Raw genomic sequence first — 244,230 nt, forward strand, 5'->3', positions numbered from 1 at the left:
CACAATTTGCTGAATTGCTAATAGCGAGCAAGAATGGGGCTGCATGAATGCAAAGCAGAAGAGTGGGCAATATTTTATGTGCAGTGATAAGGTTTTGCCTGAAATTTGCCTTCGTGCTACATGGAGTAAGTTATCTGATATCCATTGTAAGGAAGCATTCAACAGTATTCAAAAGACTGGAAATATGAAGTATCTCACTGATTAGTTGCAGTCTAGTGGCTGGCATTTCTTTAATTTGCCTTTATTTTTTGAAGAACAGTGTTAATAGGAAATAAAAAAAAAAAGAAGAATTCAGAAGAAGTCAATTTGGAAAAGCTATACTTATGAAAAGAGCAAGTTATTTAGAGGATAACAAAAGAAACAAATCTAAATTAGCAGCGCTGAATGTCTCTGGTCACAGCCAAGAAGCCTTCCAACTGTATTTCCATTAAATAGGAAGTATAACACAAAACTGTTCACTCGTTTTAAAAAAAAAATAAAAAAGACATTCAGGGACAAAAATGCCTTTAAAAAGAAGTACTTGAATGTTTGTGGCCTCATTCTGTGCCTGCAGGTCACACTGACTTCAGTGAGACATTTGTTTATTCAAGAGCAAAAATATGGCAGTATCCTATGGACAAAATTTTTGTTTTTTTCCCCCAACTGTTCCTATTTTTCTGCCTCACTCCATGGTGCTTCTTGCCACATGCTGTGTTTTTTGAAGGATTATACTCCGCTTGCCTTCTCCATCAAAGCCATTACACATACACATGTATTTTTATTTCTGCATACAATATTGCTCACACGTATGAGGAGATATATCTGTGTTGTAGGCAAAAGCAGCACAGATCTTGTACAGATTTCCAAACCACTTTGTCATTAACTGTTTTATTAACCAGGACATTTCTGCAGTGCTTACCTGATAAGGCAGGTGCAGGCTGTACCTCAATCACATTTGACAGAAGGGAGAGTCCAGCTCTAACAAAGAGAAACAAATACAGGATGTTGATGGCTGGAAATGCCCACAGAGCTGAAAATAATATATTTGACAAAATGTTATCAATTATGTGTCTGTCTTGGACTTTGGCTGGCTGTGACAACTACTGCTGTCCTTCACAAACCTGGGTGATGGAGTTGTCATTTTTATTGCAATTTTTAATAAATGTGACTGCCATAAAATACCTGTTGATTGAAGAATCTTTCAAATAGCATTTTACTCTATACAAGTTCTTTAAGGGAGTGATTTTAAGGAGAAAAGATTGAGGAGCAGTCAAAATATGGGAAGGTGCAAGAGAATTTTTTGGTGAAGGAGGATTTGCACAGAGCATGTTAAACGAGGAAAGGTTAATCAAGAGGAGGACTTAAGGCTTCATGTGTTAAAATCCTGTCAGGTGGGATGGTGAACCTTCCAGATTGTAATAAATGTCCTGCACACATTTTTGAACTCTCAGTCTTCTACTGCAGTGCAAATACCCAAGCAGGGGAGGAGCAGGAGCAGCTCTGCCCTGCACTGCTGGTAGTTGATTAATGTGGGACCTAACAAGTCCCTTCTTGATATTCCTGCCAGCCAGATTTAGCATGACACTTATCTCTTCACTTGCAATCTCTTCACTTACAATCTCTGTTCTTCATCTGAATTGATCTGTGCCACGATTCTCCGGTGTGTTAATGAGTTTTCTGTGTGGTGGAGTGCTAGAGGCCTTGTTAAACGCCAGGGACATCCTGCCTTCTGCATTTTATTTATACACCCACTCTGTTACTCTTGACAAAAAAGAAGCTGAGTTGTTTATCTTCAGGTTTTTTGACAAAAAATTTGTCTTACAGTAATTTTCTCTGCTCTGGCTGCCCACAGAGGCAAATCCAAATATATTATTCACCTGCTATTTCAAAACCATTTAAACTTGCCAAGTCTAAGTGGTGTTTCACACATTGTGCTGATACTCTCAAAGTTGTTATTAACTGCCTCAGAAGTAATTTTTGATTGTGGTTGCATTTAGCAGAAAGATGACAAGGCATGTTCTTTTCTCTGTCAGGCTGAAGTGATATAAGGACAATACACCTGCCCTTGGAAACAAAATGTTTTGGAAGCAGTGTTTCTGCAGAGTCTGTTTTGTTCATTAAAGCTGCCAGAGCCCTCCCTTGCCTGCTGCCTTATTTCACTGCTTTTAAAATCCATCCTGACAGACCTTGGTTAGTGTTTGGGAAGATGTTGTCTAGAACATTCAGCTGTTGTGCATGGTTTGGGAGCTGAGATGCTTTGCTAATCCATTTGGAAATCCCTGTGTTGGTGAGAAACCAGGCCTTAGATGAAGCTGTGGTAGCTTGGGTCTCTGTGGAGCTGGCTGGCCGGCCAGGAGGGGCTCTCCCACTCTCCTGTAGTTTTGCCTCAAACATGAATCCATGCCTCAAACATGCACTGCAGAACTGTGTTCAGCTTGGTTTTACAGGGAAAAGGGACTGGGAGCACCACCCAGCAAGGAGTTGTGCTCTTCAAACTCTTCTCATGACAAAGCACCAACAGCTCGTGCTCTCTGTTCACTTCCAGATGCTGTCACATGATGGTCAGCCTGTGTAACCTTTTACTACCCCACATCCCATTTTTTTGCCTTTTCAGAGACTAAGGGTTGCTAGGTCTGTTTTGCAGTGTCTGATGATTCAGGCTTAGCAGCTTGGATCACTGATGGAAATCCAGCTTTTCTGGAGCTTTCTAGGTCACTGAGAAGCAGAATGTATAGTATGAAATAGGTGTTGAATCTTCACACAGACTCCTGTTTGCTTGGGGTTTTTTTCTCTTTTAATAAAGGTGGAATGCTGCTGTAGAAATGCAAGTGAATTTTAGTTATAAAAATAAAAACTCAGCTACTGTAATAATGAACAGGAACAGGAGATGTAGAATCATCCAGTTGTGTGGAACAACTATTGCAGACACTTCAAAATCCTTATTGCAATTTGATTTGTTCAATCTTCCCCTCCCAATCATAGTTACATCTGCCAAAAAAAAACTTTCTTCACCCCATACTTCTACTTTTATGAATAGCACTACGCTGCACAAGATTTTGTAGGTACTTTAAAGAATGTATTTCCAACAATAGCTTTAAAGTGCTTAGAGCTGACTAATCCAAAGATATCCCAAAGCCCATGAAAGAAATATAATTGATTGTATAATTACCTCAGCTTCTGTAATATCACTGCAACTGAAGTTGTTTGTATGATTTCTGTCTCTCTTCTCAGCTTCTAGAGTCTCCTCCTATGAAGATACTCAAAATCTGACATTCTTTAGATACTTCACTTTGTTCTCCTTAGTGCTTCAATTCCACACAAGCATTTCTGTTAGCAAAGACAGAATCTCTGATCATGATTCCTTAGTTCAAATTAGATTAAAGGACAGATTCAGTTTCAGACACTCAGGTTCAGGTCAGAACTACTCTGCTGCCACCAGCTGAGTTATCTGTCCCTGCACCAGTGTAGCTGGTGGCATCATCAAAACAATAATAAGCTTTAAGTTGCCATTGGAAATACTTTATTGATATTAGAGACTGCATGTTCTCAATTTTTGCCAGACAAGTTGAAGTGGAATATATGTATGTGTATAAAGACATAAAGCTGTTTCAGTTTCAAATGTGTGTTGTAAAGAAGACAGCCAACTTTTCAGGGCCATGTGATCCTACAATTTATAATGAAATTGTCTCATCTCTGACCTTTTACTCACATTTGAAGTAGGGGGAGTAGATACTTTTATCTTCAGACAGGGATGTGGAAAGTTTTCTAAAAAGTTCCTTTAATCAATAACTAATTGAAAGTTTTAATGTGATAATTTCACAAGTTGGAAAAAATAAAACCAAAGAAATTATCTACTTAAAACAGAATTGACTCTAAAACACTGTAATTGAAAAGAGTGTTTTGGAAGCCTAAATCCACAGCTGTTGGTGAAGATGTATTCCGTTGTTCTTTGGAGCTGAACTAATACAGTTTAATAAATAATAGGTGAATTATAGCAAACAAAGATTTTACAGTCTGAAAGCTTAAAAGAATATCCTGTTATGCCAAACAAACATGGAATGATGCCAGTATTATGCTTTTGGAATGAATTTCTAGCTCTATCAGAGTAGACAGTATAATGTAAAATAAGTCTGACTAAGCTAGTTAGATTAGGGATCTGTGCAGACCATAATAATCTCATGTGTACTGTAAGTATAAGTTTTTTTTTGATGGTTTATACCTATAGAATCTTCATCTTGATCCTGTTGTATGCTAAGTCTTTTACACATATTAGAGACTGCACACCAAAGATCAAGCTCAGACACAGAAAAGCCACTACAAAGATTATTGACCTTTCTTGGGGTGCCTATGGGGATATCCCTTGGGAAAGATTAATGCTCATTAAGAGTCCTGCTGACAGCTGGCAGACCAGGTGGTCCTGCAAAGCACAGCTGAAGGGTCTCTCACCCTGAGTCTTTAAAGATTGTGCAGGTATGAAGTGGCTTATTGGAGCTCTGAGTTAAACCAAACTCTTTGTTTTAGTTTCAACGAGAGCTGTTTGCCTTGTGTTTTCTGCACATGCCCTGCTGTCTCCCTGAAATTTGCCCAATTGGCTCTCGACCTTGCAGCACAGTTTGGAGTCTTGTAGAACTCTTCTTTTGTGCTTCTCTTTGGTTTAAAACACCCAGAGTTTCCAAGCTGCCTTCCTCTTGGCTGGAATGGACCACGGCCCACTGTCCAAACCAGTGCTCTTCCCTCACAGTGCTGCTGTGGGATCTTTCCCAGAGATTTACAGCCTTTCCTTGCTGGAAATACTGACTCATGTCACAGGCTGTCCTTGCTCACTGCAGACTGTCCCTAACTGCTCTTTGCCCAAGGTTCCTGCTTCACTCTGGGCCAGCACACATGGCCAAGGTGCTTCAAACACTGTCCCAGAACTTGGCTTGTCTGTGATCGCAGCTTTCATGGGAACTGGGAAAATGCAGATCATATAGGAGACAAGGAAACTTGAGGTCCTGAATTGAGTGTGCCTGAAGGAGAGCTGCCTGGATTCACAAATACATGGCACCACACCTCTGTTATGTGCAAAGTAAGCCCTGCATTGTGGTATTCACATGCCCTCTGAACAGAGAGAGACTTAGCTTTCTCAGGATTTCTCCTGATAGAAGCTGTGAGGGAAGCAGAGAAAAGAGAATCAAAACAATTCTTATCTCATTTGCTGTTTGTGCCCATGTGGAATGTGTTCTGGAGATTGTTTACCCAAGGTGATTGCTTGATTGGATTCTGGTGATGGTGTTTTGGATTCATGGACCAATTGGATCCATGTGTACGTCTGGACTCTCAGGAGAGAGTCACGGGTTTTCTAGTTAGTTAGCTAGTTAGTGATAGTTCTTGTTAGTGTAATATAGTGTAATATAGTTATAGTATAATATAGTTTAATAAAGTAATTAATTAGCCTTCTGAAATCATTGGAGTTCAGACATCATTCTTCCTTTGTTGGGCATCCCAGCACCGATACTGCATCTTTGTTAAAAAGCTCTCTAGTGAAGTGATTAAACTTATGGCTTTACTAAAGCCCTTCTGGAATGGAGATTTAAAAAAAAAATAATCCTTTTGAATGAATGACATTTAAATTAATTTATTTCTTTGGTCAATTCTATCTAAACCTCCACTGCAATTATTGATGTTACTTACAGAGAGAGAGCCAACAGTGTTTGTGTGGGTAGAGCACATAAAATTTCTTGAACTATTGTCAGTTCTCATTTTTCTAGCTGTACTTGCTGGTTCTTTTGGACACTTTGGCAGTGTACTAACCCACTGCCAAATTTTATAAAACAACATTTCCTTTTATATCAAGAATACTACCAGAACCTTGTAAAAAGGAATTCTGCTCTTGTGTCTGGCATTTAGAAAGTGTGGTTAAAGAAACTTCAGTTTGACATATCCATCAACTATATTGAAAATTATTTCATAGAGGAAATAATGGCTTTCTGCTGAGATCATTAAAATGAAATTCTTGACTTGTCTTGGTACCTTTGAAGGTGTGGAGAGGCAGACTTGCACAGTTCTGTGCCTGTTAGGCACATATCTGCATGCTGACCTGCCTTCCAGGCAGACCTGAATAAGTTGCTTGCCTGAAAGGTGCTGTACAAAGGCTCACAACTCACTTTCCAGGCAGACAAGAACAGGTACTTGTCTAGGAGACAGCCCTTTGTTGATAACCTGCCTCCAAGGCAGATCTGTCTAGTTATCTCTGCTGTCTTTGAAGCAGCTCCACACAGAGTTGTGTGTCCTTAGTGGGCTGCCTGCCTGGGAGGTACTTGGGCTGATCATCTTCCTTCTAGAAAATCCTGAGCAATTAGGTACCCCAAAAAGCACCTCTCCAACAGGGACATTTACAGTGGGAACTGGCAAATGTGTTTAGTTCTGACTGATCACTGTGTCTGGTGTTCTCTATTAACCTCCCCTGTATAAGGACTGTAACAAACATCCCTCTCCCACGTTCAGAAAAATAAAATAAAGAGCTTGTCAAAAAATTCTGCTAATATAGCACAGAGCTCACACATGCTGCTTTCTGTGGCAGTAATCAGGCTGCCAAACTTGCTGAAGAGAAGGAAGGGAGTAGGGAGAATTAAAAAAAAAAAATCAAAATTGCTATGCTATGTTGAAGGACTAAAGGGAAGGTGGATACTGTATTTCAATGTTCAGTCTTAAAAATGCCATCTAATTATTATGTCAGGGATCCAGTTCTCAGTCACTTATACAACATCATAAGTGCTACATGCTCATTTCTAATCAAAAAAAAGCTTTATTTTACTGAAAAAAAAAGTAATTACTAGTTAACTGTAAAATACAATTTTGTTTCTTTTCCTTTCTTAGGGAAGTTGAGATTGCAAGTCAGATATTAGATTTGAGAAAAAAGATTCATATAACTCAAGGCCATAAACCAGCAGCAGTTAAGTCACCTGATAAAGGATAGATCAGATATTAAGCATTTTTATGTTTGCTGCAATATTGTTGTGTAAGTATATCAGTGTAATTCTGCAGTAGGATGGTTGCAGTTGGTTATAATCACTCTGGCAGGCATGGAATGAGCCCAGAATTAGCCTCTTATTTTAGTTCTGCTTATGTTTTGTGGAGGAAGCAGGGATTTTACTTTAGATATGTTAGTCCTGGATACAGTGTGACACATCCCATGTGTTTGGAAAACATTATGTTAACTCAGGACGTGCAGCAGCTCGTGGTAGGTACTGCAGTACCTGTTGGTCCTACTCTGTTTCTTCCTGTAGTCTGATCCAGTCCAGGACTAATATCTGCTGTCAGGGATAATTTCTCCCTCTTTCAGTCCCCCTAAATCTCCCAGCTGGGGCTCTCTGCATGAAGAGCACTTAGGGGTGGTGCACTCTGTCCCAGCAGAGGAGTGTGGCCACCCTCAGGCAGAATGCAGGAGCACTTTGCTGTAGGGAGACACATGTCCAGTGCAAGCTGTTCCCAGCTTGTGGCTGGCCCAGTGTGATTTCTATCATACCCCTGGATGCATGGAATGTGGGATTTCTGCTGCACAATTCTGCACCTGTGCTGGGGAGTAAGGAGGATATTCCCCCTCTCCTTACAGGCACTCAGGTGCCTCTGTATCACAGAAGAAACATCATTAAAAAAGACAATCTTGTACTTGGAAAGGAAAGCAGTGAGTTTTATATTAGTGCTTTAGTTCTAATCTAGGCTAGTTTTATAGCATGGAGAGGCTTTTTTCTCCCTCTTCTGCCCAAATTAATTTCACTCACTGGGCATGAGGAATAGAAATTAGGAGCCTGAAGTCATGCTGTGATATCCAGAAATACAGGTATGATCCCCTTTGTTTCTTTCCTCATCTTTCTTTCCCTCAACCTCTTTCACCCCATCTTTATTCCAGCATATTTTGACTAATGATTGTGGCTGAAGAAATTGAAATCTGCTTGTGGGTATTTCTCAAGCAGACTAAGTTTGTCAGCTAAATTATTCATTGTGAAACAGCTCCTCAGAGACAAGGACTATACTTAGTGTAACGGTGACCAGAGTGGACCTTTGGGTACTGCCACAACAGTCAGATGCAGCACTGACAACATTCACAGTTTCAAAGGAGTGCAAATGACAGCACAGATCTCTCCATCACACATGGGTGAGGTGCAGCTGAAAAGCAGGACCTGCTCATGAGATAAGAGCTGGGTGAGGTGCTGACAGGGGAGCAAATGCCCAGTTACAGATAAAAGTAAGCAAGTGCTGAAATATAGTGAAACTGGGTATAATATTTGGGTGTAGGATATTTGTTTAAATTCTGCCTTTGTGGGACATGGCTGTGTCCAATCACTTTCCCAGCCTGCAATGAATCAGGGTTACTTTGTTGTTCATAAACCAGACGGAGATTGTTGCAAGTCACAAGATGTCCTGGTGCTATGTGCCTCTAACTGGGGTAGCTTTTGATCAGCAGGACTGAAACCATACTTATTTGAGTTCATATTTTGCTTTCTGCAAGACCTGGAAATGTTTATAATAAAATTGCATGCTGTTACATATGTATCAGTTGATAATAGGTGGCAAGTTACTGGTCCAAATATGTTTAAATAATTTTTGAAAAGTAATTTGAATAGTACATTTGAAACATCAAAGTTTATTGGAGAAAGTGTACAAATCTCAGGTTTTCATCAAAGACTTTGAAGGGATTAATAGGAAGCAATTATTTCGGAAGAAATTCTTCCCTGTGAGGGTGGGAAGGCCCTGGCACTAGTTGCTGAGAGAAGCTGTGGCTGCTCCATCCCTGGAATTGTTCAAGGTCAGGTTGGATGGGGCTTGGGATAGTGGAAAGTGCCTGCAGCAGGGAGTGGAACAGGCTGAGCTTTAAGGTCTTTTCCAGCCCAAACCATTCTATGATTCTATGACTTTCTTTTTACTGGTGCAGTATACTTTTCTAACTCAGCATTTTGGAGTTTGCCAAATGTATTGTACAAAAATCCTCTGATGCTCATCTTATGTGTATTTTGAGAAACATCAAGCACTAAAGAGAAGACTTTAAAAGACATGGACAGAAGAAAAGAGATACTGAAATCCAGTGACTGTGTTATAGAACTGAATCTGCAGTAGACATGGGTAACCAAACCTCTGACCCTCCAAGCTTTAGTGAATTCAATAAAGGGTAACACAGATCTGAGAACCATAGTTATTAGTTTGAGTTTTGTGCTGCTGAAGTCCCTGCCAGGCTTTTGCTGGTATTGTCCATGCTCTTCATCTCTATCCTGCATAACAAAATATTTCCTCACACAGTATGCCATGGTCTCCTATATACAGCAAGAATGATGAGTGCAATTACCAGCTGGGAGTGAAGTGGAAAAACCTCAGCTTGTCCTCAGTTCATAACCCTTCACTGGATCAAATCAGACACTCAGGGCATTTTAGAAACTCAGGCCAGCTTCTTACACACAGCAATTTTTACACCTTGGTCAAGGTTACTTTGTGGGGTGTGAATACCCATTCTGATGCAGTGGGTAGAGAGTAAATTGCCTGGAAGTGCTATTTTAGACATGAATGGAGAATATTTACTTCCACCCTTTACTTGGGCCAGACTTTTTCTCAGGCATAATGTTTGCAGGGTGAGCTATGACCTGTTTTTCATTTTCTCCTGGCTGTTTCTCTCAAAAAAATGGGTCTATCTCTGTGATCCTTTCCAAATGAAATCTCACTGCTCATCCTGTTTCTAAATCAAATCAGCATTCCACCCCATCTCCTTTTTGCCACCTGAGATGTAATAATTTAAATGCTTTGGGAAGGAGAAACAGCCACTAAATGTAGTGATGGAAAGAAATGTGTTAGAGTAAGCATTAGTCCTACAAAATGCAGAAGTCCTGGATTCTGGATTCTTGTGATTTTGTGCCTGTTTTGGAGTTGGTTTATGACTAAGCTCTGATTCATGCTGTAGTTTTTTCTTGACGGGGGTGTGAAGTTTATTATTGCTGTCTAAGTGTTTGTACTGATAAACTGTGTTAGGGATACAGGGCCTTTGAGTCTCTGCTGGGTTTGGTCAAACTAGCTCAAAGATTTAAAAACCACTGAGTGGACTGCCAGACACACAAGCAAGCTGCTTGCATACTGTTTTTTCCCCTGAAAATCCATGCAAAAAGCCTAACTCATCTCACCCCTCCCTGAGCTGTACACTTTCCATAGGCCCTGTTTGTCCCTGACATCCCTTTAAAGCTGGAGCTAAGCTTGCTCTGCCTTTGCTCCATCAGTCTGACATCAGACATCAGTCTGACTTCTATCCACACAGCCTTTGCCTGTCCTGGGGCCTTGAAAATGCTCCCAGCTGGTTTCTAAATCTTCAGCAGGGCTCTGGTTTTGGCCTTGCAGCACCATTTTTCTGCTGCATCTTTTCATTAAGGGTGGATCCATCCTGGTACAATTCCTATCCTTTGCCCATTCTTCCTATCCCTGGCCTTTGCTGGATTTTAGCTCACCAGAAACACACAACACAATAGCAGGCAAACAAATCAAGACATATTTTTCTGCAAAACAATTAAAGTCTTCCCCACTTCTAACACAGCATGTAAGGAACATATTTTCCACTTCCATGTGCTGAATTTGTCTCTCATCATTACATCATCTCTGAATTACGGGCTCTCTTCTCTTGGTGCATGTCCAGGAGTGCACCTCGCCCAAAGGCAAGATGGCAGCTTTTGCTCACTCTGAGTTTACTTGCAGAACATGAAAAAAAATATGCTACCGGCATGGCCAGCAGCTAAATGTCAAAATTTGGCTCTAAGACAATACTACTTAAACTATTTCTCTAAGTAAGTGCTCCTTACACAAGGAGGGATTGAAGGATCAGACTCATAGCATTGTAAAATCACCCTCTTAGGAATATTCAGAATTGCCTAGAACATTTTGAATCTAATTCTCCAAACCCTCAGGCAGCTTTGAATATCTCGGCTCTAATACATTGAAATAACAGACACTGATATAAAAGAATGAGAGGGTGATAGTTCTAGCCGGGCGATTTCCCTCAGGGGCTGCGGGCGGAGTTCTGCCCGCGCCTGGGCACGGCTGCGCAGGGGTCACTCAGCGGGCACCCCTGTGCCCACAGGAGCCCAGGGTCATCCATCTGCCCCAAACCTGCGCTCTGCTGTCCTAAGGGATGTTCTGGTGGCAGATGTCGCTGCTACACCAGCGGCCAGGCCAGCTCTCCCTGCCCGAGCTGCCGCCGTGCCGCCCCCGGTTTCCGCAGCGGGCTGGAAACCTCCCAGGACAGAGGCGGCCTCGAGGCCACGCCGCGCAGAAATTCACCCTCATCTCTGCATCTGATGGATTTCTAAAGGTCTTTTATCTCACTTGTTCAAATCTATTTCCTTCGGGAAATTTTTATAGCTTCCCAAGCTGCCGGGACTTGCTTTTCCCGCCGGCTGTGCGCGGAGGATGAGGATGGCCGGGATGCGCTTCATCCCCAGCGCAGCGCGGGCACCACGAGATGGCACTGCCTTCCTGCTCTTCGCAGCAGCTTCAGCTGCACTGTCACCTTGCTCCAAGTTCAGCGTTTCACCGGAAGGATTTCTTCTGAGCAAAGATGTTATTTTCCCTGAAAAAAAACGGGACGGGGAAGATTGTTTTTATTGTCTTTACCCAGTTCAGCACCTCAGGTCACCCTGCAGCTGAAAATGTTGCAGTTGTGCAAGGGGGCTGAAAATGTCCCACAAGCATCAGAATCTGGTCACCTGGTTGCATGCCGAATTCACGTTTTTTGTAATTGTGATGAGTTGTTTCCTTTTGAAGAAATGTTTTCCACCTAACATCTCTTCCTGTTCCTTTTTTTTCTACCTTTTCCTTTAATTCCAAAATCTCTAAGGGGTACAGTCAAGTCTCTGATTGAGAACAGGGATGGGGATGGGGTAGGTAGTGGGGGAAGGATAAAAAAGTTATTTTTTCTTTTGTGCTATCAACTGAAGAACACCTTGGAATGTTTGAAATTATATTATTTTATAAATATTGTATTACAAAACTATAAACACTAAAATAAAAACTTTTTAAATACTTGCTTGTAAGAATTATGTGTTTAATTCCTTCATCTGAGTGTCTGAGGAATAAATTCAGTGCAAGTAGGATAAACTCCCTATGCCATCAGTTTTCTCCAGTAGTTAATATTAAATTGAAACTGATAATGATGGAAATTATTTTTGAACAAAGTGCTATTTGAGATGTTTGCAATTTAAAAAATTACATTTTAATGTGATCTTTGCTGTCTTATGTGAGCTTACATTATGCGTGTTGTTGTAACAAGAAAAATGAAAGAAGAGAAAAAACTCATTGAAAACAATTTCTCTAAGGTCAACAGGTAGGTAAAATCCTAATTTACATTGCAGACATTGCTTGGGACTCAGAAGGGAATAAATACATAGAGACAGCCTGTTCCAATCCTTTCAGTTCTCCACAGTTCTGTCAAGAGCAAGAGCTGCAACTCCTGCCCTTTCAGTCATTGCTGGTGTAGTTCTGTACACAGATGAGAAGGAAATGCTTCTTTATTTCCAAAATGAATTCCAGTCAGAGGTAGGCTAAAAGCACCATTCATTTAGATTAAAGATCTTGAAACTATCATGTTTGCAACCATTTGTCACAGTTTAAGTAGCAGTGCATAAATGTTGTGCTGTTGGTATACAATTTAATCTCTGCTGACAACAGCTCCATTTCTAAAGTTTCCTCAGCATCCTTTTTTAATGGCTTACATTTCTTATAGACAACCTCTGCTGCTTATGCAGAAATGGGACAACTCTGTAGGCTGCCAGACCTGAATCTCCTCCAGATGGGGAAAAAATGGTAAAGCATCAAGTGCAGTGTGTGTGGGAGCATCAGGCAAAGGGAGTTTGCACCTGATTCCATGTGCATCCAGCTCAGTGCATGAGCTTCCATTCTGCAGGGCCATTTGATGGTTTTTGTTGTTTCAGGTCAGAACATATAGGGTAGGTGTTGGTTTGTGACTTTTTCCTCTGCTCAAACTGGGCGAAAGATAACTCACAGGACAGGAGTTTGATTTTTTCCTCCATGATCTTTCCAGTACATAAAAGAAGCCTACAAGAACCAGGGAGTCATCCTGCAAGCGCATGTAGTGATGGGACAAGGGGGAATGGCTTCAAACTGAGAGTAGATTTAGATTAGGTATTAAAAGAAAAATTCTTTACTGTGAGGGTGTTGAGACACTGGACAGGCTGCCCAGAGAAGCTGTAGATGTTCCATCACTGAAAGTGTTCAAGGCCAAGTTAGATGGTTCTCTGGGCAATCAGGTTTGGTGGAAGATGCCCCTGCCCACAGCAGGGGGGTTGGAACCAGGTGATCTTTAAGGTCCCTTCCAAATCAGGCCATTCTATGATTCTATGATATTTGGAATTATTCTGGTAAAAAAATATGAGCAATGATTTTATCAAACAAGAATACTTAATTTCTAGTGGATGTCACTCTCATTGTGATGTTGGCAGAATGTTTATAGCTGTAGGCCTTTACTTGCATTAAAGCATTAGCCCAGAGAGAATAGGTTATAAATCCCAGTGTCTCTTTCCAGGGATAATGTCCTTTATAGACCTTCTATAGATCTTCTCATTCTGTCTGTGCTTGAGACTCTGCCCAGCCTGGAGCAGGTGGAGGAAAATGTTGTGAATTATGTGCTGCTAAGGAACTTTGCTGAGCTGTGTCATTGCAGCTCTCAGTCTTATGGGAATATATCTTCAATAAAGAAAATTAAGGTGTTGGTACATGAAAGAATACACTGATAGAAACATAAATTGCAGAAGTCTCATTTGCAAACTTGCAAACAGAGATGCAAAAAAGTTATTTACAGTCTAAGTGTGTTTTCACTAACCCAAAGTGATAAGAGGGTACAACGGATCTGAGGATATCCTGAAGGACCTGGAGGTCTGTTTTAGTGGGATACTTTTGATACAGCTGAAGGTGGCTCCTGAAGATCAGAGTTAATGCTCTTCTTACAAAGTCACTGATGAGAGTGGTTCATATCAATTCTTCAGAAAAACTCTCCAGTCAGTTCTGCCAGGCTTTTGTACTTATCATCCACAGCTTTTGAAATGTGTGCAATTGTTCTGGGTAGGAAAAGAGCAAGAAAGTCTTTTAGATTAAAGTATAACCTTTATAACCACAGAACCACTGTAACCATTTATAACCAGAGTAACCATTATACCCACAGAAGAGGCATTTCAAGCATATGGAAACAGAATTGGCCCCAGCTGACACATTTAAGCTGTGCCAATGCTAAAAAATGTTAGAGCCTCCTGAGTCTGCAGGAGAAGGTCAGTTTAGCTGGAAGTTGCTGTGAGTAAGTAGCAGCATCCAATTCAGGTAAAGGAACAGGACTGGCAGAAAGTACAGGTTGAGACTGGAGTTGGTGGTAGGAATTAGGAGCCAGAAGCCAGGCAGCAAGAAAGATCAAAGAGATCAGGGGTTATTATATGCAAAAACCTCATTCAAAATGCTATGAAATTTAATTTGCAGGGGCAAATATTACATGCAAATTTGGAGGATGGAAAGCGGCACTACATCTGGGTTCAGCTTGCAGTCTGCTAAAACACACCACATGGAAGGTGGCTGTCCATCCTGTGGGATTATAGGGAGCCATGATTCACAGTGGTGCTTTGCCCCCTCGCTGGCCCATTTGGCAGCTGTTTGCAGCACTGGTTTTCATTGCAGCACTGGTTCTCACAGTGCTGCAATGCTTTTACTGCACCTTTTCTGACATATGACTACAAATGTTGGACCATCTCAACACCTATTGCATAGACAGCGATTTTCTGTTTTCCCATCTTCATTTTCATCGCAGATTTTCTTTCCCTGGCACCACAGTAAGTCCTCTCTGCCCTCTGCCTTTCTGCAGCTGGCAGCCACACTGGCCCATTTCCCCACCCCTGCCTGCTCAGCCCCACCAGTGCTGGGATAAGTCCTCTTCCACCTCTTTTTTTTCTCCTCCAAAAACTTCTCTTTTTAAGATCTGAGACTTTCATTTCTTCAAGGTCACTTTGGATTTAATTTACCAAAATGATGTGTTTAAAGAATTAATTAATATTCTAATATGGCATTTTAAAAAATTGTCATACAAATATATTGTAAGTATGATCACATTTCTCTGAAGTGAAAATCAAGACCACTCAATGTCCTTTTGTCAAACTGATTGTATCTAATTAAAAAATAAAATCCCAGTGATGCAGCTTTTCTTCCCATTAACATGCACTGCACATGTTACTACCTAATTTAATACAGAATGTTGTCTTGCTTTGCTCCATTCTTGATGAAACTGCCCTGTTTAGATGAAGTTGAGGGGAAATTGTGATTTAGCAAAAGAAACAGCAATCCCCACCATACTACACATAGATGTATCATTTGACCATTTATTTCTTTTCCTCAGCAAGCGTATCCATCTATGGAAGGAGATGGACTGGCCCTTGGGCTCGTAGTGCTGCTAGCCTGGCACTCTGAATTCTTGGTAAATAGATAAACATGCCTATAAGATTAAGTGACAAACTCACATCAGCACCCAAAGCTTTGATCAATACCACTAATCCATTAAGGATTACAACAAAGCATTTTGTGTTTCTGTCCCTTCTTTCTGGAATTAAATGTGAACCAAAAAATAACAGAATAAAATATTTTTAAAATTAAATAAGGAAATTACCCTTTGCACATTTTAAAGATAAAGAACCCTCATTAGTGCATCTGCTGGCCCAGACAGGCTGCCTTTGAAAGCAATTTAAGTGTAACAAAGTAATTTTCAAATTAAAACAGGAGCGGCAGGTTTATAAAATGAAAATGTAACAGGGGCAGCCACACAGCCAGATCCAAAATCCCATCTATCTCCTGAATCTGACAGCAGTTAATTTGACCAAATGGCAACTGCACCTGAAGGAGAGGGGACAACAGCTGAAGTAAAGCCAAGGCAAACACCTTTTGAGAACTTAGCAAAGGATTCAAAGTCCATTGAAGAAAGTGGGAATTTTTCTATTGACTTCAGTTGCCCAAATCAAGCCTTCACTGCCCTGAATAAATAAGAGTTTATGACTCAGTGTATCCTCTTTCCCCGTGGAAAGAGCCCCTGCAAGAAGCTTCACAAGAGTGACTGAATTACAGGGCAACAGGACTTTGCTGCAATTTATTTAAAGTTATTTTCATGCCTGAGAGTCTGCTTAGAGAGTCAGGTTCTGCAGTGATGGAATTGGAGAGGACGCTTGCTAACATAATGATAAGGTCACCTAAGTAAGTGTCCCCTGATACCTGTGACCTGTTAAATAGTTTTGAAAACACACCTGACTGTAGAAAGAGGTTTGTTTATTGCTTGTGATTCACTTGCCTCAGATTTCCTTCTGTGTCCTCGCTTTTACTTTCCCTCTCTTCTCTGCCATTGTTTTTTGCTTGTTATAATTGAAAACTGGTAAGAGAAATGTAACTTATTAATAAACATTCTCCGTGAAATAATGTTTAAAAATGTAGAGCTTGATGAGCAATCCCCTGGGGTTGTTAGATCAAGGTCATAATGAGTTGGTGCCTTTGCTTACTACAATATATAGGAGCCTAATGGCAGCTGCAATCATTTACTTTCCCTCCCTGGCTCTTTGAGAGTTATTTGCTTGGTTACACGAGGTGTCAACATTAATGCAGATGGGGATGAAACCTGAAGAAATTAACATAAATCGTGTCAACATGCTGTCTTCTGATGTATTGCCACTTTCTTTAGAATTTCGTTTTATTGCTATCAATATTTTCCTCTGATCATCACTACTGCAACATAATTTCAACACTGAAATTTAATTTAGTCCAAATGTGCTGTCCTGTTCAATCAGCCATGGAGGGTTCACCCAGTCAGTCCCTCCTCCCCATTTTTTCCCACCTACTGTGTGATTTTGCTGTTTATGGCTTGTTCTCTGGACTTTCACACCCCCAGCATTTGAGAAAGATGGAAAAAATGCCATGGCATTTCATTTAGTCGGTGTTAACTCCACTCCCCTGGGTTGTGAGAAAGTGAAAATTACTTTGTAAGATAAGACTTGGCTAACATAGGAGCAAATATCACTAAATGCTGAATCTGAAAATCCAAGTGTAGACGTGGTGTAGACATTAAAGGAATTCCTTTCATGATCTTTAGCCATGTCATTTCATGACCAGTAACTCTTGAATGCTACTGTTGAATGTTTACAATGCAGTTACAGGTTTCTGTGGGAGAGAAAATGTCATTTCCATAGGGTTCCTAAGGAAAGTTGCAGTGGCGTGAATACCACAGAAGGACAAGATTGATGTCTTTGCTTAAGGTATACATTTAAATCTAGTTTCTGAGTGGAATTCTGTATCCTGAAGGAAGAGGAAGAAGAAGTCTCAGAGTGGGTAATAAAGTTCATGACTTCCAGCTATGGGGTCAGGAGGGATGGAAATAGCCCTGGGCTGAGTGCAAGGGCTTTGCACTTACTGGGATTTGCTTTTGACACTTTTCTGGGAGCAGGTATAAATTCTAGGTCTTCTCTTTCTGCTCAGTACTTCCATTCCTGTATCTTGGAATTATTTTCTATGATTATAGGGTCTGTCTGGGTCTGTGGAGTGAGTTCCATCATGTGAAGTGAAATATGTAAGAGGGAGATAACGGAACAAAGAAGAAAGAAAAAAAAAACAGGCAAGAAAAGCAAAATAAGGAGCTAAAAAAGAGCACTTCAGAAGTACTTGAACAGAGTGGTCATATTTATATCCATGAGCTGCAGCTGCAGAGTTTTAATAGCAACAGCAGGGCTGTCTTGCTGAGAAAGAGCAGGAGGAGGCAAGAAGACCCTGATGTGGAACAAGGCTGGAGTGTTGTAACCTGGTGGAGAGAGGAGCAGGCAGCTGCCACGGGCTGCTGGAGGTGATTGAGAGCCACGGGCTGGGGCAGCTGTGACAAGGTACCTGAGGGAGCAGGGGACATGGAGGTTAAATCACATCTCCCTGGAGGCTGATGGTGATGCCAGGCAGTAACAGTATTGCCTTGGGCTCTGCCATTTTAACTCCATTTCTCTGAGTGCTGTACACCTTTTGACAAAATAAATCACACTTTGTTTTGAGGAATTTGTTTTCTGCATCACAGCCTTTTAGTAGTGTTTCTTGTCTTCCACAAGAAAAAAAACTCAGTTGGAGGGAGGTCTGGCAGGCTGCAGCAGCAATTACCAGCCAAGGGGATATGATTTAGAGACCCACATCAGAGAGGTCCTGGGAGCTGATGTCAAACACAAACCACTTCAGGGGAGTACCTGGGAGATGCACTCAGGGGTCTTTTGGAGAATCTGAAAAGGGGCAAAAGCAAAAACTCCTGCTCCTACAAACACAGGAGTTTCCTTCTCCTCCTGTTGGCACCCAGCAGAACAGGGAAATTTCACCTATCATTAGTCTGTATTATCATGAACAAACTGATGCCCCAGGCAGCCCCAGAAAGATGGTTTGGGCACCAAAAATAGGATATAGGGAGACCTGAATTTTCTCTTTAAGAAATTCAATACTCAGATTTCTATCTGAGCAAACCCTGCAAGATGACAAAATCTATTTGGACTCTGTGCTTTGAATGGCAGCTGTTGTGTATGCTTCAGCTGGACATTCTACAGTCTTCCTTTGTGTATGTAGGAGATGCTCAGGCAAATGATACCCACCAAGGGAACAACACACCTTTTGCACAGATTTTCATCCTGAAAGACAGATTCTCAATTCTGGACTTTGTTTCTAGAAGAAGTGGCAACGGTTCTGATTATTTCTGAGTGATGATGATACTCGGAGCACTGTTTGCTGATAGAAGAGAAATCACCAAGGAAATGGAAATGTCAAATGCATATATGGTTGCCTTTCTTACTCTTTTGCCTTTGTGGGCAGGTGACTTTGACATTATGGGTCTGAACATTTCTCTGCCTGGAGTGACTCATTACAAGGGTGGTCATTATGCTCCCTCCAGACAGATTTTCCTCTATATCAATTTAGCACACCTTTAATTACAACGTGGAACCCTTTAAATTTCATCAGTGTTGTAGGGGGCTTTCTACATTCCAGTCTGAATTCCACCCAGTATCATTAAATTAGTCCAATTTACATAAAAATGACCTTGCCAAACCAATACTAATATTAAGGGGAAAAAAAAAGCTCAGAGTACAAAGTCAAGTAAGTCAAGCACTTAGAAATCCCAGGATCAAAGTCACCTATGAAACTTTAAATCACCCCTTTCCTAGTTCCAGATAAGCTTTGCTTTGCTCAGCATACAGAGTACCTACTGAATAAGTACTTGGTTAGTATTTATTTGAGTCCTTTTTCTTTGGTTATTTACAGAGTGCTACTGAAGCCTTGCATCAACAAATCACATAAATAGCCTTCTAGTGGTTTTGCATCATGCTTTCAGTGTTGTGGCTAAATTAATTAGCATGACACCCCTGCAGATGTTGGCCCCTGCGTGACTATGACCTAGAACGTGGATTAAAAGGGAGCGTTAATGCTGTAAATCCAGTTTGAAATTACTCACATTTAGTTTTTGCAAAGTAATGTGTCTTCGGTAGCATGCTATATGTTCAAACTGCATTTTCTCCTGGTCTCAGTTACAGAGGTGAATGTTTGCTTGTTTGCAAATCAAACCCTGTCTGTCTATGCTTGAACTCACAATTCTGAACTCCTGTCTTTAAAAATTAATACAGTCACATACATAGAAGTTGTATCAGGAGCTTTGTTTCTGTGGGAGCTAAAGAAATGTCCAAGTGCAGTCCTCATTTTGACATTTTTCTTTTTGGAGAAATCGATTTTTACAACCCTAATAATTTTTTTTTGACATAGTGTCTTGTAATGGAGCTCTCAAAGGTGTTTATATAGATGTGTGTATCGTACATGTTAAATGTATATATATTAAATAAATATATGTTAAATTTGTATATCTATATATATAAATTATTTGCATATATATTTTAAACACATAGATATACAATTCCACTCTGCATCCCAGCCCAGAATGGCTTTGACTCCTTTCCCCTTGGACAGGGTGGAAGCACTAATTGTAGAGAAAAGGTGAAGTGACTGCTTTCCATCCAACTGTGCAAGGGTCGTTGACAGGAGAATTTGTCTCCTCCAAGGAACAGCTGCATGGAAGAACACACCGAGATCCGGCTGCGCTGGGACTGCTCGAGCGTGGGCAAGAGGCTCTGCAGGCAACGTCCACTCACCCTGAGGGAGCTGTGAGGGCTCAGGGCAGTGAGCTGAGAAATTAGCTATGAAATTCTAGTGGGTTCCTAACACAGCAAATATTTTCGGAGCCTGAAAACGCGGCCAGATTTGAATACTTTAATGATATGGGAACAGGATTTTCCTTCTGTGCCATTTGTCCCTCTCCTAAAAATTCAGTCTCTGCTTCCCAGCAGGAAAGTTTTAGATAAGACTGTCCCAAATGTTTACATACAAAAAGCACGGTTTCACCAGACTTTTCAATAAAACAGCTCAGCTGCTTTTCTCAAGAGAAAAAAAGTCAACCAATGTCCAAAACTAAGCATCCCATCTGGAAATTTTCCGTTGTCACTTTGAGAGAGATTTAGGTGCAAAGTAAAACTGGATGCTGAATAGAAAATCTTAACTGTGCTTAACTACAGGCATCAATAATTATGAAGACAATGTAAAAAACTTCCTCTGGGTCAGATACAGATTTTTAGGTCATATTTGAATGCTCCAGTAACATGCAAAAATTGCAAATGTGCCAGATTTCCCCCTACTTTTGTTCACCAAAAAAAACCTTCCAGTTATCTGTCCTGCAAGGCCTCTGAGAGATTTCATTTCCTCTTGAATTTAGCTTGGTTTAAATCCTCAGAGCCCAGCCATGGATCAATTCAGGAGACAGCCTGGAGTTCTTACTGGTGCGCTGGACTTTCAGCAGCACATTCACAATTCTGCTGTCCTCAGGCTGCTCAGGCCACCATTTCCCACTTTAGCTTTTCCAAACACTCAAGAGATGTGGATGAGTTGAAGCCTGACCTTTTCTTTGCCCCTTTTTTCCTCTGATCTTGCATAACTTCCCCAGCCAACCAAAATCTGCTTCCTTTGTAAGTGGTACTTAAGATGATTTGCTTTTGTGGCATACCTACACTCCAGAGAAAAAGATAAACTAACATTAATTAATTAATTTGCTTTGCATTCTTCCCCTATGTTACTCTTTTGGAATTTCCTCCCTTTTAGCTGGGAATGAGGTACCAAGGGCTAATCCTGTAAAGTCTTGCATTTATTTCCCAGTTCTCTCTTATTTCAGGGGGTGTATAACTCTTTCAGGAGCTTGACTCAAGTCTGGATTCAGTCACTGGATTACAGAATATTCTTCAAAAGATAACTGTGAAAATCTCATTACTTCAAACTCTTATGAATGAGACATTAGGAAATATACCACGAGAAGCAATCGCATGTTATTATTTAAATGGCCTAGAGATAGATCCTCTTTTTCTTTAATAGCATCTTTGACCTCCCTTCTTCCTGTAGTCAAGCCACCCAAAAATTACATTTTGTAGCATACATTTGTACATGGAGCTGTCATTTGGTTATTTCTTTCCCAAGTGAAAACTACTTTGCTCCTCTTTTTTTCCCCACTAGCGAATAGAAAATTGAGCTTCCAGGAATGTAATGTGCAAACTTCAGTGTTACATCCTGCAAAATTGAGATTGCTTAATGGAACCAGAAAAGAAAGATTCTTTTTATTATGATCAAACTTAAACAATTTTAGATAGTCTTTTGTGGTCTAGTGGATACAGGGAACTAAATCCAGAGTGAATGCCAGAAGCAACAATTACAGTTCCTTTTTTCCTAATTGAATTCTTTGATGATTTTCTCAATTGACTTCAGAAGCCCAAGCACTCAGTCTCCAAAATTCAGACACTTGGGACATTAAAATTATGAATTTACAGAAAAATTACAAGTATATTTATGATATTCATGCCAGCTGAAATTTGTGACATGGAATACAATAGATTTCCTTCCCTTAGAAAAATAAAGAAAGAGTGGAGCTGGGATTTTAAATTTCTTTCCTACTTTTTTCACCCTCAAACTAGTAAAAGAAAATCAAAATTATCCTTAGAGGAAAAAATGGCAAATTTCTGTAATTTTTGTGGATTATTCAAAAATTACCCACGAATGAAAAATTGCCCACTGCGTTGGAAAATATTTCTGCACGCTTACCCACACTGGCTGTTTCCATCTGCACTCAGTACAAAATAATCAGTTCACAGAAAAATTCAGTGGGAATTTTTTTTAAAAACTAGAAGATGGGTGTTTGGCAACAAACAGAAAATGAAACTTCAGCAGCTCGTGGAAAGCTGCTGCTTGTGCAGCAGAGCTTCGAGGGAGCAGCGCTGTGTGTGCAGCAAAACTGGATGGGGCTGAGCAGCTGATTTGTAACAGGAGGCTGCAGGGTGCAAACACCCAGCTCTGATAGAAATTCTGTGTTACCAGAATAAAGAACATTTTGAGTGAAGCCAAGCAACCTGCCTGCTGAACTGGATACAGGAGCGTGGGGTTCTGACACCAGTGTGAGGAAACAGCCCCGGCACTGCATTTGCTTGGTAGCTTTAATTAGCCATTCTCCTCTCTCTGTTCTCAGGCAGGATTCTCATCCTTCAAACACATTTTAAAAATTCATAATGTTTACTGCTTGTTCTCATCACAAGCCATTTGATTTTTTTTTACCTTAAATTTTTATGGTCTTTCTGGAAAAAAAAAAATTATGTTCTCTCTTCAATCCCTTTCTGCCTGGTCTTTCTTAATCAAAGTTTTTTTGGTCAATTTTATATATGTCATAGAAAATCAAATATCCTTTGTAACATTTTCCTTCTCTCCTTCCTTTAGAACATCTTTATGCCTCAAAGAGTTTGACTCTTTATTTCTTCTTAAAGAATCTCCACCTTATGTTTCTACTAAATCACTGGTGCACTCACTTTACTGAATAACTTGTTTCCCCTGTTATGCCTTCCTTATTTCTGTACATAATTTATATTAAAATGTGGCAGTTCAGATGTGTTAACATGAAAAAATAAGGATTGTAAATTCTTCTAAGGAGGGAAATTCCTTTAAGAAGGAATTTCCTTTAAGGAGGGAAACTGGGGCTGCCACTGCATCTCCCCAGCTGCAGTTTCATGATTTAATTGCTTGCCCATCCTTCATGTGAATTCCCAAGCATTGTTCTTTGGTGCTTCAAGCACTTTTCTTACATAAGAATTTTGTGGAATATTAAGGGGTTTTATTTTTTTTTTTTTTAATTTGTTTTGGAGAAGTAAACAGACAGTAAAATTAAAGAAAGAAGGTGCAATGAAAATGATTTTCTATAAAATGAGAGTGTAGTAGAAGCAGATGGAAATATAAAAACATTCTGGCTTTGCATGATAATATATAACCTCTTCCTTTAAGAGTTGTAGAAGATTATGAAGCTGAAGCATAGAAAAAAGAATATCAAAACCTGCAATTAGAAAGGACTGATGCTTTAGCTAGTTTCAGAAGAAATATCTTCCAGGGTTAGATCCAGTTTAGCAAAAGAAGAATATGTGAGTATATATTTTCAAAGTGTTCTTCTACTTCCCAAAACTTCTCTTTTCCTGATCACATGTAACTGTTGAGGTAGCAAGGCAGGCCCTTTTCTGTTGTAACATTCCATGCCAAGGGATGGTGTACATCTTTTCCTATCTTCCCCCCACCATTTTCAAAATTTTAAATTTTTATTTTGTGTTGTGAAAGAGCAGCCTGTTGGAAATTTAAGGCTTGCGACCATAATCTGCTATTATACAAATGTAAGCAATTTTCAATACAACTGAGCTATCAGTAAATGAATCGCCTAATAGGCTATTAACTAAGTATATTTATTTTTCCATGTTAATGTTATTAATTTCCAAAACACAAGATCATAATGGGAAACATCAATCCCTGTGGAAAGGCAGAGTAAGATCCAGCTGGTGTGATAACACTGCAGCTGATGTATTCCTTCAACATGTGAGCTTCCTAACTAAGCTTCTTAATTGTTCCTGGAGGTTTATTAAATCTTGTAATTTTGTATTTTTGTGAGGGGTGTCTGGAAAGGAGGTGCTGCCAATGCAGAACAAACAATGCAGAAGAGTCAATAACGTGTGTGGAGAGGATAATGGTGGTTCCTTGCCTTCCACTGGTGACTGGGAGTGACAAAAGCAAGCACAGCCTCGCTGATTGCCTGATCCCCGGGCATAAGGACGTGTGCTGATTTCCAGAACATGTGTTGAGTCTTGAGCCAGCAAAGTGCGCTATTTCTTGCATTAAATCTCCTAATGATGAGCAAAACCTTAGCACCTTTTAATTGCACAATTTAATTGCTGCCTGTGATCTGGCCCTTTGCTCCCAGCCAGTGTGACTGGAGTTATCCTGTGGGATTGAGCTGTGTGTGAGCACGGCACAGGGGCCCTTTTTCCAGCTGTCCCACCTTCATCCAGGATTCCTTCTTAGGAACAACTCACTCTACAAACTGCTTCTTTTGATGTTTATTTTTTCCCTTTGTCCCAATCAGTTTCTAAATTGAAGTCTCTTGTTACTGCTAATGTGTCCATTTCAACATCTTAATTTCTCTTATCATGTCTACATATTTTGAGGATAACAGGCAGTTTATAGTAATTCCTGTTAGCAACACATTCGACTTTCTCACCCCAAAAATTCAGCCTCAAAATGATTTACCTCTCTAAGAGTTATTTAAAAGTGTATCTCAGGTAGGTGCTTAATTCTGATTCAGTTGCATTCAATAAACAGCTACTTACACAAATTCAGTTACCCTGAGAGTTTAAACATTCAGTTAACCACAAATTTGAGATGTGAAATATTTACTTGCATAATCATTGGATTTCAAAATGCCTTACAGAGGGGGCTGTAACCATTTCCTGTTTATAGATGGGGAAGTGAGGTGATTCACTGATTAAATCAACTTGTGAAGCACTGGCAGAACTGGGAGCAGACTGAGCCTTGCCAAGCCCCATCTGTTGCTCTGATGGTGACAACAAACTCATTTCAGCTGAAGTCTTGCCTCAAATAATTACTTATGCAATGCTAGGAATACTTCAGACAATTATATGTAATGAATATAATACATATATAATATTTAATGTTATATCTGTAATGATTATTTAAGGATTACTCATGTATATGCTAGGAAGTTTTACATATCACAAGAATATTTTTTGAAAATAGGATTATTATGCATTTGCTCTAATAATTTACATAAATTGCTTTTATTTGTTTAAAATAATTTCTTGAGGGTCTATATCCTATGTAGAAAAAATCATATTTAAAAATAAGATTTCTTTATCTCAAAACTCTTGGCAGAGTCAGGGGACTTCATTAGCTCGTGGAGCTCATTTTGGTGTCAGAGGAATGGTGTCAAACTGCAACTTCCACTGAATTATAGAGAACTTGTAAGTGTGGTATAAATGAAATTAGAACGGGGTGAGAAAATATGACTTCATCATAAATCAAGTGATATTTCAGGTGAGACAAAAAATACATGTACAGGCAGAATTATGTAATTGAGTCACATTCAGAAATATGAAAAAGCTTCAAAGTGAAGAATTGTTTCCTCTGGTGAGCTCCTTTCCAGCATTAAGAGCATGTGTAATATTGATGCATTGCCCCAGTCACCTGGAAGACTCCTTATTGCTGGAGTAAACAAAGTCACTTTAATATTTTTGAAGGTTTCTCTGCATTATAAGGAGCATCATGGGAGCTTATTAAGTTCATTAGAATACTGAAGAAATGTTAACAGCAGTTCTAAGTGCTTCTTTTACTCCAAGAAAAGTTTGTTGTTTTTTTTATTTTATTTTGAGAAGAAAAATACAGGCAGTGAGCATTGGAAAGAGACCCATGCTGGATAAAATGAGGAGAAAAAAATGTAGCCACTGTTACTGTTAGCAGTTGTGGAATCCTTTGGGGAAACTTTTGAGTTTAGGGAAAAGATGTATTTTCACTCTTAGAGCTTCATTTCTTTTTTTTGCGTCATGTGAAGAAATGTCTAGCAAGAGATAAAATGCTAAAATAAAGTTTTGGTAACAAGACACAGCTTTGAAATACCTCAGCAGAGAGATCATTGAGGTGTCTGGGGCATCTGTTGATCTGACAAGCTGTATTACATACAAACAAAATATATACCTTAAAAAACAGTGTCTCACTCCTCCACCAAGAGCACTGCCTGCAGCTGATGCTTCAGACAATGAGGCTGCAGAAAGTTCCACTGCTCCAGAGCACCATCAGATTTTATTCTGCACTGGGATCCTGGATGGAAGCCTGACCATGTGGATGCACAAGAAAGTTAAGAGAAAAGACCTCCTGGAACCAGCCTGGATGTGAGAAGCAGGAGTAAGGTCTGAGTTAGAGATGATGCACATGGGCTGGGCATGTGAGGGTACTGCTTGTGTCTGTGTTGGGTGTAAGGGTCCTCTGGGACTCAGCTGAAAACTTCCTGGCCTTTGGATGACTTCTTGGCTTGTGGAGGATGCTGAAAGAGAGTGCCTGGGCAGATCTGCCTGAGCTGGAAAGCAGATCTGTGAAGCATCAGCCTGAGGGCAATGACAGAGTTTGTGGTTTTGATGAAATTATCCAACGAAATAGTGAGATAGGAGTAAAAAGGGTGAGAATGGATGCAGCTCTGTGGAACCGCCTAGGAAGCTGGAAGAAGGGTAGAAATGTTAAAATGTTAAATGTTAAAATGTAAAGAAGGAGAAAGAATGAAAACTGGGAGGTGACAGAGAGAGCCAAAGGAAGACAAGAATTCAAGTGACAAGCTGGCTGCAGGACAGAGATTCACAAATGAAGAATGGAAGTTAAATCAGGATTTTAGAGACTGCATTAAGGCTAAGTTAATGACAGCTAAGAGCTAGATTGAACTGTCTCTACTTTGAGACATGAAAAGAACAACTCAAATCAACTGTTGTAGGCAAGAACTTGAACAAACTGAGAAAGATGATCAGCTGAGAATCAATGGGACCACTGAAAGTGAAACTCTCACAGCTTTGTACAGGGGGACACGACAGCTCCAAGACCATGGCCAGAGGAAAAGGAGAGAGAAGGAAGTGCACACAGCTGGAGGGAGATCCAAAGCTGGGATGGGCAAGCAGAAGAGAAGATTAACAGATAAATAATTATGTACCTCTGGCATGGAAAAAGGAGAGGCTTGAGCGTGGCTCTGCAAAATGAAATATGGTGCCAGCAGGGCTGTAAGAATCTCTCCTTCGCCCAGTTCCTTCTGTCTGCTAAGGGACATTTCACAATTTTGTAGTTAATAGCGGGGCCCAAAGGTGAGAACTCCGGTGTGACCAAAGGAGGGTCAGTGTAATACACTGCATATAGACTGGTAATAGTAGGAGAACTCCAGCAGGAGCAGTGTGGGAGCACACCACAGTCAGGTGACGCAGAGGTTGCTTGGTTCATGAAGAGACTTACCCATCGTGGTTGCCTACAGATACAGAGGGTAGGGTTTGACCCTCTGATATTTTCTTCAGTTCACCCTCAATTTCTGAACTGGTGTTGTGGCTTTTAATTGTGAAACCCAGAAGTGGCTGGGGTCAGGATGCTCCCAAACACCTATTTCTCCTTGGGTACCCAGTATTTCCAGTCCCTGACAGGGATTTCAAGGTAGCTAATTGCACTGGCCTCCTTTCTTTTTCATTTATTTTGTTTGCTTGGGTTTTTTTTTTTTTTTTTTTTTTTTTTTTTTTTTTTTTTGGCTTTGTGCCTGTTGTGAGGAGATGTGAAGCAGACTAAGATCTGCCCTGTTATGCCTAACTAGAAAGGAAATCTTTCTCATCCTTATGTAAGTGTTTTGAGTCCTTGTCGAAATGATGTATTCCCAAATGGCACTGGTGTTAATGTGAATATTGAATTATGAATAGATTTTTATGACACATATATCAGAGTTTTGAAGATCACAAGGGAAAAAATTTCTACTGACTGCAATTTGATGAAAAGCACACAAAGCCCAAAAATAGCTGTTGATTTCAGGCGCTGCTGCAGTTACAGGTATAAGAAAAAACAAATAGGTAAAGCAACATTTTTCCTTCATTTCATGTGCATGTACTAGTTCCACTGTGAGATTTAAACAGCAGTGATTAACCCTCAAAATAAATAGTTTTCAGAATTTGAAAAAAAAAAAAAGTCCTTTGGAAACCTCTAATTTGATCATTGATTTTGGCTGACTGTAGGAGAAATTTTGGAGCAGTAGATTTACAAGTCTTGTGATGCAGAGTTTAAACAAAGCCCTATTGATGGTGCAAAGCCTTTTATTTCTTTGTCTGAAAAATGACACAGAACAAATTGAAGGGTGCCTTCACAGTAAGACATTTTGCTCTTTGATTTCAGCTTTGATTCTCTTCAAACATGCAGCATTAGCACTTTTATTTAGATGTTCTCAGTATGAACAGAAAATAGGTGAATTCAGAGGGGTCCTATGAAAGAAGACAGTGCATATGGGAAAAGGATGTTTTCATTATTTATTCTCAGTTTGGCTTCCTGAACATTGAAATGTTAGTGCTCTTGAAAGATAAGTTTTTCTAGCAGAAGCTGGTGTAAAAATGACATGATGTAGCAATTACTAACAGAACACAATCCTGGGATGTATTAATGGAAGTTTCTGTCAGTAAAAGGCAGTAAGGTTTTTTTGGGTGTACTTGTTCTTTATTGTCTCCTTGCCTCAGTTTTCTTATCTGTAAGATGGGGATGACTGGGTTTTTTTGGGTTTCCTGAGTAATGCACTATAAAAATGCACATTTTTATATTTATCTTTCAATCATGGGCTTAAAATTCCTTAAAACAGTCATAAAGAAAACCATTTTAATTTCCCTTTGACTTTTCATTCAAAGCAAAATAGTCATTCAAAAGATGGTAGTATATGTGGTCAGCTAAGTTCCCTCTCTAGCCTGCATAATTAATTTCTAGACTAGCTGAGTCAACCATTTATAACAGTCTTTAAAGTTCTTGGTAGTAAGCCAGGAAGTCAGTCTTCAGAAAGGTCAAGAAGACCAAAACATGATCTTTCTCTGAGTAGTCGCTGCTCTTGATAAATCTCTTTTCATTTGTAATTTATCGTTTGCACTTTCTGTGCCTCTCCAATGCCAAGGCTTCTCATGTGCCCAGGATAAGTTGTTTTTTCTTATGCTGAGTCTGCAAACTCAAGTGCCAGTGGTAAGTTTGGGTTATAATGGAATTGGGACAAGTTTGTTTGATCTCACAAGTTCCCTGAATATCTGCAGGACAAAGAAAATGCCACCACCAGATCTGTCTGTAGGGGTTGGTAAATGATGCAGAATCTCTTACCTGTGACTGCAGAAATGGTGCCTGTGATGGTCCAGTCTCAGAGGTTGGTTTGAGCCCTGGGTTGCCATGGAAGATTCAGGAAATCAGCAGAACCCGTGTGGTGCCCCAGTACTCTACTGTATGAACTAATGCTGTTGAACTCTTGTCCTTGCATGCATTTTTATTTGATTTTATATTTCCTAAAACCCTGACAGCGCATAACAAATAACAGCCAAGTAATACCTGTGGAGGTATTATTTTTTGTTAGTATAAATAAATACATTCAATCTCGCATAATAGTTTCATTTATTTGAGAGAGACTAAGATTTATTGCTTTATTTTTTTGGTCATTTAAGTAAATAAATAATATTCTGTGTGGCTCATAATCTTCTATGAATAATTTCTTTATTTTCCTTCATTCTAGCAATTTATAAATGCATTAAGTACAATTCCATATTTAAATAACATTAAAATGGTGGCACAAGTTAAAGCTGTAAAAGAAGTACAGGCTGCCAAGATAAATGTGAATGTCCTAATTCTGATTATTTATGCTGCAGTCTAAATGCTGAACATATTTTTGTAATGAATATGTTTGCAAATTTACAGTGGGATTTAAATTTTTTCCAAGTACAAATTTACTGTGGAAAAGAAAACACACGATGACTATAATTTGACTCTAATAATGCTCCTCTGCTGACACAAACAGCTACACAAACTTTAAAAGTATGTTATTTTATCAGAACACATTGAAGCAGTGCAGCACAATGGGTGGTGTTGTTTTGGTAAGATAATCACCCCCCGAGGTGTACTGAGGCACAGAGTGGCTGATTACCCCTAATCCTACTGGGATGTAATTATTTCATGGTAACGATATTCTTGGAAGTGCCTTATTGCTGTTATCAAATTTCTTTTAGCTTTGTATCTAAACACATTAAACAATGACTTTGTCAACTTCGAGGTCCATTGAGATTAAACTCTCTTTTCACAACATTTAATTGGCAGCCAAAATATTTTTTTCATGTCCGGTTTTGATTTCCTTCTAAAACTCCAGCAGAATTGCAAGCAGAAGAGTAGAAGATTGTAATCCATCTCAATGAAGCCTCAAAGCACAAAGAGTTTTATAAAATTAGAAAAGCAGACCTGTTGGCTAGCAGGGATTCCTAGAAAATTAAAAATATTAGGAATTTAAATAGTATAAAGTGATATTTGAATTATTTTTACATTATATTCCAATTTTATTTAAATAATATAATGTTAAGGAGGCACTGAAGTCACATCAGCTCTGCAAGCCTCCAGTGTGGGGTAAGATATTTGAGTACCTATGGGTACCCACCAGGAGGGGGAGGCTGGAGGTCCATTTCTCTTTTTATCTTCAGTCTTCATCTATCATCAAATCAAGATATTATATATATATTATATATATATAAAATATTCAAGGAATATTTGATGTTATATCTGATTTATGTGGTTAGAAGTTATACTTAGATCACAGGGCAGAGGTTTCACAGCTGAGCTTTTTTGCTTGAATGATGCAAGAGTATTCCAGAATCCTCCCGCCTGTCCTGTCCAGAGAAAAAAAGACACAGGAAGAGACCTCTAACCCCAAAGATGAACCAAAAAAGGGGGTTGAGTAGAACCCTGTCATACATCTCAGCCAAAGACACTGCAGCTCAGAAGTCTCTGTTGGGAGTTTGTAGAAATGAAAAATGGATCTAGGAATTAGAATGGATTGAGTTGAATTTTCTGTTTTAGTGTAGGAGAGGGAGAAATGCAAGAAATTTGTCAGTGGATAAAGGTGTGTTGTTAAGTCATCACATTTTGAAACTATTGAGCCCTTCCTGGAGATGAAGAATTATTCTGCTAAATCCTCGGAGCCCTATTAACTTGAGCAAGGATAAAGAGTTGAAGAGTCTCTTTGGGGCAGAAGAGATTATAGAATGGAACAGGAAGATTCCAAAGCAAAAACCCCTAGAAACAGTTTTGGGGAAAGGCTTAGAGTAAGATTCATGTCTTTTTGTTGCATAATTTATGAAAGAAAGACTCCAGAAAACTGAAAAAGTTGGACCATTGTTTATATACTGTGTTCAAAGCAGACTTAGGATCTTTTTCCAGCATAATAGCAAAAATCCAGGAGGCTTATTTTTGTTTATAATTAGTATATAAGTGGATGTTGGCTCTCAGGGATGATTTTATTATAAAGAAAGGAGGAAAGGACCAGCAAGATGTAATGTTTTCTGGACCTCTGCCCATTCCACAAATCACATTCTCCTCCAGGCTTTCTCAGCAGATCATCTTTGTTCTCTACTGAATGGGGTACTCAAAGATGAGTTGTGTCATTTGTTTTCTAAAGTAGGGCTTGTTTGCACTCTATTTGAAATAGATTTCTGTCTTATTATACTAATGCACATTCAACCCTAATCTAATAATCTGATCTAGATTACTGAGTGCTAACAGAGCTGTTATCTATCAGGGTGAGTTTATTCCAGTGAAGGCAATGATTTCCAAAGGAAATAAGCAAGATTTCAGAGTATGAATGTGAATTACAAATGAAGACACAGGTAGCACATTTCAATAATGAGGAGGTAAAATGATAATTGACTGGCTCAAACCTGCTGTGATCTAAAGTAGATTTTAATTGATAGAGATTTGCAAGGTGTATGACCTTTGTGCAAGTTAACAGTATTGAGCTAAAAGGACAAGATACTTTAAAAATTGTTTTTGCAACAGAGGAGGTTCCAGCTTAAATGAATTCAACTCAAGGTCCACCTGGTATCGTTGAATTCTGTCTCTCTCTGGGGTTTGAGTGTAATATTTTATTTTAATTCTTACCTACCAGTTTTGCATAAAGTCATTGAATTTCTCATCTGAATCACTGTAAATGGTTCTTAGAGCATATTCTAACCTCAATAACAGCAATTTTCAAGATAAAATCGATTACTAATTTTTCATAGAAACTCACATCAGGTCCAAAATCACAACTCTTGATGGCAATGATATAATTTCTTCAGAGTAAAATGTTGAACTTTTGTTTTGGAGATTTTTTTCCATGTGTGTCAGTAAGGCAGTGGGTCTTCTGTGACCTAATTTAGGAGTTCAGCTTTGATCTGTGAAGGTTTTGTTTGAGATATGAGACCTTGATCTCATATTTGAGTTTTGCTTTAGTGAGTTTGCTGAGTTACTGAAAGAAGAGACTGATCAAGTTTAAATGCTGCAGCAACAAATATTTGAGTAATAAAAATGAAGTAGTTAATAGGAATATTTCTACTGGGAGTTTAGGTTCCAATAAGTCCATTTTTTGGTGTCAATGATAAGAAAGGAGAAAGAATGAACAATTATTTTGGCCTCTATGTGACATCTTTTACCTGTCTTGAAGGGAGCAAAGGCTTTGTTTGCCTGAAATGTGAGTTTGTACTTCTAATGGAGAAGATGGCTTGTGATCCTGACAAATAGGTGTCTCTGCTTCCAAGCTCCAAAGCTATTGAGGGTTTCTTGCACCCACAGATGTCACCCATATAAAAGCAGGTCATATAGAAGACGGTGGAGGAATGAAATCAAGGAGAGAAATAAATCAGGAGGGGAGAGAAGGAAATGTTACTACTAAAAATGTATCAGTTTCAGCAGTAGAACAATCTGGAGGCCGCCTTCAGAGCTGAAAATGTCACATTGCACCAGGGCTCAGAAAAGACGATGAGTGCTCTGCAGGCTCCAGAGAGTAAGCACCTAAATTATGGGCAAGGAACAAGATGAAGGACAAACAAACAAGGCAAGGCAGCAGAAGACACTTTCAGTAGGGATTTGGCCAATTGAAATTTGCTCTTCACCAAACACAATTGCAGGGATCTGAGGGGAGAACAGAGGGAAACACCTATCTGTTCTTAATTTTTTTTTTTTTCCCAGATCCTTTCTGTCCCTTCAGTAGAAGAGGAAAGACAGAAGAAACCACTGAAAGTGAATGATGCTGAGCTGGGCTTACTGCTTCTTTTTGTGGTAGATCTTTTTAGCAGATCTTGTACCAGTTTTCCTGGGTAAACTGTTGTGTGTTTCAGTGTGAAACACCAAGAAAACAGACTTGCTTATGAGGATGAATTGCAATAACAAAGAAAGCCTTTGCAAATGTTCTTCAACTCGAGTTTCAGTGAGGGAAAGTTTTAGTGGTAGGGCAGCTTCTTGTCCTCCTTCATAGTAAGTAGGGAACATCTCCATTGTTGGAAGAGCTCAGCATTCCAGCCCTCCCATCTCTTGTCCATGAACTGCAGGGCCAGTGGGCTCATAATATCTATGAGTTTCAAAAAACTGTCAAGTCTTGAAAACATGTCTAAAAGTCTGTATCTCTTGCAAATAAAGAGGAAAAAAAACTAAATTGCCAAACCAAATAGCTCTTTTCTCCTGCTACTATGAATGCAAATGTTTAAAGGCACAAGATAGATTTATTCTTTCCTTGGTTTCCAGCAGCAGAGTCTGGGATTTGGCTGCAGACCCTGATGATTGCTTTTTAGGCCAATATCTCACTTGGCCTAGCTGAAAAGCAAAGGCTTTTCATTTCTAACTGTTATTTATGATGGAGTTTCCAGCTGAAACCTTGGTCTGGGTAGGCTAAAATGCTTTTAATTTTCACTCAAAAATGCAATTTGTCTTAAAAAATGGGTGTAATTTAAGGTCTGAGTGATTTAGTATAGATTTTTGCTAACTGTTTTCTTAGTACTGGATAATCCCTGGGTTGTGCAGAATATTATTCTTAATGCAGGAAGGCAGAGTGGCTGCTTTGGAGAGCTTATTACCTTTGAGCAAGAGCATTAATGTGGTTTAAATCCTATCAAGGCCTGGAGGAATCCCTCATCAAACCCTGCCTCTACCAACTTCCTATTAAACTTGTTCCTCTGAGCTGTTTCTTAAAAACAAAATGAATTGTCTGTTTTACAAATGAGTTGGGCAAATGCATATTTATGAAGGACACTGGTGGTGCAGAGGCCTTGAAGACCAACATGTGTTTTTTTGTGGGAGCAGCACTGGAAGTGTCTGGCAAGGATGTTGCATGGTACCTGCAGGAAAGGGAGGCTTGGTGGCTGCTGGGCAGCCTGGTGCATCAGCTGAGGAACAGGAGTGCTGGGCTTGACACTCTTGGCTGCCCTTGGAGGTGTCAGCAGAGGGAGTCTCCTTCTAGGCCAGCCAGCAGTGGAGTAATAGGTCTCTCAGAGAATTCTTGTCATCTCCTGTCTGCAGTTCATTACCATTTCTTTCTTTCTAACCTTTGGCATTCTGATCCCTGTGGCTGGCAGGTTGTGGTTCTCATTCTATGACAATTTCAGTTCTCTCAGGGAGATGAGTGCTCTTATTTTGAGAGTGTGAGTTGGAGAAAAAGGGTGAGTTACAAAGGCACAATTTTACCTGTGCCTTGCAAGCTTTTTCACCAAGTTACTGCAATTATTATTAGCCAGCCTTCAACAATCTGTGTGATTCAACCTCTGTGTGTGCAGTACCTCACATTCAGAACCAAAACTTTGCAACCTGGGTCTTTACATCTATATCTCAATGAGCAGACCTCAAATCATCAACCATTCTTGCTGGTGTCTAAATGGATGAAATGCCTGTGATGTGCCCTGCAGAAGGAAGGGAATCCTGCTGGCTTTAGTAGCAGCTGCTGTAGAACCTCCAGGAGGAGGGCAGTGTAAGTGCTCGTGCCGAAGTGATCTGCTGCATCAGTGGAGAGTCAAGGCAAGGATAATTAAGAATTTCCTAACTGAAATATAATTCCAAAATGCCCCTTTTTCATTTTTACAGTAGCCTTATAGAGGATCCCAACTGAATTCTAATTCTAAATTTGATGTGGACTCGTTATTTACTCTTCTTACTCCTAATCTCCTCTCTCTTCAAAACCAGACTCTTCCAAATGAAAGTGAGACTGTGAACTTTAAAAATGTGCTCCTTTTCCAATCTCTAATACCCTTTAATTCTTTTCAAGGTAATTTTCATCCTCATAGCTCACCTGACTCATCACTGTCTTCACCCCTTTATATCTTTGTCTGCTATTTTCACACTTCATTTTCAATTCTTTCATTCCTCTTTTTTTTTTTTTTTTTTTCCCCTCAAGCTTCTGACATCCTTTGCCCAATTTCTTCCTTAAGTGTTTCTCATAAGGCCAGCAGTCAGGATCCTTAATCAGGCCTGATGCACGAGGTGTCCTGCCTTGAGCTGCAGAGGCTCAGGAGGCTGGAGCACAGATCAATAGACCATGCAGAGGATGCTCCTCATTCCCCCGTGCTCTCTCCTTGGGCTGAGCTGATATTTAAGAAACTCAATCTCATAGCACAAACCAAATGAGATTGTTTTCATTAGCCCAAGAAGATCTCAGCAGTGAGACTTTATATCAGATATGAACTGAGGACCAGATCCTTAGGCAGAATTAACCAAAATGCTGCTCTGGTGGGAGGGAGGGAGATGGCTCTGATTCCCCACAGCAGCAGATGTGGAATGCCACGGTTCTGTTTTGGCTGTTACCTTTCCAGGCACCCACAATGCCAGTGTTTTATTATTTAAAGACAGAACACTAGCAAAGAATATAAAAATCCTCTACCACCACACTGAATATTAAGCTTATGAAGCAAATATAAGGAAAACAGTAGCAGAGCAAAAAATGTGGTTAAAAGATTTCCAATGACATACCAAAGAAGGACCAAATCAAGAAATGAATATTTGTACTCCAAAAACTAAATGCAAAAGTGTTTTTGGTCACCAACAAAAGTTACAGCAAAATTTTAAATTCCTGTAGCACATATAAGAGACAAAAATGTTTTATTTCTGTACCATTTTGGATTGGGTAGAAAGGTAAACTGGAAATCTTGACCTGCTTTATGTTCTTTAGAGACTGAGCTGAGGGCTTGTTTCTTTCAGGCACTGCCTGGTTCTGTCAAAATGGTGGAAACAAAGAAAATATCTTTCTTTTATGTGCAATGTTCTTAGCTGGATTCCTTGGATTTTTCCCTGTGAAATCTTTATTCTTCTTCTACTACTGTTATTTTAAAGTTATTTCTTCCTGAGGAAAATGTGATGAAGGAGCTGGCTAAGCTGTCTTTGTAGATTAACTATTTGCAGGTAGGATTCTGACTGCATCTCACCTTTTTGCTTTATATTAATTTGAATGACTTTCTCCTAGAGATAAAACCATTGCAAAGGTATTGAAGATACTGAAATCTTCAATATTTAGAAGCCCAAGGAAGGAAACACCAATTTTGAACTGGTTTTTATGGGCATGTGTGAATTTGGGTGCTGACAAGGAAGCAAGGCACCCTTTGCATCCATGGTATTTTGTTATGCTGGTGTATTGTTGCCCTGTTCTTTTTAAAGTTCTTTTACAAGTTTTCTATACCTTCTGATGTTTGCATTTTCTACTGGAGTTTCTCACGCACTGTCACGTAAATAATGATTGTTTTACATTCTTCTTTGTGGGAAGAGAGAATTGATGGACTGTTGGTTGGACCAGTGTGGTTGGAGAAGTAACAATTTCATCCTCCAATCCACTGCCTCTTTTAGAATTCTATATATTGCAAAGTCAGAAATAGAGTTCCCTCTTTTCACTTCATTTTGCTCTTTCGATCTCGGTATGCGTGCTTGCGTTATTTTGTGCTGTAGTGTGACGGGTGTGTCTTTGGAGAAGCTGGAGGTGGCAGCACAGACAGTGGATCTTCAGCCCTTGGGGTTGCCATTTCCTTATTTTAGAGTATTATTGTGGTTAAAATAGGATGAATAGTTGGCTTCCAGAAAGTCAGGATTCAAGTGTTGTAGGCACACAGTGTGTGGTGATTGGGAGTGGGGCTGGGCCCAGCCTCATCCCCAGTGGGCACAGCTGTGAGAAGCAGTGAGCAGCACTGACAGCAGTGAGCCATGGAGTGCCCAGGGGCACTGAGCAACCACCAAAGGGAACACAGGGCACCCAGGTGCAGTGCATGAACATGAGGGTATAAAATATTGGGCTAAAGAGCAAGAAGGGCAGACACTTACAGCCTTCTGAAGTGCCGTGGTGCTGCTCTCTGTGGGCAGATGCCTGAAGCCAGCTGATGAGGTATGGTGTTGCTCTGTTTGGGTAAATGCTTAAAGCCTTCTGGAATTGTATGGTGATACTCTGTGTATTGTGGCCATCTCAGCTGTGACAAAGTATGGCTTTGAGTTTTCTCAAGTAAAGAAAATTGTGCCCCAAATATCTGGGACAATTCTAAAAATATTTTCTTTGAACAAATGCTCTTGGGTCACGAGTCGTCGCAGGTATGTTTGCTGACAATATGTATTTTTTTGTCTTTTACAATGATGATAACTGAAAATGTCACTGCCATTATACAGTACATTTTATGCTCTTTGTTGAATGCCCTTAAGCTTCCTGTCCTGCTAAACAGAACTGTAAATTACTGGTCCTGGGTGATCTTCCCTCAGTGGTTTGATATTTGTGTTTTTAATTGTCAAACCAATTACTGGGGCTTTCTGCTAGAGATGCTAATATTGCTTTGTGCTTAGCCAGGGGGAAAAATAATAATCATCTCCTAGGAAGTCATGTTTTGAAATATGGGAATCTAAAAATACATATTTAAAACTCAGGGAAAAATGTGAAAATATTGGTTTTACTTGACGACTCCTGTATAGTTTAATCACAGCAGAATTAATATTGTTTTTAATTTCTGTAAGTCTCAGTGTGGTGATGGAGTGTTTTGAAGGAATTTATAAAAGCTTTGGTAACTGTAACAGCCTGTGTTGAAAATCATTCTTGAGTTTCTTACAAACAGGGTCAGTGTAGGTTTACATCATGTCAATGGGATCCATTTTGTGCTGGGCTAGGAGGTCTTCTAGGAGACTTTCCCTTGTACTTGAACTCTGATCCTAATGGCCATGGGCTGTTTTAAAGGCCCACTGTAAAGGTGAGCATTTACACTGATTGCAAGGAACTGCTTTTGATGACAAACCCCACCTCTGCAGAGGTGGAAGGACAGGGGCCTGGAAAGACTGGAGCTTGAGGAATGTGAGCCAATTCTTGAAATCAGAGCTACATGGTGGATTTTTTTTTTTTTGTTCCTTTTTCCTCTCTGCTAAGGTTTAAATAGAAACTTCCCAGGGAAACTTGTATGTGAAAAGGAAAGCTGTGTTATTCCTTCCTTAGAGTGCTGCTTTTCTGTTAAAATATGCAGAACAATTTTCTTTAGCACTCAGTGTTTTCAGTTTGTGTGTACAGAGAGGAAGCAATGGGCTGGGCTCCCTTGGAATAAACTGCTTGCTGTGAATGAGTCTGTCCAATCATGTGTAATCCAACCAGACAGTAATGATGACAAGAAGGATTCTAGTGGAGCACAGCCATGGTTTGGACAGTTTGGGGGTTGTTTGGGGGTGAGCCACAATACTCTGTGGTACAGACACATGCTCTGATCTTACCCACATGTTTCACTCTCAGCTCTTAAATAGTGTGACCTAGGCATAGAGTAAATCCTTTTTAATGATTAATACTTACCTGTCCCACCCAGGACATCCTGCAGGCTGGCTCTCCCTTCTGAAATGTCCACTTCCCCACTCAGTGTGGTGTCCTTAGAAAACTGTCAGGGTACACTTAATCTCACCTTCCACATCACTTATGGAGCTATTAAACAGCATATTTTCTATAAATAATGAATAAATGCTGACTATTTAGATACCTTACTCAAGTATTTTAAGTTGACAATGTGACTGTACGTTTATTGATAAATTCCTGTGTTTTCCTGCTGATAGCTCTCTGCTGAGCTGCTTTATCTGTGATGCTCTTTACCAGCTGAAATCTTTGCAGAGATCTTGGATGAACACAGCACAGGTGACCCCTGGGCTGAAGTTCCCTCTTGGATTTGGAGCTGGGGTGGGCATCCAACCTGGCAGATGGATCCCACTGCACTTTCACAGAATCCTGCTTCTCCAAGTGCCTTGTGGTGCCCTGGGAGCTGTGGCCTCCAAGGCAAAGTGGCTCAAGCGCCACTGAGGACACTGGAGTGGGGTTTTTTTAGTCAATGCTTTATCCATGACAAAGAGGAAATTTGGGTCTCAGCCTGGAAAAGACAGACTTTAAATGAGATCAACTTCATAACCCCTTTGTTCAAACCCTGAGGGTTTGTTCTGGGGGAGAGGTACCAGGAGAGGGATCCACATCTGGGTCTGTGTGAGCTCAGTAAATGGGGGGCACAAGCCCAAAGAAAGCAGTGCAGGCAATAAAAGCAGTGGATGTTTCAGATTCTTGCTGTGTTTGTATCCTGGCTTTCCTGAGGAAGAGAAGGATAACTGCCTTCTGACAAAAGATAGTTTTTCTCCTTTATAACAGAAAGTATAGTTCTTAGTTTTTCGTATTTTTTCATCTCTTTCACAGGAAATGGATTTTTTTTTCTCAAGCCACAACAATAATAATTACAATCAAATGAAAATTTTCATCCCTTATTTGTTTGGCTCTTTTTTATTAATAAATGCAATTTTTTCCCAAACACTTTTTTTTTTTTTTTTTTTTTAATTGGAAAAATCCAAAGACCTGTTGCAGTTTTATTTGTATCAGTTTCATATTAACTCTCCACATGGGAGAGGGAGAAGATCAAGTAATTGGTAGAATGCTCCTGGAAAGAAACGTAGAGGAACTGTTTACATGCTGGCATGGAGGCCCATGCAATTAAAAATAAACATCAGTACAGAAGAAACTTTAATGCTAAATGATCCTGAATATTGAGCTGACAGTTTTATCCACCTTTGCAGTGTTAAAGGAGGATGTCTTCCTCTTTTATGCCCTTGTGGTGAAATGTAATTAGAGAATGATATGATATAGATAGAGAATGTATGGCTGAACATTATTTTTAGATACATAGTGCTGTAGATGTTTAAGAACAGCTTGCAAACTGATTAGTTTTAAATCCTGTAGTGTGGATAGTTCCTGTATTAAAAAAGGAACCCACCAGGTGGAAAAGATATTGCTGGAGAAATCTGCCAGCACTGGAGTATTGCTTCTCCACAGGAATAATTTTGTGGTCAGATCATTTTTAATAACTCTATTTTGTAGTGTTGGGAGCTATGTAGCTCCCAAACCTTTCCCATTTTTCATTTGAAAAAATGTAATTTATTATTAAATTTTTCATCACATATTCTGCTAAGTGAAACTTTTGAAGTTCAGTGCATGCATTGATTGAAATGAGCAATGAGGAAGGTTCCTACCTTGTCCCAGAAACTTCTGGAAAGACAGTGCTTCAAATTGATCTGTGATGGAATTCTGCTGCCTTGGTGAATGTGCAGCAGGAGCAGGTTTGGCTCAGTGGGTCAGAAACCATCACACCCAAATCCCAGAGCTGCTGGCACGAGGAGCAGCACCTTGTTCTCACATGCAGCACCACTCTGTGCTGGGGTTCCTCTCCCAGTTGGTGACAGAGGTTTGGCAAAACCAGTTCACTGCCCAATCCTGAGTTGTCCCCTCTCTTTTGAGTTCCAGGAGTCCAGGATGAGGCTTTTGGGAACAGCCCTGTTGGGACACTGTCTCCAGTGAGAATTTTTGTTTAGTACATCCATGACTGAAAGAAATGTCACTGTGTCTGTTCTTACCACTCTCTTTTCCTGATCAGGCTGTGCTAATTTTCCCACAGTGGTGCTGTGGGTAATGTTTTTCTCACATTCATCCCCCACATATATATTTGGATATTTTCTTATTTTCAAATTCTTAAGCAAAATTTTCACTAGAAGCCTTTTTCATTATTTCAGACATTAAAAGATTTTTTTTTTTAATCTGGGGTCTCTAAAACCAGTGCTCTGGAATCTGAGAGGACCAACAATCAAGATTCTTCATCTTTTTCCATTTTCTTCTTCATTCTCCCTCGCCCTCTTTTTTTTTTTTTCTCTCTTTTTGAACCTTCTTCCTCCTCTGCTCTCTCTGAATGCAAATAACCTGTTTCTTCTAACTAATGTTTTCTTCTCTGATTGTGTCACATCAGAGAATAATAATTTATTTAACTATAGATTACTAGGGAAAGTTCTTTTCCTAGAATCTCTCCTGTGGATATAACTGTCCAAGTGAAGATTATTTTGAGTGATGAACTATGTCTTCATATTTTGGCAGATGCCTTGGAATTCACGTGTCTTTTTTTAAGAACAGGACTCTGATGAAATGCCAAACTTTTCAAGGACACATATTTATTCAAATTTTATCTTTAAAATATCTTTATTTTTATGGTTGTGTCATCTCCATGAGCCAACTTCCTCAAAGTTCCTCACCGTTCCTGATCAAAACACCTTTTAGTAACCTGTATCCCTCTTGATGTTCACTGGCCAGTGGCAATATCTGCCCTTTGGTTCTTGCTCTCCCATTTTCACTTGCATGGATCTACAGGGTGAGAAATCCTCCTCCATTCGAAGTTCATTTCCACATATCACAAACAGTTTAAAGTTTGTTCACTTCTTTTCTCTCCATCACTTGTGAAAATTATATCAAACTGTCATGAAATGTGAGTGTGCAACCCTACCTGCATGCTTCAGTGAGGGTTAAACCATGACTTTGGGAGGTGCAGTATGTAATTTGTGCTGTATATAATCTGTCCCCCAAGAGATTCCTACACTTCCAGCTTTCTGGCATATCTGCTACCCACCTTAATCCTAATGGTGCATGGGATAATAACAGCATGATCTTTATGGTTGTTCTCCATTTTCATTGCTACCATGCGTCACAAACTTCAAATTTATTCAACTCCTTATGGAACTGGAGCAAAAAGGGTTCTTACCTACTTTTTATTCAATTTTCCTTGGTCCTCAGCTGGAGCAAAGGCAGCTCATGTTACTGTGGCACCTCAACTTTGCCTGTATCAAAGGAAGGGGGTTTAAATCTCATTACATATTTAATTTCCTTGCACAATGCTAAAAAAAAAAAAAAAATCCTCAGCACAAATAAATTATTTTAAACACCATATGACTTGAAGTGTTGTCCAGGAGTCAGGACAGACACCTGAACTGCAGCTGTCACAAGCCACTGAGATTAAACAAGCTGATGCCTTAAAGTACTTGCATGAAATACAGCCTTGCTTAGAGGTAGCAAGTGGGTTTTCAACTCTCAGCCCTGTGAGAGATGGTTTAATGATGAATTTGATACAATTTAAGAATTGCCAGTCAAAAAACCCAGCAGAAGTGCATTGTTGTGGCTGCACAGGGATGCTGGCACTCGAGCAGAGAGCCAATGGCCTTGAAATGGCAGAGCTGGGCTCTGTGTAACCCGGCCTCCAGCCTAAACCCCAAAGGATGGATCTGTAAATCAGCCCAGGAACATGATCAGCACAGGTTAATTAGACAAAAAGCCATTTTTTTTACACAATGAACTTTATCTTGCCTCTCTAGATAATCCTCTTTGCTGAATAGTCATCTCCAGAGCAATTTAGCCACAACCCTGTTCACATTACTCATTGTCTTGAGGATCTCCGTGCACAGAGAGGGAAAGGCCAGGGCTGGAATGTGTTGCTGCCTCTTGTCCTCCAGCCATGCCCAAGACAGAAAACAAATACACAGCATTTCTGTTCAGGGGATGCAGAAATAAAGAGCAAAGAGGGAAACTACACTTCTACCTGTCTGAAAAAATCTGTGCTTCTCCCTGAAAATTTACGTTTCTAACTGGAAATTTGTGTGAATTATATAAAATATTCTTGAGAATCAAAACGCACTTGCATTTACAAAGCTCATCACAGACATGAGGCAAACCTATCCACAGGCATGGATAGCTGAAAAACTAACTTTTCTCCAAAATAATCTGCTTCCAATTATACTTTTGGCAAAGTACTAGGAGGCAATAATTCATATATAACATCCAGCAATATTTAACTCTCAGATATGTCTTTCTAATTAAGAATTCAGAAGGCATTAAAAATCATTAGAGGAATAGATGGGTAAATGTAAATGACCTCTTGTAGTATTTTTTTTTTTGCCATGGATGTCATCTTGAATTTGCCAATGAATTCACTTTGAAAATACTTCCACTTAGTGTTTTAAATAAATAGTAAATTCAAATGAGTTCAAACTTGTGGCTCTTGGCTCTCATTTGGGATCTGAGCTCTGCAGGGCGTTGTTCCATATGTGCAAGTAACCTGCACTGCACATCCCAAATACATCTGATTCCTTTCAGCAATATTTCAGTGTGCCAGAGCAGGCTTTGGGGATGCTGCTTCTCACAAAGGGGAGCTTTAATTAATAGGATAAAACCTCACAGGACTTGGTGTCCCAGCATGGTTCTGCCGCTCTAATACTTGGCGACCAAACTTTTATCATTGCTTGCAAATGTCTGAATGTCTCCAGGTCTGGTTTGGCTTATTCTTGCTGAAGAGCCTCACCTAATTCTCTGGTTATACTTTGGATTAATTGACCACCTGTCTTTCTGGTCTAAATTACTGTTTCTGTTTGCAGAAGGCAATTTTCAAGAATAAACAAGTAGTTTCCAGTTCCAATTTCATAGTAATGATATCTTAAGTTCAGGAGATAATTGTTGCCCTTCCTGCCATGTGTGAAAATACACATGAATTCCAATAAATTAAATCCCTATTTTCCCAGTCTGGAGTTCAAATATTGAAAGTTCCTTTATTAGAGCCAAAGGGAAAAAGTACATAATGAAATAAATTTTAAAAAAACCTTTAAAATCTGCTCAAGCAGGTGACAGAGTAAAATTACAGCACCATTTGCTACTCCAAAATGTGTGCCACCAGACCCTGTGTCTTCGCTCTGTATCTTCACAATTCTTCTTTCTGCATTGCTGGTGTTTCCAGAGATATGTTCTTCCATCCTCACAGCTAAGAGCTTAACCCTCTACATTTGCAGTGTGGGATTTCTAAAGAAGGGAAGGCTGTCCCTGGAATCTTTTATTAATATGTAGTCGTGGTAACAGATCTCTGAGAAAACAGCATGTGTTGCATCTTCATCTAATATTGCAGGATATTGTGATGTAGAAAAAGAATCCTGTCAATAGGTTTTTATCTGTATAGAAAATGGCATTTTGCTTGCAAGGTAATATTAAAATGCTACATGCCTACAACTGCCAATGCACTTGCTAGCATTCAATGGAATCATAGTAATAAAAATGGGATTTAAATATGGACTTTTAAAGGAAAATTGAAACTGTTTGGAAAAAAGCCCCATGACTGTACCTAGATAATCCCCTAGAAAAACCTCTACTGTAAGTTTAGAGCAATAAAAAATTGTATAGAAACAGATTGAAAATTAAAGTAATTTGAGATTTCTTACAGTGGTTGTCTCAAAGTAAGAATCAGTGGGAGGAATAGCACAAGCTGTGCCCCAGTGCCAGCAGGAATGTCCTTTGTTCCCTGGTGGAGTGCAACATCTTGCTCCTGATATGGTCAAACTGAATCAATGACTGAGTGAATGGTTCATGATTATCAGGAAAGGCTCTTCTGTCTGGACAGAACAGTCTGGTAGGCTGCCCTTCTTGTAGATTTTTGACATTCTCTTCCGAAGCTTAGGAGTTTGATTTTTGGTGAAATGTGGTTTGAATTTGTAGATATGCTATAAGTGGGTTGAATAGGTCAATACTTACACTGAACCTGAACACAGGCCAGTGGGATCTCATGCTGGTTTTAGGACAGAGAGTGATAGGACTTTCACAGGTTATGACACCTCTTTTCATCAACTGCTCTGCAGCTCGTGTCTTAAGGGCCAGCAGCCTGAAGTGAGCATGTGATGAATTGCTGGTGAAGATAGGTAGAGGAAGGACTGAAATTCATCTTCCCTGCCATAACTCAGACAGATGGCATCACAGAGGGTCCAGCTAAGTTTGCAGTGATCCCTTCTGGAGACTGCACAATCTATATTTGAGGTGTTCCTAGAGCTCTGCGTGTCTGTGCCTGATGCATTTGTGTCTGCAGAACTCAAGCCACAAAGGTTTCCAGTGGACTGAAACAGGCAAACCCAGTAAGTCTGAGAACCTCAAACAGCAGGAGCAAAACTGCAGGGCTGGCAGAGGAAGTGTGAAGGTTACAGTCACAACGTGGAAGCTCCTCAGGATGATTTGGCATGGACAGCTCATTGTGTTACCAGAGCCAATAAGTCATGTGGACACAACCAATTCCACCCTGAATAATTCCAGGCCTGCCAAAGGGCAGTGGTTGCTCGTTCAGTCTAAAGGTTCTAATGAGCTTTTTGTGCATCAGTATTCTTGGAAAACACCCAGAACAGTCTTGTCAAAGTGAAAATGGCATTTTATCTTTGAAATTAGGGTTAGAGAATTTCATTTCCATGAATATTCAGCACTTTTCTCACCCTGGCTCTGCTCATTGATCATGCATGTAAAACATCAGTGGCATGCTGGGTGCTGAATTAAATTCAGTCCTTGCCATTTGCAATTTACTCACTTTGGAGGTCACCAAATGTGGCAAGGCTGCCTTTTAGTTTTAAAAGCCATGTAAACATCTCCCTAGCCTGCTGCTACCTATCAGCCCAGGGAGCGCTGCTGGATGTCTGCTAGGAATGAAGTGCAGGCCCCAGCAAATTAACTGGCTTTGGAAAAACCCTCTGTAAATCCTTTGAACCCGATGTGCCAGTTGGATTAGCAATAGAAAACTGCAATATAAACTGTCCATGTGGCTGCCACAAGGACCAGGAGACAAGGAAAAACAGGGCTTTACTAAACATGGCTGTTTACTTTCTTATCATTCTTGCTTCCAGATTTAATTTACCAGATTTAATTTTTTTTTTTTTGCCTTTCAACCCCCAATTCTTCTTGTCTTTGAAGTTAACCACAAAATGCACAAAAGCATTTTTTTCCTGGAGACAAAGGTCTTCTAGACTTTGAACTTATTAAGGTTAATTATGATTATACATTAATAGCAAATGCTACTTATAACAGTTATATACATCTGAAATGTTGGGTCACACATAACATTGCAAGATAACAAAAGGCTCAATTAAAACTATGAAATTGAAATCTATGATGTTAAATATTCTCACATGTATCCTATGCTGGGTATGCATTTGCCTTAAAGACATAGTGCCTCCCTGTTATTTTTGGTTATTTCTTTGGATATTTTTGAGAAAAAGTGACAATGACAGCCAAACCCTTACAATGTTTCTTAAAGATTCAGTAAATGTAATAAATTGCCTTTACTTCCATATTTGCATGACCCTACATTTCCTCTTAACTGTCTCAATCTTGGTGTCAACCACAAAAATCTTTTTTTTCTAAGTAAAACATTCCATTGAAGCTGAATAGAACACCATAAAATTAACTGGAGATCTTCCTGGGAAAAAAACACTACAGGCCCAATGATCCAGACAAATCAGCCATGCAAGCACTGCAGTTTCCAATTGTGTCAATATTTGTCCTGTTCCCAGTAAGGTAAAGCATAATTACAGATAAAATGTTGGAAAGCAAAATGCCATAGGCAATAGCCAATACATTTGGAAGTAGGCATAGACAATACATTTAATGTGTTACCAAATGTGCATTTAATTGACAGCAGAAGGGAATATATGTCATGGAATGACTTGTTTCTTAGAGGACTTTAGCTTCCTCAGAATATTTTAGAATATATTGCTGCTGCCATATTTTAGAGAACTATTATTTTTTCTTCTTCCCAGACCAAATATAAAATTAACCTCCTTGTTTCTTGAACCCCAAATCCCATAGCAGGTGAAAGATATGCTTTGTTTTAATCAGATTTAAATCTTCCTGAGGTCAAAGAGGGATTCTCAAGTGCTCAAAACTAAGCGGGCGTTAAATGCTTTGCTGGAGAGCTGCACTTTGCTGGATCATGGCCTTACTGATTCATGGTGGGATTAGTTGTCTGATTACAAGCAGCTCTTTGTGTTTTATTAAGTTAAAATCCAGGGAAAATGTTGCAGAAGCTTTCCAAAACCAGCTTTGGATATTGCTCTCTACAGATTTACGATTTTCTTCTTGTTTTAATTTTTAAAAATTGTTCTGATGTTTATACATTCCTTCCATGCAGGTTCTTATTGTGCTCTTTGTCCTTTGTGTGTGTTTACTGTTGCCTGTCTCCCTTTATACATCCTAGAAAGTTAAATAGTAAAACAGGATAAACAAGCAGGAATTATGTGATAATTGAACCTGTAATTTCAGTGTTATGATGCAAGTAATGCAACTCAAGGTCTCTTATCCTTCAGTAGCTAGACTGTAATTGCCTGATGATAATCATGATAACTACACTCCCTGGAGTTACTTTACTGCTGTTGAGAAATATCTTCTGGATCTCTTGCACGATCATGATGAGAACCCCCACATTCAATTATTCTACTGAAAGTTGAATGATGATGATGCATGTTCCCTGACATGGAGATTTACACAAATAGAAGTTTTATTCTACAAGGAGGGATAATATTTTAAAATAGAAGTAATTAAATCCAATGTGGAAACTTCATTCACTGCTGAATGCAGAGTCTGCTTGTTTGCAGAGCAAGCATTTTATTACCTGCACGTTACCCACATTACACCCCTCAGCAAGTGGGGATGTAGCAATGACTGATTACATCAAGTGGCTATTTTTGAAAAATATGGCTGTGAGCAATAATCAGTTCAGGTCTGGCACAAGGGATGAAGGGAGATTGCGTACTCTTAATTGTTTTGGCAAGTTTGTCATTGTGTGAGTGATGGTGCCTTGTTCTCAGCACAGCTACAGCCAGGCTCCAACTCACCCACACAGCCCAAGGGGGCTGCATTTGTCCATCACAACCTGCTTGTTTAGACCACCTAAGCCAGGGACAGCTATTGGTGTGTTCTGAATATTAGTTTACTATGAAAAATAACATTTTTGTGATGGGTGTCACGGTGGATTGTGGATATTAATATTCAGTTTCTTATGCAAATTATCAGAAACATCTAAATCTTGGAAATGGGCAGAAATATGCCAAAGTGGTTTGTATTGCTTCTTTGGGAGGTGAGGAGTGCTGAAATACAGATAGTGGAATGTCTAGATGTGCTTTGCAGGAGAACGAGGCTTTTGTGGCCCTTGAAGAGCTTTTACTGTAATATTTGTAATATTGGGTGTGTCCTTGGGGATGATGTGCTGGAAGTGATGATGGCAGTGGCTGAAGGACACGGAGGTGATCCAAGGGCTGCAGCACCTGTGCTGTATGGAGTGAGGCTGAGACAGCTGGGGCTGCTCTGCCTGGGAATACCTTAGAACACCTTCCAGTGCCTAAAGGGGCTACCTGAGAGCTGAAGAGAGGCTTTGGACAAGAGTCTGGAGTGACAGGAGAAGGGGGAGCGGATTCAAACTGATGATGGCAGGTTTAGATTGGATATTAGGAGGAAATCCTTCCCTGTGAGGGTGATGCTCTGGTACAGCTTACCCAGAGAAGCTGTGGCTGCCCCTGGAAGTGTTCCAGGCCAGGTTGGACAGGGCTAAGTGGGACAGTGGAAGGTGTTTCCTGCTGGAACAGTGTCCCTAGATGATCTTTAAGGTCCCTTCCACTCTGTGATTCCATGATTTTTTATGGTAGATAGTGGGTTAGTGAAGAATGCACATTCAGCTCTTTGGGAAGTCCTTGTCTTCTCTGCAGATGGTGATGATTCCAAGGAAAACTGGTCAGTTGTGGATCCCTTCTTTGGAAGTCTAAGGCAGCCTCAAGGGTTTTAGACCACATATTTCTTACTTCATTTCTGTAACAGAAAATGCATTTTTAAGGCGTGACAATGAGTATGTCCTACAGCTGAATTTGAAAAATAACTCCTGAAAATCACCCTGTTTTCTCTCTCCCTCTGTTTCTTTTTAAAAACCATTCATATAGAACTATGCAAATTATTTTAAATAAACCCCAGGCTGATGCCACTCTTTTAAATGTGTAGCAACACTGTGAAAGATGTCAGCACGCTGATTAATTTATTTGCAACACAAGATCAGCATTTCTTATATTTTCTTTTTTTTTTTAATGGAAAGATTGAATCCGTGAGAGAGCAGCAGACCTTGCATTCTGCTCAAGGATCCGTGTCCCCCTCCTGTGTGGGAGCACTGGGAGGATGAGGGATACACTAATAATATTTTTCTACTGTAACCACCTCCATTTTCTTCTTCAGATGCTTTGCTTCCTGCACTAATATTCCTGTTCTCTCAACATAATGAATGAGCTTAGGGACTTGCAGGAGTTTCAGTACCATTTGTTTTTTTATCCTAAAGGAAAATACAAACCCCTCTGTCAGATAGAACTCTGCATAAAAATAAGTGCTTTCTTTAATACAGAATTTGAAGGTGACCTATGGTAATAACTGGCACAAACTTTTTTTAAGATGAAAGCATTCCTCCCTAGGTTTTATTTGCTCTAGATAACACTTCCTCTCATGATTTAGGGACTGTGTGTTATTCAAAACATACACATTTAAACAGTAATAGATAATTGAGCATCTTAATGTCTTTTAGCTATCAAATATTGTTTGCTGATTTGCTTGGTGGGAAAATGAAATCGAACTTTGATAGAAATAGATTTCTTCATTTGACTTTTAAAATCTGAGAATGAAAGCAAGTGCTTTTCCAAATGGAAAGCTGTTAAAATCTTTTCTCCAGTCAAAAAAGATGTTTACATTTACACCTTACTAAAGAAGAGCTCAGTAAAGGAACTATGAAAGGAATAATTTAAAAAGAGAGCAGAATCAAGAGATTCTATTTAAAAGGTAAGAAGCTTGCGTGTTTCTCCTGTTTACTGCATTTTTTTTCTTCTATTTCTTAATTCCATGTTATCAACAACAATTTTTATTCAAAATTTGTGTGTAAATTTCTTTGTGTAGCTTTACCTCTCTATGAGAAAGAACATGTATTTTAATATGACTCGGTGCTATTGATCAATATTTATGCCATTAGCCAAGCAGTTTTATAACAACCTGTCTGTTCCAATACTGAACTAAAATATTTTTCTCCTTTCTATAAATTGCTCCTTTGCATCTCCAGTTTATTGAGAGAATAAGTTACTGTATTTCTTCAGTAATAAAAGTCAGCCTCCCACAGCTGGAAATCTTTGGGGAGTCAATAGCAGTTGGGGCCTGGAAAAGTGACAGAAAAGCCCCGAGCAAAGACAAGAAAGGAAGATATTATTCTCCTTCCTATCCAGAGATGTCACAGTTGGATTAGGAGCTGCCTGGTCCCTCGAATTGGAATTTTCCCTCAGTTTCCATAAAGGCAGGACTGAGGCCAACAGAGGCACAAAGCTCTTAACAAGCTAATTAATATTCACAAAAGTGAGTCCGGAACTGGGAAGATGAACTAATGAGAAATGATTAAGAGTTAAATATGCATGGCATGGCTTAACAACTACTAAAGCAAAGGACACAGTAGTTGCCTGCAAATACAGAATGTAAATAGAAGGGGCAGAGGAGTTAGTGAGGTTGGTTCTGGAACTAATGAAATAATATGCGGTAAAGTTGTTGTCTTTTTGCTTATTAAACTTTCCCTTAAGCTCTAATGCAATAGGGCTTAGTGGAAAGAAATGTGAGAAGGAAATTTCAGAATAATAAGATAAGATTGAGAAAATTATCAGGTTTTAATGTCACTTTCTGCATCTGAAATAATTAAAAAATGCAAGAAGGGGGATTTAGGGAGTTAGAGGGGTCTCAGTCTCACTCCAGTGCATGAGGAAAGCACAGAGCAAGCCTCCTAGAAGGATCTGAACAGACTGGAAAGACTGGCCAGTGGAAAACTCACAGTGCCAGCTGAAGTTCAGCACTTGGGCGTGGGGATCCCTCTCCTGGTGGAGGCACTGGGGCAGCTGAAACCACAAAGCTGTGTCTCATTTCAGGAAATGCACACAAAAAGGATTTTCTGTGGGGGGCTGCTGAGGTGGGTGGGAGCACCTCCTCAGCTGTGAGGAGAGACTGGGATGCTGGCTTTGCCTGGCCTGGAGAAGAGCAAGGGACATTCAAATTGCACATACAGAATCAAAAATGGCACAAATGGGCAGGGTTAAACACCAGCAGAGGAGCCCACAGGGCTGTGGAGATTTTCTAAACTCAAGTGGATGCATCTCTGGGCACACTGACCTCCCTGGGAATCTGGCCCTGCTTCTGTCAGGAGGAGCTCCAGCCTACATTTTGCTCTGATTTTTGCCTTGCCCAAGGATCTGGTTGCTGTTGAAGGAGGAAGTTCAGAGAAACAGGGTGGGCAGGGAGAGAGGGAACAATCCAGTGGACTGGTTGTGTGTAAAGAGAATTTCCGAGTGGAGTTGAGGTTGTGGTTAAAGACTGCACATATTGTAGCCAAACTCCAGTGCAGCCCAACAGGGGTTTGAGGAACCCCATGAAAGCTGGGACCTAACTGGGATGTCCTTATGAGAAACCAGGACCTCAGCTGGGCTTTGAAGAGCCACGTGATCTGATCCCATGAAGCCCTCAGAAGCCATTCATGAGACATTTTGTGTTGGTAATTGCTTTCTATATTGTTTTAACCAGATTAAAAATGCAGGTCTATTGCTAGACTTCTTTTATATTTATTGTTCCAGTTTAGTTGACAAATTGATGCTACTATAAAGCCAATGTTCTGTTAAATCTGGTTTGCTTGAAACAATACAGGTGAGACAGCAGAATAATTGAAGTGTGCTGCCTATTATGCTGTTTAAAGTGATTCACCTGCCTTTGCACACATTCAGCAAGACTTGCCTTAATCATATAATATAATGGAACATTTCAGAACAACCTGCAGCTCTAAAATGCTGTAACTTTCTTTGGCAAGTCAAGTAAACAAAGAGCAGGCTAACAGTGACAGGGCATGTGCTTCCCAAGCCTGGGTGATGCCTGGAAAACAGCTCTGGAGCCAGGTTTGGTGGGGTGATGGCACAGCTGGGGCCTGGTGAGATTCAGAGGTGCAAGGTGAGCCCTGAAATGGGATTCCTGAAAGCATTTAGAAAATATACCCACTTAGAAGTACAATTAGGACTTTACTGAAAATCCTGGTTCAGGTTTGCTGACATAGTAGGCGTCTATCATCTCTAGAATTTATTTTATTTCAAAATTGAGCTATACACCCCAAATAGCTTTACTTGTGAGGATGTGAAGGAAACACAGGGTGAAAAATTGAAGATTTCAGTCCAGCCATAGATTGAATATTGCTGATTTATATTGGCAGTAGTGATTTTTGTGCTCAGAAGTTCAAGAGTTCCTTTAAATCTGTATCTTACAGTAACAATATCAGGTCAGAAAGCATCAACCTCATCTAGGATAAAAAAACACTCTTTGCCTTTCTTACAAGAAATAGTATTATTGCAAACCTGAGGTATGGAGAAAACCCATTATTGCCTCCAAGGGGGTATGCCATCTTAATAAGACTGATCTTCAAGACAAGAAAAAATGTACTTTTCAAATCCCACACGCATTATAAACCACCACTTACAAAACCTTTGTTCTAAAGTGCTGGCAATTTTACCTGGGGCAGACATTTTACTGCATATAAAAGGCCTCCACAGGATACTAGTAAATCTAAGGTGAACCATAAAGACCTATGGATTCAATGAAATTTAAAGTTTTTGTTTTTCCAAGTTTGTTGGTTTTATTCATTTTTAAAAAAGTAACTTCCATCCCACCAATATTATCTCAGTTTATATTTAGTATCACATTTTATGAAAGAAATGGCTGGTGAAACAAATAAATTGATGCCTCTTCAAGAAGCATCATTAGAAAACATAGCATTGTGGCAATTAAAGCAAATAGATATTTGAAGTAAACTAACAACATAACTAGCAATCTATCTGGGTCATGAGCCAGAAAAAGCCATCTGGCATTCCCAGGGATAGCATGAACAAGAGCTGCCACTTTTTATTGTGTACTGATAGGGTCTGGTAACTACTGGATTGTTTCACCTGAATGAAAAATTGCAGAATTTGTGGGTAACACTTCTGGATGCTTGACCTTTCCAGTTAGAGTCTGTCTACTTTGCTCCAAAGACCTGAAAATTGAAATTCTGCATCCAAAATGCTTATTTGAGATAAAACCCCCAATCACCTAAGGGACTGTTTATGCACAAACAGATCTAATTCCTGGGGTGTCTGACTGACTGTCAGGCCTGGGGCTCAGCAGCAGCACCACCACAGGTTTAACCATGGAGTCGTGGAATGGCTTGTGTTGGAAGAAACCTTAAAGACCATCTTGTTCCAACTCATCTTCCCCGTTTCACTAGACCCCATCCAGCCTTGGACACTTCCAGGGATGGGGCACCCTCAAATTCCCTGGGCACCCCATGCCAGAGCCTCACAGGGAACAATTTCCTCCTGATATCCAGCCTGACCCTGCCCTCTGTCAATTTGAAGCCATTGCCCCTTGTCCTGTCACTCCAGACCTTTGTAAAAAGGCAAAGTCAAATCCTATGGGAAGCAGGCATGAGATGACAGGCTGAGCACAAGGGGGTTTTCATTGCACCCATGAGAAATTCAGCCCTGGAGGAGTTTGCAAGCTGTATCCTACACCTCCAGCAACCTGGATTTTAAATAGCACAAAGCTTGAGTGAGAGGATTTTTTGTGAACTTGTGGACAGGTGAAGATAATGTTTGGAAAATGAAGTTTTATGATTAGGTTCTTCTTTAACTAGGTCAAAAAACTCATGTTTGGATGACACTAATTTTGCTTTTACTATAATTTCGTGTGTAATTGGAAAATGCCAAATGTTTTCCATGTGAAAACAAGGCCGAACTCCTAAATTCTAATCCCTCAATTAACATTGCACAGGTCACTCTTTAAAACATTAGAAATAGTCATGTGACTTTGTTATGGCTGAGAGCTTTCTGGGTAGTAGCTGGAAGACCCATTTTTCATAGCAGTGTTAAAAAAGAAGAAAAATGATGGTGTCAGAAAGGTTTCCTATTCTTCCTTACCAGTCATTTTCCTGGCATGTATTTGGATGTCTCTCAGCCTTTTATACCTGGGAGCAGAGGTTATAATAATGGCTTTAAATGTGTAATCTTGTGCAATAAAACCCCTGCCATTAATGCAAGGTTAAGTATCTGATTTTTAAACCTATGAAGGTCAGGAAGGAAAGGGGATAAAATTACCAATGCAATTTCGCTTGGAAGCTTAATGTATTAAACAGAGTTTACAACTGCACACTGCAGTGGAGGAACATCTGTCACAATAGAATGAAAAACATGTTTATCATGACTCAACTGCTTCTCTGACTGATCAGGAAGCACAGAAATCAATGTCAAGCTGAGGCAGGACCCCAGGACAGGGGAGCTGCAGTTCCCTGGGGCCAGGGAATGGTCAGTCCTGCTCCCTCACCACTCCCCAGGAGCAGGAGTTTGAGGCTCCACTGCACAATGGAATATGGGGCTGGGCACTGGCTCAGTTACCTGGACAGAGAAAAAAAAGGCCTCTTCCATCAAAGACTTTAACTTCAGGCTTTAGATCAGTGTTTTCTGCTGGGGTTCCTTGCACCATCCTGGGCAAAAGTCTGAAATAGCAATTGGAGAATGGTTACACAATACAGAGCAGTTATTTGTGGAAGGTGACAGCCTGCCTTATCCAATTTTTTTACAGAATCTATAAAAAACAGCAGGAAGAAAATTGCCTCCTTTTAACTTTCCTCCCTGTTTTTTTTTTTTTTTTTTTTTTACATTTATGAAACCTGGTTAAATCCTTTTGTCTCAGAATCCTCCCTGATAATTTAGTCATACTGAATTTAATGTCTTTTTGAACTTGATCTTGGTCAAAAGCCTGATAGTCTCTAATTATGTGATGCATTTTGCCTGTTATTGGCTGTGGAATGTTATGCCAGAACTTCATATAAGAGTTTCCAAAAAGTTTTATAGTTCCTTTGCTTGCAGTGTGTCCTGCTACAGCAGTATTTAAAAGCAGAGAACTAGGTGAAAATCTCCCAAAGGATTCAGTGCAGTGATTTCAGTTTGCTTTTAATTAAGTTTCCTTCTTCCTCCCTTGGATCTGAGTCTCCTCTGAGGCTTGGCTCATGCTTTGGAAACAGTCACCACAATTCTCATCAGCCCAGTGAAAACTGCAGCAAGGCTCAAATCACAGCTGAGCTTTCAGAAGCTCAGGACTCATCTCTGATGGGTGCCAGTTGTTTGAAATGAGTCAAAATTCAGCATGAATTTAATCTCAGTCAGACTTGGATTTTTGTTCCATGGACCTAATATCCCTAAAGAAAGCACGGGTAATGATGTGCTAATTTGATGTTTATCAATTGGATGTGAGATTTGGAGGAAGCTCACCCAAGGACTCAGCTTATCAGAGGAGAGAAGCTGCAATTAAATAGAAATAATTACCTGTCCCTCGGGTGATCCTTTGCAACTGCTGCTTTTCCTTTATTTTTCCTCTTCTTTCCTTTCCATCTTGTCATCACCAGAAGCAACTTGTCCTCACCCATCTCCTTGCTCAGCCTCTTTCACACCTCTGGCTTGGTGTGCCCACCTCCTCCATCCTTACCACTGCAAGTGATGGCCAGGTGGGCTGAAGCAGTGAGGAAGGATCTCTCCTTTCCTGGGTTCTTGCACACACTATATCCATGCCAGGCCATCTTTGTGCCAATTACCTCATGGCAGCTCACATATTGGTAAACAATCATTTGGACAATCTCAAAAAAAAAAATATTCCAGGCTACAGATGTTACTGGTTGTGTTGGATGATTATCAGGAGTAACAGGGAGGAGAACTGCTGCCAGAGTGGATTATCATGTGCCAAGAATTAATTTCTACTCATGGCATATCTCAATTTGAGTTCAAAATCAAGACTCTGCTACTTCTGTGGTCTAAGGGCACAGGGGCTCCCAGGGGTTTCATTGGTGAGGTTGATGCATCACCAATGGGATGGTGAAAAGGGTAGAAGGAAATGGAGGATTACAGGGAAGCAGACGTGTTCCCTGCTGCTCCTCACATGTGTGTGGTGCTTCTGGTAGCAGCAGGGAATGGTGAGACATGCCCAGAGGATTGGTGGGACAGTAGGGATTTATTCCTCACTATCCTTTCCCATGAGATTGTCCTTCTAAAGGGAAGATTTTCAAAACAAGGGGAGCTCTTTATAAGTCTGGAAGTATGGAAGTTACTGAAGTATAGAACATTTTAATGCCTTTGCTGAAGGTCTATGGTAAATTTGTGGCAGATTTGGGTCCTAAATACAGTCTCACACAGACTTAACAAGTCTTTCTGACTCAGTTCTGCCTGGCAGTATTTTCCAAAAAACTATGACCTGCTAACTTATTCCTACAATGTATTCTGCTCCCTTCTGTGGTAAGCAAAACCTAACCATATATATTTGGAAATGGGAGAATATAATCTTCAAATAGCAAAAAAAAAAAAAAAAAACAAAAAAAACCAAACAAACAAAAAACAAAAACAAAAAAACCAAAACCTGGAGGAGAACAACTTAAACATCAACAAACAGATCACTTTCTGACCCTGGGTGCAAGCAAGATATTGTCAGAAGGTTACTAATGCAGAAAATTCTCTTCTAGAAGAGAAGTAGAAGATGTGTCTGCTTCAAGAGTATTTTCCAATAAGCTCCTTCAGCTGAGCCTTGAGTCTGATCTCTCAAAAATAAATATTCAGCTACATGGAGTATTACTTAGCTGTTGCATAAGTAGGCTGTAAAGATATTACTGGTAAAACTAGTGATGGCAGTAAGAAGGAAATTAGTGTAATAACTGGGAAGAGATGATAGTTTATGCAAAATCTGTTTATAACCTCAGGGGGCTTGTTCATAATTGTTACTGCTTTCCCCAGAATGGCTGGAGAATATGTCATAGCCTACATTTTTTTAAAGTGCAGTAACTAGAGTGTATTTTCATGGTCTATCTGTGAGAGCCTTAAGATTCATAATAAAATAAACCGACCTTACTAAAGTTTAGCTACATTTGTTTGTTTATTTATCCAAGGTCAGAACATTTATATTAAAATACAGGTATAAGTAGGAAAGCATCTTATAGCTGTGATGTATGTGAATAATGGAAAAGCAGATTTCAGAATGCTTTTAGCACATTTCTGCCTGAATTGTTTGTCATAAGCCTGTACCTGTGTATAATGTGTGTCTGTTCTGTGTGTTCAACACATAGTTTGAGAATTGAGTGATAGATATTTAAGTCCATTATGGTAATGGACAGAGAGCTTCAGAAAGGCTGAAATTGAACATTATGCATTTTATTGGAGCTTTGTGAAGTTGCAGCCTTCAATTTGCTCCAAACCAGTGGAGCTAAACCAATGTTCACAAAGATGAGAAATAAACCCATAGCTTTTTTCTGTCTTAAAGGTTAAAATTCTCTAATACTTTGGGATAAGAGTAAGCTTTATTACATGTATTTTGAGATATTTCAGACTGTTGCTGCATTATATTGTTTTATTTTAGTATTGATGTTTGATGCCAACTTCCAGGTGAAAATGTACTGGAGGATTAGTGAATTTTATATGTCAGTGGAGTCTCCCCTTCCTGTTAATAGGTTATATTAGACATAAAACCACACTAAGCTACAATGAGCTCAAGGTTTATTGATACCTCTTTTATTCGGCTCAGGTAGAAAGCAAGTGTAGCACTTAGAGAAATTAAAGGATGTGTGAACTCATTATCTATGCAAATGACATCTAAAGTAAAATGAAATGCTTTTTATCAGTTTGAAACAGTAGAATTAAAAGAAGAAAGACATAAATAATAATAATACTTTTTGGTAAGCTACCACCTGAAGTATCATTTATTTAAACCTCTCTCCTTAAATTCTTGCTTTTAAACTTAAAAGTAGTTTGTTGCAGATCAACTTTGCATTTACTAATGATAACAATAGTGGAATAGATTATTCAGCCTATGACAAATGATTTAGAAATAAAAGGAGGTATTTTAATGTGAATATAATCAGTAAATTGAACAAGTATTCATTGTTGCAACATGCATATCCTGTAAGATGAACACTGAATGCTATTCTACCATGGTAACAATGACAATAGTATTTACCTTCAACATAATCTTCTACTTTTAAAATAATAAGGTTGTCCAACTACTAGAAAATACTTAGATTTTAACCAGCATAGCTCTAGACCTTACATTTGATAAATTTTCTATGTTTAACTGTTTTCTTTCACATAATAGATGCAATTCAGTAAATGAAAATGATGTAATTTGGTAAAAGGCCACCTCACTCTTAAAGTTTTTCTTGCTTGTAAAGTGGACTTTATTTTTAAGGGGAAAAACTTCTATCAAATATCCCAGCTAATTGGGAAACTATACTTGTGATTTAATGGGACAGAAAGCAGTCAAGAAAGTCTCAGGGGGATGGTGAAAGGTAGCAAGTCCTGCTTGTGTGGAGCCCATAGCTGCACTTAAAATTCAAAAGATTAGTAGATAACACTTTATTATTCCACCCTGATTATCATAACTCTGTATTTTATTTATATATTTCTAAGTGATGCCTGAAGGCAATGAAGTTTTTACTATTCCTCACCTCTTCCTTATTTGCTTTATCTCCATTTCACTCTCATCCCCCAGTATCTCCAGCAGAGGTTGTTTCCACAATCTTTTCTCATCCTGCTGATAGAGTTAGTGCCAGTTTCTTTAGTTATCAGTATTTAATCAGGGAAGGTGCCTGATTAAAGAGAAGGAGTAAAGAGAAGGAAATCTGCTCTGTGCTGAGGGGTAAGAAATGCCAGATTTGTGGCACTGTGTGCAATCTGGGTCTGCCCCCTTCCTCTGTCCATATGGTGCCCTGGATGGAGCAGGATGCCAGAGAAAAGTGTGTCCTTGCAATTAAGGCCCATATCACTCCATTTATGAGGGTTTTGTCAGGGTTTGCAGGATAAAAATCAGTCTGGCATTATCTGACAACGACAGCCTGACATAGAAATTTTAAAAGATAAATTGCCTGGTTTTAGGAGAAAACCAGCCTTTGAGCATGGTTACAGAAGATATTGCATTTGCACTTGCAATCCTGGTTCTGCCATTGCAGGAACAGGGACATTTTCTGGTGTGGGTGCCTGGGGTGGGGAATAAAGGGCTTAGGGGACCTGCTGCCTGCAGGGCTCTTCCCTGCCATCCAAAGTGGCTTTGCAGACACAAAATTACTTTTGTGAGGTTATTTCTGCTGTACAACAGTGCTCCTGCATGCTCTTACAGCCATCCCATGTCCCACAAGCACAATTTGCAGCTGTGTTTCGGGAAGTTGGAGAAAAACCTAAAAGACATTTCTGCTCCCACAAGCCGTGGTCCTGGCAGCTGAGGGCTCACAGGACACAGTGAGGCCCTTCTCCCTCTGCTCCCACTAAATTCATCAGACTTTTCTGATTAGGCCTCCTGTAGGACTGTGTTAGCACAAACCAGAGTTCCCATGGAAAATAACGTCCCACAGCCAAATTAAGTCGCGCTGCAATGACTTGATGGAGCTGTGCTACTGAATGCTCCCTGCCTCTCCCTCTTTTCTCAAAATGCCTTCTTCTGTATGAAATCACCAGCCAAACAGGCTGCTTTGCTCAAAATAAGGCTTGGCAGTTCTAAGAATGTCAGTGTTGTGGGTAATGTGTGTAAGATAGCAAAAAAATTCCCAGTGCAGCTCATCAACAGCTGGGTTTTGTGTGAACGTTTCTGTCCACAGAGTTTGCTACCCATGAAAATGAGACTACTGTCTCTTCATAAATATCCAATGAGCTGTAATGTCATCAGTCTTCCTAAAAATAAAATATTAAACACTGTAAATGGTATTTGACCTCTATTACAGTGTCTGGAGGATTAAAAATGCTCCAATTTCAGGCTGTGTGTTGTCCCACATACCTCCAGCCTGTGCTCTGTGTGTGCAGGGGATGTGAGGAAGGAGAGCAGCCTGAGTGAGCACTGCCTTTCCCCAGCATTTTTCTGTGCTTCTCCTCTTGTTTTAGACATTTTGCAGAAATTTGGGAAATGTGCCCACAGAAGCTGTGGCTGCCCCATCCCTGGGAGTGTCCAAGGCCAGGTTGGACAGGGCTTGGAGCAGCCTGGGATTGTGGAAGGTGTCCCTGCCCAGGGGGGTGGAACTGGATGAGCTTTAAGGTCCATTCTGTGATGCTGTGGTTCTGTGACTCTCTGACTGTCAATATGGGACCAAACCTAATTCCATCAGTTTCTCCTTCAATTTTTCAGAGTTAATGTCTTTGCAGGACTATTTTAAAAGCTATGCTTACAGCTTCCTTCTGAACACTGATAACAGATGTTTAAAAATGAGGATGAATTTGCCATCAAGAGCTACCATATTTTTCTTTAACAGCCAATAAATAATATTTTGTGTTGCTGAATGAGTGAAGCTGCACTAGTGCCTTAAGTTATTTGAGAACACAGGATTATTATGGACTAATGTCTATTCTCATTTCTGTCAGAATATCCATCATACTTCTATTTTGAAACTAAAGATAAGGAGTAAGGAATATTTTCTGTCTCTAGGGCTTTGAGTTACAGTGGGAGCTACTTAAAGAAAGGAAGGGAAAAAAGAGGAGCAGGTTGATGGTGAGGTCTTTGTCTCTTTATGTACAGAGGGCACACTAACAACAACATGAATAATAGTCAAAATGAGTTTATTAAGAAGAATTCATGTCAAACAAATTGTCTTCTGCGGAAAGCTGTGTGTGCCTGGGCTTCAATGCCTTTTGCAGCTGTACCAGAATTCTTTTCTTGAGTCAGCTGAGGAAACCTGGCCCAGCTGTGTTTGCAGTGGGGACAGGAGGGAGCAAACCTGAGGAGCTACAGGTGCTTCACAGCACCCGTGTGGGCACATTTTGCCAGCGAGGTTCCACTGGCTGTGTCTGGTGCCAACCTAAAAGATTTGTCAGATATAATTCCTCTCTTCATTATAAACTACTGGTAAACTCTGATTGTAACTGTTAATCCCTTCTTCAGCTCAAAACAAAACTTTTAGCTTTTTTTTTCTGCTTATATGAACAGTTTATAAAAGCAGGGAAATAACAAACTTTTGTATTTGATAATATGTAAATAGGAAACGGATCATTTTACCCAAGTATCAGGCTTTACATTTTGAGACCTCAGATTAGCTGAAAAAAAATTTTTTATTTTTTCCTCATTTTGAAGATGAATTATGTAATTTCCCCCCCCCCCTTTTCATTATATGCTGTGATCTAAGTCCATTCAAAGTTTTGGTGCTTTGAGCAGGCATATTTTCTTCACTAGAAATTGTTCACCTGATTGGAAAGATAAAATGTAAATTTTCATTGTCTTCATGGTAATTTTATAAAATAATGATGAGACACAGGAATATTAAATTAATTTTTTGGAAATCTAACTTGGTCTGATTCTGTCTCTTTGAGTTATACATTATTTTACCTATAAACTACTAATTAAAAACTGAGTGCATTGTGCTCAATAAATGTCCACTTGGATTTGTGTTCCCTAGTAGTTACTTCTATCAAAGAGAAGCAAACAATCATTTTATAATTTTTAATGGAAGTGTATTATTTAATAATGTTTTAGCTTTTGTCTTTGGTAACTCTTGCTGTAATTTTGTTAACGTAAAGTAATCTCTGATTAGTTTCTATGGCATATTAAACAATGACAATATGCTTTTCAATAAAGATACACTGAGGAATGGCTTCAAATCCCAGTGCCTGCTAGATATCTTTCTAATTTGCAAATAATTTCAGGCTTTTTTTTTTTTGCTGTTACAACCTAGAACTTAGTTACAAGCTCTTTTCTCCAGATTTTAGTTCTGTGTGTTTTCAGTTCTTTATCGATAACATTTTGAAATCAAAGAAATTATTTTTTGGTGACTTCCTTGTTAGTTCACTGCAGCTCTTGAGCTGGGACATGGGATAGTTCTTGTTCCCTGTGTGTTCTCTCCTGAGGGAGCCTGAGGAGGAAATGGGGATGGTTTTTGGGTAGGTCAGTGCATGCAAATTGAATGTTTGCTTGATGTGATCCACCGTAAATGAGGGACAAAGAGAGAATTCTGCAGATTCTTCCTGGGGCAAGAGAATCTGTAGCTGGAAATCCAGCAGAGATAAAGTGGTGCTGGAAAGCTTGTGGAGGAACTACAGGGAGCTTTGTTTGTATAAGGGCTGTGAGCTCAACCTCAAAATTAGCCAGAAAACTTTCTAAACTCATGCCTAAATTGTTTTGCTTCTGGTTTAAGTCCTTCCCCCTCGATTCTGCTATTAATTTTATACAACCTATGATCAGGTAAGAGCTACTTCAGCAGGGTATTACAAATCTGTGAGCACCCCTAACTTGGATAAAACCAAATGTATTTTCAGGTGCCCTCTCTTAACCAGGAAAATTTAAAGCTCCTGACTACAAATCCAAGCATGAAATGATCCAAAGTGAAACTCTCTCTCCTGTGGCCTTTTCTCCTTCATCTAAATTTAGCCCTCAAGTACACAGATGCATTTTGCTGTGCCCTTGCACCCAAGGACAGGACTTAGCCTAGAGCATCCAGGCAAAGCACTCTCCAGCACTCAGGCAGTAACAGCTTGCAGAACTTTACTCTCAGTACAGCATTAAAATTGCAGACTAAGACTAAGATTTCTTTTCATGGACACAAAACACCACACAAACACTGGAAGCGCTTTGAGATGTCGGGCTGCTTGCACAAAACTTTTCTTTTTAAGCACAGGGACAATTTTTCCCTTGACTATGGAATATTTATTAGTTTGCAGATTGCTAATTAACTGGGATGAGTGTACAAGTGCATTTAGGTTCATGCTATAACTTAGCTATTAAAATGTGTTTAAAATGTGCTTTTTAAAGTCTGTTGCGGTTGGACTGTGTACTAAACAGTGGCAGCCAGGCCTTGGAAACATTTGCCTTGATTTTGATTTGTCTGAGTTCTAGCTTTTTTTTGTGGTTCTCTGTGGCCTTAAACCAGTCATGGACTTTGAAAGAGTTGTGACTTTTGAGCAGTGTTCCATATAACATGATGCACCATGTCCAGCTGAATCTTAAAAGTGTCCAGTATTAGGGAATCCACCACTTACCTGATATTCAAACACATGATTGTTTTCATTGTGAAAATATTTCCTCATATCTCTAATAAGAATCTCCCAGGATTTACTTGTACCCATCACCTCCTGCCTTTTCCACACAACTCCTCATAAAAAGGGAACTGTCCATCATCTTTATAAGACACACTTTAAACATTCTTCCCATATAAATAATCTTCCTGTTTAGACTTCAATCCCAGAACAGTTTCTTCCTATTTTATGTAAACATTCTTTAATTTTCTTTTCTAATCCAGGTAGTCTTTAATGCAGCAATTTCTAATTCAGATCATTTCTACCTCCAGCTTTTTTAAACTGCTGCTGTAACCTTTCCCAGTTTCTTTTTTTTTTCTTTTTCCCAGATTTTGTGACCCAAAAATTCACCTTCAACTTTTGTTACCATGAGAGATTAGGCCTGGCTTTCCTCTGTTTATTTTGAATTCATTCATGTCCTCCTATTCTGGTTGTTTTTAATGAAAGGAAAATCAGTCTTCTGATACAAATATTACTTTGTAATATTTGTATATCTTTATGACATTGTTAATTCTTCTGCTCATCTTGTTCAGATAGCACCCAACTTATTTCATTTTTTTTTTATTTTATAATGTCCTGAACCTTGCATAATTTAAACAACTGTTGGTTTTCCTTATGGATCTTCCCAGCTACAGTCTAAAACAATTTTGTTTAGCTTATTTCTTATGTCTGGACTTGTATCTTTATTCTCAGGTGTTTCCAAGTAGAAGTTGCAAAAATAGTTTTTGTTCTGTTTGAAGAAATAGTGAATAGAACCAGGTTTGAATTTCTTTTTGTGTGTGAACAGAACTTTGGTCATTTTTATCTCCTGAAGGAGATCTCTGCCTCTTGCCTTCATGAACCTCCAATCCTCTTCAGTAATTTGGTCTGGTAAAGTGATGGCAGGTCGTAGCTGTCAAGGAGAAAATGATTGCTTGGTTTATAAGGGCATAAGCTTTTAAAAGTGTTTTAATGGCAGGAGAAAGATTTTGAAATGGTCTCTGCATTAAAGGGTAAATGAACGTATGAGGTTGATAGTGGCTTGTGGTATTAAACAGATGGGCTGCTTCATCTTGTGCAAGTTGAAATTCTATTTCAGTCCAGCAGACTTAGTTAAAAGGTGAAATAAACAGGCTTGTTAATCACAAAGGTTTGGATCTTCATTCTCTGAGACATCCATGTTAGTGACAAACTCTTTGTTGTCTCTCAGAAGCTTGGCACACAGTATAGGAAGGCATGCAGCTTTTGAACAGGGTGATCTGGGTTTCCTGCACCCTTATGACAAATCTGTCATACACCTGACATGGACTCTAACAGCACTGACAATCTAATAAATCAGTCATGGGTAATGCATGCTGAAAGCTGCTTCAGGGAAAAAAAAAAGAAAGGAAAAAGGCAGAGACTTGAGAGCAAATCAGGAGCAGGTTCCTTTCTTCCCATGGCTGTAAGGCAAACTGATTAAAAGTCTCTGTGTCCTCTTAATAAACTCATTGCAAGATATTCCCATCTTCCTGGTACAGCAGAAATGGCAGCAAGTTGTGTGTCTAGATTGAAATTATTCCTATAGCAAAGGGAAAAGTAATGTAGCCAGGTGGCAAAGAAATTGTTAGGACAAAAGAAATGTGACAACATTATGATCATCAGGATAAAAGTTCTTTCTGGTTCAGACTGAGAGTTTGTCAAGCTAGGGTTTTTCCTTGGAGTCGCTTTCCAGTTTTAATAGAGAGGCTTCTCCAAGCCAGGTTAGCTGCAGAGTTTGGGAAGTTGTGGAGTTACCTGTCACACTGGAAAGTAATAACAGAACTGGGTCTGACACAGAGAAGGGAGAGAGGATGTAATTGTTTGAACTCTGAAGAGGTCAACTAGGAAGTCAGTTTGGAACTGAGTTGCCTGGGACTCAGGCAGAGGCAGAAAAGAAAGGCAATTTGTGTCTTAGTTTAGGAGCAGAGACAGAACACATCCTCTTGGGTATGGGAGTGGGCATGGAGAGAAGGCAAGCACAGGCTGTGCTGCTGGAGCCAGCTTCACCTCTGCAGGATCTCCTGCACCTCTGCTGACAGTGCAGGGCCTGGAGCTTTCATAAAAGAACTGCACAAAGCACCTGTGTGCTCCTCTTCCTGGGAAAAACTGGCTAAAATCCCCCAAACCCCAGCAGAAATAGACGGGCACCAATACAGAGGACAGAGGAATGTCTGTGTCCTGAAACCCTTCCTGTCCTGCCTCTGAGCTCCTGCTCTCAAGCACAGTGACAACTTCTTCTGAATAGAGATCATTAATTTTGGATGTGACAGCTCCTACCTAGAGCTCCTGAGCATGAATTAATTTGCCCAAGTATAAACAGTAATCTTAGAGGTACATATTATGCATATTTTGTATATTCTGGCAAGTCCTGCTTCTTCCCCAAATGATATTAATGTTAAAAAATTAATTGAGCATAAAGATGTAGTATAAGGTCTACAGAGCATATCATTAGCTACAGCTTTTGTAGCTAAATAATTAAAAAGGAAAATATTTCTGTGCATAATTTCATGTTCCTTTATTTATGTATATGGAGTATTGCAAAGCCTTTCTCACCTGGGATGTGGTATATGACTTGGCAGATCCTCTCAAATTGTCATCATCTTGAAATGAGCCCCCAACTTTCCTCATTTCCACCCATCCCAGCTGTTGTGCCAGTGATCCATGGGGAACAGGATTTTCTAGCAGGAAGGCTGAGCATGAAATACTCGTAGAGACCAGATCATGCTCCTCTCCCTGTGAGTGGTCTCCCTCAGCCAGAATTGGTGGCTTCTGCTGTTGTAATTATTTGTGGATAAATCATGGAATGAGATCTGCAGGCACCCAAAAGTGGGACATTTCTGATGCAAAACTGCTTATTTTAAAAAGAGTGAAGGTGTTTATCTATTCTACAGGGGGAACATGCACTTCTTTAAACTTAAATGACACTTGATAACATGAGAGAAAAAAACCCTTTTAAAACTAAATGGTATTTTCCCTTATGAATAACATGGCTATTTTTCCATTAAAAGGTTTTTTGGTTTTGTTTTGTTTTGTTTTTTTTTTTTTTTTTTTTTTTTTTTTGTTTTGTTGTTTTTTTTTTTTTTTTTACTTTGAAGCAATTTTTACTTTGAGCTGAGGTTTTGAGGTGATGTACTCTGGTGATGCACTTATGTGCAAACATACCTCAGTTCAATGGAGCTTGTAACCTGACCCATCTTTTTGGCAAAGTTTAATAGTGGCAAAAAAACAACTACTTTAGGCAGAAAAAGTGTAGGGGGCACTTTTTGGATTGAAAACGCCACAAACCCTAAGAAAATCCTAAAAGAATAGAGGCAGTGATCAATGTTTAAACATCCATGTGAATGAATATTATAAGCCATGGGTGAATTAAATCTGCCAGTTACTGTGCTCTCAAAAAGGTTTATATTAAGCAAAAACCCCCTCCTGCCTAATGGCTCTGTTTGCTATTCCCATAAAAAGAGATCATGATTTATTGTACCTTATTTATTCTGGGTTTAATAGGATTTTGAAATAAGTATTCAGCAAACAAAGAATATTGGAAGTCATAATGACAATTAGAAGTTAGAACTAAGTAACTCATAACTTCAGGTGACTGTACTGAGCTGGTACAAGTTTTTGGTAGAGTGCAGTTACTAAGGCTTCTGTCTTTAGCTCCTTACTGTAATTTTGGACATACAACAGAAGCAGTGGCTTATAAGATAAGGTTTAGAAAAATAAGACTTTTTTTTTTTTTTTTGAGAAAATGTCCCTATTGAGTAGCTTTCAACAAGGTGTAAAATACGTATGAAATTCTAAAGAATAATTTTTCTTTTATCCAAGAGCTTGTTTAAAACACAATGAGGGAGTAAGTAGTTGTCACATCTAAGGAGGTTTTAGCAAAGCATATTGAATAATCAAGGGAAACAAATTAGTTAAGTGCTGCAGTGACAGTGAGAAAAGGAAGAGTGTCAAATTCACCTCTCAGAAAGGAGAGTTACACTGATGTGGCCTGTGAGCCAAAGCAACTGTAGCTCACCCATAGTTTGGTATCAGGTACTGGAGCTCGAGTGTTGCAATTTATTAGCAATTGCTCCTCTTTTCTAACCACACATGAACAATCCTCAGTGACCCCAAACCATTTTTGAATTGTCTAAAAATAGATGGGAGTGAAGGTTGTCTCAGATAGTCCCTTCTAGAAACACAGTGAGAGACTGCAAGGCACGGAAAGCTGTTTTAGATTTTCCAATCTTGGCAAGCAGTTTTGATCATTAGCATTGTCTCTGGTAGGCAGGGAGGCAAAGTAATAGAAATCTTTTTTATTGATTGAGACTGTACTTGAAGAAAGGTGTAATTGCCACCCTAAATTTAATCTTGTAGATACATATCGGGTGCCAATGTTCTCTTCTAGCATTAATGTCTTCCAGGAACTGCTAAAAAACTTCGTATTAACATTGCTGATTGTGGTCTAGATCAGTGTGCATTAGTAGAAAACATAGGAAGGATTTTTGAAGTCTGGTCCTTTGTCTAAGTGTTTGTAGGAAACATTCAGGAAAAGTCGAGCTTAATTTGCTTTTTTAATTTTTTGCATTTGGGATACACTTTACACTGGAGCAGCTGGTAACATAAAATGAAACTTCAGAAATAAAGAATAGAAAATCATCTCTTGGAGAACAGAATACATAGATTTAAAAGCAATTTGCTCTATTATTTAAATGTGGGGGGAAAATGCTACTCTTAGAAGCAGGGCAAAAGGAAGTCTGAGTGTTTCAGTGAATTATAGTAGCTACAGTTTTCCCAAGCATTTTTAAAAAGACTTAATTTGAAATGTTCAGGCATGTCACAGTCAGGCTTGTTTATTCTTACCAATTGACAGCAAGAGTCAGATCAAATATTGCACAGTTACTGTTACAGTCCTGAAGGTTCAATCAAAAAACCCTTGCTTGTATCATTGTTTCCCTAAATTTCTTCAGGAAGAATGAGGGAATATCAAAACTCCTGTATTCCTCACTCAAGGCATCCAAGATTTCAGTCTGTATTTGCCCTGAATCTTCCAGTGCGACAGACAAAAGGAGAGGGTGGATACCCAGGAGGTTTAGGATTTACCTTACTGAACCTGAGTTGTCCAAAGTGATGGTTTAGAACTCTTTTATACTCTATTGAACTTATACTTGTTGTTTTTATTCCCTTCTTCGCACTCCTTTCTCCTCTCTCCCATTTTTCCACATCAGTGCCTCTGCTTGTGATGAAACATGGCCAGTGGTAACTGAGACAATGGAAGGTTTCTGTAAATCTGAATTTTGTAGATTAAGCTGCAAATTTCTGAGCCTACCTAGATTTTCCAGTATTTTACCAAATGTATGACTAAAAGGTTGGTTTTCTAAAATGCTTCCAGGGATTTAGGCTGTTTGGCTACATGGGGCTTTCTGTGTCCTTAGCATATCAATGGTTGACTGACCCAGGAAAAGCCTTTTTTCCCCAGGTGTTGCAATGATGTCTCCCCACAAAAATGTTGACACATTAAGAACTCAGAAAATGAAAACATTTGGCTTTAGCAGTTACTCTTTAGCAGAAAGACAATGGGTTTGTGTTAGTTAAACATGATTGAGGTATTATCACTGGTAGTCACTGAAATATCTCAGTAAAAGCAGAATCTAATTCGTTCTTTTTTCTCTGGACTGTGGATAAACATTCATGTTTATTAAAAAAATAAAAAAAAGAGGGAATTCATCTGTGCCATCAAATTTTAATGAAAGCAGAATAACATGGCACTAGATTTTTATTGTAAAATGGTCTGTACCCTTGTAAAATCTTGTCAGGAGCAGTTGTGATGGTGTCACTGCAGCCGCAGATCATAAATTTGAGTCTTGCTATGGACAGATTTGAAAATAAATGCTGGTTTATTGACATAAAAGAAAGATTTTGGCTTTTTTCTTCATTCTTCTGTATGATTATATAAGGATAAAAGGGAGAGAGCTAGCAATTTCTTCACACTGCATCTTCCCAAATGAAAAACGTGCTCAGTCACATTATCAATACCCAAATGATTGTCTTCATTGTCCTGCTGTTCTCTCCATCCTATTGAGAGCTGCAAAAAAGAAATGAGGATTCAGCTGCTTATGGGACAACAGAAGAAACAGCCTCAAGCATGGGGCGTCATGTAAGAAATATTACATGCAAGTGCTCAAATGATTTATTGTAGTATTTCCTTTGGAATTTATGTAATCTGGCAAAACCACGGTCCCCCTTTTTTTTGTTTTTTTTTTTTTTTTTCCTCCCTATACTTTTCACTTAGCTAACCAAAGGTTTTATTAACCTGGGAATGAAGAACATGCTTTTGAAAGGGCTTAAGCAGTGGAATGATGAATGGAACTGTTCCCAAAGCGTGCAGGTAAAGTGCTGTCACGAGCTGAGGCTGGTTTCTGCTCCATCGCCCCAACAGGAAAATAGCAATATTGCTGCAATGATTCCGCTTAGGCTCTATTATTTGCGGTGCCGCTTGACAGTTATGGAGTTGGAATTCAATTTCTTTCATCTAAAGCAGGTTCACCTTAAAAAAAAAGAAAAAATCACTCTGCCACTTCTGTATAACGCATGGAGATCGTTGGCTTCCTGCCTGAAAGCGTTCCAGGGCACTTATCCCATTTTCATCCAGCAGAAGTTGTCCATGAATATCATCCCATTTTAAATACACAAGCAAGTTTGCTTTATTCCAAAGCAAGATAATAGATGATATGAAAAGGTTTATTTTATGCTAGCATATACATTTAACAACCCATTCTGAAGGGCATTTTTATTGAAATTTCTATTACAAAGCACGTAAAGAGGTTGATGTTATTTTATTATTCAGGACAAGAAGAAAGGTGTTTCTTAATCTTGATATATCTTGATTTGATATGACAGGTTAACCTTGATATTAGCATCATGTATCCAAATTTTTCTTCCCAGTTTGACTCTAAAATACCCTTCCTTACTTTTGGATAGTGAGGTATCCAGGCACTATTTGTGAATAGTACATGGCACATTTATTTTATATTAAAAGACTCATATGAGTGCCTACTGGGATTTAGACAGTTTTAGTTAAAATTAGGATTTGAGAAGAAAAAAAGTATGTAATATCTGGAAGAGGGATATATGTTTATTGAGGTCAAATAAAAATGTATGTGCATGTCTGTATCATATTACATATTTCCATGTATGTATATACACATTTATACTGAAGTGTCTGTCTGGATTTTAGGTGTGCATATTTTTATGTGTAAGTTTATATATGTATATAAAAATATATGTGTATATATTCACAAATAGTCTGACCAGCAGGTGTGTGCAGCTCAATACTGCTTGTATTTGACTTTCCCTTTCTAATCTTCTATTACCTCCATTTACTTGTCAAATAATTTACAAAGGCACAAGCTGTATTTTCAGAAAACTCCACAGATGACTGAGCTGTACATTGACTGATGCTGAATGCGGCTTGGATAACTTGAGCACCCTTGATTTGTGGTTTAATGTCTCTTAATGTATAAATGAACTAAGTAATAGTGATGTGAAGGTCACTAGCTGTAGCAAAGGATTGCCTTAATATGAGAAATAGTTTATTAAAGGCACTGTGTATTTTCAGGCTGTACTGAAATCAATAGTGTGTTTAATCTCTGGGAGGTGCTCACTGGGTTCATTCCTGGGGAATAGATGGCCAGTTACTGTTCCATTCACTGGTAAATTCCAGAGTTAAAGATAACTTCTGTAATATTTACCTTTTCTTAATTATTGTTTTCTGCAACAAGCTACAGTTCTCAGCACTTTTCTGCCTTAGAATAAATATTCAAGAGACAGACAAGTTTAGCACATTAATATTTAAACTCTTATTGGGGAAATACACCATCACAATAGCTTGTAATGTAGTATTATGTACCATTTATATCTATCTAGATAACATTGTTTAGCTTAAATTAATTCTGTTGGCTTAATTAATGCTATTACTTTAATCCATTTAGGAAGGCAAAAGCAACAAGGAAAGCGTGATGGTATCAGTTAGGACAACAGATACAATATCAATTTCAACTTCCCACAAAATTCCATGTTGTACAAGTGACGCAGAGATTGTCTCTGTTGGGACTAATGCCAAAGTTTTTAACTTCCCTTGGAAATGAGGTTTGTTTAGTCTGTTTTGTTTGGGTCACCCCTTGCAGTCCTGAACAAATGTGCTCTAATGGCAGGTTTGAATGTAAAAGTCAGCACGAGCATTTGTCTTCATGTCTGCCATGGAGCTTGCTAAATTATCTGGATCTCTCAGAGTCAATACAAATTAAAAATACGCACAAGGTTTCTAAGAGAGTGATTGCTATTCTAGCAAGTTCATTAGCCTTCTGAGGAATGCTGTTGGCAGGCTTTGTTTAGCAGAAGTCCAAAACAAAGTAAACCAAAAATGTCACAAAATGAATTGCAAATCAATTGGCAATATAAATGTGAGAAATAGGCTGTAGATGAAGAATAATTTAGGGAAATGTATATTGTTCCTCCAGGAATCTTAACTGCACGAATGGGAACAATGCTAAAGATTACAGTTGAGAATGGGGAATAACTTGATTAAACAAATAGGTGCCATCCAGTTTTTTTTTGCCAATATACTGGCAAAACCAGACTCCAGGCACTATTTACTTTGTGGGAAAAAAGAGTTCTTCAGTGAGGCTTTTTTATTTTTTTTTCCCCAGCTCTCTGCTTTTATTCACATCAGACAATTTGACTGGATTTGTGACATTTTCAGTATTTCCACAGTAAATAATTCTTGCCCTGCAGATGCTTGGTGCAAAGAAAAGAAAAATAAAGGACAAGGAGGATGGAACTAGGTGATCTTTAAGGTCCCTTCCAAGCTGAACCATTCTGTGAGTCCATGATTCTATTTCCTTAGTGTTTTCAGTCTGTACTCTGCAAAAAGATGCTGAAAATGAATGCTTCACTGTAATTTTATGAGAATAAGTTGAAGACAAAAAATTAAGTTTAAAGGAGGAAATCGGTGTCCTAAACTAGATAAGAAGCAATTACCTTGCATTCTTTTCCCCAGTTAAGTTCAGGTGCAGTCACCTAGAGCATCCCTTGTCGGCTGCTGCTGAAGGGAGGGAAGAGGCTGCTCCTCTTCAATTTAATCCAGGCTTTTTTGAGAAATTTAAATGTTACTGCTACTGTATTGTTCCCATTATTCGAACATTCATAACAGAAACAGAGCAAAGCCTGAATTCTAACTCCCATAGCAAAATGCAGTGGTAAATCCAGCAGGGAGGAGAGAAGGTTGCAGGTGACACAGGCAAGGCTGATGTGCTCAGTGCTTCTTCTTCACTCTTCACAGAAAGGTTAAACATAACAAAAGGTTTGACATGATCAGAATTAGCAAGGGAACATGAATGCAAGGGAGAATAGGGAAGGAATTGAGTATTTTGATTCAGAAAAGTCAGATTTAAGGTCTGTTTACAAGGTTAAATGGCTGGGCAATAACTGGAATTTGCATTTATGGCACGCTCGCTGCTGTGTACTAACCCCCCATATGGAACATCTCAGCAAATAAGAGGTTCTTTACATGAAGCAGCTTTTCCAGGTCAAGAGATCCTCTGAGTTACCCCAGCAGATTTAAAGATGCAGTTTCTAAACCAGCAGTGATTTGCTTTGAGAACTCCCAAAGGGTATAAATAGTCCCAATAGGCATAGTACATGTCTTTAGATGAGGAAAAAAGAAATAAAAAAACAAGGGAATGACAGCCAAAGATTCAGGCTAAGCTGGTATCTGGGGAGATGCTAACATAAATTTTTAAACAAACAATTTATAAGCTCCTCAAGTCTAGTGAGGGAGGAAGTCACTCTGCCCACAAGAACAGATGTTTTTCACTTTAGGGAGACTTCGGATATGACTCAGTCATAACAGTAAGTATGATTCATAATAAATCAGTCAGGAGCAAGGTCTGTTTGAGAAAATATTATCAAGGAATAATTTTATCAATAGTCTGTAGGTCCAGATTTTTCTGCTGTTCGCCAGTTTCCTTAATGTCTCAGGCAATGAGATGTCACATTCTTGAACAATGTCACACTCAGAGGCAGTGCAAGTAGGCTTAGAATTAAAAATATTTTTGATAAATGGGTGAAACAGCTTGAAATCCATAAGACAAAATTAAGTAAAGAGGATAAAGTTGGTGCTTTCAGAGGAAAAATCAACCACACCAATGCCACATGGGAAGGGAAAGAAGTGATAAGGTGTCAGGGCTGTGGGAAAGACAGGACTTGGGCAGGGCTGTGGCAGAAAAATGTAAATCTCTTTGTTTAAATGTATTAATCCGAGATAGGAGCCATTGGGGAGGCAGCTGCTGGGGGCTGGACTCAGCCACAGCACACCAGGGAGGACATGGGGAAAGTGGAGTTTGGACGGAGAACAGGGTTCTTGGCTCAGAAAAATGGGATAAAATCAGGCAGCAGAGTCTCAATTTCCTTCAGACATGGGAATGCTGCCACTTAGAGACCTGAGCTAAATTTCCCCTGTGTTCACCAAGGAGGCACCAAGAAGTATCAATTTTACTCACAGCACACTTTGTGTTCAGTGTTAGGAAAAGTCAAAACTGTGCTCTAATAATGCAGTTAAATACTTGAACAATGACTCTGATAAACTGTGAGGTTTCCATGACTGACAGGCTTGGAGAAGTTGATTAAAGCTTATACAGATTGTTCATTGCACCCAATCCAGTTTGATAAATGAACTTTTGGGAGGCTTGTCATCCCAAGTTTTTTACAGAAGTGTGGGTATGTGTACAATTTACAATAATCCATGCTAGCAAGTTAGATTTCATTTTCATATCTCTCATAGTTTTGACTTTTTGGAGGAGTAGCTCATTTGCTTTCATGTAACATAAGCCATGTAATTTATATTAGACACAATGAAATCTGTAATTTAATTACTAACTGAATTTAGCTTTCAGCAAGGCTCACAGATTGAAGGAAACCTGTTAAGTCCCTTTTATTCAGAACAGTTTCTTCACATCAGAGCAATACTTGTCCATATCAGAGCAGCCAATCAGGATTTCTGCAGAATAAGCTCTGAATCTGAAGAGTGCTTCAAACAGTCTTAAAAACTGTGAGAATTGTGAGATCATTGCTGGAGAGACACGTGTGTTTGTATGTGTCACTGGTGACTTGGCATTTTGGACATACACAGTTTGCAAAGTCTTTTTCTACTTTCTTTTTCTGTCAGGACTGATTTAGTGTGTAATAATTTATTCATGTGGAAAAGGAAGCTTGATTTTTTTTTTTAATATTATTATTTAGTATTTTCTTCTAAGTGTAATAGACTTCCACTTCATTTGTGAAATGATAAATATCATACTTTGCACATTCACAATTAGAATAATTCTTTAAAGCAGTCATGCTAATCTTGGTCTGATGGATCCACAAGGTCAACTCTTGACCTAGCAAGGGAAGTCTCCTAAATGGAAATTCCAGTTTATCTTGTCGTATCCCTGCCTCTATTTAGATTTCTTCTGTTAATGAGAAAATGTGCACCTTACTCTGCTGGGCTATGGCAAACCTGTTAAATAGTTTTTTTTATGTATAGAAAATTACATCACTTACTCATCTTATCTACATCAGATGATTTCAGTATTGATGTAGGAGCTGTAGTTTAGTAGGAGAATGTACTTGTTAAAAAAATCTATGCAGAAGTTTAATTGTGATATTAAATTCTAATTATCATTAACAAAATTAAGTGACTATCTGAATAGAGTTTCATGCTTTCTCTTAATATGTAATACAATTGAAATGAAAATTGATTTTTGCCCCTGGCCTTCCAGTACAGGTAAATGATGGGGCAGCCTCCTGTTTTGAGAGCTGGAGATTGGACCAGCCAGGACATCTGACAGGAATTGTGTTTGTGGTATGGGAAATGACTGTGGCTGAAAAAAACCCAAACTGTTTTGTCTTAGTGGTGATGCAGGGCATGAACTGCACTCGAGGACCTACAAGTGGGATGGTCAGACCCAGCTGCCAGGTGTGCAACAGCCTTGCAAACCATTCTGGTAGTCAGACATGTCTGATTGAGGGTAAGGCATAAAAAAGGGGGAAAAACTTATCTAGAACTTGAATACTGGCCTAGTTTGCAGCTGAGCAGTCATTCAACTTCCTTTCAAATATTCTATGACCTTATCTTCCATAGGGTTAACAAGACTTTATTAATTTACCTGTAAACTATTTCAGTTGCATCTGGTTATTTTTGTTGTTACCACAAGGATCAGTGGGTTTGGGTCTTACCTTCTTCTCACATGCTGAACCAGCACAGCCACTTCTGCAAGCACAGACATTTGGTCTGATGCTCCCAAATTGACAGTTTTGCTCACAAAGTGCTACAAATGAGAGATAAGGTTCTTTAGAAATGCACTTAGTCTAAGTCTCATAGTCAGGATGTGAATATTTAGAAATATTGAGAGTTAAAGATGGTTTGTCATAGGCTTCTCATGCCTCTGTGTCTCTTATGTTTACAATTTTTATTTTTTCCTTTTGTTCCCAATGATGGGGGAAAGACAAGTAATGACCTTGGCTCAGCTGGAAATGGATCAGTACAAGGCCTAATTTTGAAAGTCAGGATATATTCTGGACATTGATGGTTGGGCAAGATTTATGCCAAAATTGATTGTCTTTTGTTCCAATTAAAATAAATAACAGCTGTTAAAAAGCTGACCTCGAGCTGAGATGAAAGAATATGTTAAATATGTACTCCCAAAGGCGATGCTATCACAATAAATAAATGGGAGAATTTGGTGAACTTCACAATTTACACCTCTGGAAACCAAATAAGAACATGTGATTTCATGGTCATAGAGAATTAGTAATAAACTACTTATCCCAAGGTAAAAAGAAAAACAGAGAAATGTTTTATCTAGAGCACCACTAGAGCATTTATAAAGGCCCATCAATTTGAAGATATTCTGTTAATAAAAGAATGAATCAGTGTTCTATTATTTTTTAAGAGAGAAAAAAGCAATTAGTCAAATTTCAACTGTTTTTTCATCCTCATTAGCAATTTCCATTGTTATGACATTGTTTTGGCATAGAGGAAAAAGAACAGCCAATTCAGAGGGCACCAATTCAAGAAGAACACACATCACAGTATTTTAATTAGATCTCATGAGCCAAACCTTCTATAAATATTGCCAGAATATTGTATCCTAGTTTCAGGCAGTCAAACTAAATGCCTTAAAAACTGGTCAGATGTGACTCAACAAGTGCTTTCTTACATTTTCTTGTGTGGCAGAGGAGTACAGGAAGCTGCCAACCATGCCCCATTAAGACAGAGCTGAAAATAAAGTAGACACATGTCTGTGACCAATCTCCTTCATGATGTAGCAGGATGTTCTATCAGATTTAAATGAATTTGCTGTATTCCTATGAGATTTTTTTTCTTTTTCCTACAGAAGATCAACTTTAAAAAGTTAAGGGGCTGAAGGGTCAAATTCCATAATTTCAGTTTGTTGCACTTTCTCATTCTAACTCAGATTTAAGCTTGTGCAACATCTTTGTGTTGAGATCTGAAGTCTCAGAGATAGACCAGGGCAAAGTTTTTTAGGAAACACATTGTGGGATCCTAAGCAGTCCAAAAGTGATCCTCAGAGTTATAATAATTGTTATAATGACCTTGGCATCATGGAATGACCTGGAATTTGTATTGGGTTTGTTCTGTCAGGTTATTATACCAGTGAGGAGGCTGAGGTTTTGACAGTGTGAGGAATATTAAAATCTAAATATCTTAACAAACTTCACAGCTATGGGGCAGAGAGGCAAAGAACCAGGCTTGCTGCCACACTACACATCTTAAAGAAGAGAGACTGTAACTTGGCAAAAGAGTGTTTGTGTGATCAGGTAGCGAGAGCTCATGCTGTGTCAAAAGCACTGCCCAAGAGCATGTCCAGAATAAGAACACACACAGACCTGCATGTGCTGGTGACCTGCAGGTGCTCCTCTGGGACAAGCCAGCTGTGTCAGTGGCTGTGTGCTGTAGGACTCCAGTGACCTGGAGCTAGGAACTTGCCTTCCTGGTCTATGAGCTTGTTGATGTATTCCTGCCACTTTGAAAAAGGCAAAAGTGCTGTTTTCTTGAAGCAAATTTTAAGGAGGAAACTTGGTTTTGTTGGGTGCCTGTTGCAAAAATCTCCTTTAGATACAGAATAGTGCAAACCTCAGAATTTCTCCTTTTTCTGAGAGGGCAGGGGGCAAGTTTGAATTCTGGGTGTGGAGGGGACAGAGGAGGAGTGAAATTACACTCAGGCTAGAACAGGGAGCTTATAATCTCTGGAGTGCTACTCCAGCTCCTCCCTGAACCTTGAAAGGACAGATTTACAACTGGAAAATACTTAAGAGTTTGGCTCACTGGAACAAAACCATTTCCCATCTGGGATTGCATTGTCAGCAGAAAAGGCTCCTTGTGCCCAAGGAAGTTGTGTTCCGCTATGTGGTAAGCAGGAAGAGAGAGACCTGTGTGTGATAATATCATTAGAGAAAGAATTGTGTCTATTTCTATTATTTGTTTGATATGAATATGGGCTTCAGAAAAATGGAAGCTGATTTTCCTTTCATCTTGGTAGCAGATAAAATAGGAAGAGGTAATGCAGGGAGAAGTGGATTTTCTGTGGATCCCTATAGCATCTGGGGGTGCTCTGGTACACATGGGCATTAGGTGAGGTACTAGGATTTTTTTTCCTGCCTGTGGTTTCCCTGATTCTCAGCGTGTGAAAATAAATTTTAAAAAGGGAAAATATTTCCTCCTTTTTTCATCCTTTTCTTCCTGTCTATCTCTCCCTGTTCACCCCCCAGCTTCTTTCTGTAGTACTCAGAAAAACAAGAGCTCAGTTAGGGGAAAAGTTAAAAACATTTTAGAGGAAAATTGGAATTGACATCACAGAGGATAATAACAGAGCTGAAATTCAAATGAATATTTCATAAATGTATTTACAAGGGATGCTAAGCCACTAAACACTAAAAGTTACACCAGCTATGTATGCATTATCCTGTACAGATCCAGCAAAGTCATTTAACAAGCTAAGCTTATGTTAAAATTATAATCAATAAATGCCAATTACAGAAAGAGTTTTATCCCTGCATGTTAAAAGAACAGAGCTATAATTTGCATGCGAATGACATTCTTTTCAAAATTATTTGTTTTTTCTAAGGTTTGGAAGGGTTACAGAGGAAAGCTTGAAGAAATCCTGCCTACGGTGTTGTTCAAGGCAGAGAGAGAGAATGGGAAGAATACTGAGGAAATTATAAGGCCATAAGCTTGACACTTATAACATGCAAATAAAGAGAAGTTATTCTGAAGGGCAATGAGGAGCCAGTATGGGTTCAATAATATTAGAACAGAAGACAGCAGCATGAATTTTAATGATGAACATCCTTCACAACTATAACCTTCTTATACTTTATAATTAATTGTTAGAATTATACCTTGATCCTGCATTCAGAGCCTTAAACAACAGACCTGTACCCCTGGCCAGAAGCCTTCTGACTTTACTGAGATATGTTTTGGGTGTCTCTGTCAGGGCGATCAGGTTCTGCTGCCACGTGTTCATTTCTTTGGCCCAATGTTTCTTTCTGAGCCCAAGAAAAAGAGAGATGTGAGTCAGCAGCACAGGAGGCAAGGGGAAGCCACAGGAATGGATCTTTAAACTGGCGTCTAATATGGAATAGGAATGAAATCAGTGATGGGAAACCATGGCAACCCTGGGATACCATTTCTTTCTTTTAAGGAAGGTAAGTTTTTGGATATTTTTGCAGCCATAGAAGCTAAAAACAGTAAGACAAAAAAGCGTCTAATGGAAGAAGCCTCATCTCTAAAGTTACTCTTTTCTATAGTTGAGACACGTTGAATATTTCAAATTAGTTTTTTTAACCTGTTCCTCCAAAAGGTTATTTCCCTACATTTGCAGTACAGTCTGAAAATTGTCCATTATTCCTTAAACTATGCCCCTCAAAGTCACAGGTATTTATCAAGGATAACGTGTGTATTCCCCCATACACCTTATTTGTTGGGACAAATGACCTATTTTATTGATTCTCTTTCAGAAGCCATTCTGTTCAGTTACAGATGAGTGGGGAAGCAAACTACTCTTTTGACTGACCTCTTTATTTGCAGTCTGATAAAGGAGGACTATTGTGTTTTATCCATTATCAATATCTATGGAAAGTCTCTTTTGCTCTTGCCAAGTTCTCTAGTTGCAGCCAGGGACTGGTGAAACTGTAAATAAACTTTCCTGCACAGATGCCTCTGGAATGTCATTGTGAGTTTGACTGATTTTAGCATTAAGAAATCATAATTCACTGCATGACGTGGATACGCAATTTCATTGTGCATCATTGCAAAAGAGGCAGAATTTTTGCCTGTGTGATTGCATCTCCAAAATGCTCCAAATTAGTTATAAGCTCCTTGTTACCTCTGATACTACGGTCCATTCTGGCTCTCTGAGGCATTTTCAAAATATTTTAGACATAAAATTATTCTGCCAATTGCCAATCATTGTCAATTGCCAATCCTTGCCAATCTTCATTGCAGTAGAATGGAAAATCTGTTCTAGGATACTGTCAGTGGGTTTGCCTGCTGAAGGGTTGAAGCCTTTTGGGCTATCACTTGTGATAGAGTTCTGTGTCTTTGTTCCTGGTGAAAGGTGACAAGAAAATCTGAGACATCAGTATTTAAGGTTGTAAATAGTTAAATTTTTAGAGACCTAAGAGCAGAGAATGTTTAACCTTTTTTTTTGTTTTAGTAGAAGGTTGAAGAAAGAAAGTGTTTAGAGGGAAATTATTGTGGCAGCTGCTGCCTCCAAACATCTTCTTGAATGGTTCATGTGGGTTCAGGCCTTTTTGAGTTAGAAACTGAACAGATGGAGGTGATCTGGGACTCTTAGTATTTGTCCATTTTCCCTTTCGTTGGCTCAAGGACCTACTCTGGCTATCTCAGTATAAAGGACCTCAACAATCTATTCTATCTGGGAAATGTCCAGAAAATAGTAGTGGAAGTCTCTGTGTATCCTGTGGTTTACTCACCCTCCTCAATGTGTTAAGAAGTCAGGGAGGAAAAAATGAGGTTCAGGGTGTAGATAAAGCCTGTATCTGCATTTCCATCGCCACCAAGGGCAGGCAAGTGAATTCACAGGCTGAAAACAAAGAATAAAGCTGGGATTATCTAATCATCTCCTACCCTTGAAAAAGCCTCCAAGAAACAATCCTGCCCTAATGGATTCTGGATTACAGAGTGATTGTTGAAAAAACCTATCCTCTGTTACTTGTAGAGTGAGATGGAATATTTGCGTTATGAAATGGAAACTATTGAGATTAACAAAACGGAAAACAATTGAGATTAATCATATAAAACATAGAATTAATACGTAGTATGAATCAAAATATTCAAATATAGTATAAAAATTGTACTTTTGATTTAATTTAAGTTATAAAATAAATAAATATGAAATAATATTTTCATATAATGTGGCAGCTACTACTTTCTTATCTTACAATGTGAATGTTTTGCTCTGTTGTTGAGTTTAATAGCCGAAGTCTGTGGTTAAAGTGGTGCAAATCTAGGTTAAATTCAGCCTTGCTGATGCCATGGTGGAACACAGAATTTGGGAATACAGATCCAAGAAAGACAGGGGTGCTGAGCTCAGGGAAACCTCAGGAGCTTAAATGTGACAAAGCAGTTTTGCACAGGGGAGCAGAGTGATGAACCAAAGAGCTCCTTGCCAGAAGCTGACGGGTTCTGGCAGAGCCTGTGGGTTTGGCCCACTGTCCCTGTGCTGCTGAGAGATGGGACAGAGGCCAAAGCAGTACAAGAGCAGCAAAAACAGTGACCAGGGGTTGGATTCAGCCCTCTGTGCTGCTGCAGCCTCTGCCAGAGCTGAGGAGGAGGTGAGCAAGGGAGGCAATCAGGAGACTTCTCATGTTTAGACAGATAAATGCATTTGTTCCATTGAGTCCAGGGTTTGAGGGAATAGCCTCCCATTAAAACATGAAACATGACTTGCTTTCAGAGTTACACTTCACACCTAACATCTGTGAGGATGATCCTGTTCCCCTGCTTCGCCCCTGCCTCGCTGTGAATACCCTGGAGCAACATTGTAAGACCTCAACATCTGCTCTCTGACAATAGTCTTTTCTCCTTCTCTTTAAAAAACCAGAAATTTGGGGTTGCTGTGGGACTTTAGAGTTTCAGCCAGACCCTTTTGGACAAAAAAAAGGATATTTAACCTCCCACTATGGGAAGAAGTAGTAAAACCAGAATGACTAGCAAATGAAGGGATTTGGAGCAAAGTTTCAAAGGTTAGATAAATCTATAAAAAATTACCTGGCTTGTGTGCCTGCATAGGACAGCAGAAATTGTTAATTGCCTTTCACAGGAGCAAGCATGATTTGTTTATTTATTTTATAAACTGAGTCAAGAATATGCCATCAATAACTTTAAACATTCCCATGTTTGAACTAGAAGACAGCTGGCACAAAGAAACAATTACACAGCCATTGGGAGTTAGCTGACAGAAGATTTCCATAAGTAATTATGCTCTGTGAGCGTGAGGGAAAGGAAGATAAAGGAGATAATGCCCTTTACAGGGCATAATGCCTTGATATTTTCCTCATACCCTTTTGCTGTAAAGCTAATGGCAGACACAAACTGAAGTGACCCTGGATGTAATTGGCAATAACAGATCTCTTCCCATTCCAGGTCTTACAACCCCCCCAGTGCAAATACTTCCAGCCACCTTGGTCAGTCTGAACAAGTAGAATTTACAGGGTCAGGCTCTCAGGTCAGCAGACACACAGAATTTCTGTGCTTAATGCCACTTGGGTATAGAGAATGGGTACTCCATTTCCTTTTCTCCTTGACCTCTTCTTTTTACCTTGTATTTAAAATGATTTAATTTGAAAAGTACTTATTTTGTCTGACAGGTTGATGTCAGCATCCATGTGAGAAAAAAGATGAGTCAGGCCTCTTCTGCTGAGTATAGAAATGTCTTTGAAAGTACCAGTTTTACTGGCAGCATAGGACAATTCTGACAAATAAGAGGAAGAATTTAGGTGCTAATCATGTTATGGTTGACTTTTACACGTAATAGAATCATGGAATCTTTTAGCTTGGAAAAGACCTTTAAGATGATTGAGTTCAGGCACAAACCTGACGCAACATACACACAGGAGAACATGCAATGTGCAGAAATCTGAGGTGGTTTTTACAAAGCTGCAGGAATCGGGGGAGCACTCACGGGTCTGGCACAGCGTTCCCACCCATCCTCCGGGGCACTGGCAGGCGCTGGGGGCGACGCACTCCCCTCCATTGAGACATCTCTGCAGGCACACAGCTGGACAGATGGCATGAAACAGGTGAGAGGATGGATGTGATGTATCTGGGTGCTCAAGAGCTGCCTGAGAGGTGACCTGCTAGGCTTTATTCCATGTGGCTGACTTCCAAAGGCGTGGGTGTGCTCTGTTATCACATCATCAGCATGATGAGCAGGACTTTTTGATATTTTCTTCTTAAGAAATTTATCTTTTAACTGTCTGCTGGGAGACTTGGCATTTCTAATGCTTGGCTTATCATCAGCTAAGAACAATCTCTCCATGATGCATTCATGCACTACATATTCCATGTAAAAAAATATTTTCATAGAAAAGTTTCATATATTTATTGCATATATTTTTGTTCAGAGAGCCTGAAAGAGTGAGTGCATGATCTGGTGTATATGAGAGACACTTCCTTCTTTCAGCATTTCTGAAGAAATTATTGATATTATAAATTCAAGCCACTGGTTCTGAAATCATATTTACTAGCAGGACCTAAAGGGTATAAAGCCAATATTTTAATCTGGTTTACATACAGTATGTCATCTTGATTATAAATTTATTCCGTTTATCTGTCAACTTCATGGTAATGAATAACCATGTACAGAAAAATATTCCTTGAAAATATTTTAGGGTGAGAGGTTTTTCTTTTAATTACATTTTTATGTAACTGTAGTCAGAGTTACAGAGTAAGAACACGTCATTCTCCAAATTATGCACCGATGACCTTGAGAGTACATCAGTTTGGAGAGCTTTATAGCAGGCTTTAGATAGTTCTGTACTTTGAAATACATGACATTTCTCTCCAGAATATAACAAAATATGTGAAGCTGTTAAAACATAAAATCAATGCTTCAAGTTTAATACTGTAAAAATGAATTTCCATAACAAGACGTATAACAGAGCTGCATGAAGCAGAACCAGGGTTCCCCCACACAGCTTTTTCTCCTCTGCAAGCATCAAGTACTTACAGCAATCTGTATTACCTGTACTTAGAACTGTTATTTCTTCAAACTGCTGAAACAGCAAAACAGATTCTGTGCTGGTTTTTAGTATTAGAAGATTGGCAATTGCTGTTGACTGGACTAATTAATATAGACTTTGATGGGAGTGGAGGTGCTTACGTTTGCTGCAGCGCTCTCCCCTCCAGCCAGACGGGCAGTCACAGACATTGGGGCGGACACATTTCCCCCCGTTCATGCACGTGGGCTCACAGACACCTGCAGGAACACAACAAAGGAAGAACTGGGAGCTGGGAAATGAGGGAAGATTTCACTGGAGGCTCACTTGCTTCCTTGCAGAGGGTCAGTTGGCTTGTAATGAAAAACCAGAAAAGTGGTTTGGAATGGAGAATGTGAAACACAGAGGCTTGATAGGTCCCAGAAATCCTTATGGGAAATGCTGTGTCATGTGTGGAAACTCTTTGGCAGAAGCTCTGGTAAGAGCTGCCTCACCAGAGCAGAGAGGCTGGTTACAAAATTCTCAGAAAAGCAAGAGGACAGGCCAAAGATTGTTAGAGCTTTCACTTCCATATGGGAAAATTCCTCCTTCATGTTCTCAGATGTTAATTTGGATCAGAAAAGCCTTGATGAGGATGGATTTTTTTCACACAAGTTTGGGTATGATTTTGCATTCAACCAAGCATAAATCCTAAAGTTCTATTCTTCCATTGCCCTTTTGAACCATTACTTGTTAAAATACTTACCTTTTTACTTTATTCTTTTGTACAAATAAGATGTGAGAGCTGAGTTGTTCTTTCAAACACAAGAAGCCAGGTGGGGTTTTTGTTGACTTCACTAAAAAAGAAATAGCTAGTTTTTGTCCCTGTGATTAAGCTGTATTTATCAATGTTGTTTTAGAACATCCAGCATTAAAATCTCACATTTCTGAGAGGTCACACATCTGCAATCCCAACCTGCTTTGATGTAGGGAGATGCCATAGGCAGGTACCCAACTTCCTCCTGTCCTGTCTCTCCTTGCCTGTTAAGGCAAGTGTAGGAAGCACCCATCAGAGGCTGGGTAATTCAGAAACATGGCAGTGCCAGTATGGTGGCACTGGGAATGATTTGCATTTTACATGGAAAGAGACATTGGATAATTGGGTGGAGTACAAAAAGCTGTGTAACTCAGCAAGTGGCTGGACTGGGGTAAGAGAGCCAAGTCAGGAGGAGTTTGGCAGCGAAGGTGTGAGAACACACTTGTGCCCAAAGGCTCCTGCCACGTTCAAAGCTTTGTATGCCAGTGGAGCTGCCAGTGACCCCTTCCCAGCCATGGTGATCGGTGTTGTTCCTCCCTGCCTGCAGGGGTGGGTGGCTGTGGGACACCCAGCTCCTCTCAGCAGAGCAGGGGACTCGAAGGGCTGACAGCTACAACACAGCAGTGCCTCCATCAGCCCCGAGGCTTTTTGCACACCAGTGAGTGTTACTGCTGCAGCAGTCCTGACTGTGAGCTGTCACTGCATGCAGGGCTCTGAATGACCACAGCCCCCCTCTACTGTAGGAGGTGGAATCCTGACAGAGCCTCAAAATAGGGATGATTACTAAAAGACAGCAAGCAAAAATGCAGCAACGTTTATTTGATGGGAGAATAACCTTTTGTTCCTCTCTCAGGGATGATCAGGCATTTTTAAGTAGATAGATTTAGGCTCCCTAATTATTCCTGTGATGTAGTGAAATATTGCTTTTGTGGCACTTTTTGTGCTGGTCTCTCCCTTCAGCCCAGATGCTGCTGTACTGGCAGCTTTTAGAGCTGTATTGCTGCTCTTGCTTGGCTCCTACATTTGCATTTTGTTCTGTGCCAAGCCTCTGGATCCCTCAGCACCCTGACCTGCCCTTAGGCAGGGCAGACATGGCCATGATTATAGGGGCTGCTTGGACCCCAGCCCTCAAACTGTCATCCTCCATTTCCTTCTTTCTCCACCTCTCCTGATCCATGCTGTAATCTTGGCCTCTGCTTACTCGGGCTAACAGGGATCTACAGTTCTTGCTGAGCTGTTAAAAAATGCTGCAACCACTGGTTAAAACCTACATGAGTTCAAAGTGTCATGGCCTCCATAACTCTGAAATAATTTAATCTCTTATTTTCCCTATTTCTTTTTCTCTCCCCTTTGATCTCACATCTCCAGTAAGAGATTTTTGATCCACAATCTTGGATCAATTCCTTTCAATTATAAACCAGCTCAGACATCCAGAATTTAGAAAAGATGAGCCCAAACCATAAAGTTTGGTTCTAGATTTAAAATCACTTTGTGCTTTTTGATATTCATGGACCATAATGTCCCCAGCACTAACCTGCTCTCCTAAAATCAGTTGAAAATCTATAGATTTTGTTTTGAGATAGTCTGAAACTTGGAAAATATCTTCCCACCACCTCTTAGAAACTAAAATCAAGAAAAGGTAACGAACACAGTAGCACTTGTTCAGATGGATATTTCACCTTTTTTTCTTTCTTTTGTTGCTTACATTTTCTGTTTATTTTTAACATTACACAATCACATGCTTGTTTTTTTTTTTCTTTTTTTTTTTTGTACTGACAGCAGACTCAGCTGCAGGGATTCAAATTAGTAATTCAGCAATGGTTTCAGCAACAGGTGAGGTCCAGTCTTGATCTGAATAAAACACATACTTGCAAACTGACTCTCAGCTTTCCATTTCTCCCTTTTTTTTGTTCAGTTGCCTTACAAATGACCAAGTAGCTATGAAAATACAGCATGAACTGTCCTTAATACTTATGGCATCTCTGACTTCAGTGATAAATCCAAAGGAGTTCAATGCAAAGTGAACTAAGGGTTCAAGTCAGCACCAAGCCTGTTCTGAACTGGAGGAGCCCTTCTGCCTGCCTGCCCTCTGGGGAAGAAACTCTCTTTTTTACCAAGGAATTCACAAACACCTTTAGGTGAATGAATGTAGTGTTATCTCTCCCCTTCTCCTTCCTGACATCTCCACCTTGTCCTCCCTTTCTTTAACTTTCTTAAATACAGCTGCATCTCAATACCCATCAGGCAGACTTCAACATTTGTTAATGATAACTAGTTTGGATCCTTTCTGGTCCCACTCCTTGGCCTCTGTGGAGGAGTTCCAATTTCAAAATAGCAAACAAAAATGCTAGAGCCTCTCACAGGAAAACTAAATAAATTATCAGACACTAGGAGAGCAAATCAAATTATTGCAATCCTCCCAGGTACTGGCATGACTTTGAAAAGACTCACTTTTTTTTTTTTTTTTTTTTTTTTTTCCCTCCTCTTAAGAAAGCCCAGAGACTTGACCAGAGACAGCAGTTGTTTGATAAGTTTTCCATCTCTCTTGGGGACTAATGCCATGGATATAAATGCATTTGTGTGTTCCCTTTGTTGCAGTTAGGCAGGATATAACACTGGGAGTAGGGGGAGTCCTGTGCTGTCCACAGGCTTGCTGGCAGTGAGTATCACTAAAGCCTTCATCATTCCCTTGCTGCCAGTGCTGGCATTTCCATGCTCTTCAGCAAGAACCAAAGCACAGAATTTCATATGCAGTGGTGTTTCTCGAGCCTGTAACGTGCCACAATTCTGTAAGGCCACCATTTACAGCTCAGAACCACTTCCATGATCTTGTGTTTCCCTGAGCTGGTGGGTTAGATAAGGTAAGCCTATGCTGAAGGTGATAATGCAGGTTGAAGAAGCAGCGTGGCTCTGTGTTGTATTTCAGATGAGGGGGGATTTTGATAAGGTAACAAGCAGCTGCAGGTGTTAAGATAAAACACAGGTGTTGCACAGAGCACCACATAAAATGGGCATAACCCTCCCACACACTGAAAGGTATTCACAATTTGCTGAGTTTTCTGTTTAATGCAGCAGCTATTTCTCTTTGATGGCTTTAATACATTTTGACCTTACAATCACTTAAAATTTCCTGTGACCCTTTTCATGGCTCATCCCCTCTAGGCTCACTTGACCCAGTGAAGTGCTTTTTGAAGCTCTTTTATCAACCTCCATGAAGCTCCACACCAAACCTTTCAGCCCTAAAATCTCTAAGGTAGTCAGACCTTCTGCTTTGTCAGCCAAAGAGAGGTATTCTCCAGCAAAATAAGTATTTCTGTGGATTACTAAAACCACCCAGCACCTGAAATGTTGTGTTTGAAGTGAACCCTGCTTTCCTGTTGTGAGTAGCACCAGCCATGGACACCCACAATTTCAGTGACTTCTGCTGCCTGCCTTTGTTCCCATTAATCTGCAGCAACATTCCTACTAAAATATCAACAGTATTAAGCAAATTATCTGTTATGTAAAGCCAGAAGGGACTGGGGGCAAAGTTAAGCACTGGACATGCTTTGCTGGATGAAGGGTCACACAGTTAAGCAGCAGGATCTGCTGACCAGATACAGTGATTACAAACAGCCAGACATGTCCTCCAGACCTCACTGCTTCTGGAGATTATCAAAAACTTTCCTAGTTTAACCTAAGCCACCTTTAGACAAAAGGACCTCATTACAGCTTTTCTCAGTAGAAGGAGATAATAAGTAGTGCAAAGCTTTTAATTTTGTTGATATAAGACATATCACCACCCTCATAAAGTCAAAAGAAAAAGAGGTGGAATATTACACCATGGCCCTGAAATCTTAGAAGAAAGGGATCCTCTGCAATGTTTCAGGAACTGAAACAACCTTATGCTTTCCTGGCCATGAGACTGCAGAGACTGTTTCTTTCTGAATCAAAATTATCTGTCACCAGGTATCCTGAGCCAAGGCTCTGATGAGGAGACAGTGAATCAGGCTGCAGTGCTGAGTAGAAGATGTAGTTTTCAAAATAGCTTTTCTTTCAGTTTCCTTTTTTCTTTTTTTTTTTTTTTTTTTTTTTTGTTTGTTTGTTTGGTTTTTGTTGGTTTTGTTTTTTTGTAGGGTTTTTGTTGTTGTTTTTTGTGGGGTTTTTTGGTATTTTTTTTCTCCTGCAGAAGCTGAGTAAATTGACCTGCTTGGGTGCATCCTGCCTTTGGATGGAAGAGAGAAAATAGCCTCAAGCAGTAACATCTGTGTGGGCCAGCTAAGGCAATGCATCAGGCTGTATCTTGCTGACAAAACACAGAAATGCAGCCAAAAGAACACCTACTGGTAGATACATACTTCAACTGATCCCTTAAGTCACCATCCCTGTGCTGACATTCCTGGGTGATTCACAAACCCTGCTTTTATTTCTGGCTGGTGTTGGTTTTGAACTGATGACTTCTCTGTGGGTCCAGTGCATATTTCAACTCGTTCTATTGCTCTTCCGTGGAGCAGAGAGCTTGATCAGCCTCAGGTTTGTTTTTTCTATGGGTACAGGTTGTTTTAATGTTTGTTTCCTCCTTGCTGCTTAGTGGTTGCCTTGATTTGGTGTGACATTCTCAAAAGCAAAGAGCTGTAGCTGGGGAGATACAGCCCAGTATGGACACAGAGCATGGGACAGATTTAAAAATATCACTGACTGCTCTTGTCAGGAAAATACAGCTGGCAGAAGTTGAGCTGTGGACAAAAATGAAGCCAGTAAATGTGAAATAAGTGGATTTTGTGTTAAAGCTGGCACTCCTAGCCCTTTCAAGTGTTTGTAGGTAAAATATATCACCTATTGATTAAACCAAATGAACGTGGAGAAGCTCTGTGCCAGGAATCATGTCAGATCATGACACTGTAGGGATGTTGCTGATCCTTTTCACAGGACACAAACTGGAAGGTCAGACCAGCAGTTCCAGCAAATAGCACAGTTCAATTGATCCACTGGAGGAAGGTTCTCCATCTCTCTGGGTGCATTATGCACCCAAGCAGCACTGCTGAGATGAAACATTATCCTGACTGCAGAGAGGGAACAACTCTTTGGATTCTTCTAGGCTCCAAATAAAGATTTGATCTTGCTGAGTGATTTTCAGTCCTTTAAAATAAAAATTAAAAACAACCCCCAAGTGGGTGTGTTCTGGCCAAAAAAGATTTTTCTAACAAAGGACACCATTGTTTGGATTCTACTGGCAGAAACTAGTGGAGGTAAAAAAATGTCATTCACCCCTTTAGAGGGTATAACTGATGCTCAACAGATCATTAGTGAGATGGATGTACCAATATATCTGCTGCTGTGAAGGTCCCAAATGCACACAGCTCTGAAAAACACGTTATGGATTCGGGACACCAGCAATTTCTAGTCCCCTTTTTTTTCTGCTTCCAAGGGCAGTGAGGAAATAGTTTTGCCCATGCTGAGTTTTAGGCACATATGTTTTCCCACAGCTTGATTTTATCTGAAATTTCTCATCTGTGTTGATTTGGGTTTGTAAATAAAGAAATAACTTTCTCTGCAAGCTCTATCTGAGTAACCTCAGATGTGTGATCCACTGAATGCCAGTAATTATAGGCACTGATTAAATTTTAGGGAGAAAGAATATTTGTCATGTAATAAAATTCCAAATTTTGTGCAATGGTCTAAAATTTGGATCCTTATCCATATCAAGCTACCAATCATTTTGAGGTTTGCTCACCCTATTTCTCGCTTCACGTATCTCAGACAGAGATGCAAAGCACTTCTTCAATAAATTACCTTTCTGAATAGTAAAAAATAATCTGGTAGAAACCTCTGAGGGATGCAGTGCGGGAGAACAAATTACTACAAGACACAGAGGGAGCTGTAAATGTAATTGTGATGGTTGTGGTGACAGTTTGCATTTCTAATATATTCACTTTACCACAGAGCTCCAACAATAAGAGTTAGTTTGCATGACCTAGCACACATTTCAGAAGAAAAAAATGGTCAGAAAAATTGCAAACCATATAGATAGCAGTGCAATGTCAGTGCTTTGCCTAATTATGTCTGGGTCTTCATTCTGATGTGTACTCTGATATACTTATGGGGCCTTTTAGAGATATTAAAGCAGGAAATAAATCTAATTTAGTTATTAGTTCAGTAAAAATGAGAAAAATAATTACTACTATGTGGAAAAACTACTGAGACTGCACTCCTAGAGGCAGTGTGTGATGCACTGCAATCCTGTTTGCTGTCATGTTGCTCTCAGCTGATAACATTTTCTGTCAGCTAAGGAGGATCCTGATCTCTCCATCTGCACCTCCAAAAGATTCCCTGGGAGTGAGTGGTAGGCAAGACTCCCAAACCTCAGGAAACCAGTGGGGGATTGTCACTGCAATACAGGCAGGGGACTCCCCACCCCTCTTGGACTGAAAGTTTCTCCCTCTTGGTCTCATGATCTTCATTTTGCCTATTGGCTGCCATCAGGTGAAACTCTGGACATGCAATAGTATCACGCTGGGATAGCTGTGGAATACTTCAGCATCTTGCAGAATGAAACCACCATAAACAAAATAAGCACGTGTAGATGCACATTTGGGTGTTTGGGGAATATTCTGCTAGGAACTGTGAGATTTTGAAACCATTAGAAAATCCTTTTTCTCATTTACGGGCTGGTTTTAGTCCGATTGCAGCACTATTAATTTGAAAAAGACTGTAGCTCTACTTTATTCTCATCTTTGCAACTGTTAGTGTATAATTAATGTGGGGAATTGTAAAGTATACTCTCAGCACAGGTCACATTCCCAACTTGTTAGGGGCCTGAGTTTGGTAACATTTTCTCTTCATTGAAGAATGCTCTGCATTTTATTAGGTCAGTGAACCATTCCAGCCTGCATATAAATTGTTCTGCTGAGCTGCTTTCTTGTCATGCCTGAATGAGAAGTGAAAGAGGACTCATACACACAGTTTCTCCTCTGCTGATTGTTTGTTCCTCTGCAGCTCTGTGCTGGAGGATGACCTGCAATTTAGGCCATTTGGGCACATTCTCCTTGCCCTGAGCGGGCTAAGGCACTGCCTGTACTTGGTGCAATTTGGTTCTTTTTCATCCATGCAAAAGAAAAGGGAGAGTCAAGTCTCAAGACAAGGAGAGCAGCCACAGGCTGCAGTGGTCTGGCTGATAACCCAGCCAAAAAGTGAGGACCTGGTCAGGAAATTTGGAATAGGACTGCTGCCTGCACTGGCACTGCACTCATCTGATCATCACCCCGTTATTATCTGCCTCAGAAATAAACTTGAGCTGAGATGGAAATCAGTGCTGGAGAGGATTGTCTTGCCTGTGTCTTTTTGTGGATAAACAGACAACATTAATCTCCATGACCATCTGTCCTCTGGGCTTTTCAAGTGATAGATCCACTGCTCCTTTTTAAAGATATGTTTAAAAAATATTTTAATTAAAAAATAGATCCCCAGAATATTTTTTCTTTAATCAATTAGTGGGCAAAAAGCACTTTTTGTTACACAGAAGCCCACAGCAAAGAGAGAGGCAGTAATTCAGGAATCCCTTTTCTTTTGCTTTAGGCATGCTTTTACCTACAGCAGCAGATCTGGCACATTTCTTCAGTGCATTTAAGATACAGGTAAAGAATATTAAAATTTAGATGTTCTGCTCTAGTAAAATTCATGCTGTAGTCTGGGAATGTTCTGCTTATGGAAGGAATAAAAAATTTAATAACGCTTTTGGGCTTATTTAGGAAATATATTCAGTTCTTACCCAGATTTATTCTTGTTCCCTTCCTGAAAAATAAATTTAAGCAGATGCATGTGCTCAAACCCCCTATTAAAATAAATGCATCAGATACATATATATGACAAAATTTAGTTTTTAAGAAAGGCCAACTAATGGTTTTGTCACAAATCCTTCCTAAGGGTGAGCAGTGCTGTGAGAGCACACCAAAAACCAGGTTGTGCTGTGGTGCTGTGAGTGCTGTGAGTCACTGTCTCCTGTTGGGAAGTCCCACCTGTCCCTGTTCCCCCCAGGCAAGATGGACGGATCATGTTTTGTTCAGCTGAATAGGAAAGACAGCAGTAGCCTGATTTTTTGTGGTTTTTTTTTTTTTTTTTTTTTTTTTTTTTTTTTTTTTGTTTGGTTTGGTTTGGTTTGGTTTGGTTTTTTTTGTTTTTATTTTTTTTGGTTCATCTTCTGTTGTATTTCCTGCCCAGGGGAAGAAGATGGCATCTAATATGAACCTATTCTGCTACATAGACTGGAAAATCAAGTAGAAACTGAGACTAGTGTTTCCTTTTCCTGTGTCTCCAGACTGGGCACCAACCCAGGGACGAGCCAGCCCACAAACCTTTGTACTTTTGTTGCACAGACAATGCTTTGAACAGGAAGTTGCAGGTCTATTTGCTATAAGCAGCTGCTCATTTCCTTCCAAACACCCACTGTTCAAGCGGATTTGCTGTCCAGGAATCTTAGACAAACACTTGTTGCTTTTAAGCACATCCTTGCTGTATGAAAAGCAAGTCTGATGTAAATGATTCCTCCATCCATTTGGATGAGATATGTGGTTTGTTCCCTGCTTGTTTGTGTGGGAGGGTTTGCTGGACCTTTGGCTTGCAAACTGGCTGATTTTTGATAGCTTAAGTCAATCTGGCTACTCAGTGAAGACATTCCAGAGAATATATCACACAGTGTCAAGATGACAACTCGGTGGGAGTCTGATTTGTTGAGCAGTAAAACTTCCTGCTTATGCAGCTGTCGAGGCAGTAAAGTACAGAAACATTACATGGGAAGGCTGGAATGTGGGAAATCAGTGACTTTCACAATATGACATTGCTTAGCAAAAAGCTGCCTTTGAAACCCAGTGTTCACATTTCCAATTAGTTTGCCTCTAGCTCTCATGCAAGCAAAGTCCTCATGCTACCAGGAAGGGAAAAGAAAGGAGGAGGGAAGAGGAACAAGCAGAGCTGGAGGAATGACTGTGAGTTATATTGCACACTGTGAATTGGCTATAAATCCTGGCTGCAGGAATTACTGAGATGGAGAAATAGTTATCTCCTAACTCTGAGATCCAATCTGCAAAGCCCCAGTGTCAGTGGGATGATTTATGTGATACAAAGTCATCAGGATTGAGCCCACAATGAAACAGATGCACACAGAAACTTGTTCTCAGTTTTACATGGGGAGCAAATCCCATGTCCCTGGCTGTGTTGCATGGCCATGAGGCAGTGCCAAAAGAGGGGCTGAGGTCAGGCTCCAGGTGTGCCAGGTGTGCTGGAACAGGCAGGAGGAGGATGCTGGTTTCCCCTGACCTCTGCTTGCTGATGAGCTCCAGAGGGAGCTGTGGCTCGCCTTTTCTCGCTCAGAGATGCACTCACAAGAAGCAGACAGCAGAGAAAAGGATAAATGTGTGGTCCTGTGAATCCCTCTTTTTCTCCCCTTCTCTTCATTCCAATCTTTCGTAAGAAAACTCAGCTTTTATGGGCTTTCATTTTTAATGGTTGTTGTAGAACAGTCCTATGAAAATACACATAGTAAATAAAGAAAACTTCCGTGTTGTCTTTGCTTATAATTTTTGTAAGGATGCAGTAGATATCAGTCAGAACCCCGCTTTAAAGCCTCCTGAAAAGCAGTGACATCCCAGGATTGTTAAAGCTGTGTTTTTCAGAAGGGAAATCAAACCACTGCACAAACAGTTTTTCTCTAGCGCCCGAGCGTGTTTGTTGGATGCAAAGTTGATCCTGAAACATATTTTATTTTGAGGTGCTGCCAGCATTTGCCTCTTCCCTCTCAACAAGAGTGATTATACTGGAAACAATCCTTCTCAAGTGAGGATAGGAGGTCGTAGATTGCTGAGGCACAAGCACACATTTCCCTGTCAGCGCTGCCACCCGCGCCCGGGCTGTGGGTGTCTGCTTTGCATAATCACCAGGCACTTACTGCAGCTGGCAGCCAATCAGACCTCGCTGATTTACACTTTTTGGGGTTTTGGAGTGATATTTATTTAGATACAAAACACCAACTTTCAGGCTGAATGCCTTTCTCCACACACTCAGGAAGCAAAGGAGAGTGAGCCTGAATAGAAAAGATGTGGTGCCACCATTCCCTCCTGAACGTTTTTGGCCGTCCTGCAGACAGTATTAGAAATTCCAAACTGTACAAGGATGAAAATGATGACCTTAAGCCATGGTTCTATGTGTTTAAAATAAACCAATAGCCTGTTTTGGTTCAGTTCAAAAATAACCTCTTTGATGGGTTGTGTGGCTTTTAGTTTTTATTAGCTCCTTCAATTGAGAATCTGAAGCTGCCAAAATTAAATAGAAGCTTTTTTTTTTCCTCTGTCCCTGCAGGTGAGATATTAAGAAGGAAAGAGAAATGTCTAAAAGCAGTGAGAACAATATCAATGTATCAAACAATGATAACATTGAATTAACTGCCAATTTGTCTGCCTTAGTATTAAGTTTACTCACTCTGTCTTGATAGGTTTTATTAGTCAGATAATAATCCACCTCAAATTTCTAAGATTATAGACTCAGTGTAAGTACATAATAAAGCTGTTTTGCTGTCAGAAGTGTTTGAAACTGTACTAGAAATGTAAAAGTGCATAAGGACACAGCAATTTCATATTCAGAGTGCAAAGAACGATTAAAATAATGATAAAATCCTTCAGAAGGATTTTTTTCCTCAGAATTGTCACATTCATTATTGTGGCTAAGCCACCCGTACGTTTCTCAGTGTGAGGTCACCTGGCAGCAACAGGGGACACCACTGAGCTGTGATTTGGGCCACAGGTTCACCTGTAGCAGTCTCTCTGACAGTGTCCTGGTAATTTGGAAATGGGAGATGATGCAGTGTTAAACTTCCAGTAAACTTCACATCTGCTCACAGCTTTGCTATCATGATATGTGCATTTTTTCCTCGCTCTTTGTGAGGGTTTTACAACTCTGTGCAAGCTGAAATGTCCTGTGCAACTCAGGGCTCAGCTACCTTACTTGGAGTCCTTAAAGCCTGACAGAAAAGAAACTCAAATCCAGAAAAAAAAAAAAGCCTCTGTAACACAGAAATCTTCTGGTTTTTCCTGATTCCTTCTGCCATACCCTTCCCAGGAAGGCCAGCAGAAGCACTGCACAAAAAGTCTCCCAGCTGGATTTCTGAGCACTCAGGCACACAGCCCATGGGGCTGTCACACTTCTGCACAGTCAGCTGCCCCAGGTGGCCTCAGGATTATCAAAATTAACAGAATTTATAAATGTATAAATACAGATATATTTACTGCTAGTGACAGTGCAGAATGAGCAGCATGCTACTCAGCTCTATTTGGAATTTCAAATGGATATTATGGTAGCTTTTACAGGTTTTATTTAAGAAAAAGAGAGGTTGGGTAGTGGGAATTCTTCATGCTAGGGACTTATTCTCCACTTTTTCATTTGTCTGTGTGTGAGTTAGGAACATGTGCCTGTGTTCACACTTTAGCCTTTCAGTGTGTGCCACATATTCTATCTAATCCCCCAATCTAGTCTATGCCTGATGCAAAATGATATGAAATCATGCCTATAAAGGGGGTGAGATGTGTTCTGCATTTGAACTCTGAGAGGTTTATAGGACAGAGAGCAGCCTCCCACTGCTGGGAGCACTGGTTTGCTCCATTTTCTAGGGAGGAAAGTTTGCAAAGGTCAGCTGAGACTGATTTCTGCTGTGCCCTGCAGGCTTCTGCTCCAGAGGAGCAGCAAAATCTGGAACCTCTGCTAGAGGAGAGACAAGTTATTTTATATAAAATTAAAAAGACATACAGCTCTAAGAGAAACTGCTTGTTATAAAATCTTGTGAATTAACTCCTTCTTTTGATGGATCTTGATACTTGTCCCATGTGCTCTTGATTTTCGGCAAGAAAGAAGAAACATTACTCAACATTTTCACCAATTAACAGTCAGTAGCCAGTAAGAATCAGCAAAAAGTAGTGCTTTCCTTCCACTTTATTATGTTTCTCTTCATTATCAAATTCACAGGCCCTTTATTAAAGTTTTTATAACACTGGGCTAAATAAACCAGACTAAATAGCAGTTATTGAAGTGGAATGAAGGCTTGGATCAGACAGAACAAAATTGATTTCATCACCTCAACAAACATTTTTGCAAAAGATCATACCAAGATGGACAACAAAACCTCAGAAACTTTTGGGAAGAGGAAAGAAGCCTGCTGTGAGTTGGTGGAGTTTGGAGGATCCCAGGGAGTGCTTTGCTAGACTGCAATCATCATCAGCACGCTTCCCTTTGATCTGCCTGGAGATGTGGCAGGGTGTTTAAAGCTGGAAACAGCACTTCTCTAATGTTCCCTAACCTCAAAAACAGGATGCCAAACATAAGGTTTTTTCCTCCTTTTTTCTCCCTCCAGCACATTCCTGCCAGAACAGACTATTCAATTGTGCACTGTGCGTCACGACCCTCTCTGCCGACGGAGGGGAGAGCGGCAGTGTGGGGAATGAGAGGGCTTTTGTTGCTGCAGGGAATTTTTTTACTGGCTTTTTTTCCTCTGTGTGTGAGAGACATAAAATGCTCTGGAAATGTACAGATTCTTCCTGCCAAGAATGGTTGTTTTCACAGCTCCCCTCTTGCCAATTTCAAGCTGATTAAGAAATAATAAAATAAAATAAAATAAAAAAAGGTTTTCACATATATATCCTCAACTCCCTGGCTGACAGATATTGTTGAGCAATTGAGTCTGTAAAAGTGCCAAAATAACCTATTTCCCCAGAAGAATCAAATATTAATACTGATGGTAACGTGAAAAAAGGGAGTTTTCTGTGACAAGAACAAATTCAAGGATAAAGTGCTGTTAACGAATTACCTTAATTAAGCTGGAACTATGACTTTCTAATATTTTTAAGGATCTTAGTCAGCTTCTCGGCCTTTGGCTTTAATTTTTTCCCCAAAAAAATCTTTCAGGCAAAATAATTAATTAATCTCCAAATACGAATGTTACTCATTTTGAACTCATGAAATATTTAGAGAGGATTCCAGCAAAATGTTCTCTCCCAACTTCGACTTGACTAATTCTAATTAACAAGTTGGTTTTGGGTATAACATAGAGCTTTATGGGCTCTGATAGAAATACAGGTGATCACAGCAGAAATACAGGCTAAATGTTCTGTGGAACATGCACAAAAGGGAGAAAAGCTGTTAGGGGTCAGAGAACTGTTGGAAAACAAAGGGAAATGTGTAACTCACTTTTCTGGCACCTTCTTCCCGTGTAGCCCTCGGCGCAGGAGCAGACATTGGTCCGGACACAGTGACCACCATTCTTACAGGGGGGAATGCAAAGAGCTGGGGAGAGGAAAGGAAATGTTCTGTGCACCAAACTCACGTGGGGGATCAACATCGCCAAAGCACAGGCTCCATCTTCAGGTGCCTCTGTTGGGAGAGCAGCTCACAGAGGTGTTTTTTGGGAAGGTGTCACCCCAAAGGGTGATTTGGGCTCTTGCCTGGGTAGAGACCCTGATTCTGTGTTGTTTGTGGAAAAAATGTGGGACATGATTCCTAGCACCTCAGGGTCTCTTAGATACTCGCAGTTAAGTGGTCAGAATATTCCCAGTGGTGTCAGATTTTTAAGTCTCTGTCAAAGGGCCTCCTCAAGGGCTTCTCCCCATGAAATATAGATCAGTGTTGGACTTTGCTAACTTGGCCTTGGTGCTGTTCCTTCTCCCTTTCTCAAAGAAGCAGAAGGAAGGTCTTTGCTTTCCTTCAGCATCCATCCATTACATCCTCCCATCAATTTCAGATCCCATGAATGTGCATACTCATTTTCAATCCAGTGTCTAAACCAGAACACTTGAGAGCAAAAATTTCAAATCACCTAAATGTTGAAAATCACCTTCTGTGTTCAAGAGCAAGATCATCAAGTTACAGTCCATCGTTTTCACTCTATCCTTCACCCCCAACATCATAAAAAAAAAAAGTTTCCAGCAAGCTCCATTTGCAATTAGATTTTTCTGTGTGAATCATTCACTTGCAAAAATATACATCAGGACCACATTAATCTAGGAATGTGGGAAACAAAAGGAGAGTAAGAGCAAAGAACTTCTAATGTTGAAGTCATTTTGGTAATAAGGGTGCATTTATATTCCCAGATTCAAGAGGAGTTACTAGATCCATATTGAAAAAAGAGAAGCGAGTGGGTTAGCACAGGGGTGTTCCAGCTGCTTGGGCCCTAAATTCTCTTTCTTGTATGAGTTGGTCGTTAAAGGATTCATTCATTTGTCTTCTGCAGCACAGTGTGCGTGAGAAGCCCAGGATACTGTTAGCCTCAGTTTAGAGCTAGGACAGGGGTTCCAAATCAGCTCCTGCTCAATCAGGACAATACTGGATCAGATTTTTAAGCAAGGATCTGATGAGCTCCTACACAAGTCTCCCATCCACAACACTTTAGGGTGGTCAAGTAGGTGACATTGTGAGCCCCGTTTGAAGGTAAAAGATCACCAGGCTCTGAAACCAGTATAGCACACACCACAGGGTATTAAAATGAACAAAATACTGTCATGCTTTCTCATTTAATTGAATAGTTGCTAATTAATTCTATCACTGACTCAGGTAGTTTTATAATAATTATTTAGTTACCATTAATGGCATCACCAATAAATTCGTACTTCCCAATACCATCAGGAACAATAAAAAAGTGGATTTATGACAGACTATAACAACAAAGGAGCACACATAGTTATGACAAGGAGAGTCTCTGGATATATTTCATGTGGGGGTAGGTAATGTTAGAGGTGATATTTATATTTTGAGCCTGGGCCCTTTATCAAGATGATAAATAGAACTTTCTTACCTCTCTGGCACTGTGGCCCATAGAAACCAGAAGGACACGAGCACACGTTTGGCCGTACACAGACTCCTCCATTCAGGCACACAGGGTTGCACACAGCTGCATGGGAATATAAGACAACTTCATTCATGTCTGATAATGTTGAACTTTTCAGAGTAGGCACTCTTTTACTGCTGTACATGTCATTAGAATTAATATTTCTAGTGATACTGTGAAAAGTTTAATGCAGCCCTTGCAGATCAGTTGTGCTGCAGCACTTATTCATGGTCGACACAGTGGGAGCATTTCACTTGTTTTAGCATAGCTTGGGAGATGAAATAGACTATAATTTAATGTAGTAATTTAATTTATTTCGGATGTATTCTTTTGATTCGCACAGTTCATTTATTTCCATTCCAGTATTCGCACCAAGCATGATCCCAAGGTAGTAAATGTAGTCAAATAAAATACACCCTGGATAACCTGGATATGAGATATTAATTGTTTGCTGCTTTGTCTGCGTTCAGCAGAGCATTGTGGCATTTCCATGGACTTGAATAGGTGTGCACCAAAAAACCTGTTTGTTCTGCCTCATTTAAATGCCACTTCCCACAGCACATTGGCTCATTCATCACCAACAAAGCCACTGGCTGAGCTCCCTTTGCCTCTTTATGTATCTGTTATTACTCTAGATGATACAACAGGCATTAGGAATTAAAAGCTGTCTTGCATATTTCTATGTGGCAAGTACCAGACTGTTAAAAACAAAACTATTAGAATTTCAAATTGATTTAGATGGCAGTGTGTGAAGAATAAGGAATCTGATAAAGTTTTCATTGTAAAGCAGAGTGACACTTTAAACCAGCCTTTTTCTTTTGGTTCCCTTTGTCTTTCAGTATCTTACAGGATAGACCATTAAAAATGGGCTATGGGTTAAATGCATTTAAGCTTAAATAAATTAAGGGTCACTAAAATGTTTCAGATGAACTAAAGAAGAAATAAAATGTCAATTTGGAATGAGAAAAAGAATGTGAAATTGTAGTCTAGATGAGAGGTTTTTCTGACTAAGAAGCAGTCACTTATGAAGTCAAAATGGATTTAATTCATTGCTCAAGAGGAATTTGGTTTAGTCATGTCATTGTCCTGGCTAGTTGACAGATGTCCATAATCTTGTCAGTCTGTCAGTGTTTATATTTCCAGTGGTAAAGTCATCTTTTTTTTTTTTTTTCATTTTTATGCCTGTATTCTTCCTGACATTCCTATCATAACACTTGAGGTGGGAAGCCCCAGAAATGTCCACAAAATATTCTGTGCAGTGCACTCAAAACTGTGCCAGAGAGGTGAGTCTGGCAGCCTTTCACCAAAGCTGTCAGCAGACAAAAAAATCCTGCTGCTGTTAATCTGCTCTGGAAGTTACTGCTACTGTTGCTTGTTGTCTATCCTTGTCTTGGCATGATTCTGTTTAAAACCACCCCAAAATAAAATTGCAGAACTCCTTAAGAAGAAAAAGCAGATCTAGTGGGAACCAGAATAGCAGTGACAATCCCAGTCATTTCCTCTGGATCATTGCTGGGCTAATTTATGTTTCCTCAGTAGGTCTGTAATTTTAACACTTACAGGAAGAGCAATCTCCAGGAGATGGAGGTTAAAATGACATCTCTCACCTTCCAGGAAAGGTAATGTAGGCTGAAGGTGTCTCAGTCATTTAATATTCACTGTGGCAGAGGCAGACTGCCTCTGGAGCCTTCAGGTCTGGCACTGATTCAGGTAGTTCTCATCTTTTAATATTTCACTATTTTGCATGCCTTGTCCCAGGTGAGTGCTGTGGTTTCTGTGCCTTTGGAGAAAATATCCACCCCAGCTTTTAGGACTTTGATCCTGAGAGAAGGGTCTGAGCTGTGTCTGTTTAAAACTTTGAGCCCTGACTAGAAATAAGTACCTAGTTCCAGTCCACACCTTGTCATTTTGTACTGATGGGTGGAGGTGGCTTTTTCCTGAGCTCCCACACTCCTGTGGATGCTTTCTGTAGGTGCTCTGCAAGTGAGAGCTGCAGGCAGGAGGAGCTGTGTGAATTCTGGCAGCACAGCATGATAAGAACTAGCTCCAGAAGAACTAGCTCCAGAATCACACAAGCTTAAAAAGCTGCAGAAAGATTTTGTCTGTAGATTCCCTCTATAAAACCCTGAGATTTTGGTAAACATCTAAACTTATGAACAGTTACATAAACATCTAAACCTATGAACAGTTACATAAACCCAAGCCTTTCTGAGGTTTTGCCCTGTACTTGGTGTCCTCTTTTTCAGCTTTAATTCTTACTTGGTCTCCTCTTAGGTTTTAGCTCTTCAAGCAGCAATTCCCAGTCTGAGCACTGAGCTGTGGGGGAGCCTCAGGGCTTTTGGGCACTTTTGGGCACAGGATCAGGCACTGCCAAGCACTCACCTGTCTCACAAGAGGGGCTGCTCCAGCCGTGCCTGCACTGGCACTCATCTGGTGACACACACACCCCCCCGTTGTGACAGTGCCTGCTGCACACCACTGCAAAACACACAAAAGATCAAAATCTCTCGTCACTAACACCACTGCAGACCCTAAAGCTGCAGATCCTATTGCAGCCAATAACTGATAGCATTAGTCCAGGAGGTAAACTGAGGGTGAAAGCTGGCCCTTTCCTTGATTTGCTCTCTCTATAAGAAGCCATACACTTAAAATTCTGTGCTTTTTAAGTATTCCAGCTACTCGCTTTCATAGATAAAATTATATTCCTCTCATGGGCAACCTGATGTTTAAATAAGCAGTGAGGTCTGTAATGGTGGAAGTGCATGTGCTTTGCTGATATAGAAGGGCTTGAAGGCTGATTTTCAGATATTTTCTATATAGAACCTCTTTTTAAAGTTGTGTTGCAGAGTAGCATTACTCCTAATAGGTATGGCTGGTCTTTTGTGTTCTCAAAATTAGCATTACTACGTTCACTCACAATCTTAAATTTCATAAATATTACTATAAATAACATGCACTTTTTTCTTCTTCTTTTTTTTGTTTGTTTTTCCAGAAGCAATTTTACGTAGAAAATGTTGATTTAGATGTGCATATTTTTACATAATACAACAATGCTGCTGGTAAATCTATGCTCTGAAATAGCTACTGTATTACTTGAATCCTTTGTATTCAATCATCATTTTAAGGGGAAATATAGGGGGAGAAAAAAGAAAAAAGGTTTTTTGGTGGTTTTTTTTTTTTTTGTTTTTTCTTTTTTTTCTCTTGTAATTTTCTGCTAATTGAAACACGTGATGAAGAAAGCCTGAGTGAGCTCATACATACTTGTTTCACACCGAGGCCCTACAAATCCATAAGCACAAGAACAGGTGTTGTGAGGCAGGCAAGTTCCTCCATGCTCACACGGGGGCTCACACTGAGCTGCAAGAGTGAAACACAAGGAAAAAAACACAGTTCAAATATGACATTCTCTGTGGTTGTGAGCACAGCACAGGTTACTTCTTTCCCCATCCCCTTTCATTAATCCAGTGAGTAATTTGGCTGAGGAAAACGCTGCAGGATAGCAGTAGCTATCCCATTAGCAATACAGCACTAATGAGCAGCTGTATGAAGTCTGCAAGGGAATGGTTTTAGCATAATCATATTTAACTTCTGAGCAGGCACATTTTAAAGTACATGTTTTGAAGCCTAGTGATGGATGAAGTACAAATGGAGTTACAACTCAAGACCTTGCCCATCCCTCTCTACAAATTTGCCCTGTGGATGGTCAGTAAGCCTTAACAGGTGTCAGAACTCACATGAAGGCAGAGATTAAGTGTTTCTTATAAAAAATAGTTGTGTGTGGACTTATCAGCAAAATGGCAAACATTTAAGCAAAAAAGTTAATATTTAATGAGTAGCATGAACTCTGCAGACAAAGCAGCAAATTAGATAAAGAATTCTTATTGCAGTATGCAATGTAATTCTGTGGGAGGAAGAGGATGAGTGTGGAAAGGACTGCAGCTCCTGAAATAGGCTATTTGCTGAAGGCATGCTTGTTTTTCAAATGTTGATAATTTTGAATCTAAAAATTTTATTGTAGAGGGAGCATGGAAATTTTGGACCCTTAAATCTAAGATCTAAGGCAGGTACCTGAGAATTCTTTTGGTAATTGCTAATGGCAAACTCAAAAGAGGAGGAGGAAGATCACTGAAGGGAGAGGATGACCACTGAAGGGAAAAATCATCACAGAAGGGACAGGATGACACTCAAAGGAGAAACTCTGTAGCAGAAGCAGAGCAAGAAATGTGTTCCAGAGGCACCTCATGCTACTGGGGAAAAAAAAAGGCACCTCACATAGCAGAATGAAAAATATCTTCCCTTGTGTGTGGGAAGTGAACACAGTGAAAAATGTTGTACTTTGGCTCACTTCACTGGCAGAGTTTTGTCTTTTATGAAGGATATGAGGCTAAGCAAGGTTATTCCAAGGAAAAAGCAAAATGAAGCTAACGAGACCTGAAACAAGGCATCTTTCATTTTAAGTATTGTTACGAGGGAAGAGAACCTTAATGCACCACATTTTGTTCTTAAAGCTGGAAAATGGGCTATGGAAATGGAAAGCTAAATGAAGGACTAATTCTTGGGGAGTCACGTAATTTAAATGCAGTTATTTTGTTGAAGACCTCGTTACCTCTTGTGGTTGTCACCAGGCCATGGAATATGAACTTCGCCAACCAAAAAAATAATGAAAGACCTCATACATTTTCTAATTGTATTAAAAAAGACAAACTCCAAGAAGGTCCTGTTAAATAAACCACTTTGATGACACAAATAGCATTGAAGAAATGTATTTGGTATTTAATGATGAAATTTTCAATGCTGCATTATATAACTTTAGGATTTGACCTTCCTGAAAATAGAAAACTTACAAGGAGTATTTTAGATTCATACTGTATTTGCTGAGAATGTCATTAAGCTAAATTTTGTTTTGATTGGATAAGGTTGAGACATTTGCAAATCAATGTGTGCTTAGCTGAAATTCCAAATATATATCTATGGGGGAAAAAATGAAAAAAAAAGAAGGGATAAACCCAAATCATCTTTGTCTGGACAATTAAATAGATTTAGATGAGGTATTAGGAAGAAATTATTAGCTGTGAAGATGATGAGGCATTGGCACAGGTTGCCCAGAGAAGTTGTGGCTGCTCCATCCTTGGAAATGTCCAAGGCCAGGTTGGATGGGGCTTGGAGCAACCTGGGATTGTGATTTCTTTGCCCCTGCTTTGTAAGGGGGGTACAAAACCTGGGGGAAAATGTACCAGTCTTTTTAAAGTACATTAAATGTGATTGCCTTTCCTGCAGGATGATGGTTGCATAAAGCCTCCAGGTGCCTAAGTGCTGTGCCAAGCACGGTGACATTCAAGCGTATTACGCTTTATTTCAGCGTGGTTTGTGTAGCACTTAAAGCAAGTGTGTCCATATGAATAGAAAGAACACTTTCCATCTGGCCTTTGCACATTCTGAGATGCATCTGAACTGTCAGAAAAGAACATGTTATTTTGGATATTAAAACATTTAGCTCTTACGGTGACATTTAATAGTAAAATGTTTAAAACTGTTCTATTACTGGTGAATAGCAAAAGATAAAAACTGAACACTGGCTCCTCTGTGAGAATAAGAGTAATATTCACTTAAAAGACATTTCCCACTGTAATAGAAATATACTGCTTATGTCAAATTATTTTCCCAAACTTCTATCTTTCATCTTCTGAAATGAATATTTTTTTCCAAGAGCATTTGCTAAATTATAGAAAGGTATTGCGGTGTTTTTATACTAAGCGGTTTTGGATAGGGAAAAATAACAGCAAAGAGGAAAACATTGCTGCAAATGGTCAATCTTGCTGTCAAGTGTACGTATGTTTATGTTTACAATTTAAAATCTGGAGGTGAAAATGGAGAAGTGCATTATTGTTTCCTTTGAAAAGGCTTTTTGGGAAATATCCCCAAACTTCTATTTTCCATTAAAATGAGATCCTACAGTTTTTATAAGTTTCTCTGCAATAACTTCAGGGGCACTCAGGAATACCAGATGCTTTGTTGTTTCCCTCATTTTCCATAGCCTAATCAGCAAATGTCTTCCAGGACAGAGTTATTGCTTGGCATCTCCACAGTGAGTAACTCCCTGTGCCATCCCCACGCGAGGCCCTGGGTCTGCAAATAAAGCCAGGCTTGGAGCTGTGAGAGCATTGCCTGCTTAGAATTTTGCACCAAAGTCAGATCAGGACAGACTTCACTGAAGGGAGCGTAGTCTACCTTGTTTCATTGTACATTATTTATTTCCTTTCAAAGATACATTAACCTAACTTCCTAAATGTGCAGATGAAGTTTTAATGCTTTCAGCACAACGGTGAAATGGAAAAAGGGAAAGGAAAGTTTCTCAGTTGTTGCTTTTTCTTTTGGAAAGCTGTGGACTGAAGCGTTTCTTTTGCATGTAAGATACACAGATAAATGAAATGAAGCATAGGATTAAAGCATGTTGTTACTGCAATTAAATTAACTCATTGCATATTTAAATAGTCCAGCAGTCTGGGAGCCCAGTTGTGAGAGAAATGTCCATCATAGCAACTGGAATATTAACAAGAGAAACTTGACTGAACAAACTGGGAATACAAATGCAGGCACCAGTGCTGGCTAGGTTGTACCAATGCATTTTGCTTTGTGAAATGCCAGTTGAGTGCTCATCTGCAGCCAAAAAAACCCAAATAAAGTGGTAGGATTTGTTCAGAAAGGAGCAGAGCACACCATGCCAGACTTCCTTTTGGCCTGTATCCATGGTGAACTCCATCCTACATACCATGGGCAGGTCTGAGCCCTCAGCTCAGAAAAGCTGCAGTAAAAGTGGAAAAGATGCAGAAAAAGATGCAAGGATAAATAAACAAAGTTATAGAAGAGCTTTTGTGCAAAGAACAAGTGAATAATGTGGTCCTTCAGAAAAATATGACTTTAGGATAGAAAACTGTGAAATCAGACGTGACCTGGAAAGGGTGAACAGGATAAAGTTCCAAGGCATCACCTTGGTGTTTTGGAGCACGTGATCCATAATTTCTGAGAAGCTATTCCAGAAATATCCCTCTACCTTTCCCACATATTGCTAGACAGATGCAGTTGGCAGCTGTTGGAGATAGGGAAAGGACTTCTGGTTTGATATGGTAGATCTTTTTGGGTGTAAAATGTCAAAAAAAAAAAAAAAAAAGAGCTACCCACATTTTTTTCTCATTTCATGCAGCTGTACATGGTGAAATCATAATGCTTTCCCAACTACTCCATCTCTCCTGTTACTTTGAAAATTATTTGGTTTGAAAAGTGGTTTTGTAATGTCAAGACAATACTGTGTTTTTAACTCTTGAGCAGAAAACATCACTCACACTGTTCTAGACTTCCCATTGTTCTAGACTTCCCCTTCTCTTTCTTACTGATTTTTACTGAGTTCACCTTCTTAAGAATATTTTCTAAAGTATTATAACTTTATCTTTGACAGGAATGCTGAGACTCTTTTATGACTGCTGAAATACCAGAAGGATATCACTCCTTAACTGTCAACCTAATCTAAAATGCTTTTAAATAATTGTCTGTATTCTATGAAATGGAGGCTGACTTTTTAATGGTGCAGTTTTAGTGACCAGAAACTCCCTATCAAAGGAGCTTGGAGTCAGAGAAAAAAACAACAAAAAAAAGGATGATGAGAAATTTGGTTTAAATCCTTATGTTTCATCAGTTTTCAGGTCTAGGTCTCTCAGAAGGAAGCCCAACAATGATACCCAAAGCAGAATTTTTCATTCAGTTCAGTTCTGTTATCAAATGGAAAGGCAGTGTTCCACCTTAGGGCACCCTAAGGAGCTCCAGGAGTCCAACAGCTGCTCTCAGGCAGTGCCATATGCACAGACCTTGGGGAATGAGCTGAGCCCAGGGAACTGACAGCACTTTTCCCTTTTCCTTGTCCAGTGGATGCAGCATCTTTGCAAGTGATGACCTGTGCACCTTGGTAGAGTGGGGAACAGAGCAGGATGACCAGGGACTGCTCTAGGGTGGCCACCAACACTAACAAATATTTCAGAGTGTTGGCCCCAAGTGTTACAAATCACTGCAGCACACATGTCACTTGTAACACACCAGACAAAATGTCAGAAACGCTGATATGTGATATCAGTCCTGTCTGGGCTCGTTCTGCATTATTACAGTGCTAGGTTTTTATTCAACTGGCACATGGAGCTGAGATGTGTAAAGCTCTGTTTGTGCTTTGATGCTCCTGCAGGGCTCTTTGGCAGGTGATTCGTGCTGTCCCAAAAACTGCTAGAAGGAGACTGTAGAAATGCATTTTTTTAATGCAGATATCCTTGGAAACAGCACTCAGAGTGAAAATTAGGTATTTAGCAACCTCCCTCATCACCAGAGGAATGCTTGGCTAAGCTTACTCCAGAAATGCCAGAAAGCATCTTCTGCTAGAGAAAATGTGGGAGAATCCAGTGGACTACAGCAGGCCTTTCCTCCCCTACTTATTTTTTATTTTTGTCTAGGTGATGCTGACTGTCTTCAAAACACTGCTCTGAAATGAAGATTTTAAAGCTGTCCTGTTTGGCTGTGAAGTCTTAATATTTGGCTACTAAAAAAAGGTCCTATTGCCTTTGTGCAGGAAGGGGAAAGAGCTGCAGAGCCTCGAGGAAGTGTTTCATCTGCCCTCACCTGCAGAGTATGTAGCTGCTGACAGAAGGAAAATAATCTGTAATTCTTATTACACCAAAGCAGGAGGAGCAAAAGCAGGGTTCTACTTCTGACAGACAACGCAGATGTCAGCAGTGAAGGGAGTGATCCAAATGGAAATTGCTGAAATAGTCTGAAAATATCTCAGATGTCTGAATATGAGCTAAACACACTGACATTCATCTGTGTTCATCCAAGAGAGGGTAGGAGGTTACACCTGATGGTCCCCAGGGGTCTCTTCCATCCTGTGGTCCTGTGAGTCTGTGACCCCCAGTGCAGGGTGACAAAGCAGAGGGAGAGGACTTCCAACTGAACTGTGACAGGGAGACTGAGGGGCTTGTCCAGAGGGATAATAATATTAAAGATATAAAATGTGTTATTATATATTTTAGGAAAGAAATTAGTTTTCAGGATACTGCTTATGTTTTTTTTTTTCTACTAGTCCTCCAAGTCAAATGGTTTTGAATCTACACATTTGGAAAAAAAATAAATTGTATTCTAACACAGCATATATACCACTTGATGAAGTACTTCTTATTTTAGATTATTTTCAGACATTCTTATTAAACAAAGGTCACATCCCCTCAAGATCCAAAACTGGCTATCAGCGGGCTGGTTCTTTTATATAATTGAATTTTGATATGAAATAAGATGGTGACAACTATCAATAGAGTCTGAGTCTCTTGACATTTTTGCTCACTTGCCAAGGATGTTATGTTGAAGCCTGGAGATTTTGCAAATGTTAGTCTCATCTAAGCTTTGATTTTTTTGCCCAATATTTGTGCCTCCTGTTCTCAGAGGACACTGCTGTCTTGAGGAGAGTTGGTGTAGTGTGGGCATCTCAAGGTGCTGATGGCTGAGGTTGTGACAGGCCTTAATCCAAGAAATTACCCTCATTTTTCAACCTCGTTTGTCATGATGAATCACCTTCATCTGGCATGGGAAGAGACATCCAGGGCTGGAGGTACAATGGGTGCTGTTCACAGCACTGGCTCTGCTCCAGGGTGCAGGTGTGCAGGGGGCTCAGGATGGAGAAGAGAAGGGAATGGACAGGCTAATTATTGACTCAGGTGTCATGGTCAGTGACAAGAGACAAAAAGGGATGTTTGTGCATCGTGTCATCAAGACCCAAGATGCAGAATGATGTTGGTAATAAAGTATTTCATCCTGAAAATCTTCATCAGGGAGATTTTCAGTAATACCAGTAACTGAGGGAAACATCTCACAAAAAAAAGGCAGAGGCAGATTTACATTTTAAGGTAGATTTATGTTTTAGGGACTATACTGATGGGTCTGCTAAACACACAGCAGCCTTATGTCCAGACTGTAAATATTCCTATGTACATGGGAGTGCTCTTTGAGGAGAGGCCTTTCTGTGGCCAGACTTGCTTTGAGCTTCCCAATACCAGAACCTGTTTGGTGCTTTTCCATCTCTAGGTATAAAACAGAAGTTAAAGACAAACTCCTTTGTGCCAAGTAACTCTAAGTCCTTTAGGAGAAGTGTTTCAGAAATGTGCAAAAAGGCAAAAAAAAAAAAAAAAAATAAAGTGCTCAATATTACAGAAACCTTTTCTTGTACATTTTGTACTATATCTCCAATATATGCTCTGAGCTCAGACAGCTGCAGCAGTGCTGGGGGCTTCACACCCCCACAAAGCCTGGCTTACAGCAAGGAATCCCTGCAAGGTCCTTCCCAGAACATCATGGCTGAGACCCCTCTGCTCTGCGCATGAGGAATGAGAGACCAGACGAGAAAGAGGGGAATGAATGTTACAAATACTTTTGCTTTGTGTGGTGGAAGGCCAGTTAAGATATCAACTTATCAGAGGGATGTCAGCAAAAGGTGTGATTAATGATAGCAAAGTCAGGGAATTCATTGCTTCAGCAAAGTACATAATCCTATGGTTTTATGGAGGGATTCTCAGGTGCCTAATAAATAACTCAATATATTGTGAAAACCCTTCTGGTGCTATACATTTCAGATGACAAGTCCAGTTTCATATTTGAGATATTAGATTGATATTTACAGGTAATTTTAAAGATATTAGAAAAATTAGTTTTTCCTAGAATGTGTTGTATAGAGAAGTAGAATCAATTTTACTCTTTCTCACAGAAATTTTATATGGTTTTGAATGTGATGACTTTAGTAGAATCAATCTGGTATTAAGAAAGATCACAATCAGTTCCTGGGTTTAATAGATTAGATGGTATCAAATAAATATGTCATTTTTGTAAGCAGAAAGAGCAGCTTCAAAGTTATAGGTTTTATTTATTATTTTGAAATATAATTGGTTTTAAAAACAGAATGGTCCCAGCCACAAAAATCTCCAAATTTATAATAAAAAAACAATTTTTACTTTGCAGAATTATTAGACTTGGAGTTATTAGAGCGTTTTAAAGAGGATTTTCTCCCTTACCTTCACATGTAATTCCATCACCTCTGTATCCAGGGGGACAAGGACCACACTGAAACTCTCCATCTCCAGCTGGCTCGCACTGAACCCCAGTGAAACACGGCAGGTCAGCGCACACCCCTTTGTGCTGCACCCCACTGCTGCTTTTTGGCAGCTCCACAGCATCCCTTGCTCTGCTGAGCACCTTCCTGGCTGCTGTGGTGTGTGCTGGAAGCCTTGATCCAGGAGCAGACCCTGCTGGGGCAGCAGCACTCCGGGGTGCAGCGTCCAGGGAAGGCTCCGGCCGACGGGGAGGGGAGGGGAGGTGCGTGGCCAGAGGAGATGCTCTGGGCTGCTCTGTTGGGAAACCCTGGGGTGGTTTATTCCTCAAGACTGAGACTCGACTGGGCCATTTCCTGGGAGAATAACCATGTCTGGAACGAGTCTGTGAGCTTGCAGGGAATGAAGCTGGGCTTGTGCTGGGATGAGGAGGAACGGTCCGTGCTGTAGTTTCTTTGTGCTGCCTAACATGGAGAGCGGGGTGGGAGGTCACACTGACACCTGGGGCTCTGGGCTCTGGCTCCTCATGCAGAACGGGTGTGAGTGTGTCACTTTTCTCAAGAAAATGTTGTTTCTCAGGTGCTGTGAACTCCATGTCAGGCTGTTTTTCTGGTGATGTCTGAGCTTGGGAAGTCTCCTTTTCCATTGTAAGGGATGGACTGTGAATGGGTGTGGGGTTTCTTTGCAAAAGGAATGTAATATCTTGCCTTGGAATTTGGGGTTGAGAAAGAAGGGGAAATGCATTTCTTGATGTCTTAGATACATCTTCTTGGTGAGAGCCTCTAGCATCTTCAATGTTTCTTCCAGGAAAGTCCACATGGCTTTGGAAAGATCTTGAAACTAGGGCAGAAGGAAGATAAATATTAGCTAAATTTGCTGGTCTAGAATTGAAAGTAACCACAGTGAACCTTTGTGTTTGGAGCAAACAACAGAACATCAATTCCAGAAGTAAAAGAGTTAATTATCAGATATTACAGGTAGGTTTATGCCAGCGTGGGGCTGTCTGCTGTGGGTGACGCCAGCACTGATGCACAGGGAACTGCAGTGATGACACTCGAAGGGTGGCATTCATGAACCAGATGAAATATATTTTGGTAGCAATCTCAGGGAAGGCCAGGCATTATTTGAGTTGCAGTGCTGGGCTGACATGCAGGGGTTAAACTGCAGCCAAGCAAAAACTTGCCATGCTGCTTTACTAATTTTGGCTTACACTAGTCCGGGAGGTTTTGGTACTGTGCACCTTTTTTTGTGGTGAATCTTCCAGTTCTTGACCTCCTGAGCCAGGATTTGCTTCTTATTACCTGCCTGTAGTGCAATGCTGTGCTGGGAAATGCTCTGAGGGCATAACTCAGAGAGTTTGATGCCAGCTCTTCGAGTCAAGGAGACAGAACACCACAGTTTGGCACAGACAGATGCTGGAGGTGGAGAAACACACAGTGTCAACATGGCCCTTGGCAAGAGTGTGCCCTGGAGAGGCTCCAGTGCCATCACACCAGTGGGTGACTCTGGAATGCTTCCCAAAGGGAAGTTTTAGGAAAGCTTTTAAAGGAGACAAATGGAAGAGCTTTGTTGGTGCTGCGTGCAGCTCCCTGCAGACGTCAGGGGCAGCGTGTGAGGGAGCGGCCGGTTTGTTACTGTCACCCACTTGTCCCAAAGCCAGCCACCTTTTCAGCTGTGTAAGGAGGGATGATAGATGGGCAGAGGGGACTCTGTGAAGGGCCTTGAAAGTGGAGACGAGTAGTTTGAATCAATACTTTCAGGAAGATTAATGGCCATCTGCTGACGCTAATGAATGGAAGAGGCTATTTTTAACCGGTTCTGGCACGCTCACTCTGTAGGATATGGAATATATTGGATCCTGAACAACAATCCTTGCTTGGTTCAGGGGTTAACCCCGTGCAGGATGCACCTCTTTCTTTTAAATATAAATATTAATCACTTTCTAAAAACTCCCACTGATGGAGATCTTAACCATAGTTAGCAAGGAAGGAGATTCAGATGCTTGGCAAGGGTCAGATGAAAGTTAGGGCATTGACTGGACCGAAACAAATCCTGGCAGCCAAAGCAGTGTTTATTTGGCTGATAAATAGTGTCATTCTGCTGGCAGCTGATGAGTTGCTATTGCCCTGAAGCACAATGCTTTGGAGATTTACAATGGTGCTGGATCGAGCTGTGGCCATCAGCAGGTAAATATGTGGTATTTAGTGGAGCAGAAGGCAAATAAGTGGATTTCAGTATCCAAAGTAAGGCTGGTGAATGAGGAGAGACACAGAATGGAAGAACAGAGATGATGAAGCAGGAGGACATCAGCAAAAAGAGCATGTGAGGATAGGAGAAGTTAAAGGATTTTTAAAAATGAATGAATGAGAGAAAGAGGAAAGAAATATCTCCGCAGAAAATTATCAGTAATAGATGATCATTACAGCCCTTAGAAAATTTGATTCAGGGACCAGAAATCAACAGCAATGACAGTGAAGGGCTGAATGACCTCTCTGACAAATTTCCAAAATGAGCCCTGATTCTAGCTTTGAGCTCCTTCCACTGTGTCATAATTAAATGGGTTTTCCTCCCAATTAAATTTGAGTAACTAGTAAGGGGATCAGACTGACTACCTGAGAAAGGGAAATCTTTTATTTCTTTAGCAGATGATAGAGGTGAGATACCCATCCTTCAAATAAACTTCATCTTTCCCTGTAAGGGGGAGCATATTTTTGGAGTATTTCTGAGATAAGATAATTTTTACATCTCAAATGCTACCACTGAAGAGTAGTGACACATTTTTGTTGGTCATTCATTATGATATATACTGATAAATGTCCCTCAGCCACTCTGCAGAGGTGACTAAACTTCATAAGATGTTGGGGTCATTCAAGGGTGTTGCCCAGAGTGTCCTCTCAGCTTTCATTGTTTCAGATTTTTGCTTGTATTGATGGTGTGCAATTTAGTTCACATAAGAACATGATAGATTTTTTTCTGGAATACCTGAAAATTTCTTTCTGCATCCTTCCAAGTATCTAAATAAGCTAAAACAAAGAAAGCAAACCAAAAGAATGCAGACTCAGTTGTCTGTAGTCAGCAGCTTTCTCAAATCCTGCATTACTTCAATTTATTTTCCTTGCTGTTGATCAATATCTTCAAATGTGTAACCCATTATCAATGCAAACTGTGAGTGTGTGAATCTGTTTTTCCCTGCTCTGCCAGCATATGATTGCATATTGGACTGGGTGGAATCACCACAAAAACCCCACAAGGTGAAGTGCTCAAGGTTATACGATGGAACAAACCCACATTTTCACTACCTGTCAATATTTCTGCCCATACAAAAGGGGAAATGGGCAGCAGTGGAATAACTGAGTTTATTTTTCACAGTAGATAAGAGACTGAGATGCTGCTGCTCTGCTCCAGCTGGGCATGGCAGGACCTCTGTTCTTATTTATGCACTGTAAGCAGAGCATCATTGCTGTATGGATCAGGTCCCAAAAAGACAGATTCCTCTGTTGTCCCCCTCTGGGGAACATTAGAGCAAGAGTGACAGAGAGCAAATTTCTGAGACACAGTTTAACATCCCTCATCCAACTGGACACCAGGGCACTTTTCACCCATGTGGTGCAGGGGTCCCCCAGCCTGTCACCCTCCAGCCTCTGGTTCTCCCAGGGTCTCACACTGGGATTTCACAAATCAGAACTGCCACAGGCAGTCCCTGGTTCTCCAGTGCCATCATGGTGTTGCTAAGGCACAGCAAATCTGTAGGATCCAGATCACTCCCAAGGGAATAAAAATGACTACTTAAGCTGGTGAAAACAGCCATTCACAGGGAAGGTACTTGACATTTCTTAAACCCAGGGTGAGATATCAACATTCTGAAACAGAAAAGAAATCAAATATATTTTTTCTCTTCTGAGTTTATGGTTTGTTGGTTTGTTTGGTTGGAGATTTTTTTTTTTTTAACCTTTACAGTCTTTCAAAAAAAGACCAGATCCAGACTTGAATTAAGAGAAACCATGTCCCTTTCTGACCCCAACTATTTCTCCTGCCAGTGATGCAGCACACATTTCACACCCTGCCCAGAACAGGGTGCACCAGGCTGGTTGCCATACTCCCTGGTGCTGTTCCCCCACATCTTTGCTGGGCTTTGACTTACACACCTTCACACTGCTCTTCCCAAGCCACGTGCCTTGGAGACAGCCCCATCCTGACCAAAACTGGCAGCTGACACTTCAAACACTTGCTTAAGCTGCCTGCAGATATCAGTATTTATCATCTTTCCATTGCCACGCTTCTCTCTGTAGCTTTTAGAGTTAAAAACTTTCCTTTTGGGTTTTAAATGTGAGTGTAACTTTTTATTTATGTAATGGCTTGAGCATCACCATGTAATCTCAAGTGCTTCTCTCTCTTTTAATCTAATCAAATAACCCAAACCAGTCTACTCTTCAGGTGGAGACTGGTTCCCTCTCCTTAAACTCCTCTGGCTGTGGCCACTTCTGCCTGTCACTTCAGAGGGTTATGGGCACCTTTAATTCTGCTTGAGCTACAACTCCTTCAGAATTCTGTGAACAGTTTAAGGATTCATTATTAACACAATTCAATAAATTTACAATTTGTGTAGTTTTAGAGCTATTAACATTTAGTAGTACCTGCTGTCCAGCCCATTTCTCATTCAGAAGAATGTTGGCAGAGAAATGCACTTTTGACATATTACACAGTGTGGGTCATCATTTAAAATTTGAGACATCTACCAGCACATAAATCTTATTTAAAATGTCAAGAGAGAACAGAAAAATTACACTGGTCTAAGAAGTCTTGTTACTAGAGTGCTAAGGATATTCCCATTTCCCTCTGTATATTTCCATGTTAATATTTTTTTCTGTATTTACTGAGTGAGAAAAGGGAAACAAGAGCAGCTGTCAATAGGATGCTCCAGGGAAATTCTGGTTTTTTTCATCAACTCTTAGTTTCCTCTTTTATATTATTATGTTCTGGCATTACTTTCCTTTCTACTTAGAGTGTGTTTAATTCCTACATCTCTTGTTTTGCCATCCAGTGATACTCTAATGTCTTCCCTCTCCCTTCCTTCCTCTTAAACATCCAGAAGTTCCCCATATTAGATGCTGGGTGGAATTCCCAGTCACCCTATCCCTTCTGCTACAATCACAAGCAGTAACTCCCAGAATAAATTCCTACCACCTGTAAGTGAAATACAGCTTCAACCTCCCAAGTTTTACAAAGAGTTACTTCCAGGATTTTTTTTTGGTAGCAACAAAAACATTTCAAAGGCTCATTTTAATTGGGATATTAATGTAATTTTAGACAGGAGCTTAATTTTTGACCTAATGATCCTTTACATATTTTTTAATGTAAAAAAGTGGAAAGTCAAATGTGGTGTGCCTCACATCCACACAGCTCAGCACAGAGCAGAGGAGTCACACGACTCTCTCTCCATCTGTACAGGACTATTCAGTCCTTGTGCTCTCAAACCACCACTTCTGTGATGGGCAAATTTACTCACTTGATGCTTTAATGATGAAATTAAAAGGTGAACCTCTAGTTCACTATCCCTGAGCTCTTTCAGACTGATAGAAAATGAGATTGTGTCGCTGATGTTGCTGTCTGGTGAGCAATTTTCTTCCCCTTCACCTACCAAAATCATGAGCAGCTGGGAATAGTTTGTGGACTCTGCATCACTCAGCCACTTCTGATTATAACAGCTCCTCTGCTCCAGACTCTGTTTGCCAACGTGGCTGCAGCTGCACATACACAACCCTCTAACACCATTCAGAATTTGCAAGGCAAATTTGTCTTGTGTCAATGAAATACAAAATTATTCTGTTTCAACACAACACTTGTGGGGAAGAGAAAACCTGGGCTCTTCAGTCAGCTCTCCCAGTAAACCTTGTTTAGGAGAATTTCTGTGTTCAGAGTAAATAATTCCCACAAATGGAAGGGGGTCTAGACTCTGCTATCAAGGAGGTCCTTTTCCAGTTCTGGGATGTTGAAAACCTATGTGAGTATACAAGAAAATATTACCTGGGTGTGACGTAGTGAGTTTGCTTATGTCACATTAAAGGTCATTTATCATTTTTGCATCACTGTGCAGCTCATTTTCTTCAGGGTTTTCAGAACAATATAATTGACATCTCAATTCATTAACTGCTGTCTTTAAAGAAAATGGGGATTCTGAGATGGCTGGCCAGGAAAGAAACAGTTTGTGAAGATACAAATGATGATATTGACTGCTTGACAAAGTTTTCAGTCTTATCCAAGATGTGCCAAGGAATACATAAAGATTTTCCCTTTCATACTGAACAAATAGAAAACAATTGTTAAAAAAGATTTTGCTACGGTATAGCTCTTTTTTAATAGGGAATATTTTTCTATTTGTAAAAACTTTTTCAATGGAAAGTATTGTGATTTAGAGTTTAAGAAACAAAAAAACCCTTTCGTGACGTGGAGATTAATTAAAGAGTTATTATGAAGATTACATGACAGAAAAAACTAAGAAGAACAAAGAGTTTAGGCACTAATACTGCCTTAGATTGTATTCATCAAAGCCAGATTTCTTACAGATTTAAATGATCAGCTCCTTTTTTGGCCTCCTGGGTAGATAAGAGTATTATTAGGGCATGAACTGGAGTCCTAGTATGACACCCCAGTCTGAAACTGATAGAACAGCTTTAAATATGAAATTTATCCTAATACATTACATTTCCACCTCTTATGTGGATCTACTTTCCAAGTAAGATTCTTGGAACAAGACATCATATAGAGGCAAAATGCAGGAAGGTGATTAACACAATGAGAGAAAAATGGGTCTTTGAGGAAAACAATGTATTTTGAGCTCTTTGTTTTCAGACTCTTTGTTAGGGGTTTTCTTTATTTATTTTGTGATTTTTTTCTGTATGTTTTCAATACAAATTTTAACATCAAGGTCACCAGAGACAACCTTTTTAAAATGGTGTAAGAATTACTGATTGCAATGATGTGAGCATGCTCCCCACACAACGATTTTTTTTCCCCTTCTCTACCAACAATTTTCTTTATCAGTATCTTTTTATTTTTTGGATTGCCTATGGAGGTTTATAAACCTGCTATGTTTTTATAAACAATATTTTCTCAAACATCTTTTTCACCTTCCATTTTATTTCAAGATTTAATTGAAAACTTCCCTCATGTGGGTTGGAAAAAACTCAAAATGTTTGATGTGCTCTCACCCCTGGCACAGGAGCCGTGCTCCTCTCACTGCTTTGTTGCCAGATCTCCTTCCGTGCTCTTTATATTCCTTGGGTCTAACCCCTTCTCTGCTGCTGCTTTCTGAAGTGCTCTTTCTGTGCTTTTCTCTGAATTCCCAGCCAAGAAAACAGGAAGAGAAGGAGAAGTGTGGCTGTGTTTCAAAACACACCCTGGATCTCCCACTTAATCCCCTTGTAGCAGATTTGTCACCCTTCCTTTCATTGTCCCTTGTCCACCTTTCAGGTCTGAACTTTTACCCCTCCTCTTTTGTGTTCTGCCTCCTCCAGTTATTGGAGCTTGGAACTGCATTATTCCAGCAGGTACAAAGGTGGTGTTAAGATAGAGTTCATGGAATCAAATTATATTTTCTATTCAAGAATTGACAGTATATTTTACTTCTCAGAACTGAGATAGATGGAAAAATTAATAGAAAATGTGCTCTTATCTGATGATGCCTCATGGGTCTTCAGACTCTCTCATGGCATGAACAGGTTGATAGATATATACAAAATAGGCTAAATTAAGGCAGATAATTTCTGAAGCATCCCTGTCTAATACTCTGAAATATCTATGTAGAACCCTTTAGAAGAGTAATAATAGATTATAAAGAAAGTTCATTTCTTCAAAAGAAAAGCCATAATATTTCTTCAAAGAAAAAAATAGCTGAAATACTACAAAGTATTTCAGCAAAGAAATGGCAAAGAATAAATTACTAAAATACTTTTATTGAACTCAAGAAATAAATGGTCTAAAACAATAATTATGTTGTTTTGGGCTGTAAACATATAAAAATGGAGTTATTTTACATATGAAAGCCAAGACACAAAGTGAACTATGCCTTACTGGGAACCAGTAATGAATCTATTTGAAAATCATGTAAGCAAGTATAAATACTCTCAGTGAAATCATGCTTTTATGGAATTCTCCACAGTTTCAACTGATTAGGTTGACAAGTACCTATACTTTCTTCCCAATTTAGAAAGCAAAAGGCAAGGAATTACAATAATAAGATTTCAGATGGTATGGCACAGAAGAACTTAGCTAGTTCTCTTTGAGAAAACAAAGGTTGCACCAGATATCTTTTGAGGTCCCTTTTAATACTGTTATTCTGATTCTCTGAAATTCTAAATCTAACATGTTATCAGCATGGGCAATGATTTTCTCCTCCATCCCAGAGGATCAGTTGCTGGTGTTGGCTATAGGCTGTTGCTGTGTCCCTTCAGGAATGAACAACCCTATTCATGTGGTGTGTAATATTTGGGGCAAAATTCACATGATTTGGCAGTGGACATCCCCTGGTTCTGCAGAAGTCCTACTATACCTTTATATGCCTGTTCAAAACCAGCAAGGTGTTTAGGAACTGGTGGTAAAATTTGTCCTGACCATGGTAAGTGTGTATATTTCACACCTATTTTTGTTTAAACCCTGTACTGTGTTGTGTTTTGTGTTGCTTCCGAGTCCTTTCTCTTCAAATTCTTCTTTGCTTTATCCCTTAGTGGAAAGACTTTTGTGTTGCTTTAATGGGGCCAGGATATTGGTCCAATCTGAGTTACTTCCAGTTCCAAAGGGGCCTTTAAGTGCCTTTAACAAAGCAGCAATCTTGTCAAATTTGTGCAAACAGGGTTGGCTCCCTTTAAAAGCTGTGTGCTATTATAGCTGGGTGATTAAATGAGCCTGGAAATTCTAAGAGAAGATAATCTTGCTCTGCTCTGTCAATGTAAAAAACTACTGAGCCTGTATCCTGTGTAGATTATTTGTTGGAGACTGAGTTGTTATTATCACTTAAAAGTCATGATGGCCCAGTGATTGCTTAAGCAAAAGGTGGCACATTCTTGGTAGGAGAGAAATGTAATCTGTACTTGATATTCTGATTGAATGTAAATATTATTCATGGCATATAGCTGAGTCCTCTTCCCTAGTGGTTTTATGGCTTGGGCTTCATTGGTCTTCTATTGCTGAGCTACATCATTTCCTAAATATATCATCTGTATTGGAAGCACTTAACAAGTTCTGGATTGACAGAGTGTATGGATCAGTGGAGCTGGAGACCATTTATCTTTTAAATTATCTAAACATATTCTTCCCACTGTGTCTACTTTGGTTGTCATGTTCGGGTCATGGCATATACTGTACAGGTCTCTTGATATTTTTCTGAAAATACTTAATATTTTATGAGGTATCCTTAAGGAGGAGAAAGACATCAGAAAGACTTCTCTCTGATTCCCTTTCTGTCTTAACAAGTACAGGAGTGGATTTCCAGTGGCAATTACAGACTCAGAGGGCAGGAAAGGGTCAGAGCTTATGTCCAAAATGCCAGGCTGATCCAGGCCTCATGTGAAGATTGTTGGTATGCCATTTGCAAAACTGACTCTTTCATAAGACCAAATTTATATGGAATGTCTTTGTGTGGAATTTCTAGCCCCACTTCATTTGCCATTTCATCACATACCCCTTGAAGGAGACATCTTTACATCATAACTGGTCCATCTGAAAAAAAATTTACACTTTGGTCCTGAAATACACCCTGGCTGGAAACACTTGAAAGGGTGTTTCTGAAAGGGAGCTGCAGCTCCCACCATGCTTCCAAGGATGAATTGTGGACAGTTTCCATGGCCTGAGTCAGAGCTAGGAGCTGGAAGCCATTGGCATTCAATGCTTCCCAGTTTTGGAGCCCACAGGCAGAGCTGAGAGCTCTTACCACACAGAGGCAGATCAGAGTATCCTTTGCTGTGTGTTTAGTGTTTCTGTTTTGTGTTTAAAAGGATCTCAGGCAACTTCACAGCTGATGGCTGCAGCATCTCCATCCCTGCCTTCACGTGGGCCGTGTAACTCGTTGCATAAACCATGTCAGGATGGGTTAGTTCCTCTTTGCAAAGCACTCTCTGAATGCTGAACAGCGCTTGCCTTTTATCTACACCTATTGGTACACACAGATCTCGGATTTAAAAGTCCTGTGTGTGATGTGCCTGCCTCAACAGGGGCTTTTTGTGTCTTCCAGGAGCTGTGCTCAGCTCAGTCCATTAGGGTAAAGTTGCTTCTTCAGTAGAGTCACTTATGATTTACACTGGGGTAAGTGAGACTGGAATCTGGGCCTTGATCTTTTTAATGCAAATTCATCAATTCTGTTAGATAAAAGATGAAAGGAATCTATTACATTCTTCAGTCATCCCTTGAAACAAAATCATTTGATTGGTTCCAGGCAGTAAGAAGTCCCTACTCCTGCAGTTATCTCCAGATATGAAACCTGGGGTTAGTGACCAAAGCTCTTGCTGGAGATATTTATTTTTCATGGATTAATCACTATTAATGATGAGTGCTAATAATGACAGAAGTGATTTCCAAGTTAAAATGTAAGAATGCAAAACTTAAGGTTAACATGTTCCTCTGGTGTTTGACTGAGCACTGTGTGTTTAAAGACACACACCTTCTTTTACTTCAACATGTTTTATTCTCCTTTTAAATGCACACCTTGATGTTGATCTGACAGTGGTGCAAATGAGAAGGTGACAGAGGTCTCTCTGATGTAAAATCAAAGTGAATTCAGATGCACAGTGCAGACACTGGAGAAGTGTGGAGCACAGAGCATGTAAACATAACAAATAGCTGCACATGCTAAAGTATAGCAAGTGCCAAATGTCTACAACACTGCAAATTGACTGCTATGACAGCAGATCTTGCAGTGGTGTTCTGAAAGGGAAAGCAGAACTCGATTACAGAGATCATAAAATCACCCCCTCCCTTGATCTTCAGCTGCCTAAACCAGGAGAGGCAGAAAGAGCTGGCTCTGAACAAACAATCTTTTATGGGTGATGGATGTGGCACTGCTTTGTCCAGTAAAATTGCTGATTTACTAATAGTTAAAAAATAAATCCTTTGTGATGACACCAACCTCTCTAACCTGCTAAAGAAAGTGCAAACAGATGGGTATCTGTGTGACTGTGAGTGATGAAACCAGTCTGGAGAAATACCCACAGCTCCTGAGGAGAACTGATATTGCAGCGTGCAGGAACATCACCAGCATCCCCATTAGGGTATATTCATTTTCTTTGTGCCAAGAATATGACCAATGATACTAGGTGGTTTGATTTAATGGATCTGCCTCTTCTAGCAAAAAAGCAACAGATATTTTATACAAAAGTGAAATGTGCCCAGGGAAGCCTGGACAGATTTAAATTCCTCAGGCTTTCCTCTTTATTGCAATGCCAGCAGACTTAAGGGACTTTTGACCCTACTAGTAAATTTTTAAATAAATGTAGGATACCTGCTTTATGGGTCTGAAAGGGACAGAAATAGCTTTTTGTTTCTGATAGGAGAATCTGTTAAAAAAAAAAAATACTTCCCTTTATATGTGAAATTCCATACTGGCTTTTCCTTAAGACTGTTCTGATGTACTTCCAGAAAAATTGCAACCAAGTCTGGTCGGTTTAAAGTGATACAAACTGCAGATACAGGCCAGGTAAAATATGTAAAGTGAGAACAGAATGAGGCCCTGCATTTTTAGAACAGATAAATGTAGCTCAGAAACTTATTTTTAGAGTTACATAGTTTGCAGTAAGTCAAGTACTTCGAGAGATGAATACCCATCACATATCAATGCTGAGGAAATGGTACTTTGCTGATTATAAATCAAAATTGAAGGTCTTTTTGGGTGCAGCTCATCAAACACTGACTTAGGAAACAATTTTCCTCTGGAATATTTTTCTCCTCAGCAGCCTACAAAGGCAGTTGGGTATTTTTTGTGGTTTCGCTATGAAGAAATACTTATCCTTTAATCCTTAAATCTCTGCAATTGAGTATAATTTCATGTCAAAAGCAGCCAATAAAAGTACAAAATAGGGATTAGCAGGAGTATTTTTAGATTAAAATTACTTGAGTTGGAAAGAAGTGGCACATAATCTCAGTACCTTCACGAGCACTATAGCAAGCTGAAGAGGATTTGTTCTGTTTCATTTGAAGACTGATGGCATAAGTTACATGGGAGAGAAGCTATTATTACAACAGGGAGGATTTCACAATAATCATAATCCACAACTGTACATAAATTTAATTGAGAGTTAATTCTTTTTTGTCTGATATCTTTTAATCATCAATACTGTACAATACTTCTGCTTCTACTGGCAAAGCACTTGGGAAGCAAAGTTAAACCCATCATTTTGGCCATAAATTAGGACACTCATAAAGCTGCAACAATTGCTTCCATTTCTAAGTATTAAAACAAATGACTACTCTCATTTAACCTTGAGGCACAAGATTCTCATTGCTTGTATTGTGATACAATTCACAGGAGTGAATATTAACTTCTGTTGGAACAAAAAAAAATAATTCCTCTGCATTCCCTTCCTGAAGTGTTCAAGCTGGCATCATTTGCAGCATGAAGTCCTGGCTCAGTTTGCATATTTAAGAGAAAAGTGTAAAACAATCCCCCTGCCTCTGATATACAGCTCTCTTTTGAAGGAAGCATGTACTTGTTTCAGGTCCTGATACCTGGGATATTTCTTAAATCTTTGCCTGGAGTTGTATATGACAAGTATGAATCACAGCAAATGGCAGCTTCTCTCTGCATTCCCCTTTCTAGAACACAGACAAATTTATTGGTTAATGTTTATATAAGCACAGTGTAAGTGTGCCTGATTTACTGTACCAATACCTGCAGCTGTAGAATGTCTGCTCTACTCCAAAGCACTTAAAGGACCTTTGGGGTGCACAATGTGTATCCCATTATCCCATTAATGACAAGGTGCAGATTTGGGCAATAACAGAAAAGTTATTTATATGCACAATGATTTTTTTTCTTCCTCAACCACTTTTACAGCTTCCCCAAGTTATAGAAGAGTCAATAGCTGGCTTAGTGATGCTGGCAGACTAAGTAATACTCTGTACATACTCATTGCTAAGGAGAGAAAAATGTTGAGTTTATTTTTGTGACCTTTAGATTCTGAGAACTGGCTAAAATCAATTTATAGTTCCAAGAGATGGGATGATACCTACACTAAGCAGTAAAATTGCTTCCACTTTGGTAGAGTGTGTTAAAATATAACAGCAAGGTAACAATCATTGATTTGGATACATAATGGGAAGTGAAGGGGGGTTGGTCAAGTGCAGGAGGTCAGGGAACAATTTGACAGGTTTCAAGTCACTCTGTCTTGAATACTTAGGAAAAAGATTTCAAGGCATCTAACCTGGCAACTACTGTTATTAAGGAATAAACATGAGTACTCCTGGCAGTAAAAAGGGGACAATCATCCAGACTGTCCCTATAGAGCCACACATTGAATGATGGGAATATCATTGAGAGAGAGCAGGATCAGAGGACAGTGCTTGCTGTGCCCTTGCCACTTTGTGCCTGAGGTGAAGACCCAGCTTTTCTTTTACCACAGCAGAAGACCTCTTTTAATGAAGCCTTCTCTTCAGTCCTCAGAGATTAATGGGAGCAGCTGATTTTCAGAGCTCCCCAAGGAAGATTATTGCTCAGGCTATGAACAGTACTACAGAAATTCTTTAATTATCTGTTGCCTTCAGTTGTTGGTATAGTTCTTCTTGCATGACACATTGTTTATTATTGTCTTCACAGGTCACCTTGCAGAACAGATGCCTTGCAGCAGAAGAATTAGGAAAGAAGGAGGGCTAAGTGATACTGGCATATGTCATGTTCTGATCTTACCGAGGAGGAAACAAATCCTGCATTCCTGCTGAAATACAGATGTGGTGATTCATACCATTGAACAAGTCCTGAATTCCCCCTAGTAGCAAATGAGGTGGTTAATCTACTGGATTTCAACTCATGGAGCCAGGTATTCCTGAAATAATTCCTGCCAGCTGCTCCTCAGGTAAGAGTGACACAACGCAGCCGTCAGCGCTTGATCCCGCAGTACAGCGTGCTGTAATGCCATGCTGGCTCACCCTGTCTCACAGCCCTTCTAGGCAAAACATTTTTAAAATTCTAAAAAACCAGAAAGTACCTGCTCTGGGGACTTTGGCACAGCTCCTACCATTTCCAAAAAACCCCGCAGGGCAGCGGCCACAGAGGTACCCAACGTAGGGGGGCTTGCGGTCGAAGCACGGCGCTCCAGGGAAACACGGCCTGCTGGCACAGCTGGGCACGCGTGCCACAGCTCCTGCACGGCCAAAACAAGGCAGGTCAAGCATTTATTTATCATTTATCAGGTGAAAGACATACCTAGAATTTAGCCCAGCTAAAGCTTTATAACTGTTTTTATTCTTTTAAAGTCTAATTAATGCAAAATGTTCCCAAACCTTGAGCCAAACAGGAGAATGTCCTGTAGGCACAGTGTAACAGAACAGCTGTTTCTCATTAAAGCAAGATTTATTAGTCCTCTAATTACATGTTTTCAAGTTTATTACTCGAAGTTGTCTGGCATTTATCATGTAAAATACAGAAACTGTAATTTTCAGCATAAGTGAAAGATTAACTGAGCGAGAAAAGGTATTATTGACATCTTTTTGGTCTTTTATAATTGGAAGGTAATTATCAAACCTTACAGCACCTATACTGTACTTTTGAAATTACACTGTGAAGTACATATGTTTCTGATCTGGAAATCATCCTTAATGTGTCAAATCTTGTATTACAGAAAACTGCTTTAATTATCTTAGGACTGTATGCAAAATTTAACACTCTGGTAGTATATAATATTTTACCACTTATGATGTCAGTGAATAGCAAGTGTATATGAACTGCCTGTGAAGTATTTAATAGTGTCAAGACAGAGAACAGATGATGAACACAATCTTAATGATGGTTGTAGATCCTTTTTAATTGCTTCCAGTGAGGTCTCCATCATGATTCTCATGTATTTTCTGCATTATTCTTGCACTTTACATACAGTATCATGATATAGGATACCTGCAGGAGGCAGGTTCTGCTTAGGGGTTGGCTGGCCTGGTACAGATATTTAAGAAAAAAAAAAGAGGGTAGGAAAAAAAAACCCTTTTATTTTACATATAAAATATGTTATTTTTAACATATACTATATGTATATAATATATACATATGTAATATATATAATATATACATGTATGTTATTTTTACTTATAAAATACGTTATTTATCTGTTGTCTCTATACAACAGATATGACCAATCTCAATTTTTTGCTGCCTGCTTTCACTGGGAAATCAATTAAAATGCAACACTCATTAGAGCAGGACCAAACAAGCATTGTGCAGGTGCACACCCATGTCAGAGAGGGCTGCAGCTCTGGGAGAAGCTACTGCCACAGGCAAGTTCATTCCTCGTGCTGATCTCATGATTGAAACTCAGTAGCAATTCAGTGGTTGCCCATTAAATATTGAAATGAAACACCAGCATCACTTGGTCATGGCAAGCTGGCATAAGCTGCCACTTTTATCATCTTGCTTTGCATTGATCACTACAATTTGGGGTGGTTTTGTCCTACTTCAGAAGAGGTGATGTCTAATTAAGCCTGACCACTGACTGTTGTTGTAATGTCTCCCTTCCATGTCAAACTGCTTAGCAGCAATCCACAGTCTGATGTACTGAGTGGTTTTTTCCTAACTCATTTTTTCTTGTGTTATAAATAGCTAGTTTGTGTTTACTGTTAATGTGCTAAAATTAACGATTTCTGAATCCATAATCTTTCCCAAATGAAAAAGATTTCATATCCTTGTATACCTACCATGTCTATCACTTATGTTAAAATTCTTAATTACAGGAGAATCCTCTGTCTCTGAGGATTGCAGTGGCTGCTTAACCTCAGTCCTCTTCAATTCACCTTTGCCATTGCTTAAAGCTTCTGTAATGTCAGCAGCAAGCACAGCTGTGGAAAATATCACAGAGACAAAAACAAGGTGTTAGAGCTGAGCTGTGACTGATGATAAAAAGCCACAGCAACAGCAAATCAGGTAACCTGGCACAAGTTTACTCTGGAAATCAACAAGCAAATAAAGGCAGATCAAGTGGGTCCAGCTGCTGACGCACAGCAAAGCTTCAGCCAAGTATAGGAAAAGTTGTTATGCCCCAGCTTTCTGAACTTTGCTTGTCTGGGAGTCTTAATGTGCACTGTGATCTTTCCTTGGAAAGGCTCAGGTCAAGCAGTGTCTGACAGCACTGCCCTTGGATGGGGACGCTTGATGCCCCTCCTTGAAACCTCTCCTCTCTGAAACTCTGATGAGTGTGTTTGTTCAGTCAGTTCAGCTGCCAGCTTCGTGTGTATTGAAATACTTGTGAAAACTGCACGTGGATGCAATGAGGAAACTCTGAAAAATGTGATTTTTCTGCATAATTTTAAGATAATGAATTAGGGGTAAAGTCTATGTGGATAGTGCTGCAAGTCAAACAATTATTGTCTTGGGTCTCTTGAATATTCTCTGCTCTTAATAGAGCCTGAAATTTTGACTCTTATATATTTATTAAACAATACAATGAGCTGTTGCTCATTTTACAGAACAACTTCAGTCCTCCTTCCCTTTATACTCACTTAAGCAAGGGAGGTATGAGCAGGAATGTTAAGTTTCTGAATCAGAGCTAAAAATAATGATTTCTATCCTATCCTATGTGAACAAATAAGCCCTTAGGTTTATTCCTTCTAATAAATGTTCATTTCAGAAACAGATTTTTTTTTTTGCAATTAAAAAATGCAAAGTAAGAAATGTTACATTTCTCAAAAACACATTATTTGTATATCCCTCCTTTATGGGTTGAGTTAAAATATGTATTTATGAAACAGGTGTAAAATCACTTTGAAATAACCAGTGTGGCCAAAAGATACATCACAGAAAATTTTATATACAGGTGTTTGGCAATGTGATTGAAGGAGTGTTTGGTAAATCTGGCAAAAGCAGTGCTGCTGGTGCCAGGGTCCTGCAGCTACCACTGTCTGTTTACAATGGAGATTTTTTTCCTTTCTTAGTCAATATGAGGAAATGTTAATGGCTGCACAGGAAATATCTGCATCTTTCACTTCTAGATGTCTTTGGAAATACCAAGAAACAAGTAAAAAGTCTTCAATGTTGATTTATCTCCTTTTAGTTAAAAAAAAAAAATCTTTTAAAGAAGGCTTTTACCTATGTGACTGAAACAAGCAGAGTGTGTGTGAGTCACATCGAGTGCACTGGGAAGGGCTCAGAGTACAAAGTCACCATAGGCTCCCCAATAAAGAGTCTGTTGCTCTAAAAGCAAATATTGAGCAGATCTAAAACTGTTCATGGCCCTTTCTATTGTAAATGCAGGTGGGAAGAAATGATGATGTCTGACTCCAGTTCAGAAGGCTGAATGATTTCTTTATAACTAAAATACATTAATATACTATTTAAAAGACATACTAAAACTACATACCTACTTTCTCTAACTACCATAACTAACTAACAACTTGTGACCCTCTCTGAGAATCCAGACACAGGTGGATTGGATTGGCCATCAGGCCCAAACAATTCTCCAAGCACATTCCACATGAGAAAAACAAGGAGCAGAAATAGAAATTGCTTTCTCTTTCCTCTCTCTGTGCTCCCCTAAGAAAAAATCCTGAGAGAGAGGAGAATGTGCCTGCCACACCTTTCCTTCACTAGCTGGGATCTGAGGAATGACTTCATACCAAGCATCCTCTGGGCTGTGTCCTCTAATGAAAGCACACTTTGGAAACAGGTCAAAGGATGGAAAGGTTTGGCACATCGACCTTCCTCTTCCTCTCCTAGCAGCTGTCACCCAAAGCAAAATCAGCCCTGGAGGTGCTCACCAAATATTCAGTCATGGGCGTACATTTAGGAGTAAAATAGTGCAGAATGTGCAGAGTGTCCTTGGAAAATTATCTATCTGAAAAATACTTTTTTGTAGGCTGTGGTGCTCATTCTCTATAAAATGAAAAATAGCAGAGCAATTTGCTAATATTCACATTAATATGTCATGACAGTAGTCTTTTTTGTACATTTAAGGGTCTGTACTTGAAATGAGTGGCAAAATACTCAATTAGGGATAATAGCAGTAGAATTGAACCCATTCCCCCACCCCCCCCTCAGTCTCTTAAAATAAATCATGTAAAACACTTACATTTGCAAGTTTTACCATTTCCCTCCATCCCAGTGGGGCAAATTCCACATGCATAAGATCCAAAGGTATTCGTACAAGACACTCCAGGAAAACAAAGACTCTCTTCACATTCATTCTTGTCTTCCTGACAAGTAAGCCCTGTGGCAAAGCAAAGGGGAAGTTAATAAACAGGAAAGGTTCCCTGTTTATAGTTCAGCTCAAATGTTGAAGCAGACAAAGGCTCACTTCTCAGCTACAAACTCATTACAGGGTATGTCACTCATGTTCCAGCCAAATTCCCCATTGTCTCACTTAAACCTGCTTTTATCACACTGTTTATTGCTGTCATTATTGGCACCAGAAGTGCTGAATTTGAGACTACTGCTCATGGAAAGCTGTGCATGTAAAATAAAAATGCACATAAATGGAATTAATATTGCTCCTGCATTTCATGTCTTTGCTGCTGTTTTTGTTGTCTGATTAATGTGAGATCTTTGTCATGTGTTGAAGACCCCCATGAATTGGGGTTCTTCATTCTTTGATTTAAACCCCATTTTGGCTTTAGGATAAGAGGAGCCATGTACTGACCTCCATTGTACTTTCTGTTACTATGTGAACCTCACATAACTGTGAACTAGCCTGATAGAGTCTGGTTGAAGGTAAACCTTACAGAATGATCAGATTTTTAAAAACAACCCAAATTTTTCTATTTAAAATCAAAATTTGAAGGAACATTCTGAAAATGTCACTGAGCCACAGTACTGGTATTCAGAGGATAGGCTGCCACAGGATCTGAATCCAAAACAATATCTCTTGACTATTGCTGATTTTAGAAAGGAGGTTTTAAAAATCCCTTAAAGCAACTGATTCTCAAATTCACAATTTTGAGTGACTTAATGAATCAAATTAAGGGAGAGTGACCCAAAAGATAAAATTACTATCTGAACAGCAATGAGGCAGAGGAATCAAATATAATGTTGTTTAAAACTCCTCCAGGCCTCAGGTGCTGCTGTCTCTGTGCACTTGGGCAAACTTGCTTGGCTGCTGCTGGTCACAGGATGTACAGCCACAAACCAGCCCAGACCACTTTTATTAAGGCATCCCCTTTGTCCCTGCAGGAATAAACAAGGAGATTGGGACAGCTTCTGGAGAATCCAGGGACATGCCTCAAGACATAGCACCAGGTACAGAAAGGTTTGATCCATATCAGATACCCAGATTTATTGTGACAAAAGGTCTAAGGATAAAAGAATCTTTTTCTTTCTTTTTTCCTTCAAAAACAAAACAAAAAAAAATTGTCACAGAGGAATGAATTGCAGGATGATAAAAACAGTGCATTATTATTCACCTCCTACAACATAATCTCTCATTGCTTCAGCATTGCAGACAGCTTCCACTAGTCCTTTCATGTTAAAATAGTATCTCAATGTAGAAAACTAAAATTGAAGTCTCTTTATATTTTGAGCTGCCTAAAAAGCCAGTGACATCACCTTACCATGCCTGCTTCTTCTTGAGGAAAAAAAGAACAGCAGCATGAAAGCCACATCCCTTTTCCTGTGCCATCTTAACATAACTTATTATGGTTTTCATGCTTCTTGCTTCGTTTATTGAAACAGGACATCACACAGTGTTGCAGGGCCAGGCTTACCTTTTCCCTTCCCTTGTGAAATTTTGGCTGTTTATATTTCATAATTCAGTTAGCACATTCCTGGCATCAGGCTGCTTTTCTCTGATGCTGATTTCTGGTGATGCATTGGGAAATGATTAGACATCACATGGAAAATATTGAATGAGGAGCCCTCTGATTAGATTAGTAATTACTTTCTTTCTCTGAGTATCATACAAAGACTAAACATGCTTCCATAAACAATGAGAGGAGGATCAAAGTTCCCAGTTTCAGTAACAACAGTCACTTCTCCCTTGGTCCCTCTCATACTTTCCTTCTCACATTTCAATACTCTATTTTCATTGCAAAGGGCTGTCTTTCACATCTCAAAGACAAGGGCATTACAGAAATCAAGGAACACTATAAATAGCAAGATAAAATTCAGCCCCTTGGCTGATTTTTGTGATGTAAAGGTGAAATTATGCAAACATGGCTTTTCACACAGAGATATTTGATTTTAAACAGTGTCTGACCAATTTGGGCATAATGACAAACCTGATGATTTCTCCTTCTCCAAGGAGAAATGTTTGCAAAGACTGAAACTTGGCTGCATTATGCTGAAGAAGCAGCAGAAATGCACATGAAACTGCACCAAGAAGTGTCAATTATTCTGTTTACACGACCTCCTGTGCACTGTAGCACAGGGGAGTCTCAACTGTCTTGGCACTGCTACAGTACAAATAAAAATAATAGGAATAGAAGTTCATCAAGTTCCAAGGCTGAACCATCTGTTTGTGTGCCAGCTATATTTCTCCATCCCTGCATGGGAAGTTGTTTGAGAAAATAAAGTCCTTTCATGCCTTGATAGGAGCTGACCACCTACAGATGCAAAGAAAGATTTTTTGACTGTGTTCACATTAAGTTGAGTCTAAAGGAACAGAAAAATCCCATTTAGGGTCTCTATGGTTATTAGAAACCAGCAACAAATCCTGGGAGTTTCTTCAGTTTCCTGAAATATAAAATGAAATTATGGTTCCATCTTGCTCCTCATCCCACCCCAACTTTGTATTAATCACTGGTATATGGGGAAAGAAATAATGATTTTGTGATTGGGATAGTTATCAAGGATGAGTTCTTGCTTCCTGTGGCCAAAAGAATAAACAACAGGGAGCTTTGTTATCTTGTTGACAATGCAGATGAAAAATCAATGAGCTTTGAACATGCAGAGATCCAGTAATAATTCTGGAGTCAGCCTTCTCTCAGATTTCCTACTGGTTTTTCTCCCTGCCTTGTTGCCATTCTTACATTTTACCCTCACACTGATGCACCCGAGTTGCTGCTTCCCTTGCAGGGGTGCTGGGGAAGCTCTCACAAGTTCACTTCTTGTTTCTGCTGCCTGTTTACTGTCGTTTGTAAAGATTTGATGGTGAAGTGGTGCTGTCACTTGAGCTGCACAGCATTGCCTTCTCATTAGATTATTGATGGTTTTCTGGGGAATTGAGGCATAAACACAGCATCAAGAATGAGCTTTTATTGTTGTCACTGAACCTGCCCTGAAGTAAAATCACCTGCTTCCCAGCTGGCTTGCAGCTCCACTTGTTTATAATTTTTCACCTGCTATTAAAACTTTGAGATGTATTCCTTTTTCACTCAATCATATTTTATTTTCTTTTGTTGCTTGTGTTTTGGCATTTTGGGAAGAACCAGGAAAAGCAGCAAAACCCTTGCACTGTTATTTAACTTGTAAGATCTAAACGTGAAGGCAAACCTTATTTTTCTCTGGCCATCAAGGTTCTGTGTGCCCTTGTCTCTCCAGTCAGCAGGCCCACTGAAGTTATTAACTCAGGGAATTATATTGATTTTTATTCATTTAATCAATCTCCTTACAGGCAATCCAAACTTTTTCTCATTGTATAGCTCCACAAATTACACATGAAAAGTTCCCAATCTTTCCTGTGCTCGTAGGAATGTTTTTTCCAGGGGATTACAGACATTCGGCATGTGTTTGGTTGGCTTAGGGATTTTTATATTTTGATCAAGCTTTTATGTTAGAACTTTATTCTCCCTGCTTAGGCTTGTGTGTTCTTGCCTCAGTGGAGTCTCTGGTGGTGTAAAGACTTTGGACAGCAGCAGGCTTTGGCCATTAGGTAGCATTACCTGGAGTCAACACAGATTAGGTGTCACAGATCTTTTAGGCCATTTTTATGGACTTCTGAAAGATTTTTCTTTTATATTTCTTCTGGAATGTTATAGAAATGAAATCTGGGCTTGCAGTCCCACATGACCAAAGCAATAAAGCTGCTGACAGGCAGGAAGGGTACCTTGCCCACGGAGTAAAATCTGTTCACTGCTTTTGTTTAAAAATGAGTGTTTTTCTGTATGTATGCACAATAAACAGTAATAATTATGTGCATTTGATGTTACTTCTACTTTATTTTTCAAACCCATAACACTGGCAGCGGCCAACCTCATGGGTCTCAAGAATGTGAACAGAGCAGGGGGTTAAGTAATCATCTTTCTTCCCTTAATTTCTTAAAATCACATTTTGGCCAGCTTTTCTGGTTTTGGCTTGGATAGAATTTTGAAACCAGGGAAAAGCCTTTGAAGAGTTTCAGGGGTTAGATTTTGTTTCATCATCATGTCTGACAACTCACTGGGATTGTGATTTTCTAATTCTTGAATTTATTGAAGCTTCAAGAGGGACTAAAGGACAATTTATTTTTCAATGTTTTCCATATTTTCTTCTTCCTAGACCTAAGAAACCTCATTTATTTAAAGGACAATTTATTTTCCATGTTTTTCATATCTTCTTCTTCCTAGACCTAAGAAAACTCATTTAATTCTAGTTCTTTCCTCAGCTTAATTAAGTGAAATTCTGCCAAGTGCAGAAAGGCTCTGGATCTTTGCCTTTTCTCTTTCACTCAGTCTTCTCCTAGCTCATCTCATGGATGAACAAATCCATGGGAAATGAGCAGGAAGCAACAGAGATCTGGGAGGTTCACATCTTCCTTGCGTGATCATTTCAGGACAGCAGAGCTTTAGGCCATTTTCCCTCGTTATCAGCTAGAGAAATATCATCTCTCTATGCCTAAGGCTAAGTCATGGCAGCAGGAGAGCAGGATTATGTTTGCAGTCCATTTGGAGATGTTGTGGTCGTGCTACACTAATCCTGTAGCTCAGAACATCTGTGGTTAAAGCAGAGATGCAAACAGAGAGGTGTTACCTCCCAGACCAGCGGGGCATTTACAGAAGTAGCTCCCCACGCTGTCCACGCAGGTTCCGCTGCCACAGGGGTTTGATTTGCAGTCCCTGATGTCTTCCTGGCAGAATTCTCCATCAAATCCATTTGGACACAAGCACAGGTATTCACCAAGGCCTGGAGGGTATTTAATATTGGTGACACATGTGCCACCACTGAGGCAGCTGCAGGGCTTCACTCCAACCTGGAAAAGGCAAAAGGGGATTCTGGTAAGGTTCCTCTGAATAACCACAGCTGGGATGTGTATTGTTCCCCTTTAGGAAGGGAGAGATTTCACTACAAACATGTTATCCAGTATTCTGAAAACTTATTTCTAACCAATTTCCTTTGTCTAGATAGATGGCCTTATACTCACTGCACTCATTTATTTGACTGAGAGCTCCACTTCAAAGGGATTTCTTTTTTCATCATTTAGGGGCAATTTCTGATTCTTTATAAGGAAAAAACCCCAATCTTATTTGCTGTAACAGCAGATTTCACATTGTATCTGAGGGCAGAATTTGTTCCTTGTTCTTCAAAGAAGAAAGAAAAAATCTTTTTCTCTTTGCCTGCCTGCCCACCTTCCTCTTTCACATTACAAATGGCTCCCAGGCAGGAACATGACTGTGGCATTCCTTATCTGGTGTCTCTCTTCAGGGAAGGGAGATCCATGGTTGTATTTTACGTATGTACAAGAGCTGCATTTCCACAGATTCAAAGCTCTGCATTATCTCCCCCAGATAACACAGGTCTAGCTTGAAATATTTCCATTAAAGCCATATCTAGGCTCCAGTTTCCCCTTTGCTGTGTGGGTTCAGTAGATTGGTATTTTGTGGTTTGAATGAGCAAAAATAGGAATCTCTGGGAATAAAAATCTTTTCTTCGCAAAAGTGTTCTTATGTTAAGAGTCTGCATCCTGCTTTATTAGTTCATCCGATCAGAGGATTAATGTTAGCCCATACAATAAAGACAAAGCCATGCACAAGCTCTGCCAAGAAACTTAGAGTGTGGAGTAAAGACATAAGAGCAAGACATCCTCTAAAAATATCATTGAGAATGAGTTATAATCTCCCTTTTATAGCTAAAGCCTGGTCTTTTATGTTACATGCTTTTTTTTGTGCAATCCAGATGCAAAATGTGAATTTTAAAGCAGATTAATGAACCATTAAAAGGCTTTGCAAGAATGTTCTTTCAAACAGCAATCAATAGCACTCTCTCTTGTTCCCTGTATATATAGTTTCTACGTTCTCAGAGATATTTATTCCATTAATTGATCATTATTGCCGTGCTGGATATTATGCACTTATGAGGAAATAGCCGAAGCCTTATTTTTCAAGACAGTAACAAATTATTAGCTATGATGACAATTGCACAATTGCGTTGACGTGACAAACAGGTTTGTTTTGTTTTTCCTTTAAAATATTCTTTCCCTTACCTCAATAGAGTATCTGCTCTGTGCACTGCACTCATCTGACACAGTGAATTCAAAGGTCTGCATTTCTTCTGACTCAACTTTCCAGAGGAGCAGGCCAGCAGCAGAGAGCCTGGCATCCCGTGGCCCAGCCTCCAAGATGAATAGCACAGCTGACCCTTCTGGATCCACTGCTATTAGCTGGTAAACAAAATTCTCACCAATAAATGTCAGCAGCTGGCTGGAGGGGGCCTGGAACACAGGAGGCAGGTTGTCTAAACAGCAAAAATGAAACCATGATTACATAAACTCCAGTTTCTCCCACATAAAGGTTCTCAGAGTGGGTCTTTGAAGGAATGCTCTCAAAGAAAACATGCAGAGCATGCCCAGAGGCTGATGAAGGAAGAGATTTGTGTGTTAGAGGTAGCAAATAGCTTTACCAAAAGAGCACCTTTTTCCTCCCCCTTTTTTTTTGTGCCCTATTTTTGTCCCATCCTGCACTTTGATTAATTTTGATGTGCTATCTGATATATGGGAGAAAATAGTACACGATTTCTATAACCTCCCCCTAGTCCCAATTCTTCCTAAATCTGTAATTAGCTATATTTCTTATACTTACATACACATCTAATCTACCTATCATCTGTCCATTTAAACATAAATAAAATAAATCTCAAAATGCTGAATGACAAATGAGCTGGGCGGGCAACTCCGAAGGAAAAATAAATTGTAACTCTTCCACTGAGTAGGCTCTCCTGCCTTTACCCATGAGGAGTAATTAAAGGAGCAGTTTGAGGGAATTCAGTTGGACATTCATCAGGAACAAAGGTCTTTTCAGTGCCAGCAGAGATACATCAGTGATGCTGAGACTGCCCATCCCCAGTGACAGTGGTGTGTATCACGCCACCATTGGCACTGTTGTTTCTGGGGTCGCTGTTTACACTCAGTATTTCCTTAATGAAGATAACACCTCTAATTTTACAAGGCTATTTAACAGCAGAAGGTAAATGCTACCTGAAGACACTTTCAATGCACATAGGTAAGGAGGACAAGGTAGAGAAAATTATTACATTTTATAATTAGAAACCAAGGAAAAGTAAGATCAGATGAGTACCCTGAGGTGACAGCAGCTCTTTTCAGGGCCAGGAATTTCATCTCCATGTCCTAAGCCTCCTCAGTCTCAAGGCAACTCTCCTCTTTAGCCAGTAGTACAAATTGACAGGTATTGATATTTAAAGGAATCTCACCGTGTAATTTGACAGTAGTTTTGTTTAACTTAAAGCACATTTCTAATACCCAGGATTCATTTCAAGCCATGCTCTAACATTATGTGTTCTCATAAGGACTCCTTGCAATATGCTCATGGGAAATCATCATTAGGGGTTTTTTTGTGGTGCATATAATTTTCATCCAACTTTGCTTTTCATAGCAGAGCTTAGATGATGCAATTATTTAAATATGTGTCTCCTTTATTGCTGCTGTGCTATGAGAGCTTTCTAAAATGCTTGTCCAGCAGATTGTCCTGGCATAACTGTTGAAAGCTTCCATCTATTCATTTACCTTTTATTTCCCAAACACTAAAGCCCTGGAGCCCATAAAAGTTGTGCCCAAAGTAATCAATGAAAAATTGATGCAGGGTATGCATTTAGGGATAAACACAAAGGTGTTAACTGAATGGATGGTAAGTGGAAGTGGTAGGCACAAAACAACATAAAATCAGATGTTTTGAAAGGAGTCTGTGGAGGAGTGTTTCTAATGCTACAGAGATCTGCTTGCCATCCAGTAAATATATATACACTCTCCCTATTACTGCAGATCTTTTAGAGAAGTTTTCACATTTTGGAAAAAAGGTCTGACAAACCCTGACTTCTAAATATTTTTAAATTTTGACATCATTTAAAAGTGAACAATGAGTTCACTTTCAGAGTTCCCAAATTACTTCTAATTTTATAAATTTCAAAACAAATGCAGTTTTTACTTTTTAAACCATTTTCTGAATTTGAAAATCAAGCTGTCTTGGTATTATAATGAGTCTGTCAGTGTAACACCAGCATCAGTCCATGCCCTGCTGCTGCTCTGGCCAGCAGAATATAAGGTCAGGTTGGATGTGGCTCTGAGCAACCTGGTCTAGTGGAAGGTGTCCCTGCCCATAGCAGAGGGTGGGACAAGATGATCTTTGAGGTCCATTTCAAACCCTTCAAAACTTTCTATCATTCTATGACAGAAAGGAGGCAAGGTTTGTGAGTCACAGATAATATCCCTCATTGGATTAAGTATTTTTCTGGGGAAAAAAGCAGCTTTCAAGTGTACAGACTCTCTTTCAGATCTGACTCACTCTTAGGCATTTTAACTACTCATCCAAGTGATATCCAAATAGATTTTTAGTTGGCCAACTTTTGGAATGTAATAAAACTCCAAACAACTGAAGCAGACTGGTTCTGTGACTCACACACCTTTCTGTAATGTGTTTGGGTTTACAAAGCCTAAAATGCAGAGAAACTCCTTCTGGAAGCACCACATGGATTTACATAAAAGCAGTAATACAATCTTTATATTGACCAGATGCAAACATGCTCATGGAAGGGAGGAGATGGGCTGTGAGGATAATGCTGCTGGAAGCACGGATTGCCTGTAAAGAGTGGGGTGAGCAATGGTTGTTGTTTACACTGGGCAGGTGGCCATGAAAAAAACTATGATTTAGTCTTCATCCTTCAGGAGATGCTTCAAAAGGCAGCCTTCTCCATGACCCCTGCCTCGAGGGGCTGCAGAATGAGCCTCTGGGTTCTGTGGCAGTGCAGGTAATGAGTGGCTGATCGCTTGGACTCCCTGTCAAGCCAAGCTCTGCTGTGAGACATTTCATAGGATTTGGCTCAGTGAAAGAAAGCAATTCTTCCAAACACCAAAAATGCATGCTAGTGTTTTAAAAACAGTATTTTCCCCAAATTGCCTCCTTAAAGATTGGTACCTGCGAGATGCTGACAGAGATATTTGGGGTTCATCACCTTGAGCTGACAGACTTGGGCACTGCATGAGGCACTGGCATATCAAATTCTAATTTTCAGGCTTTTTTTTTTTTTTTCATTTATTAATCTGAGATTTATCAGGTTTCAGACACAACAAGGTGCATAGTGCATGCAGTGGTGTCTGCATTTCTGATGTACCCAATTATTCCCACTGCAAACAGTCCACGTGCACTGGACAGGATAGATTCAGGTTAGCTAAATGGAGGAATATATTTAATAAAATGAGTCATAAATTCCCAGATAAGTGCTTCTAAATTCTAGAAAAGAAACCCCTGTCTTACTTTCATTAACAGACCAGGTGAACTTAGAAATGTCAGGTTCACAGAGAAGACAAGGGCTTGTAGGGCTTGACTCTCCTTCACCATAGCAAAGTCCATCTATATTGCATGTATTTTCCTGCCAAAAAAAAAAAAAAAAGGAAATAAAAATGGGTTGGAGGTGAAGGCAATTTAAAAAAAGAATAAGAAAGATAAGAAATTAGCAATTATTAATTTCTGGATATTAGCAGAAATTCACTTGTCTCTTGAAACAAGGAAACAGCAGCGAATTAAATGTTGGTGCTCTCTGCTTACAGCGAGGAAACTATGGAAGTTTTCCAGTTCCAGCTTGGGATCCTTGTAGCTTTGAATGTTTTAGCTTAGGCAGTGGGGTGGTGCTTTGTCATAAATGGATGATGGATGCAATAGAATGTGACTCTTTTCCCATTTGCACACTTGTGTGGTGTGTGTGGTCACTATTCCCAGCTGGGACTGTTAATATGGTGAGTGTCAGGTATCCATGAAAGGTCAGCTCCATGGGACTCCCTCTCAGGGTCTGGGTGTCGGGATGACCCCAAGATTGTAAAAGTCCTTGTTCTCCCAGCCCGTGCAGCCAAAGAAGGAGTCAGAATGCACAGGGTCGGTTTCTCAAGGTTGTTTATTTTCTCTTATCTATAGCATTTTTTCTCTGACCTGCTGAGCTCTGTCCAGCAGGTCGGCCATGGCATTCTGCTCTGCACTCTAGGGTGGCATTTACTTTTTATACTAAAAACTATATGAGCTATGTTTACAATAGCCAATATCTATCATTTATGTCGGACAATGTGTCTCTACCTTAAACCAGTAGAAAAGTGTCACCATCACACCAAGACATGGAGGACATGAAGAAGGAGAAGAAGGTCAGGACACACCCAAATCCCTCCATCTTGTCCCCTTGAACCCCATTCTAAAAAACCCCAAAATTCTACTTTTTCACCCTGTGTTAATTCAACTACCACACTACTCAAACTCTTGTGGCTTGCAATTCCTCATACAAAATTGGCAGCTTTTTCCACAGGCTAAAATGGAAGCCACAGGTGTTTTTGACTTCATGCCAAGGTCTCTGAGCCCCCTGCCAGGGTCTGGAGACAGCCAGGGCAGCCAGAGGGATGTCCTGGACTCCATCAACTCCCAAAGCCTGAGCCTAGACGAAAGCTCCATTTGAAATATTGGATTCCTGCTCTTTATAAACATTTGCAAAAGCAATGCTATCAAAGCGGAATAAAGAAGTGCGTTAGAATTTAGGCTCCCATGAGGGATTTGTAGAGAACAGCAGAGCACCATGGTGCCTTGGTGGGGCAGAACATCCCAAAAGACATTTGTGAGGGGATGCTCTGTGGGCACAGCAGCCTCTGGGCTGACCTGCTCCTCTCCCACCAGGGCCAGGGGGGCCCTGTGTGTCCCATGTGGGTTGAAGGCACTTGGGTTATCTGGGAAGGGAACACAAGGACATAATTAACAGATGGAGTTAAAGATGTATCCCATGGGAAGGTTCTGTGGAGGAGTTGGGCCTTGTAGCCTGTGTTGGGCAGGTGGGACTTTATCTGACTATGCAGATTCCCAGGAAAACTTGGAATATTTCTGGGAACAAGGGGATGTCCTTCCCACAGTGGGACAGCAGGATGGACAAGCTACCAAACACATTTTTCCCTTTCCTTCCTTTGTTTTTCTGAGACTGATATGTGTCCTGTTACTGTCCCTGTGTTTTCTGTCTACTGCTTTACTGATGTCCCAAACTTCTTTTGCAAACTGCATTAGTCAATAATACCGCTTTAGGGTAATGGGTAAGGTAGAGAAACAAAAAGCATTCTCATAATGGCCACAACATGATAGAACATGACAGATCTCCAGCATTAAAACCTGGATGTTAATTATATTTTATTACATTGTTGTTTTCAAGGGCTTGATGGTCTGATGAAAAAAAAAAAAGATTTTTTTTTCTGATGTGATACAGTGTGGTACAGAATGTGAAATGGGCTGGTATAAAATGTCCCCTAATTGAAACACCTTTTCTGAAAGCAATTTAGGTGTTGTAGAGTAATGTAGAAGGGGCATAATTAGACTGTGGTCTAATGCAATTGGAAGCCTAGATCAAATATTCCCTTGAAGCATCTTAGAATAGAAATTACAATAATCCCCAGAGAACACCATATTGAGAGACCATATACATTTCTGAGTTTCAAAAACATAAGAATAAGGAAAGCCTTTGACAAAAACCCCTTGCTTTAGCTTTAAGTGAAATGATTCTAACACAATTATTTTTAATCTGAAACGAAAGTGGTTTTGCTCTCAGTTGGGCTGTGCTGGGTTTCCCTGCCTTTATCTCTCTGAGGGCAGTGACAGAGGGACTTTGAGACATCCAGTTAGGGTCAAACTACCACACAGGCCTATAAAGTAACTTCTATTCACTCACTTACTTGGGAAAAAAGTGAACTTTTAAAAAATTTTGGTAACTGGTATGTACTTGCAATCAGTGCAGGTTTTAAAACTGTATTTTCTCATTAGCACTAATGAGAATAGTGAGGCAAATGAGTTAAGATGTACCTGATTAATCTTCATTTTATAAAAAAAGCAGACTGGTGGCCTCCTATTAATTCATACTTGCCTCAGGGCAGGAAAGCAGGATCAGCACATTTAAATATCCCACCTAATACCCTCCAAAACTTTTTTGAAGCCCCACTGCAAACCAGATAATTTGCTTAATGCAGGCCTCTGGGAAAAAAGAGAAGGAAAGATCTTTTTAAGGGATGCTACACCAATAATTCCACAGGAAAACAGAGGATTATAGTGCTCTGCAGGCAGTTTCTAACGTTTTGGCAGTTTAAAACGTAGCTCTAGACTTTTGGTTATGGTTTTGAAACTGTCAGAATGCTCTATGTTTGTACTTAGCAGTGTTTAATGCAAGCAGGAATGGTTTATGTTCTCTCAAGGGTGTTCTCACATGACAAAAAACTGTATAACATGCATCTTTGTGTGCCTCTTGCTAAGGCAGAAAATGGGAACAGAAATGATATACCCTCACCAAAGAGGATGGGAGAGGGGAAATAGCAGAGACACTTCAGAAGTGAAGTTAAGCCTCCCAGGGCAGGCTCCTCACTCTTATTTACTCCCACTAACAGCTGCAAGGGATAAATATTGGCAACCATGAGCTTTCCTGAGGTGTTTGTGTGAGGAAGGTGCACCGTAAAGCATGCTCTGTCAGGTGTTCATTCCCCACGTAAATATGAAAAAGAAATAAAATATCGCAGACGTGAGGCTGTGAAAGAGAAAAGCGAAGTGTCGGGCTGTGCAGCTGATCTGTGAAATAGGTTTTCCCCTTCCAGAGCAGTTATTACACACAGCACATCAGAGGGAGGGAGAGGGCTAAGGAAGAGATGAACGATCCGTATTAAACCTTTATGATCTTTAAATTACCTTTAATTTACAAAGTCCGGTTGGGTGGAATTGGCAGACCTGGCAGACCGCGTCGTACAGGGTCAGCACTCGGGAGTTACTGTACTGCAAGCCATCGTTAGTGATCTAAATGATACAAAAATCATCTTTAGAAGTAATAATGTTCCATATGGAGACTGTCTGCTCATTGTGGAGCACATACCACTGGCCCCTTGAGCTGGATGCGTGCCAGCAAGATAAATTAAACCACTTGTGAGTGGCTCTGCGAGCTAACAAATTGCTTAATGCTCCAAACTGGAAATTCTTCATTAATAACCAAAAGATCTTTTGGCTCAGCTGGCATTCAGCTTTCTGATTGCTATTAGGTTTTATCCTGAAGGTGTTTTTTTTTTCCTCATACCCTTATGGAAGCTGTACTCAAGTACTAAAAGGAGGATTTCAAGGAGTTGTGAAACACAATTAACATTTTTGGCTGGGACTCAGAACCACTTTTTTATTAATAGCAAATAACTAAGTAAAATCCTGGGCCTGAAAAAAAAAAATATGTATTATATAGGTTTACTTGAAATTAACCTTATAAAAGATACAAGGGAGGACAATATGAGAGAGAAACAGTCTTGTTTCTGTAGGAAGGTACATTAGAGCAGTCACTTCTCATAATGGATAATTCAGAAAGCCTTAAACATGGCCTTTTTTTTATATAAGAATGTTTACACAATACCAAAGATTTGAGTACATTTATATTTTGATTTTTCCACAGTAAAAGTGAAAAAATACCAGAGAAGTGTGGATAACTGATCATTTTGAGAGTGCTTTGTGAGATGTCTTGAGTGGTGTGAACCTTAAAGAGCACCCCAAAACCCTGGGGAAGGCCATGCTGTAGACACTGGTGAGAACCAGCAGGAAAGCAAAGCCCTTTTGTCAGGTATTTTTCAGGTTTTGTCTTCTCACAGTCAAAATAAAGCTGCTGTTTTGCAAATCCAACAGGGTTTGTTTTGGATTCATCAGATACCCCTGTGTTTTTTTGCTATTAAAAACCAATTCCCAGCCCTCCTCCACCTCTCCTGAGACCACAAAGCTGAAACATCCTCAGTCCCTTTGCAGGGGATTTTTACAAGATTGAGGCCATAAAGTTTTTGATCAATCAATAAACTCTTCCAGTTCCCAGAAAGAATGTTAAGTTAAATTGAACAAAGATAAGCAGAAGTACAGAGAGCAACAAATACTTGGTAAGTTTCATAAAAAGCAGCAATTATCACGAATTGGTTGCAAGATCATGGAAGGTAATAGAGCAGATTCTCCTACAATGTCTCATTGTCTCATGGGATGGTTCTGCACTGTGAGCTGAGTGTTTGTGTCTGCAGAAACCACCACAAGGGCAGGAACAGGCAGCATTCATGGATATTCTCAATTTCAACTTGTGGAAGTGAAATAACTTCTTTGGACTAATATAATTCAGTAAAATTCATCGATCTAGTAAAATTCATTGGTTTAAGGAAAATATTGGACTATTGACATATTAGACTATAGTGTGTTGTACTACTGGTAAAGGTGCTTTTAAAAGAAATAAAGGATTTCTCCTGCAGTTTGACAAAAAATTGAAGCAGACAACCTCTCTGTAGACCTGCTGTTCACTGAAAGACACTGGCAGCAAGATTTCCATTAAGAATTTATTACTCCTGATGCAATTTAAACTTAATTTAAATTTGTTATTTTACTGGAGTGTCCAATGTTGTCTCAATGCTGGTGCACTACTAATGGGTGAAAAAATGGCTAGACAGGGAAAAATATAAAAAGCTGTAAAATTGCACTAATTGTTCTGTCTGAAGTGAGCTTTGTGAGTGAGATGTAACTCCTGTAATTTGATTTTTTTTAATCTGTATTTGTTTTCTACATTCTATTATAAACATCTATTTTGGTCTCTTTTTATAATTGGGCTGGTTTACAGCTATTTTAATTGCTTTTTCATTAGTCATCTTAGTGATGTGGAACAAACACTTTGATGAGAACTGAGCTAAGCAAACCTTTAATTTGTTTGGACCTTAAGAGGCAAACTTAGGCCCACTTAGAGTTGGACCTTGTTTGCTTGGTATCATCTGGAAAGAAGGAGCTGCTTCTGCATAAATGCAAAGGATGATCAGGAGTTCTCTTGCTTCTGCCTCAGGTTTTTCACCCATCATGAAATGATCTTGGCTATTGGCATCACTCTACATAGACTTTGTAAAAAAGTTTCTTAAAAAAAAATTGAAAGGTGTAAAACTGTTTTGAGTTCAAATTCAGTTGTTGCCTCACTGAATTTTTTGTGATTTTTTTCCCATTCTAGACAAATACAACAACAGCTTAATGAAAAGGATGAGAGCTGCTTCCCAAATTAGATAAGTGCCTGCCAAGCTCTTTCACCTCTTCACCCAGGCATCTGCCTGGACAGCTCAAGTCATCTGCTGCCCAAGCATTGGTTTGTATTTTGATATCTCAATTAATTATGCCAAACACTCCGGTGTAGCCACATGTACTTTCTTATCTGTGTTCAGCAGCATGTTATGGGAACAATGGGCAAAATCTGAAACATGAATACAACAGGAGATTAAATGAAAGAGTGCTGAGAAGAGCTCCTGCTCCCCCAGTCTGGTAGTGAAAAAAGCTGTAGTGAAATTTTTCTGATTCCTTTGAAATTTCATTTGGGAAAGGGGAGAAAATCTGAAAATATTAAACAGTGACATTTCCAGAAAGAATTGTGTTGATTTTTAGTTCTGAAAAATCCTTTAGCTATGCTTTGAAAAGTAGATACATAGATACATAACCCAGAACATCAATAAGTCTTATGAGCTGCAATAAGTCTTAAGAGGAATTTTCTGGAACATGAATTTTTGAACACCTGTGGAATTTGTTGAAAGTAATTTTTTATCTTGAAAAGCTCCACGATTTTGTTCTCTGTGCTGCCACGTAAGGCCAGCTGCCTTTGAAACTGAGCACAAGGCTCTGCCTTCCCAATTTGTTCATCTAAAGATCCACAGGAGTTCCAGACTCACGTGCAGACTGAGATGATTTAATTGAGCATTCCCTGCATAGCCGTCAGCCTGGTTCCTCTGCAGGGTTTGAAGGAGAGGGAAAGGGCAGAAAGCTTGCAGGTGTAGAGGTTTTCTGGAGCTTTAGTGTGTGGGAAGAGTTTTTGTAGCTGTTTTTGAGGGGAAAGAATGAGAAAAATTGTACAGACCTCCTCAGGGCTGAAAGGAAGCACTTGAACACAATCAGAATTGTGATAGATCTGTGCTGTGAGGACAATGTCCTGGAACACTGGAGAAACCTTCCTGTGTCCATAGCAGGATTTTAGCTGTCCTCTTGGGGCAGGAACACCCGGGGTGTCTCTCTCTCAGGTCCTTCCACCATGAGGCAGCATTTTATCTCACAGCTGGCAGAGTTCAATATTGTTTTGGAGAAATTTTGGAGCCCTGAGCAGAGCACCTCCCCTCCTGGTTCAGCCCTGGTGTGTGCCACAAGGAAGGTCCAAGATCCACCCCAGCAGCAAGCAGTCAGCCTCTGTACCCACAGGGTTTTTACCCTAATGTCCTGAACTCACAAATCCTTAGATTTTCAAAATAAATGACTGATTAGAAGACGTGCCCTGCCAAACATCCTTCTGTTTCCCCCAGGCCACGTGGCAGCACGTGTCCCCAGCTGGGTGCAGGACAGGCAGTGGTGAGGGGAGGGTTTTACGTGTTTCATTTTGCATGCTGCAATTTTCAGAGCGCATCTGCAGTCTCCCTACGATGGCAATATATTCTTCTCAGCTTCAGAGCCTTTAAAAGGTCTCAGTCTTGTAAAAAACAACTGATCTGCAGAAAATAACCATCCAGGCCTAGAGTGAGTCCAAGGGCAGCAGGTGTGCAGGGTTGGGAAGGCACTGGTTTCTTGGGGATATTTAGAAAAATAGGTACCATTTTGTGAAAAAAGGGGCTGAAACTGCAGCAGAGAACCCAGAAGATGCAGATACCACACAGGCTTCTTCCTGCAGCCATTCAGACCATGACTGTGACTGTGACATCCCAGCTCAAGCCTGCCCTGGAGCCAGCCCACGCACGCACCGCTCGTGCACCCAGGGAGTCAAAGCTCTCAGCTCTTGCTGTCTAATCAGGAATTTGAGCTGGGGTTTTCAGAAATGGAATACTAATGATTAACAACTGATTAGCACAACTGCATCAATCTCAGGTATTACCTCTAGAAGTGGTTGTAATTGACCCTTTTGGATTGACCACAGAGACACCTGGGTTCAGCTCTTTGTTTTGGTTAGTGGGGTGGTTTTTTTTCTCTATGTGACATTAGTGTGAGTATTTCTACAGGCATTTTCATTTCTGAAAGGAAGCAAATTGTGCTTTGCATTTTAATTTACCCTGACAACTGATTTTTCTCTTTCTAAAACGTTTCTTAGAAACATAATAAAATTCCTACTTTCACTTGCCATCTTGCGAATGGCTCGTCACCGGCCACGAAGTGCACAGCCTCCGTGATGTTCAGCAGGGGGATCTGGCAGTCAACAGCCTCAGAGCTCAGAAAATCTGCTTTTGTGCTTTCTTCTTCTCTTGACATCCATTCGCCATTGAGATGCTACAGTAAAGCAGAGGGAGAGTGCAGAAAATGAAGGCTCATAAAGAGATTTCAGTTGTCAGTGTATGTTTATATTTCTAATCAATAATATAAGGCATTCCTAGGTGGTTTATTTAAAAGGAAACATGCTGTTACTATAGCTACAGTAAAGGGGAAGCCATGCTTAGCTAGGCATGCAGGTGCTCTGTGGATTTAGGAAGTGCTGTGGTCTGCACTTGGGATGAACAGCTGGGATGAGATGGGGTGATGTAATCGAGTGACTTTGTGTTTCCTCCTGGAGCTCAGCAGCTGGCTCGTGGCTCCTTGAAGGTGATGTCAGCTACTCCTCCAGATCAGCTGCACAAAACATTCCAACTGGTAAGAGCCTATGGAGCCCTAAGGGGGCTCAGCAAATCTCAGCTGTGCCTCTTGAGCGTGCCAGCACCGACTGGGAGTCAGGCTGAGTGTCTGTTCTGAGGTGGATTTATGAGTTTAATCAAACATTTCATATCTGAGGACACTGATCCACCAAATAACTCAGTTTCAGCATTGCCTCTGTATAGTTGTTTATGATAAAATTATAGTGCTTGCATAAGAGATGGGTTTGATGCTCATCAAAACCTCTGATTTGGTGTTGAAGTATGACTAAGAAAATTCAAATAAGAGCCTCTGTAACTGTGGTGAGGAAACCCTATATTCAACAACAAAACTTAACATTTAAATGTGTTTAGGAAAACAACCAAGTGTAGTGATTCCAGATGTACAAAATGAGAAATAATATTGTGATTTTAGGCTTCAGTGGACTACAGAGCAGCTGAACCAAACAGGAATCAAACAAAACTCCACAGAAATAATGAGTAAGAACTCATAGCTGTGCATTTCCAGGGAACAAGTCCTGGAAAGGTCTGAGCCTCTTCAGCTCCTCTCACATTGGCAGTGGGCTTGGCAGGTACTTGTAACCTGGTGAAACATTGAGGGAAGATAGCACAGACCAGAGTAAAAGATTTCTATATAAACACATCAACGTTTGACTGTATCATCCATATTTTAGGAGCCAACAGGAGGCTGCTTACGATTAGCCTGGTGACCTGGCAGTGCAGGTTGGGAGACTCTCTGAATCCGAGGCCAAACACCCGGATCCTGCTGCAGTCCGAGGCTCGGACGTCGCAGAGGCCCCCGTTCTCCAGGGCTGTGATTTCCAAAGCTTGCTCTGCAGGGTGAGATGGACACAAAGCTTTAGAGAGCAGCACTTACAAGCTGTTCTCTTCTGCTTCATCAGAGATTTTGTTGTACTTGTTCCTGGTTGTTGCAGTTTAATACTTTTCCTTAGGGTCTTCCTTGCCTCCCTGTGGATTTCTCTTGAACAGAGAAACAGCAGTTGTCAGAAGGAGAAGCAGCAAACCTCCATTAAATATTGTCCTGTGCACCCAGTGCTGCAAGATGTATTAGTGAGTGTCAGGGCTCCTGAATCAATTCTCTGAAGCTGTGGTTTCATCTTAAAAGGTCTCCAGGGCTAAAACTTCTGTTGACCTAAGTATCCAGTGGCAATACATCTGCTGACCCAGGTAATGCATCCCTGATCCAGGCACCAGGATGGAAGCACAGCTGAGAGGACAAAGCCTCATCCCACAGCAGAGAGAAACATGGGAACAAGACATGACCATGCCACCAGGATCCTTGAAGTGTTAAAAAGCAGGGGAAAAGCCAGCCCTATGGTTTTTTTTTTTTGTTGTTTGTTTGTTTGTTTTTTTTCCCATAAGTTTTGGCAGCAGAAAAAGGGTCCTTAAAATAAAGCTTTCTTATGAGGGTTAAATCATTAATGGTAGCACTCAGCTGTGCACTGTGTCAGCACAAAGGTTATACACCAGCTAAGTTTCACTCAAATCCAACATCACGGCCTTAAGTAGAGCTTAAGCTATGTACAGCCTGTGCTGGCCCCCTTACAAGGCTGACTTCCACCCATTACTGTTTTGAAAATGTTTTATGGTTCTCAGGTAAAGTTTCATTTGGGTTCTGGTGTACTTTGGGTATTCATGTTTTAAAATTGTTCATTGCTTTCACATTGGGGTTATTTTGACAGAGGAAAAATGCAAGTCCATTGGATGTCAGAATTCACATCTTTAATTAAGAAAAATTATAATTTGGTAGATATTTGCACCAGCTCTTGGGTAGCACAAGACTCAGAATGGCTCCAATATGATACATCAATAATAGCAGTCTTTTGGGACCAAGGCTGCATATTTTCATTTATACTCTTTGTAGATCTAGTGGCCAGGAGAAGCCTCGTATGACAAGTATGACAAGTAACACAAAGCAGAGCAATTTCTTCTTGTCTCCTGAACAACACTTAATAGCAGGGGCATGACCAGCAGCCCTGGGAGGGACGTTGCTCACCAGCAGAGTGGGGTCCCAGTTGTTATCCCTGCTTAGCTTCCTCTTCCCAGCCCCATCACAACAGCTCTGGCAAAGTAATATTGCCCATCAGTTTTCTCTGAGCTGTAGCTTGCCTAAAACAGAAGCTCTCCATCACCTAATATTTTAATAGTACCTTAGTTCAGCTCTGATTTGAGGGGCAAAATGTCCTGAGTGGAGTTGATAACCTTCCCCAGCACCTCGCTGTTCCTTTAGGGCTCTGCCATTTAGGCTGTCATTAGGAAAATGCTGTTTAAACACTGCCATCCCACCAGACTGCAGCCTGCAACAACAGAGCTGCATGACTCGTGCTTTTTCCAGAGAAGAAAAGGAAGGAAAACAACACAAACATGAAAAAGATGAAAATACTTTTTTTTCCCCTGCACTTTTGAAGTGCTTTTAGCTTTTCTTTCATTTTTTTTTAAAATTGATTTTATTGCAGCAGTATTACCAACGCTGCTGGACACTTTGCAATATTTACAAGAAGAGAAATCGTTTACAGCTTATCAGCTTCCATCAGTTACTGGTGGATTCCTGTAATGTACAAAACTATTAGTCAGATGTGGTGACTGGTTTTGATAAATTGCTTTTTTCTGTGTTAGTGCATGAAAATTAAAAAATAAAAATGCTTCATTATGTTTTTCATGAGATTTTAATAGTTAGCCCCACTAGTACTGAGGTAGCTTGGATTGCATTAATGTTTTCATTATCACTGCAGATTTTCAGGCTTCTCTGGGTGAAGCAGAATCTCAGAGCCTGGGAAGGAGTGGGGCACAGGAATGTGCTCTTGCAGCCCTTTCTGTTCCACGAAAGCACTCTGAGCTCTGTTGATTAAACCCCTGCACTTCCCCAAGGGTTTCCTTACATCTTTATGGCCACACTTCCATGTCAGGGTCAGGGCAAGTTTACCAGCCCCAGTGCTTTGCCCAGTGACTTACAGTATCAGCTCAGCATTTTGTATTTATTTCTCTCAAACCATTCTGTACATACTTGTCAGGGTATAACCCCAGCCAGGAACTGAATATCACACAGGCACTTGCTCACTGCCCCTCCTGGCAGGATAAGGGAGATAATCAAAAGGGAGAGAGTGAGAAAATGTGTGAGTTGGCTTAAGGGCAGTTTAATGGGAGAAAAAAGGGAGAAAACACAGTCATGATAATAATCATGATAAAATATTTAGAATATATACAAGTGATGCACAATGCAATTGCTCACCACTTGCCAAGAGATGCCCATCCAGTACCTAAGCAGTGATCCCTGCCCAGCTTTCCCCTCAGTTTATGTACTGAGAGTGATGCCATATGGAATGGGATATCCCTTTGGTCAGTGGGGATCAGCTGTCCTGTTGGTGTCCCCTCCTGTTGGTGCATCCCCAGGCTTGTTGGCAGGGCATGAGAGCCTGGAAAGTCCTTTCCTTAATACAAACACTACTTGGCAACAACTACAAACATCTGTGTCTTACCAGCTTTAAATCTGATGGAAAAGAAAACTTATTACAATGTCTCTTTTTTAAAGAAATGGATACTAGAGTTCAGCCTTTGGACCTCAGTATAGGCAGTGCATAAATATTGACAAGGGTTATTTTTATCTTTTTGTAAAATAATGTCACATGTAATGGGTGTAGGAATTTTAGGCATTTGGTTTTAATGAGGTTCCCTTCTGCCTTCTAGTATTGTTGCATTTTAGCCAGTTTCAACCAAAAAAGGGAGAGGAAATCTCCCTTCCATTGGCTTTGGAAAAGTCACCTGGCAGTTGGCAGCTGGGCACTCAAACATCCAAACCCTGTTCTTGCTGGGTACAGGGATCAAGGTGTGGTTCATGGAGGGGTAGTCGGAAGTCCAGAGAGGTGCTGACATCAAAAGGAAATATTGGAGAGCCTGAAAAACCTCAGCAAAAGAGCTGCAAGTAGTTCAGCTAAAGACTAGAGGGAAGAAGGATGGGAGCAATAAAAATAGCTGGGAATCATCACAAAGGTGAAAGTGAGGGCAAAAGTGCAGATATGCAGAGAAAGCTGAGGTTGTGGAGGCCTGGCATGGGTGTCTGAAGTCTGTAGAGGGACAAGTTAGAGAGGAGAGAAATCTGTAGGTAGTCAGGCAGTCCTGGAAGGTGCCTGTAAAAAGTATGATATATTTGAACATTAATAATTTATGTTTAGGGAGTGTGAATGTCAAAATACAACAAAATTCAGGGAAGAACATCCTCCTTCTTTTGTCTGTATGGCCTACAGGCCAAAAATGTGCTTTGACTTTTACTGTTAGATTAAAAACTGAAGCTCAGGGTGGCACCTGGGGCTCAGATGTGTGACAGGGTGCAGCAGTTATGGAGGAGGATTTAAGGAGCTGTGTGTTCACATCCACTGGCTCAGACATGGACATCCCTCTGCATTTCCAGTGCCCAGTCTGTACCCACAGCAAATAAACACAAAAAAAAAGCAACTGTCACCTGGCAGAGCATTGCATTGGGACAGTGTGAACAGCAGGAAATGTTGGGAAAAAAAAAAAAAAAAATCTTGTGTTTTAACGGAACTGTCTTGAGGAAAAAATGTAAAGAAGGGCCTGGAGTTGAAGGTGGAAATCTCAAAGGCCTCCAGACAGAATAAAAGATCTGTCCTCTTTGGTTTGCAATGCTTGTCCTCAAGGCACACCTCCCCTGCCTTCCCTTCCTTCTCCTCCCATCTCCAGTAGGAATTTCCAGAAATAATGGTAAATTCAGAGTTGCTGATGGTGCGGTTTCATTCTGTAATCATTTACATGAATCAAACCTGACAAGGAGCACAGGCTAAATAATAGATTGAAACCCCCCCACATAAATACATGGTTGGGTTTACAGGTATTTTTTGGAATGCATTATGTAAATAATATGCACAATTATAGAAGGAAAATGAAGACTTGATTTTGTGTCAAGAATATTGCAAAAATCAAGAATATTGCAAAACTACACTTATTGAAGTCTAACTGACAGATAGAATTGGTTCATGTTGGATTTACCATTTGATTAGAAATGTATCCCAGCACAAATAAACTTTCTTCTGCAATGTTCAAAAACTACACATGAGGCTTTGGGCTGGACCAGCAGACCTGAATTTAAACCAACAAGAATTTTATTTGAATAAAGAGAAGGAAAGAAACTACCCAGCTTTTCTAAAGGGGATGATAAATAAGCAATCTAAGACATGAAAAGCAGATCATAAGTGCTGGGTTGGGTTAAATCTTTGCTGAAGTGAGAAAGTAAATGGCCCATGATGCCCAGTTGCCCCTTCCTTGGAATCAGGTAGCTGATTGAACAATTTTCCATGACAGAGCTTGATGGTGTGGATGTGGATCTCCATCTACCATAGGTATGAGGGTTCTGTATCAGAGCAAACTGATGCTCAGTTTTCTCTACAGCTTGGACAGAGCAAGTCTGAGTCTGCCTCCATTCAAATGTTTGCACAAATATTGTATTTCTTTTGTAGATAATGTTATTTTGGTAATCATAGACACAATCATCGAATGCATTATCCTGGGATTTGTGCTATCCATGACCCAAAGCTCATTTGACAATCCTCCCTAAGAAAAAACTACAGCAGCCATATGTTCCTTGCCAGAAGTCTTGCTCATCAGTGACCTCCCTGGTTTCTGAATGAAAACTGTGTTTTTTCCTGCTTCCAAACTCAGGTCTCAGAGGACCAGAGCAGCTGAAGGATCTGGGGGCATCTAGTCTGGAGAAAAGGAGGCTGTACAACTCCCAGAAAGGAGAGTGTGGCAAAGGGTGGGCTGGTCTCTTCTCCCAGCTAACAAGTGGGACAAGAGGACAAGAGAAAATGGACAAGAGAAAATGGACTCAAATTGCAGCAGGGGTATAGTAACACGTGGCGAACCCTGGATGCGGGAAGAAATGATGATGTCTGGCTCTAGATCAGAAGGCTGAAGGATAGCTTTATTAAAACTATACTATATTACATTACTATTTAAAGAGATACTATCCTATTCTACATCCTTCTTACTTACCTATCTAACTAACAAACTCGTGACTCTCTGCTGAGAGCCCGAGCCACAGCTGGATCCCTTTGGTCACTGAACCCAAACAACCTTCACCAGAATCCAGCAATCACTTCAGGCAAACAATCTCCACACCACATTCCACATGGGGAAAACAAAGGAGCAGAGATAAAGATTGTTTTCTCTTCTTCTCTCTGTGTTTCTTCAAGAAATCTTGAGAGACAGAATTATGTCTCTCTGTCCAGAGAATGTGAACACCACACAGGGGAGGTTTAGATGGGATATTATGGAAACTTTCTGCACTGAAAGGGTGGTCAAGCACTGGAATGGGCATCCCTGGGGGTATTTAAAAGCTGTGTAGATGTGGCACCTGGGGACGTGGTTTAGTGCTGGGCTTAGCAGTGCTGGATTAACAGTTGGACTCACAGACCTCAGAGAATTTTTCCAACCTAAACAACTCTGTTTCCATAGTACCAGACTCCAGATCTGTGACCTTTTGCTGGCATGGAGTGAATCTGGTTTTCTGCTTTGAGGGTCTCTGGTATCCAGTATGGATTGCAGAAATGAGCCCTGAGAGACCGTGGGGAAAAAACATTTTGCGAGAACTCTCCGCATGTGAGAAATGGCCGGGCTCAATTTCACACTGAAAGCATCCTTGTGCTGCAACAATATGGTAGATTATTTTTTGCTTTAGAAATCTCACTATGACATTTTAAGTTTATTTAATCCTTCTATTTTTAAAAGGCTTACTAGCAATGTACTTCAGCTATAGAAAAGAAGAGCGTTATGCTGTTGACTACAGAATATTTCTTATTTTCCAGATGGCCTGGAGAGGTGACCTCATGTAAGGTCTGGTTGTGCATTCATGAAGCTCACTGGCACACCAAAGCAGGCCTCAGTTTTTGTCCCTCATTGCCACTTTAGGGAAGAACCCTTGGCAGCATCTTGAGGCTTCCTAAGAGTGAGTGCAGTGATGCCACAAAAAGGATTTGGGTCATCATGGAGTCATCTTGGTCCTCATGTCCACTCTAGTGCCCAATTAGTTGGTTTTAGTAATTTTCCCATGTTTAAAGTTACTGAATTAGATTAAATCTGGTTATTACACTCGGGGTTTTGTTCACAATTGGTTGAATGTTCTGGTGGATTGTGGGGTCTTTATACAACATAAAATATGATGTCAAGGCCTTAAAGGTTTGCTCTGAATTTTTGGTTTTGGTCAGCTTAAATCAGACCTTTAAATGGTTTGCAAGTTTTAATTCTAGTTTATAAATTGTTGTGAATTTGTTATTTGTCTTGTATGTGCACTGTGAGTATTTGGAGAAGGAGGTTGTTTTTTCAGGGCTTTTTGTTTTCTTTTGGATTTAATAAGATTTAAGGTTGAAATTTTCTGTGGTACCTGTAAACAGCCTGATGTAAAGAAGTTATAGGTGTGCTTCTGGGGTGCCTGGCTTTGGTCAGTTTGAATGAGACCTATAATTTTTTTTAAACTTCTCCAGCAATTTAATTCTGTGTTCTTTGGAAAATGGTTTTGTTTAGCTACATGTTCCACTGGACTGTTTTCACTGTTTTCATTTTGCATTAAAGCAAATAAACTAATCTGCAGAAAAGACTGATCTCCCTGACCTGGTTTGCAGGGAATAGAATGGTTCACTGAGCATGCAACCTTCCTTGTCCCTTATCACCAAGATTTGATATCCTTTTAAAATTCATTTTCTATTGACTTTGTAACTATAAAACTAATAGTCCTCCTCCTGCTCAGCCAGGTCTGTGCTTCGAATGGCAAGAACTGGGACTTAAACCAGTAGATTAAAGCTGGTATTGATGTTTGCCATTTCAGATGCTTGTTTATTTCATCTGCACCAGCAAAAACTAAAGTAAAACTGCTGTGAAAAGAAGAAAGGCTTCAAATCCAGCAAGAAGCTCCCAATCCCTGAGAATTGCCCACGAAGATGTTTGATGTGACTGAGAAAAATGTTTCTCTGACCAGAGTATGTGGGTGTCAGTGAGGATGCATCTGTGGTAGTTAAAGTTTGTGCTTTTTTTCTCTTTTGATTCTAAGCTGGCTTTCTTTTGTAAATTTTGTAGTTCTTCCTAAAACTTTTGTGGTTGGAGGTGCTCATTCCCCTAAAAGAACAAGAGTGCTATTTTCAAAAGGTGACAAGTTCTCTGTTCAAAAATCGATGTTTTGACAAGTACTCTCAAAGCTTAATATTTAATCATTATACCTTTTTAAGTTATGTCTGCTAATACTGGCTCTGTTTTAGCCTGAAAATAATGTATTTGTGTAAATTTTTATGGCCCAGAATAATTTTCTTCATAGAGGACGTTCCAGGTTTCATCCAATCTGGCCCTGAACACTTCCAGGGATAGGAGAGTCACAGCTTTCCTGGGCAACCTGTGCCAGGGCCTCAGTGGTGATGAGGACCACTCCTATGCAGATGGCTGGGAGAAGGAAAGTGTGTTTTGCAAATTTAAAAGATATTTTCCCCAGTTTTCTTTCAGTACTAAATTGTTTTAACTAGGAAAAAGCTGACTAACTGAACACAATGTAATCTTAAATTGCATAATATGTATCTTCATATTTATTCTTTATCTACTTTCCAATACTAGTAAGCTGAGGGGAAAAAAAAATCATAGTAAGTGGAGATAACAGGTCTCAAAAGAAAAGTTTTCATTTTCAAGCTTTATAGAACCTCTTTTATGGAGTATTGATATCTTAGTGAGACTTCTTTAATGTCAGCTTAAAGGTAATAAGAATATATCCTTAGTATCTTTAAGCCCAGTGTAAAGAACACGGTCCCAGTGGGAGGGGAGCTGTGTATTAAAGTGTGGTTTATGCTGCAATGGTACATAGGGATCTGCTTGAAATGTTCCCTGCCTTACAGGATTCATTACTGAAGAAAAATGTATTTCATAGAAACAGATGCCCCAGCTTCTAAACTTTAGTACAAGAACACTGCCTCACACCCATCAGCTGTCAAGTGAACATGAGAGGGAATGGGGAGGCTGCAGGCAGTGTAAAGTTTCAAACTTCCCTCAGCTGAATAGACAGGAAAATTCAACAGTGTGGAATGTAAAAGTCAACAATTAGTATGAGAAAAAGGGAAAAACAAAAGAACATTTGTGAAAAAGAGACCTGATTTTTGTCTTGATAGTGTAACTTCACCAAAGTGACAGGAACTGTGATTTTGTTAATATTTTGTCTACCAAAGTCAATGGAATTGTTATAATGAAGAGTAGAATTAAGCCCAATGACTTACTATTTGAAAAGAAGAAGGGCTTTTTAAGGAATAATGCAATTTAACATTTTTTATAGCAATAGTACTTTGGTGAAAAAAGCTTAAAACAGTAAGCATGGTTTTTGCTGTTCTCACAAGCACATTTGACTCATCTTATGAAATCCAATTTTGAAAAATCAATGGAATTGCTAAAGTGTACTGCATCCTCTCTGCCATAGAACATGTTTTGCCACATTAGCAAAAAGCTTGGTTGTTTTTTCTTTGTTTACAAGACCAAGTGATTAGAAAAAAAATGATCAATTCCTGTGGAAAGGGTCACAGTTTCTGGTAACTGTTTCTGGGGCCCTTGTGGTGCTATTAAATGGAATTCTCCCTTGAAGGTCTGGTCACCACAAGTTGGTCCCAGCCACAGAGAGCACCAGCCTTACACACAGCGAGCAATATTTTTCATTGTAGATATCCTGGGGATTTAGGCAATGCATTATATTTCCTTTGAAATGTCTAAGATGAATTTTTTATTTTGTCTAATATTTTAATTTATTTATTTTAATTTATGCAAGGACAGCATTTATTGAGCCAATACACCCTGATGGGTCCCTCTGCATCACATCAGCAAAACACATATTGAAAATGCCAAAAAGTATTCATTTACTTAACTCCCTAACAGCCCTTACATAGTTATTATGATCTGGAATTTTAAAATCATGGAATTGATTCAAGTGGGAGAAAAGTATTTACTTCAGTCAGTATGCTCCCATACAAAGTCTCCAAAGCAGATTGGAGTTTGATGTAGACAACGGAAATACTCTGTCTCCTTTCACCTGGGGATCCTGAAAAAACTTAAATATTTTCATTCAATGTCTTCCTCGTGCTTTGTCTTTGAAATGAAAATTAAGCTTAAAAATAAATCACAATTACATAAACAGTAAGATTTCTATAATATGTATCTGACCTTACACTCCTGGTCTGATCAAAACTCTGAGCTTATTCTTATATCAGGGATGGGATGAAGGAGAAGCGACACTTTCCATTGGAAAACCCAGCCTGAGGAACTGAAATAGCTGACCTCACACTTTTACTCATTATAAATATATTCATATAAATATATTTTAAAAATATTGCATGCTTTAATTAATATTATTTAATTACAGCACAGGAGCAGGACCCAAAGCAGACTGCTGAATTCAGAAAGGTCGATATAGCCACTCTAAAAATAACAGGGTGTAATCGATGTAGCTGCTGTGGCAGATGGGTCTGGGGGACCTGTGTGGTTGTGGTTCACAGCTCTGAAAATGCACTTGGGTTCACAGTCCCTCTTAATAACACCACTGAAATGTATTAATATGAAAATGGGATCTCTGGAAGTGTGGTAGGTGAGTGTCCCTTTCTCACCTTCCCACCATCATTTTTCGTTTGCTTTGATTTCTTTGCTGGTTAATTTTTTTCTCCCCAGAACTTTCCACGTAGAAATTTAAACTTGAAGTGTCATTACTTCACTGAAACTAATTTGTCGTTATTATTCCTCATTACCTTTTATCTTGTAATTGCTCTTTAGAGCTTCATACAATCTGCACATTACATTACTCTATGTGTGCTTTACTAGTCCTGATTTTTTTTAATAAGCAACATGGTCAATATATACAAATGGTAAGCACCAACCTGATTTGCTATCTGCTGTAATTGGATTCTGCCTTTAATTACAGGTGGTAATGACATTTTAAGCACCTTATACAGGTGTTGGAGGGGGTGGGGGTTATGAAATGTTAAGCAACATTAAGAAATTCTAAGCTTCTGGAGTGCTGCCAAGTTTCAGAGGTGCCTTTCAACTCCAAATAGCGATTTTCATGTGAGGCTAATTATAGCTCTGGCCACCTGGACTGCTCCTGTTGGAGTCAGGCAGAGCAGAGGAGTGAACTTATCTGCAAGCCATACTCCACATCTTCTCTCTTAATTTCTGTTTTCATTTAAAATCACTTCAAATATATCCTGGCCTGTATTCTGATTCCTAAAAATACTGCAGGACCATCTTTTTGTGTGTGTTTGCTGGCCAAAACCAGTGGCAGAATATATTGTTCTGTATTGGCAGCATAGCTGAGGCTGGGTGACCTTGGAAAATGTATTTGAATTTTTTTGATAGCCTCCTTGATCTTGGGGGAGTTTTAATTCACATCTATAATTCCAGCCTGAGAAAATTAGACAGAGATTTGTTTTGGAACTGATGGGAAAATATATAGCCAGCAAAAGGAGTTACCTTCTCCTTCATTAGTCATGCAGCTTCTCCTGGAAAATAACTTTTCCCTAGCCATAGCACTCAAAACTCAGCATTTCTGAGATCAACACTAATTCTCCTGATTCTTCTGTCCTGACTTTTTGAAAAGAAAGTGAAAGACACAGCACTTTTACATGTCCTGCAGGAACCTAATTCAATTCTTAATTTCTCCTCCTTTCTTTCCCTTCCTACAGAACCTCTGCTCATTAGTCACAAAGCCCAGGGGCTTATCCTGCCTGTGCTGATTTCCTGGGCTCTGCCAGCCAGGCCAGGACTCCTCAGCTCCCAGGGATGGGGCTCAAGCTGTTCTGGTTGGAGCACACAGCTTTATTTCTGAGACTGATCTTAATCTTCATCTCTAATAACATATTCTGGTTAAAGCCAGGCTTTAGTGACATCAGCAGGACCTTGGTTCTGACCCTCTCCAGTCCTCTGAAGTGACATTGCAGAGCTTGGATGTTGCTGTGTGGTGCTGCTGGGCTTTTCCCTGGGAAGAGGTGTCCCATCACACGTGTACCTTGGGTATGTAGGGGAACAGCCCTGGGGGGGTTAGCCTGGACAAAAGGAGGCTCAGGGGAGACTTTATTGCTCTCTGCACTACCTGAAAGGAGATTATACCTGGTGGGGATTGGCCTCTTCTCCCAAGTAAAAAGCAATAGGACAAGAGGCTCTTGCTGCTGTCATCACCAAGAGGTGTTTAAATTGGATATTAAGGAAAATGTATTCACTGGAAAGGTGATCAGGCATTGGAACAGGCAGTCCAGGGAAGTAATGGAGCCACCATGCCTGTAAGTGTTCAAAAAACCACCTCAGATGTGACACTTGGGGACATGGTTTAGTGGTGAAGATGGCAGTGCTGGGTTAAGGGTTGGATTCCAATGATCTCCCAGATCTTTTCCAATCTAAATGATCCCATGCTGTCTGTGTAGAACATTTCTGCATGTGAAATGTGAAAACAAGCAAATATCCTTAAATATATTCTGAATGAAATTCGAAAATCAAGAACAGCTAAAGGTGAAGCTCCCATGGAGGCTTGTCTTGATTGACTCTACCAAATTATCTAGATGACCTTTTTCTTAGTATTACAATATCAGGGTGATTGGCATGTCAGAACTAAGATTTTATTTCTCCTTGTAGGGGATACGACCTCTGGCTGTATGTATAGATCTGCTTTATATTTCATTCACAAGATCAGGTATATATATATATATATATATATATATATATATATATATATAAAAAACAGCTTCTCTATTTTTGTATACATAGAAAAATATTCTAAATCACTAATAAATGGATTACTAAATAATCTTTAATAATGGACCTCCTTGCAGCTCATTCCATTGATTCACTCTAGACTGTGGCAGTACTTTTTCCTCTCCACAGTTAATGTTGAAATGAATTTATTGTGTGAAGTTTTCTCCTAACTTCAATGCACCAAAGACAAGAGAGAACATCTTGAACACTAAGCAAGCCAGTTGTTACCTTGGTTTTAATTTTTCTGGGTTTTTTTTATTCTCAATTTTCCTCCAACTCAGGAAAAAACATTGTCTAGACAAGACGACCCAGCACCTTGTCCAGCTGAACATTGAAAATGAACAAGGCAAAGGCAGCAAGAGACAGAAAAAGCAGTCAGGACAGAGGAAGGCAATGACTTTGGGGGTGTTTGCCACAGCTGATGTGTGTTTGTTTTCCAGTTCTCACCTCCCTGTGCAATTGCAGGCTGAGCTCTGTTCTCTGTCCTTGTTTATATTTGATGTCACAGCAAGAAGACAAGGTGCCATTAGCTTTTACTTGAAAGGTCATATTGAAGCTATTTTCCTCTAATCTGAGAGATTTCAGCCATAGCAAAATAAAATTTTAAAGTTTGGCCTAAGCAAGCCCCCTAACCCCTCTGTATCACAGAGAAATAAGTTAAACATTGAATTGTATGTTGGACAATTGCTTCAAAATTGCTCAACTCACTTTTCAGTCCCTGGTGTCAGTTACTCTCTGTGTGAAAGAGAACGAATTATTCCATATTTGGGAAGTTATTATGCAAATTTTAGCCTGTCATTAACAAAAAAAAAAAAAAAGGATGTCAGGATATATTTTAACTGCTTTAAACCCATGCACTGAAGTAATGTTTAATGTGAAGAATATGGGTGATCCCATATCTGATAATAAATGCATTGGGGTGTCAGATGTGCCACTGGGCTCCTGGGGCTGGCTGGAGATTTGGGTGTCTCAGCTAAGCCATGGTGACTGACCCTAGACTGACACTATTTGATGGTTTTGGCAGGGTTACTTGTTCATTTTGTCACTTTTAATTTTGTTTTGTTGCTAGTATAGTGTTTGAAATTCAAACTTTACTTTCTCTTGACCAGGAAAAAAAAAAGAAGACATATCTCTACAGTGTTTACATGAGTATTGACCACAAGGTGAGCAGGACGCTCCTCTTTTTTGTGAGAAGCCTGCTTGTCAGCATGCCAGTGATAGATCAGATGTAAAGAAAATCACTTCTGCAAAACCAATTTGCTAAGGGGCTTGTAAAATCCATTTTTAAAAAGTTACTGAGGCAAAAAAAAGTGAAGGACCAGCCAACCAGATATTTTGATTGGCTCTTCAAGGTCAAAACCTGATTACTAATTCATCAAATACCTTACTGGTAGCGCTGCTTGAAGAGCAGACAACTCCGTGCAGATGTTCCACCTAATAATGCCAATATGGAAAGAATGCTTTACTCACTTTTGGCGATGCTGCAGTCGTAGGAGCTGTGGCCCCCAAGGCACTGGCAGCCCAGCTCCGTGCAGCGTCCGCGGCCGTTACAGAGCGCGGGACACCGGAGAGCAGCGAGGATCTCCTCCCGGGAAGCAGATGGCTGGTTTCCAACAGGGAACTCTCCCTTCCTGCTCCCCAGCACTCTCCTTTCACACTCATTCTCCAAAAGGGCTGTCAGTGCCCTCGCCCAAGCCACGTCATCCTTGAGCTGCAGGTCCAGTAGGCAAATATCGATTGCCTCATCCAGGTGTTTTGCCAGGAGGCCTTTACATGCCAAGCCAATGGTGGAATTTGCAAGAATTTGGTGGCAAATTTCCTGAGCTTTGGTGGCAGTCAGGCCATTGGGAGTGGGCCATGACAGTGGAAATCTCATCCGAACCCCTTCAAAGTAGTCCTCGGGGAAAAAATATGCAAAGCTGTCTGAGTGTCTCTGGGCGGGGCCGTGCAATGGGTGAAAGGATGAGTATTTAAAATACTTGTCTTGCCTCTTTGCTTTCCTTAGGTCTCCTGTTGGCTTGGTAGAGTCAATGGAACTGTTGCTATTCATGGAAACATTGTGTGGGAGGAGCTTTAGTGGGATCTCGGGGCTTCTTCGCTTTTGGACTGATCTAGAAAAATATCTTTGACCAAAAGTCTTGATCGGTGGTTTGGCATCTTTTCTCAAAGTTGACTCTGTTTCTGCGTGAGTGACAAACTCAGATGTAACATCCAGATATGGGATTGCAAAGCTGTGGTCCACAGGGTCATGATGGCAGCCAGAGGGTTCAGGGGAAGGAGTCTGAAAGGCATTTTTTGTGTTTACCATGGGGACAGGCTTGGTGCTCCCCTTCTGGCATCTGCAGAAACTTTTCCTTTGCTTCCTCTCAGAGGGTGCTGGAGTTTTGTCAAATAAACTCTTCCCTGGAGGAATTCTGATTTAAAAATAGGAAGGGATCAGAAGGAGAAAACTTTCAACAAATTAGTCTATCATACAAGAAAACTTTCATTGAGGGTAGGATAAGCAAAAATTCCCAGTCTACAACAGTACTTGAGAAAATGCTTAAATCTAACATCTGTTTTCTTTAGTCACTTTTGCACTGCCCTTCTTGAGTTGTCCTGTGTGTTTTCTAGCACTTCGTGGAGACTTTTTATACCAGATGTTTAAGTGGTTTGCTGGAGCGCTGCCTAACTGCTTGACTTCTCTTTGCAGGACTTTCTCTGAGGTGCAGGTTACCCTTTGTGTATTATACATGAAATAAGGCCTTGGATTTGTCCCTGGGTGACACAGCTAACTCTTGGAGAATGACAAAAAAGTCGTATTTGTTTCAAATCCTACATTATGAAAATCATCTTTATCTCTGTGCCTGATCTACCCTCTAAGATGTATATAGCTGACTTTTTTATTTTAAATGTCTTCCCCCCCCCTTTTTTTTTTTTTTTTGTTTTGCATACTTCATTTCATTCTTTCCTTCTGCTAGAGTTTTTTTGATTTTTTTTCTTTCAACACAAAGCAGTTCTCTATTGATCACAGGGCTAGGCTATCATATAAGCTGAGATGATTCTCTTCCCCCTTTTAAATTTAGCCTTTAATGATGGACAAACTTCTAGAGACTTAGTTTGAACAATCAGCCATGACTGAAGTTTCTTCAGAAATCTCATATCTCTTATTGATCTTATTTGTGCAGCACAAGAGGAATCCTATAGCTTCAAGGGAAAGGATATGTTTCTTGTCCCAACATTTGGCAGCATGTCATTACCAGACAAATTTGAAATAGCACCAAAAATTAAAATTATTTTGGCATTAACTTTGTCTTGCAGCCAGAATGTTGGGGTTTCAGGAAAGTGAGAGCATTCGCCAACATATGGGAGCCAAACACTAGATACTGTTGTTGGAAACTGTAATTGCCTTTATCCAATTTGTTAGAAATACATTTTAAATGGCATATTTGATATTACCATTTTGATCATTGACACAATCATAACTTTTGAATAGAACATCTCAGTGACACTGTCAAAATGAACCTATTTATCTTTCTGAAACATGAGTGCAAACATTTAGGGAACAGTTTTGCCCAAAGTGTGGGCTCAGCAGGAGACAGTATGAGACAAAAGGGTGGTTTTCATGCTCATGGAAATGCACAAGCTGTTCTGCACTTCCCTGAAGCCTAGGAAAATCAAACATTTTTGATGATTGAGAGACTTGTCCTTTGGACAAAACATTTTAGTGTCTGAATGAGTGTCCTTCACGTTCCATTCCTCTGGTTCTAATAGAAGGGTTATCTGCCCCTGAAGCTTCCCTGACTCAGCATCAAGTAAATTTAAACCTAGACTAAGGCAGCAGCAGAAGATCCTCCTTTGATATAATACTACATAAACTAGAGGCTATTGTAAATATTATTTATTTAAGAAAAAAAAATCAACCACATAAACTGGTCCAGAATCAGGACAGAAACTTAACCCACCAATGAAAATTTCACTAAAATAAAACTCTTTTGCCTTGATATTTTATTGAAACAAAATCCTCTGTTAATCCTACATGAAACCAATTACCTTCTTTTGGTCAGCACCTGTCCACGGAACAGGGGTGTATGGTGTGGAAAGAATGGAAACCCCATCCTTCCTCACAGTCAGGCACATACCAGCAGCTCCTCAGTGAGCTCAGATGTGCCCTCTGTCCCCTGCATGAGATGACCAAACTATCATTCCTTTGAGTCACCCACTATAATCCAGGAAGAACTAAAAAAGTTTTTTTCATCTAATTGAGTTGGATGCTATTATAGAGAAAGCATCCAGAATTTAACAGCATTTCTGCTGGTTTCTTGGTATATTTTTAAATGTTTGAAGATTTTATTTTGCCTATTTAAATCACATGTTTGAAAATTCATCTCTTCTCTTGTTGCTATTAAGTGGCTGGGAAGCTCTGATGTTGTTTTATTGCTTAAAAGTTGTGTTGGAAAGCTTGTTTAAAAGTTGTGTTGGAAAGCTGGTGTGTAAAACTGATCTGTGCATGCAGGGCCCTGCAGCTGCTTGAGGGAGGTGGGAGCCAGGGAAAGCTCTGAACTGCCAGATGGTGGGCACTCAGACTAGCTTCAGGTGCTGGAGAAAACCTAGCATGCTTTCAGAGTTATTTAAAATGAAATTAAAACCAGCAGCAGTAAAGTCACCCTCTAGCCTTTGATTTTTACTGGGTCGTTTCTCTGTGAGTGGATCAGAGAATGATCCAGTCTCCTCTGGAGGTTACCTTAGTTTCTCTATTGGCTTGGTTTTTTAACCAGGTTCTGAGGGGTCCTTGAGAATCCATCGTTGGGAGTAGTGCAAGATGAAACTCACCACCCCTCTTGTCCTTCTCACTTAGCAGGAGCTTCTGCCTTCCCTGAAGAATCTCCATCACACAGCCCTAGAAAACTCCTCAGTGTTTCATAACTAAATTCCTTTGCACTGCGTTTTGGCTTCAGCTTTTTCAACAAAATTGCTTTGAGCAAGTTCTCCTAAGGAACTTTTAGCCCTTTTTTGGGGTAATGAGTTATTGGTTGGTTCTTGCACCAAGATATTTCTCCATTTGCCTTCCCAGAAGCAATCTCTGACTGATTACCTCATTATTAGGATGCTGATGATGGCTGTTGAATTCAAAATAGTAGAATTGATAATGACAGGCCAAAATAGACATTAAATAGCCATTACTTAGGCCCACTGAATAGAACTAGAATATGGCAGAGGTGCTTGTTTATGTTCTGAAGTGTAAGAAGTCTAAAAATTCATTGTTCCTACAGGATTGTGCTGGGTTCCCATGTACAGATTAAGTGCAATGTTACAGTATTTTGCCTTCTTTTTCCTTACTTCACAAACCAGGCTACACAAGCAAACCCATTTTGGTTTTAGGAACACCTATGTTTGAAGCTCAGCAACAGAAATTAAAATGTGGGATAGGGATAGAGACAGGAGTAGGGATAGGGACAGGGACTGAGACAGGGAGATGTCAGAGTCAGACTCCTGGCTCTGTTTCCAGACCATCTGTCCCAGAAAGCACAAGTTTTCAGAGCTCACTGTCATCATTAGTAGAGTTGATACTAGGTTTTAGCATGGTACATATATTACCAGCCTTTATCAAAATGCAACATTTAATCTATACTCATATATTGTAATTAGCGTTCAGGAATAACAAGAGAAATACGAAACCCTTAATTAATCCCTATCGTCAGTTACCTACATTTTCAAGTGTGGGTGAGAACTGCATTTTTTTTAACAGCTGAGAGGGATCTTAACACAGCTGTTAACATGGCATCACTTGTGAATATAAAACTTCTCTCTTGGTAACCCCTGATGTGTTTTGTGCTGACTGAAAATTAAGCCCCGTGCTGCTGGGATGGAGATGGGTCTTCAGGCTTCTCCCTTAGCTTAAGGAGATCTCTCTGTCAGGCCATTAGTGGAGTCTGAATGAAATAAACCCATCAAGGCCATGTGGAACACTGCTAGGAGCCTCTCCTGGGTGGGATCTCTGTGGCTTTGTACCTCCACTCCTCTATGAAGTCTTCCTCGGGCACGTTGTTGAGGTCGTTGTGAGCCATCCCGTCAAAGAGGCCACACAAGCCCCGCGTGCTGTTGAAGTCCCTGCCCGGTGTCCTCACTGTCACACCCATTCCCCACTCGCTCAGGTCCGCTCGAACAAATGCTCCTGAAGGGAACAGGATCTGAAGAGGCAGGGGAAAAAAAAAAAAAAAAAAAAAAAAAGCCCCAGTGAATTGAAGCTCTTACCAAGCTTTTTATGCAATAAAAAACGTCTATTTCCATAAGCGAAAATTTCAAAGCAGGACGTTAGTGATGGCAGAGGTAATTTAAGATCACTTAGAAACACTATAAATATTTATTTGTGCTATTATTTAGCTTGCTTTCAGATTCCATGGCATTAATATCTGATAGCATTACATAAATATATAACTCCATGAGTACTTTCTTCTTAAATTAATATTTGCATCCATTGAAGTTTTCTCAGTGGTAAGTTACCAGCTAATTTTTGAAGTGGCTACCATGACAATAAGGCCACCTTTGTGTCTTTTATATTAATAATTTCATAATAATAACTTTTTTTAGAGAAACTGCCGAGATTGAAAAATATCTTTCTTCCTTCTGAACAACTGTTTCATTTTCCAAGGCTGGATTATCCAGAAAATGATTGTGTTTTAAAGTGGATAAAGCAATTTTCTCATTAAAGGACTAGTGGTAGGCTTACACTGACCTTTAAAAGGAAAAAAAACCCAATCTGGCAGGGTTCAAAACAAGAAGTAACTGTGTGGATAATGGATTTTTCAGATTGGTTTACTAACCAAATAATAAGAAGGGGAAAAAAAAAAAGCAAAAAGAAAATATCTGTTCAACTGATTTTTTTTTATTTGCTGTATTTTTACAGGTTAAAAAAACTATTTGAAAATTATCTGGGCCTGGAGAGGGAGTAGAAACTTACTACCCTGATAAGTAGCATTAATACTTTCTTTTTATCCAAAATTAAACATTTTAAGTTAATCTTAAAAAATACATTAGAGTTGCAAACATCTCATTATAATAATTTCAAAAGAACGATTTTCCTTTTTTAAGTGGCCCCTGCCTAAATATAATTTATTCATCCAAATAATGTCCTTTGTTTTCCTTTATTTTGGGTGGGGATTTTCTGGTCCCTTTGAAGTTCCTCACCATCAAATCTACTCATATCTGTGAAGGTGTAACAAGCTCATATTTTTATTCTTGTGCTTGAATCCAGAGTTTACTCAGAGTTTGGCTTCACTAAATTTTAATTCTGCCCATTTTAGTTCCCCATTACTTCAGGCTTTTTCTAGAGGGCTGCATGTAAAACCCTTGCAATCAGAACTGCATGAGCTGCTTAGTCTTCTGCACTGTCCAGATTAATATTTCCAGGTGTGGATTTATTTTGGGAGTTTGGAGGGCTCTAACCCTTTCCCTTTCTGCTGCCTGGGGCAACGCATCCCACCTGGATTTAATGCTGCTAATTGAGGCTTCAAAGAAGGTTTTTTGAGACCTCAGTCTGCAGAGTTATTTAGTGACTGCCTGCTGGAAGCTGCCACTTTGCATGACCCAGCCCCATTCCAATCCTCCTTGAACGTTGTGGGAGCCAGTTCCTGAGCTGCATGAGGATAATGATGGACAAGTGCTGGGAGAATTGGGATGCACCCAGCTCGGTGGTGTGCTCAGGGATCTTGTTCACTGCTGGACAGTTCCTGTAGATTCCCACTCACGTCACAGCAGGATTCATATTGTGTCCCCAGTCTGCCCTGATTTGTTTCCCCGAGTTTTACCTCAGGTGTAAATGAGAATAGGGATTCCTTGCTAAGATTATCCTAGTAATAAAACAGTAATTATATTGCATTCAGTTGCAAAATGAAATGACAGCTTGATTCCTGCTTTTTCTCTATTCTATAATTAACAGACTTTCAATTACTACCTTCCTGAGGTCTATTCCAAGTGAGAGCACAAGGAGAGCCAAGCACAGGCACTTCCTGCATCATTCTGGCTCTGCTGTGGACCGATCTTCATCCAAAACATTTCATGGCAATAAATCTTGATGATACAGCTCTAGGATAAAATTATCTTCTTGGCCATAATTTGTGGCTCTTTTCCTTACCAAAACCCCTGGTGCAGCCTGCTCTTATTTTTCTAGTGATTTCAGTATATTAGTGTGGATAAGCAATACTTATGCAAAGTAAGTTGTGGCCATATATTTGTTTAGGAAAATGCTTTATGTTACGGCAAATGTTGCACATTTACAGCCCATTTTCATAGCTTTTGGGGGCTCTCTGGATCTGACTAATAGTGTCTTACTGCTCCACTCAAAAACTCCATTACTCTGCTACCTGTGATCTTTCCTTGCATATTTATATCTTGAGCTCTGCAAAGAAATTTGCTTTATGTGATGTGGTTGGGTAGTGCCTGGCATAAGCAAACACGGAGTGGGCTGCCGTGCTGCAGAGAGTAAGCAGTGCTATCAGAGCTCCGCTGTGTCGCCAAGAAATTTCAAGAGGTATTTGTTCTGTTTTGTTTTACAGTTTGCTAAACCAACACTTTAACCCTGCCCCTCATTTTGCAGTACATTTGGCTGGAGGTGCTCTGATGGCTTCAGATATTTTCGTAGCAACTTCATTGATAATTCAGAAATATCAAACGCGTGTTCTCAAAGCACAACCACCACAAGAGCGCTCAACCGTCCACACACGTACTGTTATTTTCCTGCCTCCGTAGGACTTCAGGATTTTCACTTGTGGCGATGCCTCGGTGCTTTTGATGGTCAGCTGTGGCCCGCTGTCCTGAAAGTGGCCATTGCAGGTGTCCAGCACCACGGTGTCACCCCCTTCTCGTGCAGCCACCCCGCAGTTGCAGGCGGTGGCGGAGCGGTGGCCGCCACAATCCCACTGCCGGATGTGCACCTCGAACGCCCGCGACTCGCTGCGGCACAGCAGGAACGTCCCGATTTTATGGCTGTCGTAGCGCCTGAACAGCCACAAAGAAACAAAACCAGACAGGGTTAGACACCCTCAGCATGTACCTGTGTGTCGCCCAGGCCCCCAGCGGGTAATAATTAGCACTGGCTCCATGATTGCAGAAGGCTGATCAATTGCTTTATTAAATCACCCTATACTATATTATACTGTACTCATTAAGAAACTCAGTATCCCTTACAGCCAGTCCGATACAGCTTTGACCTAATTGGTCAATTAATTTAAACACCATCCAGTGTCTAATTAAGAAATCACTTTTTGGTAAACAAATCTCCATGACACATTCTACATGTGTGCGACAGCAGGTGCAACAAGTGGAGATAAGAATTGTTTCTCATTCTTTTCTCTGATTTTCTCACAGCCTTCCCCAGGAAAAAGCCTGGGAAAGTCTGTGCCTGCTCTCTGTGGCCAGAGAGTTGCTGCCACACCTGTGTCGGGTGTTTGCTGGCACTCATACTCCATAATTAGAGCAGAGTGCTGGCTGGCCTTGGAGGAGGGAAGAGCACACGTGGGGAAGAGTTTCTCTGGCTCTGTATCCAAGGGAACGCCGCGGCAGTTGTTAGCTGGAAGTGCGTAAGAATTCCTGTGAAAAGCAGGAGTTGTGTCCCAGCTGCTGCCATGGCAATGGGCATAGATAAAAAAGGGTAAACATTTGATATAAAGCAAATGGGAAGAAGTTTCCTGCCTCCAGGTCTTAATAAATATATTTTGGTTCTAACTGGTTGCTTTTAGAGCACAATGTTCTTCAAAGGGAAATCAGTGCTCAAATAACCTCTTCTGTGACTAATCACCAAATTTTACAAGTCTGGCTGTGGTTAGGTAAAGGTTTCCAGTGAAAATCTGGGATTCTACTGAAAGCCAGCTAAAATGAAGTTTGTTCCTCCCCCTCAACGACTTGCCCCTAAGCACAACTTTCACACTCAGTGGATCAGCAATCAGCACAAGCCAGCGTGGAGAACAATTTAGGACTTTCATTCTTTCCTATAAGGAACGTCCCTGCTCCATCTGGGTGAAGCAAGAGCAGGATAAATTTAATAACTTTGCAAGTGTTTGGCCTCTGCATGAACCATCTGCAACCTCCGGGGTTTCCACAACAGAGGCCTGTGAGAGGATCCTTTTCTCCTTGTTCTTTGTGCTCTCACTCCATAAACTTGTCTCATTTTCATTCTCTTTTATTCTGTTATATAAAAGGATATAGTAGCCATATACTTAATATTTGTTGTTGATGTTTTCTCCCTATAAGCCAACAGCTTCCATCTTTAAAAACAATGGATTATTCTGCTTTCTTTTAAGGCACTGTGATTAGGTTTAAACTAAATTTTAATGAAATTAATTAATATGGAAACTAAACTAGAAGCTTATAATAATAAGCTTTATTATTTTCTACAATAAAAAAACATTAAAAGGAATGTATAAAATGTTTCTACTAAGTAACAGGATTATTTTTTAAACAGTGCCATAAAAACATCCACATTGTTTCAGGCCATTAATGTTTCTTATGCAGAGGAACAAATGGCTTGAAAACTGTGACTTTTTCACATGTATATTTCTGTGTTTTGCTCCTCTTCAGAAAAAAAAAAGCTATAGATAACTTTGTAGCTTAAAACACAGTAAAAAATTTAAACTCCAGCTCCTTTTCTCTGATAGAAAAAAACATCTGACTTTATCTTTCATCTTGAAAAACTTAGGTTGGCCATAAAGTGATAAGGTATTGAATGGTTCTGTCTCATCCTATTTTCTAATCAGATATATAAATCCTGTATTACACTGCATAGATGGTGCTGCTGCAATTGATCAGAACTGAGGACAACATAAAAAAATAGAAAATCTCTTTAAACCTCTAGTACTCGCTCCATTTGGATATTTTTGTGGGGGAGGAAGAGGATATTTTATGAGAGCAGCTTCCACAGTTTCCTTCTCCAGAATCAGTTTAGAAGGAGAGGTGTTTAAGGAGGCTGATAGGAAATCAGGCATCAGATTGGCTGTACCCAGACTAATCATGTCTGTCTGGTAAAGAAGGCTCTTTTTGCATATGCATATAAATGTCATTGCAGTCAGGGGAGCTATTTATTGCTTAATAATCACTGACAGTGGATCCAATCCAACACTCTTGGAAGTCACTCTGAGTCCTTCAATTAAGTCATGGCATAGATTGCATAGCACATAACGAACCTGCACCGTGCCTAAATTAGAGCTTTCAGGCACCTTCGAATCAGTTGAATGGATAATTGGATGTAGTCAGGTAAACTTTTGTGATGTTTATACAACTGTAATTGTGATAATGATTCTTTGGACAACCTTGGAGTTGCCTGTAGTGCTAAATGCCTGAAGTAGGCTTAGAGCAGCTCTTGCACGAGGGAGTTCTGCATGTTCTTTGTGAACCAGGCACCACTGTTTGTGTCTAAATCTCCCTCCAAAGTGCACTTCCCCATCCTGCTTCCCTGATAGTCTGCAGCAATGGGCAGACTGGGTGAAAAGGGCTTCCCTCCCTCCCCCTCTGTGTGCTTAGATTGTTTTCCAAGGGGGGAAGCAAGTTCTTGTCCTGGCACAAAGTCATGTCTCGAGTTATGCTTTTTATCCAGTAATTACAAAACACTCCCGAGTGTTTGGTTATGGCAGTGAGCTTCTATAGGAATAATTTCTGTTGGTAAATCCTAAGAGAGGGACAGAAGGGGGTATAGACATATGTAAACAACTACGTCCTAGTAGTGTTCAATTAACTCACATCCTGCACTTCCTCTCCACCAAGCTGCACTTTACCTTTGTATTAATTCAGTGGTTTTTGTGGTCTTTCCTGAAAGTTTTCCACCACAGCTTTGCCACCAAATGATTTGATTTGTTGGCATGACACTCCAGGCTCCTTCTTTCTTTGCTTCTAGGAACTATTCCGTGGTAGGCTTGACCCTATGAAGAGCTGGGTGATGCTGAAGGATGTTATCTGCTTTCAAGCGTGTTCATCCCATCACGTTGCTCTCAGAGCAGATGTTGGGTTGTATTCAGCAGGCACTGGATGCCTGGGGACAACTAAACTGCTGAAGACTATCAAAACCCCAGCACCTGGCAGGGCTACTCATGCCCAAGACTTAGCTGTGGGCTCCTGTGATGAAAGTCATTAAAGCCAACAGGCAAATGGTGCCATTTCCTTGGTGATAATATTGCTGGGATAATATAGATTAGTGTAAATTTTTGAGAAGTCTGAAAAATCTTTTGTTAGGTAAAATGCAAAATAACATGAATGATGTATATAGTTCCCCAATCAAAAAAAAAAAAAATTCCCTTTTTATTTTGCCCTAAAAGGATTTTCTGCATATTTAGTTTTAAGCTAGTACTTCATACTTAAGAATCTGCGATTTATGGCATGAAAAGCTTTTATATTTATAATGTGCCATAACCAGTAATGAGGGCTATACTTTTGCTTTACCAGGCTTTCCCATTTGTTTAATTTAGAAGGTACTTTGCTATAAAAGGAAGTGCTCTCTCTGGATTTTAGCTGGTATAATTAACATTATTTCACATCTACGCTCCAATATACACAAATTGATTGTGCTTATGCTGTAAAATATGACACATTCTTCTTTGATTTTCAGTCACTGCCTTTGGTGAAAAGAATGAAAATATTGCAAGATAAATATTCCTATAGACATATATTAGCAGGAGGCACAGGAAAGGGGAGTGTTATTAAGGAGTGGGAGTTGGGTATTTCAGCTCTTTAATGAATAGCTAACTACCTCAGATGTAATGTAAGCTCACTATGTCAGATTAAAACCATTGGAAACATCACAATAGACGTTAAAATTACATTGGAAGTGGCCATTTCAGTAAGAAAATTGTACTGCCAATAAGAAAAACACTTCCAGTCTTTTGTTTTTTGTACCATTTTTCAATTTTCCAAATTTGTTCAAATAAATATTTTTATTGAAGTTAAATTTTAAATTTTTAATGATTTTAGTTTAAATTTTGAAACCACAAAAAGGTTCTCATTTCAAACACATTTTTCCACCAGATTCCCTTCCATGAAAAAAAGGGGAATGCTTCCCTTCCAGACCTCTGTGTCAGCCTTTGACTTCAGATTATAGTTTTGTACCAGGACAGAAGCAGGGATTGCTTTCCTCACTCCTTAAAGACAGAGCTTAAAAATCATTTGCTAACGTGGTAACAATTGTTTTGGATAGGCAGTCAGAGAAGTTGCTTAACTGATGTGCAATAAGGTAGCCTAATCATTATAATAATTGAAAGAGAAATTATTTACAATAATAAATGGGAATACAAGTAGGAGTAATGGGACTGTGAAATGATGGGTAAGAAACTTGGCTGAATATCAAGAGCTGATACATCTTAGGGAAATAACCTAGTTATTGAGGTGGACGAAGCCCCATCAACGTGCCTCATTTAAAGCTGCACTGGACAAAGCACAAGGAAAAATGTGCAGCTTTTGAGGGACCAAGCTGATCCTGGGTTTTTCCTCTTTTGAGTCTATGTGACTCTGAGGCAGGATGACACAGGCAGGTGGGCTTTTCCAAACTCCCTGGGTCAGAATGGAACATAAATTGCTTAGAAGCATTTCTGTGTGATATCAACAATAGGATTAAAAAATGAGTTATTCAAATAAAGATACTTTATTTGGTTTTAGACCTTTTTTTCCCCATGGAAGCAATGTAAAAATGTGCTACATAGCTGGAAGGGTGTCCCCATTCCAAGAGGTATTTTTTCAGCTATTTATAACTCCCTAAACCCAAGAATCTGACAGATCACTGCCTGTTCCCAGCCCTAAATCAAAAGGGAGTATTTTAGAATATAAATGTATAGAGAGGTTTGAAATAATACTCAGATCTAGTTTAATATCCCAGAGTTGAAATAATTGCAGCTACATGAGGTATGGGAATATCTTTGAACCTCTTGCAGCTCTAATGAAGCTTCGAATGAAAGAAAAGTACCCAAACTTGTATGAAACAAGTTCCTGGCCACATTTAAATGCTGTTCAGCAAAGCAGAAGGGGGACTGGGAAACCATGGATAAGCAGAGTTAATCTCCTCTCAGACTGCCCAACTTATGTGAAATCTTTGTTAGAAGCAGAAGTGTAACCTTTAATGGAGTCACTGCCTTTCTTACTCACAGTTCATCAACAGATTTCTCCAGCTTTGACATAATTTCAGATGCCACCTCCAGAGCATGTTGGACTGAAATTGGGATATCAGGATAGCAGAAATTCACGCCTGCCAAGCCCTTGTGGATGCTGTGCACCCAAAGTCATTGTCTGTGCCATCAGGAGGTTAATGGTGGAGTGACAAAATTGGAATGTCATCTGAAATATTTGCAACATTGGATGAAATGTGCCAGGTGCAAATTTAAAAAAATTTCAGTGATGCCAGTTAGCTGGGATAAACAGATTCATTAATGATTAGGGGTGTTAAATGTGGAAAAGTTCTATACAGTACAGGCTGTCAAACACAAGGCACCACTTTGGCTCAATAAGTCTTTAAGTAGCTTATTGCTGGGTAAATCAGGAGGACATTTGGACACTACAGGAGGATGTACAACTTTATTTTTGCATTCTTCTCCTGATATTTGACACTTATATTTTCTGTACTTTTTTTATCTAAGACATTAGAGCCATCCTTTTGGGGTTTTTCAGTTGTGTTTATGATTGTCAACTCCAGCTGGACATAAATCAGCACTGGAAACAGAAGAAATCAAGAGCATCCTTCTGATGAGTGCCTTTGCAGCAGATGTTGCTAAACTCCTGGGAGGGCTGTCCCTGTGTGCAGTGCTGCCCTGGTGACATAACACATCACTTGGGTGGCACTGGGGTGTCACTAACACAACGACTTGTGGTGTAGACACCCTCACAAAGCCACTAGTGATGGTTCTATTTGAAGAACATTTTGGAACCTGACCTTTGTCTTGTAGAAATTATTCAGACTCAAACCCATTGCTTCTCAAAGATTAATCCATTTCTAGTCCTCTTGTTAAAAGGAGGACACAGCTGGAAGGAAACCACTTGTGCTGTTGAAGGAGTACATTCCTCATTGTAAGCAAACCTGTTCAATGTTTTTTTGATATTCTAATGTAAACCCAAATGCATGCCACATCCAGAAACTGATAACTGCAGTAATTGAGCCAAATTATTTCAAAGTAAAATACTCACCATCCATCAAATGTGATAATGTGTGGATCAGTGAAAGAGTAGCAGTTCCCTGTTGGGAGGTCTCGAACTGTGACCTAGTTAAAATGAAATGTGTAATGAATACAGTCTACACAGCAGTTTTCCTTCATTACTGTTCCTCACAAAACATTAGGGGCAGATTCACGGGTTAAGTACAAACTACAATCTGACATCTGAAACATGATTGCAGATGGGGACACAAAATAGGCTTCGCTTTCAAACAACAGAGTTTAATCATAGCCAATGAGGGAGTGCAAAGTGTTTCTGTTCATCTGATGTAATGTCTCCCTTTATTTGGGAAAAGCTGAAGCTTTTTTATTAAAACTTTTTGCTAAGGAGCAGATCATTCACTGAAATTACCAGAGAATAGAATGCTCATTACATTGTACTAATTTTAATGCCTGAAGTATGGTAAAAAGGTATGCTGTAATTAAGTAACATTAGCATGTTTTAGTAGTAGCTGCCTGTCCCCTAATTTGACCTCAGATTTCCCATTACACCATCCGAATGGCTGATTTATCTATTTGATGTGGATATTGATCAGATATTGATGAGGAGGCTCCAAACCACAGTGCTTTAAGTATGTGGGTGAAACAGGAAAGGATCTATTACAGCTACAGGGATCTTCATCTGCATCAGCCCTTGACTGCTTGGCACCAGCTGGGTCACAGAGGAGCTGTGAGAGCCCTGGTACCCTGCAGGGAGCAGATGTGCCTGCAGAAGCCAGAGGCAGGGCTCTGCAGCTGTAACACCCGAATCTCAGGCAGTGCTGGGCCCACTTTGCCAGCTCTGCTCAAGAGGGTGTTTTTTGAATGGCTGAGTGCTCTGCTGACCAGTTCCCAAAAATGCAGGACTGGGTTGTGCAGTGATTTGTGATATGAAGAGCTCCCAGTCATACTGGTGGGAGTGATGGAGTGTTATGGTTTTCCATTATCCATCCTGACAGACTGATTTCTCGGCCAGGGCTGTTAATTCTTTGCTCCCTCCTTGCCCAAGAGGAGTCCAGAGGTGCATTTCAGTTAGTTCTACCAGGATCCATGGAGCAGGGAAGAAGGATGGCTGCTATATCCCTGTGCAGTCTTTCAGTGACAAAGCAGAACTTGGCTTTTGGGAACAGGACTGAAATTAAATAAATGAATTAGAGGGTGAAGATAGAACTTCAGTTCCTGACAGCATTCCTCACCTATGGCAATACATCATCTGTATTTCAAAATGCCCCTTAACCATGACACAGAAACACTTAGATACCCACCTGTGTCTGTCACACCAAACTTTTAGAATGATGGTCTTGAGGACTGAAAAAATTAACCCCTCTTTGAACAACTTTTTGATCTGGTGTCAGCTGTATCATTTGGATTTACTGTGTGATATGAAGTGTCTTAGAATTTTCCCCTTTTCTCCTCAGCCTCACACTTCCTAAGTCAAAGATTAGCACAAACAAATCCATGTGGCCCTTCCTGCTCTGCTCCTTCTTGCATGATGCCATCTGAAGACACAACTCCTGGTTTGAGGCAGGAGTAGTTTGCTGAGGAAATCCCATTTACAGGTATCTAGGTGTGTCAGGATGTTCTGCCCACCATTTCTGTTCAATTTTCAGATAAATCAAAAATATCTGAACAAGTCAGAAGGATTAAAGATTACGTGGATTTTAATACATGGAGTTTTTCTTGCTATGTTGCAAGAACTATGTTACATTAAGGCCTCTAATTAACTACAAAGCAGCAACGGGAAAATGGGGGGGAGGGAAGTATTGTCTATTATGTTTCCATAGATCAAGTTTTAACAGATATAAATTGAATTTATTATTAAAATTGATTTATTCAATTTCACACTTGATGCATCTTCATATTTTAATGAAAGCATTTGTAATTTCAAGAAAAAAATATGAGTGTGTGAGTGCACGATGCTGAATTAGCTGCAATTTCTGGTTTAAGAATCTTAAAAAGAAGCCAGTTCTGGAGATGAAATGTTATACACCCATGCTAGGCATTTTACCTTTAATATTATTTAATATTAATATTTAATATTTAATATTTAATATTATTCTCTCATGACAAAATCCACAAAAATTAGGGCAGGGAATTTGTGATTTCACTGGGGGGTTGTTTTCAGTTACTTAAGATATGCCAGCTTGGATGTGCCCCTGCTCTGAGAAATTTAGCTCAGTCAAATCTGTGCTCCGGTTAATTTTTTGGGGCAGTGGGATTACAGCTCTCAAACCTCCCAGCTGAGGTCCTGAAATAACTTCATGGAGAAAGGGCTGGTTCTTGCTTGTTCTTGCTCACCACATTTCTTTAGCCAGGCTTTCTACAGGGAAAGTGTGGCTTGCCTTCCTGATTGTTTTTTTTTTTTTTTTTTTTTTGGACATTTTGTAGTGGTATAAATGAAGAGATGGAGCAGCCACATGTGTCATCGAAAGTGTCCTGGCAATTCATAGCATAGTCACAAATTAAACATGGCACTGCTGAATCCCCTTCTCCTCTCTCCTTTCTGAGGCTCTGCCTTGCCTCTGCTTTTTCAGAAAATGTTCTCCAAACCCTCTCTCCTTCTCAAAAAGGTGTTAGTTCCCTAACCCATGTTTTCCCACTTCCCTTTTCCAGTGGACAGAAGCACTCCTGGTGACCTCTGTGTTCCAGCTCTTGGCCTTACTGATGGGCTGACTAATAATCAAAACTAAATCTGTCAAATCACAGGGAATTCCACATTAATTTTCTTGGTGTGTAAAGTGACTGTTTTGCTTTACTCTGCTGACAGAGAGCAGGGTTAGATCAGATATTAGAAAAAAAATATTTATTGTGAGGATGGAGAGGCCCCGGCACAAGGTGCCCAAAGAAGCTGTGACTGCCCCTTCCCTGGAAGTGTCCAAGGCCAGGTTCGATGGGGCTTAGAGCAACCTGGGACAGTGGAAGATGTCCCTGCCCATGGCAGGGGGTGGAACTGGATTATCTTTAAGGTCCCTTCCAACCCAAACCATTATAACAATCATCCTAAATTTTTATTTTCTTTGGAAAAGAAAGGGAAAAAAATAAAAAAAAAAAAAAAGGAAAGAAGAAAATAAAATAAAAGACTCTCATTTAGATTTGCCACATTTTCCAACTGATTTCAGGACCTAACCTTCACATCCCTGGGTGTGTAAGCCCTCCAGAGCAAATCCCTGGGTGCGGCTGGCTGAGCGCTGACACGGCTGACGCGGTTCCCGTCCTGCGCGAAGTCCGTCACAGCTGTCACTGTCACCGTGGCTGCTGCACAGCTGCTCCCCGAGCAGGGCTCCGGCAGCAGATCCACCTGGCAGGCCGAGAGGGCGATGTCTGGGGGCCCTGGGACCTGGCTGCCTGGAGTGAACACCAACACAGAGTCTGACAAGAGTCACCCAAAGTGCCGCCCGTACCCCGTGTTCTGTTCAACACAAACGCTTCTCGTTCCAGGACACACACGCCTTGGGTCTTAGGTTGAAAGATTTAGCTGGGGTGTGCATTCTATTTGTCATCTGTCAGAGGTGGGGCAGTTATCTTCTGTTCATTGGGCAGTTTTCTTTATCTCTCCCACAACCAATCCTTCCCTCCAGGAGATCTCTTCTGTTCATGGCCAGTGAGTGTCACTGCATGGCTGAGAAAATTTCATCATCCCATGGGGAGAGGCTCTGCCCACGGGAGGAGCCAAGCATTCCTACCTGGATACAATCTGACTCCTGCAACACCACAGCAGCCTTTGCTCACTGTGTTCCCAGTGGAGCAGCTTTCTTCTCCACTGCATCACAAGAGGAAGACAAGGCCCATCTCCAGCAGCCCTGGAGCTTCAGAGGAAAACCCCAGCCTTGTCCAGGATCCCTGCTCCAGCAGAAGCACAGCTGGCACTGCAGGACGGCTGAGCCACCATGGAATGGGACTGCTGCCACCACCCTGACCCACAGGCTGCCAGAGCCTGCTCTGACTCTGTCAGGGTTGTTTTGTATTACTGCATTTTCAATTTTATTTTTATTTTCTTTCCTAGTAAAGAACTGTTATTCCTATTCCCATATCTTTGCCTGAGAGCCCCCTTAATTTCAAAATTGTAATAATTTGGAGGGAGGGGGTTTATATTTTCCATTTCAAGGAAGGCTCCTGACTTCCTTGGCAGACACCTGTCTTTTCAAACCAAGACAACTTGGAACCACATGGGCTTTGCATGAAGACAGTTGTGACTGACTGAATCTCTGTACTCTTCACTGTGCTGCTTTTTTATCCCCAAAGTTTACTAAAATCTCGGTGGTGTCTATTTTCCAACAGGTGCTAATATTTCTGGGACAATGGTGTTATCTTTATGGGTCAATGCCCAGTGAATGAAGACAAGTCGTTCTCACGACAAAGAAAGAGATGAATCTGTGTTTCTGGAAAACAATTCTCTTTCACTGTCTGGAGTATAAGGAGGTAACTGCTGGGAGTTATTTAATTTAAAATAAACAGGTGTTTTGATGTGAAAAGGGAGGGTTCTCGAGTAAATTTTTGGTGAACTATGGATCCACAACAGCAAGGCAAATGCAGCAGTTCTGTATTTGTATTTTTTGGCTTAGTTATGTTATGGTGTTTTGCTTCCCAGTCTGTAAAATGATGATAGTTTTATTTGTATCCTTCACAGAAGTACTGTGCTGATAAATTCACTAAAAAATGAGGGAAAATAATAAGCTATGGAGATACTGGCTATGTCAGCTTCTGCGGTGGGTAGAGAAATCATGTGTGGTGACAAAATCAGTGTGACAATGGCACTGCACATCATATCTTTCCTAAAGAGCCCTCTACACACAGCCAGAATGGCAGCGTCCACTTCTCTCAGATCCTGACCCTTTCTGCTGAGGTCTCAGATAAAGGGCAAACCTGGATTTTTATTTCCATAAGTGTGTTTTCCCATACACACGCCAAATTATGACAGCATTTAGTTCTGAGCCATCTGGTCTGCACTATATTCAGTGTGCATTTTCTTCTAAAGAAGCCACTCAAGCTTTCACGAATCCTTTGGTTGATAGGAAATGAAACTGTGGTCCCACTGAAGCCAGTCAGAATCTAAATGCTGGTTTCATGACTTACAGTGCTTCTTGAGGAATACTTAGTTTTCTGTCCCAGACTGCTAATTATCACCAGATAAGAATAAAGTTCTAGAAATGGTGGCCATAAATTTAATCTGAGATGAAAAGAAGTGATTTTCTGATATTAAAATAAGTGATTTTTATACCATTCTTTCCATTTGTAGAATTGCTTAATAATTTCTAGAGATGGCATTAAAGAATTTTAAGGTGGCATTTCTAACACAATCAAATAATCACTGTGTTATTCCTTATGGAAAAATTTCATGAAATATAATATAAATTAACCCTGTACAGTACTATGGAAACTGAAGTAAAATCTACAGATATTAATGACATATTATCTTTCATATCAAATCCTTAAAGGCCGCCTCACCTCACATCTTATAGAAAAGTCCTGGCTCATTTTCAAGGTTCTTGATTCAATTAAATTGGAGGTTTCCATGAGGAATAGTTATTGCCATTACAGCCCCATGAGCTGTGCTCAAAACCCAGAACAAAAGTTTAAAATCAAAGAAAATCATCTTGTCAAAATAGTAGCGATAAACTTAGAAGCCGAACTCCAGTGGCTCTGCTGTGCCTTGGCATTCATTATGATATTGTCTGAACTTGGAGAGATATTTCTGTGCTTGTAATTAGCTTTCTTATCACTTATTCCCTACATAATTAGCACAACAGTGTAGTTATATGGATTCAGTCAGACAAGGAGCTTGTCAGTTAATTTATTCAGTATAAACGAATCACAGCTAAAATGGTTTTTATTTTTAATTTCCAGCACTGTGGCCAGCACACATTTTTCAGAAGCCCGCAGTGTTCCTTCAGATAAACGAATGGACCCTAAAGACAATAAAGGCTCAGAGCAAATGTGGTTGTGCAGACACCCAGCAGCAGATCCTCAGCCTTAAGTATATATAGATAGCTCAATAGATAACAGCCCGAGTGTCATCCCAGGAAATAGCCTCAGGATGGAGCAACCAAGGGCTAGAGCTGGCTTTAGTTTAAGCTGCAGAAATGAGTTGTTCTAAACTAACAGAAATTTTCCACTTCAGTGACAACTTCCTTCAAACACGAGTTAATTGGACGAGCTGTGCCTTCCTCCTGGCACCTCTTGGCACCAACACATCAAGCCCATTGACAGCTTAGAAACAGAACTGCTTCTGCAAGTCGTGTATCCTCTTTTTCTTCCAGTCAAGTGCACACTGTGGGACTGGAGAAGACCTTGGTGAGGGGTCAGTCTCAGTCCAATGTGCTGAGCTCAGCCTCCCCCACCTGAGAGCTCCTGGCCAATGCTCTCAGTGTCAGATTCTGAAAGCCTTGATGGATGCCTGAGTTAAACAAATGGCCTTGACTGGGACTAATTCCTATCTGATCCTATCTGATCCTCAGTGTCTGAGGTGCTTGGGGTCTGTGGGGATGTCCCAGCACACACCAGCCCCATCCCTCAGTGTGAGGAAGCCTTTCCTCTGCCTGGCTCTGCCTGGATTTCCAAGGAAATCTGTTCCCATGAGCTCAGAGGATGTTTTCCTGACGGAGCAGCCCAGACTCCAAGCCAAGAGCAGTGTGTAGAACAGAGCAGCACTGAGCCATGGAGAAATGCAAAGTGCTTCATGTACGAGAGCCAACACAGCTGCTGGAACCATAAGGTGCTGCTCAGTTTAAGTTCATTGTGTTATGATACCATTTAAATTATTTTTCTTTCTTCTGTCTAAGCACTTGGCTGATGGTGAGGAGAGCTAGGAAAGGGAATCAAAAAGAGAAAAATATCAGGACCTATCTGGGTTTTGCTAATATTTTTTAGAGCTGGCTTTCTGTGGGTAGAGAAACTGCAGCTGTAATCCTGTCTCTAAACATTTCTCTTGTTGAGTCACTTAAGGAAGAGAAAGAAGTGACTTGTTAGAAAAAAGCTTGGGTGTTTTATTTAGTGCAAATGGAAAGTAAATACCTACGTGCAACCCTTAGGCAGGAAGGGAATTCCACCTGATTGACCTGAAGAGAGCATTTACTGAATAAAAGGGCAAGAGTTTTCTCAGTGACATTGTCAAGGTTTTAAAGTTAATAAATAAAAAAAACCCTAAATGCTTAGAAAGAGAATAATACATAAGCACAAGAATGATTTTTTCCTTCTGTATTAAGACAAAAACTATAAGCCAGCAAAAGAAAGAAAAAAGGATTCACTATGCATTTACTGAATAATAAATCTGCAGGGGAGCTTTTTATTGATAATTAATGAAATTATTCTACCTAAGAACATTCCTGCTACAAGAAAACCTTAAAAATGGAATTTTATGCTCCTGGAATTTAAAATAAGTTCTTCTACTCTCAGTTATTTCATCCGTAAATCTCAACAGACTACTGTTCAGGTTATTGCTAGTTAGATTTATGGCTTTAGGGTTTTTTTTCTCTCAAAAATCTGTCAGATATAATCAGCTGTTTTATTTTGCAGATAAAAATATGGCCGAGTTGCTGATTATATGGCTTCTGCCCTTTGGTGTTATTTATATATTATATTTTCTATTAGAATTCATTGTAACTTAAATACTGGAAGAAGTAATCACATTGATTTGATGTCAATATGTAAAACTCTTACCCAAGTCCTCAGTACTTAGTTGCAAAGTCATTTTACAGGAATCATCCTGCCCAGGACAGGCAATGGGTACTGTGCTCAGGACAGTCAAAACATGCTCCTTGCCATCCTCTGCAATTTCTAGTGATTCTGGCAAAAACTGGAAATAAGAAAACAACTTTTAAGATAATTTTGACGAGCAAGAGTGATGACAGATTAATCAGGCAGTGAGGACACCTATGAAGTCTGAAGTGGTTTTAACCAATTATTAAGATACATGGTTACTTGAAAAATAATAATCATCTTTATCATAATCTCCTTAATAATAATAATAAATTTTGCAATAGTGATCTTCAACTTTGTAAGGTAAAATTGCTGTTAACATACTTTAACATAAATTTTTGGCAATTAAGAAAATGTTTTCAGTTCCCATATATAATGTGTAATTGCTTCTCATCTCCAAATCAGAAAGCCAGCCTTTATTAAGCTTGAGAATAATACTATGGAATTTATTTAATTTTTAATATCTCTGGTTTAAAGGAGCTCCTACCCCAGTGCAGTAGGAGAAATACCATGGCATAAAGTCTGGCATAACCTCATGGTCATGGACTCCAAGTTTGTAGTCTGCACCAGGTGCAAAACAAGGGCAATTTTTCACCAATTCCCCTTCCCTGCTAAGGCAGGAAGAAGAATTGCTCTGCACATAAAATATTACAGGTTTGGAGACCCCTCCCCAGGGGCAGAGCTGGGGTTGTGCCTTTTCTATCTGCCCATTGTCCTGTGAAAAGAGCAGAGACAGCATTCAGGGCAAGTTGGAAATGGGAATTTCCACTCCCGGAAAATTCTGACATTTAAAAAAATTCCTCAGAAGCTGTTCTTCAGATACCACACAGAATAGGCTGCCAGATGTTTGAAACCCCTTTCATGGAGGCATGAACACTCAGAAGATCCCAAAATCTCCTGGGCTGCCAAACTGACAGCCTAATCCTTGAGTGGGATTAGACCTGGTCCTTGCACTCAGTGTGAATTTATCTTCAGCAACTTCTCTTTTGTAATGCCTGACTGTAACAAGATCATGGAGAAAAAAATCATATTTTGTCTTCACTTGTCTCTGGTTTAGTTACAACAGAATTGTGCATCCTTGCAGGTTTGTAGGTGTGTCTTCCCATCACACAAAACCCCCAGAGCTGTTCAGGGAACATTTACTAGCAATTTGCTCCTACTTTGTGGCACATCAGTGTCCACATGTGCACACGGTGCCAGTGGTGCTTCAGGGTGTTTTACAGACAAACTGAAAGCCATTTTCTCAAAGTGAACAGCACTGCTTGTGATGATCAGGACTAATATTTCCTCATCATGACTTTCAAATATTCCCTAGTCAGTGACTCAGGGCCATGGGTGTTACCTTAATCCCAGCATAGAAACCTTTGCTGTCCTCAGGCAGTGACTGCTGCTCAGGAGTGCCCCTCCTAAAAGCTGTGACAGTGCAAAAGACCTGTAATAAATGAATAGACAGCACGTGCTATAGCATTTCTAGAATAACAGTTGTATAATTATGCATCTTCCTGTTGCTCAGAGTTTTTAAGCTTTCATTCTACTGCTGAGATATAATTTGGAGATTTAGGCTTTGAGAATATTTATGTGTAAATTTTGAGATTTGGAAGAATTTTTGATGCATTTAATAAGCAAAGAAGTGTGCCTTTTGTCTCAACAATTAATAACACTTTATGCTTACAATGTGTTTTCTTCTGCAGTTTTTAAACATCTCAGTTTGTGATTTTGCGTCATTTTACTGAGGAAGAATTATATTGTTCATAGATGTCACTGTCAGAATTCAGACATTTGCTCTTGGGATCCCAGAGTCGAGTCTGTCCATTGGATCAAGTATCTTTTCTCTGTACCACGTTTGTAAGCATTTCATTTTAAAATTTAAATTTGTTTGACAGTCATCCAGTCTCAGAAACTTTGTCAGCAATAAGAGAAGCTTCTTTTTTTTTCCCTTACTGTTTTATAAAGATGATGCAGATGTGCCTACAGGGTTTATATTGTATTAAGGAAAAGAAGAAAATTCACCCAAATAAAAACTCCTCCAAACACAATGTACCAGGACACTTATGTTGTATTCCTAGCACAGCCACACAACTTTTATCTCTGCTGAGCCCGCACACCATCTGCCAGCTTAATGTTGGCAACTTCATTGGTTTCAGAAAAACCAAATTGCAAAAATCATTTCTAGGATCATGAGATTAAAATACAGAAATTTTCCTTAAAGCAAATGACAATAGACTCTGAAACTGTAGTTTTGAATATTTTTTTTAGTCTTCTTGGAAATGGAATAACAGATTGTGACATATTAAATCAAATTCCAGATACTCAGATGACATATTTATAGCTGCTGTCTTTTTTAAGCCTCAAGTAACCCACAAAGAAGAACGGGACCAATCCAATTTATTTTCCATTATAACAAATGCTTTTGGGTAGATTTTCCAGTATCACTCACTGGCCATGCTGATGCCTGTAGCTCTCACCTGCTCGCTCAGGCACGGCCCTCATGACCACTACGTGCAAAGCAGGTTCTACACCAGGATATTCCCAGATTCATGTGGTCATAACAGCCTGCAATATATCTTTTAGCACCCTAAAAATCCCTCCTCATTACCATCAAGTCATGAATTTCCTCCAAACTGAAGAATCCTCTTTCCTACCTCATTTGTGCACAGCAGAAATTCCCCACCAGCAGTACAGGGTCGTTTGTAGGGCTGTGGGGAAAAACAAGTGTTTTCTGTGCTCTTCAAGTGGATTATTTCCAGTTCAGCTCAGTCCCAGGCTTATGTGCCTTTTGGGATGTTTTTACCTTCACAATTTTTCTCACTCTCTTGCAGACAGCTCCAGACAGTTTGGCCCAGTGAAAATGGTGTCATTTGTTACATTAACAAGATGGAAGCCTTGAGGTCATACTGGGTGTACTGGGGGAAAAACAGACACAGATCTCACCTCACAGAGACACTTTACAGTTAAAATTCCTCAGATATTTCATAGTTATCCACCTTGCCTCTGAAGGAGAGCAAGTTGTTTTCTCCTCAAGGTAATAAGCCCCTGTTATCATTAGATATTTATTATCTCAAATCCTTCCCTACAGGCTCGTGTTCAGCTTACAGACTTTTCAAAACAGTTCTTCGGCTGGGAAGGCAGAAAGTGAGTGTTGATCATGCTCCTGCAGCTTCTCCTGCTGCTGCCACAGGGAGAGTCTGCAAAATCAGGATCTGGCAAGGCGGTGACAACAGAGGAAGGGTTCAGATAATGCATATTCCCCCTACCAAAACCAAGCAGCACTGACCCCCTTGCAGAGCTCATTGAGCACATCGCGTGCACCTGCATTGCAGATGAGGGATTTGCACTCACTGGGCTGTTTGCACTTTCAGCTTCAGTGCTTTTAACCAAAAAATGTTCACGCTGAGATTCCCTCTGAGCCCAGCACAAGGAATGTTTGTGCCGGGGAGGGAGCTGCAGCTGCCAGGGACAGGCACAGGGATGCCCAGCACTGACAGAGGCATGGCCTGGGGATCTTCCCCAAAGTGAGATTCGGGCTAATGCCAGAACCCAGCCTCGTTGTATTTCCTCTCATAGGTATTTTAGAGGTATATCTTATTGATAAAGCAACAAACACTCAAATAAAAATTTAATCCCTAATGATACACAGAGATATCTGTAGACTATCAGTCCATCCCAGCTCAATCTTCAGTGCTTTTTCAGCACAAACTTTAAACAATTCAAAATGTATGGACAGCAATCACAATCTACATTTTATTTCTGTCTTTTATATAATTCCCACCATTGTTGGGTGCACACCTCACAATCAACAGATATGTTCATCAGATACTGAGCTACAGGTTGACAGTTTGTCACATAATTATGATAGTCATCCCAAGGAGGAGGGTTTTTTTTTTGCCTTTAGCTAAATACTAACTCTTTTTTTCTGCACTTCAGTAATCAACTTCTTCTTTCTCTTTTTCTCTTCACCCCCATCAACCATCTCAGGATGCAGCCTTTTTAAAGCAAAGAGATAAAAGCACCACTGACAGCAGTATGCTGATGGCCGTGACAAGTTAGGAAGTATTTTTCCACAAACTCATTGGATCTGTTAAAAAAAAAAAATCAAATTCTATTTTTTCATCATCTCTTTTAAAGGGACAGGTGCCCTTGGACAGGATGACTGCATTGCTTCTTAACATGGGATGCTTTGTTTTCTCTGTGTGCTGGCAAAACTTCCCACCATGCAGAAAACTTCTTCTAGGCACAAAACTCTTAGCAAAAAAGGTTCTTTTAGGTAAGAAGTGTCTCCCTTCATGTATGTTGGAGCAGATTCCCCCACGTCCATGGGCTCAAACAGAGTTGTAGCCATTTTGATATGAACCCCATGAACGGCTTCTTTAGCTAAAAGCAGAAGTCAGTTGTTAGTTTGGTGAGGGTCATTTAGTTCTGTGAAACAATTTAGGAGAATATTTTAATCCTAGGACCTGTCACCATCCCCAGAAAATTTCTCCTTAACAACTTGCACATTAAAATGTGGGTATTTTCCCCTATAGCTTTCAGAATTCAAGTTTCCTCCAAATCAGTTGTTTCTACTTATTTTGATGATAATAATGTCTTCAATTTCACCTTTTGCCCTAACTAATTCTGAAAGCAGTGTGGGGAGTCCAGGCTGGGGCATGGATGGGGAGGTTTGCCAGCAGACCCAGCTTTGCCCTGGGTCCTCTCCATCAGCATCTCCCCCTGTGCCCATACAGGGGGTTCAGTTAACAAAGGCAGCTGTGGGGAGCTCCCTTCTCCCCCAAAGGAACCCTTTAGGGTCACCTCCTGCTGGCCATTTCCTCAGCAGGGCAATCTGGGTGCTGCTGGAAGGTGCAGGTGCCAGTCTGAGGGTGATTATCAACCCTGGGCTTGGGTCACCCTCCTGTAGGTGTATCACCCATGTCACCCTCCTGTAGGTGTATCACCCATGTCAGCCCCGGGGCTGCAGGGCTCAGAGACACAGGTGACACTCCTGGATTGAAGGCTGGGCTGGACAGGGAGTCACCAGGCCAGGTGAAAGGTGTCTCTTGATGGCTGTGGGGCACTGCAGCTGCCATTGCCTTCTCCATTAAACACTAATGGGCTGGGGTTAGAAAAACCTGGAGTCACCATTCTGCTGGGAGGGAGTTGTGGTTTACAGCCTTGATGAAAAGAGCAAAGGATGAGCAGAACTGAGGGATGACATTTCTAGGGAAGCTGGAAGAAAAGAAAAATAGTTCTCATTAGCTTGAGAAAATGATCTGGCTGTAGGTATTTGCAGAAAGGGGTAGGAACAAAGTCTCTGGGAAGGCTTTCCAGAAGGGTTAGCAGGAAGGGGAAAGTAGGGAGAATCTGTCTTTGATTTAATTAATGAACTAGACCTTGCAGCTTTAGAACACAAATCACTCCCTGTGCGGGGCTGTTGGCTGTGGAAAGGAGGGAGCAGGTGCAGCTGTGTGACCTGGCACTGCGGGTAGTCCAGCTCTGCTCACTTTGCTGCTGGCTGTGCAGGAAGGAGGCGGCTCTTCCCAGTTGTCAAATGGCCAGGCAGGGTGTGGAAACTGACTCTGGGTCATTATTCTGCTAAGGAAGGAAATTTTCCCAGGGTAATAGTAAGGTGTTTTATCATCTGCAGAGTTTTGCTCATCAGCTCTCTGACCCTTTCTGCTTTAAAAATCTCTGTTCAAGTTCACCTAGAGTTCTGTTTCTGCAGGGATGCTTCTCATTTTCTACCTGAAGGTTGAGGAAGAAATTGTAAACTCAGCTGTGACCTACAAACAGGCAGGTCTTCCTATTCCTGTTGTTGATTTTGACAAATCCAGTGGCTGGGAGGGGATTAGTACTTAATTAGGGGAAATGCCACTTTGTCACTTTGGAGTCCAGATGCTGGTGCAGACCTCTGAGCTGGGCAGTGACAGAGTCTGAGTCAGTGAGAGCTGAGCCAAGGGCATGAAGTGACCCCAAAGGGGAGATGCTGAGAGCCAGTGCTGACTGGGGGTCTGTAGGATGAAACCTTACTATATCTGGGAGAGGAGAAGGGGCAAACCCTCAAGACTGCCTCCTAAGTGCTTGAGTATTTCCATAGGTACAGACTTCATATGATTTAACATTTATGAGCCCATATGCCCAGGATTTTCTGTCTAAGTGCAATAAATGTAGTGAATCCATCATCTGGAATGAGCTGCTTCTCTCCCCTGGGCTGAACTGGGACATCTCTTAGAAGTGCTGGCAATAAGACAAAAATCCTTTTTCCTTGAGAGATAAAGTGTAAGTGCTCTGCAAGGTCTGGCTTTCTTCAGCACCAAGAACAACAGGACAGTAAGATCTCTTGCCTCATCACTGGAGGTATTTTAGGCCAGCTGGGATGGGGTTTGGAAAAACCTGGCCCAGCAGAAGGTGTCCCTGCCCTTGGAGGGGAGTTGGAACTGGATGATCTTTGGGCTCTCTTCCAATCCAGTGAAGTGAAATTTCATGTTTTTTCCCTTGTGAGAGAAAAATTGTTATTTTATATATTGAGGCAAAAATTTGCTATCTTTTTGGCTTTGGCATAATCTCCTTCTGTTGCAGAGTGCCATGCAAAGCAGCCACTTCTATCACAGAGCTCAGAAAGGCTGGTTTTGCTTAAACATTCTTATTTTACAACGAGCACCATGGTTTATGTAGGGTGACAATTGCTTCTCGCCGTGTGAACTTTTGGATTGCTGCGCTGAGCAAAATCTGCACAGTTTTCTTCTAAACACCTTTCTTTCTTAGCATAACTCATTACTCACAGTGTGCTGCTATAATTTATAGATGGCTATGCCTCGAGGAATGAAATGACCTCTGTCACTATCACATAAATAAGGCTTAGGAATGCCAGGATTTTCATATCAGATAGAGTAGGCTTCTTTCAGAGCTTATAGAGAAATAGTGGCATGTTATAGATTTATTTAAGACTGCAATGGTTTCATGAACATTATGCTGCCAGCATTACTGTCTGAAATAACAAAATAGGAACCTAAAGATGGGGGAAGAAAGGACACATGATGGCTATTAAAAAATAACTGGCTGTTTAGTCAATACAAGTTCAGGAATGTTGGCTGGTAAATCTCAACTCTTCTCTAAGGTTTGACTGTGTATTACAATATATCAATAGCTATTCCATTATGTGACTGACCTATTACCTGGAGACATTTTTACAAAGAATAGCATTGACATCAACCACCCAAAAAGTGATGTAAAACAAAATCGTCTTGCTCGGCTGTGGTTTTTTTGTCAAGAAAGGAACAGAGAAGATGCTGATTTCAGGCCATGAATGTGTGGAGCCAAATGCAGGTAATTGTGCAGGTAGAGATAATGAGTTTAAAAGGTTCAAAAAAGGCAAGTAATTTTCAAAATGCTGCAGATTCTCTGACATGGGGACAAATTCTGCCTTGAATACCCCTCATACACCCTGGCAGTGCACAGCCTTGGGGATGCTGTCACTGGGCTCTGCATGGAGAAGGGGCAAAGTACTGGAAAGTCCTCCTGATTTATTGTTTCCTCTCTCATACAGCTTTTATCAGTGTGAAAGGCCTCCTTTACTGCTACATGAGAGAATATTCTTCCATCTGCATCTTTCTTGGGCAGGTGAGAGTTACCCATTGCCTCTGTGTGGCACAGTTTGGTGCCAGGATTTGATTCCCCTTTTAGTGGCATCAGCTTTCCTCTAGGGTAGCCCTACAAATGCTAAATTTCTTCAGATTTACACCATGGGAGGTGAGAGTCTTCTCCCTTTTGACTCCTGTTAGGCACCCAGACTGGGATGGCAAATGGTGAAATGGTTTTTAAAAATTTTTATTTTGTAAAACTGAATTCTCAGCTGCAGCTTCATCGCTTGGAAGTCACCTGTGATGATTTATGGATAATTATAATTAGTCTAATGGGCCATGAAGACCTTTAAAGAAGCCTAACAAGGAAGAAAATACTTTAGTCTCGCTAAACCCACTAAATTAAACATGTAGTTTCAGCAGAGGACAAAGAAGAGCTTACTGGAAACTTAATAAAAATAGTCTCATAAAGATTTGGCAATGCTACATGTTAACCATATTTTCTCTGAATCCCTCAGGATTGTTAAAACAAGATTTGAAGTGATTGCAAGTGAAATAATTTGGATGAGAATATCTCTTCATAGCACAAACTTGTCTTAAACTGGCAGAATTATCTGCCTCATAACATGTGAGGGCAATATCAGTCAGATTCTGAACTGGGCTAAAGCAATCATTATCTCAGTCAGCATTTCTCAGGCCACATCTGGAAAATTGTGGGCAGGCTGGAGAGGGTGCAGAGGAGGGCCACAAAGATGAGCCAAGTCCTGGGAAGCTGCCATGTGATGAAAGGTTGAGACAACTGTGTTCATTCAGCCTTGATAAAAGGAGGCTTAGGGGAAATCTCATCACCATGTTCAACTTCTAAAGAGTGGATACAAAGAAGATAGAGGGTCCCTTTTTACAAATAGTAACATGGAAAAGATGAGGGAAAATTCAGATTCAACACAAAAATATTTTTTTTTTCACAATGAGAACAGTTATGCATTGGAATAATCTCAGCAGTGGTGGATCTCCCAACATCAGACAATTCAGGTTCAGCAGGAAAGGGTACTGGGCTGTCTTGTCTAGACAATGCTTTTGCCAAGAAAATGTAGACCAGATGAACCTTGAACCGTGTGTTTGGGCTAGTATTTTATGATTCCATGATCTCAAAGAAGAGCTGCAAAATGTCAAGACTATTTCCAACCTACTTTTAACACCAGGACATTATCCCTATTTATTCTGTTTGCTGTAGCATCACTAATGTCCCTCTTCCCATAAAAGTTATGAACCTAATTTAAATTTAAAAGTCTTCTTTCTGTACCATAAAAGGCCATGAATTCATACATAAGTCAATTTTTTCACATCTGTATTGGTTTCTGTTTTGTTTTTTTTTTGTTGAGAGCAGATCATTGTTGCTGTGTAAGCCATCAAATATACTTCTTAAAGATTGTTTTGTAATGAACTCTATCTTTCAGTATGCTATTGAACCAGGAGTTTGGAATCAGAGAGGCAGAACAACGTGAAAAAAAACATAAAATGAATCCCCCTCTATTTTAAAATGTATAATATTTTATTTTTCCTGTGAAAAGATGTTATTGTGTCTCTGGTCCATGGATATAAAAATTACTGAGTGCACGCAGCTGAGCCTGCCTCTGCTGCAAAATCTCACTGCCGCAAGATACAAAAAGCAAAAAATTGGCTCAGGCACATGTACCCACCACTTATACAAACCTCACAGCATTCAGGGTGTAATGTAACTGCAAATATTCAATTTGCCTTTAGAATGTGGTAAAATACCTTCCAAGAACTCACTGCAATTCAAAGGAGTGTTACAGGTCCTGAACCTGGTTAATGTTATTAAATAATCTTGCCGTGAAGCATTTTCAGATCTCTTTTGGGCAGTAGCTCTAAGCATGAGGAGCACTAATAAAAACACAACAAAGGTTTAGGAAGAAGGTTTGATGCCCTGTGGGGGTGTGACCCGTGCTGCTGAAGGTGGGTGGCGTTACCGTGTCTCCCAGGCGGAGATTGGCGCCGTCCATCTCCACGTAGGAAAACGGCTGCGGGGTTGTCTCCTGGTGGATCTGCTCCCTCTTCCCAGGGCTGGAGAGGCGAGACCAGAGCACCCTGAACTGCACGGGGGGCTCAGGGGAAGGGGGGCTGTAGCTGCACTTCAGGTGGACTCGGCCTTGCACGAGCTCGGGAGTGATGGCCGGTTGCAAAGCCAGGCTTGTGAGCTTGTCTGGAAAGGGAAAACAAAAGAGTGATGTAGCATAAAATGTTTGATGTTATGGTTGTTCACCTAACAAGAAGATGTCAATGTAATTAGACATGGGAGAAGCACTACATTTTATCTTCCTCTGACTTAATTAGTAACCATGCAAGCAAGAAGGTGTGTTTCATACGAAATGCAAAAATTGCTAATTGTGTCCTACCTATTGCTGTTATATCATCTGACCTGCTGGTTTTGAATGTGGATTTTTTAATTTTAATTTTGCAGTGAAAGAAACGTTATTGAAATGAAGCACTCGGATTAATACAAATTAATTACTCTGGCAAAGGTCCTCAGTTTTGCATTTCCCTGGAGCACAGCCTTTTGATCCAAGTTTTGCAATAAGCACAGGAGAGAAATGAGAAGTCACTATGTTGCAGAGGTAAACTGACTCCCAGAAAGCAGCCAGCCTCTATTGCCTTACTGTGAGCATCCTTTCCAGGCTGTTTTAGGATGTATCTAGGCTAGGTCTGCTCAATATAGTCTCGTTCTGCCCAGAATAATGCCATTGCTCTAAAAATACAGCTTGCTTTCTGCAGGCTTCAACAAGTAATGAAGTCTGAAACCTTTCTTCCTGTTAAACTCCCCTAGAAAGTAGAAACAAAGAGAGGTATAATAGTGTGAGGGGATGTTTTTCATCTCTAGAGACTCAGACTCAAACAAAACATGAAGCTGGTTCAGATGCTTTGAAAGGATAAATTAAGTAACTTTTTCGGATAAGTGTAGAAAATATAATATGTGGGAACCCAAGAGAATAAAATATGAAGCTGTTCCAGCAGAACAGAGAACCAATGTGTTAACATCTGTCCAGAGCAAACAGCAAGAGGTAAGAAACAAGTTACTTAAAAGATGAATATAAACCTGATGTTTATACCCTTTTGTATTTCATTTCTTAGAGAAGCTGCCTCAAACCGTGCCTCACATCATGACTGTGTGCAGGAAATTATCCCAGAAGGACAGAGTTAGGTGATCAGCTCAGGGGAGGATGAAAGCACGAACACTGCTTTTCCCAGCTGTTTCCTTTCTGCCAAGTTATGGAGTTTTAAATTCAGTTTGTTTTGCAGCTCAGAAGCGCTGATTGCTGTCCTGCTCCTGAACCTCCAGCAGAAGGGGCTGGGGAATTGACCCCGACACAAAGCCATGGCAGCTGGACCCAGCTGAGCCTCCTGTGGTGCAATATTTACAGCTGAATTTAAGCCAGTGAGGTAAAAACCCTCAGTAAAAAACCTCCACATTTGGGTTTTTTTCTTGTCCAATGCATGAGACTGGAAAAACATCCTAAAGGCAAGGAATTAAATACTTTGAAGGACTGGACCTCACTGAAAATGAGACTGGGAAGGGATAATCATTCTTTTCTTAGAAATGCAGGTGGCTTTACATCCTGAACAGGTGTGAATCATTAAATAGGACAAAATTATTCACCCAAAATGTATTGGCAAAAAAATTCTCTGAAGAGTAGTGGAAATCTTATAATTTATAAAAAGGCCAATCTTAAACTGAAAAATGACTATTCAGTTAAAAAGTAATTTCTGAGTAAGAATCAGTTTCATTTATTCTAATGGATTTTTTTTATTTCAAATAGTGAATTAATGTCATGTTCTTTAAGCCTTTCTTCCTTCCTCTTCTTCAAGTAGGAATGTTAAAATATTGATAAAGATAAGAAAATAGTTATCTTTCTCTTTAAAATTTATTTAAGCTTGGATTTTGCCCAATTGAAAAGTTGATAACCTGAGTTTCTCAGTGTCATGTTTCTGTCCAAAACCACTAAAAGGAAAGTATAAAGGTAATTTTTTCATTTTGGGAAAGAAGCATGTTTTCTGATGAAATCTATATGCACCTGGCCATGCTCCAAAGTTCAGGAGGTTTAACTGAATGAGCAATTGCTTTCTGCTTTCCCTTTGTTTCCTAGCTACCGAACAGGGATTACATCTCTCGTAGTAGGCTGAAAATTATTTCTGACGAGAACAATTATATAAATGTCATGAAAAAGATGTTATCAGTTTGGTTTGGGGTTTTTTTTTCTCCTTGCAGAGTTTCAGAATTACCTTTTTTGAGGGGGTATACTGCATTATTAAAGATAAGGAGAGGCCTTAGAGACAGTCTCCTGGATACAGTGCCTGAGATGCCTCTGCTCACTCGCTTTGCAACTTCAAGCCAAAGTGGAGCCAAAGACAGTGGGAAAGGTTACACGTGAGCTGTAACCAAGCAAAGAACGCTTCAGCAATACACACCAGATTACATTTTGCACTGGTAATAGGAGCTATTCTTCAGGAACACCTTGGACTGCCACTGATTTATTTCCTACATGCTCTGCGCCTTAGCGGGAGTGACGCTTGACTCGCAAGGTCACCGAGATGTACACTGCAACACCGGGGCCTTTGAACACCCAGCCTGAGAGGCATAAGCAATCTTATTGATAAATACTTTACTGGTCCTCACCTTCTGCACAGTAGCCCATGCATCCCGGGGTGGGCTGCAGGAGATACACAAAGAAGGCGCCGCAGTTCCTGACGGCGATGGGGATCCGGAACAGGCAGCAGTCCCTGGTGCCCCCAAAAACCTGCCAGGTGGCACAGCCCGTCAGCCTCTTGCTCTCCCCAGGAGCTGGCAGGGATTCAGACTTCAGTGACAGCCACACCGGAGCTTGTGTCCCACATTTGTTCATCTGAGGGTGCACACAAAAGGAGCCATTTAACAGCGAGTGTGGTAAGATTCCTTTCAGGAAAGGGAAGGGAATCTTGGAATCAGAGAACAAAGCCTGACAAACACTCAGGAAAGAAGTGTTTGATATGATCAAATTGATATCACTTGATATGATCAAATAAAATGGAATTGAAAAAAGCCCAGAAATTTTGGAAATGGAGTGACTACAACCAAACGGACTGAGATGAAATGAGGGGCAGTGCAAATGACCAAAACTTGCCAAAATTACTCCAATTAAAATCCTGAAATCAAGGAAGAAAAGTAAAAAAGGAGACAGGAGAAGAATTTTAAGAAATTAAACATTCAAAAAAAGAAGAAGGAAAAATTCTGGTACCAAGTGAAAACAATGAAAGTGAATGGGAGGACAGGAAGTGCAGGGAAATGGACTGAAGCTTGCCCAAATAATCCTCACTGAAATCTTGAAATCAGAGAACAAAGTCCAACAAATGCTCTGGAAAGGAGATACGATCAAAACCAATGCAATTGAAAAAAACCAGAAAATTTGGAAATGGAGTGACTACAACCAAATGGACTAAGATGAAATAAGGGGCAGTGCAAATGACCAAAACTTGCCAAAATTACTCCAATTAAAATCCTGAAATCAGAGAAGAAAGGTAAACAAAGAGAGATGAGAAGAACCTAAAGAAATTAAATGTTAAATTAGAAAAGGAAAAATTCCTAAACCAAGTGAAAACAATAAAAGTGAATGGGATCACAGGAAGTGCAGGGAAATGGACTGAAGCTTGGCCAAATAATCCTCATTGAAATCACAAGATTTCATTCCCTTTCCTGAAAGTGGAGATCACTAAAACCCTGTGTGTGGTGAACCTGGAGGGTCAGTGAAAAAGCTGTGTAGGTGGGGATAAAAATGTCTTGCTCGGTTTTGAGAGGTGGCTTTACACAGATAAAACGCTCAAAGAGCACAATAACAGGATTCCAAAGTATTTCCCTCTGGTTTTGGTTGGTTTGTATGAAGAAGATAAAAGCATGAAAGCAGGCTAGATCACCTGTCTCCAAAACAGCTGCCCTGCTCCTGACAGCTCCTGCCCTTCCAGCACACACTGGACATGTCTGTGGGGCCTGAACATCTCCCTCACTCTTGAGGAGAGACACTTATGAAGGATGGACAAAACATATGTGCAGGATATGCATGACTTAACTTTCTAAATTTTTTTTAAATTTCACTTTTGCTTTCAGGCTTTTATCTATTAACAAATTCCCTGAATACAGAAAATCCCAAAGCAGAGGGCATTGGTCTTAAATGGTTTAAATGACAGCATGTTGAGTCATGGCCAGGAGAGACTGATTTCCATTTCCCAACTTAGGGATGTGTGTTCAGGAATCTCAGATCTGAGCTGCCCTCTGTACCTGTCAGGCTCTCTCTCCTGACTAAAGGAACATGGTTCTCTAAAGATGTCTTTAATTTAAGCACCTCGGTGAGGAGATTAGGTGTAATCAGGGCCTTATTAAATATACAAAGCCAATTACAATGACTCATTTTTCTGCACCATTACCTAGCATTTGCCAATATGCAAAGCACAGGGATATTTGAGCTAAAGTTTGGAAATTATTACCAAATACTGACAATAATTTGCTCTCCAATATCAGTCACATTCAGCAGAGCGTGACTGCTGCTGTCACTTTGCATTTCTTCAGCCAGTGACAGTGAACCATCTCTACTAGTCCAGCTCAGGGAACGTGATTCCTCCCAGTGTGAGTGTTTGGCTATAAATCACATTGGGGAGGAAAAAAAAAACCCAACAAAACCCAGCATTTTTTCCCATTGGCCCAGGTTTGCTGCTTTACTTTCAAGATCGAAAGTTATTTGTGACAGCAGGGGAAGCGGTGAAAGTCAAAGGATAAATTTATTAAGTCATGCACCAGTGCCCTCCTGCAGTTTGAGTTGTACCTGGGAGCTAGTCAAGCCAGGAAGCAGGGGCAGGGGAGAAGGGGTGCACACCCAGGAAAGCAAGGGTAGGTGAAAAACAATCAGCAACGTGACATGACACAATCTGATTTCCATTTGGAGCTAGTTATTGTCAGGCTTCTGAAAACAAGGATTCCAGAGAGACACCACTGAAATTCTCCAAGGTTGTTGGGGTTTTTCTTTTCCCTCCTGAAAAGTGGCAGCAGCTGAGCAGCGAGGCTGACCCTGCCTTCCCTGTTTGGTGTCCCGGTGGTCTTGCAGGTGGCACTGGAGCTCACACAATGCAGCGGCTGGCTAGGGAGGAGCAGCCTTCCAGCACTGTGCAAGCAAAGGAGAAGAGGGACCAACATAAAAATTCTTCTAGGTGGAATTTTAGACCAATCTCTTCCCTTGCTTTCTTTAAAAGCCATGTTGGGTGTAAGTTTAGAGGTTTGTTCTGTTTGTTTATTTACAGCTTTAACAGACATGGGTGTTTTCTGTGCTGGTAAAAATACAGATGATGGGAATTTATTGCATCCTGGTGAATGTGACCTATGTCCTCTGACCTAGAGTGCAAGGAATGGTGTGAAAAAGCATGTTTCCAAAGCATGCTTATGAGCATACACTTGTAATGACCTGGAAGAGTGGAAAAAACAACATCCAGAGAAGCAGCATGGGAGAAGAGAGGAGGATGGAAACTGAAGCTCTGTGGTCTCTGCTTCATACTCATCTGGATGTGATACCTGCAGCCTGAATTTCCTCTTACACAAGAAAACCAAAAACTTCAGTGCCTCTGCATGTGTGAGTAAAGATTGCTGGACTGGAACATTCTTTTTGAAATCACAGTAAAATGCAGGTATTAGTGAGTTCACCTTGGAGGTGTTTGGAACCACACAAGCCAGAAGAATTAGTTATGGGGAGCAGAGCAGCAGGGATGAGTGAGCACTGGATTTCAATGGATGTGTGCAAACTCAGAGAGTCTTGTAGGAAATGGTTTGGTGAGGAGACACAGCACAACCTACTGATCCCAACTGAAAAAAATACTCTTACAATTCTCTGTAAAGGAACTTTTGTTGCTTAAAATGACCTATAGGATCCATCTGATGCTGCCTTTACCAATGGAACTGGTGTCAACACATCAGTGCTGCTGCACTGGGAGTGCAGCTGCTGGGCTGCCTCTGGCACACACGGTGCCTCAGTTTCTCTGGCTGCTTGACCTTGGGCAAATAACAAATCACTGACTCTGTGTACCTCACTTTCTTATCTCTCAGCCAGAGGTGGAGGTGGCTGAGACGGTAATAGCCTTCCGTGCCTTGCAGCAGTGCTGGGAAGATAATTCATTAATATGACACCCATCCCTCTGCTGTGCTGGGAGCCATGTAGATAAATAGATGTGAATGCATTCTGGCTGTGAAAAAAGGCAGAAAGTGATCCATACATAAAACTGAGCCTGGACCTCTTGTTAACACACAGAGGCAAAACTGAAATGCTGGAATAAGAGGATGGTGATTTCCCCCCTCTGTTTTTAGCCTCACCAGAAGTCCGTGAGCCATTTCAGTGCTGGAGAAAGTGTGGATTGGCATCGCTGATGTTAGAGTGCAGCTTTCTGATAAACCCTCACAGGGACCTCCTGCATTTGCCCTGGCCAATCTTGCACTGAAACCACTTGAGTGAGGCAGTTTGTTATGTAACATGCACAAATTGCAAACAATGACCAACCCTTACGAGGGTAAAAAAATCAGACTGTGAGACAGTAAGTCATTGCAACAAACTGTAATACAGGATTACAGGCTGGCCAAGGAAGGATTTTGGTATAAATAGAGTATTTCTGTTTTCCTGGAAGCTCTATGACACATGTGAATTTATTTTCTGTTATGAGCTGCATGTGGTCCTTCTGATTCAGGCAAGTTGCCACACACTAGCCAAAAGGATTTGCTGCATGAAGCCTCTGTGAATTAGAAGACAGACATGGGAAGGCAAGGAATATGTATATTCATGTGTTCAACCAGCAGTAGAGATAAGAACAGAAAAAAAAAAAAAAACCAAACAAAACAAGAAAGCAAAGAAACAAAGAAACTTAGAAGAACAATCTAGGAGAAGAGGCTTCAAAGAGCCAAAATTTTCAAGTCCCCACTGTGGCATGATTTGCATTGAATTTTGTAGCTGTCATTTGGGAGAGTAACCAGAAAATTGAATTCAGAAGTAGCAAATGATTGGCATTTAAAGCAGAGCATTTACCTGCAATGCCTGCAGTCACTGCTGCTCTAAGGATATTGGAGAGATGTGGGAGTCTCACACCCCCACTCAGCAGCATTTCCAAAAGGAAGGAGGAATTACACAGCTGCCTCTACAGGAGAGCAAACTCCACAGGTTCAGGCATCCAGTGACACAGCTTGCAAAAGGAGAACTTCTCCAACACAGGAGGCTGTTGGCAGCCTTCTTTAGTATCTTTCCATATTTTATCCAATTGTAATTAAGTGGTGGTTTTAATCTTCAAAGCATTTTATAAACCTTACCCAATTAATCTCTGCAACACCTCGTGGCAGGTAAATATTCATTGAGTATTCTTTATTCCCGATTAGGCACCAGATAATAATTTTAAAAATCCAATTTAGAAAACCTAAACAATAAAAAGAAGTTTTCTCCCTTTGCTGAAACAAGAGAACAAGCCATTATTGTTTAATCCAATGATGTCTCCTTCCATTTGCTTGGGGTTTGGAGTATCAACCAGTTTGATTGATTGGACACTGTGGTTCTTCATAATTGCACAAAGAAATCAAGCTTGCTTGTTCTTGTCACTTGGGTATTGCTGAAATTATGCTGTTAAAAATAAGTAGCACCATATGTGAAGAGAGCATTGTTTTAGTTGGATGGAGATGGAAGGCTTTTTGGTGTGCTGCTGGTTGGCAGTTAAAACGTTATGATTTTGCATCTGTTATCCACTCAAAACTTTACTTAGCTTTTTTTAAAAATTTATTTCTTTGTAGTTAGTTAAAGTAAATAAGATTGGGGTTTTTCTTATTTCAATCTGAGGCCAAACTCCACAGAAATCAGTTTACGTCAGGAATATCTGTAGTAGCAATTAAACTGGTGCTTATCTTGTTTTTCTTTTAAGCACATGCCTCTGAACAATAAAGGCTATAATTGTAATTTCTACAGAAGGGTTTTTGCTTGTCTGAAAAACAAGCAAGAAAAACAAAGGCTCTTCATACCTAGCATTATGATTTGGAATATTCACGTAAGTGTTCAAGAAAGAATTACAGATTAAATAATACCTTGAAAGTGTCATTTGCTTTTAAATTCATAGAACAATTGCAAATCAAAGTGGGGCTGGAGTCAGAGCAAAATAATAATTGAAACAAAATAATAAATTAATGGTATGCAGCTGAGGTGCTGTGTTTTGGTTGTGAGTATAAAATGTTCCAGAAGAGGTTAAAGAGGAGGGAATGAAACTAAGTATGGGAAAATAAATCTGCTCCTCTAGGGACTGACATATTAAGCATCATGAGCAGGTTAGATTTGACACGCTTTAACATGACCTTGTTTTATACACCAAAGATTAGCATTTAAACCTGTGTTTGATCCTAGTATACATGTAAAAAAGTAAACCTGCATTGCTAAAGACGAAACTATTGAGAAAATACTAACCCTTACTGCATGACATGTCCTCCATTTACACAAGCATATTTACAGTTGTACATGAATTTACAGCATGCTCAGATTTGGAGAGGGTTTTGCTCATTTAGAGGATGAAATTTCTGAAGAAAGGCATAGGAAGTTATCTTGATATCCCATCACAGGCAGGTATTACTGGACATTTCCCAGAGTCTCATATCCATAAGTAACCTGTAGAAAAGCTTGCTACAGAAGCTTGTACATTGTGTGTGCCAAAAATTGCAGTTATGGGGCTGGCTAATGGGAGAGAAATTAATTTAAATCATAGAATCACAGAATCTGTGGGGCTGGAAGGGTCCCACAAGGATCATCAAGTCCAAATCTTAGCCCTGCACAGGACAACACCAAGAGTCACATCAAGTGCCTGAGGGCATTGTTCAAACACTTCTGAGCTCTGTCAAGATCTGTGGATCACTTCCTTGCAGTTTTTGGAGCTGTGACCACTTCCCTGGGGAGCCTGTTCACTGCCCAACCACCTCTGGGGAAAGAACCTTTTCCTAATATCCAACCTAAACCTCACCTGACACAATTTCAGGCCATTCCCTCAGGTCCTGTCACTGTCACCACAAAGAAGAGATCAGTGTCTGCCCCTCCTTTTGCCTTCACAAGAAAATTGAACAACCCATGTCTGAACCCAGAAGTCTCTGAACCAGGGGTTGCTGGAGATTGTTAATGTGCAAAAGTGAAATTATTCCCCTTTCCTGCCATTCCCTCCAGAAAAAGACATTCAGCTGCTGGTGAGGACAAGCACCTGGGGCCAGTGGAACTTCTCCACAGGAAGAAGAGAATTTTCAGCCCATTTCTGGCTTTGCTGTGAGTGTGGTGTGGCATTTAAATTTGCATTACAGGCAGCAGCGTACACTGCTCTGCTGTAATCCACAGATTGATCTTTTATCTGACTGTGGAGCAAAGCTTCAATAACATTAGTGTGTGATGTTCCCTCACGTTTCTTTTTAGTGTTTGTGCCTCCCATGGGGCTTGCCCATATTTACATGTATCCAGGTGTATGCATATACCCTGTCTTATTTTAATTCAGAAGCTGGAATTTCTGTAATTGATGTGTTTTCCCATATTGGCTGTTAAGTACTTCTCTGTATTTTCAATAGATTTTCTGTTGAGCTTTAATTTTTCCATCTTTTGTTCTTCCTCTGAAGGTCATTTTACTATGGTCTGGCATGTCTGTGCATTGTTTCTTGCTTCTTAATATACTGCCTTAATCTTAGTAAAAGCTTCACTATACTTTTTTTCATTCAGTGTTTTTGCCTTTCACAGAAAACCAGTTCTTGAAGAACAAACCCTGATCTGTAGCAGCAGCCTCAACACCCGAGGATCCAAAATTTACAAATTTTTATTGGACTTCTACTACAATATATTTTTGGCTAGGGAAGTGGCTGTGGCCAGGAGTGCATGTTCCGGATCTGGTAATTGCTGTGCCTCCTTTGGGAGCATGGGGGGAAAGGCAAGGAAAAAATAAAGGGAGGAAGGTCAGGATCATTTGTTACCTGCCCTGAGAAATTCAGCAGGCAAAGCCTAAATTGGAAAGCTCTTTCAATCAAAAACATTTTGCCACTGGAGGAATAAGTTTATGGACAGCAATTGAATTCAAGGGATGGCAAGTTCAGGAATGCAATTAATATTTTCACTTTCTCTGACATAAAAGCTTTTGGGTTTTTCTTCTGTCTTTTTTTCCACTTTGTAGCTTGTGGGGTTTTCTTCTGTCTTTTCTCCCTTTCCCCCCCATTTTTTATTAAATGAGTGGATGAGAAGCAGCTCCTTAAAAGCTGCTGCTCGTTTTTCATTGCAAAGTTTGCTGTGCCCCTGAGCTGTGGCACGGTTGCATTCTGGGGCTCTCACAACCTCCGTCTCCTCTCTGTTGAATCTAACCCTCCCCGTGGTTATGAAACAACATGCAGACAGGGACATATTTTTATTGTTTATTTCATGGCAAGATTCAGAACACAGGCATTGAGAAGCTGTCTGGAGGAGTCGGGCTGTGGGAGCTCCCCTCCCTCCTGTCCCCCAGCACGTGCCATTTGTCCTCCCACACTTCTCCCGACGCTCCAAATCTCCATTCTGGCTTAAATCCCTCCTGAGCTCCGTTGGGTGACAGGAATCCTTACCTACCAGCACTCTGAATTAAGAAGTTAATCTCATCCATCGATAAGCAGCTAATTGTATCTGGCTAGTATCAACACGATATCACTGGGTATATATTTTACAAGGTGTAAAGCTGGGGTAATGTACTTTTTAATTCTGCAGCCGTATTGTCAGGCTTTATTTGGTCTTTTTTCTCTTCTATCTGTTCAGGGTTTTGTCTTTGACTTTTTTAATTAAAATTAGCTCGCTCCAGCCAGACTGGAATGTCCAATAATAACTGCTTATTAAGGAGTGGAAGCTGCACAGTTATTAATTTAAATTATTTTGTTCCAGAGGTTTTGCTGAAATTAAATGGAAAACCAAATCAAACAATGATTTAATTAAGTGGAAGAGATAGAATGTAGAGGCAGATTTAGAAGGTGAAGATCTAAAAGAAGCGTATTCTTTCAGTTTTGACATCTAACAGATGTAATCCTTCATCAGCATGGCAAAGCAGAGATTTACTGTCATTCAGAGGATAATGAAGAAACCAATGGCAAGAATTATGTTACAAGATAAGAAACCAAACTAATGAATATACCTTCACAAACCTGAATGAAAAACTCCAGAGAAGAGATTAAAAGAAACAAAGCATGCATTGTTAGAAAGCAATCTCATGCAGCTGAGCATTGCTGCACGCTCAGAATTGCTGAAATATAATGAAAAATTAAATAATATTATAGAATATGTATGTACACTTACAGAGCAATCTGGAAAACTTCATAGTGCATTGGGATATTTGAGGATGCCATGAAATTAATCTTTCAATAATAATCCCGCCAATTTATTAATGTCAATAAGATTTCTAGTTTATGTATGTAATGTGTTAAAAATTCTACAGAAATAACAACCATCTCTTAACATTTCACTAAATGTTAAATTATTAAGATAAACTTCAGTTGTGATGGGTTCACAGGTCCAGTTTGAATGGATATAAAATGTTCTTGCTAATTTTGAGAGGGTTCTCCAGCTAGAGTAGAATCACCCCATAGCAAACATCCTGGCACTCTAGGTTGAATATTTCATCTTTTAAGTACTTTATGGTAATTAGTTTATTCTTTTCTGAATAATTTTGTTTAACTTTATGTTTGAAATTATGCTAAGCTCCTGCAGTTAGGATATTTGAGGTGGCAGTGACTTTAGTGAGGGGCTCAAGTTGCTCTGGCAACAATGACTGCAAGTTAAACATTATTGTCATACATATTAAACACAGATAAAACCAGATAATTATTGTTTTATCTCTTCTATAGAGAGTGATGAAGGGTTTTTTGCTCCACAAAACCACTAGCATACTTATGAAACTAAAGAATGCAAGAATTGATTCAATTCAGAAAGAGATTCAACTTTAGCTTTTCCTTCAGTTTCCTCAAAGACTGCTTTAAATATTAATTTTTCTGATTTCTCCCTTCTGATTTCATCAGCAGAAGAAATCCCTAACTCATAATAATTTACATGGGAGAAGAGTTAGGTTGCAGAATCCATTCTTAAAGCCATACAGTTGCTTGGAAAAAGCACAGCCTGAGGTGACATACATGATTTACTAAAAATTTCTGTAGAGTTGGAAAACACCTGCCTTTATGTTGGAATATTTCCTAGCCTGATTGAATATTGGCTGTTCCATAGAGATCCTGGTCTCTGACTGATGCCCTTGCATGTGACAGTGGTATTGTTGGTTTTGATGGTGGTGCTGGTGGTTTTGTTGCTGTTGGTTTTATTGTTGTTGCTGTTATTCTTGTAATTATTATTTGTTGCCCTGATTTTTAAAAGTGTTAAGTTTTCTTTTATAGTACTTTTGAAAGTTCTCATAAAACTTCTTTAGTTCTGATAATGTTTACACATTTGTACTGGAGTTCTCACACACTGTTCATGTAAATAATGATTGGTTTGCATTCTTTGTAAGAGGAGAGAATTGATGGACTCTTAGTTTGACCAGTGTGGTTGGAGAAGTAACAATTTCATCCTCCAATCCACTGCCACTTTTGGAATTCTATATATTGCGAGGTCAGAAATAAAATTGGGTCTTTTTCTCTCTTAAACTCACCAAGCTTCTGTGTACTCATTTTGTGTCCAATAGCGACATCTGAACTTTAAAACTTTCAAAAGAACTATAAAAGAAAACTTAACACTTTTAAAAATCAAGACAATAATTATTATTATTATCATCATCATCATCATTATTCAAGTGGTTTTTTCATTACCCCCCACCTAATCCCACTGGATACACGGTCAGAGAGGGATGGGGAGGAAAACCCCCCCGAGGGTTTATTCCAGCTCCCCAGGGGGAGTGCTCAGGTTCTGCTGACCTCGACACATCTGGTGGGCATTTCCACGGGCCGCTGGCCGAGCATGAGGCGGTACCATGCCGGTGGCAGGGAGTGGTCACACACCAGGTCCTGGCTGGCCACTCGCTGCAGCTCCAGGGAGTCGAAGCTGGTGCTCCTGCGGGGGTTGCGGAGGATGCGGTGTCCCCCCGGCCAGCACTCGGGAGCTGGGGAGGATGGAGAGGGCAATGAGGAATTAGTTAATCGCTTTAATTCCACTGAACGCTGCTAATAGCTGCTTAAATCGTTGTCTTGGGTTGGAAATGAGGGTGTGTATGCTATTCCTCTCTGTCAGAGGTGGGGCAGTTATCTCCTGTTCATTGAGCAGTTTTCTTTATCTCTTCCACAAACCAATCCTCCCTCCAGGAGATCTCTTCTGTTCATGACCAGTGAGTGTCCTTGCATGAGGTGATAAAATTCCATCATCCCATTGGGAGGTGCTCCACCCAGGGGGAGGAGCCAAGCATTCCTACCTGGATACAATCTGACTCCTGCAACACCACAGCAGCCTTTGCTCACTGCATTCCCAGTGGAGCAGCTTTCTTCCCCACTGCATTCCCAGAGGAAGCCCAGGCCCATCTCCAGCAGCCCTGGAGCTTCAGAGGAAAACTCCCCCCTTGTCCAGGATCCCTGCTCCAGCAGAAGCACAGCTGGCACTGCAGGACGGCTGAGCCACCATGGAATGGGACTGCTGCCACCTCCCTGACCCACAGGCTGCCAGGGCATGTTCTGACTCTGGCAGGGTTGTTTTGTATTACTGCATTTTCAATTTTATTTTTATTTTCTTCCCTAGTAAAGAACTGTTATTCCTATTCCCATATCTTTGCCTGAGAGCCCCCTTAATTTCAAAATTGTAATAATTTGGAGGGAGGGGGTTTACATTTTCCATTTCAAAGAAGGCTCCTGCCTTCGTTAGCAGACACCTGGCTTTTCAAAGCAAGACAATCCTATATCCTTTTATGTTCTGATTTGTTTTAGGATTGGAATAATTTTCAAGGCAAACAAATCCAGATTTAAATATGTAAAGGTGCAAGCTTAGTAACATAAAGATTTTAGAAGTCTAGTTTTTCATCATATCTGAATCAGGACCAACCCCCTTCACCTTTTAATGTTATTTCAGGCTAATTTTAGGGATTAACATCTGAGTCTCTCCTCCTCAGAAATCAAGTAGTGTTTTGAGGTTCCAAAGTGTTGTGACCTTTGAAAGTACGTGGGGTTTTATTTTAATTTATTACATGCATGAACAATTTAATCATGATATAAATTGATGCTGGAGTATAAAGTGCACTTCACACACTTTTAAATATGTACTGAGAAGATTCAGAACAAGAAATGTTGAAAAGAGAAAAAAAGAGAAATGGTTTAAAAACAACAGGAAAGAGTTTTGAGAAATCAGCTCTGGTTAGGCTTGCAAATAGTGAAGCCGCAGGTCAGACTCACTTGAGCTTGGCATAAAGCCAAACTCATCAGGGCTTGTGTGTGTGCATCTCAAAGTGAATCAAGCCTGCTGCCCCTTGATGTGTGTTTGTTTACTCGCCTGCCCTGTTTATTTTCATACATCTCTTGACTTTTTTACAGAATATTCCTTTCTTTTCTTCTCATCTAATAAAAAGAAGCCTTGAGGTGATTCTGTTAGAAGTTGTTTATCTCCAAAGAGCTGACCATGTAGCAAAAACGGCCTTTTCTTGGTTGTCTGAGCCATTCCTTGATGAGGCCAGGTCCCTTTTCTCCATGTCAGCACTGCAGAGTGGGCACAGGAGGGGACTGAGGTGGAGCTGCTCTGCTCCGTGCCTCAGCAACAGAAGGGTCAGCTAATTTCTTGCTGCAGTAATCTTTAATTGCTAATGATGATGTAAGAGGCAGAGGCCACATCACAGGAATTGCACAAACTGGCAGTTAGCAAAATCACCTCTTTTCACTGCAAATAGAGCTTATTTATGTGGCACCGTTGGCAGAGAATAAGACCCCTCCCCATAACTTAATTTTTCAAATGTCACTTTTCAGATTGTAACTCTGTTTTAATATTGCGCCAGTGGCACTCTGAAACAAATTTATCATTTTTATTTTATTGACAAGATACTCAGAAGGTCAAAGTCAATCCATTTATGGCAGTATTTTTAAAGATTATTTTGATTGTGCCAAAGGCAAGGCAATGGTATACAAGACAAATGGGGACAAAATGTAGCGTAACGAAGGCTTTATTGCAATTTTCAGGGAACTAAACTGTCAAATTGCAATTCCAATGCAAAATTCTGCTGAATTAATACAATTGCCTTTTTAAATAAAAAAGAAATGCCCAAAGCTTTTCTTTCCTATAGGTAAGAGACATTTCAGAGAGGGAACACTTGGAAATATTGCACCTCTAATTAAATCTGGGATCAAATTCCTTCCCTCAGAAGTCCTTTTTGGAGACCACATGGAGACTGTCCTTTGCTAACTCCCAGCCCAAGGGAAGAAGTGACATTTCAGCAGACAAACTATTTTACAAAAATGAAAAGTTTACCCTATATTTAAAACCCCTTAAAAAAAATGCAGACTTGCTGACCCCTCCAGTACCACTCAAGGCTTCAGGAGTGTTAATGGGAACAGAATCTTGGCTCCTGATGCCTTTTGCTTGCCTGAATTAGCTCCTGTCTGAACAAAAGGAAAAAGAATCTAAAAGCAAACAGCTCTTTGCATGGTATTGCCACAGGAATCTTGCAAGGACATTGTAATATAATTAATTGCATTCACTTTCACGATAATAATAATATCAAATAGTGCCTTTAAATGTAACTAATAGCCTTCTGCTTGATATGTATTAGTTATAATCCAAATTCACACCACGTGTTGTGGTCTTACCAGTGATTAACTACTCTGTCTAAACAATGCAAATATATCAGACACTGACACATGGCTAATAATTTTTCATCCCTTGCATGGTTTTGCTTGCAGTAGTTTAGAAAAGGCTTTCTCACACCATCACCAGAGGAGCTGAATGCTGCAGATGGGCCTGGCAAGGCCAGGGAGGCACTTGGAGGAGCACATGGGGGAGACCTCCAAGGTCCCTAAGGAGAGGGGTGTTCATCCAGTAAATTTAACAGGGTGTGGGACAAAAAGCTGTGTGTTTAGTCCCAAAGGAGCCCTGGCTCAAACAGCCACTCTCTGAAGATGTATTTTACCCTGAATTCACTGCCAGAGTCTGTTTATGTACCTGTGCCTGGGTTTAGTTGTGCTGGCAGGCTGACATTGAGGAGGCAGGATGGCAAATTGATCGGCTGTCACTCCCCTGGAGCCAGCCTGATGGATTTTGTTCCCTGCCTGAGTCAGAGCAGACCCAGGCACACGGAGATGGTGGCACAAAAAGTCTCACCCAGGTTTTGCAGCAAGCCATGAGCAAAGCAAACCCTCAATTACTGAATTCCCCTTGTAAAATGGTGCTTATTATGGCCCCGTGACAGGATGATTGTAAACTTTAACATGCAAATTGCAGGCTGTGGTGCGAGTTAATTACCACCGGCTTTCCTGCAGAAATAAATGAATAAAGGCATCAATGTAATCAGACTTTATTATAAAAATTTTATTTAAAAGAAAACAACAAGAAGGCACAACTGAACCCTGTTGGTTCTTCATCTGAGAAATGCCCACTTGTACCTTGTGGTGGCTGCAGCTACATTCAAATCAGATGAAACCTTCCTGTTCATTTTTAATTCAGGTGCAGGTGTCAAGCTTATGGACAGCCATGAAGTGCTCAACATCCCAGCTGTCCCCCTTCATGTCCACATTCATGTCTAGTATGGAACCACTGCTACTCTGGGCTGTGCAGATTATGTTGCCTTAAAAAGGAGATATTTGTTTTATTAAGAGAACAAATTTAATTCAATCCAGCACTATTCCTACTACTCTATTTAAGGGTCCAGCTGTGTCTGGACTCTTGAGAGAAGGTCACAAATTGTGAGTTAGTTAGATATGGTAGTTAGAAAAGTAGGTATGTAGTTTTAGTATCTTCCTATCTATAGTATATTAATGTATTATAGCATAGTTATAATACAGAAATCGTTTAGCCATCTGAACTGGAGTTAGAAATCATCATTCCTTCCCACTGGGTTCACCTGCACTTTACAATAGTGACCACAGCTGGAGGAAGATATTTGTGTCAGCAGGTCCTGGGGACAGCCTGGAAGCCCATTCTGTGCTGGCCAATATTGTACCAGGTAGCAGTGAGGCTCCAGGTACCAGGGACCAGTCAAACAAGAGCCTGGAAAGGTGAATATAGGGCATCACTTTGGGATACTCCCTGCTTTGGGATACCCTCCCTACCCACACATTTAACACTGAAACACCCACTGAAGTTTCAAGCAGGGTGGTAGCTGGATGCTTTGCAAACAGCTGAGTCACCTGTACACTGTTGGGACAGGTATTAGTGGGAAAAATGCTGCTTTGGGTCTTTTTGCTGCGGGTCTGTCCCTCCTGCTCGTGGCCATGGGAAGAAGCATCAGTCATAACAAAGATAAAGCCAGGAAACTTAAGAGTGGCAGGCTGAAAAATCATAAGGAAATAACTTGCTAAACCTTTGCTTTCGTTTCTAAAGACAGGTGAGTACAAGTGTAATAGAGCTTTACCTGTCCCTCTTGCTCCCAGTAAATATCAGTGGCTTATGTGGAGGAAGGTTTAAGAAGTTGTGAGATTTTGTTTGTTTGCTTTGAATAGCGGCTGCAAATCAAATAATATCAATAGGTGATGGCAGCCAGGAAACCCTGAAAGAAATATAGTTCCACAAGCCTGAGGTGCATGTTTGCTTTGGGCAAAGCCACACAATATATCTAAAGGGCATTCTAAAGCCTTGGGAAATAGCTGGCAAATTGTAAAATAACTTTTGTGTGGAGGGTGACTGAAAAGCCAGTGACTGATGCAGGCAATGATAACCAACAGCAGCGTTTGGTGATGGGCTGTGATTGCTCTGTGACCAGGAATGATGTGTCCCCACATGCAGATTTCCTTCTTGCCATCGTCTCCCATACTGTGGGAACTCAATCTGGAGTTTGCCCCAAAAATACATGTAGGCATATGTATGTACACATACATATATTTAAAAAATTATATATTTCAAAATATGTATGAGTACTCATATTTTTGGACATTTGTATGACATACAGTAAATTTTTGAAGTCCCTCCCTCTGTGGCAGATTTTCACATTTCTGATTTTTGTTTCTTACAGTCCACAGTGGAACAGAACCTTTTCTGTCATGTTTGACTTTCTCTTCATGGGAAAATTATGAAATATTTTCATTTGGAAAAATAATTCTGAAATACTGAGGCTGATAACTCCAAATTAATTGCAGACAAAGGATGTGATCCCTTTCTTCTATTTCTGTTTTAGAAACAGAAGGAAACTTCTTAATCACCAGCCGCTTCCATGCTCAGGGGCTGGATTTCAGTGATGTAGAAAAGCTCGGGTAAGAGTTTCTGAAGCTTTCAGCATGTCAGTGCCATCACTTCCCCATATTGTCATTTGCCACACATTGAAAGAGAGTTTGTGTAGGGAAGGAAAGGCAGATGTTGGGAAAGGGAAATTCTTTCCAAGCTCTTAATGGATGTGTTTAAAATAAAAGTAGAATCCAACCCATCCGACAACATTTAAAAATTCCTTTTGGTGGTTGCACATTCCAGGTGAACAAACATCTATTAGTAGATATTTGTAGCTAAGGAACACCTGACAGTTTATTAAAGATAAAAGTTTCTGCCCTTATCCTACCAATACTTTAAAGATTTTGCTTTGATTATTCTGCCTGCTGAAGACAAAAATTTTAATTCTTAATGATATTCAGAGGCAGAAATTTGTTGTGAATGTGACAGTGATCACATTAAAATGCTTGAACCATGAGTGCTCCTCTGGTAGATAAAACATAATAACTGTATAAAAAACCCTTGATATCTAATATAAAGCTATTTTCAGAGATTTCAGAAACAGAGGAACCTCTTACTGAACTGAAATGATAAGGAAGCCCATTGTACAAACACCACACAGTCGTAATGGACAGGTCTTGAACAAGTCACAAAGCATTCATAAGGCAAAATAGATAGAGATAAATGAGTTATTGTGCAAAATAAAGGTAATTATAGAAATTTTGACCCAGGAAGAGGCAAGAGGCTGAGCACCTGCTGAAAAGAATATCACATTTAATACATGTTATTTGTACTGAATAACAGGCAGATCTGAGAAAAAAAATAAAACTCCTACAATCTGAAGGTGTTGCTTTATAATGCATCTGAATTTCATGTGTCTGGGGACAAGGTCACTTGTCATCCTAGTCTTCTATGGAGTAAAGCAATAAACTATTGACAAACCAAGGGCCAACACTCAGTTGCAGAGCAAACAATTATTTATTCACGCTCCTATCTCTTATCTTGTCTTGCATTTCTATTTTTAACTTGTGCTTTAGAAGGGAGGAATTGATTATGTGAGATTTTCTTCTAGTTTGTGTATCCCCTGAATAATTTGCAGAATAATGAGCTGCATACAGCTCACACAGGAGGATGCAGAGACAGGCAGAGAAGCATTTTGTGTGGGGCCAGAGGAGGTGTCAAGAGGGGCTGATCAAATAGGTGAAAACAAGGGGTCCCTGTGGAGAGTGTGAGCAAAGTCTGAGGATCTTCCTGGCAGGTTACAGTGAATTTTGGAGAACTGTCACAGCAGAAGGGATGGACAGCACTTTCTTCAGTGTTCTATAAATAGAGCAGATGAAGGAACTTTTTATTTTCAGTGACAATGCATGTGTGGCCAACTGAAGTTAATGAGCCAAGAAGTGTCCAGCTGAATTGTTTTCCTTTAAAATGTTTCAATCTCCAAGAATCACTGTCTGGCCTCTCTCATCAATGTGCAAATTGCTCATGGACAATGTGGTGGACACAAAAAGGACAGGAAACATTACATGGATAAAAAGCAATGGGAAATTGTACAGGCCAGGTGAAGTCAGTGCACCTGCTTTGCAAAATGCAGCCTCCTGTATTAAATGTGCTACTTAGGAAATAGCAAATCCAGATTGTGTCAATAGCTCTATTATATTTGGTGAATTCTCCTCCTCACTCATTCTGGCTCAGCCCTAGAGCCAGGAAGGCTGAGAATCTGAATATAGAAATCACTTATTATTGCTGTGTCACAACAGAATTCAAAACCTAATAAATCTCCTCAAGTTATCTCTAAGTTAATCATGATGCCTTTAAGGGCTTCTCAATAAAAATCAATAAAAAGAAAATGATAATTATTGTTATTGATTGGTCTGTTTTGCTCTCATCCCTCAGAATGAAAAAGTGAAATCAAAGGAAAAGGTTCTTTCTTACCTCCTAATCTGAGCTGAGCATACAGTCACAAATGTAGCTTTCCTAAATAGAAGCAACAAAAACAAACCCACAGGTTTTGATTTTAGAAGCCACTGGGCTCTATTCAGATGGAAATTTGATTTCCATGGAGAGCTGGAGGTGTTTCTACACCTCAGCCATGACACTGGCTAATTACCATTCACGAGCCACACATTTTTCCAGACTGCCCCCATGGAAAATGCTGAATTTTGGCCACATTTTCCTGCACTTCTTCAATGCAGTGCTGGATGTGGGTGATATTATGCTGGGGAAAGTGTCACCACTCCCTTGCTGTCAGTGCTTCCAGGCTGCAACAGAGGCTGGTGAGCAGATAAGGGGACTCTGAGTGCAGGCAGCTCAGCGCTGCCAAATTCCAGGTCCGCACGTGTGTCCTGGGTGTGATTTAGCTCCTAGTGGATGCAGGGTGACCAGGCAATTTTTCCTGCTATTGTTTTGCTATTATTCATTGCTGTTATTCATCCCATTCACTGGCACAACGATGGCTTCAGCTCCTCACGTGTTTATAATGGGCTTTTCTGTCAGGGCTCTGACATTTAGGATGAATGGCCAGGCTCCCTCTTGCCTTTGGAGTAAGGCTTTATTTGTTACAGTGCTGCAGTAATGTACACAGACATGCTCCACTTCCCACAACTGCACTAACCTGGAAGGATTTTTCTACCACCCTACCAAAATCTAGGTTTTCTTTGACCCTGTCCTTCATCCCCTTGTGGGCTGTCTGCTGTGTGAAACTTGGAGAGAGTTGATATGAAACAGTCTCGAGCACATAGCAGCTCCTGCTGTGGATGCAAAAGGTTCTTCTCATGCATTATAGCACTCTGGATGGATTTAAAAAATATTGAAATAAAAGGTCATGAGCTAGAAATAGCCAGCAGCCTGCCTGGACACTGTGATAAGATAAAGCTGTGGACTCCCAACCGTGGAATTATGAATTAAGCCTAATAGATTTCTAAAATCCAAATTTATCAGCAATCCTCACTGTTTGTTTCTTCAACTTTTTAAAGGCACAGATTCTGTACATATTGTCATGATATCTTCAAACCTAGAAGAAATCAGTGCCTTCCTCCCATAGAAACAGGATTGTATCAGTTCCAGCCAGCATTTTCCCTGAGCCACAATGGAATTCCAGGGAATCTCACATACCTGGTTGTGTGTCTGGCACCTGACAGAGGTCTGGTAATGCCTATTCATGCCATGCAACAGCAAAGCTTTCAGTTCCTATGTACAAAAACATCCAGATAAATGTATTTGCTATTTTTATTTAGCTGAATTTAGTTCTCATTTCCCAGTTCTAACAGGCACTGATTTTCCTTTTTTGTTTAGGGTCATCTCTGCTTTGGTTGCTCCACAGATCTCTGCTTATTTATCAGGAGTAGTAGGACCATCAATAAAAATAGCAAGGTTCCAGGAATCTTTAAGACCTTCAGCTATGAGCTGTTTTTTGATGTAAAAGACAATGCAGCTCAGCTGGTATCAGCTGAGTCTTCACCACATTTACAGCTGCTACCTGTTCAACCTTTTAGGATGTGATTACCATAACAAGACAAACCATCTCCATAATTTTATATATCTATATCTATATCATCTATATCTATATCTATATCTATCTATCTATCCATCTATATATGTATATCTATATATGTATATCTATATATGTATATCTATATCTATATTTATATCTATATCTATATCTATATCTATCTATCTATCCATCTATATATGTATATCTATATATCTATATCTATATCATCTATATCTATATCTATATCTTATATATATATATATATATATATATATATATATATATATATATATATATATATATATATATGTATGTATATATATATATCTGTATATGTAAAGCCCAACTCCTTTCTGTGGCCATCCAGCCAGAGCTGCAGGTACAGAGCTGCAGGGGACACGGGGGATTAGGGAGGCACAGGAACAAACAGGAGACAATTGCTGCCCCATATGGTGCACATCATTGGCAGCTGTGCTTTGATCAGGATCCACCGTGCAGAAGGCAAACCTACTGATTTCTTCTCATTTACTCTGAATTAACTTTGATCACAGTGCAGGTTTGTGTGTTTTAAAGCTTCTGCTGTCTTAAAAATGTGCTGGGGAGGTCTGTGTCCTCAGAAGAGAGGAAATGAGCAGAGATGAGCCCTGTCCCTCAGTGGCTGATGGGGCTGTGGGAAGGTTTCCCATGCAGGGATGGGCTGGAATGGGATGGGGATTTCTTCCACCACGGTCTACATGCTGTTTCATACAGGAGGTATAGCACTGTCACTTTCTGTTCTTTAGAAAGAAAAGAAAAGAAAATCAGATTGCCAGATGGAGGATTCTCAATGGGAACCACTCTGCTCCTCAGACACTGACAATGCAGTACAGTTTCTTCTCACCAGATGAGATGATTCCTAGCAGTTTTTTATTTCCGTGGAGCCATTTCCATGCTGAGCTTTTCATTCTACTCTTCCACCTCCTTCTTGCCTGATAACAGCCAGAGCAAGCTTTTAGATTATAAAATAAAGTTATACCTTTTAGTGAAATACATGCTTTAAAAAATAGCATTACTGAACTGGAGGAGGAAGCAACCAGATCTCAGTTCCTCTGCTAGGGAATAATTCAACTGAAAAGGTAATCTGTGCATCTCCATCCCTAGGTAAACAAAGTGATGACAGGCAAACAGGCAGCTTTTCAGGTTTTCTTCCATCTTTCTGTCATCAAAACAAGACTCAGTTTTGCATTCTTAGTTGGTAATTGGCTAATAACTGTAATTTTCATCCTGAGAAGATAGGTCAGTAACCAGGGCTCAGAAAAACCCTACAATATGACAATTGATCAGTTCTTCATTAGGCTTGAAACATTCAGGTTACCACAGTCATTTCTTTTGCAATTTGAGCTACAAATAAAAACAATCAGCAAAAATCTAGTCAAGCAATTTCAGATTGGAAAGCCATAACACAAATTAATGCACAAAAAACCAGCAGGCAATCAATTTATCATTTGCTACTTTATTCTTTAGCAATTTGCAGTCATTGCTGAGTTGCTTTTGAAACTTGTAAAATTTGATTATGTGAAACCTGGTGAGTGTCAGGCTTTGGTCATTTCTGTGTTGTGTTTTATGAGTTGTTTTATGACAAAAGGATGTAACCTCAAGCTGTGCCAGGGAGGTTCAGGTTGGAAATCAGAAAAATTTATTCACTGAAAAGGTTGTTAAGTATTAGAATGCACTGCCCAGGGAAGTGGTGGAGTCACCATCCCTGGAGGTGTTCAAGAATCGATTGGATGTGGCACACAGTGCTCTGGTCTAGTTGAAAAGGTGGTGTTTGGCCAGAGATTGGACTCAATCATCTTAGAGGTTTTTCCAACCCTAATGATGCTGTGATTCTATGATTCTATTCTAGGAGCTGGTTGGAGAGCAGAGGGTTTGTATAGGCAGACCTGTCTGATCTCCTGCACAAGCACACGTGGTGAAGTCTCAGCCTGGAAGTCCTGGCAGGAATATTTCTGTAGTTTTCTACAATTAACCCGGTTCAGAGAAGCTTTAGCTACCCCTAAATCATCAAATGCCACTTTGAAAGCTGCAGTGTGGACCTACATCTGCCAATAGTGCAGGAGCCAGCTGTGGTTCCATGTGCAGGAGTGGCTGCTGCCTCCCCCACTGCACCCTCAGTGTGGGTGGGGTAGCACAGAACTGTGATGATGTTTTTGACCCTGGGGTTTGGATAACTGGGTTTGGATAACTGCCAGCCCATGAACAAGGAGGGGTTTGCCTGTGACAGACTGAGGAGTGGTGGTGCAGCCCTTACACCTTTCACTTTTACCCACAGGTGACTTCACCTTCTCTTTCATTATCCCCCACAAAGCTCATCTTTTGCACTCAGAAATGAGCACCCCACTTCAGCCCTGATGAGGAACTGAGTTGGATAAAGGTTGCTTGCAAGCAGCAGGAATGCTCTGAGGGGCACAGGGTGTGTTTGGAGCACAGGCAGCAGAAGAAGCCCAGCAGAAGGCAAAAATCCAGGTGAGAGGGGCAGGGTGACCTGGGGACACTTTCTGCTGGGTTTGAGCTTCATGGGCAGATTTGGAGCCGGCTGATTTTCCCTGACTTCAAGCCATGATTGCCATGTGCTGGGGCAATGCCCTGAGCAGATGTTTCATGGCAGATCCCTCCCACTGAAATCACTCTCCTATAATTTTGTTAACTATTCAATATAAATAAGAACACTCTAACTTTGCCAACTTACAATGCTGTTTCCCTTCTTTGAATTTTCTTTTTCTTGGACTTTTATTTTTCACTGATGCATATTCAATTCTGTTTATAAAAATGCATATTTTCTTGAAGAAAACCTACAGGTCTAATACCAAAATGTCCTGCTGCCTCTTTGCAGGGCTCTCATTCTCACCCCATGTCACTTAAGCAAGCTTACCCTTTTTGCCACGGACTGCAGCTCTCTGTGATGATCTCTCAGCTCTCCCTCCATGATCCTTGTGGGTCCCTTCCAATTCAGGCTGCTCTAGGATTCTATTTTTAACCCACAAAGGCTTTAAAATGTGGTGTGGAAGGAAATCCAGGGTCCAAATTTACTGTGAAGATCTCTGCTAGATATTCCTTAGCCTCTCATTCCTCCTCTGTCATGCCACAGTAACACTGTAGGCTAAAGTCAAGTTCCATTCATCCTTTCTATTATATGCTGAAATAAATGTCTGGTGCAAAGCAAGGCACTCAAATCTAGGTTATTCCCTTACAGAACATGTAGATTCAGCAGCATGGCTTGATATTAATAACATCTGAATGGCTAAATCCCTGCAAAGTGGGGTAAAAGTTTGCTCCTAGGGATCCAGCAAACACACTCAAACCACTGAATTATCTTAATTCTAAAACAGCCTTCCAGCAGCACCACAGGGCCAGGATACACTCATGGGTTATTTTGCTGTATCTGGAATTTTCAGGCTATTCCAGAGATATGAAGGCACAATGAAAAGCAGAGTTGGACAAACATGTGAAGGCTTGAGGTATAAAAGGATTAACAGATGCTAATGTTCTACATTTTTCTGCTGCAATAATATAAGCACAGACAGCTCCCAGAGCAAAGCAGAAAGTGAAAGATTGCATGTAGGAGGGACAGAAAGACATGGCTATCGTGGTGTGCTGCTGTAAATTTTGAAAAAAGGCAACTGTTGAACAGATGTTACCAGCATACAGAAGATTTAGTGTGCAGATGATTTGCAATTCACTGGTCCATTGGGGAAAAATTACTTTTTAAAATTTAAAGGAAAATCTTTCAATTTTCCCAGAGAAATAAAATCTTTAAAATCACAAAGACTGTTTGATAATATTGAAATTCAAACTAAACTCCTCTTCAGCCTAAAATTAAACATCTTGGAAGCAGGAGGCATTGAAGCATTTTGTTTGCAAAGACATTGAAAGGAAAAAAATATTAAACTTTCATAAAAATATTGCTCTTTTTCTCTAGACTAAATAGCTTGTCCAATTCCAAATGAAATTGTGGTAGATCTTGCTGACGTGGGGAAAAGTGTCACTGGTGCCATTTGAACCCCCTGGTAACCCAAAACACTCTCCCAAGGGCTCTCAAATTGTTGGGTTTGCTCCAAGGAGCATTATCTCTGTGTTTTTGCTTTCCTTATCTCCATTTCCTTCATTCACATCAACTTCAACTGCTTTGTAGGATGATCTTTTTTTTTTTTTTTAAATTCTGGCTGTGGGACAGCCAGGTCCAACATGCAAATCATCTCAAGCAAGGATGTCTAATTCTAATTGATCTCCCATACAGTACAAGCACCTAAATGAATACCTCCCCTAGATACTCCTGCAAGAATTTTATATCCTTTATTTAATTTTATATTTTATATTATTTATATTATTATATCTATTTATATTATTTAAATATTATATTTTATATTCTTTATTTAATATTTCATCAACAGCACGATAGTCTTCATCCATCCTGAGAGACAGCTGTCCTTACTACAATTTTGGACCTTTTGGGTTGCAGTTCTTCATGGTCCCAATGAAAATCTGTTGGTGTTGGCAGCCAGTCTGAGCTGCCACTGGGGTGTCAGTCACTGCCATGGGTAAGGCAGGGCAGGTCTGACTCCAGTGGCCACAAGAACCAGTTAATTTCTGTGCTTCTCTCAAGCTCGTTTCTTGGTATTTGTTGCTTATTCATCATGAGTCCTGACTGCAGAGAGCACATCAAAGTGGAATTTTTCTCTTTAATCAGGGACCAAACCCATTATCACTCTGATCATAGGATTGCAGTCTCCATATTTTCTTCTCAGACCTATTCTTGGAATGTGTCCCATCATTTAAAATCCTCTTCTAAGGCAGGACAAATTACCTTTTCTCTTTCAAGGCAAACCTTTTCTTAGGAGATAGACTTTGTGGGTACATGCCAAGAATGACATAGATTTTTATACAGATTAAATCTTATTTGCAATAATGATTTGCAGTATTTTCACATCACCAAAGTCCTTTCCAAGGTTTCTTACAACAGCAGGTTATTTTGGCTGGGATTACATGAGAAATGATGGTCCAGCTCTTTGCAAAAGCCTCTGCAAATAGTCATTAAGCTAAATCTCCTTTCCCTGAGAGTGGGATGTAAAGAACTGACATGTCACCATATGTGTGTGCACATGAAATATGCAGAAGAGACTGTTTTTCACCCTTTTTAAAAGATAGGTGTATAATAACTATATGATATAGTTATTATATATTTATAGTAACTAAAATAAGATCAAGCCAGATCAAGCAGAAGTTGGACCTGTTAACAAACAATGTCAAGATTAAAAAGAATAAACAGACCAATTAATCACTTCTTCTGGCCCAAGTAAAATTAACACCACAGCTGAGTTAGCACCTCTTTCACTGAGAGGGGGGAATCCCTGTCCACAAGGCAAAACCTTGCTAGAAGGAGAAAGAGAGGGATGCTCTGGGGACAGAATGCCTGTCCCTGCTGTCCTGAGGTCCAAGCCAAGCCAGCAGCAAGGAACCACAGGACACTTGGGCACTGCAATGGAAGGTCAAAGCAAACAGGGCAGGAAATGGCTGGGGAAGGTCATTGCCAACATGCATCCAACACCACCCCCCAGGGATTGTCACACAGCAGATAACCTCTGTGAAATTTAGGGATGCTAAATTGCTGGGTGTGTGCTGTTAGCAGAGAACCTTGTTTTGGGTTGTTTTGGGTTGTTTTGCTGAAAGATTTATCTCTCTCAACAGCTCCCAGAAATTCCCTAAAACACGTTGCAAATCCATTTGCTCAGTGCTGCCCTGGGGTAATATCTGCAGGTCCCTCTGAGGAGAGGACTCCAAGGAGTCTCCTACTGCTTTATAACAAAGGGGGATTCTTCACACCCTTGTCTGTTTAGGGCTTGGCATGGATTTTCTGTGCTTGTTTTACTCTCTCCTTGCTAACAACTTGCCCCTGAGTATTTGGATTCAGTAGCAAGTAAGTAGAGTGAGATACTATATGTTAATTCCAGCATGTTTTTTGGGCTGACAAAAGTGAAAAATAAAAGCTCTTGGGGAGATTATTGCATATAAATAGGCTTAGGCAATGGCATGGAGAACCTAGCCAAGCAGCAGCTTCACCATTAAGATTTTATCTAAATGATCCCATGTTATGAAGGAAGGAAAAAAAAGCAGCAGAAGGCTGGGTAGCAAGATCAAACTACCTAAAAATCTGATTTCTGCTCATGCAGAGGTTTTGGATGTTGAGGTTTTCAGTAAGTCTACGAGATGCTCAGGCTGTGGTGGTGCATCAGAACAGTTAATCTCTTGCTGGGGTGACTGTGTACATTTTGCTAGAGCAAACAAATATAAGTGGCAAGGGAAAGGATGTTGTTCCTTGACGCAGTTGTTCTCCTGACACTTCACACGGTGAAATACACTCCAATTTCCCAACAGAAAGAAACTGAAATTATGAAGAATAAGATTGACTGAAATGGATGACAGTGTTTAAAAAATGTTAGCTAGTATTGATGTTTTGGAGAAAAAAAATGACTCCAGGAATGCTAGCCCAAGGAGGTGATGGATAGGGCTGCCACGGGGGCCCGTGTCATGCTGGATAAGTCACTCCAGCCGTGTCAGAGGTGATCATTATTCCTGTGCTCCTTGTTTTCTGGATGCCTGACTGACGACCCTGATATGCAGAAATACGAGGCACTTAAAGCTCAGCTGCCTCTGAAATCTTGGTGCTGGAGCAGGCTGTGAGCTTTCTGATAAAAATCTTTTTTTTTTTTTTTTTTCTGTTGGAAAATGTTGACCCGCCACAGCTGAGATTTTCACAGAGTGTGTTTCTCCATTGAAGGTCTTGTTGTGTGATTTTTAGTACAGAATTGCTGGAGGGCAAAAAGAGAAAAAAGAAAAAGGAGAAAGTTCTGCACTTTGGCATAATCAAAGCACATGAGAAAACACAAAATGAGGGGCTTGGGCTCTGCTCTGGGTCTGCCTGAGCAAAACTTCCCAAATTAATATCACTATCTCTTGGGCTGATAGCTACTAGGGGGTTGTGGATGTGGGGAAGGGGGAGGAGAAAAGGATCTTTCTCCCTTTCCTTCTCTTCCTATGTGCTTTTACTAAACATTTCAAAAGAGTTTGTTTCATTTCAGTGTGAAAGAGTGGAAAAAAGCCTCTGTGCTTTTCATGAAAGGGAAGAGCATTGCTGTGCCCAGCTCCGCTTTGGGCAGCTCTGGGTTCAGGACCTCAGCAGATGGGACACACTCAGCCCCATTTCCCTGTCTCTGCAATTACAAATTAACAAAAACAATTAACTTCTTGTCCTGGAGATGTTGGTGGAGGCAGGATACCCCACACCTCACACTTGCCTCTTACTAGACCAGTAATGCTGTAAGAAAAGAGAGTTGGCTCACATGGTGCAATTGGCTCTTAATAACCCACACCAGCTTTTTCCCTATTTCCCTGTTTTCTGAGGCAGGATTTAAGGTTGCTAAGCCATGCACCTCTGGGGTTTGCCTGCTCCCTTCTAGTTCCAGGTGAAGGGAGTCTTGTGAGCAATGGTCTCCCAGACAAGGTGTCTCACCACTTAAATCATGGCTAACCCTATTCCAGCCCTGGTCAGGCTGCTCTCCCCTCTTTCTCCACCATCTGTGGCCATGAGGAATAGCCAGCTGTTGCCTCTCTGCTTCACATGCAAGAAGCATAATCACACCCACTTCCAGTGCTCCCTTCTCTGAGGTATTTCCTTTTTACTTTCCTTTCAGGTCACATTTCCAGGTCCCTTGTTAGCGTTGCAGCTTGATTTCTGAACTGCCTTCAATTTGTCCAGCTTTATTTCAGTAGGATGATCAAAATTAGTCACAGTAATCCAGCTGTGGCCTCTCAAATCCATGTGCACAGGTCTAATGAGTTGCTGTGTTTTATGAGCACTGTGCTCAGTAACAAATTCCATTCTTAATTTTTCCTAATAACTCTGCAAGTTGCAAATCATTAGGAACCTGCATGGAAGGCAGTCTGGCTGGTTTGTAGCATCTCAAGCCATCCTTTTTTTCACTTTTTATTGTTAAGCACTGAATTTTTGCCTCTGTTTTTGCCCTTTGGATGTTAGAAGTTCTGTGTTCATTTTTGAAGGCAACTTTTGTTTCTAATGATTTGGTTTCTACTCATGGTGGTATATCCATTTTTAGCTCTTTCTCTTTTTTTGTGCCTTGTGTTCTTATTAAGGTCTTGAAAAGAACTGCTAAATATCTGATTGTAATGAAATGTCTCTGAGAAAAACGAAGCAAAAAGAGATTTTGAATGCATTTATGTTCCCTTTATATTACCTGCTCTTTTTCCTTGTTAATGGATCTGCACTACTTTCCTTTGCCTTTAACACAGATATTATTTTGCCTTCGCCCTACAAAGGCTATGAAAGTAAATTAATGACTGCAAATTAGGTACCCAGTTAGTATAATAAAGAAGAAAAAAGGCTGCCTAGAAATAAAGGGTATTTCCAAGATGGGTTTTGCTACTTTGAGCAATGCATGCATTAAAGCCATGTGCTCACAATAAGGGTGACATGAAATACTGGCTCCCTGCTCTGCAGTGGGGTGTCATCTGTCCTGGGAGCTGCAGGAAGCACCAGTCCTCCAGGAAATCAGGGCATGGTGATGCCACAGGGGCCGGATCACCATTTACAGGCAAATTGCCTGTAAATTGCAGAGGTGCAAACAGCTGCAGCTTTGGGGTTTCCTGGTCGGTGAGAACTTCCCACCGTGACTTGGGGTGCTGATGGATGGAAGGGGAAATATTTGCTCTGCCCTGCTAGTGTCCTGTCAGGTTCTTCAGGGTGAAGGGAGTTTTGTGAGCAATGGTCTCCCAGACAAGGTGTCTCACCACTTAAATCATGGCTAACCCTATTCCAGCCCTGGTCAGGCTGCTCTCCCTCTTTCTCCACCATCTCTGGCCATGAGGAAGAGCCAGCTGTTGCCCTGGTAGTGTCCTGTCAGCTTCTTCAGGGCACTGAGTGCTTCCTTGCCTTGGAAGGAGTTGGGTCTTTCCCTCCTGCCTGGGATTGTACCTTCATCTGTTACTGCTCCAAGCTTCTCCACTGGAAAAGGACAGAATAATAAATATATTCTCAGTGAACACAGGCATTTGTGGCCATTTCCACTGCTGTGGTGTGTGTCTGATTGTGCCAGGCAGTGCTGCTCTCTTCAGTGCTGGCACCCTGCTTGCCCCTTGGCTCGTGTGAGCATCTGTTTTGTGACTTGTATCTACACTGTTCTACCCAGAGGGAACAATTAAAGTGGACTGTGTTGTCTCTGAAGTGACCAAGATTTCCTGCAATAAGGCTGGTCTTACCTATGACCTGCAGCAAAATTAAGACCTTACTTTCTGCTGGAGAGGTGTGAACAACCACCAGAGTGAGTCCAGACTTGATCTTGCTTTCCTCTCAAATATTTTTTTTCCTTGTACTTTTTTTTTTATTCTCTTGTCCAATCTGGCTGTTGGGGATTTTACTCACAGGCTGTCATCTGACCTTTCTGCCCATGACTGTAAAATTAATTATACATGCCTCTTTCCATGCATGTTCACTAAACAGACTGTCCATTCCAGCATTAGTCCAACAGAGTTCCCATCAATGTTAACAGAAAATATCTGAATACAGGGCATGGAAATTCTGCACTCTGCCTGCTGTACAAATCAGCTCACTGTACATGTCCTATATGTGTAGCCTCTTGTCTCCTGTGTCCTTTTGACTTAATTTTATTTTGCCCTCTACTTTCCCCTCCATTATGGTGTTATACATGGGCAGTTGGCCGTGTGACTTAATCATATTGGTCTCCTCCTGCTGTTTTACCTCAATCATCTCCAACCTTTCTCCACTGAACTGACAAAGGTACTTTCTCCTGTGCCGTGGAAAACATGAGCTAAACCAATATGACAGAGCTGAAGTTCTGCATGCATAATTTCAATAACATCCTATGTAACCAGTCACTGGGCTGAGCTCTTTTTAATGAAATCACCCTTGTTATCAGACTGTTTTCATTCAGTTCTCACAGAGGGATTGCTCACAGCATGAGTCATGCCAGGCATTTCAGTGTCTCTCTCAGGAAAACAGTAAAGATAATAAAAAGGGGTAAAAACTTAAAAAACATTTGGAAATACAACACTTAGGAGCAGTGATGCTGCTGATAGTTTTCAGCCATTTTACAGAACATTAAGAAAAAGAAAACCCAATCAAATGCCAAAAGTGACATTTTATTCATTGATTTTTTTTTTTTTAATTTACTTCTGGGCTTATTTGCATCATTGTGCAACTCTAAAGTTCCATTTCTTTTCATTTTAAGAAAAAAAAACCTCAGAACTCTCTTCTCCACAGAATAATAGAAAGCTCGGCAGGGCAGGAAAACTCACTCCTTTAATGATGTGAGGTTGGGGCCGAGCCCCCTGCCATGGCTTCAGTGAGGTGGTGCTGAGGGCTGAAGAGCCATTTGCCATCCTGCTGCCATCCTTGGGGAGCAGCCCTGCAGAATAATGACACAGTGTCCCTCTGGCTAGGGAGGTGCCTTCTGAGCTCCATCCTCTCCTGTCTAAGCAAGGAAGGGATCACGCCACACACAAGTGTGCACTGAGATCATCTTGTTGGGATTTTTTTCTGCATACGTTTTCCCCAAAAAATACTTTTTTTTTCTTTTTTTGCAAAGTCATTTGGTGATATCTACATCATTATGAAGCTTTCCTGGCACTGCATCTGCTGATTGATGGCTGTGAAAATGCAACATATTTCATTTTCTTTTCCTAGACGTGAAGCCAGCTGCTAATGGTTTTCCCAGGGTGAAGCTGGCAGCTGCAGGATCAGGTCTGGGGGCTCCGAAATGTACATTTGCAGGAGAGCCACCTGGGCTTTTGGCTGTTTCATTAGTGGTCATTACTGCTTGTAGAAAAGGATCTAAGCAGAGTGGGTGCTGAGCCTGGCTGTAAATTCCAGGGTTTGATTTGGGAAACTGCAGCCATTAGTGTCGGATGGAAGCGATCTCAATGATCTCAAAATCTTTGTCTGCAATTAAAACTTCCACCTCCTGTTTCCAAAACCATATTAAGTCCCATGGTTTAACAGTTCACATTTATTTACTTTTATTCATCTGCTTCTTCAAGTCAAATACAGAAACTAGTGCATAAGTAGGACCCTTTTAATGTTAATTATGAGTGCTTGCTGAGGACTGAAGTGTGAATGCCAGAGCATCATTAAGATGAAACTGTGGCTCTCTGCAGACACCAGGCAGCAATAAGTAATTTTCTCCTTCAGTTCTTGGATAAAATTATTATCTCATTCACTCTAGAAAGAGGTGCTTTATTTCAGCATGTCTATATTTTTGTCTGACTTTCCTGTATTTTATACACATCAAGGGACAAAGGACTTTGGTGGCCCACAGGCCATCCAGGCTATGGGATTATTGTTCTGCTGCTTCAAGCTCCTCCTGCTCTCACAAATCCCCTCTTTGACTATGGAAAAAAGGGTGGGATTGGTCCCTCCTAGACATGTGGATGGCATGAGGTGGAGGCAGGCAAACTACAGGCGCTTTGATGGTGCTGGGTGTTGCTCCCTAAGCTGAATTTTAACAAGGCAGGCAGGAATTCTTATCTTTCCTAGAGAAAGATAGACTCACCTGGTTGCCTGGGAAGGGGTGGGAAATAGAACAAAGCAGAGCTGTGAAGAGTTTCCCCACAAAGCAGAGCTGTGAAGAGATTCTCCATCAGTTCTGTAAGCTGCTGTCAGGCAAGGAGTAGGAGGATCTTCATTTGCATTTCGTGGAGTGTTTCACAGCCACTTAAATGGGAAAGAACAAAGCAGGAATGATTGCTTGTGCTGCAGTTTCTGAGAGCAGTAAGAGGATTCCATAATCACACAAAATCACACAAGCACAAATTTTGCATTGTTGGCCCCTGACAAAAAACTGACCTTGACATAGACTTGAACAATCTTAAACGGGAGAAATAGGTTCTATAAGCAGAAATACTGTAAATCAGAACCTTGCTTCCAGGTAAGAAAGTCCTGTTTGCTTGATTTCTAATCTAAATTATCAAGAAAAAGCACTCATAATTGTTGAGTGGTTGAGAAGTGGGCCCAGAGAGTACATCCTTTTCTCCTGTGAGGCTCCGTGGGTTGAATTCTCTCTCCTCAGTGAGTGCCACAGAGGCTTTAGATAAGGAACATGTGAAGAATAGCTGAACAGTGAAAGCTATTACCCTAAAGACTGATATTTACTGGATTCCTGCTTTTTGCCTTTCTAGCTGAGTCACAGAATTTCCTTTGTTGCTGCACATTCATTTTCCTCCTTCCTCTAGCAAATACCATTGAATTGAGCAGGCACGTGTCTTATCCACAGTTACCCAGAATCACCTCCAAAAACCCTTTTAAGTCCTGTTCACATACAAATCAGCCTTGAACACTCCCAGGGCAGAGCAGTACATTAGCAAGCCTGAGAATTAACAATAGAACTGGGTCAATGAAAAAAGGATATCCTATCTGATCACAAGGTGACTGTTTCCACTGCAATGTGAAAAGCTGCTTTCAGCACTGGAAATACAGTAGAGCAACAGTTACATTAGTGCCACTGTACAGAGCTCATTTGGATCCCTGCCTGCTTGTTCTGATTTGCACAAGCAGTGGGAAAGGCTATTAGGATAATCAGGAGAATGAAGAGCTTGCTTTTAAAGTATAGGTTGAAATTAATTTGCTTAGCCTAGCAAAAGGGAAAATGAAGATGCATTTTGTGTTGCTGATATGAGCATAGCAGGGAGGGGAACTTGGGGTAAGGGAGAATGTGGTGAAAACATCTGCTTTTAGAGCAACATCTGTCAACATATTTGAGGTGGAAAATAGAGAATTCATTTCTTTTGAAAGGTAAAGATTCGAGCAAAATATCTTTTTTCCAAGACGGATTTGTCCCTTGCCTCTATAGCAAGGGACTTGAACGGAGCAAGAGCTCATGGTTGGTTCAGAAGGGGTTTCTGTCCTGTCACTGCGGGAGCTCTCTGTGGTGGCATTGGCCAAATCCTCTCTTTTCTCTCTCCTCAGAACATGGGTGTAACCAAAACAAGTCCTCTGTGTGGCAGGCAAAAAGCCAGAGATACCCCCAGCCATGCTGACTGGGCAAAAAGGTCTCTCCTGCCACCCCCCCCCCCCCCCCCCCCCCCCTTTCTCTCGTGGATATGATGCCTGAAAAACTTTCTGGAGACCAAAAATGAGCATGATGCAAAGAATCTCTCCGCCCAGGTTACTTGAGTATTTTTAATGAAAGGAAAGTGCCTGCATATGACTGCAGATACTGAAGCAGTGAAGCTGGAAGATTCTGGATCAGGGGACCAGAGAGCTCTGAAAGTTTTGAAAATATATTCTTGTCCTCACCCACTGCAGATTTGATTGAATGCTTACAAACCATGTTATTGTTTACAATATTTCACTCTTCTGACACAAGAATTTTGAAACCTGTTATCTATTTTATTTTATCATCAATTATTGAAATATTGTTGGGGGGAGGTTTACACATTCACCATCTTATCATAAATATCCTGGAATATAAAAATATCCGATTTTTACACTCTTCCTATGAATAAATTAAGTTGGATTTATGAGGCTTATGGCCTGTTCTTCCTCTGTTCTTTGGAGGGCTTTGTGAATGTGCAATGAGAGCTCTTATTTCTTATTATGGAATTTTATAGTCACCACGTAACTGAGTTAATATAAGAAGTATAAATAAGGATATGCATTTGCCTGTGAGATATTTGAATATGGAGAAGAGCATCTGAAGTTCAGAAAATATGAACTGAAGCAGAGACTGTATATCTTACACTGTGAATAGGAAGAGAAAGTGTTTCAAGTGCTGAAAAAAAGAATGGAGTGTGTGGGAATTGTCCCCTAGGAAAGGTAAAAAAGCCATTGGATTTTTTTTTTTTTTTAAGGCATCATGCTCTACTCTCTAACTACATTTTAGCAAACAGCCTCAGATGCTGCAGTTGCTCCCTCTCACCTGCTGGTCTCCTGCACAGTCTTTCAGAAAGTGAAAGAAAAGGCACTGAGAGCAAGAGAAGCTGGAAAGGTTTAATAGCCAGGATGCTTTGCCTTCCAAGGGTTCCTCTTCTCTTTGGTCTGCAGGAACTTGGGTGATGTTAGTTCAAGCAGCCTGAGACACAGACAATAACCCCATCCTACTTTTAAAAGAAAAAAATAGAGACACACAAAATACTCTTTTTATTAAAGAACACAGGCTAAATCCTGTGAGTCTCTCTCCTGTGCCTGAACAAAAATTATCCTCATTCATCCCTGAGCTGTGTTCTTGTCCTTGCCATAGCTGAATGCTGCTTTAACAGCACCAGCTCCAGAAGGATGCAGGCCATGTCCATGCACACAAAGGAAGGGATGGGGATGGAGCCAGCACAGCTGTGCCTGTAGAGACAGCAGCTGGAGAGGACTGGGGTGGCCCCAAAAGAGAGAACAGCTGGAAAACAACAACAAAAAAAGATTTTAAAGGAGGCACAGACAAGCTGGCTTAAGTGAGAGGAGCAGGTGCTGGGTCTGGATCTCACGGGCTGGGGAGACCCTGGGAAAGAGCAGAAAGGGAGATGGGAAGGAGAAAAGAGTTTGTGCTTCACACAGGTTGGGAGAAAGACCATTCCAGCAGCTCTGCAGCCTCTGGGCTGTAGCAGTAAAAGGTTATGGGGAAGGGGTTTGGCACAAGAGACATTTTTGGTTTCCCTTCAAAGCAGAAAGTCAGGGGGGAAGTAGCACGAGGCTGCTGTTCCCAAAGGGCTCTGAGCCCTCCTGGGCAGATTTCCTTCTGCTGCCAACAGGACTGGCTGTGGTTGTCTGTAGGAATGGGACAGCCACAAGTTCATGGACAGGCTGACTGTAAAGCTCAGTATTTTGGAGCAGGGGTTCACTGCTCTTTGTGCAGTACTGCAGATGAGAACCTTTGTACTCCTTTCAAAGTTAAAAGACCCGTTTTCCTTTAGCCCTAAAAGTGAGAGTGCAACAGGTATTCTGGGCATAATGGGCACTTTATTCAAAAGGTTAAAAAAATCACACTGCTGTAATAAAGCAAAGCAGTGATTTCCCACTGTGCCTCACTGCTGTACTCATCTTTGCTGCTCTGGGGTGTCAGAGGGAGAGCCAGGCAATTGTGCTGTTTTCTGCTTTGCTGTGAAATCCGGTCAGATTAATGAATTTGGGATCCCTTGAGATTTGCATAATTTATATACATGACTTGCTGTTTAAAGTGTTTTACAAAGTCAGGAAATAAATTGTAGGTTTTATAAAAATATCATAATTAAAAATTGACTTGTACTAAATATTGTCCCCAGGAACGTGTATGAAGTTCAAGTATGATAGATTGTTTTGCTCACTGAAAACTATAAAAAAACCAGAAGAGACTTATGATGATAAAAAGTACTTTTTTTAGGTGGTTACATTATCAATCTTTATATTGAGCCAAATGCTGCTTGCATTTCTTCTGTGCATATTTTATTGACTTCATTGTGACCCATTGGGAAAGGACAGAAATATTTGTATTACAGTGAAGAAATATTGTCACATACAAAATCAAAACGTGTTCTTTAACCAAATATAAAATTTCAGAAGACAGAAATGTCTTTAATATGACTTAATCACTCCAGATTCTGGCAACCTGCAATAAATTTTCTGCTATAAAAACAGAAGGGGAATTTTCTTGCTTTCCTTTGCATTAGTAATACAAATATCAAGATGATGAATGTTATTTTTTCAATAGTTTGATTCAGGAGAAAAAAAAGTAAAACTATGCAAAGGGGAATCTGTGACATGTAAGGCTGATCTCAATGTTTTTTTAATGAAAATGAGTTTGAGGACAGCTGTTACAATGAAAAAATGAGCCAAACTGTTCACTGTATGGCTGTTCTGTTCCCAGTGAAAATCAGTGGAGCTGGACAGGACCAACAGCCTTGCATTTCACATGGTATTGCATGTTAAATAACATGTTTAAAATTAGACACACACTCTTCTGTTTTTATGTGATACCAATCTATGACTCAATTGTTTGAGCAGGGTACAGGGCCATGCAAAAGAACTGCTAAAAATGTAAAGTTCTACCTCGTTGCTATGATTAAGTTTTTTCACAGAAAGGGTGATAAAGTTCTGGAATGGTCACCGCCTGGGGAGGTGGTGGAGTCACCATCCCTGGATATGTTTAAAAACAGACTGGATGTGGCACTGGGTGCCAGGGTTTGGTTGAGGTGCTGGGGCTGGATTGGACTCGATGATCTTGAAGGTCTCTTCCAGCCTGGTGATTCTGTGATTAGAGATGAAGCAAAAAATGTTTTCCTACCCTTTTCCCAGAATGAGGGTGCTGGGATAGACAAAATGTCCAAGGAAAAGACTGAGCAGGAGCTGGAGAACAGCAGGTGGGATGAGGCAGGCTCTGGGCAGGGCAGGATGGCAGCAGAGTCCCTGGACAGGGACAGGAGGCACAACAGCACCAAAACCTTCTGCTAAAGCTCCTCTCACAACCCTTGGCTTGAGCAGAGTGACCTGGGCACACAAATGTCTCCTGATCAAGCACTGGAATGGCCTGCCTGGGGAGGTGGTGGAGTCACCATCCCTGGATGTGTTTAAAAAGCCTGGATGTGGCACTGGGTGCCAGGGTTTAGTTGAGGTGCTGGGGCTGGGTTGGACTCGATGATCTTTAAGGTCTCTTCCAACCCAGTGATTCTGTGAATTCTATTTGTATGGGCCACAGTGTGAGACTGCAGGAGCAGGGCAGGGCTGGCTGGAGGCTCGTGCTCTCCCACCCAGCCCTTCCCTGGAATGCAGCAAGGAGCTCTCTCCTGCTGGATTTACTGCTCAGCAAGCTCTGCCTGGCAGTCATGGAATAGAATGGCCAGGCAAACAGGGAGAGACGCATCCTTCTGGTGCACCCTCGTGAAATGGGTTTGAAATAAGCTTTGATATCTGTGTTGGATATCTATGAAAATGAAATTCTACTCAATGGCTGCTTTTTTGCTTTTTCTCCCATTTTGCTGCCCAATTCTTGTTTGCTTCACTGTCTTACCTCACTGAGAGCCCTGAGAGGAGCCAAAACAGTTTCTTTAAATAACAACACTGAGATCATGAGGCAAATATGGGGAGAGCTGTGTAAAACTTCTTGATGATAAGCACATCATGAAAGTGGTACCTTAAACCCAAGAGACTGATTTTAGGCAGTGGCTGTCCTACAGATGCTGTTCTGCTGCTTGGTGCTGTCTGTTACTGCCAGCTCACGTTCCTCCACAGCTTCACTTGGGTTTCAGATCAACAATCACACATAAGTTTGCTGGACCTTTATTTTCCAGTTCCCTGAATTATGGGCTAGTGGCAAAATCTCACAGATAAAATCTCACAGATTCCTTATCTGCGTTTCAGAAATAAATAACATGCCGGGTTTACTCTTGAACTCTCTCACAAAATGCATCACTAGGGGTCACCAGAAAGAAGGGAAACTTTGTTATTTAACCTGGAATGCCTATGAATTTATACAGTGTTTTTCAGCTCATCTTTTAGAGAAGGTAATTTAGTCTTCAAAAAGCAGGACAAATTTATTTTTCTACAGACAACAGGTATCTCTTGCTAATGAAAATGCCATTATAGAAGGTCTGTATTAAAAAAAGAGGGAAAATAAAAAAGGCTTGTGTGCAATTCCTCACTCCCATAATTGCATGCTGATACTGAATGTACACTGTGATTTGAAATTTTACTCCAAGCTAAAATAAGATGTTTGCCTTTCTGGTTTGGTAACCTATGTCAGACTACTGGCTAATTTAGCAGTCTGAATTTTAATTTTTCAGCTGGGCTTTAACAAAGCAGCAATGATTTGATTCTGATAAAAACTTACTACAATAGCTTTAAGTTCAAAGTTGTAGAAATACAGATTACAGCTTTTCAGAATTTGTTCCAGCTCTTTGCTTGCAAATCTTAGAAAATACATCATGTGAGGTGATGAGGACTTTATCCAAGGACAGTCTGCTCAGGTGGAAAGATGAATATTTTGGGTTATTTTGGGAGAACAGAGCAAAGATAACATGGGTGGAGTTCAGTGGGGATTTGAGAAAGAATGAAGAAAAGAAGAATAAAATGATGCCAAGCCAAATTCTTAGTGCTGAACAAAGGCAAAGTTTGCCTGTGAATATTCAGCCAATGGTCAGTTTGGTTTTAACAAACATTAAACAAGCCAAGGGATCAATCTCTTTTTAAAATACATCTATTTATGCATTTTTCCAGTGGCTTGATGCCTGTCACAGGAGAGGCCAGTGTTTGTAGGGGTGTTTGGATGTGCTGAGAACAGAGATCTGCCTGTGCACAGTCTGTGCTGCCATCAGTGAACATTTATGCAAGATCTCCCATGCTTTGTCTTGTCCTCCTTCAGTTTGGGTAGAAATGACATTCTTTCCACCTCCCTTCTCAAATGTATATATTTTACAGCTAATGAAAAAGCTCAGGAAATATAACTGTCCCTTGTATTGATTTTGCTTTTATGTAGTGCCTTTTCCCCAAATGGATGCCAGAAGGCACTCTTAAAATCAAACTATATAGAACAATAATTTCTACCAGAATGGAAAAACATGGCAGCAGCTTAACAGAGCACTTTAGTGCTAGGCAACACTTTAGGAAATGAAGGTGGCTTTAAAGAGCAAGAATAAGCTCGTGGCCTTGAAGCAGTTATTGGAAATGAATAAAGAGCAAGATCAAGAGCAGCCTCTGGAATCCATAGCTGCCCACTCTGGATGCAGGGAATATATTTCCAGTCCCTTGCTCAGAGTCTCTGATATTAGAAAATGGGTGTTCCCAAGAATATCTTATAGGCTGAAATGTTATTTAAGTTATGAGGGCTCTTAAGATGTCAGATTTCAGTTAATGTCACAAATAAGCCAAAAGCCCCCAGCCCTTCAGACAGAAATTGCTGCAATATATCCCTGTCTGCTCTGTGCCAGTGGGCACCTGCTGCCCCAGCTCCAGGACCCTTCCAGAACCTCACAAATTAAGGAGTCCTGTGCCTTAAGCAAAATTATGCTCTTTGTAAAGTAGAAATTAGGTTCTTTTTATCCTTTTTTCTTTATGCAAAATATCTAGTTGCCTTATGCCTTCCCTTAAGCATAAAACAATAGGGGATGCAGGATGGTCCATGGCTTTCTTTTGGCATAAAAGGACCTCTGATTAGAAAAAGAAGTTGAAAATTGGTTAAAACATTGCTTCCCAAGCACAAATGAACATAAATCACTCCTTTCTGCATTGCTGGGGACTCACAAACAAGTATCATTACTAAAATTGAAATGTATTGCCCCTTTTATTCTGCTTGTTCATTCTTCTAAAAAAAAAAAAGTATGTTCTGGTTAGAGCTGGTCAGGAATTTTAAGTTTATTTTACATGCTGTTAATGAAACTTTTTATAGAAATTTGAAGGCAAATTTCATTGTTGGTGAAGGTTTTATGTTAGGAAAGGAAGAATTTGAAGGCTCATGCACTTGGGCATGAGGTTTGGACCAAAATAGCATGTATTGATCAATTGATGATTAGTCTATTTACACATCTAACTATGCCAGAACTGCTTTATTATTTTTTTTTATAAATAGCATATATGCATTATGCTATAGAATGATTGAAGCTGCTGTCCATCACAGGTATTTATCCCTTTACAGAACACATGGGAGACTGACACCAAAGCCCTCATTTCAAGATGTATTCAATTACTAATAGAAAGTGAAGCAGTTCAGATAAGGATATTCTCTCTGGCATAATCGATGGAGCAGTTCTCAGGGCACCTGTCTGTGACAGAAGAGATTGATCCAGTTCCTGTATCCTAAAACACAACATCATTCCTGTCAGCAGTGATCAGCAAAATATCAGACTATCTGTGAACACTTTGGGCTTCTCCTGGTTGTGTCTCAGTGGAAAAGTATTAAAATTTTTAAGTGTTTGCAGTTGTGAAAGCAATCAGAAGATAAGCTCTCTGTGTGGACCAGCAGTGGCTGCTCATGCTGAAGTAGGATCTCTTTGGGCAGTCATATAACCTGTGAGCTGTTATGCAGATAATCACAGCGAGGAGCTGGGCTGTAACAGCAGTGATGCAATTCAGAGGCAACCCCCTCCCCTTAATGGGTGGATTTGTGAGGTTTCTTTTTTGTGGCCGTAATTTTTCTTGCAGCATTCCTGCAGCACTAATTGCTGTGAGAATTGCATGAGGCAGGGATAACTCTGGTGGCCAGAGGGAAGTTTCCTGTGCTTAGGTCCCCACGTGGCCACCTGTGCCACCTTTTTCAGGACAGCAGTGCTTTAGTTTCATACTCAGTTTAGCCCCATTGAAAGCAACATAAAGTTGTCTGCTTAGGATCCTAAAAAGTAAAACCTGATGCTACCACAAACCCCAGATTTTTTGTTTCCAGAGCTGATTGGTTTCCAACTAATCAGGTATTTAAGGTCTCTGCCTCCAGCTTTTCAGAGTGGTGAAAAAGCTCCTGCTTTCTTCCAACACAGTTTTTTTCCCTTGTGAGGGTTTCTGTGCCTTGGGAGCAGTGTGGGGCTCACCAAGGACAGCTCTCCAGGTCTCCTCACATCCTGCCAGCACCTAATGGGGCTGCTTGGTATTCTCACGAGGAAAGCTGCAAGCTCAGATCTACGAGAGAAGACGAATTTGTTTGGAAACAGCAGATGAACATCATTGTCAGAGGTGTATTAATGAGAGAATGTGTCTCCACACCCATGCAGAGTAGAGGTAATAGCAAACAGAACAAGAAATCTTCGTGGCTAACAGACGTTAGGAAGCAGCAGGAATAACTGTGGGGGATTTTCCTGATTAAGATATCAGTTACTGGGGAAAGGCAGAGAAGCAGCGAGGGACTGGGGTGGGCACTGAGTAGATTTATGATTTGTGTCAGAGCTGTTTGTACTGTAAGGCAGCAATCACGTCAAGAGGAGAGAAGAGTTGTGAAATTCCTCTGGGAGGTGCATGGGTTGTGCTGGGGTTGCCTGCAGCCCCAGTGCAGCTGTCCTGAGTACATCAGTGCTGTGAGCCCAATGCAGCACGCACCAGGGACAGGGGTTAAGCCAAACCTCATCCTTCCACATCCAAGACTGAACTTCCGTGTGCTCCCCCAAGGGACTGCCAAAGCCTCCTTCCTCGGAGGGGCACAGATGAGTCCTGTGTGGGCAGATGCTGAGCCCACAGGTGATGGCACAGCACGTCCTGCCCCTGAACCCACACCCAGGGAGGGGAAGGGGAGCCAAAAGCATCTTTGCTCCAGACTGGGAATGCTACGAGGTATTCCAGCTTTCCCAGTGAATTTCTGTTGCATGATCAGTTGAAAAAACTAAACCTGGTAAAAGACTGAAAGTTATCTGAAACTGGAGGGTTTGTATATTTAACAATTGTGAGACTTTTAAAGGATAATATGGGAGAAAAGAAGCCCAAATATTTCAGGAAGGTTATGGGATGTGGGTGTCTGGCACTCACAAGACTGTTGGATGCAAAAACTTCTGGGATGGTTCTGGGCTGGCTAAGGGAAAAGAATAGATTTCTTTGACCTTTATTCTCTTTTTACATGCTCAGAAATTCAAATGCCCATGTGTTTTAGCATTTGAAGAGGGAGTTGCATATACTGTGGGGTAGGAAATATCCTTCTCTTCATTTTCCTTGTATTTCTTGCAAAAGAAAACCAACAATTTAATTAGATTTCATCCTGTTTATGTCTTTGTTGCCAGCTTTAATCTTAACATCTAATAGAAAAAATAGAGCAAATGGCTTTGTGTATTTTTATATATTTTTTTCCTCTAGTCCATTAAGAACAGAGCTGAATATAAGGTAGCATGAGTGAATCAAAGCATCTGTGCTGTGCTGTTGAGGGTGGCTGAGTCACAGACAAGGAGTTTTATAGCAAGTCCATGGTTGATTGTAAAGTAAATAATTGGGGGAAAGGGACAAAGAAGATTAAAGTAATCTCTGAATCATCTTTGTGATCTGGTACCTGGACCAGATGAGCAGTGAAGTCTAATAATGCTAATTCTAAAGAAATTTTTACTTATTAAATTATTAAAACATTAGCTTAGGTGTTAAATAAGCCACTGTCTGAATTTTACCTTCCTTTGCTCTTCGTACAGACCTGCAGGACATGAGGGAGATAAAATTCCATAAAAAGTTTGCATGATGGTCAAACATCAGCAGATTACAATCTCAAATGAAGATGAGAAGGAAGAAAGTATTGACATAAGACAATAAGGGCTCCTTTCTGTAAAGGAACTGTCTTGTTTAGATCCCAAGTAATTTTTCATATTTACCATTAAACTCATTAGAGACCTATTCAGGAACTTCTGAGAACCCTCTTGTCTTGGAATCGTCTTCTAGATTTATTTTTGTTCCACAGACTTTTGCCTTCTGAGACAAATTGAACATAATTTGATCAGCTATTTAAAAAATGGAGAGAAAGTAAGGCTGGGGGATATTTTACCTCTTCTTATTAGAATGAGGAGGAGGAAAAGCTGCGGCACCCTCCAGTCAGGGGAAGTGCAGTGGCGACTGAAATGATTAGCAAATACTGCAGGAAGGGGCATTTACTGAAACAGCACACAAAGCTGCCAAGGGACAGTTGAGCTGTAGAACACTTCAGCTACCACAGGAGATGCATTACATTATTGTGGTAGGCAGATAATTTGCTATCCAGCTTTTGGAAGCTGCTTTGTAGGAAAAAAAAAAAAATAGGGGAATAAGCAAACTCGTTCTCAATCGATGAATTAATATAAAACCAGCAAAAGGAGCAGAGCAGACTACTACAATCCCTCAGCTATATTAGGCAATCAATTTTTTTTCCCTTTCAATATGTAGAATATTCCCTCGCGGCTCCCCCATGGATGCCATGCAGTGTGAACACAGCAATCAAAGCAATAGACGTCAGAATAATCAAAATAAGATGTGTCAGAAAGAAGCAAATGAGTACATACTCTCATTAAGTAAATCTCTTAAGAGCTTAACATTGAAAACTCTTCCCAGAAAAGCTGTACAAACAATTGCCTGCACTAACACGTGGCTTTATTGCTGTTTCAAAGGCAGATAAAAATATTCTTCAATCTAATCCACACATTTTCAGATTTCACCCTAAATAATCTCTACCTGATTAACACACATAATGTAGCTGCCACAGTGACATTAATAAAGGTCATAACTGAAGGTAAAATAGACTACTTGGAAAAAAACTTGAAAATCATTAAACAAGCAATATGCTGCAAACCATGTTAAAGACAATATCCATTTCTGCAGTGGACTGGCAATGTCCAACACCAGACTTCCATCTGTTAGGCAACAAGACACTTCATCCAGCTAGTAAGTAGCAAATAAGTCAGTACACATCTTCCAGGGAAACAAATTTTTAGACAAAAGCACTAATCTGGCTGCCTTGAAGACTTATCCCAGCAAAAACATTCAAAGAGACAGTACAAAACCCAGTCCAAAATCAACAAAATGTTTCCTCCACAATGCTCCCAGCCTTTTGAGGCAGCAAGCCTATGGCAAAAAAAAAAAAAAAAAAAAAGGGGAGGAAATGTATCTGGAAGAAAGAGCCATTTCCAAAGATCAAATTGTTTTAATAGGCTACAGAAGTGGTCTAGGGAGAAGTAGGAACAATTGGAAAAGATTTCTGTCTCGAATGAAGCTAATTCAGGATAACTTTTCCTTCTGCTCTCCTACTATATTTGTATGACAAAGAACTTAGAGCATTTTGGAAGGCAAATGGATCATTTCTCATTGAAAACAAAGGGAATTTGGGGGGAATTTAAAGTACTGGCCACCTAAAACACATTAAGCAGACTAAAACCTACCAGAAATACTTTGTGTCCCCTTGAGTTTGTGTGTGGCCATTTGACTTCAGACTTCACAGGGAGGATGGCGAGGGGCTGAGTGTTTTTATTGCCCTCCAATTTACTACGTTGGCTTTTGTGCCAGTTCTGAGCCGTGCCAGAGCTGATGGGGCTGGGCTGTGACTCCTGGGCCCCATCTCAGCCTCACCAGAGGGTTTTCCTCATGACCTTGAGGCACTCCAGGTCCCCATGCCATCAGTAAGGCAGAGGGATGATGCTCCCTCTCCACAGTGATCTGTCTTGTCAGGTCGGGAGCAAACACTGATTTGTCTCGACTCCTCGCGGCTCCTATCGATTGCCAGGGAAGTTAGATGTGCACAATACTTCTTCAGGTTTGGCATTCTGAGACAAAATAACTTTGAGGAACTGGACCATTAAAGGAAACATTTTGGCCGTGAATGTCCTAAACTGTTATGAGCAGTGTCTAATAAATTGATTCTCAATTTTAGCACAGTGCAGAGTAGTAAATAGCTGCTAAGGGGTTTAAAGAGCTTACACCTTTGGCAGGCCAAAGGGAAACAGGCAAATCCGTGGGAGAGGCAGCTGAAAGGCAGCCCTCTCACACAAAACATATCTTTAACCCTGTAGAACTTTGAAGACAATCATTAATTTTCATCAGAAGATTAAAAAGCAAATGTGTGGGCAAAAAAAAGATTTCCCTGAAAATTTCAAAGTCCTAAAATCCAGTAGTGGCACACCAGTACAGTGGCACACCCCCTCTTTGCTCAGAAGAGTCAAAACTAAGGTGACAGAGGTTCCCTCACCCCTAGACTTCAACAGTGCCCAATTCTGCCTTCCTTATGAATGAACTTTCCCTGAAATGGCACAGCCCTTGTCCTTCTGGTAAAAAGGAGTGGAACAAAAAAGTTATCAGCAAGCAGAAATTACTGTGCAGCCCCTGCTTCCCTTTGGCAGCACAAAATCAGACAAATTCAGATTTCAATCTTAGTTTAAAAAATACAAACTGGCTTAATTTGGGCCAGTGGCCTGGTCTGGTGGGTGTCAGCCCTGCCCATGGCAGGAGAGTTGGAACCAGGTGATCTTTACCCAGACTGTTCTGGGACTCCATGATAATTCCAGATAGTGAGGCTATAGTGGTATTTGATAATGACAAAATGTAATGAGAGGGAAATAAAATATTAGCCTGTAAATGACTTTTGATGATTAAAAATGATGTTGGGAGAGAAACATAAGGTAAAGTCTGTTCCTCTCCCTTTAGGAGTTGTTACTATTTTTTTGGCATGGCTGGGAGTCTTGGCTCTACTTCCAAAGGAAAGCATTCAGGGGTTATTGTTTGTTTGCAAATGTCTGCTGTGCTTTGCACAGAGCAAAGCCACAGAGCCAGATTAATCCCAGGGCTATTTCCAGAGGCACGGGAATGGTCTGACCAAACCCACTCGTGGCCTGAGAGCTTGATCCCTGTAAGCTGCTTCCAGGGATTCCAGATCCTGGGGATCCCCTGGGGTGGTCAGACCCCTCTTTGCTCAGGGACCCCAAGGGTGGAAGAAGCCCTGGGGCTCCAGGGTGTTGCTGGAGACCTGTGTGGAATGTTTGAGCCTGACCAAGGGATGGGAGAGTTTGTCACCTGTGGCAGATACTTGAAGCAGGTGGGAAAAATCCTGAATAGTTTGATTAGTTCCTTTTGAAATATTCATGGGGAATTTTTGTTTCCAGGATGGACAGTCCATGGCACTCGGGTTTTACAGCAGAAGCTCAGAGGAATCATGGGTTGCTTGTGGTAGAGCACAAAGCAAGTTAGATACTCTGATTTTCACTTCATTCTTCTGTACAAAGCAAGACCAGGGCTCATATAATTGCAAGATATACTGAGTGGTTTTTGCCTATTTCCATTTTGACTATTTTCCATATTTTGACTATTTCCATTTACTTTCTTAAATCAAATTAGACCACTTGGGTCACTGGAAACACACCATCTTTCCATGCTGGCTGTAGGCACCTCACCTTCCCCTGACACCATCCTCTCTTTTCTCTTTCTCCACCTCTGGATATGCTCAAATTCCTTCTTATGTGTTTCAGATTTGAGGGAAGCCCACAGGAGTAAACTTGCAAACAATTAATTGTAGTTGAGTTTACTACATATGTAACACCTTGCAGTGAAGCCCCAGTGGATTTTGGGAGCTTCAAAGGTACCTTTGCAGGAAACTCACATCCAAATTAAAAACTTCCTCTGCTGTACATTATAAAAAGGCTCCAGAGGGGATGGGTAGAAATTCCTTTTCACTGGTGATGTTATAAGCAACTATTTTAAGATAAATGTTTTTCTGTAAGATACCATTGTAAAAAAATCTATTGCCTTTTCCTCTTGACTGACTTATTTACAGAATTTCATCTCAGAAAAGTCTGACAAGCTCTGCTGTGTCAGCCCTCCCACATCTATGATTCACTGAGTTGCTTTTGTCCCTGATGCTTAGTCCTGTAATATAGAGCAGCTATGGGTGTTGTTGGTAACCTTTTTGTGTTTCTCAGTCATGGGAAATAATGTAAAAAACCCAAATATTGAGAATTCCCTCAGTCACAGGGAGCTTCATTACCTAAAATAAGAGTGCAGGAGATTATAAAGTTCTTCCTTGGTCTTTAAATTACTTTTTAATCTTCTTTTTTTAGCAAAGCATCTGCAAAGTGCTCTTTGCTATCTTGAATAAGATCTTTCTTATTCACCATTAAATTCTTATGGGATTAGTAGGTTTATTAGAGTACAAAAGTAAACAGCATATGGCTCTGTTAATATCCTAATATCCTTGTAATGTCACAATCCAATCTGTCAGAATGTTAAATTTTTTGAGTTTCATTTACTTCAAGTTCACTTTGTGGAAAAAAACCCACACAACAAGCCTGATGAATCCTTCTGCATCACCTAAGAGACAGCACAATACTTAATTTTTTTGTGTTCCCAGTTTAATAAATATGTTGATATATATTACCTGCAGTAGGAAAAATACAGTGGCAAATACAGTTACGTAGTTCCTAGGAGTTAAAAGGTCGTTTCCCCCTGATGAAAAGCCTGTTCTATCAGATAAGTTGCTGCTACACTCCATAGAACTGGCAACCCTTCAAAAGGTTTCAGAAATTAAAGGCATTGTTTGAAGATAAAGGTGATAAGGGCATTTGCTTTGAGTTTAGCCCTGCAAAACTTTCTGGGTGACCCTTTGATAGTCAAGTGAGGAGGGCTCTAAATTGATTTATCTTCACAGAGCTAATGAGTGCTGGCTGACAGTCACTGTTAAGACCAGTTGGGACTCTACTAGAATTAAATTTTGCAAAATATTACAACACATTTCCTTTAAGGGGGAGTGCCTCTGCAGAGTTGGCCAAAGCTGAATCCATAATCACTCACAGCACTATGCTCTTTGCTTTTCTCAGTTTCTTTTATTAACTCAGTTTTCACTAGCTGAATAATGTCTAACATGATTCTCAATGTATTTTTGTGTTCAATTAATAAAGCTGTATAAACAAGCCACATATGTGAAATCTATGTCCCCTTCAAACTCTCTGCTAGAGTGAAACAAGACTTACATTTAATGTGTACAGTAGTAGAGAAATTACTCAAGAACTTTTTATTGCCAGAGGCTGTAGAGCTGTGTATGATTATTATATGTGTAATTAACTAATCTATAATGTTCCTCTGATATATGGTGTATATAATTCTTTCCTAGAGGAACAGAATGTTATTTTAAAGCCTTTTTTTTTTTTTTTTACTTTTATGGTTTGTTTCATTTATTCCATTTATGGGAAGATGTTATGTATACTCCTTAAATAACTTGACTTTTTTTTTCTAGTAGGAAGTAAGAATTTTCACAGGTTTTAATATTTTTATTTTTTGCTAAAAAAAGTGTGGCAAAGGAAAGGGAATGTCCTCTAATGATCAATATACATCATGTGCTAAAAGTGTGCTTTGTTGTCACTGTGACCTTCTTCATTACTTTAGTTGTTTATTTTAACCTTACTTCCATCCTATTTCAGAGACTCTCTCATAATAGCCCTCTGTCACTCTAACCCACATTCAAAAGTAAACGTAAACAAGATCATCTCAGTTGCAAATACACGTGAACTCCGTCCCCCAAACGACCATCAAGTAATTAAAAAGCACAAAATCCTTACCTAATGTCGCTGACTCAGTGCTAATGGCCAGCAAGGGAATCCAGCAGAGGTAGGCAACAAGCTGGAGATGCTGATGGGAGGGAAAGGGCTGCTGCATAGTGTCCAGGGCAGCTTTTATCCCTGCATCTGCAGTTGCTTACAAGTTAACTTTTGAAGTCCTAAACTTTGCAGGAAAAGCCATCAGCCCGCCTGCCTGTTTCAATTTTTTTTTTTTTTTCCTCCCCCGCCTTTCTTTCGTTCTTTTCAACGCACTCTCTTGGAGAGGGCTTAATGTGTCATTAATCCCAGAATTTCCAAGAGGGAAGCCCTCCAGCCACACACACACACACACACACACAGAGCACACGTGTCCCTGCAGCTGCTGCGGCCGCAGCTGCCGGGATTTGTCCCCCTGAGCTCCAGGACAGCCCGTGCTCCTGTGGGAGCTGATCCCAAAGGAGCTGGGGCTAGGAACGTGCTGCTCCTCAGGGCTTGGAGGCAGCCAGCACTGAGTGAAGATCTCTGCAGTCACATCTGAGGGGCCTGAGAAATGACAGGTGCTTTCCAGTGTCACCACAGCAGCCAGAGTGACAGAATAGAGCACAGAAGCAAAGAATTCCATCACTCAGGTGGCTCTGATGCCTCAGGATTTCAGCTTTTATATTTTTCATTTATTTGTAATCCTGCAATTCTTTCGTGTATAGCTCTAAACTCCATACAGAGTATCAGCTGCTGTCTTCACATTTTGGTCAGACTCAACAATTCCTCTCCAGGCGTGAGAATCAAGGACACTTTCCTGTCTCAGGCCCTGGGAGATGGAAACAAAAATGAGCTGGGGGGAGCAAACTGGGGCTAAATGACTTCATTACCTGAAGCTGTAATTGGAAGATTAAGCCCCAGTATGCAAAAGGACCAAACTTATCAAAGTGTGAAAACCTGTGACCCATGGTCCACTTTGGGTGTAGCCCCTGGGGGGGCTTCATCTGCCCCAAATGTACCTGGAGGCCCTTCAATAAATATAACTGCTTTTTTTCCTCTTAATTTTGTCTGGCCTCTGTTTTAGGTAGCCCCAAAAAGGCATCAGCACCACCACATTTCTCTGAAGTTTGGTCTCTCAAGTTGTCCTGTTGCTGCCACATGGTTCCTGCTTTTACTCAGTGTGAACAGTTTATTGTGTGACAATGCATGTTGCCACCTTAATGCAAAACAAGATGAATTTGCTGTTGAATCGCATCCTATACTCTGATATTTACACTCATAGTGTTTCATTTAGAAAACATTGCATCCCCACCCCCTGTTCAGTGTTTTCCATACCTGCCAGCACTCCTCTTCTTTGACTTGTCAAGTTTAAATATCTTGTGTCTGCTTGTTTAAGTGAGGGTATTGTGAATTATCTGATAAGAGAATATTATGCAAGGCTGTAAGCATTCCAGACAAATGACTGTGAGGAGCATTTCATAGAAAAGCACACACCAAGCCATTAAAGATATTTTGCAGTATAACCAAGGAGTTTCAAAAGTTGTTCATTTGGCTTAACTACATTGCTCAAGGAGTTTTATTCTTGGATTTCTTGAAGAAAAAATAGGTTACTTAAGAAGAAACTTCTAAATCGTTGTTCCTAATTTTGATTTTGGATTTTGCTGTTGCAGAATCACTGGTTTTACCACTCTTATTGGATGAGCCATTTTACAAGACTGACTTGTACCCCTTTGGGAGTCTTTGGAAGTCTTTCCATTAATTTCACTGATGTTTAGATTATATTCCTTCAAGATCACCAAGACTCCAAGTCCAGTATTTCTGATATTTTTTAATAAGAGATCTCTGTCTGTTTCCTAGAAATGGAAAAAAATCTGTTTTTAACAGTACACAAATTTTACTTTTCTGTGGCTTTCTGTGCTAATGTTTGAATTTATTTGTGGCAGTTTCTGTGCACTGGTAGGGGTCCAGCGTGGATTTTGTCTCTAAGTTTTGGCCTAAAAGGCACGGCTCTGAAATCTGTTGAAGGGTGAGATTTATCCTTGCCAAAATACTGGTAATCAAAACCAATTTCCAACAAAGAGAGTTTTCCAAAATCAGTCCAGCCTTTTTTAGTTGTCTGTTAACAGAAAACAAAAGGCAAAAAAAAAAAAAAAAAAAGTAAGTGGAAGGTTTTCAGGGCAATAGGAGAAAGGGGTAAGTTTTGGAGATTTGCTTATCCCTTATTTGTGTTCTTCTAAACAGATTTTAATCAAAGGGAGCCTTTGAGGGTGGTAAAGATGAAATTGAAGCTTCCCATTGTCTCAAGTAGGAATTTTCCCTGGGCTGGATATAGCTCCCTTCATTTCAGGAAGACAAACGATGGCAGGTCAGACAATGAGGTGTTTCCCATTCTCCCCATCCAAGACAAGACCTTACAGAATTCAGAAAAAAAGAATGACATTGACTTTTCCTTTCCCCCCTACCAAAAGTCATTCTAAAAGAAAAAAAAAAAAAAAAGTGAAAAGACCCCATGGAGAACCTGCATAAAAAATATCAGAAAATATTCTCACAGTTTCTACAGTTATTAACCTGAATAAGAGGAGAACCTGAAAGTCCACAGAAGGTTGGTGTAGTCAAGTGTGGGTAGGGGATGCTTGGAACAATTGTCTTCACTGTGAACAACACAACAGTGAACCCCTGACACCAGTCCTTCTAGTATTAAATGAATTTTCAGTGATGGGGATGGATAGAGAGAGATAAAACAAGCCAAAAGTCACAGCTGGGAGCTGCCAGCAGCATTTCAGACTCAGCCAAAAATTGCCTGATGGATACACACATTGGGTTCTCAAATGTCTTCACTTTGTAAGGAGACAGTGTTTGCCTGAACATCCCTCCTGGCATGTCAGAGTGGGGAGTGGGGACGG

General features: G+C 40.3%; 1 protein-coding gene across 1 annotated transcript; it reads right to left on the reverse strand.

Moving 5' to 3' along the window:
• Positions 1-11,309: 11,309 nt before the first annotated feature.
• LOC128791082 (von Willebrand factor D and EGF domain-containing protein-like) lies at positions 11,310-241,466 on the reverse strand. Its single transcript, XM_053948448.1, has 29 exons — positions 241,370-241,466; positions 204,498-204,682; positions 194,214-194,439; positions 191,512-191,744; positions 183,307-183,396; positions 181,926-182,061; positions 177,397-177,614; positions 174,265-174,338; positions 167,841-168,111; positions 165,127-165,305; positions 160,606-161,549; positions 147,052-147,188; positions 145,844-145,999; positions 141,419-141,523; positions 137,990-138,104; positions 134,710-134,960; positions 133,260-133,479; positions 128,452-128,589; positions 126,086-126,226; positions 124,390-124,545; positions 110,168-111,043; positions 102,339-102,434; positions 101,460-101,555; positions 99,045-99,140; positions 97,445-97,540; positions 83,610-83,705; positions 82,410-82,505; positions 75,390-75,509; positions 11,310-11,557 (listed from the first exon to the last, which is right to left on the reverse strand). Exons 1-29 carry the CDS (start codon positions 241,464-241,466, stop codon positions 11,310-11,312), a joined length of 5,892 nt encoding a protein of 1,963 aa, XP_053804423.1.
• Between the last annotated feature and the right edge of the window lie 2,764 nt (positions 241,467-244,230).

Source organism: Vidua chalybeata, chromosome 7 (genome assembly GCF_026979565.1).
Source record: "Vidua chalybeata isolate OUT-0048 chromosome 7, bVidCha1 merged haplotype, whole genome shotgun sequence".
In the NCBI taxonomy this organism is placed as follows: Eukaryota; Metazoa; Chordata; class Aves; order Passeriformes; family Viduidae; genus Vidua; species Vidua chalybeata.

Excerpts from the sequence above, each read along its gene's own strand:
- LOC128791082 (XM_053948448.1), bottom strand. The coding sequence starts at position 241,466 with ATGCAGCAGCCCTTTCCCTCCCATCAGCATCTCCAGCTTGTTGCCTAC. Across the intron at positions 147,189-160,605 it reads CGACTGCAGCATCGCCAAAA|AGCAAGCTTTGGAAATCACA; the intron begins GTGAGTAAAGCA and ends CTCACCCTGCAG. Across the intron at positions 133,480-134,709 it reads AGAGCAGATACTCTATTGAG|GTTGGAGTGAAGCCCTGCAG; the intron begins GTAAGGGAAAGA and ends TGCCTTTTCCAG.